The following is a 260147-nucleotide window of genomic DNA, read 5'->3' as shown; positions in this document are numbered from 1 at the left end:
TGACTGGAAGAGGCAGAGGAGGAATATGCCGTCACTGCCATTTCAAATAAATAGTGCCTGTGGACTTTATCTAAAATAGCAGTAGACGTAGGGATTAAAGGAGATTTCCACAATTGGGCAATGGAAGCATTGGTGGCAATTAAAATATGTCCCATGAGGTACCTATCTCCCTGGGATAGTGGCCCTGGATAAAAGTGGAACATAGCTGTTAAGGGGTCTGCAGGGACATCAGAACCTAATACTTCACTAATCATACAAAATATTTCCTTCCAGAGCGACCGTACGGCAGAGAAAGCCCAAAAAACATGAAAGATATCTCCAATCGAGGCGCAGTTCCTCCAGCAAAACTGGAAAATTGTAGGCCAGATTTTATGCAGCCGCTCTGGAGTGAAATAGGCTCTGTGGAGTAGTTTAGGACACATCTCCGAATGGTGAACACATTTGAAAACCTTAAAGCAAGTACGAAAAATGACATCCCAGTCCTCATCGGCCAAATCCTGGGAGAGGTCGCTCTCCCATTTAACCAAAGAGGGCAGTTTCCCATAGGCCCGTCCCGACAGTAAAAACTGATACCACCAGGAGATGTTATCTCTCTGAGCTGATGATTTAAGTTTAGATAGCAGTAGGGGAGGGAAAGCTAAATTAGCCAAGGGGAGTGAGATATGACTATGAATCCAGTGTCTCAACTGGAGATACTTATAAAAATCCCGAGGTGAAATATTGGCCGTACTCTGCAGGTGAGAAAAAGGAACTAGACCCTCTACTCGGAGCACATCTTTCAATGAGGTCACCCCCATTTCATCCCACGTGTCCAGGTTTAAAGAAGGTATCAGAGCAGCTATGGCAGATAGGGACAATTCTGAAGAAGGTAGAGTAATCTCTGCTTGAGAGGATATAAATTAATGCCAAATCTGAAGTGTTGTGGCTATCGCCTTACAGGTGTGGGCCTGGCGAGGAGTTACCGTAGCAGGCAACCATAGGAGATCGGAGAGACCAAAGGGGGACACCATGGAACCCTCAAAAATAGCCCACTGTTTAGGGGATCCTGATAGGAACCAGTCCCTAACTTGGCTCAGTATACAGGTGGATTGATAAGCCTCGAGATCTGGGAAGGCAGCACCTCCCCTAAGTTTCGGAAGGGAAAGTGTATGTCTAGCTATTTTAGGCTTAGAGCCTTTCCATATATAGTTAATTAGAGTTTGGTTAAACTTGTGGAGTAATGACCTGGGGATAAGTCTTGGGATAGCTCTGTAAAGATACATTATCTTTGGCAGTAGCACCATTTTTGCGGCCGCTATACGGCCCAACAAGGCATCCAATCTTTGGTTAGAGTCTCAAAGGTCTGCAATAACGGTTTATAGTTGCAGTCAATCAAATCGCGTTCTCTAGCTAGGGTAATACCTAAATATTTGAGAGATTTAGACTGCCACGCATACCTGAAATCTCTTTGTAGTTCCTGTAATAAGTCTGTGGAAATATGAAGAGGAAGGGCCTCAGTTTTAGAGGTATTCAATTTATAATATGACACCTCGGAAAACTGCTTCAAGACTTAGTGTAGGGTAGGGAGAGAAATCTCAGGTCTCGTTAAACATAAGAGGATATCATCCGCAAAGAGACTGATTTTGTGAGAAACATCACCAATAATAGGACCATGGATGCCTGCTGCCAACCTGATTTTCTCTGCCAGGTGCCCAATTGCTAAGGCAAATATGAGAGGAGACAACGGACAGCCCTGTCTCGTACCATTGGTGATATTAAAACTAGTAGAAAGGCATCCATTGACTGAAACCATCGCCAAAGGGGAAGAACACTAGGCACGAATAGAGTCCAGTATACCTCCCCTAAATCCGAAGCAACGCAACACATCCTGCACAAACCCCCAGTGAAGCCTATCAAATGCTTTTTCGGCATCTAAAGTGAGAATTAGAAGAGGGGACCCAAGGAAATCACAGTAGTCCATTACATCTAGAACCCGATGAGTACTGTCCGGAGCCTGCCTGCCCGGAATCAACCCCACCTGATCTGGTTTAATAAGATGAGACAGAAAGGGGCAAACACGATTAGCGATCATTTTTGCATATATCTTGACATCCGTGTTTAACAAGGCTATAGGTCTGTAGTTTTGGGATTTCCCAGGTTTAGAAATGGTCACAATTCGTGCATTGAGCATTTCCTTCAGGAAACGCCCAATCAACGTGGCTTCGCCAAACACGGACGCCAGAACTGGGGCTAGCTCTGCTTTAAAAGATTTATAAAAGTTAGCGGGGAATCCATCTGGGCCAGGATCTTTATCAGATGGAAGCGAGTCAATGGTTGCTACTATTTCATCTATAGTCCAGGGGGAGCTCAGGGACAGGCAGGCTGCCGAGTCTAAGGAAGGAAGGGATAAGGACTGCAGGAAAGCGTCAATATCTACTTGAGAGGGTTGGGGGGTGTCCAAATCATCCCGGAGGTTATAAAGGTTAGAATAATATTCCGCGAACGCGTTAGCAATTTGGTGTGGGTCAGATATCCTAGCGCCTCGAGAATTAAAAACATGGTGCACACGCTCCCTCGCTTTTCGTCCCCTTAATTATCTAGCCAATAATCGACCGGCCTTATTGCCAAAGGCGTAGAATTTCTGATTCAGTCGCGCTATATTACGCTGCACTTCACGCAATGAAAAGGAATTAACTTTTTCCCGAGCTAGGAGGAGTCGCCTATAAAGAGTTTTATCAGTCGGATTCACTTTGTGAGCCCTCTCCAAATCAAGAGCCCCCAGTTCAGCTTGTTCATAAGTCCGTTTATAGTCCCTTTTCAATTTCCCAGCAGTTTGTATAGCCAACTCTCTAACGACAGCCTTAAGAGAACACCAATGATTAAATAACGAAGTGTCGTTGGGGTCATTTTCTCTAAGATAGTGGGACACAGACTCCTGAATAGCTTGTCGAGCCTCCGGATGGGAGAGGGCACCAAATCCTAGTCTCCACGGCCCAGGGACGACCCTCCTACCACCTATATCCCACACTAACAACAAGGGAGAGTGGGCCGACCACGTCATAGGTAAGATATCAATTTGCTGATAGAAGTTAACGTCCAAATCTATCCGAGAATATGATCGATGGACATGTGAGTAGAATGAATAATCTCATCGTAGGGTGTTGAGACCTCCAAATGTCATAAAGATCATATTCCGCTATCAATCTACTAAAACCTTTAGCGAAATCGTGAGGTTTGAGACTACGTAACACAGTCGTCCTGGATCTATCCATATTCGGATCAAGAACCATATTAAAGTCCTCCAGGACCAAGAGTGCACCAGTAGCAGTCTGCAATACTGAGAAAAACTTTTTACAAAAGGACAACTGTCTAGTGTTAGGGGCATAGCAGGACACCAGGGTGACATCTTCATTGTCTAACTTCCCGACCAAAATCAGGTACCTCCCCTCGGGATCAGGATATTGAGCTGAGACACTGAATGAGCACTGTTGGGAGATCAAGATAGCGACACCCGCTTTCTTCTCTGGACCATTAGCCATGTAACAATGAGGGAATTTAGAGTTCCAAAACAGAGGAGGTGCTGCCACTTTGAAGTTGGTCTCTGACCGCGGCAACATGTGCTTTGAGTCTATGAAAGTAGTTAAGGGCAAGCTTCCTCTTCTGAGGAGAGTTCAAGCCCTTAACATTAAGTGAAACTACATTGAGCATTGTTAAGAGGAAAGAGGGTGTGATACATGACAAACATACTAGGTAATATAAGAAGATACAAGAGCTGGCAATAGGACAACAAAATAAAGAAAACAGTACGGACTAACATATAGGGAAAGAAAATACAACTGGACTGACCCCACCAGGGGCCAAAACAGGCACCATACCATGGTCGCCTGGAGAATAAAAATGGGGGTTAGCGGCTAGAGCCCCGTCGCCCCAAAATGAAAACCAGAAGGCATCCGTTGGTGTTCCTCCACGCCATCCGAAGCAGCGACAAAATCCGTCGTCCACTTCGGAAAAGCAACAACAGGCTTTATATGGAAGCACGGAGGGTCCCCAATCTAGAATACCTAAACATGATAAACAACAGTCATAACAATGTATAAAGTCGTAGTAAGAGAAGGAACTTCACTCAAAAAGAAAAATCTCTCCCTCCGCTCATGTAAAAAATGAACTAAGCAAACAATAAATGTAGGTCTACAGCAGAGGAGCTAAGAGAAACAGCGGCACAGGAATCAGGCCGATCCAGCCTTGGACCAGTCCTGTTGAAGACCAAGAGCTGGAGAGCCACGGTCTGAAGGGCCGACTAAGTTCCATCTCTCCAACATTTTCATGCCATCCGGCACATTAGTGAGAACAATCGTGGAGCTGTCCTTTGATATCAGCAATTTAGTGGGGAAACCCCACCAGTAGGGAATGTTGGCCTTCCTGAGAGCGCTGGTGACAGGTTGAAAAGAACGTCATTTCAGTAACGTGTCCCTAGAAAAGTCACCAAACAGTTGAAGGGAGCCCAGCGCCTCTGCTGTATCCGAGGACGGCCGAGCCGCCTTTAATAACGCCTCCACATGGAAGAAATGGATCCGCATCAGAACATCTCTAGGGACATCAGCAGGTGCATTTCTGGCTTTGGGTAGACAATGTATACGGTCTATCAGGAGATCACTAGAAGTATATGACGGTAGCCAATTTCCGGAATAGTGTAATAGTGTAATCATGTAAAGAACTATTAGAGACAGTCTCCGGGACACCTCTCAATTTCAAGTTATTCCTTCTGGATCTATCCTCCATTTCCGTCACCTTATCCCGCAGGAGAGAGACCTCCATTTCCAATTGATCATGGGAAGAAATAAGAGCATTGTGAGAACTGACTACCTCCTCCATCTTCGTCTCGAGGTGGTCGGTCCGGCCACCTAATTCGTCTATAGTCTGCTGGCACGTGTGAAGGGAAGCTCTAAACTCTGCAGCTACTTCATCTTTAAAGGACGATAGCAGAGCCTTCATAGAACCAACTGTAAGCGCATCATGTTCATCCATATCACTAGGCTTGACAAGGACCGGACCCGGCGAGGAAGCACTACTACCAGAAGCCGAAGCAGGAGAAAGTCCTCTGGAGGAGGGAGCGCTAAGTTCTTGCGGTTCAGAGGGTTTGGGTGATGGTTTAAAGAAGGCAACTTGAGAAGCAGTTTTAGCGACCTTCACTTTTTTAGGAGGCATAATGCAAAGAAGACGTGAAGTGTTATAAGCGTCTCCGATAGTGTAAGTATAAACGAAAGGACAGCTCCACTATAGGTATACTTGTTATAACATTACACGGAACAAAAAGAGCTACATGGGGTTAGAAAAGTTTCATTCGCACAGGTGAGAGTTCCCAGCAGAGGGGGACATCATCATTATGGGTGTCAGGTATCAGGAGGCAGGTTACAGGTGGCAGCAGGTCTAGTGTAATAAACGGGGCCGCACCGTATGTGAGAAGTAGCCTCAGTACACCCTGTCTAAAAGCTGGTGAGGTGTAAAGGGTTAAGGGCAGCTGCAGACCACTCCAGGTTATGCCTATCCCCCTGACTGTGACTGGTATGGGTAGCCAGAGTATAATTCCAAAAACAGTGGGGAGAGGGTTCCCAATAACCTCCACAGCCAGAGGCAAAGGTGGGTGTAGGGCAGCACTACCGCACAGGCCAACGTCTCCCAATATGGGCGCTCCTCCAGTAAGCAAAATGGCGCTGCCAGCCCCTAACACGGGGCTACAGCAGCGCAGGTACCTGAAGCCCCACCGGGCGAGGGCAGATGCGTTGGTGGAAGCGGTGAGTGTCCCGCCGGCTGCAGGATCGACTTCAGTCAGGGAGAGAGCGGGTGACGGAGGCGTCCGGTCCCGGCGCACTATTGCGGGATCAGCGCTGCTCAACGGAGCTTCACTCTGGATGCCGTGGCTAGCAGGGCACCTTGCCACTCGGGGCAGCCAGGCGGGAGGCAGATGAAGGAGCGGGAAGGGGGAGAGGTCGCTTCAGCTCACAGTCTCAGGGCTCTCCACTTCCGGTCCGGGCCTGCGCCGAAATCGAGTCCCTGGTGCCGACCAGGCAGATAGGCCGCAACCCGCACAGGTGCAGGAGGCACCTGCCGGCTCCGCAAACCAATCTACCCTGCCGGCTCCGCAAACCAATCTACCCGGTGCAGGAGAGCCTTAACAGACTAAGATGGGTCTCCTCGAGCAGCAAACAGGCCAGTGAGTTATATAAATAAGTCTCAGGCAGGTGCTCCAGCTCAGCACAACTGCCTGGATTCGTTGCCAAGCCACGCCCCCCTTGCATCCCTTCTTAACGACTAAAATCTATAGAGATGTAGATTTGAGACATCTTGATGTAAGTAATTATTAATCCATGGTTCTTGTCGTTACCCGAGGAGCACCCATAGCAGATACTGTAAAAAGTGACAGGACTATTTTTGTAGTTTATTAAATTCTACACACTGGAGGTGCAATCCAAATTTTGATCTGATTGTCCATTTGGGTGTTATTGTTCACACAATGCAAGCCACACATCAGTAATGATGTCATTATGTCCATTTGGGTGTTATCGTTCACGCAATGCAAGCCACGCATCAGTAATGATGTCATTATCTCTTTGGGGGAGGTTTATTAAAATTCTAATTACGTAGTTTTCCTATCTCCCACCTGAAGAATACCTATGTGACATTTCAGCTGCTGTTTTTCGCAACTGTGTGAACGTATCGGTTCTGCGCATGCGTGACGGCCGCAATGCGCAGGCGCGTCATTGCCCAGCGACGGGCGTCGCTGGGCAACGTCAAGAAGAACGAAGAAAGCGATCATTGCCACGATCACAATAAGATTGACAGGGGAAAGCGTTCCGGGGCGTCAACTGATCGTTTTCTTGGAGTGGCGAACGCAGACATGTCCAGGCGTTTGCAAGGCGGGTGTCTGACGTCAATTCTGGGACCTGACAGGCTGAAGACATCGCAGCGGGTAAGTTACTCCAGAGCTACTCAGAAACTGCACAAAGGGGGTCATTCCGAGTTGTTCGCTCGGTAAATTTCTTCGCATCGCAGCGATTTTTCGCTTAGTGCGCATGCGCAATGTCCGCACTGCGACTGCGCCAAGTAAATTTGCTATGCAGTTAGGTATTTTACTCACGTTTTTTTCTTCGTTCTGGTGATCGTAATGTGATTGACAGGAAGTTGGTGTTTCTGGGCGGAAACTGGCCGTTTTATGGGAGTGTGTGAAAAAATGCTACCGTTTCTGGGAAAAACGCGGGAGTGGATGAAGAAACGGAGGAGTGTCTGGGCGAACGCTGGGTGTGTTTGTGACGTCAAACCAGGAACGACAAGCACTGAACTGATCGCAGATGCCGAGTAAGTCTCGAGTTACTCAGAAACTGCACAGAGATGTCTTATCGCAATATTGCGAATCTTTCGTTCGCAATTTTAAGAAGCTAAGATTCACTCCCAGTAGGCGGCGGCTTAGCGTGTGCAATGCTGCTAAAAGCAGCTTGCGAGCGAACAACTCGGAATGAGGGCCAAAATGTTTTTGCATAGCTCGGCTGCACAAGCGTTCGCAGCCTTGCTATGCAAAAAAACCCTCCCCCATAGGTGGCGTCTAGTTGATCGCACGGGCAGCAAAAAGTTGCTACGTACGATCAACTCAGAATGACCCCCATTGACTGGTTGGCCGTACACACTACAAGATGTGCACCACAATGTTGACGTTACCTTCTGGCTGACCCAGCAGCACTGGCAAACAAATGCGCAATTGTGCATACACATTACACAAATTTGTTGTTTCGATATGACAAATTGTCCCGACATCGTCCTAGTGTGTACCCAGCCTTACTGTATCTGTCACTGTCTGCTGTGCCTGATGTACTGTCCTCATACACCTAGTGTATTTATGCCAGATAATAGATATTGCAACTGAGATTCTGTGACATGGGCAGCGCAGTAAGCATATCACTAATACTGCGTCTTAGTCATGTCCTAGCTGCACAAAAAGCTACTCACACAGGGTCATTCAGGTGCAGTTGCAAAGTGGTGGTTGTGCATATCAAAAGATGTTTTCGCACTGCACATGCACCTGACCCACAGTGCATTGAAAGTTTAGTCACAAAGTGACTGACAGAAAGACAATGTTTGGGGATGGTAATGGGGAGTGGTCAGATGAACGTAGACGTGTCATAGCCGTTTGGACTGTGTTTCACACACATTTACAATGAAAAGATTAAATGAAAAAATGCCCCATATGACAACGCAACATTGAGTTTTATTGCTCAGATTATTACACACCTTGGCTTATGTTAAATAAACATCAGGCATAAAGGCAAATGAGGTTTTGCACATAGAAATCAGTTAGAATCTAACTATCTTTTATCTATTACATTACATATTAGAAAATGATGAATAAGCTTGAAAAAGGGGGTGATTCAGACCTGATTGTAGATGTGCTAAATTTAGCACTTGTATGATCAGCTTCCCTGACATGCGGGGGGACGCCCAGTACAGGGCTAGTCCACCCCGCATGTCAGGCCCGATCCCCCCGCACAAATACAAAAGCATCGCACAGCGGTGATGCTTTTGTACTGGAAGAGTAACTCCCTGCCAGCACAGCTCCTGCACACTGGCAGGGAGATACTCGCCGTTGCCCGGGTCGCAGCGGCTCGTGTGACGTCATGCAGCCGCCGCGGCCCGCCCCCCCCAACGGTCCGGGCACAACTGCGTTGCCCGGACCGTGCCGCCTCCTGCCCAACAACAGCCTCTGCCTGTCAATCAGGCAGAGGCGATCGCAGGGCTAAGACAGCCATCGGCTGTCTGGCATGTGCCGGCGCACTGCGGCGCCGACACATGCGCAGTTCAGACCAGTGACGTGCGGTGGGGTGAGGCAGAGCCTTTCCTGTCATACTAACATTTGTGCCAGAGTTTTTACTGTCTAAAGTATATAAAAAATACAAAGAATATGTTTGAAATATCTTCTTTGCATTATACTAATCATTTTTATAGCCAAAACTCTGGAGTAAAAAGTCTATGGCAGGTGAGGCAGTGCCCCCCCCCCCCCCCCTCCCTCCCTGCTTATCTTTTCCGCACATCTCTGATCAAAACTCACCGAATTTCCAGGAGTTTATACTGCTGCACCTGTGTATAATACCCAGATGTACGCTTTGGATCATATATGGTATGTAAATCTGGCTCTGGTGCTAGCCAGTGCCTCCTGAGCTATTTAGCTCACCGCACGTCCCTGGTTCAGACCTGATTGCTGCTGTGTGAAAACGCACAGCAGCGATCAGGTCTGAATTAGCCCCAAAGTCCACAGAAGGGATCAAAACGCGTTGCTGTCGTCTGATATTGATTTATATGGCAGGATTGTCACCTAATGATAAGACAGCCGTTGATACAGTTAAAGACTGGTCTGCTCAGAGGGAGCTCTGGACGAACTGTACTGTTCCCCACAGACGGTCTTCTTACATCCGGTGCAGTCTTTCCAGGCTCCACACACGAGTGTGTGATACTCATGTGAAATGCGTGAGTGTAACATACAGTGACTGTAGTGATTTTGTTGAGCTGGGAAGGGTGTTAGGGAAAGTAATCTGTTCCATTCTTTTTTATTTTTAATCATTATTATTAGCTAATCATTTAAAAAAAAAATTTCTATAGTTTATTAATGAGTCACCTAGACTTACAACGACGACATTATCTCACTTTATTAGCAGCTGACATGGCAAATTGGATTTTTATAATGTATGCTATGTTCAAACATTAGTTAATACCCCTGAGCATTAATGACTGTCCCCTGGATCGTACAGTGGTCATCACCTCCCATCTGATTTCTATATCATCTCAAAATATTACTAAACTGCATGGCAATAGATTATGGGGCCTATTGATTAACATTATTTTTACTAAAATACTGTGAAAAAGGATTTTTTCACACGCTTTTCACATTAGTATCACCTGAATGTATTAAAGGGCATTTGAAGCAGTTTTCATGAAAAACTGCTCCAAACCCTTTAATTGTCTTTTTTTTTTAGTCAGACACATCGCATTCCCCATATTTATAATGGGTAATGCAATATGGGCTGACAATTACTATCTTCCTTTGTCGTATAAACAACCCTTAATGAAGTCTAAGAACACAGTACGCTGTTTACTTAAGAAGTACCGTAAGGGTACGCTAGTTGCGTAACGATCGCTTAGCCGTAGGCGAGACGCTCAAGCGTCACGTTCGCTCACGGCCCAGTGATCACAGGACAGCACGTTATTGGTGATGACTAGAGTAATGATTCGCTATGGCGTAGCGGACGCTCGAGACCACGAGGAGATCACCAGCGGCGCAGACGCTCACAACGCTATACCTTTATGTCTAAACCTTTTATCAATGAAATACACAGAATACCTTAATGTGAATACAGGGTGTAAGTGCAACCTTGTGTAACCTGACTAACTACAAAGCTGCTTGAGCGTCACCGGCGCTCAAGTGAACACTTAAAACTATAGGAAATACACAGATACTGGTTTAGGGTCCAAAGCCTATTATCTGTATTATAACTATTATACTTGCAAAAAGAATCACAGTACAAATGATACACTACAATATAACAGAGACTTCCTAACCGAATAACTATACAAGAAATACAATACAATACTATGCTGATCTAATACAATACAATACTAGTCAATGGGAGATACGAGAGAAAGAGAAGGGAGAGAGAGAGAGAGAGAGACGGAGAGAGAGAGATTGGCTCACAGTAAGACAATATGATTACGGAGAAAAACTTACGCACAAAGGGTATGATCGCATGCGCCTCTGGACATCCAGCTTCCCGATTATCAGCAATGAGAACCGTTTGATGAGAAGTGAAAGCTGGATGCCACAGGCCCGTCTTTTATGCTACTCACACAATGCAATCTAATGGTCCCTACAACCTCATTGTCCATTGGACGCAGGAATTCGGCTTCGCATTATAACAAAAGGTCATAGGGTGATTCATACAGGTGGGCTGTGACGATTTCAAACAGCTCAGGTGGGTGGGAAACTAGGTTTCCCGCCGCATACCTGAGTATGAGTAAATAATAGAAATGGACATAAACTTCTTATGTCCATAACTATCCGCACGAGCGATTAATACGCTCCAAACCAACACCGGAATATTGCTATTTAAATACTCTTCCGATGGGTACCAAACACTGCTGTATGATTCCTGTTAGACCCTTCCTACAATACAAAGAGGGATTCCTCCGTTCAGGGACATTCTATATTAACCAAACTTTCAGAATCTATCAAAGGGACCATGGTCTACAAACTACATTAATTGTGAAAATATGTAACGAATGAGTCGCACGCCACGGTTACATAAACTCTACCGTAAATACGCATACCGTGCGTCTGCGGGTGCACGCTATTGCGGGTATGCGCCTTCACGGGAGAGCGTACGCATGCGCAGCGCAGACCAGCGTGAGGTGCAAATATGGCAGAGTGTATGGGGATATTTTTCTGACTTTGACAGTCCACCCTTTGGCAGTCAATAATAACTGCCACCTTCAAAACATTTCAAAAAGGAGAAAAATATAAGTCAGGGGTTAATTCATTTCCATGGTTGGGTAAGGAAGAAGAGAGGAGTAGGTGTGAAGAGGGTATGACCTAGTGAGATAGCAGAAGTATGTGTGTATGAGTCCATGTTTGGAGGGTCATGTATCATCGTGCCGTACGTGTGGTAAATCAAGCTTCGAGGTATTGCGAAGTATACATTTGAATTCCTTCTTATCCCGTGGTACAGGTCTGTGGATGGGCTGTCAAACTTTACCGAGCTCTTTTCGGCTTTTGAACAAAATGGGGAGCACATTTTAGTTGATGATACATGAATGGGGGAATATGTGATTGCTGATATCTGTGCCTGTATTCCCTATACTATGTGTGTCATTACCTGAGGGTTGTAGAAATGAAGAAAAGACATAATTACGGTAAATGCGGGGGTATTCTATGTCAGGGAAATGTACATCTGTTGTTGAAGTTTTGTTCGGTATCTGTTGAGAGTCGTCTTCTTTGCGCTGTATTGCTCCTTGGGCATGAGCAAATAGCTTTGTCAGTGCCATCAGATTTACAAAAAATGTTGGGCTAGCGTGAGTTTAAAAATACTAGGGAAACTGGGGATCCATGGCAAAGTTCATCAAATGTCCATTTCTCAAGTGGTCAAAACTTCATCTTTGGTGCTTATCTGTTGTCTGTATAGTGTCTCGTCAACTTCCTCGTCCAAGGGGGTCTTTGTATCTTGGGGAAAAGCAGAAAAACAGGTGAAAGAAACGGACCGTATAATCGCATTTTTCATCACATCCTGGTTTCTATCATTGGGTCATAAATCAAATCCAGGTTAATTACAGTTTCCTCACTCCTCAAGCTCATCACTTTTGTACTTTGTTTGCACCTCATTAAAGCCTGCCCGCATCTAAATATCAATCCAATAGATATAACAACACCTAAGATACATAGGAGAAACTTTCCAACATCCATTATGACTCCTTGAGCCCAGTCTCCTAAACCGGAGAACCAATTTCGCGGGTTCAACCATGACACCCAACTAGTCAGCTCATTTCCTACAGCGGCAAGGGTGAGATTGTGTTTTCGGCGAAATTCCCATTTTAATTGGAGAATATCGTCCATCTTTTGGTCTATGACCTCTACCGGATCCTCGGTGCTATTTGTGATATACGTGCAACACTTTATGCCGTACTGTGTTGCCAATGTAACACAATATCCGCCTGTTACTGCTGTAAGATAATTAAGAACCATCCTATGCTGAACTAGTTCTGTTTTATAAGCTTGAAGTTCTCTTCCAGTGTATCTGAACGTGTCATCATACATTTCAGTGATATTATCTAACAAATTGGCGAGTGCGGAAATGTATCTATAATTCATCACTCCTTGAGCGGTGCGAGTGAAATCTAACGCTACCAGAACCTGAATCCCGGTGGATTCATGGATAAGATCAGAGGCCGGATGCTCTAACCTTTCTGACAGTTGTCTTTTAACTCGGTGCTCGTAATGAGTGTGAGTATAAGGAGCTTGGGCACCACGGTGTATGTCCTTCATTTTGTCATGTGTTATAGTCATCACTTCAGGCAATACTTTTCCAATATAACACAATCCTTCAGAGTTTGGGGCAAGCCACTTGTACGCCTTTCTCCCACATATGAAATATGCATCATCGGGGAGAACATATGGGACGGAGAAGGACATTACCATATTACACACCTTCCAGGTGAACTCTCCTGACCCTAATTCTTCCATCTGCTTAATGCATGTATCAGTTTGTACGATATGTGCACAGTATCCTGGTGATACTTCTCCAACTCTCGTAATCCTATTTCCTAAGGTATATCGGTACCGGAAAGATTTTCCTCTACTGGCTATGTGGCGTACAAGCTCTGTATCTGTAGGCATTCTATCTGCTCTGTGTGAAAAGGTCATGGTAAGGTTGCTCCATGACACTTCCCAATTTCCCGGTTTACGGGGATTGGAGATATTGAAACATAAGAGGGACCTATCCACATGGTATTGGTGGAGCTTCAAACTAGGAGGGCTGGAGATGTTAAACCTCCGGTCCACCGGTCTCCCACCACTTAGCTCAAGTACCTCCCCTAACGTTAAAGGAAATGGTACTAGCCCTGATTTGCTATGACCCTGAGGTACTTGAGAGCATACCCAACAATCTGTTTGGTTTAATACGTTACCCACTAAGGAGTGATAGTCACTCAATGGATGCCGGTCCATATGGATATTAAAACTGGATTGGCATTTCTTTATGCACCCATCCTCAATCAAATTGTCACAGAGCCTACAGATACAGTTTTCTTCAGCTAACAATCCATCACAATTTCTTCTATCGGATCGTTTTCTGATACTCGCCTTTGCTTGTTGGTTTGGTTGATCTTGGAAAACTACGCCTCCATCATCATAATCGGAACCCATTCCAGAACCTCTCTCGACCTCTATGGTACTCTCGCCGGAACAGACTGCTCTGGTCAACATCATGGTTAACATCAAAATCCGGATCACAGTCTCTTGGGGCAAGTCCATCTTTGAGGAGGAAATAGAGAAGAATGAGAAGGGGGAAAAAGAAATTTTAAGGGAGAGGGGATGGGAAGTGGAGAAAAACAATAAAAGGGGGAAGGGAGTCAACAACTGCTTTCGGTCTTCAAGGCTCAGGTGCCGCCTCAGTCCTCCTGGAACAGACACTCCAGTGATACAACCTCTACCGTCTGTTCCTTATCACGGGACTTCTCTGGATCAGCAACCTTTTTGCAGTGGGATGAATGGACCCAAGTCTCTCTCTCAGCAACCTTCAATGCTGTGGTGCTAGTCAATAAGACCTGGTATGGTCCTTCCCATCTATCAATAAGACAACCTGAGCGTAGAAAATTTCGTATCATTACATAATCCCCAGGTTCAATGTCATGACAATTACTATCTGGTAAATCAGGAATCACCAACTTCAGATTATCATTTTGATTCCTCAACTGCTTACTCATGTTAATCAAGTATTTTACAGTTACTTCATTGTTACATTTCAAATCATCCTGAGGGTTAATCATGACATGCGGTTGTCGACCAAACAGAATTTCAAAAGGGGACAGGTTAAGAGGGGACCTGGGAGTGGTTCTGATGCTATACAAAACAATGGGTAAAGCTTCTGGCCACGTCAATCCTGTCTCTGCCATTACTTTACTCAATTTATTTTTAATAGTGCTGTTCACTCTTTCGACCTTCGCACTCGCCTGTGGACGGTACGGAGTGTGCAGCTTGCTATCAATACCCATTAATTTACACATTCCTTGAAAGACATCACCGGTAAAATGGGTACCCCTATCACTTTCAATGATTCTAGGGATACCATATCTACATACAAATTCCTGTACAATTTTTTTTAGCTGTAAACATAGCGGTATTTGTAGCTGCTGGAAATGCTTCGACCCAATTCGAGAAAACATCTATACAAACAAGTACATATTTCAAATTTCGACATGGGGGTAATTGAATGAAGTCAATTTGTATTACCTGGAAAGGGCCGCCGGCAGGTGGGATATGGGATGGTTCTGTAGGTATTGCTTTTCCAATATTCTTTCTCAGACAGGTAAGGCATGACATTGCTCTTTTACCCGCATGAGAGGAGAATCCTGGGGCGCACCAGTATGCTCTTACCAATTTGCACATCCCCTCCTTGCCTAGATGAGTCAACCCATGAGCTGCTTCAGCCAGACATGGAAGATATGCTTTGGGGGCCACTGGTTTACCATGTCCATCCGTCCAGAGCCCTGAGGACTCCTGGCCATATCCCTTTGCCTTCCAGACTGCTCTTTCCTGTGTGGAACACAAATTCTGCATCTCACACAACTTCTGTGTGTTGATGGTATTGATTTATGGAATCATATTTATGAATATTAATATTTAATATAACATATATGGTTATTAATATATGGATATATTTAAATTAATATGCGTTATCATATATATCTGCAAATATATTATGTCAGGCTTACAAATTAATTGGCTGATAAATATATGCAGTCCTTATATATATATGACTTATGAAATTATGAAGTTAAGATTCCTTAAAGAGAGTTCAAGCTTGAATATTACCGCTCTTTTTATATGATTCTTTATTTACAGGCAGATCAAATCGTACAGAATAAGATATACACAGTAGTGATATATATACTAATTATAATTATATTAAGCTATGCTATGTTTCCTTCGTTACATAACATAAAACAACATGACATAAGTTTCACAAACAGTTTCAATTATTATCATATTTATACTTGCAAGTTAAAGATTGCCATCCCAAGAATCATTCCTTCTGCATGTTCTCCATGACTTCTCCTCCTGACTGACTTCCTTCCTTCTCCTTCTTCTTCTCCCTCTCCCTCTTCCTTCTAACTCCTAACTACAAGTCTGGTCCTTTTATCTCATATTTTACCAATTCAAACTATCATATTCTCATAGTTTCCAATGGAATAGGTAATTATAGGTTTGTCAGATTCCAAGGTGTAATAAAACAAACATTGAACTGGGCTGTCGTGTCCTGTTCACGGAGGCATGGTGTCATAAAAGTGTGGTGTCCACACTGCCTTAAGCAAGTATAGTATTGTAAAATCTGGAATGTCTTTTCATCCAAAGTTCTGTTGTATTGACAAGTTTTCCTGGGGTCGGTTACACAATGTTTTATCAATGGATGTGATCTCTTTTCATAGTAGTTAATTTATGCTCCCTAGCTTTTAACATTCACTGGACAATAGACAAACCAGTAGATTCTGATCTACTGTAAGCACACCTGTGAATTCCAATGACCAACAGAGCTCTGTCACATACCTATTATCATTTATGGCCTAATACCTTTTCTCTACAATGACTCTTGATCTTACTGTAACCTCTCTGGCCTTATTTATGACTAGAGCAGAATAAACCTGTTCCCTACACTATTTTATTACCATCTTGCAGTAAAACACAAATATACAGTATATCTATATAAACACATACACAAACCTAATCTCTTAAATCAGCTAAACATTACCTCATACATTCAAACTTATTTCATATCTATTCCTTACTATATATATCCACTATACTGTCCACTATGGTAACATCGCCTATTTATAATGAATTATATTTTGATTCAGACAACATCTATTGCCCTAATATTAGACTAAGTGCAGACAATTACCTATAAGGCAACAGTCGCCCCCTTGTGGCCATGAGAAATTATTTTGATTGGCCACACATTAAACTAGCGTAATTGCTTCCAAATACATTTCAAAATATTTCTTCAAAACATAACTTTTGTTGTAACCCTAATATATACCATAAGTGTAATAATAATAACCATTGTGATTTTAAAAATCTATAAAAATTCTTAGCTTACCTAACCTTATTCTACTTTTTAACTAAAGCAGACAAGACTGAGGTTTTTATTCAGTATTCATGAGGAAAACTAATTTCTACAGACATTTGGAATACCATAGCCCAATTGTAGACCTTTTTTTCTGTATCTGGATCAGTACGTTTGGACATTTTTGCTGTTCTTGGCTGTAGCAATTTACTGGGAGAGTAATGTCATCTGCGTGGTTTGCTTGCCATTGGAGACGTATTACGTTTGCATCATGAAGGCAGTTGAAGTAGAATTCTTCATAGCAGCTGCTCCTTTGCTTGCCATTTCGCTGTTTGAGGCAGAGGGCTGTGTACGTCGAGTGCTGTGTCTTGAACATTCAGTACTTGTGACGACCCTCAGTAATGGTCTTTAGCCTTGTGCGTCCTTTAAATGTTTTTCCAATGCCGCAGTTGTGACAAGTGTCCATATTGCTTTTGCACAAACAGGTTGTGATTTTGAATAGAACAGGCATATATGAAACAGTCTTTTTTTTTTTTTTTTCTCTTTCTTTCTTTCTTTCTTTCTTTCTTTCTTTCTTTCTTTCTTTCTTTCTTTCTTTCTTTGCTTGTTAATAGTAGGTCTTAATTGTCTTCGGGCAATAGTACCACAAATGGCTGTGAGTAGTACACCTACTCTGTTCTGTATTTCCTCACTGAATAAATTACCATGCAGTCTTAAGTCTCCTTATTCTACCTTGAACCTATTTATACATCTCAATCTTAAATAACCCTATACCAGTTTAACCCATATAAAGGCGTTTTCTATCCTACCTATATTTTGACTAATAATTATTTAAAATGCTTTTGATGTGTATATAGTAACATGCTATCAATACAATAAATGAATACAATTTTGCTTCAAATAGATATTAAATATCATTTAGGAATGGCTTTGACTAAATCTAATTCCATCCAGTATTAGATATTTAATTACTTTTGAAGCTTTTACGAAGGAAGCATAGGTAGTATCTACTGTGTAATATAAAAAAAAAACATAAAATATTTACAAGGTATATAATACAATGATATCAAATATATATATATATATCTATCTATCAGACAAATGTTTACATATATATTTGATTAAGGTATATGAAGGGATGAGACAGTTCTGTATAATCACAGTGATGAGAGGTGCTGTACACTGTTGTGGGGGTGTACATGTAGTTTGAAAGACAAGTAATGATTACTTGTGATGAAAGGGTTAATGAAAACCTTCCCCTTTCTTGTGAAACTGGAAAACTCCTTGAGGATTTGTCCATATATCAGTCTTTAGGGATGCTATGTAGATTTTGCTGGATAGCAGCGATGAAAGGGTTAATGAAGACCTTTTCCCTTGTAAATTGGAGTCTTTTTGGAGTCTTGCACCATTCTGTATACAGGTTGCCAGGATTACTATGAATCAAACAAAAAGACATACAATGAATATCACAGATATTTATACAGTGATTTAACATACCGTGCTATGCATTCTGTCCTATCTGCTGCATGTTATCAGGTACAGAATTTACAAATGTGTCTTTAAAGATTGAATAACAAACAAACAATTGTTTCTGGCCTGTGCCAATCTTTCCTGTCACCTTGTGTGTCAATGGCAGTACAATTGTCGCTGCAGATATGATGCAGGTTTAATTTGGAAACTGTGGCTGTTGGAACATCAAAGCAAACAATGGCTACATTGGATCTAACAAGTAAAGGAATGATACTACCGTATTCACTTGTGACCATACTCCCTTGTGATGCAGCCTGGTCCCAGACTGTCTCCAACCATAGCGTTTGCTGCTTGGCATGGCTTCTTGGTCTTGAAGCATCTTGTATTTCCTGAAAAATATTCTTGTGGGGAGAGAAACTTGTTAGACTTTGCCAAATATGTATTGCAGGTCCCAGGTCTTTCTGTTTGTCCACACCTTTAATAAAATGGTTATGGCACCAGTGCATAAAAACATTTTCATCCTGGTGATCCTTTTTGTCATTGTTAATTGGTGTGTGGTTTGCAGAATGACATTCTGCATGTGGTCTCTCTGAGAGACTGCAAACATTTGCACCATCACTAGATGTCTCTGAGTGTTGTGTGGGGGTTACAAAAGTTTGGGAACTTTGTTTGTAAACATGCATTCCTGAATTAATTTCATGGATTTTCCCTTTAAACATGTTCCCAGGTGAATACATTTCAGGGTTTTCAACTCTGGTTACCATTAGATTTTTCACCATGGAGAACTTCTCCACCCCTGTGTGCACTGTACTGCAGCTATCCGTGTTTAAGTCTGCTGACAATTCACCTTTGCCTAAGGGCATAACAAATTCTTCATTTACATTGGGAACTCTGAGAGTGTATTCAGCAGAATACTCATAATCTGAATTACACTGATCTTCCCCCTTACTAGAAACAGTATAGGGGACATCTCCTATTGCTGCTACCTCCTTTACATTAATGTGCTGTCTGATGATAGACACATCCTGCACATTGCTACTTTCTTCATTTACCAAAGAGGCTGTTCTGCTGGTGGTCTGTGTGACCATAGCAGACTCTGTGTGCTGCACATGGACAATGCTGTCCTGAGTCTCACCTACATCTACAATGTTCTCCCTTGTACTTTCTTTTATCTCCTCCTGAGAGGTCATGACAGTTTGCTTACAATCTGCCAGGCTTTTTGCTTCTGCCCCAAACTTTTTCTGTTTATTTTTCTGTTTAAGGGACTTAAATAATGAATGCATTTTTGCATTAATGGTCAGGCACGCCTTACGAAGACGAGAACCTGATTCTTCTTTACATTTCTGTTTGGCTTCTAAAGCCGCAGTTCTGCGCATTTTTCTTAATGCTACAGAAAACTTTTGCATTTTTAACATTGCAATCATTTACAATGCTAAATTTTTATATTCCTTGTTTTTGTACTGACGGTATCCTCTCCTTAAGATTGACCGGTGTCTTAAGGTTAAACTCTAATACCTGGTACATATATTCATTTATTTGGAAATACTCATTTCCACTGTGCACATTTTCTATTCTAGGCCTTTAAATTCTTTATTCTCATTTGTAACCTATTCCACTGTGATCTTGTACTTTGCCAGCAGGCTTACAGCCATTGGTGCTGCTTCCTAATAGATATTATGTTAGTTAAAATAACGTATATTGCACTAACACATTTATCCTAGGTTATACAGAATACAAAATTGACATTACACAATGGTAATAAATTTTCATAGATACATCCCCACCGTGATTCTGTAGATTTGGTAGCCAGCTTATAGCATTTGCTACTCCTCATAAATATTATAAATCAGATAATCAGATTCAGTAATAACAAGTCCAATTCGTGGTCGCCAATATTGATTTATGGAATCATATTTATGAATATTAATATTTAATATAACATATATGGTTATTAATATATGGATATATTTAAATTAATATGCGTTATCATATATATCTGCAAATATATTATGTCAGGCTTACAAATTAATTGGCTGATAAATATATGCAGTCCTTATATATATATGACTTATGAAATTATGAAGTTAAGATTCCTTAAAGAGAGTTCAAGCTTGAATATTACCGCTCTTTTTATATGATTCTTTATTTACAGGCAGATCAAATCGTACAGAATAAGATATACACAGTAGTGATATATATACTAATTATAATTATATTAAGCTATGCTATGTTTCCTTCGTTACATAACATAAAACAACATGACATAAGTTTCACAAACAGTTTCAATTATTATCATATTTATACTTGCAAGTTAAAGATTGCCATCCCAAGAATCATTCCTTCTGCATGTTCTCCATGACTTCTCCTCCTGACTGACTTCCTTCCTTCTCCTTCTTCTTCTCCCTCTCCCTCTTCCTTCTAACTCCTAACTACAAGTCTGGTCCTTTTATCTCATATTTTACCAATTCAAACTATCATATTCTCATAGTTTCCAATGGAATAGGTAATTATAGGTTTGTCAGATTCCAAGGTGTAATAAAACAAACATTGAACTGGGCTGTCGTGTCCTGTTCACGGAGGCATGGTGTCATAAAAGTGTGGTGTCCACACTGCCTTAAGCAAGTATAGTATTGTAAAATCTGGAATGTCTTTTCATCCAAAGTTCTGTTGTATTGACAAGTTTTCCTGGGGTCGGTTACACAATGTTTTATCAATGGATGTGATCTCTTTTCATAGTAGTTAATTTATGCTCCCTAGCTTTTAACATTCACTGGACAATAGACAAACCAGTAGATTCTGATCTACTGTAAGCACACCTGTGAATTCCAATGACCAACAGAGCTCTGTCACATACCTATTATCATTTATGGCCTAATACCTTTTCTCTACAATGACTCTTGATCTTACTGTAACCTCTCTGGCCTTATTTATGACTAGAGCAGAATAAACCTGTTCCCTACACTATTTTATTACCATCTTGCAGTAAAACACAAATATACAGTATATCTATATAAACACATACACAAACCTAATCTCTTAAATTAGCTAAACATTACCTCATACATTCAAACTTATTTCATATCTATTCCTTACTATATATATCCACTATACTGTCCACTATGGTAACATCGCCTATTTATAATGAATTATATTTTGATTCAGACAACATCTATTGCCCTAATATTAGACTAAGTGCAGACAATTACCTATAAGGCAACAGTAATGGAATCATATTTATGAATATTAATATTTAATATAACATATATGGTTATTAATATATGGATATATTTAAATTAATATGCGTTATCATATATATCTGCAAATATATTATGTCAGGCTTAGAAATTAATTGGCTGATAAATATATGCAGTCCTTATATATATATGACTTATGAAATTATGAAGTTAAGATTCCTTAAAGAGAGTTCAAGCTTGAATATTACCGCTCTTTTTATATGATTCTTTATTTACAGGCAGATCAAATCGTACAGAATAAGATATACACAGTAGTGATATATATACTAATTATAATTATATTAAGCTATGCTATGTTTCCTTCGTTACATAACATAAAACAACATGACATAAGTTTCACAAACAGTTTCAATTATTATCATATTTATACTTGCAAGTTAAAGATTGCCATCCCAAGAATCATTCCTTCTGCATGTTCTCCATGACTTCTCCTCCTGACTGACTTCCTTCCTTCTCCTTCTTCTTCTCCCTCTCCCTCTTCCTTCTAACTCCTAACTACAAGTCTGGTCCTTTTATCTCATATTTTACCAATTCAAACTATCATATTCTCATAGTTTCCAATGGAATAGGTAATTATAGGTTTGTCAGATTCCAAGGTGTAATAAAACAAACATTGAACTGGGCTGTCGTGTCCTGTTCACGGAGGCATGGTGTCATAAAAGTGTGGTGTCCACACTGCCTTAAGCAAGTATAGTATTGTAAAATCTGGAATGTCTTTTCATCCAAAGTTCTGTTGTATTGACAAGTTTTCCTGGGGTCGGTTACACAATGTTTTATCAATGGATGTGATCTCTTTTCATAGTAGTTAATTTATGCTCCCTAGCTTTTAACATTCACTGGACAATAGACAAACCAGTAGATTCTGATCTACTGTAAGCACACCTGTGAATTCCAATGACCAACAGAGCTCTGTCACATACCTATTATCATTTATGGCCTAATACCTTTTCTCTACAATGACTCTTGATCTTACTGTAACCTCTCTGGCCTTATTTATGACTAGAGCAGAATAAACCTGTTCCCTACACTATTTTATTACCATCTTGCAGTAAAACACAAATATACAGTATATCTATATAAACACATACACAAACCTAATCTCTTAAATCAGCTAAACATTACCTCATACATTCAAACTTATTTCATATCTATTCCTTACTATATATATCCACTATACTGTCCACTATGGTAACATCGCCTATTTATAATGAATTATATTTTGATTCAGACAACATCTATTGCCCTAATATTAGACTAAGTGCAGACAATTACCTATAAGGCAACAATGGTATTAAATACCATCAGTTGTGTGGTGTCTGTCTGTATGGGGGTAGCAGCTGCAAGCTTAGCTGCTTCGTCTGCTCGGCTGTTACCAAGTGACACTGGGTCTTGACTATATGTATGTGCTTTACATTTGATAACAGCCACTCTGTCGGGTTCCTGTATCGCTGTTAGAAGCCTTTTTATATAAGCTGCATGCGCTATCGGTGTACCAGCTGCCGTCATGAAATTTCTGAGGCGCCATAGGGCTCCGAAATCATGTACTACCCCGAAGGCGTATCTAGAATCGGTGTAGATATTGGCTGACTTACTCTTAGCCAATTCACATGCTCTGGTTAGGGCGACCAGTTCAGCAACCTGGGCTGAGTGAGGTGGACCTAGCGGTTCCGCTTCTATGGTGTCTTGGTCATCTACGACTGCGTATCCAGTACACAAGTCTCCCGAGTCTGACTGTCTATGACAACTACCGTCAGTGTAGAACGTGAGTTCTGCATCTTCCAGTGGATTGTCACTGATGTCAGGCCTTGCGGTAAAATTTTGGGTCAAATATTCCATACAATCATGTGCATCTTCCTTTGTATTAAATCCTCCTTCCCCATCACTCTCACTTTCCACCCTTTGTGTCTGACCAGGCACACCTGGGAGAAATGTTGCAGGATTTAATGCGCTGCATCTCCTTATGGTGATGTTTACTGGGGCCATTAATGCCAATTCCCATCTTGTAAACCTTGCTGATGAGACGTGTCTGGTTTGGGCAGAATTCAATAAGGCAGATACTGCATGTGGTGTATGGATTGTGAGGTTGTGGCCTAGCACGACATCTTCGCTTTTTGTCACTAGCAATGCTATCGCCGCAACGCTACGCAAGCATGTGGGAAGGGATCGCGCTACCGTGTCTAGCTGAGCGCTGTAGTATGCAACTGGCCTGCTGGCATCACCGTGTTTTTGGGTTAGTACACCTGCTGCGCAACCAGCACTTTCTGTTCCGTATAGTTCAAAGGGTTTCCCATAGTCTGGCATACCTAGTGCTGGCGCCTGCGTTAGGCACTGTTTGAGTCTCTCAAATGCTGTTTCGGATTCGTCTGTATGCGAGATCCTATCAGGTTTGTTTGAGGAGACCATTTCCTGCAAAGGTAACGCCAATATGGAAAACCCTGGGATCCAATTACGGCAATACCCACACATTCCTAAAAACGTCCTGATCTGTTGCTGGGTTTGTGGCAGTGTCATGTCTCTAATGGCTTGGATTCTATCAGCGGTCAGGTGTCTCAGTCCTTGTGTTAGACAGTGTCCCAAATATTTTACCTTAGGTTGGCATAATTGCAACTTGTCTTTGGAAACCTTATGTCCTGTGTCTGAAAGATGAAACAGGAGCTGTTTCGTATCCTTCAGGGAAGCTTCCAGCGAATCTGAACACAGTAGTAAATCATCTACATACTGTATCAATACTGATCCACTCTCCGGTTGGAAAGACTGTAAACAATCATGCAAAGCCTGAGAAAATATACTTGGACTATCTATGAAACCTTGGGGTAACCGAGTCCACGTGTATTGGACTCCTCTGTATGTGAATGCAAACAAATATTGGCTGTCAGGGTGCAGAGGTACCGAAAAGAATGCGGAGCAGAGGTCAATAACAGTGAAAAATTTGGCAGTGGGAGGAATTTGCATTAGGATGACAGCTGGATTAGGCACTACGGGGAACTGACTCTCAACTATTTTATTAATCCCCCTTAGATCCTGCACTAGCCTGTAACCCCTCCCCCCACTCTTTTTAACAGGGAAGATGGGACTATTTGCTGTGCTGGACATTCTTACTAGAATGCCCTGTTGTAGCAAGCGCTCTATTACTGGGAAAACTCCTAACTCCACCTCTGGCTTCAGAGGATACTGTGGGATTTTTGGAGCTATCCTACCATCTTTTACTTGTACAACTACTGGAGCTACGTTTGCCATTAATCCAGTGTCCTGTCCATCTTTTGTCCAAAGTGACTCTGGTATCTGAGATGTCATCTCTTCTATTTGGGATGGATTCCTATTTGTCATAATGGGATGTGACATTAATTTTGATGGGGAGTCTAACATGTCTCGTACTTCCTGAGCGTGATTCTCAGGAATGTCCAAGAATACACCTTCAGGAGTACAATAAATGACGCAACCCATTTTACATAGTAAGTCTCTTCCCAGGAGATTGGTTGGTGCCGATGCAGCTAGCAAAAACGAATGCTTGGTATGCAAAGGCCCTATTGTAATCTCGGCTGGTTTGCTAACAGGGTAGTGCTGGACTACTCCTGTTACTCCCATGGCTGGAACTGTCCTACCAGTGGTTCTCATGCCCACTGTCGAATTTATCACTGACTTGGCCGCCCCTGTGTCTACAAGAAAGTTTAAGGTTTTACCAGCTACATCGATTGCAATCTCTGGTTCATTTCCAAGACTGGCAATCAATTTCACTGGCTGCAGATTACAGGTATGGCCACACCCCTATTGGGTATGCTGACCTCCCTGAATCCCGTTGGCAGCAACTACTTGTGGGGGAGTTAGCTGGGAACTACCAGAGGCATGCCAATCTCTGTTCGGGGGGTATCTTTTTGTTTCCCCTGTATGTGGCTCAAAACTCCGCCTCTGTGGACCCTGCTCCCAATGTCGTGTGTCGTGTCGTTGTCTAGGGGGTTGAAAAGATCTTTGTACACTCTTTGTTCTACAGTCTCGTGCATAGTGTCCCTGTTTGTTACAAGAAAAACATGTTATTACACTTGACTTACCCACAGGATTCGGTGGTACATACGCAGGCTGCCTTGTGGTCAGCGCCTGTATACTTACTGACATCAACTTATCACTTTGCGACTCCCTGTGTCTAGTGATGTTTCTGTCGTGATCAATAGCAGCCTCTCTTAATGTGGACACCGACAGACCTCGCCAACATGGTTGCGTGGTCTGAACCCTAGTCTTTAATGTTTCCTTTAAACCATCCATCAGTACAGATACTGCTACTTCTTGGTGGTTTGGGTTGGTCCTAATGTCTTCTATTCCAGTGTACTTTGCCATTTCTAATAGTGCCCGATGAAAATATTCTGTTGCCGTTTCGGACTCTTTTTGTCTAATGGAGAATATTTTGTTCCATTTAACAACGGCTGGGAAATACTCCTTTAGCTGTAAATTTATCCTTTTTACATTATCCTTGTTGTACACGTCTGTAAGCGGTACATCTTTATCTAGTCCACAATCGGCTAAGAATTGAACTGAGTCGACATTTGAAGGTAAACAAGCTCTTAGCAGTATCTGCCAATCCTTGTTGTTGGGTTCTACAGTGTTACCTAGATCCCTGATGTATTTTTGGCTAGCAACTAAGTCTTTCCTGGGGTCAGGAAATTCGGACACTATTGTTCTTAATTCCATTCGGGAAAATGGAGTGTACATGGCAATGTTCCTTATGGGAGTGGCTCCTGATACATCTGTTTTCCCATTGGGAACTGCTATTACTCTAACAGGGTTAACTCTAACAACCTCATTCTGTGTAGATTCTACAACTTGTGGTGAAATTGTTTCAGTATAATGCATGGTGCCGTACTTACCCGTTGACACGACCTCACCTATCCCTCCGCTAGGGGCTTTCGCTAATCTCGTGGGTGTTGCTGTGCCTACTGTGGTCTCTGCTATGGTGGCCGCTAGAGAGAGAGCTGAAATTGTTGCTGGATCGTCTTCTTGATCACACTCCTGAGGAAAGTTCAAAACAGGGTACAACTTGCACTGGTTAATACTTGCATGAGTTACTTGGTTAACATCATTAACATTTACAGGGTTACTAAGTGTTTGTGTTTTACAACCCAGTGCGTTTCTCTCCGTAATCAACTTCTCTCCTGCTATGTATGGTGGTGGCGGGGCTGTGGCGATCAGTTTCCTGACTGCCCCAGATCCCGCCGCCAGAGCCAAACCTCTCTGTATCTCACCTTCCTGTTGCCACAACTGTAAATAATCATGATGCTGAATTCGTCTCTTTGTTGATTTTATGAGACATATCCTCCTCCTTAAATTTTGTAACACTTCTGGACTGAAGCTACCTATTCTTGGGAATTTCTCCCTGTCTTGTACAGTCATTCTCTCCCATTCATCACATAAAACCTCTGTGTGACTTCCGTATTTTTCACACATGATGTACCTTGCCGACCCGACTGGTCGGTTCTCTGAATCAACCCGAACCGAGGTTGATCGCCCCCTACCTGAACAATTGGCCCCCATAATCTGCAGGTGTTGCTTACTACTCCTTTGATCTTTATATCACGGTCTTCAGCGAACCCTTACAGCAAACCAAATTATTCAAAATAGGCCGGCGGTGGCGGTTTACCGAGTACCCCACTCACTCGCCCACCTCGACCAATACGACCTGATCACACCGATATGGTGCTGGCGTACTCGATACAGGGCCCTACCAGAAACCTTCTGTTTACTGGAACATATGAGGGTTACCCGCAGGACACTTACTCTTTCCAGTAAAGGTGGGGTTGTTAGATAGTTCCTGAGTGACCAGCGAACTTCCCTTTAAAAATAAAAAATTACACAAATCACGTCAGAATGTACAAATAGCGTTTGTGACCACTTTACTCTAATGGTATTAGGTCAGATTTACTAACTACTGCACACAATTACGTGCGGTACAATCGTTCAGTACATAAGCACTACCTGTTATGTACTGAGAGATCAATGGAATCGAAAATTGCGGCTGCGGATTCCTTCAGCCAGAGCTTCCAATGGCCTATATGGGTTTTAGCACCAACCCCCGGGGTTGTGCTTCTTGTACCTTTATAGCGGACCTTCTTTGTCTCCTTATGACCTCCTGGTCTTGTTCTGTACGACCTCCTGGTCTGACCTCCTGGTCTTGTATACTGGTCCGCTATACTCTAATGCTCATATTTTATTTAACCAAGGATGCCTCCTTAGCCACCGTATATGTCACTTACACGTATGTCCTACCCGATTTCTTTTTGGTTCAACCTCTAAGTTATATAAACTTATGTAATAAAAACACACTCACTCAACACATGTACACTTTCGTTTCTATATCTATTTCTGCGCAGAAATTTTCTTTAGCCCAGCTGTGTTACCAATTAGGAGCAGGATCTGTTAAACTAAATTTCAAATTTTCCAAAAATAGATTTGCGTTATTTACCGCGTCGCGTTACTTATCGCCTTTTCACAACTTGAGCTACGTGGGCGTAACCGGACGCTACGTTGCGTAATGTACGCTGCGTGCGTCTGCCTTTGGATTGCGTACGCTAGTCTTTGTTAGAGACACGTGTACGCAAAACAAAAGATCCACCGTAACACAATTTCTTTTATCAATGTAAACGATCCCTGATCATCTACCGCGTACCCCACTGGCTTTGCCTTATCTCCCAGGCAAACCTGTGTGTTTGTCTACACTTTTAACTATTACCTCTATTCTTAAACTATGAAATAACAGCAAGTCTCTTTTAGTACTTTCTATCAACTATAAAAATTGGCAAACAGGAATAGTGATATACGAAATTGAAAAAGAAATGCAGATATATATGTATGCGTGCGTGTATACGCAAGACAGAAGAGAAATAAACAGTTTTAAAAGACACAAGCGTTTTGTTCTTACTTCCGGTTCCCGGATTCCTTCAGCACTCTTTATCTAAGTGAAGCAGACGCTTATCCCGTCAGCACTGCGAGACAACCTCCCACCCTTTGCTGGGGGATAATGTCTGCTGATCTACCTAGTGCAGATATGAGAAGGACAGGACGAGTCCCCCAATTGACAATTACTATCTTCCTTTGTCGTATAAACAACCCTTAATGAAGTCTAAGAACACAGTACGCTGTTTACTTAAGAAGTACCGTAAGGGTACGCTAGTTGCGTAACGATCGCTTAGCCGTAGGCGAGACGCTCAAGCGTCACGTTCGCTCACGGCCCAGTGATCACAGGACAGCACGTTATTGGTGATGACTAGAGTAATGATTCGCTATGGCGTAGCGGACGCTCGAGACCACGAGGAGATCACCAGCGGCGCAGACGCTCACAACGCTATACCTTTATGTCTAAACCTTTTATCAATGAAATACACAGAATACCTTAATGTGAATACAGGGTGTAAGTGCAACCTTGTGTAACCTGACTAACTACAAAGCTGCTTGAGCGTCACCGGCGCTCAAGTGAACACTTAAAACTATAGGAAATACACAGATACTGGTTTAGGGTCCAAAGCCTATTATCTGTATTATAACTATTATACTTGCAAAAAGAATCACAGTACAAATGATACACTACAATATAACAGAGACTTCCTAACCGAATAACTATACAAGAAATACAATACAATACTATGCTGATCTAATACAATACAATACTAGTCAATGGGAGATACGAGAGAAAGAGAAGGGAGAGAGAGAGAGAGAGAGACGGAGAGAGAGAGATTGGCTCACAGTAAGACAATATGATTACGGAGAAAAACTTACGCACAAAGGGTATGATCGCATGCGCCTCTGGACATCCAGCTTCCCGATTATCAGCAATGAGAACCGTTTGATGAGAAGTGAAAGCTGGATGCCACAGGCCCGTCTTTTATGCTACTCACACAATGCAATCTAATGGTCCCTACAACCTCATTGTCCATTGGACGCAGGAATTCGGCTTCGCATTATAACAAAAGGTCATAGGGTGATTCATACAGGTGGGCTGTGACGATTTCAAACAGCTCAGGTGGGTGGGAAACTAGGTTTCCCGCCGCATACCTGAGTATGAGTAAATAATAGAAATGGACATAAACTTCTTATGTCCATAACTATCCGCACGAGCGATTAATACGCTCCAAACCAACACCGGAATATTGCTATTTAAATACTCTTCCGATGGGTACCAAACACTGCTGTATGATTCCTGTTAGACCCTTCCTACAATACAAAGAGGGATTCCTCCGTTCAGGGACATTCTATATTAACCAAACTTTCAGAATCTATCAAAGGGACCATGGTCTACAAACTACATTAATTGTGAAAATATGTAACGAATGAGTCGCACGCCACGGTTACATAAACTCTACCGTAAATACGCATACCGTGCGTCCGCGGGTGCACGCTATTGCGGGTATGCGCCTTCACGGGAGAGCGTACGCATGCGCAGCGCAGACCAGCGTGAGGTGCAAATATGGCAGAGTGTATGGGGATATTTTTCTGACTTTGACAGGGCGAATGTACGAAAAAAAACTGTAAAAAAATACCGCAGTGTGCCCTGTGATCAGCGGCGTAACTAGGGCCCCGCAGCCACTGCGATCGCTTGGAGGCGCAGGGCTGCGGGGGCACCGCCGCCACTGATTGTTTTGGGAAGGACACGGAGGGCACAGTGCGCGCCTCTCCTGTCCCTCCTGGATCTCTGGCGGCAGCGGCGTGTCTGTTAAATGAAGTGCCAGTTCGTGAGCTCTGATTGGCTCACGAACCGGCACTTCATTTGACAGACACGCCGCTGGAGACACAGGAGGGATACACAGGAGAGGCGCGCACTGTGCCCTCCGGCTCCTTCCGAAAACACACAGGAGCGGGGGAGCCCGGGGAAGGGGGGTGTACCTGGCACAGGGGGGGGGGCATATTTGGTACTGAGGGGGTATATGTGTACCTGGCACTGGGGGGGGCATATTTGGCACTGGGGGGGGGGCATGTTTGGCACTGGGGGTATATGTGTACCTGGCACTGGGGGGGTATATCTGTACCTGGCACTGGGGGGGGGGCATGTTTGGCACTTGGGGTATATGTGTACCTGGCACTGGGGGGGGGGCATATTTGGCACTGAGGGTATATGTGTAGCTGGCACCTGGGGGAGCATATTTGGCACTGGGGGTATATGTGTACCTGGCACTGGAGGGGGGGCATATTTGGCACTGGGGGTATATGTGTACCTGGCACTGGGGGTATGTGTGTAGCTGGCACTTGGGGGGGGGGGGGCATATGGGGCACTGGGGGCATATGTGTATCTGGCACTGTGGGGGAATATCTGGCACTGGGGGCATATGTGGCACTGGGAGCACAGCCATAGCAACAACCATTACCCCCTGGTTACAAGCACAACACCCAGCTCATTAAATCCCTGGCAACAAGCATTACCTCCTAGCAACGAGCATGACACCCAGTGCATGAGACCCATGACAATGAATTTTACCCCCTGGCAACAAGCTTGAAACCCAGCACATGATACCTCTGGCAACAAGCATAACACCTACCGCATGCAACCCCTGGCAATGAGCATGACACCCTCAGCATGAAAACCCCTGGCACGGTGCATGGAACCAAGAGCATGAAACCCCTAGCAACGAGCAGGTAATTTAAAAGTAATTAGACGCCTTACTGTAGGACTTAATGTGTAATGGGCATTGCGGTGTGTGGCATAATGTGTAACGTACATTGCTGTGTGTGTCATAATGTGTCACAGGCATTACGGTGTGTGGTATACTATATGACAGGCATTGTGGTATGTGGTATAACGTCTCAGGGGCATTGCAGTGTGTGGCATAATATATGATGGGCATTGCGGTGTGTGGCATAGGGTATAACGGGCATTGCGGTATGTGTCACAGGCATTACAGTGTGTGGTATACTATATCACAGGCATTGTGGTATGTGGTATAATATCTCAGGGTCATTGCAGTGTGTGGCATAATGTATCACGGACATTGCGGTGTGTGTCATAATGTGTCACAGGCATTGTGGCGTGTGTCATAATGTGTCACAGGCATTGTATGTGCTATAATGTATCAGGGGCATTGCAGTGTGTAACATAATGTATAACGGGCATTGCGTGTCATAATGTGTCGCAGGCATTACGGTGTGTGGCATAATGTGTCGGGGGCATTATGGTGTGTGGCATATTGTGTCATGGGCATTATTGTGTGTGGCATAATGTCTAAGGGCCATTACAGTATGTGGCATAATGTATAATGGGAATTACTATAAGGAGGAAAAATGACAAATAATGTAAGGGGCATGAATCAGGATTATTTTTCTTTCCTGTGGTGGCCAACGTCTGGGCGTGCAGGTTGCAAAACTGGGGTATAAGGTAGCCTTTTCCTGCAACGTCACGTCCCTTTATGCAAAGCCACGCCCATTTCAGCAAGGCCACGCCGCTTCAGGCGCACGCAGATTCATCGCTTCACTAGTGGCAATTAGGGGGGGGGGGGGGGGGGCACCAGAGAATGTTTTGGCTTGGGGGAGAAAAAATTCTAGTTACGCCACTGCCTGTGATAATCTCGCCACCTTAGGCTGGCAAGATCACAGGGAAGCACTGCGTTCTGCACCGTTTTGCCCAGCTTTCTCTGCCCCTGGCAGAAAAAGGTGTGCAGGACCCGGCTCCAGTGATCAGCTATGTGTCCCCGATAGACACACAAGCTGATCAAAGCTGCTCCCGTGAGCGCTGCCAGGCGCCGGGTCCCCCATATGCTGCGCTGTGACCATGGAGCAGTAAAGTGATGCTGCAAAATGGCAGCTCACTTTACAGCACTGCGGGGCACAGTGCAGAAGAAGGGCCCAGCAGTGCTCACCGGGGCAGCGGACACTGGCTCCTGGGACTGGTAAGTATGAACCCGGTGGCGGGGGTGCCTTATCCGGCACGGGGTAGTGGCGACCAGGCTGGAGTGAGGGCGGGGACCCGGCGGTGGTTGAGACGAGCGGCGGCGCATGCACAGCAGGCCATCTGTGTTTTTTATGAAAAATACCCAGATGATGCTGCGAAGAGGTATCGCAGGGACAGAGCTTGACCGCAAGCTCTGTCCGTGCATGTGATAATTGATACATCCATGCGATGTACTCAATTATCGCAGTGCGAGTTTGGTCAAGTTTATCACCTGTCATCCGCATCATCAGATGTGGATGGGGATAAATAGACCTCTATGTCTGTACGTTTCACAAGAGTCTGAAGGCCCATACACACTGGGCGATTTTGAGCTGAAAGCAGCTCACTTTTGGTGTGTTGAGCTGCTTTCAGCTCAAAGCCGCCCAGTGTGTATGCCCAAATGATGAGCGGTTAGCGCTGATGCGTGCTCCAGCTTCATCGCTGGCGGCCGCGTTCATCTGCTGGTATTACCAGTAGATGAACGGTGCGGTGAGCGGCTTTCCATAGCGTCCTGCTATGGAAAGCCGCTGACATCGCTGGGCAGGGGGGAAAAGCGCTCAGTGTGTATGCACCTTAAAAGCAGCTTTATACATAACCTTGTGACAACTTTAAAAGACACAGTCGAAGTCTGACTGTGAATGATTTACAGCAGACATCTCTTTAATGAAAATACAGTTTATCAGAAGTCTGGAAGCCAAAAGCCTCTTCTTCACAACAGGTTGCTCTCAGACGCAGCTGTAGATGTCATAATTAGGAGAGTGCAGCAACCTTCTCATAGCTGCCAATGTTCCGTGTAGAAGATCTCACTGTTCTGTAGCTGTGAAATAAGAAAAGGTTAAAAGTCTTTAAATAATAATTGTCTTCCAGCTATAAGGAAGAGATGGCAAAAAACAGGGGGCAATTTATCAAAGCTTGGAGAAAGATAGAGTGGAGAGGGATAAAATACCAACCAGATAATAACTGTCATTTTTCAAACACAGACTGTAACATGGCAGTTAGGAGCTGATTGGTTGGTACTTTATCTCTCTCCACTTTCTCTCTCCACAAACTTTGATAAATGTCTCCCATGAGTCAGTGGCGGAACTAGCGAGATGTGTTGTCCATAGCAACCAGATTCTAGCTATCATTTTCTGAGTGGAGGTGTTGTCCACTTAAAAAATGATAATGTATCTGATTGGTTGCTGTCAGCAACAGCTCCACTTTCCCGTTTTCAGCGGTTTTAATAAATCTGCCTGTTAAAATCAAATTGGGAGATGTACTAATCCTTGGAGAGAGATAAAGTAGCAGCCAATCAACTCCTAAGTGACATGTTACAGGCTGTGTATGAAAAATAACAGTTAGGAGCTGACTGGTTGGTCCTTTATCACTCTCCACTTTATCACTCTCCAAGGATTACTACATCTGCCCCAAAGGGTTACACCATGCATAACCTGCCACCGTTTTGCTATTAAGGCATGCTAAACCTGAGGCAGGGCATGCTGGGATGTGTAGTTTCACAGCAGCTGGAGGGCCACAGGTTGAAGACCCATGGGTTACACAATCAGGGTGGTACTTGGAGTTTTTTTCGGACTTTTTAAAGATGTAAACTCAAAAATGCTGCTGTTTAGGTTGCAATGCAGCTTATTAATATTTTTTTGTTTTTGTTTGTTTTTTTACCCTGTACTAGGGATGGCCATCGACCATCGATGATTCCAAATCATCGATGGGTTTTGACCAGTATCTGATACTTTCACCATCGATGGCGGATCATCAGATAGTGTTCCGCCATCGATGGTGGGGTGTAGGTCCAATGGCGATGGATTTTTACTGTGCACTGCACTGTGCCTGGAGTCGGGGTAGATACGTGCTGCATTGGTTAGACGGACCTCACCTCCTTGCTCCTGCCCACAACACTCATTACTGTTTAGTGCTGCCGGGCAGCGCCACTGCGTATCGACATGTCAGAGACACACTAAGCAGACCATCTTCTAGTTCCTGCTCACCACTGTACGGTGATGAATCCTTCCTAGTCACTTGAGTTGATAAAGTAACGGCGGGGAAGGGAAGGTAGAGTGGCTGCATAGTCACTCATATACCCCTTTCACATCACAAACGCAGGTCAGATCCGGGATTTGAACAATGCTCCGACAATACTGCCCTGGGTTATTCACGGGTTATGGCAGTGTTGGTGCCTTTTTGCTCAACTCGGATCACCCATGTTAAAACCAGTGTGATGTCATTTTTAAAGGACTTGATTGGTTCCCAGTTTTTGCCCATTCAACTTCTGTGCCCATGTTCAACTGATTGTTAGAGATGAGCGGGTTCGGTTCCTCGGAATCCGAACCCGCCCGAACTTCATGTTTTTTTTCACGGGTCCGAGCGACTCGGATCTTCCCGCCTTGCTCGGTTAACCCGAGCGCGCCCGAACGTCATCATGACGCTGTCGGATTCTCGCGAGACTCGGATTCTATATAAGGAGCCGCGCGTCGCCGCCATTTTCACACGTGCATTGAGATTGATAGGGAGAGGACGTGGCTGGCGTCCTCTCCATTTAGATTAGAAGAGAGAGAGTGAGATTGATTTGAGACAGAGACACTTGATTTACTGGAGCTTAGGAGTACTGTAGAGAGTGCAGAGTTTAGTAGTGACTGACCACAGTGACCACCAGACAGTGCAGTTTTATTTAATATAATCCGTTCTCTGCCTGAAAAAAACGATACACAGTGACTCAGTCACATACCATATCTGTGTGCACTGCTCAGCCCAGTGTGCTGCATCATCTATGTATATATCTGACTGTGCTCACACAGCTTATAATTGTGGGGGAGACTGGGGAGCAGTGCCAGTTATAGGTTATAGCAGGAGCCAGGAGTACACAGGGCCGGCGCCACCACTAGGCAGCTTTAGGCAGCTGCCTATGGGCGCAGACCACTGGAGGGCGGCAGCTCATGCTGCCGATGAATGCTTGGCTTCTTGTCATGTGGAGCGTTACCGTGTAGAGGAGCAGGAGACTGTTGCTACAACAACTCTGTAACCATAGCCGGCAGCATTCATGATATGCAATCGCGGGGTCAGGGCGGGGGGGAGGTGTAAAGCGCAGGGTGAGATCGCGGACGTCTGTGGAGAAGACAGTTAGAACAACTGTAACCTGCTTACTCTAAGTGCATAGAGTATTGAAGCCGCTGCCGTAACAGATAGGCGGCCGCGACATCCCTGCTGCACTGTCAGTGTGAATGTAACCCATTGGCAGCGGCTTCAATACTCTATGCACTTAGAGTAAGCAGGTTACAGTTGTTCTAACTGTCTTCTCCACAGACGTCCGCGATCTCACCCTGGGCCAGATGTACTAAGCTTGAAAAGTGATAAATATCACTGTGATAAAGTACCAGCCAATCGGCTCCTAACTGTCATTTTTCAAACACAGCCTGTGACATGGCAGTTAGGAGCCGATTGGCTGGTCATTTATCACAGTGATATTTATCACTTTTCAGGCTTAGTACATCTCCCCCCCTGCGCTTTACACCTCCCCCCTGCCCTGACCCGAAGATTGCATATCATGAATATTACAGCCCAGCCCCCCTCCCTCCTCTCCCTCCCTCCTCCTCCTAGAATTCCCCCCCCCCGGCACATGCAGGGACCTCCGCTGATGGGACAAGTTTGGGGGTTTTTGGTGGACGAAGGCAGCTTTACACAGTCACACTGAGAGTGACTGCCGCTGCCAGGATCAAAGTTGCAGCGTGTGCAATGTATAGAGGGCGGAGGGGAGCTGCAGCAGGAACTCAGCAGAGGCGGGAACAGCGGGCAGTCGGCAACGGCGGACACTTGGCACCCAGAAATGTTGGTAGCAGCAGGAACTCGGCAGCGACAGATAGGCAGGTACACGGCTGCACTGAGCTCCAGGAAGAGGCAGCTAGTCTGCCCTGGTATGCAGCATAAGTTTGTCAGAAGGACTCCAAGCTCCTCCAAATGTTTAAGTGTGACCTTACTTTATGTGTATGTATTTATATGCGAGTGTGTGTGTGTATGGTGTGTTTATGTATAGAAATATACAGTAAGTATGTGTGTAATATATATATATATATATATATATATATATATATTTATTACACACATACTCTTATAGAAAATGATACAGCCACTGTTTTTCTGTTTTTTTTTTTTTTTTTTTAACACCCATGGAGTGTCATCTGGTTGCTGAATTGCATTGAATGCGGGAGGGAGGGGGGTGCAGTCTTATGTATATCAGAGCCGTAACTAGGTGTGTGCCAATGGTGCCTTGCCCACAAATGCACTGAGGGCACACCATCGGGCATCACACCTGCTAGCTTCGAGCCCAGACTGCTGAAGGCGGCGCCACCTGTGTCCCGCTGACGGCGGAGCCGCCCATGTCCCTCTGAAGCCGCCGCCCACCGCCTAGACACAACCATGTCCCGCTGAAGCCACCGCCACCCGCCCACCTGTGTTCCACAACTTCCTCTGAACTTGAAGCCGCGGCTTCAAGTTCAGAGGAAGTTTTCAAGCCGCTTCAGCGTCTGTGCGACAGGCAGCCTTCTCAATGGCCCAGCGGCAGCCCGGCCCCCCTCCCCTGAAATTCAGAAGCCGCTGCCGCCCACAAGACTCCTGCTGCTGAAGCCGCCACCCGCCCGCCTGTGTCCCAGTAAAGCCGCCGCCGCCCACCCACAACAGCACGTAAGTGACTACACTACACTACACTACACTATGCTACATTATATTACACTACACTACACTACACCACAGTACACTTCACAACACTACACTACACTAGGACGGGAGGGGGGGTGTAAGGGTGAATCTGCCTGCCATACTGTGTTAAACGGGGACTCTGCCTGCCATAATGTGTAAAAGGGGATGCTGTCTGCCGTAACATGTAAAAGGTGGACGCTGTCTGCCGTAAAGTGTAAAAAAGGTGACGCTCTCTGCCGTAATTTGTAAAACAGGAGGTGCTGTCTGCCGTAACGTGTAAAAGGGGGACTCTGTCTGCCACAATGTGTAAACAGGGGACGCTGTCTGCCGTAATGTGTAAAAAAGGGGACGCTGTCTGCCGTAATGTGTAAAAAGAGGACGCTGTCCGCCGTAATGTGTAAAAAGGGGACGCTGTCTGCCATAAGGTGTAAAAGGGGCTCTACCTGGTGTAGTGGTGCTACTGTGCGGCGTAATTTGAATAATGGGGATTACTGTGCACCATTACATGAATTGGAATTATTTTGTGACCACACCCCTTTCCCGTAAAGCCACGCCCCTATATTTTTTTGCGTGCGCGTACGACGCGCACTGCCACCGGTTTTCGTTAAGGAAGGGGGGCACTGATGCCGTTTCTTGCACACAGTGCTAAAATGTCTAGTTACGGCACTGATGTGTGTGTGTGTGTATATATATATATATATATATATTCTTTAAATGTATAGCATTTATCTGGAAACCCCCTCTTAGAAATCCTGTGTTTGCCCCTGCGGACCCTCCCACCCTACCCTTCATGATCGCAACACATAGGGCGATTAAGGGGTCGGGTCCCTCCTACTGCATCACCAAATATAGCAGGATTAAGGACTGGGGGCTCATTGGGTAGGTGAGAGCTTCATTTAATATATAAAGACTGTGGGTGAGAGGGTTGGGAAATACTTAAGGTGTGGGGGGATTATTTAATCTATACAGCAAAGGGCGGGGGTGAGGGTGCATCTTTAAATATATAAGGGATGGAGGTGCTGGAAGGGGGAAAGAGATGACATTATTTATATATATATATATATATATATATATATATATATATATATATATATAAAATACACTAGTTACCAGGCCATCAAAATGACAGAACATTATAACAGTAATGTCAGAGCCAGTGGCTGTGCACACCTGGACGGAGCAACACTTGTACTGCTTGGTCGGGCGCCATATAGTGTCTGCCGGCACGAAAAAACACTGAAACCCCCCCCCCCCCCCCAAACAGGTGAGGAGCAGCGTTAGCCTTTTATTATAATATATATATATATATATATATATATATATATATACACACACACACACACACACACACACACACACACACACACACGGGATTAGAGAAACAGCAGGCACGGGATGTAGTTATGTGACCGGTCAAAACAGTTCCCCCTACATCCCGCCCCTTGAGAATCCCAACAGTCGGCATGCCGACTAGCAGGGACTATTCCCACTAGTGTAGATAGAACCTGTGGCGAGCACAACGAGCCCACAAGGGTCTTCTTGCGCTCACCTGCCGACATTTCGCTGCCGGTGTCCCGGCGGAGGTATGCTGACTTAAGTGCCCTGGGCCCCCCGAAGGCTTAATTCAGCCCTTGTCTAGCGGTTCTTGAGCACCCGGGGTAGAGCACCAGCAGCATTACAGCAGCAACCTGTCCTGAAGTTCCCACTAATAAGCCCTACACACTGGACGATTAGTGCGATTTGAACGATGATCGATATCATTCAAATTGGCTTGCATTGAAAAACTATTAAAAACCAACGATGAACGACTGCGGGGAGGCACATCTTTCATCGTCGGTGCCTCCATACTAAACGATATGAATGATATAGTGTTCTTATCTGAACAATATCGTTCTGAGATATCGACCAGTGTGTAGGGCCCATTAGAGTCAGCATGCTTGACGGGATGTACTAAAAGGAAAATGCAGTAAAAACCTGTTTTCTGTGTTCTACCGCATTTTCTGTATGTACAGTACTAAAACTCGGTGTGTGGTTGGGGGGGGGGGGGGGGGGGGCAGCAGGCTGAAGTTTTGCCTAGGGCGTTGAGAAACCTTGCACCGGCCCTGGGAGTACATATTATTAAAATTAAACAGTGCACACTTTTGCTGCAGGAGTGCCACTGCCAGTGTGACTGACCAGTGACCTGACCACACTGACCACCAGTATAGTTAGTAGTATACTATATTGTGATTGCCTGAAAAAGTTAAACACTCGTCGTGTGACTTGTGTGGTGTTTTTTTTTTAATTCTATAAAAAACTCATTCTGCTGACAGACAGTGTCCAGCAGGTCCGTCATTATATAATATATACCTGTCCGGCTGCAGTAGTGATATATATATATTTTTTATATCATTATTTATCATCCAGTCGCAGCAGACACAGTACGGTAGTTCACGGCTGTAGCTACCTCTGTGTCGGCACTCGGCAGTCCATCCATAATTGTATACCACCTACCCGTGTTTTTTTTTTCTTTCTTCTTTATACATACATACTACATCTCTTTATCAACCAGTCTATATTAGCAGCAGACACAGTACAGTAGTCCACGGCTGTAGCTACCTCTGTGTCGGCACTCGGCAGTCCATCCATAATTGTATACCACCTACCCGTGGTTTTTTTTTCTTTCTTCTTTATACATACACACTACATCTCTTTATCAACCAGTCTATATTAGCAGCAGACACAGTACAGTACGGTAGTCCACGGCTGTAGCTACCTCTGTGTCGGCACTCGGCAGTCCGTCCATAATTGTATACCACCTACCCGTGGTTTTTTTTTCTTTCTTCTTTATACATACATACTACATCTCTTTATCAACCAGTCTATATTAGCAGCAGACACAGTACAGTAGTCCACGGCTGTAGCTACCTCTGTGTCGGCACTCGGCAGTCCATCCATAATTGTATACCACCTACCCGTGGTTTTTTTTTCTTTCTTCTTTATACATACATACTACATCTCTTTATCAACCAGTCTATATTAGCAGCAGACACAGTACAGTACGGTAGTCCACGGCTGTAGCTACCTCTGTGTCGGCACTCGGCAGTCCGTCCATAATTGTATACCACCTACCCGTGGTTTTTTTTTCTTTCTTCTTTATACATACTACATCTCATTATCATCCAGTCTATATTAGCAGCAGACACAGTACAGTACGGTAGTCCACGGCTGTAGCTACCTCTGTGTCGGCACTCGGCAGTCCGTCCATAATTGTATACCACCTACCCGTGGTTTTTTTTTCTTTCTTCTTTATACATACTACATCTCATTATCAACCAGTCTATATTAGCAGCAGACACAGTACGGTAGTCCACGGCTGTAGCTACCTCTGTGTCGGCACTCGGCAGTCCGTCCATAATTGTATACCACCTACCCGTGGTTTTTTTTTTCTTTCTTCTTTATACATACTACATCTCATTATCAACCAGTCTATATTAGCAGCAGACACAGTACGGTAGTCCACGGCTGTAGCTACCTCTGTGTCGGCACTCGGCAGTCCATCCATAATTGTATACCACCTACCCGTGGTTTTTTTTTCTTTCTTCTTTATACATACATACTACATCTCATTATCATCCAGTCTATATTAGCAGCAGACACAGTACAGTACAATAGTCCACGGCTGTAGCTACCTCTGTGTCGGCACTCGGCAGTCCATCCATAATTGTATACTAGTATCCATCCATCTCCATTGTTTACCTGAGGTGCCTTTTAGTTGTGCCTATTAAAATATGGAGAACAAAAATGTTGAGGTTCCAAAATTAGGGAAAGATCAAGATCCACTTCCACCTCGTGCTGAAGCTGCTGCCACTAGTCATGGCCGAGACGATGAAATGCCAGCAACGTCGTCTGCCAAGGCCGATGCCCAATGTCATAGTACAGAGCATGTCAAATCCAAAACACCAAATATCAGTAAAAAAAGGACTCCAAAACCTAAAATAAAATTGTCGGAGGAGAAGCGTAAACTTGCCAATATGCCATTTACCACACGGAGTGGCAAGGAACGGCTGAGGCCCTGGCCTATGTTCATGGCTAGTGGTTCAGCTTCACATGAGGATGGAAGCACTCAGCCTCTCGCTAGAAAACTGAAAAGACTCAAGCTGGCAAAAGCACCGCAAAGAACTGTGCGTTCTTCGAAATCCCAAATCCACAAGGAGAGTCCAATTGTGTCGGTTGCGATGCCTGACCTTCCCAACACTGGACGTGAAGAGCATGCGCCTTCCACCATTTGCACGCCCCCTGCAAGTGCTGGAAGGAGCACCCGCAGTCCAGTTCCTGATAGTCAGATTGAAGATGTCAGTGTTGAAGTACACCAGGATGAGGAGGATATGGGTGTTGCTGGCGCTGGGGAGGAAATTGACCAGGAGGATTCTGATGGTGAGGTGGTTTGTTTAAGTCAGGCACCCGGGGAGACACCTGTTGTCCGTGGGAGGAATATGGCCGTTGACATGCCTGGTGAAAATACCAAAAAAATCAGCTCTTCGGTGTGGAAGTATTTCACCAGAAATGCGGACAACATTTGTCAAGCCGTGTGTTCCCTTTGTCAAGCTGTAATAAGTAGGGGTAAGGACGTTAACCACCTCGGAACATCCTCCCTTATACGTCACCTGCAGCGCATTCATAATAAGTCAGTGACAAGTTCAAAAACTTGGGCGACAGCGGAAGCAGTCCACTGACCAGTAAATCCCTTCCTCTTGTAACCAAGCTCACGCAAACCACCCCACCAACTCCCTCAGTGTCAATTTCCTCCTTCCCCAGGAATGCCAATAGTCCTGCAGGCCATGTCACTGGCAATTCTGACGAGTCCTCTCCTGCCTGGGATTCCTCCGATGCATCCTTGCGTGTAACGCCTACTGCTGCTGGCGCTGCTGTTGTTGCTGCTGGGAGTCGATGGTCATCCCAGAGGGGAAGTCGTAAGCCCACTTGTACTACTTCCAGTAAGCAATTGACTGTCCAACAGTCCTTTGCGAGGAAGATGAAATATCACAGCAGTCATCCTGCTGCAAAGCGGATAACTGAGGCCTTGACAACTATGTTGGTGTTAGACGTGCGTCCGGTATCCGCCGTTAGTTCACAGGGAACTAGACAATTTATTGAGGCAGTGTGCCCCCGTTACCAAATACCATCTAGGTTCCACTTCTGTAGGCAGGCGATACCGAGAATGTACACGGACGTCAGAAAAAGACTCACCAGTGTCCTAAAAAATGCAGTTGTACCCAATGTCCACTTAACCACGGACATGTGGACAAGTGGAGCAGGGCAGGGTCAGGACTATATGACTGTGACAGCCCACTGGGTAGATGTATGGACTCCCGCCGCAAGAACAGCAGCGGCGGCACCAGTAGCAGCATCTCGCAAACGCCAACTCTTTCCTAGGCAGGCTACGCTTTGTATCACCGCTTTCCAGAATACGCACACAGCTAAAAACCTCTTACGGCAACTGAGGAAGATCATCGCAGAATGGCTTACCCCAATTGGACTCTCCTGTGGATTTGTGGCATCGGACAACGCCAGCAATATTGTGTGTGCATTAAATATGGGCAAATTCCAGCACGTCCCATGTTTTGCACATACCTTGAATTTGGTGGTGCAGAATTTTTTAAAAAACGACAGGGGCGTGCAAGAGATGCTGTCGGTGGCCAGAAGAATTGCGGGACACTTTCGGCGTACAGGCACCACGTACAGAAGACTGGAGCACCACCAAAAACTACTGAACCTGCCCTGCCATCATCTGAAGCAAGAAGTGGTAACGAGGTGGAATTCAACCCTCTATATGCTTCAGAGGTTGGAGGAGCAGCAAAAGGCCATTCAAGCCTATACAATTGAGCACGATATAGGAGGTGGAATGCACCTGTCTCAAGTGCAGTGGAGAATGATTTCAACGTTGTGCAAGGTTCTGATGCCCTTTGAACTTGCCACACGTGAAGTCAGTTCAGACACTGCCAGCCTGAGTCAGGTCATTCCCCTCATCAGGCTTTTGCAGAAGAAGCTGGAGACATTGAAGGAGGAGCTAACACGGAGCGATTCCGCTAGGCATGTGGGACTTGTGGATGGAGCCCTTAATTCGCTTAACAAGGATTCACGGGTGGTCAATCTGTTGAAATCAGAGCACTACATTTTGGCCACCGTGCTCGATCCTAGATTTAAAACCTACCTTGGATCTCTCTTTCCGGCAGACACAAGTCTGCTGGGGTTGAAAGACCTGCTGGTGAGAAAATTGTCAAGTCAAGCGGAACGCGACCTGTCAACATCTCCTCCTTCACATTCTCCCGCAACTGGGGGTGCGAGGAAAAGGCTCAGAATTCCGAGCCCACCCGCTGGCGGTGATGCAGGGCAGTCTGGAGCGACTGCTGATGCTGACATCTGGTCCGGACTGAAGGACCTGACAACGATTACGGACATGTCGTCTACTGTCACTGCATATGATTCTCTCAACATTGAAAGAATGGTGGAGGATTATATGAGTGACCGCATCCAAGTAGGCACGTCACACAGTCCGTACTTATACTGGCAGGAAAAAGAGGCAATTTGGAGGCCCTTGCACAAACTGGCTTTATTCTACCTAAGTTGCCCTCCCACAAGTGTGTACTCCGAAAGAGTGTTTAGTGCCGCCGCTCACCTTGTCAGCAATCGGCGTACGAGGTTACATCCAGAAAATGTGGAGAAGATGATGTTCATTAAAATGAATTATAATCAATTCCTCCGCGGAGACATTGACCAGCAGCAATTGCCTCCACAAAGTACACAGGGAGCTGAGATGGTGGATTCCAGTGGGGACGAATTGATAATCTGTGAGGAGGGGGATGTACACGGTGATATATCGGAGGATGATGATGAGGTGGACATCTTGCCTCTGTAGAGCCAGTTTGTGCAAGGAGAGATTAATTGCTTCTTTTTTGGGGGGGGTCCAAACCAACCCGTCATATCAGTCACAGTCGTGTGGCAGACCCTGTCACTGAAATGATGGGTTGGTTAAAGTGTGCATGTCCTGTTTATACAACATAAGGGTGGGTGGGAGGGCCCAAGGACAATTCCATCTTGCACCTCTTTTTTCTTTTATTTTTCTTTGCGTCATGTGCTGTTTGGGGAGGGTTTTTTGGAAGGGCCATCCTGCGTGACACTGCAGTGCCACTCCTAGATGGGCCCGGTGTTTGTGTCGGCCACTAGGGTCGCTTATCTTACTCACACAGTCAGCTACCTCATTGCGCCTCTTTTTTTCTTTGCGTCATGTGCTGTTTGGGGAGGGTTTTTTGGAAGGGACATCCTGCGTGACACTGCAGTGCCACTCCTAGATGGGCCCGGTGTTTGTGTCGGCCACTAGGGTCGCTTATCTTACTCACACAGTCAGCTACCTCATTGCGCCTCTTTTTTTCTTTGCGTCATGTGCTGTTTGGGGAGGGCTTTTTGGAAGGGACATCCTGCGTGACACTGCAGTGCCACTCCTAGATGGGCCCGGTGTTTGTGTCGGCCACTAGGGTCGCTTATCTTACTCACACAGCGACCTCGGTGCAAATTTTAGGACTAAAAATAATATTGTGAGGTGTGAGGTATTCAGAATAGACTGAAAATGAGTGTAAATTATGGTTTTTGAGGTTAATAATACTTTGGGATCAAAATGACCCCCAAATTCTATGATTTAAGCTGTTTTTTAGGGTTTTTTGACAAAAACACCCGAATCCAAAACACACCCGAATCCGACAAAAAAAATTCGGTGAGGTTTTGCCAAAACGCGGTCGAACCCAAAACACGGCCGCGGAACCGAACCCAAAACCAAAACACAAAACCCGAAAAATTTCCGGCGCTCATCTCTACTGATTGTGTGCTACACTTTTTGTTGGTTGAAAAATTACACTTCAGTAGGTTTACAAAACAAACAGGTGTGACACCTTTATACGTTATACAAAACAAGAACTGTACATACAAAATAACAATATTATGTTAATACATAGCATATTATAAATGTTTTAATGTTTTTCTAAAATAGAATAATAACAACAACAGCAACAACAAGTCTGCAAATACTCTGGTAATAAATTAAAAGCCAAGGAGATTAAGGTAAATTTTTATACACCGGAGCATTAGGGTCCACCGGCCTCTGTGGGGGGTGGTTGGGGATGAGTATACTCATATGGTGCTTGGTACACCGGTGCATTAGGGTCCACCGGCCTCTGTGTAGGGGGTGGTTGGGGATGAGTATACTCATACGGTGCTTGGTACACCGGTGCATTAGGGTCCAGGGCCGGTGCAAGGTTTCTCGGCACCCTAGGCAAAATTTCTGCCTACTTCCCCTTCCCCCTACCCGCCCTTCAGGTGAAAGGCATGCTGCTGCTCTCCCCCACCCCCAGTCTGTTGCATGGCTGCTCTCTTCTCCCCATCTCCCCAGTCTGTATGGGTGCCTGCTACTCTCACCCCCCCTACACTCTGTTAAATGTCTGCTGTTCTATCTCCCCCACCATCTGTGTGCATGCCCCCCCCCCCCCCCAGACTGCTGCTCTCCCCCTCTTTCCTTATCAAATGCAGAAAGTGCGCTGTACAGCCACCTTACCTGCAAGCTGCGATGCAGAGTGGTCTGTGAAAGAGCCTGGAATGAAGAGCAGCACCACATGTCAACCCCAGCCAGGACATCAGGAGCTGTGAAAGTTACTGCCTGTGCCAGGTGAAGACAGAGCTGGAGGCTGCAATACGGAGGCTTGGCAGTTGTGGCTACTGTAAGATATGAGTGCCGGGGGGATTGTGGCGGCTGTGAGAGGTACGACCACGCTACTTTTTCCAGGCAGCTTTAGCAGGCCGCCCCCTCAGGTTCCGGCGCCCCTAGGCAGCTGCCTAAAGCTGCCTAGTGGAAGCTCCGGCCCTGGGTCCACCGGCCTCTGTGTGTGGGGGGTGGTTGGGGATGAGTATACTCATACGGTGCTTGGCACACCGGTGCATTAGGGTCCACCGGCCTCTGTGTAGGGGGTGGTTGGTGATGAGTATACTCATACGGTGCTTGGTACACCACTGCATTAGGATCCACAGGCCTCTGTGTAGGGGGTGGTTGGTGATGAGTATACTCATACGGTGCTTGGTACACCACTGCATTAGGATCCACAGGCCTCTGTGTAGGGGGTGGTTGGTGATGAGTATACTCATACGGTGCTTGGTACACCACTGCATTAGGGTCCACCGGCCTCTGTGTAGGGGGTGGTTGGGGATGAGTATACTCATATGGTGCTTGGTACACCAGTGCATTAGGATCCACATGCCTCTGTGTAGGGGGTGGTTGGTGATGAGTATACTCATACGGTGCTTGGTACACCACTGCATTAGGGTCCACCGGCCTCTGTGTAGGGGGTGGTTGGGGATGAGTATACTCATACAGTGCTTGGTACACCAGTGCATTAGGATCCACAGGCCTCTGTGTGGGGGGTGGTTGGTGATGAGTATACTCATACGGTGCTTGGTACACCAGTGCATTAGGATCCACAGGCCTCTGTGTGGGGGGTGGTTGGGGATGAGTATACTCATATGGTGCTTGGTACACCAGTGCATTAGGATCCACAGGCCTCTGTGTAGGGGGTGGTTGGTGATGAGTATACTCATACGGTGCTTGGTACACCAGTGCATTAGGATCCACAGGCCTCTGTGTGGGGGGTGGTTGGGGATGATTATACTCATATGGTGCTTGGTACACCTGCGCAATAGAATAAACCGGCCTCTGTGTAGGGGGTGGTTGGGGATGAGTATACTCATACGGTGCTTGGTACACCGGTGCATTAGCATCTACCGGCCTCTGTGTAGGGGGTGGTTGGGGATGAGTATACTCATATGGTGCTGGGTACGGTGCAGGATTGAAATGGGGATATGAGTGACTGTATTGGGGAGGCATATTATGTGGGTGCCCTAAGCGTTGACTTTGGCTACCAAACACAGATGTGAGAAACTCCTGTTTCTCCCTCTGTAGCTCACGAATATGATCCATAAAATTTTTCTGCATGGTTTGTTCCACTGCCAGGAAACGGTCCTTGCGAGCATCTTCCCTGGCTGCCATGGCTACGTCCATTTGCTACAGATTATCCAGCAGAACAGTCGTCATGGCTTTGGCTGCCTGTTCTGTCTTGTTAGACCTCCTCCTGCGTGGCGTTCCAGTATATACTGTGGGTGCAAGAGATCAAAAATTTCTTAACAAATGTGAATTGCAGTGAGGCTATAGAAAACTGCAGTGATGATAGCAAGCGTGTTTGTGGTCTCCTCCCACCTATACACTGCATACACTGCAACATTTATCATTTTTAATACTATTTTAGTTGTAATTCATCTCCAATTACTTTTTAATATTTTACTATTTGGCCACTTACTACACGTTTTCTCTGGCATATACATCGGAATCAGGTGACAAGTAGCCAAATAATAAAACAAGTGTATGTCCAGATTTTGGTGAAAATATATAATCGTTAACTTACATGGTCCTCGTAAAGGCTGTTGATGTTGGAGTTGTTGTGGCCACACTAGGTCCAGGTTGGATATTATCATCCACCTGTGTTGTAGGCAGCACACCGTTTTCTCCCATCAGCAGTGGATCTTCCGCCATGGGTGTTGGCTCATCCACAAGCAATGCAGGTGACGGTGGCGGTGGCGGAGATGACCGTGCCTCTGGGGTCACTACTGGACTGAGGGGTTCTGCAGTACAGGCATGGCTAGTTTCAGCGGCAGCCAGACTGGATGACAATGTCACAGGGTTGCTTAATGCGCTATGGGCAAATGCATGGGCACACAACTCAAAGTACTGCCAATCCATGCGGGTAGGACCACTGCGGTTCCTATTGTGGTCATTAACCTTGTGAAACGGTTTCTTGAGTGCCTTCAATTTATTGGCCACCTAATAAAGCCTGATGCCGCAAGCATTTTAGTGATGCTGCAATATGTTATCGCATCCCTGACTGTACCCGTTATCTGCCGATGTATTTCTTCCTCACCCCTGATCCGGGATCCGGTCTGAAGATCGACAGTGTCTAGGTCGACAATGTTTAGGTCGACCACTATAGGTCGACAGTCACTAGGTCGACATGGATGGAAGGTCGACAGGGTTTCTAGGTCGACATGTGCTAGGTCGACAGGTCTAAAGGTCAACATGAGTTTTTCACATTTTTTTGGGGGGGGGATTTTTTCATACTTAACGATCCACGTGGACTACGATTGGAACGGTAAAGTGTGCCGAGCGAAGCGGTAGCGGAGCGAAGGCACCATGCCCGAAGCATGGCGAGCGAAGCGGTGCACTAATTTGGGATCCCGGTCACTCTACGAAGAAAACGACACAAAAAAATAAATTCCTCATGTCGACCTTTAGACCTGTCGACCTAGCACATGTCCACCTAGAAACCCTGTCGACCTTCCATCCATGTCGACCTAGTGACTGTCGACCTATAGTGGTCGACCTAAACATTGTCGACCTAGATACTGTCGATAAAATGAACCACACCCCCCTGATCCGCAGCAACTCCCTGACTTCATCATCACCACAGTTTGCCATGGTTAATGAGGTCCAAAGGAGTGCAGAACTGGTCCAAAGAAGTGCTGAACTGGTCCACAGAAGTGCTGAACTGGTCCAAAGGAGTGCAGAACTGGTCCATAGGAGTGCAGAACTGGTCCAAAGAAGTGCTGAACTGGTCCACAGAAGTGCTGAACTGGTCCAAAGGAGTGCAGAACTGGTCCATAGGAGTGCAGAACTGGTCCAAAGAAGTGCTGAACTGGTCCAAAGGAGTGCAGAACTGGTCCATAGGAGTGCAGAACTGGTCCAAAGAAGTGCTGAACTGGTCCACAGTTGCTGAACTGGTCCAAAGGAGTGCAGAACTGGTCCAAAGGAGTGCAGAACTGGTCCATAGGAGTGCAGAACTGGTCCAAAGAAGTGCTGAACTGGTCCACAGAAGTGCAGAACTGGTCCCAAGGAGTGCAGAACTGGTCCATAGGAGTGCAGAGCTGTGAAGATTGCTTTAAGACACGTGTGCTCGCAGTGCAGTACTGTAAACAAACCTCAGCTGACTAGAAACAGCCAATCAGCGCTATTGCTTCATGGGTGGGCAGAATATCCCAGGACTGTACCATTTTAGTGCACAACAATCCGGGTCCGACACGTGTTCAACCCTTCTTTTAACCCGGTAAGAAATACCGGGTTGGACATCCCGGGATATTCAGACTGGCGCTTTCACACCGCACCTCGACTCGGCAGCAACCCGGTAAAAAGCAGCCGGGTTATTTTGGCGATGTGAAAGGAGTACTCAGTCAGCACTCACCAGCCCCGCCCCTGTCCCCCTCTCCCCGCCCACTGTGTCTATCACTCAGTGTGAGACTGTGTGCAGCGAGCTGCCGGGGGAGCTACACCACGCATGGTAATTATTGCTCACAGAGACGTTCTCCAGCAAAGCCTCTTCTGCGTATGCGAGGCTATTCAATACCAGAAACCATTGATGGTAGATGATATCGTATTTTATAACCATCCATGGTTCTAGATAATTGTGCCATCGATGGCAACCATCGATGGGGTATGTACCAACGGCCATCCCTACCCTGTACCCTGGAGACAATACGGGTCCCATAGCAGCAGCATCCCCTGCACCCACGGTAGTTACGCCACTGCTTGTTATTCTTTCTCCAAGATTCTTGAAGATAGACTCCCACAATCTATAGAGGCAATTCAATTCTGTGCGATGGCAGAGACGTGCCATTCCGTTGCCAGCAACATCGCAAGGTTCATGCTCAATTAGGACAAAATCCCAGTATGATTTTCTTGTCCAGTAGGTAAAATGTTGTAAGAGATCTGTCTGGAAATAGGGACATGAGTAATGAAGAGAGTGAGACCCTCAGTGTATTCTGGGTTAGTAGATTGTCAGTGGAAGATATGTGATCTTGGCAGAGTATTGTCACCATAGATATTGGCTGTAGGACACTGCCATGCGTCACGCCCCAGGGAAAGACGATTATACATTTCTATCATTCCTCTCTACTCCAGCTAGTAAGAGCAGGGACAGAAAGAGGAAGGGGCACTGGAACTACCCACACAAGCTCCTCACACATCCTAAGAGGTGAGAAAAGCTTTCTGATGATAGATACTGGTACAAATATAGCTCTTTCCCTAAATATCGCTCTTTGCACCTAAATCCTTGTTTTGCTTTCACACTGTTACAAAATGCGTTTCTAACTTGTATTTGTTTTGTACTTGTATTATATGTTATACACTGGCTCTATTGGTAGCATAGACACTTTGGAAGCTAGAGGCTCTTCTGACATAATTTTGGAAATTTGCTTAGCATGGAAGGGTTAAACGTTTCAGCGGTTTGTCCATGTTACAGTTACATAAGATCACTGCTTGCCCTTGAAGCTCCCTTGCTAAAGTTGTATCTGCAAAGATGGAATACTATTTGGCTATCTCCACCACGCATTGTGGCTGGGGTGAGTGTTAAACTCACACTTTTCCAGGTCTGTTTATAAACTTGTATATAACTGGTCGTCGTATTCACATTGCAGAGTTACAGTAAATATGCTTCATCCTGATATTTTAGGCTCATGTGTAATGTTGTTATTATACTGTAGCTATTTGTGCTTGTTCACTTTTTGCTCTGATTTTACTATATAAGTAGCAAATTAAACATATTCAAAGCACACTTGCCTAGTTTTGACAAAGCATTTCAGGGAGATTGTGAAAGCAAAGGGGGGTACACATGGAGAGATCCGTGCTTAAAATCTAAGCAATCTGACTACATTGCTTAGAACTTAAGCACAGATCTGTCGTGTGTATGCCCCCCAGCGACAGCCGCATTGCTATCGCCGGTGCTAGATTGATCCTGCATGCAGGCTCAATCTAGCAGGTCACTCACTTCAACGCTGTGTGAAGTGAGCCCCCCCCCCCTCGCTCAGCACACATGGCACAGTGCTGAGCGTGGGGAGAGATGTATGCTGAGCGGCCTGTGATAGATCGCTCGGCACACATCTCTTTAGTGTGTAACCCCCTTTACACCTATAAGCGTGGACGTGTTCTGCTACATCTGAGAGGGGTGTCATAAATATGACTTACTTACAAATGTAAATGAGCCCCAAAGTTAGTAAGATCTACTTGTTGAAGAAAAGACACTGATATTTTCAGGATTTGTTTGTGTATTGTGTTTTACAAGAGGTTCCATATACTGTAAGTGGCCACGAGAAACCTTATTTAAAATGCATGTAGCCATAGGGATCATTGGGGGGGGGGGATGTATAAAAGTGCGCTGTGGTTTTTATAAGCCACAGCGCACGCTAAGCCTGCTTTTGGGGGAAGTACATAATCAGTAGCGGATCTAGCCACGGGCAAGCAGGACTTTTGCCTGGGGCGCCGCCTTTCGGAGGGCGCCGCACCAGGGCAAGATCCGCTGCTGCTGTGCCCCCCGCTGCCCGTTGCCCCCCGCTGCCGCTGTGAAGAGAAACTAGATGCGTACGCGTCTAGTTTCCCTTTGTGGAAAGGTTCTTTACTGTGCGGTGTGCGATGACGTCATCGCGCACCGCACATCATTTCAGTCTGTACAGGAGGCGTAAATGACCACGCCCCCTGTACGTAGCCACACCCCCTATTGTCGCCCGGGGCGCTCAGCGCCCAAGAACCGGCCCTGTACATAATGTAAGAACGACGTGTTAACGCCATGTGCTACGAGGGTCGCGCGCCCCCGCCGCTTACCGCTTCCCCGCTGTGGAGAATGAGAGCCGAAGGGCAGACGCAATGCCCCTGCTGCCACTTTTCACCTACTAAGGCCGCCGTTCCGGAACGCCTCCCCCGGGCAGGCGATGTGTGGATAAAGCATTCTTTCATGGAACGTTTTTTTTTTTTTTTTTTTGGGGGGGGGGGGGGGGTTATTGTAATTTTCACAATAAAACTTTATTGATTGTGTGCAAAACAGTATTTACCTCACAGCAGCGTTCATGTAATATGACTGCCTGGCTCTCCATGCGCTTCCAAACCCGCTACCAGTACTCGCCCCCCAATCGCCAGAGTCCCGCATGCGCCTCCTTCTCTCTGAGGCTGAGCTTAATCACACAGCTGGCGGGGCGCGCGGCCAGCCTAATCGCGCAAATGCCGGAGGCCGCCAGCGGTGCAAGCAGGAAGAGTGGAAGGTGTGCACATGGGCAGAAAGCCAGCAGCGGCGATACCAGCCTAGCCGATGTGGGAGAAAGCATATCACGGGACAGGTGAGATAACACTCTCTCACATCGGCAGTCATATAATACATTGTGGCGGCGGGAGGCGGCGTATCGCCACGATAATGTGGTGATACGCCCCCAGGCACATAACGTCCGTTAGGATCTTTTTCATACGTCTCCCACATAGGGGGTGATGTATGAAAAAACGTCCTAATGGACGTTATGTGTCCAGGGGCGTATCACCACATTATCATGGTGATACGCCCGCAGCCGCCGCCACAATGTATAATTAAGGCCCCCGCCGATGTGGGAGGGCGTTATCCTACCTGTCCCGCGGTAGCGCACCTCCCACATCGGCTCGCCCGGGTTCAGCGCCGCAGTCTGTGCGCATGCGCACTTCTCTCCTGTTTCCTGTCTGCGCCACAGGAGGCCCCCGGCGCATGCGCGGTGATGTTTGTGGACCAGCAGATTACTGGCCACGAACAGTAAAGTTTGTTGACAAAAAGAAAAAAAAACTCAGCGAGTGCACATTTGGCACTCATCGCCTGCCTGGGGGAGGCGTTACGCCCGGCGTCCACAAGAGACGAAAAGTGACAGCAGAGGCAATCATACATTGCCTCTGCTCTTTGTCTCCCGTTCACTACAGCGGGGTAGCGGTAAGTGGCGGGGGCGCGCGGCGGCCAGGCCATACGGCGTTAACACGCCGTTCATACATTAGGAGGAGGCGCTAAATGCAGGCTTAAGGTGCGCTGTGGTCAGCGGAAACCACAGCGCACTTTCATACATCTGCCCCATTGTGCCTTATAACCAATGCAGGGGAATGGTACTGATGGGGATCAGTACTAAATGCCACCGGCCGGAATCCCGGCGGTCGAAATACCGACGCCGGAATCTCGACCACACAATCCCGACAGGGGTGGCGAGCGGAACGCAGCCCCTTGCGGGCTCGCTTCGCTCGCCACGCTGCGGGCACGGTGCCTCGCTACGCTCGGCACACTATTATATTCTCCCTCTATGGGTGTCGTGGACACCAACGGAGGGAGAATATGTCGGGATTGTGGCGGTTGGGATTCCGGCGTCGGTATTTCGACCGCCGGGATTCCGGCCGGCGGCATCTTGACCGCATCCCCACTGATGATCCCATTTGAATGTATGTATCTCTGATTTATTTTTATTTTTTCCCCCCAAGAAGGTAACCGCTACATAATAGGGATAAGGTGCAATCAGAGAGATTGCTGGTCTATTCAGGGAGTGAGGGAGATTGCTACTATTTCAGGGAGTCTCCTGCAGAATGCGGGAGGGTAGGCAACTATGAAATTTTAAAGCAAAGTGGAAGGGGTTTTGTGAACCATTAATACCCCTTTCACAAATAACCCAGTATAGACCCAGTATATTGCCGGGTCGACGTGGGTCACTGTGCGATGTGAAAGGGGTCACTGCCAAATTCATGGGTCGCCTGCCCGGTAATTCAACCTGGGAATTAAGCAGGGTTATTCCCGGGTTATTACCAGGTCAGTTGCAGTGTGAACAGATTGCCAGGTCAATGCAACCTGGGACCCGTTCGCCGTATAGGCAGAGGTGGCATGGAGATGATCTCATCTCCCAACGCTGCCTCCGCACCGGCCCCCGATGCCGCCGCGGTCCTTGCCCCCAATGGCAACCCGGAAGCTAGTGAGTAAGGGTCCAATGCCTGGTTACACACTGGAAGGACCCGTTTCCAATTCCCGGGTGCGACCCAGCATTGCGATGTGAAACGGGTATTAGTGCTAGATTTACTGCAAGTTCTAAAAAGGAACGTTGGAGGTTTTGCCCGGAGCGACTACTCAGGTTATAGCTGTCATTTATCCTACACAACTGGAAAAAAAAAGTAAGAATATTATTGGTTGCAGTGGGAAACACTTCGAATAGAAAATGATAGCATGGAGTTTATTTACTAAAGATTGATTTCAAATCGATGAAAATAAACCTTTATTAATTAAATAAACCTTATAGAATCATAATGGTTGCTACGGACAACGGCACTACTTTTCCATTTTTTAGCTTTAAAATGTCAATAGGAATTAATACTGAACAAGCTGAATAGTAAATATCCCCCGAAGGGTAGGTTTACCATAATATCCCTTTAAACTGGGTTGCTCATGGATTATACAGGTTCTGTGGCTTATTAAAAGGTGAAATGCAGGCTTGAAGTCAGCAGCCACGGAACCTGTGTAATTTCTGAGTGTCCTGGTTCGAAGAGATATTGGCCCTCATTCCGAGTTGTTCGCTCGTTCTTTTTCATCGCATTGCAGCGATTTTCCGCAAACTGTGCATGCGCAATGTTCGCACTGCGACTGCGCCAAGTAAATTTGCTAAGAAGTTTGGTATTTTACTCACGGCATTACAAGGTTTTTTCTTCGTTCTGGTGATCGTTGTGTGATTGACAGGAAGTGGGTGTTTCTGGGCGGAAACTGGCCGTTTTATGGGAGTGTGTGAAAAAACGCTGCCGTTTCTGGGAAAAACGCGGGAGTGGCTGGAGAAACGGGGGAGTGTCTGGGCGAACGCTGGGTGTGTTTGTGACGTCAAACCAGGAACGAAACTGACTGAACTGATCGCAGTGGCAGAGTAAGTGTCGAGCTACTCAGAAACTGCTTAGAATTTTCTATTCGCAATTTTGAGAATCTTTCGTTCGCAATTTTGCTAAGCTAAGATTCACTCCCAGTAGGCGGCGGCCTAGCGTGTGCAATGCTGCTAAAAGCGGCTAGCGAGCGAACAACTCGGAATGAGGGCCATTGGGTGGAATACATGATGCATTGCTTTCCATCCTACCAGTCATCGCATGCAAATCTGCATTTACTAACGCTGTATTCATGAATATTTTAGCAAAGGACAGCTGTCCCGATGAGAGCTGTCCTTTGAGGTGTGGGTCTAGGAACCGGGAGACCGCCTGCACATGAATTGTATGACGCATAATGCTGCAGTTTTAGCACTGCTGCATCCCATCCGTTATGGTAGGGTGTGGTTCGTTGGGTCGACAGTAACTAGGTCGACAGTCATTAGGTCTCTCACTATTGGTCGACAGTGACTAAGTCGACACCTGAAATAGGTCGACATGGTCATTGGGTCGACATGAGTTTGTTTTTTTGTGTGTCATTTTCTTCGTGAAGTGACCTGCAACCCCAATTAGTACACCGTGTACCCTCGCATGGCTCGCTTCACTCGCCATGCTTCGGGCAAGGTGCCTCGCTGCACTCAGCACAGGTTACTATTCCCAATCATAGTCCACGTGGATAGTAAAGTATGAAAAAGTAAAAAAAAAAAAAAAAAAAATTGTGAAAAACTCATGTCGACCTTGTCATGTGTCGACCTAATGACCACGCCGACCTAATGCATGTCGACCAATAGTGGTCAACCTAATGGGTGTCGACCTAAGTGATCTCGACCTAAAGACCGGGTACCGTTATGGTAAGACTACCAAAGGGTTACAGAGAAACTATGAAAATCTGTAGGCAGGCCCAGCGCTACCCGCTCAGCAAAGGGAGGCAGAGCAGGTAGGCGCCAGGCCAGGAGAGGCGCTATCTCTGCTCTGCATTCCTGCTGCTGTGCCGGCCTGTCCCCCCCTGCTGCTGCTGCCGGCTTCTTTGCCTGTCACACTATATGACAGGCAGCAGCGCCGGCAGGCAGCTTGGAGCCTCCTCTCCCCCTCACCTGTGACAGCGGGGTTTGTCGGGTTGGTCCGGGCCGAAAAGGGTGTGTGGCTACACGGGAATGGGGGCGGGGCGGAGCTACACAGGACCAGGCTGCTGCTGCTGCTGCTTTGGTCAGCCAGACTGTTAGGTAAGTGAAGGGAAAGAGAGAGAGAGTGTGTGTGTGTGTGTGGGGGGGGGGGTTGTATAAGTGCCATTTCTATGGGCATTACATATAAGCGTCACTACCAATGTGGGCATTACATATAAGCGTCACTACCACTGTGGGCATTACATATAAGCGTCACTACCACTGTGGGCATTACATATAAGCGTCACTACCACTATGGGCATTACATATAAGCGTCACTACTACTATGGGCATTACATATAAGCGTCACTACCACTATGGGCATTACATTTAAGCGTCACTACTACTATGGGCATTACATATAAGCGTCACTACTACTATGGGCATTACATATAAGCGTCACTACTACTATGGGCATTACATATAAGCGCCACTACTACTATGGACATTACGTAAAAGCAGCACTGCTACTATGAGCATTACGTAAAAGCGGCACTGCTACTATGTGCATTACGTATAAGCGGTGCTACTACTGTGGGCATTATGTTTAAACGGCGCTACTACTATGGACATTACGCATAAGAGGCACTACTACAATGGGCATTACATATAAGGGGCGCTAATACTATCGGTGTTACATATGAGTGGCGCTACTACTATGGGCATTACGTATAAGGGGCGCTGCTACTATGGCCATTACGTATACAGGGTGCTACTACTAGCTATGGGCATTATGTGTATAAGCGGCACTACTACTTGCTGTGTAATGTGAATACGATTGTGCTACTGTGTAGCGTTAATTGAAATGGGGGTACTTTGTGTGACCACGCCCATTCCTTGTGAGAACACACCCCTTTTGTGAGAACACACCCCTTTTTCCAGCGTACGCTGCCCCTTTATAAAGTGTGGGAGGGCGCAAATTTATAGTTTGCAGGAGGGCGCCAAACACCCTAGCACCGGCCCTGTCTGTAGGGCAATTCAAATGGTTGCGATGTGCCAATTTTGGGCTGCACATTGTGGCCAGCGATATCTGAAGTTTTTCCTTGCAAACCCACAGAAAATGTGCAATTGTTATGGTACCATACGTGGCAATGGGGGTAATTCCAAGTTGATCGCAGCAGGAATTTTTTTAGCAGTTGGGCAAAACCATGTGCACTGCAGGGGAGGCAGATATAACATGTGCAGAGAGAGTTAGATTTGGGTGTGGTGTGTTCAATCTGCAATCGTAATTGCAGTGTAAAAATAAAGCAGCCAGTATTTACCCTGCACAGAAACAAAAAAAACCCACCCAAATCTAACTCTCTCTGCACATGTTATATCTGCCTCCCCTGCAGTGCACATGGTTTTGCCCAATTGCTAACAAAGATCCTGCTGCGATCAACTTGGAATTACCCCCAATGTGTTTACATTGACTTGATTTGGCCACTATCTGTCAGCATCCATTTCTGCTCTAACGCTGAAGTATTATCCTTGTCTAAGATAAGATAGAAAGGAGGACGGGGCAAAGGACAATCTTATATTGAGAAAAGTCTTACTTCTATTCGTCATTTTGATTAATAAGTGTTTTATCAATCTGGAAGCAACTGTTCCAATCGGATATCTGCTGTCATCATCTAACTTGCACGATACAGCTAAAAGCTAGCTGGTTGTTGTGGTTCAATCCACTTTCTACATATCGATGCAGTAGAGTGGATTGTTTTTTGGGTCAAAGAAATATCTTGATCATGTTTTAGGTGTCCCTGTGAGGTGACTGTGCATGCACGGAAATGGTACTTCTTATTATAAGCGTGTTGTGGTAGTGCCGCAGTTGTGTCGCTGAACTGGTTGTGAACTCGGACATATAACCGCTCACACTGTAGCCAAGCTCTGACGGAGAATATGCACCTAGCGTGGGGCTGGAGCCAGTTTCAATAGTGCAGTGGGTGGTTACGATTAAAGCCACACCAAGCGGTATTTGAGCACAAAGTGGGAGTCTCAGTCCTAGTGCAGTCAGACGCAGTTTGCACACCAGGGAAGGGCTGGGAATGGTGTTTGCCTAAAGTCACAGGAGCAATACCGACAAAAGACACACACACGGATGATGCAGCAACCCACTCAGAATCTCATACATTTGCTGACTTCATCTCTGGGACCCTGGTGCACGTGTCCAGAAATGTGGCATGGCTTCTGCTGTATGAGGCGTTGCTTGTATGGGAGGACGTGGCTTGTCCCCTGTTTTCGTCATTTTTGGGGGGGGGGGGGGGGGGGTGCCCAGTGCTCCCCGAGCAGCTGGGTAGCCCCCAGGATCACCTCCCTGCACTGTTTTGAGGACTATCTATAATTGATGTTATTTACTTGTGTGCTGAAACATCCATCTCCGCAGATGGGATGCGGTCAGGATCCCAGCAGTTGAGAGCGGTGGCGGTTCCAGAGGTGGGGCTGCGGCACAGTCCAAAACTCGAATAGGGGAGCCACACCTACTGCCGACTGGTGATGTTTGGCAGTGTTTGGGGTGGCAGTTGGTGTTGCTCTTCTATTTGAATTTTGGACAGTGCTGCAGCCCAGTGGCAAACGCAGGATTTGCATGGGGGGGTTTCCAGAACTGGGCGGAGCCAATCACGGGGGTGGGGACTGAGATGACCCAGTATATGCTGGGTCCGTAAAACTAGTGTGTCTGTGTGTGTGTATATATACACATATATCTACACACACATATATATATATATATATATATATACATATATATATATACACACACACACACACACACACACACACACACACACACACACACACACATATACACATATACATAGCATATTAATAATAATAATAATAATAATTTTATTTATATAGCGCTCTTTCTCCAACAGGACTCAAGGCGCTTTACAGACATCAAAAACAATACACATGATACAGAGGACTTAAGTAATACAGCAATAGATAAGCCACACAGACATAAAAGAAAACCTTAAGCACACAGAAAGCATAATACAGGATTGGTGTAGGCATTTTGGGTAATTAAACATGCATATATATATATATATATATATATATATATATGTACACACACATACAGTACACATATATATATATATACACATGTATATATATATATATATATCATATGTGTGTGTGTGTGTTTATATGTATGTATGTATATACATGTGTATATATGTATGCACATGGATATATATATGTACTATAATTAAAATAAAGTAAACTTTTATTGCACTTGCAAGTGCCACCAGGAAGAAAGCAGGCTGCAGAGGACGCTAGACAGTCATTAATAATACTCATGCAGCAAAAAAAAAAAAAAAAATTTCTTTTTGGTGGAGGGGGGTTTCTGGGTACTCAGAAACCCCCCCTGGGTGCGCCACTGCTGCAGCCGCATGTCTGTATTTAAAATTTTGACTGTCGGAAAGCTGCTGACTGTTGGGATTGTGACTGCCGGGATTTTGTACCCAACCCCCGTAGATAAGTTAGAAATAGGTATGGTTAATGTTTACTTTTAAATAAACATTAACCACCTCAAAACTGATTGGTTGCTAATTATGGGCAACTTCTTCATTGGTTCACATTTATTCACTCTTTACACTGCTTGATACATCACCCCCATATGTTGTGCATCTATGTGATGGTGACTTGATTGTATGTTCTGCCTTCATAGAGATGTCTGGAGGGATATTTTCTCCCCTGGAAACTCTACATGACTTGGATAAGGCTCACTGCCACCCGCTGGCCTGTTTCCTGTGCCATGAACAATATGAACATCCCTGTCTGCTGGACTGTTACCACAACTTCTGTGCAAGCTGTCTCCGCGGACGGGCCATAGACAACCGACTGACCTGTCCTCTCTGCGGGTGAGTGACGAGGAACAGATCCCAATGCTGTCTGTTGTGGTGTTAATCAAATATTTTGCTGTTCATTGCAAAATTCCTATCTCGCTTTTCCATCATTTATTAAGTGTTTATAGCTATATAGCATGGCTTGTTTTTGTTCTCCTCTAGAATTAATAGCACATACAAATCCACCGCTGCAGCATGCTTGCTATTTGTTCCAAGAGCAGCGAACGCGGCTCGGTACTTGTCTCTTTTATTCGGTCTCTTGTCGCTAATACATCTTGTGCAATGCCAGTGAGAGGCTGTATCCAGTGGGGTGGTAATATGATTTTCTCATTATCATTCTCTATTAACCCCCTCATACTCACATCATCCATCCTACCATTCTCTCCCTTACATTTGTGCAGCTACAGACAAAGGGAGATTTGGGTGAGGTGTGTTCAAACTGAAATCTAAAAATTAAACAGCCAGTATTTACCCTGCACAGAAACAATATAACCCACCCAAATCTAACTCTCTCTGCACATGTTACATCTGCCCCACCTGCAGAGCTGGATTAAGGCTTCGGGGGGCCCGGGGTACTTAAGACAGTGGGGCCCTAAATTCTCAAATTAAAATCATAACGTCTTTAATTACTGCAAAGAAAATTACAATTGGGTGGTAAATTTGAAGTATGAGCCGAAATTCACATTATAGCACACCGTATGAGCCAAAATTCACATTACAGCACACAGTATGAGCCAAAATTCACATTACAGCACACAGTATGAGCCAAAATTCACATTATAGCACACGGTATGAGCCAAAATTCACCAAAATTCACATTACAGCACACAGTATGAGCCGGAATTCACATTATAGCACACGGTATGAGCTGAAATTCACATTATAGCACACAGTATGAGCCGAAATTCACATTATAGCACACCGTATGAGCCAAAATTCACATTACAGCACACAGTATGAGCCAAAATTCACATTACAGCACACAGTATGAGCCAAAATTCACATTATAGCACACAGTATGAGCCAAAATTCACCAAAATTCACATTACAGCACACAGTATGAGCCGGAATTCACATTATAGCATACGGTATGAGCTGAAATTCACATTATAGCACACGGTATGAGCCGAAATTCACATTATAGCACACGGTATGAGCCGAAATTCACATTATAGCACACTGTATGAGCCAAAATTCACATTATAGCACACTGTATGAGCCGAAATTCACATTATAGCACACTGAATGAGCCGAAATTCACATTATAGCACACTGAATGAGCCGAAATTCACATTATAGCACACTGAATGAGCCAAAATTCACATTATAGCACACTGAATGAGCCAAAATTCACATTATGCCACATGGAATGAGGCAAAATTCAGGGAGAGTGACAGCAGGGACATAGGGACAGGGAGGGTGACAGAGGGACAGGGAAAGTGACAGCAGGGGGACAGGGACAGGGCGAGTGAAAGAGGGACAGGGAAAGTGACAGCAGGGACAGGGAGAGTGACAGCAGGGACAGGGAGGGTGACAGAGGGACAGGGAAAGTGACAGCAGGGGGACAGGGACAGGGCGAGTGAAAGAGGGACAGGGAAAGTGACAGCAGGGACAGGGAGAGTGACAGCAGGGACAGAGAGGGTGACAGAGGGACAGGGAAAGTGACAGCAGGGGGACAGGGCGAGTGAAAGAGGGACAGGGAAAGTGACAGCAGGGACAGGGAGAGTGACAACAGGGACACAGGGACAGGGAGAGTGACAGAGGGACAGGGAAAGTGACAGCAGGGACACAGGGACAGGGCGAGTGACAGAGGGACAGGGAAAGTGACAACAGGGACAGGGAGAGTGACAGAGGGACAGGGAAAGTAACAGCAGGGACATAGGGACATGGAGAGTGACAGAGAGAGGGACAGCAAGGGCATACAGTAGGGACTAGGGAGAGAGAGGCAGCAGGGTAAGATTACCTCTTTAGTAGCGGTGGTGCTGAGGATGCTGTGGTCTGCGGTGCAGTGGATGCGGAGGCTGTGGCCGGCATGGTGCGGAGGAGGCGATTGTGTGAAGAAGGACTGAGGGCGGTGGCGGGGCAGCACGGGAAGCCCAGAAACATTGGTGTATAAGTTGACATATACTGTGTGTGTATATATATATATATATATATATATATATATTTATAAACACACACACACACACACACACACACACACACACAACTATTGCTCTGATGCTGATAGGTCCAGTGTATAGGGGTGTTGGCTGGGCGCAGGAAGGCTCCATATGCGCTGCCTTCCCTGTTCCATGCAGCCTGCGCGCCCAGCCAATGGCTGAGCCACAGGCTGCTGCTGCTGCACAGATTATTGGACAGCTGAGCCGTCGCTCAGCTGTCCTCCCTGGACACGCTACACAGTCCCTACGTGCAGCCGCGGCGCCGCTGCAAGGAAAGTGGGGACAGCTATAACTCAGCTGCCCTGCAGGTGGAGCCGCCGCGCCGGCTCCCGGGAGCCGGGAGCGCAGCACCACAGATCGGATCAGAGATCCGATCTGTGGCGACTGCGGGGGGCCCTTTTAAAAAGGGGGGCCCGGGGTACTTATCCCCGGGGCCCCCCTCTTAATGTGCAACATGGTTTTGCCCATTAGTGTGCTTTTTTTGGTTTGCTAATAAACCTGAATATCACCCAAAGACTGATCCTACGCAAGTTCCCCATTGAGCAGGGCTAGATTAACAATGGGGCCGGTTGGAGTGGACTATAGCCCCACATAATAATTGGCCCATAATCATAACAGCATGATGATAACCAGCCACTCAGCTGGCCACATGCTCTGCCATAAATCATTATATTATTTTTATTTTCCCCAGAGAATTATGCATTTTTTCTACTTTTAGGTATTTAGGGGGACGCTGGGGCTGACAGTGTATTGGGTGTACACGCCCACATGTCACTGGCCACAACCACATAGCACTCTGGTCACACCTCCTCCGCTGTTCTGAGCCCCTCGCCCAACTTCTGCATATACACAGAGCCGGCCCTAGCCAATATGATGCCCTAGGCGAGATATTAGCTGGTGCCCCCTAGCACCACCGCTGGTTCCGCCTCTGACCTTGCACCTCTTTCCCAGCACCATCACCCCTCACCCATAGCAGTCCTTATTTTGGTGTTTGTACCCCCTATATTTTAAATAGGAACAGTTCGCACATTTGGCGCACAGCCCAAAAAGGACAGTGTTTTTGCTGGGAAGGGGCATGGCCACACAATAGTAACCCCAATTCCAATTACGCCACACAGTACTGCAACTGTATTCAAATTTGATCATGTGATGGTGTCAATAATTCATATTACATCCCACAGTAGTATCACTTTACCTTATAAACGTTACTCCTCACAGTAGAGCCCCTTATTCACATTACATCACACTGAATTGCTCCTTATTCACATTACACCATGCCCTATTGCTCTTTATTCACATTAGACAACACAGTAGTGCCCTTTCTATACGCAACGCCACATAGTAGAGCACCTTATACACATAATGCCACACAGTAATGCCCCTTACACATATGAGACACATTATTAATGTCCTTATAAACATAATGCACCTTAGATATTATGAAAACCTTTATTAATGCCCTTTTACACGTAATGTCCCTTACACATATGCTGCACATTATTAATGCCCTTATACACATAATGACACACATAGTCCCCCTACACATTTGCTGCACATTATTAGTGCCCCTATACACATAATGACACACATACAGTAGTATCGTTACACATATGCCACACATTATTAATGCCCTTATACACATAATGACACACGTAGTGCCCCTTACACATATGTTGCTCATTATTAATGCATTTTTACATGACACACATAATGCTCCTTACACATATTCTGAACACTACTGCACAACCAACCTACTCACATGCACACAACACTCACACTGCCACTAACACTGTGACCTCTGCCTCTGCTTGTATACAGATGTGTCCTCATAAATCTTGCCTCAATGCTAACGTCGGGCACATTTTTTTAATGAAAATGCATCTTATTTGCATTGCTATGTGGCTAGGATGCACAAGCAGCTTCTGCTGATTAAAAGGATATGCAGCATGCCTATATACTGTGTGTGACTGTGGCTGTATCTGCATATGAAATGCTACCCACAGAATATAGGCATGCCGCATGTCATTTTAATCAGCAGAAGCTGCTGATGCCCCTAGGCATACCAGATGCCTTAGGCAATTGCCTAGTTTGCCTATGCCTGTGGCCGGCTCTGCATATACACTGATGTGAGGCATGTTGATGCTGATGTACATTGATGTGAGGCATACTGATGCTGTGTATACATTGATGTGAGTCATGCAGATGCTGTATATACACTGATATGAGGCATACTGATGCTGTATATACACCGATGTTTGACATATTGATGTGGTATATGCACTGATGTGAGACATACTGATGCTGTATACACACTTATGTCAGGAATACTGGTGTATATACACTTATGTGAGGCATACTGATGTATATACACTGATGTGAGGCATACTGATGTTGTATATACACTTATGTGAGACATACAGATGCTGTATATACACTGATGTAAGGCATACTGATGCTGTATATACACTGATGTGAGGGTGCATGTTCCTGCTCCGTCTCCCTATAGTCAATCAATGATGCTGGGAGGATGTGAGGATGGAGAGACAGAGAGGAAAAGCCACAGACAGTATAATTGGGGGGAGGGCCGCACCCCCTTCACCTACATTACAGTACAGATACACCATTTATCTGTGCAGATTTATCCGTCCATTGACAGATCACACTATCTGTGAAATGGGCATTTCTGGGGGGATGGGTATGTGTAATCGGTGGTAAGGAGACCGCTGTTCACTATACCGACGCCGGGCTTCCAGTATTGAGATGGCCGGGGAAGGGGGGGGCGAGGGCAGTAAGCCCCTTGCGGGCTTGGTGGGAATAGTCCCTGCTAGTCAGCATGCTGACTGTCAGGATTCAAAGTGGATGAGATGTAGGGGGAGGTATTGGGACTGGCGGTCTCCTGACCATTGGTCACATAATTACATCCTTTCTGGGCAGTCGGTGGTCATGCAAGGCACAGAACTGTTCCGTGTCATTGACGTGTAAGTCAACCTCTTTGCTCAGTCAGATGGTTGCTATTGGTTACTGCTGCAATGCTGTCTACTCTCCTCTACAGAGCATGTGCTGGGGCTGGCATATACACAGTAAAGGTCTGTTTCATCTTCTGAAGAGTCTAGAAATCTCCCTGATTGCACATTAGCCACGCCCACATTTCTATCACTGAGGGGGCATGCCCAGCGCTCTGAGAGCTGCTGGCATGTCCTTTCTCCCTCTGGGGCAGATTTATTAAGCTCGGTGAAGTGATAAAGTGGAAGGTGATAACGGACCAGCCAATCAGATCCTTACTGCCATGTCACAAGCTGGGTTTGAAAAATTACAGTTAGGAGCTGACTGGCTGGTCCTTTATCACCTTCCAATTTATCACTTCACCGAGCTTAATAAATCTGCCCCTCTGTCTCCACTGAATAGACGCTGTGCGTATGCACACAGCGTCTATTCTCCTCTGCTCTGCTAAGCAGAGCAGCAGTGACAGGAGGCTTCCAACTGCCCCTCCTTCCCCACCGCTGGACACTGCGGCCCGCAGGTGGGACATCCAGATAGTCCCAAAAAAAGGGACTGTCCCGTGAAAATTGGGACAGTTAGGAGGTATGCTTATAGGTGTTGCTGTCACAGTCTCCCTGACACGCTTTATCAAAAGTAGGCTCACACAGGGCGCACATTCAAGAGACCGTATAGACCGGGTGAAATTATTATATAGATAACACCCAATTAGTCATAAGGTTGACACCACAATATCAATATTAGGATGTCGACATTCTCAAACTGTCCACAGGTACACCATGTTGACATCTCAAATGTTGTCAAGTGAAATGTCAACATTCTGAGGATAGCAATGGTTAGGGTTATGTGCTGCCGATAGGGTTACGGATAGGTTGCGGGAGGAGGTTAGGGTTAGGCTACAGGGGGAGGGGGGTTAGGATTAGGCACCAGGGCAAAAATTAGGGATTTGGGAAGAAATATTCATCAGAACGCAGATCCTCAGATGCCTACCCTCACGTGACCACCAGGACCTGGAAGAAGATGCTGGTGGTGCCTCCACTGCCGCTGTTAGAAGGTAAGAGAACGTTAGACCACCAGGGGCCCTGTGTCAACAGTCCATTGTGTCCACATATCATCCGGGTATATGTGATGAATGTCAACCCTGTCGACATTCTCATGTCAACATACTGACTGTTGACCTAATGACTGTCGATAAGACATATCACACCTAAATACCAAATCCTATTTGGCATGCGTGTTTATTGTGCAGCAATGGTATCTGGTTCCAGAGTGTTTTGTATTTCAGAAAACACGGGCAGGTTTAGGATTAGAGCTGTTCATTTAGTTGCTGGTGATATAAAGGTCAAACAATAAACATATCCTTTCTGCTTTACCACATTGCCTTTATGTTTGAAATATAATACAGGTGATGAGAATGGCTTTATCTCTCAGCAGCTGCTAGAGAGGGGCTGCTACTTTTAGCTCAGTCATAATAATACAAAGGGTTCTGGGACACTGTCAGGACACAAGTGGCCGCATATTCCTCTTATCGCTCTCTGTCTGCTCTGTTGTAGTCGCATTAGCAGATCCTGATAATCTCAATACTCTGCACAGTGGGGCGTTCGCAGAAAAGACCAGTTCAGCTGTGGATCAAATTGGGTAACATGATTGTTCTCGAAATGAGGTTTGCAGTCATTTTTTAAGTATCATAATTTTTGGAAAAGTGTGTCCATGCCTGCCCACCATGTAGAAAAGAAACTAAGAAATTAACAAATGAAAAAACCAGTGTCCCTAAATCTGGATTGTAGACAGTAAAGGGGTCGATTCGATACATATGTGGATATTTAGTTTCCAGCAACTAGCCCGAGTCTGCACTTATCACGGGTTTCTACTTGCACCATCCTGAGGTGCGAGCAGAAATCCGCACTGTGTGGGGCTTTGGGGCTAGTCGTCACCTGATTGCTGCATTGCACTTGGCACTTAGCCCAAGAGTTGCAACTTGACGTGGCTAACTCCGGAAATTATTACAGGAAAAAGTGTGTTACTTATATTTCCACCGGCCAATAGTAGGTACCATCCTGATATCTATATCACTGTTGAAAACTCGACAATCTACCCTTCCTCGCAAGCTCGCTGCCTAGGTGTCATCCTTGACTCTGATCTGTCCTTTGTTCCCCACATTCAATCTGTCTCAAAATCATGTTACATGCATCTAAAAAACATATCCAAAATATGACCATATCTTACACAAGACACAGCTAAAACTCTAATCCATGCTCTCATTATCTCCCGCATTGATTATTGCAATAGTCTCCTAACTGATCTTCCCAAACACAGGCTCTCACCACTACAATCCATTTTGAATGCAGCTGCGAGGCTAATCTTCCTCGCTAGACATTCATCGTCTACAGATCCACTCTGTCAGTCCCTCCATTGGTTACCTGTATTCTACCGTATTCAATATAAAATACTTTTACTTACATACAAGGCTATTAACCAAACTTCACCAACATACATCTCTTCAATCATCTCAAAATATCTCCCAACCCGACCTCTTCGCTATTCACAAGATCTGCGTGGGTGTAGTATGTCTGACCGGCGGTCAGGAGACCGCCAGTCAGCATACCGACGCTGGGATCCCGGCAGCATACCGACGCCGGGATCCCGGCGGGGAGGGGTGAGTGCAGCAAGTGCGATCGCCACAGGTTCTATTCCCACTCTATGGGTGTCGTGGACACCCACGAGTGGAAATAGTCCCTGTTGGTCGGCATGCCGACCATCGGGATAGTGAGGGGGTGGGATGTCGGTGGAGGTCATGTGACTGTTGGTCTCCCGACCGCCGGTCACATGAATACCACCCAATCAGCGTCTCTCATACACACTCATTACTCGCTCCCACTCACGATTGCAGGACTTTCATCGGGCTGCACCCACTCTGTTGAATGCCCTACCATGCACAATTAGACTAGTCTCCAAACCTTCAAGCGTTCCCTGAAAACTCACCTCTTCAGAAAAGCGTATCAAATTCCAGAACCGCCCACATAACTTTCGTAAACCTTCCTATCAAATTGCATCCACTCTGCACATTCCACACATATCCTCACATGTCTTCTCACCCTTTCTCCCGAACCCGGTTCATCATTGCTGTGGGACAATATCATACAGCCCACCAAGAACCTTTGCAATCTGGTGGACAACTATGCAATAGATAGCACCTATCCTTGTGTATCAATGCCTAAATCCCTATAGATTGTAAACTTGCGAGCAGGGCCCCACTGCATGGGGGCCCACCTCCTGCTCTAAGGATCAGGTTCCAGACTGTGCACTTGAATTATACATCATACATATGTTACCTTATACTGTACTATCAGTGGCGGAACTACCACCAGTGCAAGCGGTGCCTTGCACTGGGGCCCGCCACTGTCAAGGGGCCCAAAGCCAGCACGGCATGTAATGAGTCAATGTAATGAGTCAAAATGACTCATTACATGCCGCCTGCCGCTGTGTGCTGTGGGCCACCGCTGCCGCCACTGAGGAGAAGAGCACAGGGACACAGCGGCCATGGAGGAGGAGGAGGGAGCCGCAGTGTAATTGGTGGAGGAGCTGCTGCAGCTGTCCCTCTCCTTCCACATAGGCTGGCCACTGCTGTGAATGCTGGGATGCACTTCCCTCATCACAGCGGCGGAGGACAGCCTATGTGGAAGGAGAGGGATAGCTGCAGCAGCGCCTCCACCAATTACATTGCGCTGCTGCGGCTCCCGAGTCCCCCTCCCTCCTCCTCCTTCTCCCCTGCCCGAGATCTGCCAGAAGCTGCTGCACCGAGGATCCTGACTGCCAGTAAGTATAACCTATTCTTTCTTTCTTTCTCTTTCTTTCTTTCTTTCTTTCTTTCTTTCTTTCTTTCTTTCTTTCTTTCTTTCTTTCTTTCTTCCGTAATGTATAAAAAAGGGGACGCTGTCTGCCATAATGTTTAAAAAAGGGGACGCCGTCTGCCGTAATGTGTTAAAAACGGGACGCTGTCTGCCATAAGGTGTAAAAACAGGACGCTGTCTGCCGTAATGTGTAAAAGGGGCTCTACCTGGTGTAGTGGCGCTACTGTGCGGCGTAATTTGAATAATGGAGACTACCGTGCATCGTTATATGAATTGGTATTATTTTGTAGCATCACCCCTTCCCCATGAAGCCTCACCCCTATATTTTTCGTGCTCGCCTACTGCCCTTGTTTTACATGGAGGGGGGGGGGGGGGCTCCGATTGCACACAGCACTAAAATGTCTAGTTACAGCACTGTTGCTAGGTATCCATTTCCCTGGCCCTGAGCAGGCCCCCCTCACCAGGTCCTCTCCAGGGGTGAGGGGGTGGACTTGGACGGGATGAGGGGGGCCCAAAGCATTTTGTTGCACCTGGGCCCACCGCTTGCTAGTTCTGCCACTGTGTACTATGGTGTATTATCTACAGTGCATTGCTGTTATTAATCTGGTACATTATCATGCATGCAGCAGATGAATTTACTGTATATATTTATGAAGGAGCCCAGAAGTTGCACTCTCTAATGGTTAGTCAAACCAATGAGGTGGCAGGCCACACCCCCTCTGCAGACTGGCCACACCTCTAAACATGGACCCCTACCACTGCATTCCCCCAGTGGGCCCTACATGCCCCAGTCCACTGCCTCTATGACTGTTTGTTATTACCCAGTTTTGTTATATCATTGTTATTTCCAATTGTAAAGCGCATCGGAATTTGCTGCGCTATATTGTAGGGATGTTTCAAAGTTTGTGTATAGTTAGTTATAACTTAAAACATATAGGTATCCATGTAGGAGTAGTAGTGTCTGTTACTATATTTAATCAGTTGTGAGGTAAATATAAGGGAGATTGGAGATTCACTGTGATTTGTTTAATTGTACCATACAAAGATAAGCCTGTTATATGTATAACAATGATAGGGAGTGAGAACACTGAGTTAATACCACTACTAGAATGGTATTATTAGAAATATGAGGGACTAAAATGGTGACTCAAGTGTTCTGTCAGAAATCAGTGAGGCACGAGGACTGGAGCTAGATAGCTCGAGCTGTCGGCGGGAGATTTCTACCCCCTGGAGACTGAGCCTGCTCTCGTGGCCCCTGGGGCTCCTGTATAAAAGGGGGAGCTGAAGCGCTATTCTGGACTGGAGTGTGCGCCTCCGAGGGAGTAACTCATGCCTCTCCCTGCCCGCCTCATAGAGCTGTGCTGTAAGCATTGGCGGCGCAGTGGAGATGGTGTGAGGGCTCTGGCGAGCGATAGCACACCGAAGCACCGAAGATAATCGGCAGAAGACAGGAGCCGCTCATAACCAGCAAGCCGGGGGAGCAGTTACCGGCATCAGCAGCGGTGAAGCAGACGTCTGGAGCCGCTCAGAGCCAGCAAGCCGGGGGAGCAGTTACCGGCATCAGCAGCAGTGAAGCTGACGTCTGGAGCCGCTCAGAGCCAGCAAGCCGGGGGAGCGGTGACCGGTCAGAGCAGCGGCGGCCATCGGGGCCGTGAAGGTGAGCGACCAGCAAGATCTTCAGCAGTGACCAGTCGGGTCTGGGAACCCAGAGAGCCGGGGAAGCTGTGACCGGCCTGAGCAGCGGCGGCCAGCGTGGCCGTGAAGGAGAACCACCGGCAAGATCTTCAGCTGTGACCAGTCGAGTCCGGGAGCCCAGATAGCCGGCGGCCAGATCAGCGGCGGCCAGAGGGGCTGTGAAGGAGAGTGACTATAAAGATCAGCAGCGGCCAGCGGGGGCTGTAACGACTAGAACAGCGTAGTGAACAAACTCATCCTGTATCCAATAGCCACTTCACTGTCCTCCAATGAAAGATACGGTGGGCAGGGCCTCCATCATCAGACATAGTGAGTGTCAGGAGGCACTCACCGAAGCCATCTAAGGTCTGTAAAGCTATTTCTAATAAGCACCTATTCACCATAGACACTAAGAGAGGAATACAGTGCATTGTGGCAGCTACAGGTAATACTTATTAGTATGCAACACCTGCTTACAGATTCGTACTAATTAACTTTAAGTGGAGAACTATCACCTGCTTACAGTGTTAAAAGATTTCCCTTTGTAACCTGAAGGGAAATAAGCCTATTTCGTCTCCATCTATGACGGGTGAGGTAGTAATACTTCGGTGGAAATAGACTATAAACGTATCCTATTTATTGAGAAGATTAAACTACAGGCTAGCACAGGACAAGTGACACATACAAAGTAATTCCAGCAAGTCTAGTCAGTATGGATACTGTTACACTATTTGTATCCATATAACTTCAGCACCGCATCAAATGGATACACATTACTGCAATAGACACAAAGTAATGATTGTAAAGGAATATTCCCTCTGCTCATAGTTAACTGCAGTGACGAAAGATTGAACATTCAGAGAGGAGGACAGTCTTTATTACTCAGGAGCACCATCTTTTCTTTATTTAGGATTAAAGGAGGACTATTTATTACAAAGGTTCTGCATATTCAATTTGGAGGAACTATATTGCTTGATATTAACATCAATACATTATATATGCATATATAATTAAGCAACTACTCATACAAGTGAGGATTACAAAATATTTATATATATAACAACTTTAAATACAAGAGGAGTCAAGGGATTAGTCGGACTATATAGTAGCAGGGACTTAATGGTATATTTACTGATTCATATTGTGATATACATTGTTGTATGACCTTTGCTATGAAGTATAGTGGTATATGTATATAGATATATATCTTTATGTAAATTATAGTGATGGTTATGAAATGTTTCATCTTATGAGTATAATTTAATTTAATAGTCCTCTATTTTGGGGCTAATATGAAAAGTAGGGTATGATCGTATGTAAGATATCTATTATACCTGTGAGTAAAGTCTAACAAAGATGACTGGTTTCTAGTATATTACTTACCTGGTTCCGTGAAGTGGAGATAATCTGAACACCAATCATCTGAATTAAGTTAACCTGTCAAGAAAGAAGAAATAGGATATAAGAATAACCTAGCTAAGGTAATTCTGAGATATATCTATATATATCTATATAGTAGTAATACAGGGTGTCCCAAATATACCCTGAGCCTTTTTCATAATTAGTGAAGAAGATAAATATTTGGGTGGAGGCACTACACTAAGGTGTATATTAACCTATTAGTTCAATCCCTGAGACAAGGGTTACATTTGGAGGCACTAAGGCTGAGATTTGAACAAATAAATAGAAATGGAGTTTATAAAGGGAGAAGATATATATAGTTGGTGTAGAAGCAAAGGTGTAGATGCACAGAAAAGTGTAAGCATTTTGGGAAATTTTATGGAGATAATAGATGAAGATATTGTAAGTGAAGTAAAGAAAATGTATGGAATAAAACAACCATATATTGTAGATAAATGGAAAGGAGTTAATGATGAAATCTGTGCCATTCTAATTAGTAATGACAATCAATTAGATGCTTCTGTAATACCTGCAAATATTTTAATTGAAAAGGCCCCTGGTAGGAAATGGAAAGTAATGTGGCCAGTAGATAAGTATGTAGATGAGGGGCAGAAGATCATAAAACAAGATGATAGTAAAATTGAGAGTACAAGTGCAGGATGTTATCAACATAAAAGTAGTACCTCCGAAGAAGAATCATTAGATAAGGATACAATAGATCCCCAAGTTGAGAATGTAATGGATAAAGTGGTTAGTCATTTTGAACGATGGCATTATGAAGGGGGGTATCGGAGACTGAGAATCTTTTCGGGAGTAACTCCAGTTCCCACAGGAGAAGAGAACTATGATGTATGGCGGGAGGCGGCAGTACAACATTCGGAGGAGTGGAGATGCCCAGAACATATTAAAAAACAACGGATTGTGGAAAGTTTGAGGGGACCCGCTATGGGAATAATTCATGCCACAAGGAGAAGTAATTCACAAGCTACTTTGAAAGATTATTTCGAGGCATTAGACTATTCCTTTGGAACCTTAGAGGATGTAGGGGACATCTTATCTAGACTGAATCAGACTTATCAAGAGCCTAACGAAACTCTTACCAATTATATTTATCGGTTAGATAAAATTCTTTACAAGCTGCTAGATAAAGGAGGGATTGGTCCTCAAGAAATTGATGGAAGGCGGTTGAAACACATATTGAGAGGGGCTTTGACTACCAACCCAGTGGCTCAACGTCTGAGATGTATCTTACCCAGGGATCCTGCTCCTACTTTAGGTGAATTGATAAAGGAAGTAAAACTAGAAGAGGTGCAGATTGAAAACAGAGAGAAGACTTTAAAGCGAGTTAAAGTAATTGTTCCTACTCCTGAAGTTTCTTCAGTTAATGAGCAGTTATTAAAGCTAATAGAGGAACAAAATAAGAAATTAGATCAGTTGATTTCTTTACAGAATGTACCATCTGTTAATTCAAGAGTGTCATCATCTGGACGGGGTAGAGGGTTCAGTAGGAGATCTGGAGATAATTCCAATATCACTTGCTACAAATGTGGACAATTGGGACATAGAGCTTTTGAATGTAGTCAAGGAAGAAGTTTCCCTTCCCTAGTATCTACCCTTGATAGAAGTCAGTGTGAACAGCCGGGAAACGTAGAGGGGATGTCGATGAACCCCGCACCGGCTCCCAACCAATAATTGTCTGCAAAATGGGGAGTACCCAGTGGCCCTCTGTTATACCTGAAGGAATGATGGGACAGGCCCCTCTGTTGCCTGTTTTATTAAATGGTCACTTTTGTACCGCTTTACTTGATAGTGGATCTCAAGTATCTATAATTTTTGAAAGTTGGTACCATCAATATATGTCTGATGTCCCCTTAATGCCCTTTGATGGTTTAACTATTTGGGGTTTAAGTGAACAGAAGTATCCCTACCTGGGATATGTAGTTACGCAGATAGAATTTCCTCAACAACCATCTGGATATCAAGACCCATTACCCTTTCTGGCCTTGGTTTGCCCTGATTCTCCGGGAGATAAGGGAGTAGTGTCAGTAATTGTAGGCACTAATTCAAATTTATTTAAGATGTTATCTGAGTGGTGTTTGGAACAACAAAAGAGCTCCAACCCTACATCCATAGGTATCTCTGGATTGGATACAGTTAAGGTAAACAGAGTGGGTGTAAGTCCCCCAACTACCTTACTTCCTGTTATTCATAGTGACCCTGAGAATGAATTTATTACTAAGATTGCAGAGTGCTTTCAAAACAGTGACATAACTAGGGATGAGAAAAACCAGCTAATTTCTCAATTAATAAAAAAAAGGCCAGTTTTTTCCTTGAGGGAATGGGATTTGGGCACGGCCATTGGGATAGAACATCGTATTCATCTGACCAATGAGACTCCTTTTAGAGAAAGATCTAGGCGGTTGGCACCAGCCGATTTTGACGATGTCAGACAGCATTTAAAGGGTTTATTAGAGAATCAAGTTATTGCTGACTCCGATAGTCCCTATGCATCTCCCATTGTAGTGGCCAGAAAGAAGAATGGGGATATTAGATTATGTGTGGATTATCGTACCTTAAACAATAGGACAATTCCCGACCAGTACACTGTCCCCAAAGTGGAGGAAGCATTGGATTGTTTGCAGGGTAGCAGGTGGTTTTCTGTACTGGATATGAGGAGTGGCTACTATCAGATACCGATGCATCCTGATGACCGGCCTAAAACGGCTTTTATTTGTCCCATTGGGTTTTTTGAATTTTTAAAGATGCCCCAAGGGATTAAAGGAGCCCCAGCAACTTTTCAGCGAACAATGGAACAAACAGTAGGGGATATGTGTTATCGAGAAGTTCTAGTCTATTTAGATGACCTTATTGTGTTTGGAAGAACTTTGGACGAACATAACCACCGACTGTTAAAAGTATTAGACCGGCTACAGAAAAGAGGGTTAAAATTGTCAATTGACAAATGTAAATTGTGTCAAACCACAGTGAAATATCTGGGCCATGTGGTTAGCCGGGAGGGGGTCTCTACTGATCCGGATAAGGTGGTTGCGGTACAAAATTGGCCACGCCCAAATACTTTAAAGGATCTTCGATCATTCCTGGGATTCTGTGGGTACTATAGGAGATTTGTTCCTCAGTACTCCAGAATTGCCCGTCCTTTAACCGATTTAACTAAAGGATATCCTTCATACAAACATGATCGAACCAAGCTTAAGGATAAAAATCTGAAAGGCTATCACAAACCCCATGAAGCATTTGGTGACCGCTGGACAACATCATGTGAAGAGGCTTTTGAAAAATTAAAATTCCATCTAACTCATTCTCCTGTTCTGTCATATGCTAATCCGGAGCTCCCTTATGAATTGCATATTGATGCCTCATTTGAGGGGTTGGGGGGAGTATTATACCAACAACACTCTACTGGTTTAAAGCCCATTGCATATGTTAGCCGAGGTCTATCGGCCAGTGAAAAGAACTATGCTGTTCATAAATTGGAATTTTTATCTTTAAAATGGGCTGTCGTGGATAAGTTTCACGATTATTTGTATGGCGTTCAATTCATGGTAATTACGGACAATAATCCTTTGACATACATTAATACTACCGCCAAATTAGATGCCACGGGACATAGGTGGTTAGCAGCCCTGTCAAATTATCATTTTACTTTAAAATATAAGCCAGGAGTACAAAATGTAGATGCTGATGCTCTTTCCCGGCTACCCCATCCCCTGTTTGTTAGTCCTAATGACGATTGGGTGGAAATACCTGCTCCTGCGCTCCGAGGGTTATGCCATCAAATACACCTGTTAGCTAGTAATTCAGAAGGAGCTGTACACTCGCTGGGAGCCACTGAAGCCTCTATTCCTTCCATGTACTGTTGGATTAAACCCATCTAATTTAGGAGAATTACCCATCATTTCCAAAGATCAGCTACGAAAGGATCAAGACCAAGACCCTGATATTGCCATTGTTATCAAACATATGAAAGATTCTAGAGGAGTCCTGAAGTGTAATCTCTCCCTTAAAAGCCAAGCTTTACTGCGGCAGAGAAAGAGATTGGTGTTCAAACAAGGCATCCTTTTTAGAAAAACCACAAACAGCGAGGGACAATCTAAACATCAACTGGTTCTTCCCACCATCCATATTCCTATGGTTCTCAAGTCACTGCATAATAACCATGGACATTTGGGGGTGGATAAAACTCTACATCTAATCCAAGAGAGAGTGTACTGGCCTTACATGAGTAAAGAGATTGAATCTTATTGTAAACACTGTAAAAACTGTGTTCTGAGAAAGAAGTTACCCACTCCTTCCGCCAAAATGGTAAATTTGAGTAGCTCTGGGCCCATGGAATTAGTTTGTATGGACTTTCTGTCTTTAGAAGGACCAAATGGGAGGGAAAGTAATATTCTCGTAATCACTGATCATTTTACCCGCTACGCTCAGGCCTATGTTACACGAGACCAAAAAGCTTTAACCGTAGCTAAAACTCTTTGGGATCATTTCTTTGTGCATTATGGGCTACCAGCTCGCATCCATACCGATCAGGGACGAGACTTCGAAAGCAAGTTAATTAAAGAACTGTGTATTTGTTGTGGGATAAGAAAATCTAGAACATCGCCCTATCATCCTCAAGGGGATCCACAGCCGGAGCGATTCAATAGAACTCTGCTTGATATGTTAGGAACTCTGGATCCCAAACATAAGCTACAATGGAAACGTTTTATTAATAAACTGGTTCATGCTTACAACTGCACCAGAAATGAATCCACCGGGTACAGTCCCTATTCACTTATGTTCGGAAGAAAAGCTCGATTGCCTATTGATGTTTCTTTGGGTTTATCTGTTTCCTCCAATCATCCATCCACCTATAATACTTATGTAAATAACCTGAGGAAAGAACTGAAGACTGCTCATGACATTGCTAAGAGAGTATCTGAACGACAAGGTGAAAAGAATAAGCAGATACATGATGCTAAGGTAAAAGAGCAAGTATTACTCCCTGGTGATAGAGTTCTTTTAAGACGACTTGGAACTCCAAAGAGACAAAAACTCTCCAATCGATGGAAAGAAATACCATACAGAATACTTAAACAATTGCCTAATATTCCTGTTTATCAACTTGTACCGGAAAATAAAGACGGTCCTGTATTAACGTACCATCGTCAACATTTGCTGCCCATTAGTCAAGATATTTATTTTGAGATGGAACCTGCTAATATGGATGATCAAGTGGTAGAACAGTTGAGCCCCTCTACATCTTCAGCAGCTCAACCTTATCCCCAACCTGAACAGTCGGATCCGGAAAGAATAGACCAGGGATTCTTCTATAAAGAAGTTACATATCGTCAAGATGAAGAATTAGGGGAACCCTTATCCCCACCATCTCCGAAGTATGATTCCATAATCAACACAATGGATAACTCTCCACCTCCTTTCATTGGACATTGGAATATAAATGAACCTAATGATCCTCCCTGGGATGATACTGCCCTGACTCCAAGTACTGAATACGACCTTATGAATGATCCAAGTAATAGGGGAAATAGAGACCACACCCGACCACACCGGGAACGTAAGCCACCTATGATTCTCACGTATGATCAGTTGGGACATTCCTGCTATGAGCCCAGAGTAGTGCATCCTAGTCTCATATATACTTGGCCATACTTTGGGTATATGGAGAATCAGACCATAACTGGGTGGTAACACTGTATAGTTAACAGGTTTATTAAGTGGTGCTCCGAAGAGAAAAGAACATTTTTTCTGCTAAGTGAGTCGGATCACCAGGGGGAGAAATGTAGGGATGTTTCAAAGTTTGTGTATAGTTAGTTATAACTAAAAACATATAGGTATCCATGTAGGAGTAGTAGTGTCTGTTACTATATTTAATCAGTTGTGAGGTAAATATAAGGGAGATTGGAGATTCACTGTGATTTGTTTAATTGTACCATACAAAGATAAGCCTGTTATATGTATAACAATGATAGGGAGTGAGAACACTGAGTTAATACCACTACTAGAATGGTATTATTAGAAATATGAGGGACTAAAATGGTGACTCAAGTGTTCTGTCAGAAATCAGTGAGGCACGAGGACTGGAGCTAGATAGCTCGAGCTGTCGGCGGGAGATTTCTACCCCCTGGAGACTGAGCCTGCTCTCGTGGCCCCTGGGGCTCCTGTATAAAAGGGGGAGCTGAAGCGCTATTCTGGACTGGAGTGTGCGCCTCCGAGGGAGTAACTCATGCCTCTCCCTGCCCGCCTCATAGAGCTGTGCTGTAAGCATTGGCGGCGCAGTGGAGATGGTGTGAGGGCTCTGGCGAGCGATAGCACACCGAAGCACCGAAGATAATCGGCAGAAGACAGGAGCCGCTCATAACCAGCAAGCCGGGGGAGCAGTTACCGGCATCAGCAGCGGTGAAGCAGACGTCTGGAGCCGCTCAGAGCCAGCAAGCCGGGGGAGCAGTTACCGGCATCAGCAGCAGTGAAGCTGACGTCTGGAGCCGCTCAGAGCCAGCAAGCCGGGGGAGCGGTGACCGGTCAGAGCAGCGGCGGCCATCGGGGCCGTGAAGGTGAGCGACCAGCAAGATCTTCAGCAGTGACCAGTCGGGTCTGGGAACCCAGAGAGCCGGGGAAGCTGTGACCGGCCTGAGCAGCGGCGGCCAGCGTGGCCGTGAAGGAGAACCACCGGCAAGATCTTCAGCTGTGACCAGTCGAGTCCGGGAGCCCAGATAGCCGGCGGCCAGATCAGCGGCGGCCAGAGGGGCTGTGAAGGAGAGTGACTATAAAGATCAGCAGCGGCCAGCGGGGGCTGTAACGACTAGAACAGCGTAGTGAACAAACTCATCCTGTATCCAATAGCCACTTCACTGTCCTCCAATGAAAGATACGGTGGGCAGGGCCTCCATCATCAGACATAGTGAGTGTCAGGAGGCACTCACCGAAGCCATCTAAGGTCTGTAAAGCTATTTCTAATAAGCACCTATTCACCATAGACACTAAGAGAGGAATACAGTGCATTGTGGCAGCTACAGGTAATACTTATTAGTATGCAACACCTGCTTACAGATTCGTACTAATTAACTTTAAGTGGAGAACTATCACCTGCTTACAGTGTTAAAAGATTTCCCTTTGTAACCTGAAGGGAAATAAGCCTATTTCGTCTCCATCTATGACGGGTGAGGTAGTAATACTTCGGTGGAAATAGACTATAAACGTATCCTATTTATTGAGAAGATTAAACTACAGGCTAGCACAGGACAAGTGACACATACAAAGTAATTCCAGCAAGTCTAGTCAGTATGGATACTGTTACACTATTTGTATCCATATAACTTCAGCACCGCATCAAATGGATACACATTACTGCAATAGACACAAAGTAATGATTGTAAAGGAATATTCCCTCTGCTCATAGTTAACTGCAGTGACGAAAGATTGAACATTCAGAGAGGAGGACAGTCTTTATTACTCAGGAGCACCATCTTTTCTTTATTTAGGATTAAAGGAGGACTATTTATTACAAAGGTTCTGCATATTCAATTTGGAGGAACTATATTGCTTGATATTAACATCAATACATTATATATGCATATATAATTAAGCAGCTACTCATACAAGTGAGGATTACAAAATATTTATATATATAACAACTTTAAATACAAGAGGAGTCAAGGGATTAGTCGGACTATATAGTAGCAGGGACTTAATGGTATATTTACTGATTCATATTGTGATATACATTGTTGTATGACCTTTGCTATGAAGTATAGTGGTATATGTATATAGATATATATCTTTATGTAAATTATAGTGATGGTTATGAAATGTTTCATCTTATGAGTATAATTTAATTTAATAGTCCTCTATTTTGGGGCTAATATGAAAAGTAGGGTATGATCGTATGTAAGATATCTATTATACCTGTGAGTAAAGTCTAACAAAGATGACTGGTTTCTAGTATATTACTTACCTGGTTCCGTGAAGTGGAGATAATCTGAACACCAATCATCTGAATTAAGTTAACCTGTCAAGAAAGAAGAAATAGGATATAAGAATAACCTAGCTAAGGTAATTCTGAGATATATCTATATATATCTATATAGTAGTAATACAGGGTGTCCCAAATATACCCTGAGCCTTTTTCATAATTAGTGAAGAAGATAAATATTTGGGTGGAGGCACTACACTAAGGTGTATATTAACCTATTAGTTCAATCCCTGAGACAAGGGTTACAATATAAGAAACTGTTAATAAATGAATAAATAAATAAAGTGGCCATCGTGGGAAATACTGTAATTGAATAGCTTCCAACACTTAGCCTGGGAGCTAAATTCTCATGTAAGATTTAAATCATCCCTTCAAAACAGGCACAGGGTATCAGAGCATAAGTACGTTACACAACTGCAAACAATAGCACAAGGGCATAATTCAGACCTGATACCACCTCTGCGAATTTGCAGAGGTTTACAATTGGATAGTCGCCGCCCAGCCAGACTGAAAATCCGTCCCGTGCAAGTCTGCGTACACCGTGCAAAAAGCTTTATAATCGTTGGTCAGCAGCAAATCCGTTCGCAACTCACTCACCATTGAATGACTTTTCCAGTCTGTGCATGGCCCAGGACTTACTCTTACAGTGCAAAAAAAACAGGCTGATCGGGGCCGTAGCTGACATCACACACCCGCCTTGAAACGCGTTACCGGGCAGTTACCACCCCCAATGTTCTCTTCCTGCCAATCAATCTGCGTACGCCTAGAGATAAAGACGCATGATTTTTTCAGTTTGGCCTCGTGCCTGTGCATTACAATCCATACGCATGCACAGTCATTCAATAATCGGCCGCTTTGCGATTTCACACAACAGCGATCAGGTCTGAATTAGGCCCAAGTACCAATCAGTAGTATTACACTACAGACTGGGTGGGACAGGTAACAGGTGCAAGGGTAGGGAAACACGCTGAAGCTAACAAAAGCATACAGTGGTGTGGCGTGGGTGGGAATAAATTGAGCACTCTGTGATCCAGTACCCAACGAATGGCCGAGCAAACAGTGAGAGTCACTGAAAGGAGCGGAGCCCTGGTGACATGGATAGTGCTAGGAAGGAACAAGAGGGAGGAGGATCCTGCCTATAAGAGCTTACACATGCTCTCCAACATTGCAGAGCCAGAATTTGGCACAAAAAAGGAAAAGGGGCGTGGACATGGGTAAAGGGGGCATGGCCCAGCGGCGCTGCCATTTAACTCTATGGGACTACTATAGATGCTGAACCCGGTACAAGGCCCCTTTTGGCCGGTACAGATTATAATAAAACGGTACTGTACCGGCCAAAAGGGTACAGTTGGAGAGTACGCTTACATACTAAGGCCAAGGGAAGGATATTTGGAGGGTGAATTGGGAAAGCTACATGAGGAAAACAGTGTTGATTTATGATTAGGAATCCAATACTATTCTCATGTGAAATCCCGGGAATAGTAGTCAAGAGTGTGTTGATTACTGTTGGGTATTTCTAGAGGTCTTTTAACTTTCCTTCAATTAATTCTCCTATTGGTCCAAAGGAGAGTAATGTGCCTATGAAAATCTCAGGTTTCGTCATGAAAATCTTGCTCTGATGAGTGTAATAAAAATGAAAGGGCGCCAGTAATTTTATAATGATTTTAAAAGCTGTACTTGGGCAACCCTTGAGTGTGGAAGGAATTAATCTCCAGGTTGCCTTCAGCTGTCTGGCCAGGCTTCAGAACGTTCTCACTTCCAGCTCTGGGAACAAAGGCCACTGAGCAAGACTCTAGCAATCCCAGAGTACTATAACCTGGCTGCAGCACATTAACTCTGCCTTGGCCAATATAGAGGGTTGTTGTAGTGGTACAACCCTGTACAGCGTCTCGTAGGGAAATACCTCCCCTCTTATTTGGTTGTGGCCTACACCGGTAAAATACCAACCCCTTGGAGCTCGTATAACAGCCATCAACTCAGCAGAAGTCACTGGTCAAGGAAAATAACTTTAGCTAGGATGCTAAGAAGCCTATAAAAATGCATGACTGGGTAAAACCATCAGTTCCACACATTGAAGATAAAATCTACAGTTCATATCTGTTATTACGCTGAATGGGTGTCCCATGGTTCTATGACACATTATACCTGCTTTATGTTTTCTCAGGCTGGCTACTGGGTTCTCATTGCTCACCAATCTTTGGTAGGACTGGTTAAATTACCTCCATGAAAGGTCTCCAGTGACTTGTATAGGCCACATTGCGTCTCGGCACATGGTTTATGAGGCTAGAAGGAAATGAGGAGTCGCCAGTTGGATTAAAGGCTTTCAAAGCCTTAATATACTCCAGCAAGAGCAGTGCTAGAGAAGGCTGAGCCTAGCGCTGTGAAACACAATCTCTGCAAGTGATTGTTACAGACAGGCAGCACTTTAATAACACTATATATTTCCCCACTGCGTGGAGGGACTGTAGGACAATGATGAGATCTGTTGTTTGGAACTTTTTATCAGCTTTCTATTCCCTCCTGCGTGGCAGTGACAGTACGTTATACTGGAGAGCAACATCCTAGTATTTGCAGATGGTAATAAATGGCACAGATAATGTAAGATATATATTTTATATATTTTTACATTTTTTCCGTATATGTTAAACAATTTTATTTTATTATAATATTTTTATTTGTGTAATTGTGTATATTTCTAAATTGGAAAGATTTTTTTTAGCAGCATACTGTTTTATTAAATGTGTTATTATTTACTGTGGTTTGTTATTACTTTGGTTTTTTTATGCTTTAGTTTATGCAGTTTTCATCTATTTTAAATTTTTTATATACTTTAGACTTTATTCCTGCTAACAATGTATTTTATATTTATAACAAACATGAGTAGTGCATTCTGTCAGACATACTGTAGGAGTGATTAGGGCAGTGACAGGTTAATTGTCCAAGAGCTCTCATCTTCCACTAGACATAGTTTTGTAGGTTATAAATAGTCAAGTTATAGAAATCACTAGCTCCATTATTTTAACACATGATAAAAAGAAATACATCCACTAAAATAGCTCTATTATGGTTTTGTTGTAAACTGAGTTGACTTGGCTCAGTGGCGTAAGTTTGTCCCAGTTGCCCGGAGGCAAGATAAATATTGGTGCCCCCCCTATTTCCTATATTAAGATAAATATATGTATGTATGTGTACGTATGTATATATATGTGTGTGTTGTCGAAGTCAAACATATTACATAAAGAGAACATACAAACTACACACATATAAGTCGCTATACTTGCAAATACGCGCAGCGAGCACAGCCATATATGGTAACACACGCATTTACACGGACATGCCACAGAGATGGATTCGACACTTATTTCATACAGTACATAATTATAATAATATCAAGCGCCAGACATCATGATGATTTAAAATTATCTAATGAAGTAATGTCATGAATGTGTATTATTTGAACTAAACAAGATAGACCGGTCATGTTTACTATTAAAACAACCAGCTTAATGTGTAGATTAATTTGATACTTGTTATGAAGTTGTAGGACATTGCAGCGAATAGTTATGATTACATGTATAAAAACTAAAATCACTGTTAGAACAATGAATGTTACAGTGGACAGGGAACTCAGGCCAGCCCTTTGGATGTCTTCAAGGCTGAATCTGATTACCATATACAAAGGAACTGGTGACTCATCATGAGTCCCCTCCCCCAGAAACTAGATGAGACATAAGCTGACCACACATGAGGTCAGTTACTTGCTTTTTGGTCTCAGAGGATGTTGGAGGAGTTGCTGGCAGTTCAGTTCCTGTATTTATTTACAGAGAGAGGGAGACATAAGCTGCATTGGAAGGAATGGTAATTGTATCGCTGGCATGTAACTGAAACTGTATGTAATTGTATGTTCTAACTGCTTACTGTGTGAGTGTAACCATGTAACTATAGGTATACTGTACTTTGTAATATATATTGAATCCATATGCTTTTTAATAACAAATATAGACATCATTGAGCTTTGGAACTCAGATAATGTGTGGGTGTATTGTTTTCTCTTATGGGATGCAGTGTTTTGCGATGTTTAGCGCACATTCATGGGATATGGCAATAAGAGGTGCAGGCGTTTACAATATATATTAGAGCGGGCATTTTAAATATTTTGTGAGAAATCGATTTGGCATTCTTAGATGGGGGCTGGTCCGCGATATCACGTTCTTAATGATGCACTGTACATTATAAACGCGACGCTGTGGTCGATCAGCTTGTGATGGACGCATTATAAAAGCTGAGAAAATCATCATATCCGTGTGTATTGTTGTGTTATTAGTAAGACGCTGATATGAAATTTAAAGGGACAATGCGTTTCTCATAATATTTAAGATGCAAAAATGTATTTTTATTGTTGCAAAACAAGGTTCAAATAAGTCATATTGTGTTTGATTCAGATTGGATTGCTTATCTGTTAAGTAGGGTTAAAAGTACATTTAAAAGTTGCTGCATAGCCTTGATATAGTTGTTATTTTTAACTCAGGCCTAAAATAACTTCTGATGCTTGTATAATGTGTGATTTCTTTGTGACAAAGGAAGCCGCATGGTCTGTCCTCCATTTTGGACTAACCACATGGCCTGTCCACCATTTTGTGTAACCCTCATGGATGTGGAAGGGGGAGGAGCAGCAGCCATTTTGGGAAGGTCATTTTTCTAGATGGCTGATTTTCAGTCTGCTCAGAATAATCAGCTTTCCTTGGTCACATGAAACACGATTTATGAGTTACCAATGCATTTATTTAACCCATGCCATAGTCGATTACAAATAGTTTTAATGGGGCCTAGTGAAAGTTAATAGTGAGATGAATACTTGATGTAAGAATTACACATAGAAATAAAAAAATAAACAAAAAGTTTTTTTTTCTTTTACCTCTAGGATTTAGTAACTCTGCTTGCTAGTTTAGGATAGCCATTGAAATGTTAATTAATATGTCCCACTACCCTCTTGAACAGGCATATGAACCTCTCTTGATATGCAAATTAGAAGCACTGAATGGGTAAATGAGTCTCAGGAGACCAGTGAATGGTACATATATATAATTATTATAATTATGTGTATATTTATATCAGTGTATGTTCTGCAAGATAGCTATCCAATCTGAATCATATCATTTAAATTATTGATTATTGCTAGAGTCATTATAGATCTGTGTGAAATAGAATACATTTGTTGCTATATAGGTAAATTTATAGGTAAGTTTGAAAAAAACAGTATTTTAAGGAAGTAAGCGTAAAGACACAAACGCAGGTCTGCATAAAAGTTTATACAGAACAAGTTGTGTCTAGTGGGCATTAGTAATTAGTATTGTTCACATTTATAGAGCTGTGTGATTTATTGCGGATGCAGGGTTTTGTACACGTGTCTCGGACAAAGTACATGACTGCGCACGCAGCGTAAGAGACACGCACGGTCGCGTGTTTGCGCAAAGTGCGTAAGAATGCAGGCGCTGAGTACAAATTATACAATAGTGTCGTTTAGTTCAAAGGTGGGATAGTAGACATTTAATACAATAGCACATAACTATCAGATTTCAAAAGCAGGTTACTCTAAATTTAGTTTAAAAACTGTATTGCCTCTGGGGTAAAGCTGCCTATCTGAATTAATTTAAATTTTCTGTACAGAAAATCAAAGTGTATTTGAGTGAGCGAACGTAAGAGTGAGTGAAATTCGAACTCAGTAATTCGGGATCCCGTCGTGTGGTACATCAAGTGAGTGGAGACTTGGTGGCGTGAGGCGGCTGACTCACGTTAGTATAAAGTATAATATGCAAATCGTGAGGTGATTTGTAAAGGAGCGTGATAGTGCATTGTATTGCGAAGTTTTGAAGTTAAAAGGTTTTTGTATTACGCTCCGGACTGAGGGTCGCAGTTTGTACATCGACCCGTGGTCGTATGGCAGATAGGTAACAAGTACCTATATGCTGTGCGATTGGACCGCGCATTTGTGGGTGCGATATATATAGCGCAACTGGATACCCCTTTACGAGCTTTTGCGTAAAATCGCGGTACCATTAGCGATGTATAGAGCATACGCAAGTGTGATTTGTGTATAAGGTTATAGGGAGTTTTCGCTGGTCTCTCTCAGGAAAATCTCCAGCGGTGTATATTCATTGGAATAGGTAAGTCACTCCTAAACACTTCCAGTAAATAGAAATCAGATAGGGACCTCGCTGGGTTCGCGGTGATCACTATTGGAGTGAGTCGTGGTACTCAGCGGAGAAGGAGTGGGTGAAAGCGCTCTAAGAACTTTCACCGTCTATTCGTATTGTGCATTGGGGATTGCGTAAAAGGAAAAAGCCCGTGATGGGATCCAATTGCACAAGCGGTGGACGTTTTGTAGCCAGGGTTCAGGTTGAAGAGCCACGGCCCAAGGGGTCAGCGAGGTTTGTTATGTGTGGTAAATATGGATCACACACTGAAGACTTGTCTGAATGGGTACGTATTACTGACAAAGATAGGGTACCATTCCCTAAGGTGAGCAGCTTTGAACCAGAGGTATTGCAGAACTTAAGGATAAGAATATGTCTGATAAAATCCCAAAAAAACAAAGAGTCAGACATACAAATTGTTTAAACCTGTGACAGCAAGAGGGGTTGGCGAGTTTGATCCTAAGGTATTGCAGGTGGTATGTCTAACCAAAGTCATATAAGACAAGAATGGAAATATAAGAACTGTTTGAACTTGTAGCAACAATAACCAAGAAAAAAAAAAAGAGAATGCAAGTACACCGCCTTATGTAGATGTGGAAGCAGTTACGGCCAGCATACAAACTATAGAAAGAAAATAATAAAAAAATGAAAAATATTACTGTAACCTATATATGTACTAATGAATGTTGAAGTTTTATTTAGGAGGAGAAGGTGACCTGATCGTTTTCAGCCATTTCTCATGCACCCAGAGGAGTATCCAACCGGTAAAAGAAGAGCAGTAGCATGTGGGGAAGTGGCTGAGACCAGTGGAACAGGTAAGTATGGTATCATTCGTGTACATATATAGTAAAACAAAAAATAAAACAAAAAAAAATAAAAAAAGTAACATCAGAAATGGAGAAAAACCTGTCCGCACATTAGTATTTGCCAGTAGGAAAGCGGACAGAGACAAGGTAACCCCAGGGTATTTCTTTCAGTTACCATATAAGAAGTTTTCATTCCTAGTAATGCCCCTAGTAAAGATGAGCTTGGAAATGTTTGTTGGACCACGTACAGACCCTTAGTACGGGATGAGAAGGATTGAATGAAATACTTTGCATGACCTAGAAGCTTGTTAAACTTTTTTTTTTGTTTTTGTCTTTTGCAGAAATAGAAAACTCTCCATCTGGATAAGACCACTGGTAAACACTAATTCGGCAAATGGGAGATGGCTGTCTCTGTGCAAATGGACGGGCTCAAGAAGGCACTGAGTGTCAGGGTGCAGACTTCTTTGCAAAATTGGAAAGGTCACAGTAGCTAATCTTAGATAGTGTGCTATTGAACATCACAAGAATAGTGTTAGGCGCAGAGAACAACAGGCGGAGAGGTTGAGGACGGTAAGTATACTGGCACATACAGGAAAGACCCATCAGTCCAAACCCCAGATCCCAAATGGTCAATAATATGTTACACTTGTAGGAAGGAAGGGCATTTTGCCAGAGATTGTAGGAGTAGTAGGACACATAGTGAATATAGATTCCCTAGACAGAAAACACAAGCCACATTATTAAACACATAGACGGGACCAAGGGACATATAGTAAGGAATCATAAGCCATATAGAAAACACAGATTCGGCTAATGGGAAGAACAGAATAAATGCAACTTACTGATGTTACATTTCACTGTTCTAGATGCATGTCCATCACAGGTAGAGGAAATTAACTCACAGATACCGGGTTCCCTATGAACTTAGGATGGACAGGAGACTGGATTGATGGCTGGGATAGTCCCAGTAGAGATAAGACACACAGAAATGTTTTTTTAAGGGGAGTAGACCAAGTAGAGAATCACTTCCCTGTAGTGCCCAATCCAGTTGTCAAATTTTTATAAAATCTTCTTCACCTCTACAAACTCATCTGTCACCAACCTCTATTCTGTTTCTCTACAGTTTTCCTCTTCATCTTTTGCGTTCACACAGGGTGGTACAATACATGGACCCAAGTACAGTTCAAACTCCACATGCCTAGGTCCTTCAGAGTTTTGCCCAAACCCAGTATATCTCAACAGCACGATGACACCAGTATTACTGCAGTGTGCCTTGTCATGCACAAAGGGTGGAGAATGGGAATACTGGTGAAGGGAAATTTTGTATAAACATTGATATGCCTGTTGGTGAATGGCAAACCTGACATTTTCTTTTTCATTTTCTTCTTCTTTCTCTCCTCTAGAGATGTTTCTTTTTTCTTTTATTTTCTTTTTGAGTTATTCTCATGGTACTCTACATTGCAAACACATGATAGTTAAATTAAGATACAAAACTTTGTGTTCCCTGCAGGAAGAGGCAGTCTGGAGGACAAAGGGGTATGGCCAGGAGTCCTCAGGACTGTGGGCAGGTGGACACGGTAAGCCAGTAGCCCCCAGAGCATACCTTCCAAGTCTAGCTGAGGTGGCACATGGTCTGACTCATCTAGGCAAAGAGGGTAGGTGCAGGCTGATGAGAGTCTACTGGTGTGCTCCAGGATTCTATTTTCATGCAGGTAAAGAGAGCAATGACCTGTCTTACTTGCTTGAGGAAGAATGTTGGTAAAGCAATACCAACAGAGCCATCCCATATCCCTCCTGCAGACGGATCTATCAGGAAATACAAATCGACTTCGTACAGTTAACACCCTTTAGGAATTATTGTTATGTATTGGTGTGCACTGATGTTTTCTCAAACTGGGTAGAGGCATTTCCTGCCGCCACGGATGCTGCTGTGTTTACCGCAAAGAAAAATTGCGCAGAAATTTGTGTGTAGATAATGGTACCCCTAGAAGTAGGAGCAAAGCTTGAAATTGTACTATTGTGATCATAGATACTGCCACTAGTATTATGTAAGCTTCGGAACCACTCCCAGATCTTCACTCGACGAATCACCATCTTCGAAATTTGTTTTTGTTTTGGTATTTGTGTCTTTTGGTTGTTTTTGGAAGACAACCTCATGTCATGATTGATCCGCACAATGATCAGAAATACACCAATGAGGTGACAGTACAGTACCTTGTTGAGATGAGCCAGCATTTGAGAACTTGACAAAGAACTTGAAACTGTTGATTGCTGGTATGCCAAATGCTAACTGTCTTGATTGTGAACCAAGAGACTGTGTGATTGTTCTTACGCTCAGGTTGCCTAATAGACAGGTGGGAAGGACCATACCAAGATTTGTTGACAGCACTAAAGGTCGCTGAAAGAGAGACTTGGGTCCACTCGTCCCACTGCAAGAAGGTCGCTGACCCGGAGAGAACTCGTGATAAAGTAGTTTATTGCTCACATTCGAGTTTGTGAACTGTGTGTTCGTAGTGAACTGTGTGTTCCAAGTGAACTGTGTATTCAAAGAGCAAGGCAAAGAGATCACAAAAGTATCACCAGAGACTCTGTTCCGTGAAGACTGAGAGGCGGCACTGTTGAACACTACCTGAGCGTACTAAAGGATTGCAGAAAGACCAGTCATTGTAATTGATTTGTTATGAACAAGAGTTGTTTTGTTCTATTTCTCTTTTCTCTCTTTCCCGCTGACAAACATTTTCTATCAGGATATTCTATTTTTGCGAGGTTTTTTTTTTATGAGGAGTCGAGTGTGGGACTGGAACTGGTTCTGTAGGAAGGAGTGATTTCCTTATAGGATCCCAGGATTAGCCGATCAGTTTGTTAAAGTCAGAGAAAAATCAAAGTTCTAGTAGTTATGGAGTTCAGAGGTAATCAGGAACAGTCAGACAATGGCTATTCGCACATTGCAGATAAAGAGCTCATTAATATATATGGAAGAAAGGTTTATGAGTGGCTCTCCCTGAACTCCGAAGGTTTATGTTATTTAAGAAGGACACTACTTATAACCCTTGTTCAATGATTAAACAGACCTAGCATACGTTCCAGAAAAGGAAACAATGTTCAGAAAATGATAGGAATATATAGATCATGAAAATTTTATATGTCACTGTCACGATTTGTTTGTGTCTACTTCACCTACCCAGCAGAACCTCAATTGAATCCAAACATCAGTGTACAAAGACATAGGTACATGTATGTGTGAAATGTTCATCACAAATCAGACATTATAGGCTAAAGCACTGTCCCAGCATACTCTATAGGTTGAATGTTGTCCCACACCCAACCAGTGGTCCCGTGACCGCCGAGTGCATATAGAGGATGTCTCGTCCTCCTCCCTGTCTTCCCCAAATATAGTCAAGTGTCTGATTTGCGAAATGCATACATACTTGTGTCTAGGTCACCGATTATTGTGTGAAATATTTTTTCTTATGTTAATAGTTGATGGCAGTTATTGTTTACTGCCAAAGGGTGGACTGTCGAAGTCAAAAATATTACACAAAGAGAACATTCAAACTACACACATATAAGTCGCTATACTTGCAAATACGCGCACGAGCACAGCCATATATGGTAACACACGCATTTACACGGACATGCCACAGAGATGGATTCGACACTTATTTCATACAGTACATAATTATAATAATATCAAGCGCCAGACATCATGATGATTTAAAATTATCTAATGAAGTAATGTCATGAATGTGTATTATTTGAACTAAACAAGAAAGACCGGTCATGTTTACTATTAAAACAACCAGCTTAATGTGTAGATTAATTTGATACTTGTTATGAAGTTATAGGACATTGCAGCGAATAGTTATGATTACATGTATAAAAACTAAAATCACTGTTAGAACAATGAATGTTACAGTGGACAGGGAACGCAGGCCAGCCCTTTGGATGTCTTCAAGGATGAATCTGATTACCATATACAAAGGAACTGGTGACTCATCATGAGTCCCCTCCCCCAGAAACTAGATGAGACATAAGCTGACCACACATGAGGTCAGTTACTTGCTTTTGGTCTCAGAGGATGTTGGAGGAGTTGTTGGCAGTTCAGTTCCTGTATTTATTTACAGAGAGAGGGAGACATAAGCTGCATTGGAGGGAATGGTAATTGTATCGCTGGCATGTAACTGAAACTGTATGTAATTGTATGTTCTAACTTCTTACTGTGTGAGTGTAACCATGTAACTATAGGTTTACTGTACTTTGTAGTATATATTGAATCCATATCCTTTTTAATAACAAATATAGACATCAATGAGCTTTGGAACTCAGATAATGTGTGGGTGTATTGTTTTCTCTTATGGGATGCAGTGTTTTGCGATGTTTAGCGCACATTCATGGGATATGGCAATAAGAGGTGCAGGCGTTTACAATATATATTAGAGCGGGCATTTTAAATATTTTGTGAGAAATCAATTTGGCATTCTTAGTGTGGTGTGTTTGTGTGTATGTGTGTGTGTGTGTGTGTGTGTGTGTGTGTATGTAGTGTTCTGAAAATTTTTTATATACTGTATTTAATACATTTAATTGTCTTTTATTTTAAATCACATCTTTCTTAGCAGTCATACCCAGGATTAGAACCCAAAATATAACCCAGAAAATATATCATTTGTAAATTTGCTGTAAGAATAACACTTTGAAAATATATAAAGAAAAGAAAATGTCATGCTACACATATATATATATATATATATATATATAAACAAAGCAGTCAGCGGCACTCACGGCTCCCGGTCAGGGAATGAAAAAGACACAATTGCTGTGTTGTCACAACACAGCGATTGTATCTTTTTCATTCTCTGATCGGGAGCCGTGAGTGCCGCTGACTGCTTTGTTTATTTATGGACATCCATTTTATGGTTGTTACTGGGAAGGCACCGGCTTTATTTATATGTCTGTAACGGATCGGAGTGCTGCTGATCTCTACAGTGTGTATATATATATATATATATATATATATATATATATATGTGTATGTGTGTATGTATGTGTATATGTATATGTATATATATATATATATATACTGTATATATAATGTATATGTATGTATGTATGTCATGCTGTAAGATGAAGTTTGGTAGTTACCTTTTTCCTTTTTTTGTTTCTTCTAATTCCTGTTAATGATTTATAATTCTGCATTAAGTTGTGACTACCATGCCAAATGGCACATGATGTAGTGGGCAGAGTAGCTGTCATGACTGTAGTTTTGTGAACCCGACGTAAATGTGAAGTCCGTGCAGGGTAACTGGAGGACTATGTGTATATTTGGCTGGTCTGTGGGAATCAGTGAGATGAAGTAGTAAGGAGCAATCCCTGACCGGGAGTCAAACCCGGTCTCGGCAGAGGGATCTGTATCCTGACCACTGGATCACCAGGTACTTGGTGTTGATAGCAGGATGGTGAATGTATTGGTGAAAATGAATGGGATCAATGATGAATGGGGTACTGTTGGATACACTGCTGGACCGGACTGTCACAGGACTAGGTGTTTGTGTACCCAAAGTTAACTATGAAATAGGTTCTTTGGAGTTACGCAGATCTGGGAGGAGAGCTGAAGACGTTGAACCAGAATGGTTACAGGTGAGACTGGAACCGGGCTGGTTACTGGTGTGACTGAACCGGGCTAGTTACCGGAGAACTATGGAACGGCCTGGTTACTGATGAGATTGAGAACCGGGCTGGTTACCGTAGCACCATAACCAGGGTGGTTACCGGCAAGACTGAGAACTGGGCTGGATACCGTATATGGCTGAACTGGGCTGTTTACCGGATATGACTGGTAGCGCTCTGTGAACTGGACTGGGCACCGGTATAACTGGGTATGCACTGTGAACAGGGCTGGGTACCAGTATAACTGGTAATGTGACTGTAATCCGGGTTGATACCGGATATAACTGGTAACCCATCTGTAATCCGGGCTGGTTCTGGATAGAACTGGTAACACAACTGTAATCCAGACTGGTTAGCAAAAGAGCAGAGGTTTACAGGAACTAAGGCAATTAGTTTTACCTCTTAGGGAGCTCAGCTACTAAGCTCACACTGAGCTGTGTGACTCAAGGAACTGGCAGCTTCTGAAGCTCAGGTCTCTCTACTTATACCTCCTGGTCTTAGGTGATTGGTAAATAGAGTCAGATGATTCAGGGAGTCTCAGGCTGGCACAGGATTGGATAGGTCAGGTCAGGTCAGGTGATCAGATGCTGTCATGTCAGTACTCCAAGTTAGGCTCTGATGTGGACTGAGGCCTAGCAGTCTGGAAAAACGCTGAAGCCTGAACGCCTAAAAATGAACAGAGGATGCTGACTTTTAGGCCAAAACTCCAGAGAGCTGAACCCAGTGAAGGAATCAAATGCTGCACACAGCTGATTACTGATTACTCAGAGGAACTCCTACTCAGGTGGCTAATCAAGAGTAAGCAACACAGGTTTGCAGTCTTCATGCTGAGCTGAAACAAATACAAGTTACAGGATATGCTGAGGTAGGCCACAGAACATGAGAAATACAGTCGGGATATTGAAAGTAGCTTTGGAATGCCTCTATGAGCTCTGTTTTCACTGTGACAGTCTCTTCTTTCACATGACATGATGAGAGCTGTGAGCCTGTATCTGTGTCTGGCAGCCATACTTATTTTCATCTCAAAGAGATTTTGAAAAGGCGATGAGTTTTAAGAGGATTAGAATATTACCTATTACCAGAAGCATGTCTATAAGATACTTAACTTGCTAATTTTGTTTTTATCCCTCCTCTGCCTATTTTTTTTTTCAATGTAGAATTGTTCCCCCAAACAAACGTGTATTATCTGCCAACAGAACAATGGATAAGGTGTTTCTAAGCGACCAATGGTGTCACATCAAATCAGGGAGAACAATTATGTTTAAAATAGATTTACAATTCATTCATATACAAATCACACCAGTAAAAAATGAAATACCAAAACCACAGATAAATAATTTCTAAAATATCTCTCGAGCTGGATAAAAGTACAAAAAGTACATCTAGAAATTCATAAAAAAATAAGAGGACCAGCAAATGTATAATATTATAAATACCGGTAAAAAACAAGATAAAAAGGATGAAGTCCAGATAGGACGAAACGCGTTGGGTGCTACCAGACTTAACCCATCCTCTCAAGTTAAGCGATTTTATCCTTTTTATTTTGTTTTTCACCGGCATTTATAATATTATACATTTGCTGGTCCTCTTATTTTTTATGAATTTCTAGATGTACTTTTTGTACTTTTATCCAGCTCGAGAGATATTTTAGAAATTATTTATCTGTGGTTTTGGTATTTCATTTTTTACTGGTGTGACTTGTATATGAATTGTATATAAATTGTAAATCTATTTTACACATAATTGTTCTCCCTAATCTTATGTGACACCATTGGTCGCTTAGAAACACCTTATCCATTGTTCTGTTTACATAATCTATAAAGCACTTTACCAATGCTTATTTCTTAAGGTGCAGCAGACGCCCTATTATACTTTAGGGAGTGTCCTTATAGGGAGACATTTTAGTATTCATATACCTATTTATTGACCATATTGTGTTTTTTTGGTCTGACTACTAGTGTTGATCGGTAACCGCGTATTGGCGCTGTCCGCTCTCTCCCTTTATACGTGTATTATCTGCCCCATGGAATCCTGCCACTAATGAACAGTAATTGTTACACCTCTGTTATTAAGTATGTCACTTTTATGCAATGTATTGTGTAACATTTGCACAGTCTAACACAGAGATCCTATGTGTCCCCTGCAGACAGCAATCCATAGTAAAAGGAAACAATGGTTTACCGCCGGTAGACAAACTATTGAAGTTCCTGGTGGATAGTTCCGCTGACTCTGAGGAGGTCATACTGTGCTCTAACTGTGACCTGGAGTTCAAGAAACAGGTGAGAATAACGTATCGTAAGATGACATTTATAATCTAACCTCCTGTATCTCTTTACTTATGTGTTTTTAGTCCTGTATATCGGGCTCTATAGCTGTTATCTATACTGTCCATTTTGGTTTGTACCTATATCTCAATAAAATATATTAAAAAAAAAAAAATTCCAAGGCAAAAATAATTATAGAACCCTTAAATTAGAAACGTTATCGGGAGCGGTGGCGGTGCATGCATGCTAACACACTCAGGGAGTTTTCCATTAAAAGTACCCTGCGATGAGAGGATTCAGAGACAGCTTTCGCGCAAGTGCTATCACTGCATGCAATATTTGATACATCCTTGTAATATATTCAAAAATTTCAATACGCATTTGGGCTAAGTTATCCGCATCTCATCCGCTTCTGAGATGCAGATTGTGATAAATATGCCCCCAAGTTATGGTTGTGAGGATGTGGAAGATGATGAATGTTCGAAAGGCCTTGCACATCAAAAACAAACGAAAATGTGGAAAAAGTTGAGAAAATTATTAAAATTGACCATCAACTCAGCATATGAATGGTAGCAGAAATGGAAAACATCGACAAAGACACTGATCTTAACATGACAAAAGTTTGTGCTAGGATGGTTCCAAGGCTTCTCACTGCTGAGCAGATTGAAAATCGAAAGTGACTTTGTACAGACATTTTGGAACAAATTCAAGCAGTTTAGCATTCTTTAGATAAATTTATTACTGTGATGAAACCTGAATCTTCCAGTACTATCCTTAGACAAAACGCCAGTCCATGGACTGGAGACACCATCATCACCACCATGAATGAAGACAGCATGTCAAAGCAAATCCAAATTCTAAGCCATGTTAATTGTTTTCTTTGATATCAAGGGTGTTATTTTGGCAGACTGAGTAACAGAAAAGACGCAACAGTGAATCAACATTTCTATAAAAAATTCTAGAAACCTTTTGGGAAAGAATCAGAAGAGGCCAGAAATGTTGAAAAATGGTTTCATCCTCCATCAGGACATCGCACCAGCCCACACAGCTCTCTCTGTAAAGCAGTTTTTGACTGAGAGACAGATTGCAGTGCTGGAACACCCTCCATAATCGCCAGACTTAGCACAGTGTGACTTCTATCTTTTCCCTAAAGTCAAATGTGTAGTCAAGGAAACCCGTTTTGCATCAGTGAGTGAGGTAAAGAAGAAAACGACAGAGCTGTTGAGGCAGCTGACAGATAATGAGCTACAGCACAGCTTTGGCCAATGGAAAATAACAATGCAGCGGTGTGTTGATACAGAAGGGGAGTACATAAAAGGGGAATGGAGTTAAAATGTACTGAATGTGATTAAACGTAAATTATAGCATCAGTCTCATTATTTAATAGCCACATCTTGTATACCAAATATTGTGACTTTTTCTGTTCTTCCATGAAAAAAAATAATAATTAAAAAAATAAAAATAAATTTATATAATTTATAAATCTCGCATCCAGGGGTTATAGTGAGCCGGAACGGGGTGGAACTACGTTCCGTCCGTACAATTTGGAGACGGAACCGTCTCCTCCGGCTCTCCTAACCCAGGGAGTTGCCCGGTGCCCGCTGAGATTGTTACTTGTGAGCGCCTGCCTCCTTCCCCACAGCAGTAGCCGGAGGCATTAGTTCACTCCTGAGCTCCTTCTTCCGGCTCCCGCGTCCCGCAGTGTGCACTATAGGACATCTCTCCCATAGTTCAGAGGAGTGGACGCCCGATGGATGGCAGCGATTGGAGGATGGAGAGGGGCTTAAGGTAAGTATTGTAATTTTTTTTGTGTATGTGAGGGGCACTACTACAGAGGGCATAATTACTGGGGGCAATACTACTTGGGGGAAATACTAATGGGGCGTTACTAGGGGCACTACTACAGGGGGCATTACCAAAGGGGCATTAATACTGTGGGCACTAATACTGGGGGCACTACTACTGGGGGAAATACTGCAGGGGGCATTACTAGGGGCACAACTACTGGGGCATTACTAGGGGCAATTAATACTGGGGACATTACTACTTGGGGCAATACTACAAGGGGCACTACTACAAGGGGCACTACTAATGGGGGTATTACTACTGGGGGCACTACTACAGGAGACATTACTACTGGGCGCACTACTAATGGGGGCACTGCATAAGAGGCAACACCCCAGGAGGCATAAGGGGCACTACTACTATGGGCTCTGCATAAGAGGCACTACCACTATGGGCTCTGCATATGGTGCACTACATATGGTCATTCATATTTATCACATCCCATCTGTATCTGAGATACAGATTGTGATAAATATGGCCCACCAGTGTATTATATACACAAGATTGTTATTATTCTATTATATCCTTTATTTTACTTTTGATATTGTTAAAAGTTAAGGGTTAGTTGATGTATGAATATAGAATATAAGAGTTGTTATGGGGACTACTCTGTTTCGAGGGCTACCAGGTGGCACTCGGTGGTGCTCATACAATTACGCTTGCCCAGCAGGTCGTTATCCTCCTGCTAAACTAGGCTTCACCTTTTAGAAGCCACCTTTCCATGGTGAATTAGGTCCACCACTGCCCCCAGGTCTTATGGATGGACAAGGCAGCTATTGGAGGCTGGGCAAGAGTAAGGTATAGTGCGGAGAGACGCTCACCGGATGCAACCAAGACTGACTGCCCAATTCTAAACTGATATTTATAACAGAGTGTATGTGAGTGCAACAGTGCACATGATTGAATCAGCGACTAAACAACAACTGTATGTGAATGCAACAATGCACAAGGTGAAATAAGTGACTGAGTATAACTATATAAATGCAACAATGCACAGGATGGTAAACAAAAAGAGCAAAAGTAATAATCTGTGTGGAATGTCCACACAAAATCCTGATTTCTAGGTGGACTGGATCTGATCAGGAACATGATCAAGACTAGGTAACCGATTTCAGGAACACACTAAGCTGACAGGTTCTCACAAGTAGCAGGAACTATAACCAGCACAAGAGAGGAAACAGGAAGGGAATATAAAGCGAGACACTACCAATCAGAACAGCCAGAAAAAACCAAGCCTTCTGATGAGGAGATACAATGCAGCTGGACAGCTAGATACACAGAGGCAAACTACTAATTATACAGCAGCTGAGGCTGAACACAGGAATACGTGCAGCAATCTAGCTGCTGGGGTGTAGTAACACAGACGCACCGCTAGTGGCTTGTAACAGTAGCCCCCCACACACACACTTGACGAGGGGTTAAGAAACCCCTAGATTCAGGTTTCTGGGGTTATTTCTTGAAGAATCCTTTCTTTAGTTCAGGAGCATGGAGGAACCTCATAGACACCCAAGTTCTCTCCTCAGGACCGTAGCCCTTCCAGTGGACAAGAAAGTGTACCTGCCCACATACAAATTTGGAGTCTAAGATTTTCTCCACTACTAACTCCTGATGCCCTTGAACTGTGACTCGGGCTCCTGGAACTTCCGATCTTAAACTTTCTGGAAACAAATGCTGGTTTGAAAAATGAAAGGTATTATTTATGTTTAAAGATCTGGGCAACTGCAGATGGAAAGCAACAGGATTGATTTTTTTAAATAATTTGAATTGGCCCAATATACCGGGGACCCAATTTATAAGATGTCTGGCAGAGCTTGATATTCCGTGCAGACAGCCACACCATGGGGGTTATTCTGAGTTGATAGCAGCAGCAAATTTGTTCGCAGTTGGGCAAAACCATGTGGGCGCAGATATAACATGTGCAGAGAGAGTTAGATTTGGGTGGGGTGTGTTCAAACTGAAATCTAAATTGCAGTGTAAAAATAAAGCAGCCAGTATTTACCCTACACAGAAACAAAATAACCCACCCATATCTAACTCTCTCTCCAAATGTTGTATCTGCCCCCCTGCAGTGCACATGGTTTTGCCCAACTGCTAACAAATTTGCTGCTGCGATCAACTCTGAACTATAGGCTGCCCTCCGCCGCTGTGAATGCTGGGAAGCGCATCCCAGCATTCACAGCAGTGGAAAACAGCCTATAGTGAAGCAGGGGGACAGTAGCAGCAGCGCCTCAACCATTAACACAGCGCTGCTGCGGCTCCCTCTTCCACCTCCCTCCTTCTCTCCTGCCCGGAATCTCTGGAGAAGCTGCACCGAGGAGCCTGAGCCAGCGGATAGGGTAAGTATAATTAATTCTTTCTGTCTTTCTTTCTGTCTGTCTTTTTCGTCTGTCTGTCTGTCTGTCTGTCTTTCTTTCTTTCTTTCTTTCTTTCTTTCTTTCTTTCTCTTTCTCTTTCTTGCTCTTTCTTTCTTTCTTTCTTTCTTTCTTTCTTTCTTTCTTTCCAAAAAGGGGGACTGTCTGCCGTAATGTGTAAAAAAGAGGGAATCTGCCTGCCGTGATGTGTAAAAAGGGGACGCTGTCTGCCGCAATGTGTAAAAAGGGGACGCTGTCTGCCGCAATGTGTAAAAAGGGGGAATCTGCCTGACGTAATGTGTAAAAAGGGGGACTCTGCCTGCCGTGATGTGTAAAAAGGGGGACGCTGTCTGCCGTAATGTGTAAAAAGGGGGACGCTGTCTGCCGTAATGTGTAAAAGGGGGGACGCTGTCTGCCGTAATGTGTAACAAGGGCACGCTGTCTGCCGTTATGTGTAACAAGGGCACGCTGTCTGCCGTTATGTGTAAAAAGGGGACGCTGTCTGCCGTAATGTGTAAAAAGGGGGACTCTGCCTGCCGTGATGTGTAAAAAGGGGGACGCTGTCTGCCGTAATGTGTAAAAAGGGGGACGCTGTCTGCCGTAATGTGTAAAAGGGGGGACGCTGTCTGCCGTAATGTGTAACAAGGGCACGCTGTCTGCCGTTATGTGTAAAAAGGGGACGCTGTCTGCCGTTGTGTGTAAAAAGGGGATGCTGTCTGCCATTATGTGTAAAAAGGGGACGCTGTCTGCCGTTATGTGTAAAAAAGGCACGCTATCTGCCGTTATGTGTAAAAAGGGGACGCTGTCTGCCGTTATGTGTAAAAAGTGCATGCTGTCTGCCGTTATGTGTAAAAAGGGCACGCTGTCTGCCGTTATGTGTAAATAGGGGGACGCTGTCTGACATAATGTGTAAAAAGGGGACGCTGTCTGCCGTAATGTGTAAAAAGGGGAATCTGTCCGCTGTAAGGTGTAAAAGGGTCTCTACCTGGTGTAGTGGTGCTACTGTGCGGCGTAATTTGAATAATGGAGACTACTGTGCACCGTTTTATGAATTGGTATTATTTTGTGGCCACACCCCTTCCCCACGAAGCCACGCCCCTATGTATTTTTGTGCGCGCCTAAGGTGCGCACTGCCCCTGTTTTGCATGCAAGGGTGGGGCTCCGATGCCGTTTCTTGCACACAGTGCTAAAATGTCTAGTTACGGCACTGTTGCTAGGTATCCATTTCTCTGTCCCCGAGCAGGTCCCCCTCACCAGATCCTCTCCAGGGGTGAGGGGGTGGACTTGGATGGGATGGGGGGGGGGGGGGGGGGGCAAAGCATTTTGTCGCACCTGGGCCCACCGCTCGCTAGTTCCGCCACAAAAAAAAAAACGTAATCGTATGTCTTGCCCCCTCCAGCCAGTGTCTCCATTACTCCAGAGCCCATTTGACCGCCAAGAGTTCTCGATTTCCAACGTCATAATTGACTTCTGCAGAGCAAAATTTTAGTGCGAAAAAGGCACAGGGGTACAGTATATGGTCGACTGGATCTTCCTGAGAAAGAATAGCCCCAACTCCCACTTTGGAGGCATCTACTTCCACAATAAAGGGCAAATCTGGATCAGGGTGCTGGAGAACAAGAGGTGAGATAAATGCTTTTTTTTTAGATCCTCAAATGCCTTAATTGCCTGTTGTGACCAACGAGTAGGATCCACACCTTTCTTGGTTAAATTCACTATTGGAGCTACAATGGTAGAGAAGGAATGAATAAATCTTCGGTATTAATTAGAGAAACCAGGGAAGCGTTGTATGGCTTTCAAACTAGTAGGACGGACACAATCAAGAACTGCCTGTAGTTTCTTAGGATCCATGGCAAATCATTTGGATGTGATAATGTACCCCAGGAAAGCTACCTTCTCCACCTCGATTTCACACCTCTCCAATTTTGCGTAAAGATGATTTTGTCTGAGTTTTGAGAGTACAGCCTTAATGTGAATACAATGTTCCTGGATGTTACGTGAATAAATCAACCTATCACCATATAGACCACAAATTATCCCAGGAATTCTCGGAGAAGATCGTTAATGAGATCCTGAAAGACGCCAGAAGTATTAGAATGTCCAAACGGCATAACTAATTATTCAAAATGACCTGTATGAGTATTAAAGGCGGTCTTTCATTCATCCCCCTGCAGGATCCGTATAAGGTTGTGTGCTCCACACAAATCAATTTTAGAAAAAATTGTAGCCTCCCTCAGCTGATCAAATAAAACAAATTAAAGGTAAGGGGTAAGATTTTTTTATCATCACCTTATTCAGACCCCTATAGTCAATGCATGGCCACAACGACCCATTTTTCTTGCCCACCAAGAAAAAACCTGCTCCTACCAGTGATTTGGAAGGGCGAATAAAACCCTTCTCCAAACTCTCCTGGATGTACTCCTCCATGGCTTTAGTCTCCGGCAAAGATAATGCATAAAGCCAACCCTTAGGAACTTGGCTCCAGGCATAAGATTGATTGCACAATCATAGGATTGATGAGGAGGCAGTGACTCTGCTTGCTGCTCGGAGAAGACATCCGCATAAGCCAAGTATTGGGTTGGCATCCCCTCCGGAACTGGTTGTGCCGACCTAATTGGTATGGTCAAACAATTTGCAGCACATGCAGAACACCAGGAAATAAGATCGCCAGTACTCCAGTTGAATGTTGAATTATGTGTTTTTAGCCAAGGCAGGCCCAATACAACTGGAGTAAGTGGGCAATAAACGAGGAGAAAGGATAACTCCTCAGAATGAAATATTCCAATGGAAAAATGTAGAACTGATGTCCGAGTGGTAATCAGATCATTAAGGAGCGGATTCCCATCGAAGCCATAGATGGAAATTGGTGAATCAAGATCTTGTGTTGGTATTCCTTGGGCACAAGCAAACTCCAAGTCTATAAAATTTCCAGTGGCACCAGAATCGTAGAAAGCCAGGGCTTCAACTTGGGCGGTAGCAGTAGAAATCTTAGCTGGGAGCAAGAACAAATTATTTGCGGAAATGGAAGAGAGACCTGAGAAACTCCCCTCCCCCATTTAATTCTCAGGTCTAATTGTTTTCCGCCTTCTGCGGACAAGCACTTGCCAAGTACCCTTTGCCCTCGCAATACAAGCACAAGCCTAGGTTACGTCTCCCAGCCTTCTCCTGGGGAGTCAAGCAGAAGGCCCCAATCTGCATGGGTTCAACTGTACCTTCTGCTACTTCCGGAACTGTCCACCGGGGTGAAGGCGAGGGAACCTTCTTTTCCATCCTTTCGCTCCCGGATCCATTTGTCGACTTTGATGTCTAATTCCATGAGGGCATCCAAGGTGGCAGGGGTCATATACTGAACCAGGAAATCCTTGATTTGTTCAGTAAGGCCCAAACGAAACTGGCTCCGGAGAGCCGGGTCATTCCAACCACAATCATGGGCCCAACGGCGAAGTTCTGTGCAGTAAACCTCAGTTGAATTTCTCCTCTGCTTTAGAGAATGAAGATGAGCTTCTGCAGAAGCTGCTCGATCTGTGTCATCATAAAGCACTCCCAAGGCCTTGAAAAAGGCATCCACAGAAGTCAGACAAGAATGATCTGCAGGAAGCCCAAAAGCCCAGGATTGCAGATCACCCTGCAGTAGGGAAATGACAATTCCCACCCGCTGAGTCTGTGATTCAGAAGAATGAGGCCTCACCGGAAACCGAGATTACAGCTCTCTTGAAAATTAACAAACTGTTTGCAATCCCCAGTGAATCTGTCAACAATGCACAGGATTGAGTGCAACAATGCACAGGATTGAATCAACGACTAAACATAAACTGTTTGTGAATGCAACAATGCACAAGGTGGTATAAGCGACTGAGTATAACTGTATATAAATGCAACAATGCACAAGATGGTAAACAAAAAGAGCAAAAGGTAATAATCTGCGTGGAAGGTCCACACAAAAACTAGATTTATAGGTGGACAGGGTCTGATCGGGAACAACGTCAAGACTAGGTAACCGATTTCAGGAACATACTGAGCTGACAGGTTCTCACACGTAGCAGGAACTATAACCAGCACAGGAGAGGAAACAGGAAGGGAATATAAAGGGAGACACTCCCAATCAGAACAGTCAGAAAAACCAAGCCTCCTGATGAGGAGATACAATGCAGATGAAGAGCTAGATACACAGAGGCAAACTACTAATTATACAGCAGCTGAGGCTGAACACAGGGATACATGTAGGAATCTAGCTGCTGGAGTGTAGTAACAGACACACCACTAGAGACTTGTAACAAGAGTTTACCTTTCTCTCCATGTATATAAGCCCTGAGATGTATTAGTGTCTTCTCATCAACAAGCAGATTTTATTTAACTGGTTATGGCTCATTTACATTTGGATGTCAGTCATGTTTATGACATGCCTCTCAGATGTAGCAGTCCACATCCATGCTTAGGGTCTCAGTATTCCTAACACTGCCATAACTAGACATTTTAGTGCTGTTTTCAAGAAACAGCATGGCTTCATGGGGAGGTGGCGTGGCCACAGAGCTCCCTTTTACACAGTACGGCAGGTAGAGCCCCCTTTTACACAGTACAGCAGGTAGAGCCCCCTTTTACACAGTATGGCAGGTAGAGTCCTCCATTTACACATTAGGCAGGCAGAACTCCTTTTTACACATTACGGTAGGCAGAATATCCCCTTTTTACACATTACAGCAACAGAGTCCCCTTTTTACACATGGCAGGTAGTCCCCCTTTTTATTACACATTATGGTAGGCAGTCCCCCTTTTTTTACACATTATGGCAGGCAGTCCCCCTTTTGTTTACACATTATGGCAGGCAGTCCCGGTTTTTATTACACATTATGGCAGGCAGTCCCCCTTTTTTTTACACATTATGGCAGGCAGTCCCCCCTTTTTTTTTTACACATTATGGCAGGCAGTCCCCCTTTTTTTTACACATTTATGGCAGGCAGTCCCCCTTTTTTTTACACATTAATGGCAGGCAGTTCCCCTTTTTTTACACATTTATGGCAGGCAATCCCCCATTTTTTACTCATTATGGCGGACAGTCCCCCTTTTTTTACACATCATGGCAGACAGTCCCCCTTTTTTTTTTACACATTATGGCAGACAGCCCCCCTTTTTTACACAAGCTGCAGCGCTGCCCGGCTACCTATGTGAGAGGTAGCCGGGTAATGCAGCTGTGCGGTGATGGTAGGGGGACGTGGGCCGGACCCCACAGTGCGGTGATAGAGCAGCAGGGCGGGTGTTTCCGGTGGTCCTGTGCCTCCAGCACGTCTGCGCTATGTGCCAGGCACCACTGGTGCACACCTAGTTACAGCCCTGATCCCTAAAATGCTTTTATTTTTCTTTAAATAGGCAAGTATGACACGTTAATGATGAAAATTGTTCTAGAATTTTAATTTTTTTCTGTATTGTTCTGAGGTATATACACAATATGCTTTTATTCATTACGGTATATCACGGAGGAGATCCAAGCCACACTCTTGTAGGTGTAGTACTAGACCTGGTTGTTCCCATGGTGGTCTCACTGACTGTGATGTAAATGCCGTTCCCTCCTTTCTCCACTCTTTTTTTTTTTCATAATTTTTTTTATTGAGACATCATGAAAACCACAAGATGTACATAGATCATAAAGTAAAAGTACACAGATATTAAAGTCAAAAGGTGTACATCAATTTCTTCTACATTATCTAATAATAAAGACAGTAGTTTTCCAAAAAAATCAACAGTTATCATGCTAGTGTTATTGTACACAGTATAGGCAACCAAGAGGAAGACCGCCACAGCCGCCCGCACCTAGACCAAGGATATAGGTTGTTCCTGTGCAGCCAATCTAGTCAGGTACTATGTGGTGTTTTTGAGGCTGTTATGAATGTTTAGACGTGTAGTAAGGGGCAAAGTGGAGATATAGGATTCCCACAGGTGAAAAAATCATTCCACTTGTTTACCTTTATCTACAATGGCCTCCACCCAGTCCATCCTAAATATATGATGTAGCTTATTTAAAAATAGTGGTATTTGTGGTGGTGTACTATCTATCCACCCCTGTAATATTGTCTTTTTCCCCGCCGCACTTAAGGCTATCAGTAGTTTTTTACATTCCGACGCCATGCGGAGGGCAGGGTCAATGATACCCAAAACTGCCCATTCGGGGGTAAAGGGCACATAGGTTATTAGGTTTGCCTCCGCATATCTCCTAACTAGATGCCAAAAGTATTGCACAATCGGACATGACCACAAACAATGAAAGGTATCCGCTTCACTCTGATGACATTTTTGACAAGAATGTGAGTCAGTCGCTCTCATATAGAAGCGCCGCAATGGGGATAAGTAAGTGTTGTGATACACATTAAGAAACAATTCAGTGTACATGCTTGCTGGGAGGACTTTTCGGGAGTAAAGTAACGATTCTTCCATAATTGGTATGGTCAGACCAGGAAAGTGAGCCAACCATGTGGACATACCACCCCTCACAGTAGCGTGATCTAATATTTTTCTCAAGAAAGTGTAGTGGATGGAAATGGCCTTATGACTCGGTACAGGGTGTGTTAAAAGGTTATCCAGAGGGTTGGTCCAGTCCCCATCCGCAAAGTGTGTAAGGACATGCCTGACATAGAATTGTGTCTGTAGAAGTGGAAGGGGAGACGAAGCAATCACATCATGCCTCGCTGAGACCTCCGAAAGGGTGAGTAGACGGTGGTCTTCCACAGACACCAATGAGCGAATTGACGTTATACCATCCTCCCTTCACATTTTGAAGGGATGGGCAGCCATGCCGTCTAAGAAGTCTGGGTTTTTAATTAAGGGTAGGTGTAAGGAGTGATACGGGTTCAATTTCGCGTCATGTTGCAGTATGTGCCACATCTTCCTGGTAGACCATAGAAGAGGGTTAGACAGAATATGATCAGGTATTTCCCAGTCATGCTGATGGAGGAAACATGTCAAGGCTACAGTCGGTAGGAAGCACTGTTCGAGGGATGTATTCGTATAGATAGAGCTGTTCTGCAACCAGTCCCTTAAGTGTCTCAAAAGAGCAGCATGATTATAAACCACTACATCTGGAAAATTGATATCCCCATTGGATTTAGGTTGAGCAAGCTTGCGCAAAGCGATACGTGCTCGGCCCCCCTTCCATATGAAGGTTCTAATAAGTTTATTAATCTGTTGTGAGTCCTGCTTCGTCAACAGTATGGGAAGCGTTTGCAAGGGGTACAGTATGCGTGGTATAGCCACCATTTTTAAGAGGCTAGCCCTACCAAGATATGACAATGAAAGATGCTCCCATCTCTTAATATCATCGGTTAGAGTGTGTATTACCTTATGTATGTTGAGTTTGCATAGTTCTGAAATATAACGTGGAACCTTAATACCCAAGTATATAATGTATGTGGACACCCAATGTAAGGGGAAACGTGTGGCCCAAGTCGAACACGTCACAGTGCCACACAACAACAAGGCTTTAGATTTGTCCATATTAATACTAAAACCCGAAATGTGGCCGAATAATTGAATCTTGTCCAAAATCTGAGTAAGGGAATGTTCGGGGTCCGATATATAAAGAATGATATCGTCAGCGAAAGCTGAAAGTTTAATTTCCTGACCACTCACTTTTATACCTCTAAAAACAGACCAATCCTGCAATGTCCTAAGCAGCGGGTCGAGGGCCAAGTTAAATAGCAGAGGCGATAGAGGGCATCCTTGACGGGTTCCCCTTTCCAAGAAGAATCGCTGGCCTCTGATCCCGTTAATTAATAGGGAGGCAGATGGAGCGTTGTAGATATATCGTATATAGTTAATAAAACTCGTATCAAACCCCCTTGTCTCCAACACAGCAAACAAATGTGGCCATAGTACCATATCAAAAGCCTTATTGGCATCGAGGCTAAGAAGCATGTTTGAGTCTGTGGAAGACTGGGACGCCGCTACCGCCGCCAGTGCCATGCGGATTGCCTTAACCGCATGTCTGCCAGTCACAAAACCCATTTGTGTCGTGGTGAGAATATTAGGGAGAATGGATTGGAGCCGCGTCGCCATTATCTTGGCTAGTAGTTTGTAGTCTACATTTAGGAGACTAATTGGTCTGTAGGAGGAAGGAAATTGGTGTCCCTACCAGGTTTAGGGATAAGTGTAATAAAAGCTTCATTAAAAAGCAGGGATGGGGAACTCCATTCGTGTATTGCGTGAAACAATTCCAGTAATGAAGGGACAATTTGGGCCTGTAACATGCGGTAGTAATCGCCCGACGAGCCATCAGGGCCTGGGGACTTACCATGGGGCAAATTGGAAATGGCGGTGCTAATTTCCTCCGCCGTTATAGGACCCACAAGGGCTTCTCTCTGGTCTCTGGTCAGGGGGGGCAATACGTCATCTGTGAGCAACTGTGTTTGTATATCAGTATCTATTTGTGTCGATTGAAACAAGGACTGAAAGTAGGACTGAAATTGTTCTACTATTTCCTGAGACTTTGTGATAACCCGGCCGGACCTAGGGTGGTGTATATTGGTTATAACATGATATTTTTTGGGGGGTCTAGAAATGACCGCCAATAACCTACCAGCCTTATTGCCCCATCTATAAAAAATGTTTTTGGTGAAATCTAAGGAATGTTTCGCTTGGGTGGCTAAGTAGGTTTCAAGTAGGCGTCTATCCTGTTTGTATTCGTCAAGAGTAGTCTCTGTTGGGTTAGAAGTATATGTTAGAAAGGTCCTGGACATAGTTGCTTTTAACATAGTGTATTCCAATTTGGAATCTCTTTTTTTCCGGGTGACATAACTAATAATATGACCCCTCATCACTGCCTTTGAGGCATTCCAAAATATTTCGGGTTTGTCCCAATATTCTATGTTGTCATCAACGTAATTAGTACAGTGATATGTTAGGTATAGTTTAAAGTCCTCCGCATTTGCCAGGTATTGTGGAAATCGCCAAATACGATCTGTTGAATGCATTTGGGGATGAGCCAGCGCTAATGTGATGGGGGCATGATCAGAGATCAATATGTCTAGTATATCTACCCCAGCAATCTGGGACATTAAGTCATCGGCAATTAAAAACCTGTCAATACGAGACAAGGTTCCATGTGCCAACGATAAATGGGTGTACGTCTTGTCAGTTGGGTGCAGCAATCTCCATGGGTCAGAGAGGTCCAAGGAGTCTCGAAATGCCAATAGGTGTCTGCTCTGGGAGTCAGTAGTTCTTGGCACACTCGGTGATCTGTCAACTGTAGGATCGTCCACCATGTTATAATCCCCACCCACTATCAGGGAGTAGTTAGTTCTGCTTAGAAGAATATGGGCAATGTCCTGAATAAATGTATGTGTATTGACATTCGGGGCATATAAGTTGACAAGGGTATATTTGGTATGAAAGAGCTCTATGTCCATAATGATATATCTGCCTTCGGGATCAATGATTTCTGTCAGGACAGTAACAGGAAGGTTTTTCTGAATAAGTATTGCTACCCCTCTGGCTTTTGTGCAAAAGGGAGCAGCGATACAGGGACCAAGCCATGGTGCCTTCAATACATTTTCCTCACCCGCCAGCCAGTGAGTTTCCTGTAAGAAAATCACATCCGGGTGGAAACGTATAAGGTGCGTGACCACACGTCGTCGCTTGACTGGGGAATTAAGTCCTCCTACATTCCAAGAAATGAAGTGTATCGTCTTCGGGGGTAGTACCTCAGATGAGGAAGAAACTACAGACGGCATGGCTACCCAATCCCCTCAGGGCATTGAGAAACTTGACTGGTAAGCAATAAACTCAAGCGGACAACGGCGGCCCGCCTCCCAACCCAAGGTCGCCAGAACATCAGCGATTTCAACAGCATAAACATCAGCATGACATGAAATATATAACACAGTCTCAATATGTGAAATAACAATAGTGAACCATAATGACTCATAACTCTTTTTTCCAACATTTTCTTAACATCCAAAACCATAGTGGGCACCAACTAGGTCTAGTGGTGCGCACACAAAATACCAACAAAGTAATTACTAAATTAGTAAAAGTAGACACTCATAGTAAAGTACTATATTAACTGTAGAAAGAAAAATAAACCAATAATTGGCGAACACACATCCACCCGAGGCGGGAGTACCCGATGTGATCAACCCATAGCTCCTCCCCGACAGATACCCTAATTAACAGGTGACTTTGATGGGGATTTGTGAGACAGAAAGTGAGATCTCGCCACTTCCGGGTCTGTGTAAAACACTTGATTACTATTCTCTGTGACCCGTAGTTTGGCTGGGTACAACAAGGCAAACCTGATGTTTTTACTATGTAAATGGGAACAAACTTCAGAGAATTCCTTTCTTTTCTGCGCCACTGCAGCTGAGAAGTCTTGGAATATCAAGATCTTGTGACCCTTGACTAACAATTCTCTAGTTTTACGATAAGCTGTGAGAACATGTTCTTTGGCCCTATAGTCAAGGTAGCAAGCAATGACCGGGCGTGAGCGCTTCCGCGCTCCGTCCTGTATCGCCCCCAGCCTATGGACTCTTTCCAGATGTGGGATTTCCATATCATCTATAATTCCCAACGAATTTGGGAGGTCTACAGAAAGATATGAGGAGAGGGCTTGGCCCGTCAAGGACTCCGGAACACCTATAAATCGAGATCTATTCTCCAGGTCATCAACTTTATCCTGCAGTTGTTGTATATATGTATGTTGGGATGATATCCCCTCCTGACAGGATTGGACCAAGTCCTCAGTGTCACCCAGTCTAGTTTCCAACGCAGTAAGACGCGTTGCGTGAGAGTCTATGCGAGCCAAGCCCGTTTCTAATCGGGCCTGTAGGTCGTCAAATCGCTTATCAAGCAAGGGCATGAGGAAACCAGAAATCTCTTTAGCCGTAAGGGGAGGGGTTTTGTCACTAGGTAAGCTAGGTGATTCCGACCCGTGTCCAACCGGGGAGGTTGGGCCTGATTTAGGGAGGGGCTCTTTCCCCTTTCCTGCCTTATAAGAGGTGTTGTACTGTTTCGGGGGCATGGTCTTGTCGAGGTATTTGTCCACACCCCAGAGAATGAAATATGGAATAGTCAACGTCACCTACAAACAGTGTTTCCCCCGATATAGACAATGGCAAAAATACAAAGGCGATTACATATAAAGCTCGGGCGGAGGTGCTAAGCCAAGCCCATTATCTAGAGCATACCGCAACCTGCAAGAGAGCCTATGAAGCAGCCCCGGCAACAAACTGCGGCAGTTCTCGACTAGAGTGAAAACATATATCTACAAACAATATATTATGTATCTAGGAACAATATGTTATGTCAGGCAATACAGAATAGAGTATCTGAATAAAAATATCAAATGTCACATGTTAGTATTAAGAAAAACAAAAAAAAACAAACGGTACATAAATGTTGCCTCAGGATCTAGCAGAGCTGAATATATGGCTAAAGCAATCAAAGAGATACAGAAGAGGAACACAATCTCACTGGGTAGCACTATTCCCTCTGTTGCAGAGCAGGGAAATATTATCCAGAGTCCTCTTCGGGGAGTGTAATATCTCGACACAGCACCAGCCGATGCTAAACTGCGTTGGAAGAGGCGGGAGGCACCCCAATAGGGACCGCGGCAACACAGTCCATAGAGAATGTCAGTACTCCCCTATCGCGGTACCATAAAAAACAGGGACCCGTGAAAGCCCAGGTAGGGGGCCAGTCTCCTTCGGAAACAAGTAAGAGGCTCTTGAACAGAGAGAAGAAATAGAGAGGGATGCGAGTGAGGGTAGGTTTGATTAGGGAGGAGAGGAATGTTTTGCGAGGAGGGGAAATGGCTCACACATGAGGGGGGGTGGTACCAAGAGTGGGGTAGAGTGAAAAAGCAGAGGGAGGACGTTAGTATAAGGCAGTAGGGGAGACAAACAGTGTTAGTACCTTTGGCGGGCACAAGGCCCTGCAGGCGAGAAACAGCCCCGACAGCAAAGTCCAAGCTCCGATCCCCAGCACCCAGACGGCAACAGGCGCCGTCGTCTCAGGCGCCGTGCAGACACAAGTCGTCGATCACCACCTCCGTCCTCAGGAACAGCAGCGTGCCCGTCCCAGAGAGTCGGGCAACGCGCCCGCCGGTATAGGGCCAAAGATCCTCCCTGCGGCTAGCGTTAGTTTCCAGCACGATCCATCCGCCCGTGCCGGGAGAGGCAGAACTTACAGCAGGGTCGTGGGCCTCCGGTTAAGCACAAAGGGTCCTTGGCAATAAGGGATCCCACACACCCCGACAGTAGCCCTCAACGTCAGGGACACCCAGCAGCAGCTCTTTAGGTATGGCGCCAGCCACCCGTACGTGGGAGCCCCGGGGTCCGGGCAAAGAACCCGCAGGGTCCGTGCCGGAAAGTCAGCTCAGGGGGCAGGTCTTCAAGTGGGTACCCCAGATCAAGCGCCCAGCCAGCTCACAGAATTAGGGTTGCTTCCCCGCTGCAGCACTGTGTGAGGTCCCTCCCCCCCGAGAGCGATCGCACTCGTGCAGCTCCCAGCGCCGCCCAGGCCGGGAGAAACCAACCCGCCGTCCAAGCTCCGCAGCTGCGTCTGTCGTGTCAGGCAGGATGGGTGAAGAGGGATTTCTCTCCGTTGCAGCGGCCTCTCTGCTCCCCACGCCCGCAGGATCCGGGCCGAGCGCCGCTCAACTCCCGGCGCGGCTTAAAAGCTATGGTCAGGGGAAGCCGATACGCCGTCAGAGCCGTGCAGCCATGCCAGACTCGCTGGGCAGAACGGGGCAGAAAGGGTCTCCTCTTTGCCGCAGCCACTGCTCCGTATGATCGGCGGCTCCCTCACATCATCCAGCAGCAGGATCCGGGTCAGAGGGCAAGCAGAGTCCCGAGCCCCAAGGTCCCCCTAGCGGCAACCAGGTCAGTCACTCCCGCCGGTCCCGCAAAGGTCCGGTCCTCCCACAACTGTCTCTCTTCAGCGGTCCGCACCCGACAGCTGGTATCCGCTTGATGCCAGCGAAGCAGGTAGAAATAGGGTGAGCCCGCTACAGGCCCGTCACCGCTATCTTGTTCGCGCCAACATCGGCGTTCATGCGGGCCATCACAAATTGTGGCCAGACTCCAGTGGCTAAAACGAATCCCGGGGAGATATAGGGGTCATCCGACTCAGCAGCACTTCTAGAGCCCGTATAGGTGCTTAGTGACCCCAAGATTTGCCCCAGAGTGGGGGATGCAGGCAGATTATAGATCTCTAACCCGGGAGAGGAGTTACTCGATGCCCCGCCCACCGGAAGTCTCCTTTCTCCACTCTTATTCCAGCCATTCCTGCAGTCTGGTGGTCTCAATGAATGGTTCTAGACACCCTGCAGGTGCACGCCGCCCACCCGCACCCCGCTCCCTGGCTGCAGCAGGTGCCGTGGGCTGTGTGGGCGCCTGCTGCAGCCGGCACCATTGTCAGCGGTCGGGAAGCAGGAGCGGGGCTGTTGAGTATTGTGTTGTTGTTTTTTTGTGATTGTAATCGGTGCTACTACGGGGCACAGCTACAGGGGGCAAATCTCCTTGGGTCACAGCTACAGGGGGCACAACTACTGAGGGCACAACTAAAGGGGGTATAACCATGGCCACGCCCCTTCCATATGAAGCCACACCCATGTTTTTGGACGCGCGCTAGCTCTGTTTTACCTGTCGGGGGGGGGGGGGGGGAGGGCCAATGGAAACTTTTGCCTTGGGCGCCACAAGGACTACAACCGGCCCTGGCTGTGGTGTTAATGCCGCTCCCTCCTTCTTCTACTCTCATACCAGCTATTTCCTTCCTGTAAGTGAATGTTATTGTGAATGTTGATTGCAAAATTAACCCTTAATTTTCTGGAACAATGACAGCTTGCTCCAGTTAATCAAACATTAAGTCACTGTCCACACATGTAGTGACTTTGCAAGAAAATATAAATTTTCACTTTGCAAATTTACGCAAAAACATCTATATCATATCCGCATTAAAAATGTAGACCAGTAAAAAGTTCTGAGCACCACGACGAACAGGAGTAAGATGGGCATGGTGCGAAACAGAGGGCAATTTAATATCATAATTATGTGCAATTTTGCACTAAACCATAGCAAGCAAGCAACCAGCATAATGGGGGCCTATTTATTATTGTAAATCTATTTTGAGAGGATTGATTAATTTAGTATGTTTACTATTTAACCTAGGGGTACACCGCAGAAATCAGAGGTATCTGCGCTGGTCCCTCAGTTTCGTTCACATAAGCATACCTAAAGCCTTCTAAGGAGTCTTCAAACAGCCTATTTACAAAGCTCCGAAAACCCACTCAGAACAGCTATTGCATTGCAGCCTATAGGCAACCTTTTCACCAGAGAGAGAACTTGAAATGTGCATTGTGGAAAAGTTGAACATCCAAGTTCAAAGTTATTACCTATTTAGCGTAATTTTCTATATCAGTTTAAAGTTTAATAAAACTAAAGACCTAATTGACCTGATTTAAAAGAATAGTAGTAATAATAATAATTTTATTTATAGAACGCTTTTCTCCAGCAGGACTCAAAGGGCCTAATTCAGACCTGATCGCTCGCTAGTGTTTTTTTGCAGTCTTGCGTTCGCATAGTCGCCGCCCACCGGGGAGTGTATTTTAGCAGTGCAAGTGTGCTATCGCATGTACAGCCGAGCGGTACAAAAAAACTTTGTGCAGTTTCTGAGTTGCCCAGAACTTACTCAGTCGCTGCGATCACTTCAGCCTGTCTGGGCCCAGAATTGACATCAGACACCCGCCCTGCAAACTCTTGGACATGCCTGCGTTTTTCCATAAACTCCCAGAAAACGGTCCGTTGCCACCCACAAACGTCTTCTTCCTGTCAATCACCTTGCGATCGGCTGTGCGGTTCTGACCTGATCGCAGCGCTGCAAAAAAAATAAATAGCGTGCAATCAGGTCTGAATGGCCCCCAAAGTCGCTTTACAAGAATCAAAATCATAGCACAGAGCTGAAGTATTACAGCACGAAGAAAACAAACTAAAAAAAACAGTTTACATAATTGGTACAATTACCTTAACGCAGGGTGGTGCAGCCATTTGGCTTTATAAGTACCACAGGTTACATAACCCACCCATGAAAGGTACCAGACAAGGCAGCCATTTTGGATGTGCAACATAGGTTACCCTGGGTGGAATATCCAATCTCTAATAATTAAATTTTAGGTTTTTTATGTTACTGTAATTCAGCTTTAATTCAACAACTAGTTGGCTATGATTAAGTGTAGGACTTGTGTGCAGCCTTCACAGAACCCACTATGATGAGATCCAACGTGTGTCATTCTTCTTCCAGGATGGTGACCTGATGTATTACTGTAACACCTGCAATCAGCCGCTGTGTGCTAGGTGCAGAGATGAAACACATAAAGCGAAAATGTTCTCCTGCCATGACATTGTCCCACTGAGTAAACGTGTAAAGGATATACACAAGAAGTGCTGTAAGTATGGCCATATCTCCATTCTCCATCAGCTCCATAAGTGGCTCATCTGTAATCTGAGGGGGATGGTTATTTCTATTGTGTATTAATTATTTACAATATAAACATTTCAGCTACTTCTCATTTATTTTCATTTACCAGCTTTTCCATGATGAGATTGACCAATAGAGATCTTTGATGGTGGATGAGTGGGCGGGCCTGTTGGGTGGCACAGGAAGTGTACAAGAGTGACAGAAAGTATCAGTCTTGTGTAATCCCTACATAGTCATAATTTTCCTTAAACTACATAAAACATAATAAGCCTAAAACTGAGCTTATTATCCTTTCTCCTCCTAGAGACATCTTCATCCAGGGCCATCTTAACATATAGGCTAACTGGGCAGCTGCTCAGGGCCCCCTGATTCTAGGGGCCTCTGAGGAGGGGTGGGCTGGGCCGGTGAGGCATTTGCCCCCCAGACCAGTGCCTCTGGAGCCTCTTGGGAGGCAGATAGAGAATGCTTCCCGGCTGCTTTGATTGTTAATTACTCAGAGTGGCCAGGCAGCATTCTCTACCTGCCTCCCAACCTGCAGCCAGACAGTGACTGTCAGCATGCTGATTGGTGGATGGCTGGAGTTTTCCACCAATCAGAGTGCTTACAGACATTCACTGTATGGGAGCATGTGGAGAGACGGCTCAGGACTGTAGGAGCGGTAAATTATTATTATTTTAATTTATGTACATGAATGGGTAGGTAGTTGCCCTAGTGCATTGCTTTGCCCAGGGTCTACAATGCTGTTAAGATGGTCCTGCTCCTGCCCATAAATCTCCCTCAACATCAACAACTCCGCCATCTCAGCTGCCTTCCTAGCTCTCTGCCTTGGTGCCAGATGTGACTGTGCCCTCTGCTTTATTCCTCACCTCCAGTACCCCAGTTGGGAGCTATTGCTATAATATGCCTACTTCTTAAATTCTTAGTTCTAGTTCTTAATCCATGATACAACCAAACCTTTCAATCCAACTGAAAGCAGGTTCTATCATTTCCAACATAAAAAGCATTGGCACTTTAATAAAATTGACCATATAGGTTAATGATTTTCTTGCAGACACGTTATGTAATAATTTCTGAAGACTATCCAGTAAAGTCGGCATTAACATGATTAGAAATGATGAAATAACTTCCTCCCAATAAAGCAGAATATGCAAAGCAAAGATCTTGTCTCCTTACTTAGTGCATGATTACATATTGGCCATACTTCTACAGACTGCCCACTCGGCTTGTCCTCATATGTATTTGACCAAGCAAATTGTGTCCTTTTCAGTTGATTTATATCAGGCAACGTTTGCAACCATCAGGTTTGAGGCACTAGGAGACCATTGTGGATATTTATCACCAGTATTGGACTGTCCCTCAGAGGTAGAGAGGAAACCCCTGGTGGGCCCCAGTACCTGGTGGTCCACCTCCTCTTCTAGAGATCAGGTTCCTTACTGCACTTCAATTATACATATGTTACATTATACTGCACTGGACTATGGTGTCTTTTCTGCAGTGCATTCATGTTATTAATCTGGTACATTATCATGTGTGCACCAACAGTATTTACTATGTATATTTATCAAACATGGACCCGTACCACTTAATTACCCCGGTGTGCCCTTCATTTTCCAGTCCACACTGTTTACCACTGATAGTTAGTCATGTGTATTGATACATGTCTCATACAAGTTGGAGAGTATAGAAAGTATAGAGCAGGGCTGGCCAAACCAGTCCTCGAGATCTACCAACAGTTCACATTTTCCAGACCACCTAGCTGGTGCACAGGTGTAGTCATTTCTAATTAAGATGTGCTGCATTCATTCCTAACTGACCATTCTACAGGTCTCCAGGAGGCCTGGAAAATATGAACTGTTGGGAGATCTCGAGGACTGGTTTGGCCAGCCCTAGTATAGAGTATAGAAAACACACAAAAGGGTCTCTTAGCAAGAAGGGTGCAGGGACAACAGAAAAGTACCCACGCTGCCACTAGTATTCCTGGCATACTAAATGTATGACCACTTACTAATGGGGGAAGATTATTGCAGCACTTTCATATATATATGATCAGTGTAATATTTACCATTTGTTGTATGTTTCTTTAAAAACTTGGGTGCTGGATAATAGAGAGAGTTTACAGACTGGACAGAGTAGTAACAATGTCCTAGGGTCATATGGAATTTTATACTTCGTTATATTCTTGCAAGGTGACAGTAAAGCTTTCCAGAAGGCTTACTGACTGGGCAGTGCTACCATATGTTTCTAATAGTTCCCTGACTCGCCCATCTTGCCAACAAAAGGAAGCCTGTAGCTCGATGTGAATTCAGTATTTGATGCTGGATGCTACAGCTAATGGGAGGCTCATGGGCTATGGGAATTACTGTGATTTACCAGTTAGATAATGTCCTTCCTTGTTCTCTTTCCTTTTCAGCAACATGTGATAGTAAGGAGTGTTATATATATTACAGCTGTGTAGAAGTCATACAGTGGGGAGATATAATGCTTGGGTACTGATGGGGATAAGTATGATAGTTCACAACCAATAAGTCATAAACTGAGCTCAGGAGGGAACAGTATGTGTTACAGATGGACGGGATACCGACAGTCATTATACCTACAGCGGCATCCTGTCCATCAGAATCCCAAGAGCCCACCATTTAGTCCCCTAACCCTCACCTTTTCCCTACTCTAACCCTCCCTTATGGGTGCCTAACCCTAAACCTCCCCGTGTGGTTCCTAAACCCTAACCCTCCCTTCCCTGCTGCCTTAACCTAACCCTCCCCACTTGTTGCCTAACCCTAACCTTCCCTTCTATCTACCTAAACATAACCCTTCCTTCCTGGTCCCTAACCCTAACCTTCCAGTGTCTGCACCCTAAGCCTAACCCCCCCTACTGGTGCCTAAACTTTCCCACTTGTCTTCCCTTTAGAAGACTCGATGCATCTCCCCCAAATTTCTCTTGGCTTTATTATGGTTTCTGATGACTATGCAGGCATCAAATTAATAAGGTCAAGCAGACCTCCTCAGGTCCAATAATCAAATTCTTTAGTATAAAGCTGCAGTGAAAATGGATGCATCCTGTTACAAGCATTAGGGGGTATTATATGCAAACCCAGAAAATGCGCGGTCATCTGTGTCCCAAAACTTGTCGGTTCAGTCTATAAATGGAGACGTGTGTAGCCCACAGAGTTTCTATGCGGTTCTCCCACAGGTGACATTCAACAGCACCCACCATATCTTACAAAAGCATCCAATTTGTTTCTGTATTTCACATTCTCTTCTGGTGGCAGTATAATTTATTAATATAAGGGCAAAATTAAGGTTTAATTGCAAGAGCAATATTATTTATTACATATATTAATAAGGCAATATTAACTAATTGTTAATTGGTGTAAAAAGAATGTTTATATGACAGAGGCAAGATTAATTTGTTCTGATGTGGGCACCATTTATATAGCCATAAAATAATAAGTGTTGCACCTGTAATACAGATATTGTGTACACCAAGTAACAATTAATCTTGCCTCTTTAATATAATTAATAAATAATATTGCTCTCAATAAAATTAAACCTTTATTTTGCCCCTAATGTATTAATAAATTCATATTACCCCCTTAAGAGAACTAGTAACGTTAGTGCCCTCTTATTTTATACGTAATAATAATTGTGCTCACTTTAAGGCTGAGTAAGATAAATCGATGTGCACAAACGCAAATGAGGTGTTTCGGGGCGGCAGCTGGATAGCGACAATGTGAGCGCACAGAGCAACCCTGTGTCTTGCGTGCGTTACATAATGCGTATGGAGAAGGGAAGACTGTATCTAATAGATCTCTCCTTTCTAGCACGGGGCTGGTGCACGGGGGGATACTAATTAAGATGATTTCAGTGGCTGGCATAAAGTAACAAGTTTTCACTTGCAGATGCACATTTACAAACCCTTCTCATTAGCCTCACATGTTCTTGCCTTAGAATAAGGTAGTAAGTCAGCCTTCCGCCTGCCCCAACTGCAGTGCACCATGGTTTTGCCCAGTTGTGTGCTTTTTTGCTTTGCTATCAAACCTGAATGAGGCCCAAAGTACAAATGTAGACACAATAGAGGAAGAAGAGCTGCATATATTTGTACTGCCCCAGCCTGTTATAAATCCCTACATTTACAGCTGCAGCAATATTAGGGTGCCCATTCCCAAAGTCATTGGGACCCTAACATGGTGGGGAGGTTATACGCCCATTAACATTTCATCGTACCTCTTAAACCTAACCCATTTATCAACAGCTGTTTCTGAATATTTCTTGACTGTTGTATCTTCTTTGCAGCCTTGCACGAGGAACCCTACATCATGTTTTCCACTGAGAAGAAATCAATGCTTTGCATCAACTGTTTCCGTGACATGCAAGTGTGAGTGGGGATTGACACATTATAGCAGCAATGCTTAACAAATATGCTTGGCTGACTTGCGCTTACACAGACATTGAGGCGGTTTCAGGTCCACTGAGGTTGTGCTTCCTGACAGGTATAGACTGGCAGCTAGTTGCCAGATGGGCTGGTGTGCCTGTATATTAGTTGGCTGATTTTGGCTCCCAAACTTACCGTATATACTCGAGTATAAGTCGACCCGAATATAAGCCGAGGCACCTAATTCTACCACAAAAACCTGGGAAAACCTATTGACTCGAGTATAAGCCTAGGGTGGGAAATGCAGCTCTAGCCGTACACAGCCCTCAGTGCCAGATATGCCCCCACAGTGCCAGATATGCCCTCATACTGCCAGATATGCCCCTCATGCTGCCACTTATGCCCCACAGTGCCAGATGTGCCCTCATGCTGCCAGATATGCCCTCATGCTGCCAGATATGCCCCTCATGCTGCCACATATGCCCCTCATGCTGCCACATATGCCCCCTCCCCAAGTGCCAAATATGCTCCCCCAGTGCCTGTTACTTACCCCTCCGTCGATCCCGCGCTGTCTTCTGAAGGAGGGACATAGAGCGCACAGCGCGCGCCTCTCCTGTGTCCCTCCTGCATCTCCGGCGGCCGCGGCGGGTCTATTAAAGGAAGTGCCGGTTCGTGATCAGAGGTCACGAACGGGTACTTCCTTTAATCGACCCGCCGCTGCCGCCGGAGATGCAGGAGGGACACGGGAGAGGCACCCGCTGTGCGCTCCGTGTCCCTCCTTCACACTGCTCTGCCTGTCACACTGCACTGCCACTGACTCGAGTATAAACCGAGGTGGCTTTTTCAGCACAAAAAAAAGTGCTGAAAAAGTCGGCTTATACTCGAGTATATACGGTATGTTACAATGGGTCTCAGCCCACATCCCAGTCCTGCTGTTAGTCATGGGCCGCAGTAATTTCCTCTGCGCCTGGTTCTACTTTATTACTGGGTTGGTAATAGTGACAAAAGATAGGTATGAACTAAAAATAAATCTCTCAAAATGCTATTTTCAATGTCCTATCAGGCTGCTTTCACATTCCGATAAAGACGTGCATGTCAACACACTATGGGCCTGATTTAGCGATGTACACAAGGCCGATATTTACATAACTGAGTGATTATCAGCCGACTGGCCATGCATCACAGTCACACTGCACATGCACTACGGTACCTCAGCGATGATGCTCGCAGTGAGAGTTTCTTTTCAAAGTAATTGACAGTCAGAATGTTTGGGGGGCGGTCACATGGAGTGACGGCAAAAGTGCAGGTGTGTTGTGACTGTTGTTGGGACGTGTCTGAGCCTACAACTGCAATCCATACACAGAAAATATGGCGCTAGTGCCTCAGTCATTCTGTGCAACGATAGGGTCACTGAGATGATTGATTATCAAAGTGAGTTTGGTATGTTATGCCAGCTGCCGGGATCCAGGCGGTCAGCATACCGACACCGTGATCCCGGCAGCAGAAGATGGTGGGGGGGGGGACGAGCTCAACAAAACCCCTTGCAGGCTCACTGCGCTCGCCACGCAGCGGGCTCGGTGGTCGCATTCCATCGGTCATCTGTGACCACCGCTATGTGTTTGTATGCACTTGCTTGGATCTGTCAACCTCTGGTTGGCATCAGGTACATTCTCAGGCGACGACAGCATTAGCATATTTTCGCATGTCCACAGCGTACGGGATCACAGCTGTGAATACATTAGCATCCATCCCTGAATCAGGCACCTATGGATGGATGCTTCTTTCAATTTCACTTTCCAATATTGTAAAATTGGCTTCTATCAACTGCAATAACAAAATAATTCTTTATTTTATGAACACCACCAACCAGCTGTGAGGTGGTGATTACGCCACAACTTTCAATGAGATAATGAAAAATTACCTCTTACATTGATCATAGTTGGGACGCTCGGACAGATCTTCCGGGGGGAAAAAAAGTGACCAAACTAATGTCATCTGAAGATGGCACCAGCTGCTGTTTGACAGTTTATCAGCTTAACAGGAACCTATGGGGCCTGCTTTTGTGGTCGGAAATGGAGGGATTGCAGCATATACAGTTGTGCTCATAAGTTTACATACCCTAGCAGAATTTGTGATTTTCTGGCCATTTGTCAGAAATATGAATGATAACTCGCAAACTTTTCTTTCACTCATGGTTAGTGGTTGGGTGAAGCCATTTATTGTCAAACAACTGTGTTTACTCTTTTTAAATAATAATGACAACAGAAACAAATAATGACAATACTGTATGCCCCTAGATGTACAGACTTTGTTTTCCTCGTCAGAACATATGCTATAGACTGTTTATGGATTTTCCACAGAGAAAGCCGCGCTCACTGCATTGATATTGAGACCGCTTACATACAAGGGTGTGAGAAGCTGGATCAAGCTGTAATGGTAGGTTACAACCGCAAACCCCATTAAAAATGTAATTTTTTTTTTTACCATAAATCACTGTGGCAGGCTTTAAGAAGCAGCTTGGTAAGTGCATTTTATTCTCCATTTGTTTCTTTAGACTTCTATGAATGATTGACCACTTACCATGACAACCACAGTCACGTGGCACATGATGTAAGATAGGCTTTAAGCACTTTGAGTATGAGTATAGCCATTGCTGCTATTTTACATTATGACTACAGTAATAATGACCAAATTATGATCACCAAACAAATAAACAGTTGAGCAGATACTGGGGAACATGTCAGCTCTTTGCCTTAGTGCTTAGCCACTGGATATATAATGCATGACATTGGGTTGTGCTGAGAGAAATTTCCCACCTACATATATGTGGTGTCAATCTATTGGGCTCTGTAGTATACGTTTTCTGTTGAGAAAGAGTTTGAAAAGGATCCCTAGCAACCACATGTAAGCATGTGATTAGGAAAAAAGACATCTTGGAAATGATCGCTGTACTCACTGAGTTATCAGAACATTGGTGCCCCCAGGGAGCAGTATAGAGATATTGGGACATGTACTAAGCATTGGTGCCCCCAGGGAGCAGTATAGAGATATTGGGACATGTACTAAGCAGTGATAAGAGTGGAGAAGTGAGCCAGTGGAGAAGTTACCCATGGCAACCAATCAGCTGCTCTGTATAATTTTATAGTGTGCAAATTATAAATGTTACTTCAATGCTGATTGGTTGCCATGGGCAACTTCTTCACTGGCTCACTTCTCCACTCTTTTCACTGCTTAGTACATCTCTCCCCAGAATGTACACTGTTTGCTTTTCCAAGCATCATTTGGGACTTATTTGTTGTTAGACCAAGACCCAGAGATCCTAAATATTAAGTATGTTCTTTGAATATGTTCCAGTGTGGGTTGCAAGGTAAGAGTATGCAAAGATGCTACTCAACTAAATATACTATAATGAAGGTTCAAAGTATCAGTGACCTAGCTGCGTTCCTGCATTTGGAAATTGATGTGGCCTGGGAAATGGAGTGACAATTATTTAGGATTGCTAGGACTGAGTACCATGTTAAGGAAATGAATACAACCAAATAACTGACATCCATTATTTATATGAATGTACAGGCCAGGTCGTCTTAAATGTGTGATGGCTTTGTATGCGTGTTGAATACAGACAGTGAAAGAGCTGCAGACTTCAACAAGAGAAGCAATTATTCTCCTGAAAGCTTTGATTGAAGAGGTTCGGAACAGCGCAGATGATGAGGAGATGTCAATCAACACCCTCTTTACCAGCATGCAGGTATCCCAGGAATGTAGACTTCTTCAGACTATGTTACAGTTATAAATGAAAAACAAATGCTAATTAATAAGCTTTATTAATAGTTTTACTTTAAAAGTGGAGACTGCCTCCGTCTGTTGTGTCCAATGTTGAAAACTTTGGAAATTATTCACTAGGAGTCAGTGACATCATTGAAAATAAAGTCTATCCATTCATCAGAAGCTAGTGACATCACTGAGAATGCAGCCTATCCATTCATCATATGTTAGTGACATCACTGAGAATGCAGCCTATCCATTCATCATACGCATGTGACATCACTGAGAATGCAGCCTATCCATTCATCAGAAGCTAGTGACATCACTGAGAATGCAGCCTATCCATTCATCAGAAGCTAGTGACATCACTGAGAATGCAGCCTATCCATTCATCATATGCTAGTGACATCACTGAGAGTGCAGCCTATCCATTCACCAGAAGCTAGTGACATCACTGAGAATGCAGCCTATCCATTCATCATATGCTAGTAACATCACTGAGAATGCAGCCTATCAATTCATCATACGCATGTGACATCACTGAGAATGCAGCCTATCCATTCATCACAAGCTAGTGACATCACTGAGAATGCAGCCTATCCATTCATCAGAAGCTAGTGACATCACTGAGAATGCAGCCTATCCATTCATCATATGCTAGTGACATCACTGAGAGTGCAGCCTATCCATTCACCAGAAGCTAGTGACATCACTGAGAATGCAGCCTATCCATTCATCAGAAGCTAGTGACATCACTGAGAATGCAGCCTATCCATTCAGCAGAAGCTAGTGACATCACTGAGAATGCAGCCTATCCATTCAACAGAATCTAGTTACATCACTGAGAATGCAGCCTATCCATTCATCAGAAGCTAGTGACATCACTGAGAATGCAGCCTATCCATTCAACATATGCTAGTGACATCACTGAGAATGTCGCTAGCTCAGTGATGTGATGCTAGCCACTCAGTGATGTAGCTAGCTTCTGATAAATGTCAGGGGCTGCCCCTGCCATTCATCAGAAGCTAGCCACATCACTGAGAGTGCAGCCTATCCATTTACTAGTAGCCAATTATATAACTTAGAATACAGCCTATGGATACACTAGGAACTAGTTACATCACTGAGACTGCAGTCTATTCACTAGGTACAAGTGACATCACTGAGTATGCAGCCTACCCAGTCACTCGGAACCAGTGACATCATTGATTAAGCATCCTATACATTCACTCAGAACCAGTGATATCACTGAGAATGCAGCTAATCAATTCACTGGGAACCAGTAATATCACAGAAAGTGCAGCTTATCTATTCATTATTAGCCTGTCACTGTGATGTTACTGACAGTGCAGCCTATCTAATCAGTAGGAGCCATCACATCACTGAGAGTTCAGCTTATCTATTCATCAGTAGCCAGTGATATAACTGTGAATGCAGCCTATCCATTTGCTAGCAACCAGTGACATCACTGAAGTAGAATACTATACATCACTGATATCACTGGTTCCTAGTGGTTTGATATGCTGTATTGTTTTAACCCACAAAATAGCTAACTTAATTATAGTCATTAATAAATAACAAATACAGGTGTGTATCTAACCTCCGATGTTGGGAGTCACCTCCACCAACTAGACATGGCTTGGCATACAATTTATTATTCATCGAAATCCAGGGGATCTGTTACAGGTGGGTTAAGTTCGAGGAGACCCAGATGGGTGGATTCCCAGAAAAATACTTCAACAAATAACTTGAATATATAAATATGAATTTATTGTATACTTAGCTAAGGTTATTGATCAGTTCAGCAGATATTCAATACAGCAATCACATCAGCATACTCACGAGCCTTGGCCTCTATGTCTAGAGGCTGAGTTATATTCAGATCATCCTGGCACTTCTGCAGTCCGTGTTTCATCCAAGCTGTCTAGGCTGAATTAACATTGACTGGTTCCAGTTTATATAGGCTGGAGAACTCCTGAATAAGCTATTTCATGGGTACAAGTGTCAGATTAGGAAATATACATAAATGCTAAGAAACAGTAAGGGGCACTGTTGCCTCAATTTTGAGTGTTAGAAATAACATAAAAATACAATGTGTAACATGGATTATATGGATTTAAGGCACAAGGTGAACAATTGTACCAGGATTAGACAGCACGGATTTTTATGCTGACATATGTCCAACTCCAAACACTTGTCTTGTTTTGGTCTCATATAACCAGACAATGGACATTGCCCTTGTTTTTAAATTATACCTGTGTCAGGAATACGGATACACGCAGGAACACATCGGTTTGTAATAAAATAAATGAGATATATATATATTTTCCTTGTATTAAATATATATATATTTCCCACTTCTTGTTCTATTAAAAAACACCGTATTATATTTATAACAAACCCCAACCATCTTTCTAAAGATAGAAAATAAAACACAGATATAATAATCATATGAAGTTAAAAACACAAATTGTGTGTAGTCAGTATACAATCTGGCATGTAATGGGTAACTAGTACTATCTTCAGTATGTTTATTTAATTTGTACTTTGCATTGGTGCTAAAACGACTGAAAGCATGAGATTGATAATAGTGAAATCTATATTTGTATCACTCCTGACAGGATCCTTTTCTTTATTCCTGCACTTGATCCAGTGGGTAGAAGACAATTAAAAGTTAAATGCTTGGATGACGAATACTGTATGTGCTGCTTGCAGCCAGGCTACGACTTGAATGAGAGGCTGGGTGCTTAATATTTATTAATACAAATATTTTTTTTTTGTTAAATAAGAATGACACATAAATTCCAAGAACACTGCACACAAATACAATAGAGTGAATAAGCTGGATACAACTGTAGTTACAGTAATCACCAGCTTTGGTTACAATAATAGGATTTGAATTACCTACCGGTAAATCCTTTTCTCGTAGTCCGTAGAGTATACTGGGGTCCACATTAGTACCATGGGGTATAGACGGGTCCACTAGGAGCCTTGGGCAAGAAATCAATAGTGTGCACTGGCTCCTCCCTCTATGCCCCTCCTACCAGACTCAGTCTAGAAACTGTGCCCAAGGAGTCGGACATATCCTGAGGAAGGATGTAACAGATCAGTGGTGAGATTCGAACCATCACACACAAACAGGAAGAAAGCCATGCTAACCAAACTTGAACCGGAGTAGCCACAGCTGAACCAACAACAATACTTAATGAAGTAACAGTGCAGGAAACACAAAGCACTGGGCGGGGGCCCAGTATCCTCTATGGACTACAAGAAAAGGATTTACTGGTAGGTAATTAAAATCCTATTTTCTCTTACATCCTAGAGGATACTGGGGTCCACATTAGTACCATGGGGATGTACCAAAGCTCCCAAACCGGGTGGGAGAGTGCTGAGGTTCCTGCAGAACTGATTGACCAAACTTCAGGTCCTCAGAGGCCAAAGTATCGAACTTGTAGAACTTAGCAAACGTGTTCGAACCAGACCAATTAGCTGCTCGGCAGAGCTGTAAAGCCGAGACACCCCGGGCAGCCACCCAGGAAGAACCCACTGACCTAGTAGAGTGGGCTTGTACTTTAGGAACCGGCAATCCTGCCGATGAATAAGCCTGCTGGATAGTAAGCCTGATCCAGTGAGCAATAGACTGCTTTGAAGCAGGACACCCAATTTTCTTGGGATTATAGAGAACAACCAGCGAGTCAGATTTTCTGTGACGAGCTGTCTGTTTCACATAGATCTTCAAAGCCCTCACAACATCCAAGGACTTTGAGGTAGCAAAGGTGTCCGTAAGCACCTGAACCACAATAGGTTGGTTGATATGAAACGCAGACACCACCTTAGGAAGAAATTGCTGACGAGTTCTGAGTTCAGCTCTATCTTTATGATAAATCAAAAAGAAGCTTTTGTGAGACAACGCCCCCAGTTCCGACACACGCCTTGTGGAAGCTAAGGCCAACAGTGAAATGGTCTTCCACGTAAAAAACTTTACGTCAACCTCCTGTAAAGGCTCAAACCATTCTGATTGTAGAAACTGCAACACCACTTTAAGATCCCAAGATGCCGTGGGAGGCACAAAGGGCAGATGGATGTGCAGAACACCTTTCAAGAACGTCTGAACCTCAGGGAGGGAAGCCTATTGTTTCTGGAAGGAAATGGATAAGGCCGAAATCTGGACTTTTAAGAAGCCCAAACGTAGGCCCATATCCACACCTGACTGTAGAAAAAGGAGAAAACGTCCCAGTTGAAATTCCACTGGAGGAAATTTCCTGTTTTCACACAACGAAACATATTTTTTCCAAATACAGTGGTAATGTTTAGGCCAGGCATTCCAAACCACGGTCCTCAAGGCACACCAACAATGCAGGTTTTAGTGATATCCAGGCTTCAGCACAGGTGACTTAATTAGTAGCTCAGTTATTTTGATTTAACCATCTGTGCTGCAGCCTGGATATCACTAAAACCTGCACTGTTGGTGTGCCTTGAGGACCGTGGTTGGGAATGCCTGGTTTAGACGTTACCCCCTTCCTAGCTTGGATAAGGGTTGGAAAAACCTTTTTCGGAATGCCTTTCCGGGCTAAAATATGATGCTCAACTTCCATGCCGTCAAACGCATCCGCGGTAAGTCTTGATAGACGAACGGCCCCTGTTGCAGAAGATCCTCTCGCAGAGGCAGAGGCCACGGGTCCTCCAGGAGCAACTCCAGTAGATCCACGTACTAGGCCCTTCTCGGCCAATATGGAGTAATGAGAATTGCTTGAACCTTTTACATTTTTATTCTTTTGAGAATTCTAGGGATCAATGGAAGAGGTGGAAACACGTAAACCATCTGGTAGACCCATGGAGTCACCAGAGCATCTACTGCCACTGCTTGTGGGTCTCCTGACCTGGAACAAAAGCGCTTCAGCTTCTTGTTGAGACGATAGGCCATCATGTCTATCTGTGGGATTCCCCCACCGACTTGTTAGGGACTCGAACACCTGCAGGTGAAGGCCCCACTCTCCTTTGTGGAGGTCGTGTCTCCAGAGGAAGTCCGCTTCCCAGTTGTCTACTCCCGGAATGAAAATTGCTGACACTGCCACCGTGTGTCGTTCTGCCTAGAGGAGAATTCTTGTTACCTCCGACATTGCAGCTCTACTCTTCATTCCGCCCTGTCAGTTTATGTACGTTACTGCCATCACATTGTCCGACTGAACTTGAATGGCTTGATCTTGAAGAAGATGCGATGCCTGTAGTAGGTCGTTGTATATGGCCCTTAGTTCCAGGATGTTGATCGGAAGAATGGCTTCCTGACTTAACCATTTTCCTTGGAACTGTTCCCCTGTGGTGACTGCTCCCCTGTGGTGACTGCTCCCCAACCTCTGAGGCTTGCGTCCGTGGTTAGCAGAATCCAATTTTGAATCCCAAACCATCGACCCTCGGTCAGGTGAGAAGTCTGGAGCCACCACAGAAGAGAAATCCTGGCTTTTGGCGACAGGCGTATCCTCTGGTGCATGTGAAGATGCGATCTGGACCATTTGTCCACCAGATCCAGCTGGAATGGCCTGGCATGAAACCTTCCGTACTGCAGAGCCTCGTAAGAGGCTACCATCTTCCCCTGAAGGCGAATGCATAGATGCACCGTTATCCGGGTTGGTTTTAGGACATCCCGTACCATGGACTGGATTACCAATGCCTTTTCAAATGGAAGGAACACATTTTGTTCCTCCGTGTCCAGGATCATTCCGAGGAACGGAAGCCTCCGTGTTGGTTCCAGGTGGGATTTTGGCAGGTTCAGAATCCACCCGTGATCCTGGTGAAGTCGGGTTGAGAGGGCAATGCTGTCCAACAACCTCTCCCTGGATGGCACTTTTATCAGCAGGTCATCCAGGTATGGTATTATGTTCACTCCCTGTTTGCGGAGGAGAAATATAATCTCCGCCATTACCTTGGTGAATACCCTTGGTGCCGTGGAGAGGCCAAATGGCTGGGCCTGAAACTGATAGTGACAGTCCTGCAGTGCAAACCTTAGATACGTCTGATGAGGCGGCCAAATCGGAATGTGAAGGTACGCATCCTTGATGTCCAGAGACACCTGGAATTCACCCTCCTCCAGACCTGAGATCACCGCTCTCAGAGACTCCATCTTGAATTTGAACACCTATATAAATACGGGTTCAGAGATTTGAGATTGAGAATGGGCCTCACCGAACCATCCGGTTTCGGTACCACAAACAGGTTGGAGTAATAACCCTTGTTTTGTAGTAGAAGTGGAACTGGGACAATGACCTGAGTCAGCACCAGTTTTTGAATTGCTGCCTGTAAAGTCACACTTGCTTCCGGAGAAGCTGGTAAGCCTGATTTGAAGAATCTGTGAGGTGGGAGTTCTTGAAACTCCAGTCTGTATCCCTGAGCAATAAGGTCTGTGACCAAGGGGTCCTGGCAAGACGTTGCCCAAACTTGACTGAAATAACGTAACTGTGCTCCCACCTGCCTGTCTTCCAGGCAGTGCGGTCCATCGTCATGCTGAAGGCTTTGAGGAAGCAGGCCTGGCGGTCTGTTACTGAGAACCTGCAGCTGCTGGTTTCCTGGTTTTACCTCTATTACCTTTTGAAGGCAGAAGAGGAACCTTTGGAATTGCCTTTGAATTTTGCTGTCCGAAAGGACTGCAGAGTTGGAGCAGTGTAGGTTTTCCTAGCTTAGGGCGTAGCGGAAGGAAGGTATGTAGACTTACCCGCCATAGCCTTGGATATTAGCTTATCCAGTTTAACCCCGAACAGGACCTCTCCTGTGAAAGGCAGATTTTCCACTCCTTTCCTGGAGTCCATATCCGCAGTCCACTAGCGTAGCCACAATCCGCTGCGTGCTGACACTGCCATGGCAGTGGTGCGTGCGTTGAGCAAACCAATTTTCTTTTAAGGCTTCCACCATAAAATTAGCCGAATCTTGGATATGCTGCAGGAGTAAAACAATGTCCTCCCTGGGTAAGGTATCCAAACTGTCAATTAGGTTACCTGACCATTTTGCAATGGCTCTAGTGACCCATGCACAAGCAATAGTGTGTCTCTGGGCCACCCCTGCCGACATGTACAGTGATTTGAGAGTTTTCTCAAACTTGCGGTCAGCTGTGTCCTTTAAGGATGCAGCCCCAGGCACCGGTAAGACAATCTTACGTGACAACCTATGAACAAATTGTATCCAGCGCTCTACTTGTGTGGATAAACGCTGTGGCAGCAAAATTGTGGTGGAGGTTAAACCCAACGTGACAACCTAGATACCGATGCGCCGACAATCGGCGGATTTTCCCATTTCTTTCTATCATCCAGGGGAAACTGAAAGGATGTAATCAAACTTTTAGGGATCTGAAATTTCTTGTCAGGGTTAGCCTAAGTTTCTTCAAACAGGGCATTCAATTCCTTTGATGCAGGAAAAGTAGCTGAGGATTTCTTTCTTACATTAAAAAAGTATTCCTCCTCCACCACTGCCGTCTTATCAGGAATGTGCAGGACATTTCTGATAGCCTCTATCAGTGCCTGTATGCCCTGTGATAAGACAGCATCCCCCCGCTTGCATTCACCTCACCCTCCTCTGGATCTGATGCATCATCACCAGTGTCATCCTGCATGAGCTGGGCCAGAGAACGCTTTTGTGTGCAAATGGCGGGGGTTTGAGACACTGGTATGGGAACTGAATCTCTATTTATCAGGTCATCCGTAGACTGTCTTAAAATTTGTCTCTTTCTCATTATTGGATAATTTAGTTGAAATATCCGATATCATCCCTTTAATGGAAGCTAACCATGGGGGTTCTGCCCCACTAGCCTGAGAATGAGCACTGTCCTGGGTACAGAGTAGTGAGTTTCCAGGGGAAGAAAGGCACTCAGCTGTGCAGGAAACACAGTCCCTGGACATGGTAATGTAACACACACACACACACACACACACACACACACACGGGGAAAACACAGTTTAACCGACACAGAGCCCTCTAGGGACACACAGAAATCTGAGTCAGTCACACACAGCGCCGCCGTAGCCAAGAAATTATCAGCTGGGTCGCCACACTAAGTCCCTTAAGAGGGCTTAGTATATAACACTGCTCCCCCCCTTCTAAGACCTCCGAGTACCGCTGTGGAGTCTTTGCGGAGGAGCTGCGCTTTCCTGTGATTCCTGTCAGAGCATGCTGCAGAGGGAAAATGGCGCTGGTGAGCTGCTGGATCCGCTCTCAGTGAAGCCCCGCCCCCTTAATGGCGCTCGGCTTCCCGCTTTTATTTAGACTTGCCTAAGGTAATTTTTCAGACTAACAAAGGGTTAAAACCCTTGTCAGCCATGGGTGCCAGTGTGGGTATCATTGGTGGCTCAGCGCTCCACTCACAGCGGGACACACCCAGCCGCATGCCCTTCTAAGGCCCCTGGAGCGCAGCCTGTACTCAGTGCTGCGCTCCTACCCTTGTGCTGCCATTCCCGCTGGTGACCCGCTAACCGGGACGCCGGTGCTGTACTCACTTCTCTTCTCTCTTCTGGCTCTGTTAGGGGTGGCGGCGTGCTGCGGGAGGGTACGGTGCGCCATGATGTGGCTTGCAAATAACTCCCTCAGGAGCTCAGCATCCTTCAGCGGAGAAATGGGACCATTAACTCTCCAGGAGGTTGGGCCGTTCTCCCCCCTAAGTCCCACGAAACAGGCAGGCTGGTGCCAATCAGCCCTGCCTGAAAACAACAAATTAGAAAATAAATGCAGAAAACTCTTCAGGAGCTTCCCTAAGCGTGACCGGCTCCTCCGGGCACATTTTCTAAACTGAGTCTGGTAGGAGGGGCATAGAGGGACGAGCCAGTGCACACTATTGACTTCTTAAAGCATGGCCGAAACTAGGATTTTCGGCACCCGGGGCAAGGCACTAATTTGGAATGACAGGCTGCACCTTAACACATGCAGAAGTACCCCCCCTCCCCCAAAATTCACCCCTTTCCCATTTCAGTCTCTTTTTACATTCCAGTAGTAGATACATGACAGAATATGGTAGAATATACAAAAAAAAAAGTCAATTAACAAACATGGATAACATGGACTATACATAAAGCAGGCATATAAAAAAGAGACATATTGGTGGAGTGTGAATAAACCCTAGGTAGAGTAGGCATGGCCAGCACGGAATAAGGGAAAAAGATGAAAAGGAGGTTCCCAAACAAACTAAGCAGGTGTGGGCAAAGTCATTGGAGAATCACCCAATAGCTGTCTGGTTTCATAACATTGTGTTGCGTGAAAGCATTGGTGCAATATCTATGATCATCAGGCAGAGAATCTATGAGCCCTTCCCAAATTTTAAAGAATTTTTCCTTGCGCCCCTCTTTATGAAGGGTAGATTCCAGCCAGTCCATACGGAAGGCATAAAACAATTTGATCAGAGACAAAGATATATAAATATAATTATCAGTAATTTTTTACTACCCTGCAATAGTCTCGTCAAGGAAGGGGCAATACCCAAGACCGCCAACTCCGCAGTATATAATTAAGGAGGTAGGTCATGCCGAAACCATGAACCCGTCTCCAAAAACAAGGTATTAGAGGGCAGTCCTACATGTAATGAAGGAACGGGGTATCTGGGGTACCATACTTTGGACAGGCCCCTGATTCGGATAGACCCATTAAAAACCCACAATGTGGGGAAAGATATCCACTATGGTACACTGTATCTTGTAAAACATTTCCCTATCCCCAGACACACCATGGCATAGTGGAATTGAATAAAACATACAAATATTTATCAGGGCTGGTTTGTTACCCACAGGCAATCACCATGCATTACAGTAGGGGTGGGCAACATGCGGCCCACGGGTCGGATGCGGCCCGCAAACCAATCCTGCCTGGCCCGCTGTCCCCGACTAGTGCACAATGACAAGCGGCCTGACTGGCTGAGACGCTTGTCATTGCGCTACAGCAGCTCCAAGACGTGGCTCCGCTGAGGAAAGACCGGTCATGTCACACGGGCTGCTGAACGGGATTTACTTTCCGACATCAGGTGCTGGGCAGTGCAGGGCAGTGGCAGAGTGTGGATCTGGGCAGCAGCAGATGCAGGCAGCGGGCAGCAGCGGATCACCTGGGCAGCTGCCGGATGCCCGGCTGTCTCCTGCTCCCTGCCTAACCACCTCGGCCATCTCTGCCTCCCTGCCCCTGTTGCAGATGGAGCATCATGGAGGAACAGCAGCTGCATCCCCAGCACCCTCCGCCAGGGAGGAGGAAGCAGAGCTTGGCTTCCCGGTCACAGTTCCGGCCTCACACCCGAAATTACTGGCGGTGCGGCTCCATGGGGCTGCACAGCACTTGTTGAGTGACCAGCCTGGATCCCCCTGGCCTGTACCGGGTCCCGCATGTCACGCCCTGCAGTTCAGTGGATTGGAGCAGAGAGAGATGAGCACCCTGGGAGCTCTGTACCCACCTACCCCCACCCCCCATGTGTGACCCACTGTACCTCATACCTCTGTGTGAGTAACCCCCACTACCCCCCTCACCCCTCGTGTGTGTCCCAGAACCCTCCTACCCCTGTGTGTGTTACACACCTTGTACCGCTCCCCTCCCAGTGTTTGATACCCAGTACCCCCTACCTCTGTGCATATGGCACCCTGTACCCCTACCTCTGTGTATATGGCACCCTGTACCCCTACCTCTGTGTATATGGCACCCTGTACCCCTACCTCTGTGTATATGGCACCCTGTACCCCTACCTCTGTGTATATGGCACCCTGTACCCCTACCTCTGTGTATATGACACACTGTACCACTACCTCTGTGTATATGACACCCTGTTACACCTATCCCTGTGTGTATGACACTCCGTTCCCCCTACCCTTCCCCATGTATTACACTAGAAATAACTTGCCCGTGTGTGTGTGTGTGTGTGTGTGTGTGTGTGTGTGTGTGTGTGTGTGTGTGTGTGAGACACCCTGTGCTCCCCATCCATGTATGATACAGTGTACACCCCCGACGCCTGTGTGTGAGCTACACCCTGTAACCCCCTACCTTCCCGATGTTTTTGACAGTGTACATCACTGCCGCTGTGTGTGACACCCTGTACCCACCTACACCTGTGTGTGTGTTTGTGATGCCTTGTACCTGTGTGTCAACCTGTAACCCCACTCTAACCCTGTGTGTCACCCTGTACCTCCCCTCTATGTAGAAGGGGGCTCTTTCAAAATGTTGCTATGGGGCCCGCAAAGCTCTAGTTACGCCCCTGACTACAGGACAGCACTGAATCTGAGACCACTTAAAGTACACATGCTTGGCTGGCAGGTGGCAGCGGGACCTGCCTAATAAAGGGGGCAGGGGTGCCCAGTGTGAGTTTTGGGAGATAGCTGTAACTGTGCCAATGGAGGGAGGGAGGAAATGGCAACTGTGCCCAGTGGTAAAGTAGAGACTGGAATAGACTAAGCTACTGTGGCTGCGGGGCATCCATGCTTGTAAGTATGGCAGTGGCAGCAGAACCTGCCTGGCAAGGGGGGACAGGGGTGCTAGCTCTGCCCAGTATTGGGGGAAGGGGGAAGTTGCCAAGTGTGCCCAGGGAGGGAGGGAGGGAGGGGAGCTTGCAACTGTACTCAGGGAGAGAGGGGAGCTGGCAACTGTGCCCAGTGGTAAAGTAGAGACTGGAATAGACTAAAGGTGGGTACACACTAATAGATATATCTGCAGATCAATTGATCTGCAGATATATCTGGGTACGGATCGGGCAGTGTGCTGTGCATATTACACACTGCCCAATCCGTCGGGGACTGACGTCATGAACTGGGCGGGCGTGTACACACGCCCGCCCAGTTCAGCTGTCAATCACCGCCGGCCGCCGCAGCATGTGTACGGGCGGTCGGCCGACCGCCCCGTACACACACAGCGACGCGCCAATATATCGGTAGATATATTGGCCGTCGGCTGTGCTGCGCGGCCGACGCGATACATCTGTGAACGACGGAGTTCACAGACGTATCGGCCGTACACACTGGCCGACGGTCCCGCGATATATCGGCCGTTCAAGAGAACGGCCGATATATCGACCAGTGTGTACGGGCCTTAAGCTACTGTGGCTGCGGGGCATCCATGCTTGTAAGTCTGCAGTGGCAGCAGAACCTGCCTGGCAAGGGGGGACAGGGGTGCTAGCTCTGCCCAGTATTGGGGGGGGGGGGAGCTGCCAAGTGTGCCCAGGGAGGGAGGGACGGGAGCTTGTAACTGTGCTCAGGGAGAGAGGGGAGCTGGCAACTGTGCCCTGGGAGGGAGGGGATATTTTGTGTGCGGCCCTCGAATATTCGCTGGAATGTGTTAAGTGTGCCCCAGCTGAAATAATTGCCCACCCCTGCATTACAGGGTTATGGGTATTCAGAATTACATGTTTCATAGTATAGCGTTTCCTTCCTAAGGTCTCTTACATTTTGAATAGTAATCAAAGCCAAGAAATTGTAGATTTCATCTATTGGTTCTTCTGTAGCAAGAAGGATACAAGGAATGACATTATTACAGTGCATCCAGAAAGTATTCACAGCGCTTCACTTTTTCCACATTTTGTTATATTATAGCCATATTCCAAACTGGAATAAATTAATTTTTTCCCTCAAAATTCGACACACAATACCCTATAATGACAATGTAAAAAAAAGTGTTTTTGAGATTTTTGCAAATTTATTAAAAATAGAAAAAAACTAAGAAATCACATGTACATAAGTATTCACAGCCTTTACACAATACTTTGTTGATGCACCTTTGGCAGCAATTACAGCCTTAAGTTTTTTTGAATATGATGCCACAAGCTTGGCACACCTATCTTTGGGCAGTTATGCCCATTCCTCTTTGCAGCAACTCTCAAGCTCCATCAGGTTGGATGGGAAGCGTCGGTGCACAGCCATTTTCATATCTCTCCAGAGATGTTCAATCGGATTCAAGTCTGGACTCTGGCTGGGCCACTCAAGGACATTCACAGAGTTGTCCTGAAGCCACTTCTTTGATGTGTGCTTAGGGTCGTTGTCCTGCTGAAAGATGAACCGTCACCCCAGTCTGAGGTCAAGAGCGCTCAGGAGCAGGTTTTCATCCAGGATGTCTCTGTACATTGCTGCATTCATCTTTCCCTCTTTCCTGACCAGTCTCCCAGTTCCTGCCGCTGGTATTAGCCTGGTGATGAGTGGTGCCTGGTTTCCTCCAAACATGATGCCTGGCATTCACACCAAAGAGTTTAATCTTTGTCTCATCAGACCAGAGAATTTTGTTTCTCATGGTTTGAGAGTCGTTCAGGTGCATTTTTACAAACTCCAGACGGGCTGCCATGTGCTTTTTACTAAGGAATGGCTTCCGTCTGGCCACTCTACCATACAGGCCTGATTGGTGGATTGTCGCAGAGATGGTTGTCCTTCTGGAAGGTTCTTGTCTCTCCACAGAGGAATGCTGTAGCTCTGACAGAGTGACCATCAGCTTCTTGGTAGAGATGTGCACCGGACATTTTTCGGGTTTTGTGTTTTGGTATTGGATTCGGTTCCGCGGCCGTATTTTGGATTCGGACGCGTTTTGGCAAAACCTCCCTGAAAATTTTTTGTCGGATTCGGGTGTGTTTTGGATTCGTTTTTTTTTTTTTTACAAAAAACCCTCAAAAACAGCTTAAATCATAAAATTTGGGGGTCATTTTGATCCCATAGTATTATTAACCTCAATAACCATAATTTCCACTCATTTCTAGTCTATTCTGAACACCTCACACCTCACAATATTATTTTTAGTCCTAAAATTTGCACGAGGTCGCTGGATGACTAAGCTAAGCGACCCAAGTGGCCGACACAAACACCTGGCCCATCTAGGAGTGGCACTGCAGTGTCAGACAGGATGGCAGATTTAAAAAATAGTCCCCAAACAGCACATGATGCAAAGAAAAAAAAGAGGTGCACCAAGGTCGCTGGATGGTTAAGCTAAGCGACCCAAGTGGCCGACACAAACAACTGGCCCATCTAGGAGTGGCACTGCAGTGTCAGACAGGATGGCACTTAAAAAAATAGTCCCCAATCAGCACATGATGCAAAGATAAATTAAAGAAAATAAGAGGTGCAAGATGGAATTGTCCTTGGGCCCTCCCACCCACCCTTATGTTGTATAAACAGGACATGCACACTTTAACAAACCCATCATTTCAGCGACAGGGTCTGCCACATGAATGTGACTGAAATGACTGGTTGGTTTGGGCCCCCACCAAAAAAGAAGCAATCAATCTCTCCTTGCACAAACTGGCTCTACAGAGGCAAGATGTCCACCTCCTCCTCATCGTCCGATTCCTCACCCCTTTCACTGTGTACATCCCTCTCCTCACATATTATTAATTCGTCCCCTCTGGAATCCACCATCTCAGGTCCCTGTGTACTTTCTGGAGGCAATTGCTGGTAAATGTCTCCACGGAGGAATTGATTATAATTCATTTTGATGAACATCATCTTCTCCTCATTTTCTGGAAGTAACCTCATACGCTGATTGCTGACAAGGTGAGCGGCTGCACTAAACACTCTTTCGGAGTGCACAGTTTGTGCAAGGGCCTCCAAATTGCCTCTTTTTCCTGCCAGTATACGTACGGACTGTCTGACGTGCCTACTTGGATGCGGTCACTCATATAATCCTCCACCATTCTTTCAATGGTGACAGAATCATATGCAGTGACAGTAGACGACATGTCAGTAATCATTGGCAGGTCCTTCAGTCCGGACCAGATGTCAGCACTCGCTACAGACTGCCCTGCATCACCGCCAGTGGGTGGGCTCGGAATTCTTAGCCTTTTCCTCGCAGCCCCAGTTGCGGGAGAATGTGAAGGAGGAGCTGCTGACGGGTCTCGTTCCGCTTGACTTGACAATTTTCTCACCAGCAGGTCTTTGAACCTCTGCAGACTTGTGTCTGCTGGAAAGAGAGATCCAACGTAGGTTTTAAATCTAGGATCGAGCACGGTGGCCAAAATTTAGTGCTCTGATTTCAACAGATTGACCACCCGTGAATCCTGGTTAAGCGAATTAAGGGCTCCATCCACAAGTCCCACATGCCTAGCGGAATCGCTCTGTTTTAGCTCCTCCTTCAATCTCTCCAGCTTCTTCTGCAAAAGCCTGATGAGGGGAATGACCTGACTCAGGATGGCAGTGTCTGAACTGACTTCACGTGTGGCAAGTTCAAAGGGTTGCAGAACCTTGCACAACGTTGAAATCATTCTCCACTGCGCTTGAGTCAGGTGCATTCCCGCTCCTTTGCCTATATCGTAGGTAGCTGTATAGGCTTGAATGGCCTTTTGCTGCTCCTCCATCCTCTGAAGCATATAGAGGGTTGAATTCCACCTCGTTACCACCTCTTGCTTCAGATGATGGCAGGGCAGGTTCAGGAGTGTTTGCTGGTGCTCCAGTCTTCGGCACGCGGTGGCTGAATGCCGAAAGTGGCCCGCAATTCTTCGGGCCACCGACAGCATCTCTTGCAGGCCCCTGTCGTTTTTTAAATAATTCTGCACCACCAAATTCAATGTATGTGCAAAACATGGGACGTGCTGGAATTTGCCCACATGTAATGCACGCACAATATTGGTGGCGTTGTCCGATGTCACAAATCCCCAGGAGAGTCCAATTGGGGTAAGCCATTCTGCGATGATGTTTCTCAGTTTCCGTAAGAGGTTGTCAGCTGTGTGCCTCTTCTGGAAAGCGGTGATACAAAGCGTAGCCTGCCTAGGAATGAGTTAGCGTTTGCGAGATGCTGCTACTGGTGCCGCCGCTGCTGTTCTTGCTGCGGGAGGCAATACATCTACCCAGTGGGCTGTCACAGTCATATAGTCCTTAGTCTGCCCTGCTCCACTTGTCCACATGTCCGTGGTTAAGTGGACATTGGGTACAACTGCATTTTTTAGGACACTGGTGACTCTTTTTCTGAGGTCTGTGTACATTCTCGGTATCGCCTGCCTAGAGAAATGGAACCTAGATGGTATTTGGTACCGGGGACACAGTACCTCAAGCAAATCTCTAGTTTCCTGTGAATTAACGGTGGATACCGGAAACACGTTTAACACCGCCCAGGCTGCCAAGGCCTGAGTTATCCACTTTGCAGCAGGATGACTGCTGTGATATTTCATCTTCCTCGCAAAGGACTGTTGGACAGTCAATTGCTTACTGGAAGTAGTACAAGTGGTCTTCCGACTTCCCCTCTGGGATGACGATCAACTCCCAGCAGCAACAACAGCAGCACCAGCAGCAGTAGGCGTTACACTCAAGGATGCATCGGAGGAATCCCAGGCAGAAGAGGACTCGTCAGACTTGACAGTGACATGGAGGAAATTGACACTGAGGGAGTTGGTGGTGTGGTTTGCAGGAGCTTGGTTACAAGAGGAAGGGATTTAGTTGGCAGTGGACTGCTTCCGCTGTCACCCAAAGTTTTTGAACTTGTCAATGACTTCTGATGAATGCGCTCCAAGTGACGTATAAGGGAGGATGTTCCTAGGTGGTTAACATCCTTACCCCTACTTATTACAGCTTGACAAAGGCAACACACGGCTTGACACCAGTTGTCCGCATTTCTGATGAAATAATTCCACACCGAAGAGGTGATTTTTTTTGTAATTTGACCAGGCATGTCAATGGCCATATTCGTCCCACGGACAACAGGTGTCTCCCCGGGTGCCTGACTTAAACAAACCACCTCACCATCAGAAACCATCTTGTCAATTTACTCCTCAGCGCCAGCAACACCCATATCCTCATCCTGGTGTACTTCAACAGTGACATCTTCAATTTGACTATCAGGAACTGGACTGCGCGTGCTCCTTCCAGCACTTGCAGGGGGCGTGCAAATGGTGGAAGGCGCCACCTCTTCCCGTCCAGTGTTGGGAAGGTCAGGCATCGCAACCGACACAATTGGACTCTCCTTGGGGATTTGTGATTTAGAAGAACGCACAGTTCTGTGCTGTTCTTTTGCCAGCTTAAGTCTTTTCATTTTTCTAGCGAGAGGATGAGTGCTTCCATCCTCATGTGAATCTGAACCACTAGCCATGAACATAGGCCAGGGTCTCAGCCGTTACTTGCCACTCCGTGTCGTAAATGGCATATTGGCAAGTTTACGCTTCTCCTCAGATGCTTTTAATTTAGATTTTTGGGTCATTTTACTGATTTTTTGGATTTTACATGCTCTCTACTATGACATTGGGCATCGGCCTTGGCAGACGACGTTGATGGCATTTCATCATCTCGGCCATAACTAGTGGCAGCAGCTTCAGCATGAGGTGGAAGTGGATCTTGATCTTTTCCTATTTTACCCTCATTTTTGTTCTCCATTTTTTAATGTGTGGAATTATATGCCAGTAATATATTAATAGCAATGGCCTACTGTACCGTACTGCTATATATTATATACTGGTGGTCAGCAAAATTATGCACTGTCCTCCTACTATATATACTGCACAAAACTTAAATGCACCACAGGTATGGATGGATAGTATACTTGACGACACAGAGGTAGGTAGAGCAGTGGACTACTGTACCGTACTGCTATATATTATATACTGGTGGTCAGCAAAATGATGCACTCTCCTCCTACTATATATACTGCGCAAAACTTAAATGCACCACAGGTATGGATGGATAGTATACTTGACGACACAGAGGTAGGTAGAGCAGTGGGCTACTGTACCGTACTGCTATATATTATGTACTGGTGGTCAGCAAAATGATGCACTGTCCTCCTACTATATATACTGCGCACAACAACTAAAATGCACCACAGGTATGGATGGATAGTATACTTGACGACACAGAGGTAGGTAGAGCAGTGGACTACTGTACCGTACTGCTATATATTATATACTGGTGGTCAGCAAAATTACGCACTGTCCTCCTAATATATATACTGCGCAAAACTTAAATGCACCACAGGTATGGATGGATAGTATACTTGACGACACAGAGGTAGGTAGAGCAGTGGACTACTGTACCGTACTGCTATATATTATATACTGGTGGTTAGCAAAATTATGCACTGTCCTCCTACTATATATACTGTGCACAACTTAAATGCACCACAGGTATGGATGGATAGTATACTTGACGTGCCAATCAGCCCTGCCTGAAAACAACAAATTAGAAAATAAATGCAGAAAACTCTTCAGGAGCTTCCCTAAGCGTGACCGGCTCCTCCGGGCACATTTTCTAAACTGAGTCTGGTAGGAGGGGCATAGAGGGACGAGCCAGTGCACACTATTGACTTCTTAAAGAATGGCCGATACTAGGATTTTCGGCACCCGGGGCAAGGCACTAATTTGGAATGACAGGCTGCACCTTAACACATGCAGAAGTACCCCCCCTCCCCCAAAATTCACCCCTTTCCCATTTCAGTCTCTTTTTACATTCCAGTAGTAGATACATGACAGAATATGGTAGAATATACAAAAAAAAAAGTCAATTAACAAACATGGATAACATGGACTATACATAAAGCAGGCATATAAAAAAGAGACATATTGGTGGAGTGTGAATAAACCCTAGGTAGAGTAGGCATGGCCAGCACGGAATAAGGGAAAAAGATGAAAAGGAGGTTCCCAAACAAACTAAGCAGGTGTGGGCAAAGTCATTGGAGAATCACCCAATAGCTGTCTGGTTTCATAACATTGTGTTGCGTGAAAGCATTGGTGCAATATCTATGATCATCAGGCAGAGAATCTATGAGCCCTTCCCAAATTTTAAAGAATTTTTCCTTGCGCCCCTCTTTATGAAGGGTAGATTCCAGCCAGTCCATACGGAAGGCATAAAACAATTTGATCAGAGACAAAGATATATAAATATAATTATCAGTAATTTTTTACTACCCTGCAATAGTCTCGTCGAGGAAGGGGCAATACCCAAGACCGCCAACTCCGCAGTATATAATTAAGGAGGTAGGTCATGCCGAAACCATGAACCCGTCTCCAAAAACAAGGTATTAGAGGGCAGTCCTACATGTAATGAAGGAACGGGGTATCTGGGGTACCATACTTTGGACAGGCCCCTGATTCGGATAGACCCATTAAAAACCCACAATGTGGGGAAAGATATCCACTATGGTACACTGTATCTTGTAAAACATTTCCCTATCCCCAGACACACCATGGCATAGTGGAATTGAATAAAACATACAAATATTTATCAGGGCTGGTTTGTTACCCACAGGCAATCACCATGCATTACAGTAGGGGTGGGCAACATGCGGCCCACGGGTCGGATGCGGCCCGCAAACCAATCCTGCCTGGCCCGCTGTCCCCGACTAGTGCACAATGACAAGCGGCCTGACTGGCTGAGACGCTTGTCATTGCGCTACAGCAGCTCCAAGACGTGGCTCCGCTGAGGAAAGACCGGTCATGTCACACGGGCTGCTGAACGGGATTTACTTTCCGACATCAGGTGCTGGGCAGTGCAGGGCAGTGGCAGAGTGTGGATCTGGGCAGCAGCAGATGCAGGCAGCGGGCAGCAGCGGATCACCTGGGCAGCTGCCGGATGCCCGGCTGTCTCCTGCTCCCTGCCTAACCACCTCGGCCATCTCTGCCTCCCTGCCCCTGTTGCAGATGGAGCATCATGGAGGAACAGCAGCTGCATCCCCAGCACCCTCCGCCAGGGAGGAGGAAGCAGAGCTTGGCTTCCCGGTCACAGTTCCGGCCTCACACCCGAAATTACTGGCGGTGCGGCTCCATGGGGCTGCACAGCACTTGTTGAGTGACCAGCCTGGATCCCCCTGGCCTGTACCGGGTCCCGCATGTCACACCCTGCAGTTCAGTGGATTGGAGCAGAGAGAGATGAGCACCCTGGGAGCTCTGTACCCACCTACCCCCACCCCCCATGTGTGACCCACTGTACCTCATACCTCTGTGTGAGTAACCCCCACTACCCCCCTCACCCCTCGTGTGTGTCCCAGAACCCTCCTACCCCTGTGTGTGTTACACACCTTGTACCGCTCCCCTCCCAGTGTTTGATACCCAGTACCCCCTACCTCTGTGTATATGGCACCCTGTACCCCTACCTCTGTGTATATGGCACCCTGTACCCCTACCTCTGTGTATATGGCACCCTGTACCCCTACCTCTGTGTATATGGCACCCTGTACCCCTACCTCTGTGTATATGGCACCCTGTACCCCTACCTCTGTGTATATGACACACTGTACCACTACCTCTGTGTATATGACACCCTGTTACACCTATCCCTGTGTGTATGACACTCCGTTCCCCCTACCCTTCCCCATGTATTACACTAGAAATAACTTGCCCGTGTGTGTGTGTGTGTGTGTGTGTGTGTGTGTGTGTGTGAGACACCCTGTGCTCCCCATCCATGTATGATACAGTGTACACCCCCGACGCCTGTGTGTGAGCTACACCCTGTAACCCCCTACCTTCCCGATGTTTTTGACAGTGTACATCACTGCCGCTGTGTGTGACACCCTGTACCCACCTACACCTGTGTGTGTGTTTGTGATGCCTTGTACCTGTGTGTCAACCTGTAACCCCACTCTAACCCTGTGTGTCACCCTGTACCTCCCCTCTATGTAGAAGGGGGCTCTTTCAAAATGTTGCTATGGGGCCCGCAAAGCTCTAGTTACGCCCCTGACTACAGGACAGCACTGAATCTGAGACCACTTAAAGTACACATGCTTGGCTGGCAGGTGGCAGCGGGACCTGCCTAATAAAGGGGGCAGGGGTGCCCAGTGTGAGTTTTGGGAGATAGCTGTAACTGTGCCAATGGAGGGAGGGAGGAAATGGCAACTGTGCCCAGTGGTAAAGTAGAGACTGGAATAGACTAAGCTACTGTGGCTGCGGGGCATCCATGCTTGTAAGTATGGCAGTGGCAGCAGAACCTGCCTGGCAAGGGGGGACAGGGGTGCTAGCTCTGCCCAGTATTGGGGGAAGGGGGAAGTTGCCAAGTGTGCCCAGGGAGGGAGGGAGGGAGGGAGGGGAGCTTGTAACTGTACTCAGGGAGAGAGGGGAGCTGGCAACTGTGCCCAGTGGTAAAGTAGAGACTGGAATAGACTAAAGGTGGGTACACACTAATAGATATATCTGCAGATCAATTGATCTGCAGATATATCTGGGTACGGATCGGGCAGTGTGCTGTGCATATTACACACTGCCCAATCCGTCGGGGACTGACGTCATGAACTGGGCGGGCGTGTACACACGCCCGCCCAGTTCAGCTGTCAATCACCGCCGGCCGCCGCAGCATGTGTACGGGCGGTCGGCCGACCGCCCCGTACACACACAGCGACGCGCCAATATATCGGTAGATATATTGGCCGTCGGCTGTGCTGCGCGGCCGACGCGATACATCTGTGAACGACGGAGTTCACAGACGTATCGGCCGTACACACTGGCCGACGGTCCCGCGATATATCGGCCGTTCAAGAGAACGGCCGATATATCGACCAGTGTGTACGGGCCTTAAGCTACTGTGGCTGCGGGGCATCCATGCTTGTAAGTCTGCAGTGGCAGCAGAACCTGCCTGGCAAGGGGGGACAGGGGTGCTAGCTCTGCCCAGTATTGGGGGGGGGGGAGCTGCCAAGTGTGCCCAGGGAGGGAGGGACGGGAGCTTGTAACTGTGCTCAGGGAGAGAGGGGAGCTGGCAACTGTGCCCTGGGAGGGAGGGGATATTTTGTGTGCGGCCCTCGAATATTCGCTGGAATGTGTTAAGTGTGCCCCAGCTGAAATAATTGCCCACCCCTGCATTACAGGGTTATGGGTATTCAGAATTACATGTTTCATAGTATAGCGTTTCCTTCCTAAGGTCTCTTACATTTTGAATAGTAATCAAAGCCAAGAAATTGTAGATTTCATCTATTGGTTCTTCTGTAGCAAGAAGGATACAAGGAATGACATTATTACAGTGCATCCAGAAAGTATTCACAGCGCTTCACTTTTTCCACATTTTGTTATATTATAGCCATATTCCAAACTGGAATAAATTAATTTTTTCCCTCAAAATTCGACACACAATACCCTATAATGACAATGTAAAAAAAAGTGTTTTTGAGATTTTTGCAAATTTATTAAAAATAGAAAAAAACTAAGAAATCACATGTACATAAGTATTCACAGCCTTTACACAATACTTTGTTGATGCACCTTTGGCAGCAATTACAGCCTTAAGTTTTTTTGAATATGATGCCACAAGCTTGGCACACCTATCTTTGGGCAGTTATGCCCATTCCTCTTTGCAGCAACTCTCAAGCTCCATCAGGTTGGATGGGAAGCGTCGGTGCACAGCCATTTTCATATCTCTCCAGAGATGTTCAATCGGATTCAAGTCTGGACTCTGGCTGGGCCACTCAAGGACATTCACAGAGTTGTCCTGAAGCCACTTCTTTGATGTGTGCTTAGGGTCGTTGTCCTGCTGAAAGATGAACCGTCACCCCAGTCTGAGGTCAAGAGCGCTCAGGAGCAGGTTTTCATCCAGGATGTCTCTGTACATTGCTGCATTCATCTTTCCCTCTTTCCTGACCAGTCTCCCAGTTCCTGCCGCTGGTATTAGCCTGGTGATGAGTGGTGCCTGGTTTCCTCCAAACATGATGCCTGGCATTCACACCAAAGAGTTTAATCTTTGTCTCATCAGACCAGAGAATTTTGTTTCTCATGGTTTGAGAGTCGTTCAGGTGCATTTTTACAAACTCCAGTCGGGCTGCCATGTGCTTTTTACTAAGGAATGGCTTCCGTCTGGCCACTCTACCATACAGGCCTGATTGGTGGATTGTCGCAGAGATGGTTGTCCTTCTGGAAGGTTCTTGTCTCTCCACAGAGGAATGCTGTAGCTCTGACAGAGTGACCATCAGCTTCTTGGTAGAGATGTGCACCGGACATTTTTCGGGTTTTGTGTTTTGGTATTGGATTCGGTTCCGCGGCCGTATTTTGGATTCGGACGCGTTTTGGCAAAACCTCCCTGAAAATTTTTTGTCGGATTCGGGTGTGTTTTGGATTCGTTTTTTTTTTTTTACAAAAAACCCTCAAAAACAGCTTAAATCATAAAATTTGGGGGTCATTTTGATCCCATAGTATTATTAACCTCAATAACCATAATTTCCACTCATTTCTAGTCTATTCTGAACACCTCACACCTCACAATATTATTTTTAGTCCTAAAATTTGCACGAGGTCGCTGGATGACTAAGCTAAGCGACCCAAGTGGCCGACACAAACACCTGGCCCATCTAGGAGTGGCACTGCAGTGTCAGACAGGATGGCAGATTTAAAAAATAGTCCCCAAACAGCACATGATGCAAAGAAAAAAAAGAGGTGCACCAAGGTCGCTGGATGGTTAAGCTAAGCGACCCAAGTGGCCGACACAAACAACTGGCCCATCTAGGAGTGGCACTGCAGTGTCAGACAGGATGGCACTTAAAAAAATAGTCCCCAATCAGCACATGATGCAAAGATAAATTAAAGAAAATAAGAGGTGCAAGATGGAATTGTCCTTGGGCCCTCCCACCCACCCTTATGTTGTATAAACAGGACATGCACACTTTAACAAACCCATCATTTCAGCGACAGGGTCTGCCACATGAATGTGACTGAAATGACTGGTTGGTTTGGGCCCCCACCAAAAAAGAAGCAATCAATCTCTCCTTGCACAAACTGGCTCTACAGAGGCAAGATGTCCACCTCCTCCTCATCGTCCGATTCCTCACCCCTTTCACTGTGTACATCCCTCTCCTCACATATTATTAATTCGTCCCCTCTGGAATCCACCATCTCAGGTCCCTGTGTACTTTCTGGAGGCAATTGCTGGTAAATGTCTCCACGGAGGAATTGATTATAATTCATTTTGATGAACATCATCTTCTCCTCATTTTCTGGAAGTAACCTCATACGCTGATTGCTGACAAGGTGAGCGGCTGCACTAAACACTCTTTCGGAGTGCACAGTTTGTGCAAGGGCCTCCAAATTGCCTCTTTTTCCTGCCAGTATACGTACGGACTGTCTGACGTGCCTACTTGGATGCGGTCACTCATATAATCCTCCACCATTCTTTCAATGGTGACAGAATCATATGCAGTGACAGTAGACGACATGTCAGTAATCATTGGCAGGTCCTTCAGTCCGGACCAGATGTCAGCACTCGCTACAGACTGCCCTGCATCACCGCCAGTGGGTGGGCTCGGAATTCTTAGCCTTTTCCTCGCAGCCCCAGTTGCGGGAGAATGTGAAGGAGGAGCTGCTGACTGGTCTCGTTCCGCTTGACTTGACAATTTTCTCACCAGCAGGTCTTTGAACCTCTGCAGACTTGTGTCTGCTGGAAAGAGAGATCCAACGTAGGTTTTAAATCTAGGATCGAGCACGGTGGCCAAAATTTAGTGCTCTGATTTCAACAGATTGACCACCCGTGAATCCTGGTTAAGCGAATTAAGGGCTCCATCCACAAGTCCCACATGCCTAGCGGAATCGCTCTGTTTTAGCTCCTCCTTCAATCTCTCCAGCTTCTTCTGCAAAAGCCTGATGAGGGGAATGACCTGACTCAGGATGGCAGTGTCTGAACTGACTTCACGTGTGGCAAGTTCAAAGGGTTGCAGAACCTTGCACAACGTTGAAATCATTCTCCACTGCGCTTGAGTCAGGTGCATTCCCGCTCCTTTGCCTATATCGTAGGTAGCTGTATAGGCTTGAATGGCCTTTTGCTGCTCCTCCATCCTCTGAAGCATATAGAGGGTTGAATTCCACCTCGTTACCACCTCTTGCTTCAGATGATGGCAGGGCAGGTTCAGGAGTGTTTGCTGGTGCTCCAGTCTTCGGCACGCGGTGGCTGAATGCCGAAAGTGGCCCGCAATTCTTCGGGCCACCGACAGCATCTCTTGCAGGCCCCTGTCGTTTTTTAAATAATTCTGCACCACCAAATTCAATGTATGTGCAAAACATGGGACGTGCTGGAATTTGCCCACATGTAATGCACGCACAATATTGGTGGCGTTGTCCGATGTCACAAATCCCCAGGAGAGTCCAATTGGGGTAAGCCATTCTGCGATGATGTTTCTCAGTTTCCGTAAGAGGTTGTCAGCTGTGTGCCTCTTCTGGAAAGCGGTGATACAAAGCGTAGCCTGCCTAGGAATGAGTTAGCGTTTGCGAGATGCTGCTACTGGTGCCGCCGCTGCTGTTCTTGCTGCGGGAGGCAATACATCTACCCAGTGGGCTGTCACAGTCATATAGTCCTTAGTCTGCCCTGCTCCACTTGTCCACATGTCCGTGGTTAAGTGGACATTGGGTACAACTGCATTTTTTAGGACACTGGTGACTCTTTTTCTGAGGTCTGTGTACATTCTCGGTATCGCCTGCCTAGAGAAATGGAACCTAGATGGTATTTGGTACCGGGGACACAGTACCTCAAGCAAATCTCTAGTTTCCTGTGAATTAACGGTGGATACCGGAAACACGTTTAACACCGCCCAGGCTGCCAAGGCCTGAGTTATCCACTTTGCAGCAGGATGACTGCTGTGATATTTCATCTTCCTCGCAAAGGACTGTTGGACAGTCAATTGCTTACTGGAAGTAGTACAAGTGGTCTTCCGACTTCCCCTCTGGGATGACGATCAACTCCCAGCAGCAACAACAGCAGCACCAGCAGCAGTAGGCGTTACACTCAAGGATGCATCGGAGGAATCCCAGGCAGAAGAGGACTCGTCAGACTTGACAGTGACATGGAGGAAATTGACACTGAGGGAGTTGGTGGTGTGGTTTGCAGGAGCTTGGTTACAAGAGGAAGGGATTTAGTTGGCAGTGGACTGCTTCCGCTGTCACCCAAAGTTTTTGAACTTGTCAATGACTTCTGATGAATGCGCTCCAAGTGACGTATAAGGGAGGATGTTCCTAGGTGGTTAACATCCTTACCCCTACTTATTACAGCTTGACAAAGGCAACACACGGCTTGACACCAGTTGTCCGCATTTCTGATGAAATAATTCCACACCGAAGAGGTGATTTTTTTTGTAATTTGACCAGGCATGTCAATGGCCATATTCGTCCCACGGACAACAGGTGTCTCCCCGGGTGCCTGACTTAAACAAACCACCTCACCATCAGAAACCATCTTGTCAATTTACTCCTCAGCGCCAGCAACACCCATATCCTCATCCTGGTGTACTTCAACAGTGACATCTTCAATTTGACTATCAGGAACTGGACTGCGCGTGCTCCTTCCAGCACTTGCAGGGGGCGTGCAAATGGTGGAAGGCGCCACCTCTTCCCGTCCAGTGTTGGGAAGGTCAGGCATCGCAACCGACACAATTGGACTCTCCTTGGGGATTTGTGATTTAGAAGAACGCACAGTTCTGTGCTGTTCTTTTGCCAGCTTAAGTCTTTTCATTTTTCTAGCGAGAGGATGAGTGCTTCCATCCTCATGTGAATCTGAACCACTAGCCATGAACATAGGCCAGGGTCTCAGCCGTTACTTGCCACTCCGTGTCGTAAATGGCATATTGGCAAGTTTACGCTTCTCCTCAGATGCTTTTAATTTAGATTTTTGGGTCATTTTACTGAACTTTTGTTTTTTGGATTTTACATGCTCTCTACTATGACATTGGGCATCGGCCTTGGCAGACGACGTTGATGGCATTTCATCATCTCGGCCATAACTAGTGGCAGCAGCTTCAGCATGAGGTGGAAGTGGATCTTGATCTTTTCCTATTTTACCCTCATTTTTGTTCTCCATTTTTTAATGTGTGGAATTATATGCCAGTAATATATTAATAGCAATGGCCTACTGTACCGTACTGCTATATATTATATACTGGTGGTCAGCAAAATTATGCACTGTCCTCCTACTATATATACTGCACAAAACTTAAATGCACCACAGGTATGGATGGATAGTATACTTGACGACACAGAGGTAGGTAGAGCAGTGGACTACTGTACCGTACTGCTATATATTATATACTGGTGGTCAGCAAAATGATGCACTCTCCTCCTACTATATATACTGCGCAAAACTTAAATGCACCACAGGTATGGATGGATAGTATACTTGACGACACAGAGGTAGGTAGAGCAGTGGGCTACTGTACCGTACTGCTATATATTATGTACTGGTGGTCAGCAAAATGATGCACTGTCCTCCTACTATATATACTGCGCACAACAACTAAAATGCACCACAGGTATGGATGGATAGTATACTTGACGACACAGAGGTAGGTAGAGCAGTGGACTACTGTACCGTACTGCTATATATTATATACTGGTGGTCAGCAAAATTACGCACTGTCCTCCTAATATATATACTGCGCAAAACTTAAATGCACCACAGGTATGGATGGATAGTATACTTGACGACACAGAGGTAGGTAGAGCAGTGGACTACTGTACCGTACTGCTATATATTATATACTGGTGGTTAGCAAAATTATGCACTGTCCTCCTACTATATATACTGTGCACAACTTAAATGCACCACAGGTATGGATGGATAGTATACTTGACGACACAGAGGTAGGTGGAGCAGTGGACTACTGTACCGTACTGCTATATATTATATACTGGTGGTCAGCAAAATTATGCACTCTCCTCCTACTATATATACTGCGCACAGCAACTAAAATGCACCACAGGTATGGATGGATAGTATACTTGACGACACAGAGGTAGGTAGAGCAGTGGACTACTGTACCGTACTGCTATATATTATATACTGGTGGTCAGCAAAATTATGCACTGTCCTCCTACTATATATACTGCGCAAAACTTAAATGCACCACAGGTATGGATGGATAGTATACTTGACGACACAGAGGTAGGTAGAGCAGTGGACTACTGTACCGTACTGCTATATATTATATACTGGTGGTCAGCAAAATTATGCACTGTCCTCCTACTATATATACTGCGCAAAACTTAAATGCACCACAGGTATGGATGGATAGTATACTTGAAGACACAGAGGTAGGTAGAGCAGTGGACTACTGTACCGTACTGATATAATACTGGTGGTCACTGGTCAGCAAAATTTTGCACTGTCCTCCTACTTTATACTACAATGCAGCACAGATATGGAGCATTTTTCAGGCAGAGAACATAGATATTTTCAGCACACTGAGCACAGATATTTACAAGCAGACTGAGCACAGATATTTGCAGCACACTGAGCACAGATATTTGCAGCACACTGAACACTACTGAGAGAACGCTGCACACGTCCTCTCCCTATCATCTCCAATGCACGAGTAAAAATGGCGGCAACGCGCGGCTCCTTATATAGAATACGAATCTCGCAAGAATCCGACTGCGGGATGATGACGTTCGGGCGCGCTCGGGTTAACCGAGCAAGGCGGAAAGATTCAAGTCCACCTCGGAACTGTATAAAATGGGTGAAGTTCGGGGGGGTTCGGATTCCAAGGAACCGAACCCGCTCACCACAAGTTCTTGGTCACCTCCCTGACTAGGGCCCTTCTCCCCCGATTGCTCAGTTTAGACAGCCGGTCAGCTCTAGGAAGAGTCCTGGTGGTTCCGAACTTCTTCCATTTACAGATGATGGAGGCCACTGTGCTCATTGGGACCTTCAAAGCAGCAGATCTTTTTTCTGTACTCTTCCCCCGATTTGTGCCTCGAGACAATCCTGTCTCAGAGGTCTACAAACAATTCCTTTGACTTCATGCTTGGTTTGTGCTCAGACAGGCACTGTCAAGTGTGGGACCTTGTATAGAGTGGTGTGTGCCTTTTCAAATCATGTCCAATCAACTGAAATTACCACAGGTGGACTCCAATTAAGCTGTAGGAACATCTCAAGGATGATCAGTGGAAACAGGATGCACCTGAGCTCAATTTTGAGCTTCATGGCAAAGGCTGTGAGTACTTATGTACATGTGATTTCTTAGTTTTTTATTTTTAATAAATTTGCAAAAATCTCAATATTTCTCACATTGTCATTACAGAGCATTGTGTGTAGAATTTAGAGGGGGGAAAATGAATTTATTCCAGTTTGGAATAAGGCTGCAACATAACAAAATATGGAAAACTTTCCGGATGCACTGTATGTTGTACATGGGGACACATGATAATCAAGCAGTTTCTTTCTCTTATGTCGTCACTAGGTGGTAGCAGAGAGCTGAATATTGCCACAATATAAATATATATCTCTATACAGTAGACATGTATGGTTGAACCGGCACTCGTCGCTGTAGTATAGCTGGTGTGGGTGCCTTCAGTGAGAATATGGATACAGTTCAGAAAGGAAACTGCAGCAATCCAATTGTAGATGTGAATATAGATTTTAGTACATTACAAGTGTCAGATACAATACCATAATGCAGACGTTTCAGTGCAGCTAATGCACCATTTTCAAGGCTGCGGTGGTGACACTAACAAAAAAATATTTTTGTTAGTGTCACCACACCACCACTATATTTTTTTTTATATAACCCAACCAGGGCCGGCTCCAGACCTACTAGCACCTTGAGCGAGAAATTTTGAAGCGGCCCCTACCTCCTGAGAAAGTGGGCGTGGCCTCGCAACTTTATATTATCAAACTCTAAATAAATATTTATTTTCACACCCCCTCTACACACACAATTAGCAGCTTACATATAACACCCACAGTAGTGTTCCTTACATATAATGTCCCCAGTATAGTGTCAGATACACAAAACGTTCCAGTAGAGTGCCAGATATACATACGCCCCCAATAGTGCAGTGCCAGATACACATATGCCCCCAGCAGTGCCTTGCCAGATACACAAATACCACCACAGTGCTACCAGATACACAAATGCCCCCACAGTGATGCCAGACACACAAATGCCCCCACAGTGGATGCCAGACATACAAATGCCCCCACAGTGGATGCCAGACATACAAATGCCCCCACAGTGGATGCCAGATACATAAATGCTCCCACAGTGCTGCCAGATACACAAATGCTCCCACAGTGCTGTCAGATACACAAATGCTCCCACAGTGCTGTCAGATACACAAATGCTCCCGGGTGTGGTTCATCAAATCGACAGTGTCTAGGTCGACAATGTTTAGGTCGACCACTATAGGTCGACAGTCACTAGGTCGACATGGATGGAAGGTCGACAGGGTTTCTAGGTCGACATGTGCTAGGTCGACAGGTCTAAAGGTCGACATGAGGATTTATTTATTTTTGTGTCGTTTTCTTCGTAGAGTGACCGGGATCCCAAATTAGTGCACCGCGTCCCCTCGCATGGCTCGCTTCGCTCGCCATGCTTCGGGCATGGTGCCTTCGCTCCGCTACCGCTTCGCTCGGCACACTTTACCGTTCCAATCGTAGTCCACGTGGATCGTTAAGTATGAAAAAATAAAAAAAAATAAAAATGTGAAAAACTCATGTCGACCTTTAGACCTGTCGACCTAGCACATGTCGACCTAGAAACCTGTCGACCTTCCATCCGTGTCGACCTAGTGACTGTCGACCTATAGTGGTCGACCTAAACATTGTCGACCTAGACACTGTCGATCTTCAGACCGGATCCCAATGCTCCCACAGTGCTGTTAGATACACAAATACCCCCACAGTGCTGGCAGGTACACATATGCCCCCACAGTGCGGCCAGGTACACATTATATGCCCCCAGCAGTGCTGCCAGATACATAAATGCCCCCACAGTAGATGCCAGATACATAAATGCCCCCACAGTAGATGCCAGATACATACATGCCCCCATAGTGGATGCCAGATACATAAATGCCCCCACAGTACTGCCAGATACACAAATGCCCCCACAGTGCTGCCAGATACACAAATGCCCCCACAGTGGATGCTAGATACAAAAATGCCCCCCCCCCCCCCAGTGCTGCCAGATACATAAATGCCCCCACAGTGGATGCCAGATACATAAATGCCCCCACAGTGCTGCCAGATACAAAAATGTCCCCACAGTGCTGCCAGATACAAAAATGCCCCCACAGGGCTGCCAGATACAAAAATGCCCCCACAGAGCTGCCAGATACACAAATGCCCCCAGTGCCAGATAACTGTATCCAAGTGCGGCGAGGAATGGGCGGTGCGCAGTGTGCAGAATGCTGAGGTCTGGGAGCTTTGCTCCCGGAACCTCAGCTACATGCAGACAGCAGGGACAAGATCGAGCTACGGCAGCAGGGACAAGGGACACCCATCCCGCCCTCAACCCCCGGACCAGACTCATGTGTGACCCACCGCGATGTCTGCGGCCCTGCGGCTGCTCTCCGGCGCCGGTCATCTCAAATATGGCACCGGTCCTCGAGCCAATCAGAGCCCACGGCCCGGCAGCCAATCAGGAGCCGCTGCTGCCGGTCTGCAAGCTCTGATTGGCTGATGGCCGGCACCATATTTGAAATGGGCAGCCGCCCTTTAACAGCCGGCGCCCTGTTCGGCCGCTCCAGTCGAACGTGCCTGGAGCCGGCACTGAACCCAACCCTGACTTGTACTTCTCAACAACGTTGTCCCTGACTTGTTTGGAGAGCTACTCGGTCTTCATGGTGTGATGCCTCTTGCTTAGTGGTGTTGCAGCCTCTGGGGCCTTTCAGAAAAGGTGTGTTTATAGTGACAGATCATGTGACACTTAGATTGCACACAGGTGGACTTAATTTCACTAATTATGTGACTTCTGAAGGTAACTGGTTGCACCAGAACTTTTGAGGCTTCATATCAAAGGGGGTGAATAGTACATATACACATGCCAATTTTCACATTTTTATTTATAAAAATTATTTTTTATATACATTTTTCTCATTTCACTTCAACTTAGACTATTTTGTGCAGATCCATCACATAAAATTCAGATAAAAAATAAAATAAAATTACAGGTTGTAGACTTCCGGTGGGCGGGGCATCCAGCATGGCCGCTTTTTAATCTCTGTCTGCACAGGGGCTAGAGTAATCCATACCAATCCTCCCCCCCCCCTGCCTCCATGGGGATACATGCTTTATGGAAGTGTGTCCCCCGTGTATACAGGAACAGTATATATTATACTATATTATATTATATTATATTATTATATTATTATTATATTATATTATATTATAATTATATATTATATATATTATGTAGTGTATACCCTACTCGCCCCTGTGGGTCTATTTTTCACCAAAGTCGAGCCGTTTTATATAAATGGCGTGGATGGCCGCCTGCCTTTGGCGTGAATCTCAGGAGGAACGTGCCTGAGGCAACTGAGCACAGATCAACCTGCCTCCTTCATCTTTCCTGGCCCCTCGTGCTGCGGACCCACTCCCTTTGGGTGACCAAGTTACGGGGCGCCCTTCTCTGTGCTTCGAGGGGTGGCGCTGCTGCCGTGAGTGCCCGAATAGTGGCCCGTGGATTCCCGTGGCTGGACTGCCGGGCGGAGGTTCCCTTCACTGGGACACCACAGCAGGATGGACTGACGTCCACGGAGCTGCTGCCTGCCGGGCGGGGGAGCTCCCCTGAACCCTACTGCCTCTTTCCATCGGGGGTTGAAGAGCAGCACGGGCTGTCCCCCAGGTGCTTACCAGGACCGCCGCTTCGCGGGTGCATCACGGGGGATACCCATGCCAGCTGCGACCAGCGCTACCCGCCCGACTCTGTACCGCCGGAGTTACCTGCATGGATCGCCGTGGATATATGCTCACCCCTGCTGCTGAAGCGCCGAACACACTGGAGCCGCTGTTTTCCACCCCTATCTGAACCTGTGTGAGTGACCGCTGGTGCGGGTGGGACTGTGGGTCCGTCCCGGCTTGGCTCCACAAGATTCACAGTGCCCCACTACTATCCGAGTCGCTAAGGTCTGTCATTGGGATTGGCGCGGCCGTGCACCCGCTTCTACTGCCTTCATCTAGGGGAGTCCGGGGCTGCAGCTTCCGGATCTATCTGCTGGCTGGCAATCCAGGGGGTGCTTCGATATCCATTGCCTTTATCCGCGTGTATGGCCCTACAAACACTCCAGGTACTAGCATTGTTTGTCCTCCCCGTCACCTTCTACTAACACTCACCTCTTTTGCATTACCCTATACTTGATACCATCCCCCCTTTTGTGTGAACCCTTTCCCCCCCTTGCAGTTTATTCTCCCCCCCCAACTGATTTTACCCTTACTTACTCCTTTATTCTTTCTCCCCCACCCCTGCATTTCTTCTGTGCATTGATAGTGCATGTGGGAGCTTTTCATAAACTTGAGAGACGTACTGGCCTCTTCTTAGAGCCTCTATTGAGCCCCACTTCCCTGGTATATAATAATAGGGCTGTAAAAACGCCCATCACTAACTGTGTCGCTGCCTCTGGCTGTAACTTTATGCCTACTCCTGTTGGGGTCCCTACCGCATCAACAGGAACCACATAGCACCGGCTGGTGCTGCATTCTCAGTGTCAAGGCCGAGTGTTTTTGTGAATCCGTTAACCCTGGACCAACCAAAGGTGAAGGTGCTGGGGTATGAGAAAAGCAGGGAGGACGAAGAAAGTTCCGTTTCATATATTTATTAGAGGCAACAATTCCAGTAAGGAGTTAAATGACAAGTTATTAATCACCATATATATACTGACGTATTGCATAGAGTGGTAGTATGATAAGCAGGAACAGTCTTAAAGATACATTGAGGAAATGTTCATAAAACTGAGTTTTTAAACAGGCTTGTGAACGAATGATGAATTGTCCAAAAGAAACAATGATTGGTGCCAAACTGTATGGAGTGTTAACTGGATATTGCAGACATAAATGAGTAACTGCAGAGACTTGTACTGAAGCTTAAAGATTAAACTGAAAGGCTGTGAAGAATTGTCATTGATTGCAGCAACAATGAAAATACAATACTGAAATGGGTTGCTTGCGAGTTCTGAAGATAACACAGCACTGTGAAACTGCAGCAGATGACAATGGTGATGACTGGGTTAAGTTTTGAGCTGAACAAACGAGCACCTGAATTTAGTAGAATCCTCCAAAGGCTGTGTGATTGAAGCAGGCAGACAGGGTAACCTCTCACAAGACTCTGGAAATCCACTTGTTTGCCACTGGGAGAGCAATTGACTGACAGCACAGCAGGGAGCTGGTGGATCTTTAGCAGTGAAGGCTGCAGGCAGACCTCTGGGAGTGGAGGCGATATCTGGATCACGGGAATCACACAGGAATGCACGGAGAGAGCACAGAGCTAGGGCATAGAGTAGATACAACAAAGCACTGGCTCAAAGTAACATAATCCCAGCCTACTTAAAGGCAGCACAAGCACAGGATTGGCTAACACTTACCCACAGGTGTTTCACAAGTGCTCTCTGGTGCTCATTTGGTCTCCAACATGGGCGCCTCCTATACTGCAGACACACTGCGGTGCCTTTGGCCATTTGGTCCCCGCACTCCCAGCTCCCAGAACCTGCATCACCTGTGCCACTGACCACGCCGCATCCCCACACGGCCGCACAGCGCCGCGAGCAACTGCACCGGCAACGGATGGACCCCAGAACCCGCAGAGGTGAGAGATCGGTTCGTGACAGTACCCCCCTTTTAAGGGTGGACTCCGGACACCTTTGAGCTTTGTCAGGATTCTTGGAATAGAATTTCTGGACCAGTCTTGGAGCATGAACATCTTCGGCAAAAACCCAGGACCTCTCCTCCGGACCATAACCCTTCCAATCGACCAAAAACTGCAGACGTCCATATCGGCGACGTGACTCCACAATCTCCTTAACCTCAAATTCCTCATCCTGCAAAGAGTGAACCTTAGGAGGTTTGGACAGGGTAGTAAGAAACTTATTGAGAATCAAAGGTTTCAACAACGATGTATGAAAGGCGTTAGAAATTTTCAAAGACGGTGGCAACTTGACTTTGTATGACACAGGATTGAGTACCTTTACAATAGGAAATGGACCAATAAACTTAGGAGCAAACTTCTTAGAGGGAACTTTGAACTAAAGATTGCGAGTAGAAATCCAAACTTGGTCTCCTACCTTGTAGTTTGGTACAGCCTTACGTTTTTTATCTGCGAAAGATTTATAACGAGCAGAAGTTTTAATCAATGACTTGCGCACACAACTCCAGATTTTAGACAAACGTTGAAGCTCTTGATCTGCTGCTGGAACCTCTAGAGCTGGCAACGGATGGAATTCTGGCACACGAGGATGAAAACCAAAGTTAGTATAAAACGGCGTAGATTCTGAAGACGAATGAAAGAGATTATTATGAGCGAATTCTGCCAATGAAAGGTAGTTAACCCAATCATCCTGTGAGGAAGATATGTATAACCGGAGAAAGGTTTCAAGATCTTGATTTACTCTCTCAGTTTGTCCATCTGTCTGGGGATGATATGCCGAAGAAAAATTCAACTTAATGTTTGAAGATGAACAAAGCGACCTCCAAAACTTGGCTACAAACTGTGTTCCCCAATCAGAGATGATCTCACGAGGGAGGCCATGCAACTTGAAGATCTCAGAAATGAACAATCTGGCTAGTGAAGGGGCTCATGGTAATCCAATTAATGGAATGAAATGCGTCATTTTTGAAAATCGGTCCACTATCACCCAAATGGTATTCCGCCCTTTTGATGGAGGTAAATCGGTCACGAAGTCCATTGAGATATGAGTCCACGGTTGTTTGGGTATAAATAATGGATGTAACAAACCTGGCGGAGAACCCCTTGGACTCTTTTGTTGGGCACATTTAGGACATGCTGCTATAAACTCTTGAACATCGGCTTTAAGACGTGGCCACCAGTAAGACTGTTGAATAAATTTGAGAGTCTTTAGTACCCCAGGATGACCCATGAAGGATGAAGAGTGAGCCCAAGTAAGCAGTCGTTTTCGAAGATTTGTGGCGACAAAGGTTTTGCCAGGCGGAGGATCCGAGACCGGAGAAGTTCGAGTCATTAAAAAGGACGTAGGACTCACAATGGCTTGATTCGTGGTAGCATCATTTGATTCAGAAGAATTGAAGGACAGAGAAAGGGCATCTGCTCTTTTGTTCTGAGACCCTGGACGATAGGTGAGCTTAAAATTAAATCGGGTGAAGAAAAGAGCCCATCGAGCTTGTCGTGGATTCAAACACTGAGCCGACTGCAGATATAGAAGATTCTTATGATCAGTATATACTGTAATGGGGTGTTGTGCTCCCTCTAGAAGGTATCTCCACTCCTCAATTGCCAATTTGATGGCATTGATGGCAAGTAATTCCTGCTCCCCAATTGCATAATCACGTACGGCCGGTAGGAACTTACGGGAGAAATATCCGCAGGGATGGACTTTTTTTATATTCAAAGACTTGTGACAACACAGCTCCCACTGCTTCTGTAGATGCATCCACCTCCAGTAGAAAGGGACGGTTCAAATCTGGCTGTCGAAGAATGGGGACTGACACAAAGGCTTGTTTTAAATTAGAGAAGGCTTTGATTGCTTCAGAAGACCAGTTCTTAGGATTTGCTCCCTTGCGAGTCAGGGCTGTGATGGGAGCGGCCAACGTAGAGTAATTCTTAATGAATTTCCTATAAAAATTAGCAAAGCCAAGGAATCTCTGAATCCCCTTCAGAGTCGTAGGAGTGGACCAGTCTCGGATAGCTTGTACCTTTACAGGATCCATACATAGCTCTGATCCGGAAATGATGTAACCAAGGAACGGTATAGAAGATACTTCAAATGTACACTTCCCCAACTTACAATATAGTCGATTTTTTCTCAGACGTGTCAGTACCTCTTTAACTTGGTGACGGTGAGACTTCAGATCCTTGGAGAATATTAAGATATCATCCAAGTACACTACTAAACACTTGTAGAGAAGATCACGAAAAAGTTCATTCACATAGCTTTGGAAAACTGCAGGCGCATTACATAGACCAAAAGGCATTACAAGGTATTCGTAATGCCCATCCCGGTGTCAGGTTCCTGGTGCTCAGAACAAGGGAGATGTTATGAAGTGAGTCCAGAGCACCAGGACGTAATGCTGAGAAAGGGGAATGGAAAGGGAATAGCCCCTGGCGCCCTATCTCCGTTGTCTCGCCCGTGCTGTCAGTACACTCTTGCGAGACTATGGTTGCTTGAGCCCATGGCAGCCGCGTTTGAAGGACGGATTACGTCTGCCCAACTTCGATGCCCCCTCAGGTCTTAATGAGAGACAAAGAGTGAACCGAGACAGGGTGATAACAAGGGGCCCTCTAACTAAACAACAAGGCCAGGGGCAACTAACAAACCTAAAACCAAAGTATGTGCGGCTTGCCGCCAAAGGAAAAGAACAACAAAGGAAATGCTGACCACACGCCGACACAATACTTTTGTGTACCGGCGGTGACAGCATAAGCAGAACCCTCTGCAAAACACCAGTGACAGAAATAATAACGGAATACAGCGGCCTAGGCCGACGTACGCGGCAGAGCCGCTACTCACGGAACCGGTACGAATACTGGCAAACGGACAGGAACCCCCAATGCTGCCGACACAGACTCTCAGAACTGGAGGACAGGCAGAATCCCAAACGACAGACCGGTGGACACCAAGAAGCCAGAAACTCGACCAGGCATAGGCAAAGCCACAGGACTTCTGGACAGGAACGCTTCACGGCAGGACACGGGATCAGACACAGGAATCGACACAGGGACTGACACAGGAATCGACACAGGAAGCAGCTCGACAGACACTGCTACACAGGAGCTCAGGAACTGGCAGAAACAAGCTCAGAACTCAAGCAGACTGGAAACCTAGAAATATCACCAGCGTCTGTGAATTGCACTCAGCCAGCATATAACAGAGAGGCCTAATTAATTATGTGATGCAGCTGCCCTGTTGCATGACTCCAAACTGACAAGATGCAATTAGCAGCCAGGTGAGGCTGAACACATGGGAACAAGCTGCAATTACACAGACTCACCACCGGCAACAAACAAGAGTATTCTTAAACAGAGCAACGGGAAATCCTGGCCTGCAAGACAACTTATAAACATAAAATAGGAATGAACCACTACCTGTGGTTCATATCAGTATCCTCTCCTTAAGGGAGAGCTCCAAGCACCCCATGACACCCACGGGGAACATAAACAGAAGTATAACATAAAATACCTAACCGACATGCAAAACAGGAATGAGCCACAGCCGTGGCTCATAACAGTACCCCCCCCCCCTTGAGGAGGGGTCAAAGGACCCCAAAATACAGACTATCCAAAACAAGGGATACAAAAAAAAACTGACACGCTGGTCTAACAGACAAGAAAACAGAAACAAGCTGTAACAACAGCTTGTAACAGTGCCCTCCCCTTGACGGTGGCCACTGGACACAAGACAAGGAAAAAAAATCTTTTTTTTTTTTTTTATCAAGGCAAGAGTCAAAAATTATTTCTTTTTCTTCTTCTTCTTTTTACAAAGCTCTTTAGGTCTGACCAAGGTAATTCCCCAAACATTGTCTGAACTGATGGTACCACCCAGCAAGGCTGCGTTCAAATCAGAGATAGGTTTCTTACCCTTGGGAGCTGAACTTTCAGGCAAAGTACTCCTATTAGAAGAAGAAGTCAGAAAAGCACATCCTGCAGTCAAAACAACTGGCTGAGACTCTTGTGCCGAGTTTACAGTATTTGGTGGACTCTCAGCAGACAAGACGGGTGACTTAGAGGAACCTGAACCATTTTCTTTGGAACCATATCTTTTAATAATTGCATCACTGAATGCTGGGGGATCCTGAAGAATGGGATCTTCAGCTTTCATTAGGCTGGTCGCCCACTCAAAAGGCTCTCCTCTAAAAGAATAAATCAGATAGAGCACAAGGTTTTCTGAAGTGATGCCCAGAAATGGTCTAGACAACATAATAATGTAATAGTGTTTGTAAAGCGACAGAAATTGGGCTAAGTCCCCATCAAAGATTATGGATGTTGAGATATCAACAGAGTCAGGATCTGTTTCCTTCCCATCTGACTGACTGGAGTGCTTTGCTAGGACCTGGTCACTATTGACCTTACTCGAGGCTGAGACTCTCTGAACCCCACCCGGGGCAGTGACTTTCTGAACCCCACCTGGGGCAGTGACTTTCTGAACCCCACACGGGGCAGTGACTTTCTGAACCCCACCCGGGGCAGTGACTTTCTGAACCCCACCTGGGGCAGTGACTTTCTGAACCCCACCCGGGGCAGTGGCCTTCGGGAACCCCGCTGGGGCAGTGGCCTCCGGGAACCCCACTGGGGCAGTGGCCTCCGGGAACCCCGCTGGGGCAGTGGCCTCCGGGAACCCCGCTGGGGTCAGCACCTCGGATTCTTTTACTGGGACCGAGCCGTCGGCCTCCCCCACTGGGACCAAGCCATCGGCTTCCCTCACTGGGAGTGAGCCATTGGCCTCCCTCTCTGAGTCGGTAATTATCGAAACTTCTCCCGGGACTATGACTTCCGGGACTTTTGCTGAAGCTATAACCTTCAGAACCTCTACAAATGCTATGCCTCTTAAGTTCTTTCCTGGGGAAGCGACCTCTAGACCCTTCTTTGAGGCTGCGTCTCTCGAGACCCCACTTGGGGATATTACTTCAAAGATCCCTTCTGGGGTTTTGCTTCTCAAGTTCCCTTCTAGAACTATGGTTTTAGATACCCTTTCTGGGGTTGCGCTCTTCAAGTCCCTACCTGGGGTAACAGCTTCTGAGACCCCTTCTGGTATGGAAACCTGAGCTATAATATTTGATGTCCCTCTATAAGCTAGAGCATCGGGTACCGCTCCAGCGCTCTGGGCATCGGGTACCGTTCCAGCACTCTGGGCATCGGGCACCGCTCCAGCACTCAGGGCATCGGGCACCGCTCCAGCACTCTGGGCATTGGGTACCGCACCAAGATCCTGAGCATCGGGCACCTCTCCAGGACCCTGGGCAACGGGCACCACTCCAGGACCCTGGGCAACGGGCACCACTCCAGGACCCTGGGCAACGGGCACCACTCCAGGACCCTGGGCAATGGGCACCACTCCAGGACCCTGGGCAACGGGCACCACTCCAGGAACCTGGGCAACGGGCACCACTCCAGGAACCTGGGCATCGGGCACCACTCCAGGAACCTGGGCATCGGGCACCACTCCAGGGGCTTGCAACTCTGTTTCAACAGGAACCTCAAGAGAGGAGAGAAACATTCTCTTTTGATTCCTGAATCTATAATGGGGCTCCCTTGCCCAAGGACCCCAATTATAGGACAGAGAGCTTTTTAGTGTGGGTTGTGTGACAAGTACCTCTGCCACAGTAGAGACAGGAGTAGGTCTTGTATCAAGACTCAACTTGGCCAGAGGGCAAGACTCGTCACCACACTTTGGCTTGCGCAACTCACAGGTCTGCAGATAGTGGCCTAAACCCCCACAATATAGGCATAAGTTTAAGTTTCTGCGACGCAGACGCTCCTCTTCTGAGAGCCTGGGCCGCAGAAAACTTTTAAACCTTTTCCCTTCAATTAAACCAGAGGATTCTCTTGTCACCATACTGTGAACAAGAGTCTCTTTAGAGATAGATGTACTCTCAACGACTTCTGGCAAGATGAGCAAGATTTTAGTCAGAAGGTTTTGCAGTTGCTTTAAGGATTGCTGCAAAACTTCTAGTCGCTCTGGTCTCAAAGCACTGAAAGCAGAGTTCAGGGCCGAGAGAGATGCCTGCAGGACTTGCATAGTATACATAGGAGGATTTAAAACTAGACAAGACAAGACAAGACAAGGCAAGACTAGACAAGGCAAGACTAGACTAGACAAGGCAAGACTAGACAAAGCAAGACTAGACAAGGCAAGACTAGGCAAAACTGAATTTTTAAACTAGACAAAACAAGACTGTTTTTTTTTTTTTTTTTTTTTTAAACACCGGACTGGATTCTAAACACCGGACTGGATTCTAAACACCGGACTGGATTCTGCACACTGAATTCTAGACAGGACTGGATTCTAAACACCGGACTGGATTCTAGACTAGACACTGGACTGGGCCAAAAAAGAAAAAAGTTTTATTTCTTTTTTGTGGTAGGGCTGGTGATAATGTTAGGTTCCTGGTGCTCAGAACAAGGGAGATGTTATGAAGTGAGTCCAGAGCACCAGGACGTAATGCTGAGAAAGGGGAATGGAAAGGGAATAGCCCCTGGCGCCCTATCTCCGTTGTCTCGCCCGTGCTGTCAGTACACTCTTGCGAGACTATGGTTGCTTGAGCCCATGGCAGCCGCGTTTGAAGGGCGGATTACGTCTGCCCAACTTCGATGCCCCCTCAGGTCTTAATGAGAGACAAAGAGTGAACCGAGACAGGGTGATAACAAGGGGCCCTCTAACTAAACAACAAGGCCAGGGGCAACTAACAAACCTAAAACCAAAGTATGTGCGGCTTGCCGCCAAAGGAAAAGAACAACAAAGGAAATGCTGACCACACGCCGACACAATACTTTTGTGTACCGGCGGTGACAGCATAAGCAGAACCCTCTGCAAAACACCAGTGACAGAAATAATAACGGAATACAGCGGCCTAGGCCGACGTACGCGGCAGAGCCGCTACTCACGGAACCGGTACGAATACTGGCAAACGGACAGGAACCCCCAATGCTGCCGACACAGACTCTCAGAACTGGAGGACAGGCAGAATCCCAAACGACAGACCGGTGGACACCAAGAAGCCAGAAACTCTACCAGGCATAGGCAAAGCCACAGGACTTTTGGACAGGAACGCTTCACGGCAGGACACGGGATCAGACACAGGAATCGACACAGGGACTGACACAGGAATCGACACAGGAAGCAGCTCGACAGACACTGCTACACAGGAGCTCAGGAACTGGCAGGAACAAGCTCAGAACTCAAGCAGACTGGAAACCTAGAAATATCACCAGCGTCTGTGAATTGCACTCAGCCAGCATATAACAGAGAGGCCTAATTAATTATGTGATGCAGCTGCCCTGTTGCATGACTCCAAACTGACAAGATGCAATTAGCAGCCAGGTGAGGCAGAACACATGGGAACAAGCTGCAATTACACAGACTCACCACCGGCAACAAACAAGAGTATTCTTAAACAGAGCAATGGGAAATCCTGGCCTGCAAGACAACTTATAAACATAAAATAGGAATGAACCACTACCTGTGGTTCATAACACCCGGGTATTAAAGGCAGTCTTCCATTCATCCCCTGCACGGATGCGGATTAAATTGTAGGCCCCACGAATATCTAATTTTGTAAACACAGTAGCTCCCTTTACCCGGTCAAATAATTCCGGAATTAACGGCAATGGGTACTTGTTTTTCACAGTGATCTGATAAGTCCGCGATAATCTATGCATGGTCGTAAACCACCATCTTTCTTCTTAACGAAGAAGAGTCCGGCTCCTGCAGGTAAGGAAGATGGTCTAATAAATCCTTTGGTTAAATTCTCTTGTATATAATCAGACATAGCTTGAGTCTCTGGGATGGACAGCGGATAAATTCGCCCCCTAGGAGGTGTTTTGCCAGGCACCAAAATGATTGGGCAGTCCCATTCGCGATGAGGGGGTAAGGAGTCTGCCACTTGTTTACTGAAGACATCCACAAAAGATTGATAGACTGAGGGTAACTCGGGAAGACTAACTGACCGGAGGGGTATAATTGAAGCTAAACAGTCCTTGGTACAAGATTCACCCCACGAAAGAATTTCCATGGTTTGCCAATTAAATTGTGGATTATGTTTCTGCAGCCAAGGTAATCCAAGTTTCACATCATGAGAGGCTTTGGGAATCACGAGAAAGGAAATATATTCGGAATGGAGCACACCTACTTTCATCTTGAGACATACGGTTCGATGAGTAATTATGCCGTCTGGAATTCGACTTCCATCTACTGCTGTAACAGCAACTGCTACTTCCAGAGGCATGGTTTGAGCTTTCGATCGTATGACAAAGGCTGAGGTGATGAAGTTCTCGGCTGCACCGGAATCTAGGAGAGCTGAAACTTTAACTGTAGAACGCGGAACTTCTAAACGAATAGGCAAAGTCGGCTCTTTCCCGGAACGTGATTCCAAAGTAACTCCTAGCTTAACCTCTCTTGAATAAGCTAGGAGCGAGAGTTTCCCGGCCGGAGTTTACAAGACTTAACTAAATGTTCGGAGGACCCGCAGTACATGCAGAGGTTACCCTGTCGACGACGAATTCGTTCCTCCTCTGTGAGGCGAGAGCGCCCGATCTGCATAGGTTCTTCTGTCGTTACAGGAGACTGAGATGAAGAATCTTGTCGAGGTCTAGGACGATAGCGCGGACTAGATCGCTCTGTCTTGGATCTCTCTAAACATCGCTCTCTGTAGCGTAGATCGAGTTTATTACAGATAGAAATCAATTCATCCAGCTTAGTTGGCACATCACGAATGTTTAAATCATCCTTGATTTTTTCTGAAAGTCCATTCCAAAATGCTGCGACCAGGGCCTCCTCATTCCAGTTTAACTCTGAAGACAACGTGCGAAACTGAATAATATATTGACTGACAGGACGTAAACCTTGACGTAAATGGAGAATCTCCAAAGATGCTGAGGTGGTTCTACCTGGTTCATCGAATATTTTCTGGAAGGATGATACGAACTCTTTATAATTAGAGAGAATAGGATCTCCCCTCTCCCACAGTGGCGACGCCCACTCCAAGGCCTGACTGGACAGGAGGGCAATAATATATGCGATCTTAGAACGGGCTGATGGAAAACTAGCAGACAATAGTTCGAACTGGATCTCGCATTGGTTCAGAAATCCTCTGCAAAGCTTTGGGGTCCCGTCAAACTTACTTGGAGAGGGTAAGTGCAAACGGGACATAGGCAACGTCACTGGAGAAACCGTTGTGGTAGCGAAACCACCGGAGCTGGAACTTGGACTTGAGGTGTCTTTATAGCCGTATGAAGAACCTCCAAACTATCTGCCATAGTTTGCATAAACTGAACTATTTGTGTCTTTATAGACTCCTGATTCTCCAGACGGGAAAGGATGTTTGTCGTAGCACCGCTTCCTGCGAATTGGTTACCAGACGGATCCATGTGGCCAGTGCTTACTGTCAAGGCCGAGTGTTTTTGTGAATCCGTTAACCATGGACCAACCAAAGGTGAAGGTGCTGGGGTATGAGAAAAGCAGGGAGGACGAAGAAAGTTCAGTTTCATATATTTATTAGAGGCAACAATTCCAGTAAGGAGTTAAATGACAAGTTATTAATCACCATATATATATATACTGACGTATTGCATAGAGTGGTAGAATGATAAGCAGGAACAGTCTTAAAGATACATTGAGGAAATGTTCATAAAACTGAGTTTTTAAACAGGCTTGTGAATGAATGATGAATTGTCCAAAAGAAACAATGATTGGTGCCAAACTGTAAAGGCCCGTACACACTGGTCGATATATCGGCCGTTCTCTTGAACGGCCGATATATCGCGGGACCGTCGGCCAGTGTGTATGGCCGATACGTCTGTGCACTCCGTCGTTCACAGACATATCGCGTCGGCTGCGCAGCACAGCCGACGGCCAATATATCTAACGATATATTGGTGCGTCGCTGTGTGTACGGGACGGTCGTCCGACCACCCGTACACATGCTGCGGCGGCCGGCGGTGATTGACAGCTGAACTGGGCGGGCGGGCGCCCGCCCAGTTCTTGACGTCAGTCCCCCGACGGATCGGGCAGTGTGTATGCACAGCACACTGCCCGATCCGTACATAGATATATCTGCAGATCAATTGATCTGCAGATATATCTATTAGTGTGTACCCACCTTAAGGAGTGTTAACTGGATATTGCAGACATAAATGAGTAACTCTAGATACTTGTACTGAAGCTTAAAGATTAAACTGAAAGGCTGTGAAGAATTGTCCTTGATTGCAGCAACAATGAAAATACAATACTGAAATGGGTTACTTGCGAGTGCTGAAGATAACACAGCACTGTGAAACTGCAGCAGATGACAATGGTGATGACTGGGTTAAGTTTTGAGCTGAACAAACGAGTACCTGAATTTAGTAGAATCCTCCAAAGGCTGTGTGATTGAAGCAGGCAGACAGGGTAATCTCTTACAAGACTCTGGAAATCCACTTGTTTGCCACTGGAAGAGCGATTGACTGACAGCACAGCAGGGAGCTGGTGGATCTTTAGCAGTGAAGGCTGCAGGCAGACCTCTGGGAGCGGAGGCGATATCTGGACCATGGGAATCACACGGGAATGCACGGAGAGAGCACAGAGCTAGGGCATAGAGTAGGTACAACAAAGCACTGGCTCAGAGTAACATAATCCCAGCCTACTTAAAGGCAGCACAAGCACGGGATTGGCTAACACTTACCCACAGGTGTTTCACAAGTGCTCTCTGGTGCTCATTTGGTCTCCAACATGGCCGCCTCCTATACTGCAGACACACTGCGGTGCCTTTGGCCATTTGGTCCCCGCACTCCCAGCTCCCAGAACCTGCATCACCTGTGCCACTGACCACGCCGCATCCCCACACGGCCGCACAGCGCCGCGAGCAACTGCACCGGCAACGGATGGACCCCAGAACCCGCAGAGGTGAGAGATTGGTTCGTGACACTCAGAAGAGGACTTTATATACTACCTGCCTGATTACTAGATCTGATCCCTGTTTGCTATACGTGCAATACTGTTACACCTGTAAGTTAATGGTTACATTGATCCGTTGTGCTGCAATTAATGTAATAGTGCCATCTAGTGGCTCGAATGTGATATTATTATTTTTTTTTGTTTGTTTTCCTGCGGAGAATTCTATGTGAAGTTTGTTATTTTTCTCACACTAAGGTTTCTCTGTGGAGAGTACTGTATGTGACGTTTGTTATTTTCACCCAATGATCCTCTGTGTTGCTTGCTGTGGGGGATCATTTTCTTCTTTTCTTCACCCGCTGTGGCCTGTATGTGACATTTGTTATTTTTATTCGATAATTCTATTCTATATTGCTTGATATTTTATATTGTTTTCTGATATGGGTTTGCGCCCCGGCTGGGGTCTCCCATAGTTTGTTGCCTGGGTTGCCTCACGGGCTCCTCCACAGGTTATAGACCATTGTAAATAATTGCAGCTTTCTTTTTCCTTTGGTGGGAAGGTTAATGTACTGTAGTATGTTCTGAATAATTTGGTTGGTTTTGCACTTCCGCTCGAGCTCCATATATAATTACTTCTGTTTTGGTATCATTGCCTGTACCTGCGGGACCACTGCCCATAGGAGACGCTGATTGTTCCACATCTCATTCCCTGGGGTATGGACAAATACCTCGACAAAGCCATGCCCCCGAAACAATCCAACAATTCTTGTAAAGCGGGGAAGGGGAAGGACGCTCCCCCTAAGTCGGGACCTCCCTCCCCAGCTGAACATGGGTCGGAATCTTCTAGTTTACATAGTGAAAAATCCTCTCCCCTGACAGCTAAAGAAATTTCAGATTTTCTCATGCCCTTGCTTGATAAACGATTTGACGACTTACAAGCCCGCTTGGAAACGGGCTTAGCTCGCATAGATTCCCATGCGACGCGCATAACCGCATTGGAGACGAGGCTGACTGACACTGAGGACCTGGTCCAGTCTTGTCGGGAGGGGGTATCAACCCAGGATAAATATATTCAACAATTGCAGGATAAGGTCGAGGACCTGGAAAATAGATCTTTCAGAAATAACCTCAGATTTATGGGTATTCCACAGTCCTTGACGGGCTCGGCTCTTTCCTCCTATCTTAGTGTAGACCTCCCGACCTCATTGGGAATCGTAGATGATATTGAAGTCCCATATATCAAAAGAGCACATAGGCTGGGAGCGATGCAGGACGGGGCGCGGAAGCGTTCTCGACCAGTCATCGCCCGCTACTTAGACTACAGGGCCAAGGAACAAATTCTCGCAGCTTACCGTAAAAACAGAGAATTGCTAGTCAAGGGCCACAAAATCCTGATATTTCAAGATTTTTCGGCGGCTGTGGCTCAGAAAATAAAATAATTTTCTGACGTCTGCTTCACTTGCACAGTAAAAATATCCGATTTGCCCTGCTGTACCCAGCTAAATTGCGGGTCTTAGAGAATGGAAATCAGATGTTTTATACTGACCCAGAGGTGGCGCGGTCTCGCTTCCTGACTCACAGATCCCCGTCAAGGTCGCCTATTAGTTAGGATATCAGTCAGCGGGGCGCAAAAGGTTGAACGGTTCGGGTACCCCCGCCTCGGGCGGATGTGTGTTAGCCTGTCTTATAAATTCTTATTTTCTTTTTCTCTTTCTTATTCTAGTTGATTCTGTATTTACCTATAAGTATTTATTCTTACTAATTCAGTGATTATTTTTGATAGTGTTCAGTGTGCGCACCACTAGGCCTAGCTGGTGCCCACCATGGTTTTGGTTGTTAGGAAAATGTTAGAAAATAGAGGTACGAGACATTATGATACACAATTGATATCTCAAATACTGAGACTGTGCATTGCATTTCATGTTATACTGATGTTACTGCTATCAAAATATTTGCTACCCTGGGGATCTTGGGTTAGGAGGGGAGCCACCAATATATGCTTACTTATGTTGTTTATCCGTCAGATAATTCACTGCCCTGAGGGGATTGGGTAGCCATGCCGTCAGCAGTTTCTTCCTCATCTGAGGTAATACCCCCGAAGCCACTACAATTCCTCTCTTGGAGTGTAGGAGGACTTAATTCCCCTGTCAAGCGATGATGTGTGGTCACGCACCTGAAACACTCTCACCCGGATGTGATTTTCTTACAGGAAACACACTGGCTGACGGGCGAGGAAAATGTATTGAAAGCTCCATGGCTTGGTTCTTGTATCGCTGCTCCTTTTCGTACGAAATCCAGAGGGGTTGCCATACTTTTTCAAAAAAATCTCCCCGTCACTGTTTTGACAGAAATCATTGACCCCGAAGGCAGATATATCATAATGGACATAGAGCTTTTTCATTCCAAATTTACCCTTGTCACCTTATACACCCCGAATGTTAATACACACATATTCCTTCAAGACATCACCCACATTCTTCTAGGCAGAACTAATTATTCTCTAATAGTGGGTGGAGACTATAACATGGTAGATGACCCTACAGTTGACAGGTCACCGAATATGCCAAGAACCACTGACTCCCAGAGCGGACAATTACTGACATTTAGAGATTCCCTAGACATCTCTGATCCATGCAGATTGCATACCCATTTGTCACTGGCTCATGGAACGTTGTCTCGTATTGACAGGTTCTTAATTGCCGATGACTTAATGTCCAAACGATCAACAAACTAATCAGAATCTTTATATGGAAGGGAGGCTGGGCACGTATTGCTTTGCGTAAACTTGCCCAACCTAAGTCCAATGGAGGTATCAACTTTCCAGATGTAGTAGTTAATAATCACGCTGCACTTCTGAGACACTTGAGAGATTGGCTGCAAAATAGCTCTGTAGGGGGGTAATTCCAAATTGATCGCAGCAGGATTTTTGATAGCAATTGGGCAAAACCATGTGCACTGCAGGGGAGGCAGATATAACATGTGCAGAGAGAGTTAGATTTGGGTGGGGTGTGTTCAATCTGCAATCTAATTTGCAGTGTAAAAATAAAGCAGCCAGTATTTACCCTGCACAGAAATAAAATAACCCACCCAAATCTAACTCTTTCTGCACATGTTATATCTGCCTCCCCTGCAGTGCACATGGTTTTGCCCAATTGCTATCAAAAATCCTGCTGCGATCAACTTGGAATTACCCCCTATATACGAACACATCCCTCAAACAGATTTTTTTTAGCAGATGTGGGTCTGACATGTTTTCTTCACCAACATGATTGGGAGATACCGGACCATATCAGGTTTAACCCACTTTTGTGGTCTACTAGGAAAATGTGGCACATATTGCGCCACAATGCAAAAATGAATCAATACTACTCCTTACACTTGCCCTTAATTAAAAACCCAGAGTTTTTGGACGGCATGGCTGCCCATCCCTTTACAACATGGAGGGAGGCTGGTATAGCATCGATTCGATCATTGGTATCTGTGGAAGACCACCGTTTACTCACCTTCTCAGAGGTTTCAACGACACATGCTGTAGTTGTTTCGTCTCCCCTTCCATTTTTGCAAACACAATTTTACGTTAGGCATATTCTTACACATTTGCGGAGGGGGATTGGACTAATCCTCTAGATAGCCTCTTATTGCACCCGGTACCGAGACACAAGGCCATATCCGTACACTATACTTTTTTGAGGACAATATTAGATCACGCTACTGTGACAGGTGGTATGTCCAAATGGTTGGCTCACTTTCCTGGACTGACCTTACCAACAATGGAAAAAGCACTACTATACTCCCGAAAAGGTCCTCCCAGCAAGCATGTACACTGAATTATTTCTTAATGTGTTTCATAACACTTATCTATCCCCGTTACGACGCTACCATATGGGAACATCGGAAACACACTCTTGCCCAAGATGCCACCAGAGTGAGGCTGACACTTATCACTGTTTGTGGGCATGTCCAATTGTACAATATTTCTGGCATCTCATTAGGAGATATGCAGAGGCTAATTTAATAACCTATGTGCCTTTTACCCCCGAATGGGCAGTACTGGGTATCATTGATCCCACTCTTTGCATGCCATCGGAATGCAAAAAACTACTCATAGCCAGTGGCGTAACTACTGCCCCCGCAGCCCTCGCGGTGGCTTGGGGTCGAGGGGCTGCGGGGGCGCCACTGATTTACAGCATACTGACATGCGGACGAGCGTCCGCATGTCAGTCTGCGGTCTCCTTCCCTCCGCCGCTTGTTGGAGGGACACGGAGGGTACAGCGCGCCTCCCTGTGTCCCTCCTGCATCATCTCCGGCGGCCGCGGGTCTAATAGGGGGAAGTGCCGTCCGTGAGCTCTAATTGGCTCACGAACCGGCACTTCCCCCTATTAGACCCGCGGCCGCCGGAGATGATGCAGGAGGGACACAGGAGAGGCGAGCTGTGCCCTCCGTGTCCCTCCAAAAAGCAGCAGCAGCAGCGGCGCGGGGGGAATATCTGGCACTGGGGCATATATGGCACTGGGGGGGGGATATCTGGCACTGGGGGCATATATGGCACTGGGGGAATATCTGGCACTGGGGGCATATATGGCACTGGGGGGGAATATCTGGCACTGGGGGAATATCTGGCACTGGGGGGGGAATATATGGCACTGGGGGCATATGTGGCACTGGGGGGGTATATGTGTACCTGGCACATGGGGGGGGGCTATATTTGGCACTGGGGCATGTGAGTACCTGGCACCGTGGGGGAATATCTGGCACTGCGGACATATGTGGCACTGGGAGCACAGCCCTAGCAACAAGGACTACCTCCTAGCAACGAGCATGACACCCAGTGCATGAAACACCTGGCAACGAGCATGACACCCAGTGCATGAAACACCTGGCAACGAGCATGACACCCAGTGCATGAAACCCCTGGCAACGAGCATGACACCCTGAGCATGAAAACCCCTGGCACCGTGCATGGAACCAAGAGCATGAAACCCCTGGCAACGAGCATGACACCCAGTGCATGAAACCCCTGACAACGAGCAGGTAATTGAAAAGTAATTAGAAGCCTTACTGTAGGACTTAATGTGTAATGGGCATTACGGTGTGTGGCATAATGTATCACGGACATTGCGGTGTGTGTCATAATGTGTCACAGGCATTACGGTGTATGGTATACTATATCGCGGGCATTGTGATATGTGGTATAATGTCTCAGGGTCATTGCAGTGTGTGGCATAATGTATCACGGACATTGCGGTGTGTGTCATAATGTGTTAGGCATTACGGTGTGTGGTATACTATATCACGGGCATTGTGGTATGTGGTATAATGTCTCAGGGTCATTGCAGTGTGGCATAATACATAACTGGCATTGCGGTGTGTGGCATAGGGTATAACGGGCAGGGCATTGCGGTATGTGTCACAGGCATTACGGTGTATGGTATACTATATCACGGGCATTGTGGTATAATGTCTCAAGGTCATTGCAGTGTGTGGCATAATGTGTCACAGGCATTGTATGTGCTATAATGTATCGGGCATTGCAGTGTGTGGCATAATGTATCACGGACATTGCGGTGTGTGTCATAATGTGTCACAGACATTGTATGTGCTATAATGTATCAGGGGCATTGCAGTGTGTAGCATAATGTATAACGGGCATTGCGATTCCTGTCATAATGTGTCACAGGCATTACGGTGTGTGGCATAATGTGTCACAGGCATTACGGTGTGTGGCATAATGTGTCGGGGGCATTACAGTGTGTGCATATTGTGTCATGTGCATTATTGTGTGCGGCATAATGTCTAAGGGCCATTGCAGTATGTGGCATAATGTATACTGGGCATTACTATAAGGAGGAAAAATGACAAATAATGTAAGGGGCATGAATCAGGATTATTTTTCTTTCCTGTGGTGGCAACACAACGTATGGGCGTGCAGGTTGCAAAACTGGGGTATAAGGTAGTCTTTTCCTGCAATGCCACGCCCCTTTATGCGAAACCACGCCCATTCCAACGAAACCACACCCCTTTTTTGGCGCGCGCATATTTATCCCTTTCTTGCTCCCAATTATGGAGCATGAGGGGGGCGCTGAAGAATTTTTTGGGCTTGGGGGAGAAAAATTTCTAGTTACGCCACTGCTGATAGCCCTTAGTGCGGCCGGGAAAAAAACGATTCTACAAGAGTGGATAGATAGCACGTCACCACAGATACCATTATTTTTGAATAAACTACACCATATATTCAGGATGGACTGGGTGGAAGCTATTGTTGATAGAGGTAAACAAGTAGACAGGTTTTTCAATCTCTGGGAATCTTATATCTCCACTTTGCCCCTCACTACACGGCTACACATTCATAACAGCCTCAAGAACACTACGTGGTACTTAACTAGACTGGACCAGCCTCTACCTTTGGTTTAAGAACAGACAATTGTGACGGCTCCTCTTATAAGATACGTCTGTGATGTATAATACCATCAGTGTATTGTCAGATTACTCAATTATAATGCAAAAGTCTTTGTGGTTTGACATATGTGAATTTGCTGTACAACCCCTAGCTATAACCCCTTTGCGTTATTGTATTTTGCATTCTTTGTGCATCTTTATTATGTAATGTGATATCAGTGATGTCTCAATAAAAAGTTTATTGAGAAGAAAAAAAATTACAGGTTGTAATGTAACGAAATAGGTAAAAAGCCAATGGGGGTAAATACTTTAGCAAGTCACTGTATATGTATGTATGTATGTATGTATGTATATATATATATATATATATATATATATATACACTGCTCACACACTACTGAGCCTCATTTTGACTTGTTTTAAGAACATTACATCAAAGTTGGATCAGCATGTAGTATGTTTTTCCACTTTAATTTTGAGGGTGACTCCAAATCCAGACCTCCATGGGTTAATAAATTTGATTTCCATTGATAATTTTTGTGTGATTTTGTTGTCAGCACATTCAACTATGTAGAGAATAAAGTATTTAATAAGAATATTTAATTCATTCAGATCTAGGATGTGTTATTTTAGTGTTCCCTTTATTTTTTTGAGCAGTGTATACACACACACACACACACACACACACACACACACACACACACACACACACACACACACACACACACACACACATTTACATTGTGTCATTGATGTTATTGCCCATATTAACTCCCAGAACAAACCCCTGACATTTGAATTCTCTATATTTCATCACTGGATTGAGACCCATTAAACAGATTACAGAGAACGGATTTGGGACATCACTTGCTGCGGTCTGGTTATTTGCTGTTAAATGCGCCTGATGGACTGGACACTTTGCAGAATTACCCCTGTAGCGAGATTTGGAGAATCCTGGGCTGGGGGTCTTCATATTAGAGTCCCAGCTTCACCAGCACTAAGTCTCTGTCGCTCTCAAGGGATTCTTAGTTTTATTCCTAATGGTCTGCTTTGGGATCAGGGAAAGCTCTCGGTTATGAGTGGATTCAGGGGATTTATTGTTGCAAGAATTAAGCCCCACACATTCCTGTCTGCCTGCATCCCTGGAGCTCCCATACACTGATGCTTTGGCCATATATACATTTTTATATGTGAATGTGTAAATGTATGAATTAATACCAGCAGTTCTGGTAATGACTCATTTGTGAGACAACTAATAATTCATTTACATATCCAATTAGTCCTGATACCCGTTACTTATCAGGAATTATGCTTCACGTTCCTCAGGGACATGAAGTATAATCCTGATAAGCAGCCCCCAGAGCTGTGATAACACATGGGTCCGGAAATGGCATATTTTATGGGTGATAAAAACGGGCTATAATTGAATAGCCCAATAATGACTACTAGGCTAAAATCCTGGTAATAGCCTTTTTTATTGGCCGAAAAGTTATAGCAGCTAATTGGATACCCCCCTTACTGTATCAGGTAGGATTGGGTGTATACGGTACCCCTGATGGTATTGTTACAGTACGTTATACAGCTTTTACACAGAGATTTATTACAATTATTAATATGTTTCAAACTTGGAAATGTTCTCAGGAAAATCTGGCAGAGCGGAAGAAGGTTCTCCTGAAAGCGGTCCAGTGGTAAGGCTCGCTCTCTTCTTCCGTATCATATCTGTTTGTGGCTTTCTTACACCAAGATGTACTAAGCTTTGGAGAGAGATAAAGTACTAGCCAATCGGCTCCTAACTGCCATGTTACAGGCTGTGTTTAAAAAATTACAGCTAGGAGCTGATTGATTGGTACTTTATCTCCATCCACTTTATCTCTCTCCAAGGCTTAGTAAATAGACCTCTATATCTCACTCTCCAATTTATAAAATATGGCACTAGGGAGGAGATTTATCAAATCTTGGAGGGAGATAAAGTACTAACCAATCAGCTTCTAAGTGTGATTTTTCGAACACGGGGCAGGATGCATCAATGACAAAAATGCAGTCAAACCTCTGAAATGCAATTTTTCGGAGGTTTGACCGCATTCATAATATGCACCAAGCTCTGTAAAGCAAAACACTTCTGGAGCTCAGACCTGACAGGCAAGCCTATGGGCTTCTCACTGTAACATTCCCCGAAAGGGATACAATATGATCCCTCCCAATGCCCCATGTGGCCACACATAAAAAACCTGGAAGTGCATCATAAACCCGGAAGTACCCACACTGCAAAGGACGGGAGCGCTGTCCTTTGCTTAAATCTACGTGCATATGGCACTAATTATGTTGTTATGCAGGCGATCAGTGACAGAATGTATCGCATTCAAAATGCAATGTGTGATGCATTTTGTCCACAGCCTGTAATGTGACAGTTAGGAGTTGATTGGTTGCTACTTTATCTCTCTCTTCCTGCAACGTACTGATTCCTGTATACCGCCCATTAGCACTCTGCCTAAACAATAAACCATGGCTCCCCATTTGTGGGGCGTATGCTTCCTGGGTTTGACAAATAGGGCTGAGTCTGCAGTGATGGGGACTGGGAGTGGTGGAGATTTCTAGAAAGAGATACTGTCCTTGTGTAAATAGTTTAGTTCTGCGGTACATTATATCTACCATGGAATAACCCAATTAAAAAACTTAGGGGAGTTGTACTAAGCAGTGGAGAAGTGATCCAGTGGAGAAGTTACCCATGATAACCAATCAGCACTGAAGTAACATTTAGAATTTGCATACTATAAAATTATACAGAGAAGCTGATTGGTTGCCATGGGAAACTTTTCTCCACTGGCTCACTTCTTCACTTTTATCACTGCTGAGCAGTGGCGTGCGGTGAGGTCAGTGGCTGGTGAGGCACTACAGCCATAATGTATGCCGGATCCTGCCGATGACCCCTACCGCCACCGAGCCAATACCCGTTACTGCCTCTGAGCCGATGCCTGCTGCCACCGCCAATGGCTTACAAACTTGCCCACCATCAACTGACCCAGCCCTCCACCACTAATTTGCATCTCAATCCGATGCCGCCAATGCCCGCTGCCTGCCTGCTCATCATACTTGTGATATATTGTACATTTTTTTAGAAAAAAAATTAAAATTAGTGTTTGGGACTGGGAAGGGAGTGGGAGGAGGACATGAATGCAGTTTTGTTGTCCAGGGCTTCCATTAACTTAATGGAGAAGGGTCTGAATGGGTTAAACAATGTAAAAAAAAATGCGTGAGGTCCCCCTTCCTAAGTATAACCAGCCTCGGGCTCTTTGAGCCGGGCCTGGTTGTTTAAATACTGGGAAAAAATTGGACAGGGGTTCCCCGTATTTAGACAACCAGCACCGAGCTCTTAGACCGGTCCTGGTTCCAAAAATACGGGGGACAAAAGATGTAGGGGTCCCCTGTATTTTTAAAACCAGCACCGGGCTCCACTAGCCAGGGACATAATGCCACAGCCGGGGGACACATTTATGTAGATCCCTGCGGCCGTGGCATTACCCCCCCAACTAGTCACCCCTGGCCGGGGTTCCCTGGAAGAGTGCCCCCCCCCCCCTTCAGGCACCCAAGGGTCAGGGGTGGAGCCCGAGGCTGTCCCCAGCACCCCTGGGCGGTGGGTGCCGGGCTGATAGCTATGTGTGTAAAAAAAAAAGAATATTGTTTTTTGTTGTGCAACTACAAGGCCCATCAAGCCTCCCCTGCTTGCTGGTACTTGGAGAACCTCAAGTACCAGCATGCGGGGAAATAACGGGCCCGCTGGTACCTGTAGTTCTACAACAAAAAAAATACCCAAATAAAAACACAACACACACACCGTGAAAGTAAAAATTTATTAAAACACACTTACACACTCACACATACTTACCTACATCCACGCCGGTCACGTCCACTTGTCCATGTAGAATCCAATAGGTGGTTCCTGTAAAAATGAGATAGAGATTACTTACCTACATCCCACGCCGGTCACGTCCACTTGTCCAGTAGAATCCAATAGGAGTACCTGTAAAAATGAAAATTATACTTACAAACGAAGTAATCCACAGGAGGAGAGAGAGAGAGAGAAATAGAGAGAAATGAATGAATATTATACACTCGCTGACGCGGGAGGACGTTAGCACAGACAGGGGAGAGTGCTGCTGCTGGCTGGGATGATGGAGCAGGCTCCCCCAATAGTTGTGAGCCCAGTAACTGTACCCCCAGTAGCTTTGCCCCCTGTAGCAGTGCCCTGAGTAGTTGTGACCCCTTGAGTTGTGCCCCCAGTCGCTGTGCCCCTTGTAGCTGTGCCCCCTGTAGCTTTGCCCCTTGTGGCTGTACCCCCAGTAGTTGTGACCCCTGTAGCTGTGCCCCTTGTAGCAGTGCCCTGAGTAGTTGTGCCCCCAGTCGCTGTGGCCCCTGTAGCTTTGCCCCCAGTCACTGTGCCCCCAGTAGTTGTGACCCCTGTAGTTGTGACCCCAGTCGCTGTGCCCCTTGTAGCTTTGCCCCAATAGCTGTGCCCCCTAGCTGTGCCCCGAGTAGTTGTGACCCCTGTATTTGTGCCCCCTGTCGCTGTGACCCCAGTTGCTGTGAGCCCAGTTGCTGTGCCCCTTGAAGCTGTGCCCCCAGTTGCTGTGCCCCTTGTAGTTGTGCCCCCAGTTGCTGTGCCCCTTGTAGTTGTGCCCCCCAGTTGCTGTGCCCCTTGTAGTTGTACCCCCAGTTGCTATGTGTCATGACTGTGGTTTTGTGAACCCGGTGTTAGTGAAGTCTGTGCGGGCGACTGGAAGATTATATGAATACTACCACTGACCTGGTTTGGGAGTGTTGTGAACTCGGGGTTTCTTCCGGTGACTGGGAAGAGGAACCGCAGCAGAGATGGCCGAATCTAGGTTCTCCTCATGCAGGATTAGGTCGGCAGACAGGAGGCATGTGTGGACGCTGAAGGTCTCCTGAAAGACAGAACTGGAAAGGTGCTGATGAATCAGTGAAGATACCAGGTACAACTGTGCTAAAGTGCACTGTTGCTTGGAGACACTGAGATGCTTGGAGAAACTAAGGTGCTAGGAGGCGCGGAGGCGCTTGGAGACACTGAGGTACTAGGAAGCACGGAAGTGCTTGGACGCACTGAGGTGCTTGGAGGTACTGGGGTGCGTAGAGACACTGGGGTGCGTAGAGACACGGGTGCGTAGAGACACGGAGGTGCTGGAGGCACGAGGTGCTGGAGGCACGAAGATGCTGGGGGGAAACGGAGGTGCTGAGGCACGGGATGCCGAAAGCACAGAGGTACTGGAAGCACGAAGTGCTGAGTCACGGAGATGCTGGAAGCACGGAGGTACTGAGGTACTGAGGCACGGAGGTACTGAGTCACGGAGATGCTGGAAGCACGGAGGTACTGAGTCACGGAGATGCTGGAAGCACGGAGGTACTGAGGCACGGAGGTACTGAGTCACGGAGATGCTGGAAGCACGGAGGTACTGAGTCACGGAGATGCTGGAAGCACGGCACGGAGATGCTGGAAGCACGGAGGTACTGAGGTACTGAGGCACGGAGGTACTGAGTCACGGAGATGCTGGAAGCACGGAGGTACTGAGTCACGGAGATGCTGGAAGCACGGAGGTACTGAGTCACGGAGATGCTGGAAGCACGGAGGTACTGAGTCACGGAGATGCTGGAAGCACGGAGGTACTGAGTCACGGAGATGCTGGAAGCACGGAGGTACTGAGGCACGGAGGTACTGAGGCACGGAGGTGCAGAGACACAGAAGCCACAGGGATACGGGAGCTCTGGAAATCACAACTACAACAGCAGTAAAACTGAAACACGACAGCTGTGGTTTTCAGTGGAGAATACGGAATTCAGTACTGTGCCTTTAAATTGAGACTCATGGAAATGGTGAAATCAATGGCAACACAAAAGTAAACCAAACGGTAACAAGGGAACAGAGTTTCCACAGGAACTTAGGTACAAAGATTACCTTTAGAGAGCTCAGCTTGAAGACTCACACAAAGCTGTGTGTGACACGAGGAACTGGCCCAGTTTCTAACTCAGCCTCCTGATTTATACTTCCTAGTCCTTGGTGATTGGTGAGCAGGATTAGGTGATGCAGAGAGTCTCAGGCTGGCAGAGGATTGAACAACTCTGGGTCAGGTGAACAGTCACTGTCATGTGACTACTCTAGCCAAGGCTGTGATGTAGAATGAGGCCTAGCAGGCCGAGAGAACACTGAAGCCTGAACTTCTGCAAAACACAGGATGCTTGCTTTTAGACCTAAAGTTCAGATTACTGAATTCAACCTCACACAGGAGATCACCACAGGTGGAGCTAATTAACTATTACCTCTCAGGCAGAGAACTCAGGAAAACTCATAGTGCTGACAAGCTGTTTAACTCCGTGAGTGAAAAGACACAGGATCCAGGACAGATGGCAGAGGTAAGTCACCAAATATAAAACCTACAGTCAGGATTGTGACAGTATCCCCCTCTTCAAGGGTGGACTCCGGACACCCATCTTGAATCTTAAAGGAACTTGATGAATAACTTGTACACAAAGCTTCTAAAAAGTGGAAACCAGAGGGTCCAGAAACAAAGCTTAAGCTGGATTCTTTAGAAGTCTTCCTGATCTTCATCTTCAGAACAGGTAGACCATCCATCATTGACAAAACTGGAATTTCCTTCATCTGAAAGGACTGAGGAATAAACTGTAGAAGGTTTCTTTCCTAGATTAGTAGTACGAGAGGATTGTGCTTTTGAAGCTAGCACTCCACTGAGGCTTAAATTAATTGTTGTTCTATAGTGAGGACTTTTCATACCGAGACCTGTAGAGTTTTTTGGTAATTCTGGATCCTCTTCATGCATTAAAGTATAACAGGAACGAATGGGACCTCACAGGAAAGGAGTAGAATCATGAACTGAATCAAATTCAGAGTCTGAGTCCAAGTCTATTGGAAGATACCAGTCTTCTTTGGGAGTAACTACATCCGTTTTGTAAGCTGCATTAACAAGTTCAGAATAACACAAGGAACTTGGAGTGGAATCAATGGAAACATAACCAACTCTTAAATCAACAGGCTGTTGTCTTTGTACAGTTCCCCAATTCTTGGCATCACTGAAATTCTTAAGGTATTGGTTCATCAAGGCATTATCTTGCTCAGAAAGCAAGGAGTCAAAAAACGGAGCATTGGCTGAATGTTCAGAAGACTGAGTGGAGGATGAAATTGGACTCAAGGAAACAGATGTCACTGAAACATTAGACTGAGGTACACATTCAGACATTAGGTCAATAGCCTTGGTATTTTTTTTGACTTTAGATGCTACAGCAAAATTATCCCGACATTGATGAGAAAATATCCTTTCTGAAGTTGCCTCACTGGAATCCTCAAATGAGACTGAAAAGTCACTTGAAATCTCATTCTGGATGGTGATGCTAGTAATTTCCCCTGAAGCTGCGACACTCGCGTCTGCGACTGAGGCAAATGACTCTGATGACTGGATTGAGAAAGCAACATCAGTATCCTTCTCAGCAATATTAGTCTGATGTCCTTTATCCGAATCAGCAGATGGAACATTAGGTTGCTCAGACAAGCTTAGGGACAAAGCTGAGAAAACTGTACTCAGATCGGTATCCGGCTCTGTAGCACATTCAGACTTTAAGTGAGTAGCCTTGGGAATTTTCTTGACTTTGGTGGCTACAGCAGATTTATTCGGACATAGATGAGAAGATGTGTTAGATTTCCCTGCAGAAGTTGTGGACTCAAAGCTGGAAGACGAGGAAACAGAATCAGAGACAGACTGAAGTCTAATTTTAGAACTAGATGGTGGAAGTCCTTTACTGGGACCAACTGACAAAAGTTCTTTACTCGGACCAATGCTTGGAATCGGTTTGAGTCCAGATGAGTTTGAACAGACTGAAACTGGAGAAATCTCTGGCTGGACGAGTAGTACTGGATTAGATTCGAGGATACTTGAATTGGCTGGAGCCAAAGGAGATTGACCAGGCTGGTCCTGGAGTATCGATGGACCAGCTGGAACCGGAACGGACTGACCAGGCAGGGCCTGGAGTATTGCTGGACCAGCAGGAGCCCCCTCTTCACGGGGCTGGGCTGAGGCAAGAGCCCCCACTTCACGGGGCTGGGCTGAGGCAAGAGCCCACACTTCACGGGGCTGGGCAGCACTCTGTAGACTCTCTGGCTGGGCAGCACTCTGTAGACTCTCTGGCTGGGCAGCACTCTGTAGACTCTCTGGGGCTGGACCCTTTGAACCCCTCACAGGGGCTGGAGATACGGACGCCCCTCCTGGGGCTGGACACTCTGAAGACGCCCCTCCTGGGGCTGGACACTCTGAAGACGCCCCTCCTGGGGCTGGACACTCTGAAGACGCCCCTCCTGGGGCTGGACACTCTGAAGACGCCCCTCCTGGGGCTGGACACTCTGAAGACGCCCCTCCTGGGGCTGAAGACACGGACGCCCCTCCTTGGGCTGAAGACACGGACTCCTCTGTGACTCTAAATGGCTTAAACATTCTTCTCTGGACACCCAACTTGGGATAAGGTCTTTTAATCACCGGACCCCAGTCATAAATTTGAGTCTCTTTCAGAGTAGCCATCTTGATACCCCCGTCAGCAGTAGCAGGATCGGCTACTGTGGATGACTTGTAGACATGAGCACTGTGATACTGAGATTTGTCACCATTCCCTGGCTTACGAAGAATGCAGTCTTTAACAAAATGACTGGAATTTCCACAGTAAAGACAGAGGTGTAGCTCCCTACGCCGCTGACGTTCAGCTTCAGAGAGTTTGGGCCGTGGATAGCTCTGATGAACAACTTTTCCTTGCACAGAGGAAGAGACTCTATTAACTGGATGGGACAAAACAGGATCAACAACGTTGGTAGTATTCCTGAAGAGATCAGGCATCACAGAAAGAATACTAGACAAAAGTTCTTGTAACTGTAATAACATCTGGAAGAAAATCTGCAGTTGGTCAGGAGTCTTAGTGCAGAAGGTCAGAGAATCTCTGGAGAAAGAATTCCGCTGCAGACACTGTGCTAATTGATGCTGAGTCGACTCCAGACCTTCCAAGCGTCCAGCAATATTGCTTAGGAGGTCTTGCGTCAGACAAACACTTTCAGCCGGGTCCATGTGGCCAGTTCCTACTGTCATGACTGTGGTTTTGTGAACCCGGTGTTAGTGAAGTCTGTGCGGGCGACTGGAAGATTATATGAATACTACCACTGACCTGGTTTGGGAGTGTTGTGAACTCGGGGTTTCTTCCGGTGACTGGGAAGAGGAACCGCAGCAGAGATGGCCGAATCTAGGTTCTCCTCATGCAGGATTAGGTCGGCAGACAGGAGGCACGTGTGGACGCTGAAGGTCTCCTGAAAGACAGAACTGGAAAGGTGCTGATGAATCAGTGAAGATACCAGGTACAACTGTGCTAAAGTGCACTGTTGCTTGGAGACACTGAGATGCTTGGAGAAACTAAGGTGCTAGGAGGCGCGGAGGCGCTTGGAGACACTGAGGTACTAGGAAGCACGGAAGTGCTTGGACGCACTGAGGTGCTTGGAGGTACTGGGGTGCGTAGAGACACTGGGGTGCGTAGAGACACGGAGGTGCTGGAGGCACGAGGTGCTGAGGCACGGGATGCTGAAAGCACAGAGGCACTGGAGGCACGGAAGTGCTTGGACGCACTGAGGTGCTTGGAGGTACTGGGGTGCGTAGAGACACTGGGGTGCATAGAGACACTGGGGGTGCGTAGAGACACGGAGGTGCTGGAGGCACGAGGTGCTGAGGCACGGGATGCTGAAAGCACAGAGGTACTGGAGGCACGGAAGTGCTTGGACGCACTGAGGTGCTTGGAGGTACTGGGGTGCGTAGAGACACTGGGGTGCGTAGAGACACTGGGGTGCGTAGAGACACTGGGGTGCGTAGAGACACGGAGGTGCTGGAGGCACGAGGTGCTGGAGGCACGAAGATGCTGGGGGGAAACGGAGGTGCTGAGGCACGGGATGCCGAAAGCACAGAGGTACTGGAAGCACGAAGTGCTGAGTCACGGAGATGCTGGAAGCACGGAGGTACTGAGGTACTGAGGCACGGAGGTACTGAGTCACGGAGATGCTGGAAGCACGGAGGTACTGAGTCATGGAGATGCTGGAAGCACGGAGGTACTGAGGTACTGAGGCACGGAGGTACTGAGTCACGGAGATGCTGGAAGCACGGAGGTACTGAGTCACGGAGATGCTGGAAGCACGGCACGGAGATGCTGGAAGCACGGAGGTACTGAGGCACGGAGGTACTGAGTCACGGAGATGCTGGAAGCACGGAGGTACTGAGTCACGGAGATGCTGGAAGCACGGAGGTACTGAGTCACGGAGATGCTGGAAGCACGGAGGTACTGAGTCACGGAGATGCTGGAAGCACGGAGGTACTGAGGTACTGAGGCACGGAGGTACTGAGGCACGGAGGTGCAGAGACACAGAAGCCACAGGGATATGGGAGCTCTGGAAATCACAACTACAACAGCAGTAAAACTGAAACACGACAGCTGTGGTTTTCAGTGGAGAATACGGAATTCAGTACTGTGCCTATAAATTGAGACTCATGGAAATGGTGAAATCAATGGCAACACAAAAGTAAACCAAACGGTAACAAGGGAACAGAGTTTCCACAGGAACTTAGGTACAAAGATTACCTTTAGAGAGCTCAGCTTGAAGACTCACACAAAGCTGTGTGTGACACGAGGAACTGGCCCAGTTTCTAACTCAGCCTCCTGATTTATACTTCCTGGTCCTTGGTGATTGGTGAGCAGGATTAGGTGATGCAGAGAGTCTCAGGCTGGCAGAGGATTGAACAACTCTGGGTCAGGTGAATAGTCACCACTGGCGTGCGCAGCACATTTTATTAGGGGGTGCACCGTCGGAGGGGTGTATCTAGCAGCGCCTTTTGGGCGTGTCTAGCACCATCTATTGATGTCAACGCATATAAAATATCCACACTTGTACCAGTCCTAATAAAGCAGATACATTGTCAGATGTTGTGGTGTGCACCAAACAAACACCCCTGATGGCACTCACTGCAATCACACTGCTCCTCCTCAGCCTGGTCTGGCTCCCCCTCTTTTTCCCCTGCAAGCTGCAGCAGCTTACTTACAAGTCGGTAACTAAGCTGACACTGACAGTCGCAGACTAGTACTGCTGCTGCTGGAAAAACAAGTGACGTGTCAATGCTGCTGCTGACCGCATGCCAGTATTGAACTTGTCTTCCTAAGAGGAACGCTGGCTGCATGCTGCTCCTCATCAGTGGCTGGCATTGGCATAGCATAGAAGGAGAGAGGTGGGCATGTGGCAAGTGTGACGGGTGGGCGTGCGAGCATCACACTGTTTTTGTACGTGGAGGTGGAGCTGGGAATATGAAAGCCGGTGGCAGTGGCACCCTTGATTAACCCAGGCGTCCGGTAAGTAATGCAGTCCTGACAGGGTGCAGCGCAGAGGGGACAGTAATCTGCCTGCTCGGTGATTTCTGCATCAGGTATGTGAGATCGGGGTGCCAGACATTAGGGGGTGCCTGTGCGCACCAGGCACCCCCCCTGCGCACACCTATGATAGTCACTGTCATGTGACTACTCTAGCCAAGGCTGTGATGTAGAATGAGGCCTAGCAGGCCGAGAGAACACTGAAGCCTGAACTTCTGCAAAACACAGGATGCTTGCTTTTAGACCTAAAGTTCAGATTACTGAATTCAGCCTCACACAGGAGATCACCACAGGTGGAGCTAATTAACTATTACCTCTCAGGCAGAGAACTCAGGAAAACTCATAGTGCTGACAAGCTGTTTAACTCCGTGAGTGAAAAGACACAGGATCCAGGACAGATGGCAGAGGTAAGTCACCAAATATAAAACCTACAGTCAGGATTGTGACACTATGCCCCTTATAGTTGTGCCCCCAGTTGCTGTGTCCCTTGTAGTTGTGCCCCCAGTTGCTGTGCCCCTTATAGTTGTGCCCCTGTTGCTGTGTCCCTTGTTGTTGTGCCCCCCAGTTGCTGTGCCCCTTGTAGTTGTGCCCCCAGTTGCTGTGCCCCTTATAGTTGTGCCCCTGTTGCTGTGCCCCTTGTTGTTGTGCCCCCTAGTTGCTGTGCCCCTGTTGCTCTGCCCCCAACACAAACACACATAAAAAATATAAAAAAAAAAATACACACACACACACACACACACACACACACACACACACACACACACACACATACTTACCGCTCCTGCAGCGCTGTCCTCCGTCTCCGTCCGCCGGCTCGTCTCTACTATGGGAGAGACGTCATGACTCATGACATCTCTCCCATAGTAGCGCCGCTCAGACACTAGGGGTCAATTATGACCTCTGGTGTCAGTCAGCGGCGCTGGCTGCAGCGGGCGCCCACACGACGCCTGCTGCAGCCGGGAAGGGGGATCGCTAGTGATTGGACAGCGGATCCAGCACTGGATCTGCTGGGCCAATCACATCTGGGGCAGTGACAGGGGCGTGCATTCATCGGGGCTGAATGCACGCCCCTGTCATTGAGGCACCTGTAGTGGTGCCGCTTCACCATTCATTTTCAATGGGCTTTCACAGCCCATTGCTGCGCCCCGCCCCCTGCTGCTCGGACTTTTAGTGTTAGCAGCGGGAGGCACCTCTCCCGCTGCCTCACACCATCACACGCAGCCGTAGCAAGAGGGGAAAAATGATTACAATAATAAAAGAAGATATTTATCACATACTCTGTTATAAATATCTTCTTTTTATTATTTTAATCATTATGACAGGGGAGGCACTGCCTCCCCTGCCTCCCCTGACTGCACGTCCCTGCTGCTTAGTACATGTCCCCCTTAGTGAGATGTATCTGTAGCCTTCTAGAGCACAGGTTCTCATACTCGGTCCTCGAGACCCCACACAGCGCATGTTTTGCAGGTCTACTCGCAGCATCCCAAGTGAAATAATTAGCTCCACCTGTGAACCTTTTAAATTGTGTCAGTGAGTAATTAATACCCCTGTGCACCTGCTGGGTTACCTGCAAAACATGCACTGTGTGGGGTCCTGAGGACCGAGTTTGAGAACCTGTGTTCTAGAGATTAGAGAAGTGGACAAGTTGCCCAAACCAACCAATCCGCTTCTACAGTACCTATCATTTTAGAGAATACAGGTCCTAATTCAGTAAGGATAGCAAATTCTGCTAATTAGCAGAAATTGCAATCACATCACAATTTGTGCTCGTTAGCAGAAATAGAGGAAGCCTCCTGCCGGCGCAGCTTATCTTCCCGATCGCGGCGGCGGCTGCGTGTGACGTTACACAGCCACCGCGATCAAGTCCCTGACATGCCCCTGTTTGCGCCACTCCCCCCCCCCCCCCCCCCGTTCATACTTCCTGGAAATGAAGCGTCCCACCCCCCCACCCCCACCCCTGCAGCAGCCCACGACGCCTGCTGCAGCCATGGATAGGGAAGCGAGGATCAGTAGCGGCTCTTGCCCGTGGCAAGAACTGCTACTGAATACTAGGGCAGGAGATGTGCTAGGTCGACATGAGTTTTTCATTTTGTTTTTCATTATTGAACTTTTTCATACTTTACGATCCACGTGGACTACGATTGGGAATAGTAACCTGTGTCAAGCACAGCGATAGCAGAGCGAGGACACACGGTGTACTAATTGGGGTTCCCGTTCACTTTACGAAGAAAATGACACAAAAAAAAACTCATGTCGACCTAAAGACCATGTCGCCCTATTTCAGGTGTCGACCTAGTCACTGTCTACCAATAGTGGTCGACCCTATGATCCACACCCGCTGTATGACAGAGGCAGGGAGAGTGTTCCATAGGGATAGCAAGGGAGAGGTCTAAAGGGCCCAATACACTAGGACGATAATGACCGATTTCATCCGAATTCGGGCATTCAGCCCGATATATCGGATGAAATCGGGCATTTTGGAGGGGTTTCCGATCCGATCCGATGCGCGTTCCCGTGAGCATCAGATCGGATCCTCCAGATTGAATGTGCTGCACATTCAATCACGTCCGACCCCGCAGGCATGGCTGGGATCGCCCAAGATACATTGTATGTAAAAGGGCAGCATCCGATGTATCTTGGGCGATCCTGCCCCCGGGAGGCTGCCGGGGTGATCGCCTGCGACATGTCAGACGGACATGTCGCAGAAGTGTATGGGGCCCTTCAGAGAAGGGCTTGAGAGTCGTCATCAGTGAGGAGAAGAGAATGCAGTTACCAGCTCACCAGACGGGGCAGGAGGGAGAGTAGGGTGGAGATGTAGTTGGGGAGCCTTGAGGGAGAGGAAGGAGGTTGGGGGGGGGGGGGCATTAGGAGTATAAATTGGCTTCTGAAGGGAATAGGTAACCAGTGTACAGATTGACAGAGTTGGCTGGAGCAGAGTTGTATGAGAGAAAGTTCAGCAGCAATAAAGAGAGATAGAGGAGGAGGTGAGCAGGTGAGTGCGAGGCCAGAGAGAAGAAGACTGCAATATCCAAGTGAAAGAATAGAGTGAAGCAGTGGTTTGTTAGTGTAAGTATGAGAGTTTCTATTCTCTCCTATACACAGAGAAGTATTTATCAATGGGGACCTGTTTACAGCCACCCCGCCTCTGTCATTCCAGTGATGTTGTCAGGAAGATGGAGCATGCGTAGAAGACCACAAATGCTCTGTGAGAGTTCCAGAGTCTTCTCAGAGATTTCACTGGAAAGTTGACACCACTGTCAGAGGGTTGAGGGGCATGGCAGATGGTGTAGTCTGTTCTGGGTGTAGGGTCTGTGCAGGGCCCTTCTTAACCTGTGGGGCCCTAATGTACCACACAGTCTGCCCCCATTATAGCTAGACCACTGCTATTATGTGTTATAGACTGGACTCCCTACCCACTAATGGCTCCATGTGCTAATAAGTAGAGGTTTGTCCTGTATTTACTAATTCGGTGCATTTACCACTTTGTTCTGTGTTTCAAGTCAGTATGAAGAGAAGGAGAAAGCTTTCAAAGATCAACTTTCTCACCTGGCATCCCTGCTGCCCACTCTACAAGTAAGAGGTGGTATATGAGTGTCTCTGATCCGCTGCTTGCACGCACAGACGCACTGACCCTGTGGTTGCTCAGAATGTCCGTCACAAGTAAGCCAGTTAGAGGCTCAGACACGGCATCGAAACGGTAGAAACACGTAATGACCATTTGTGGGTCATTACTGAATTGCAGATGTGTCGCCCCCGTTTCGATGGCAAATAAATACTCACTGCATCCTCCATCACTAATCAATCACTGCGCCTGCGCAGCCATCGGTACTGAATCCACCTCTGCATCAGCTTCATTATTATTATTATTAAGTATTTTATTTTCCATTACCCAGGTCCACCTTGTCACCTGTTCTGCTTTCCTGAGCTCCGCTAACAAGGCCGAGTTCCTGGACTTAGGATATGTAAGTATATTTCAATCTTGGCCGGTGCTTTATAATGTTCCCAGTAATGTGATGTATACTGTGACCTAATCAGTGACAGGTGAAGTAATGACCTCATCACCTCTTCTCAGCAACTGATGGAACGGCTGCAGAAAATCGTGAAACTCCCTCACCGCTTGCGCCCATCACAGAGCAGTAAGGTAGTTATAACTTTACTTATTTAAAAAAATAAATATATATATATATATATATATATATATAGACAAATCCACAAAAGAAGCCGCTTCTCACTTACATATAAATAGAACGCTGGTGCTCGGTTAGTATAATCATATAAAAAAGTTCCAAGGATAACCACCAGAGCGATTAGACCCAGATAAACCAGCACACTGCTTGAATGCAAAGAAGTGTTTTACTTGTTCAGCAAAAAAATATAGGTTTTTCTTAAAAAAGAAGGCAGCAAGCATATGGCACACATGGTGATAGCAGCATGTAAATAAATCAATGAATACTTAACATTCCGACAGCTGTTTCGACTATCTTCTTCATGGGAATGAATAAAGTGACATAGTGCTGCACACTGCCAACCGCAGTGTCAGTTTCCAAAGTGACATGTGCCTAATGTGCTTAGCCAGCAAGTGCATTTTATAATATGTGGTGTACTTACCTGTGAGCTATCACACCTGTACCCAGTCACACGTGGAAGCAAACTACGTCACTCCCAAGCATCACGGCATGCCGTGAACCGGATGTGACGTCCAGGGGAGGTTTTAGTCCGCTGCACATCATGTATGTCCACACGATGGAGCCGGACATTGGCCTCCCCGGACGGAGAAAACTGTCTCCGTGTGATGCGAATAACCTCTGATGAATCATTAATACCAGATGCTCTGGCCGAGATGGGTAAGAAATTTATTGAGAGAGGCTATGATTCGACTGAGATACAAGGAGCCATCACGAGATGCCTTCAGATGGAACGAACAGAAGTGTCAAGATCCAATAACAAAGACACTGAGAGTGGACGACTGGTATTTTCCAGCACATATTCTGTTGCCTCTGGTGTCATGAGACGTGCGATCTCTAAACATTGGCACATTCTACAGGCAGATCCGACTATGGGGAAATTCTGTGACAGCTTACCGTTATTCAGTTACAAGCGCAGTCCAAATCTCAAGGATCAGATTACCTATTCTGATATAGTACCAATGTCGCAACAAGGCAGTGGTTGGCTACAATTGAAACCAGGAGCACACAAATGTGGCTTCTGTGTTAATTGCAAGCATATGCACACAGGCAGCACTTTTGTACATCCAACCAGGGGCGATGTTTTTCGCTTGAAACATCGAATGACATGTGAGACTAAATATGTCGTTTATGTGATCCAATGCCCCTGTAAGAAATTGTATGTTGGAAAGACCATCAGAATGCTCAAAGAACGCATGGCCTTGCATCGGTCATCAATCAAGAAAGCGTTCACTAAAATTGAGAACTCCACTCCGCCAGTTGCAAAACACTTTGTTCACCAAGGACACCATATTAAAGATCTACTATTCATGCCCATCGATCACATACCTCCACTGAAGAGGGGTGGTGATCGCCACAAGTTGCTATTACAGCAAGAATGTCGTTGGATTCGACGCCTATATTCCCTCTCACCAGCGGGACTTAATGAAGAATTTTCGTTTGTACCTTTTTTGTAACTTTTCCAATTTTTATTTTTTAACTTTTTGGTTTTTGCATTTGAACACATGTGGGCCTAATGTTTTTGCATCTGGATCCATTGTCCGGTTTAGATATTTATTGTCAATTAATTTTTTGTATTCACATATATGTTTCAGTTTATGTTTCACAGATAATCACTGACTATTAGGCCTATATTTTTGGCCTTATTGTGGAGCATGGTATTTATGACACGATAAAAGCATAGTAACTACATTCACAGCCAGCGTTATACATAAATCTACATCAACTTATTCGTTAGGAAATGTATTTATTACTGGCAGTTTACATGCTTTATCTCTATGCTTCATTTTGCCCAGTATTTATTATGTGATTTATTATTTGTAACACCTGTTTAATATTATAATGAATTTTTAGATCACATCTTGTTGATGGGTGCCTGTGCGCCTCTCTCCTGTCCCCGGAAACAGGTATGGTGCCTTTTCAGTTCCGGATGTGCTCGCCCGTCCGGACTGATTGAAGCGCCTCCTGCGGGTTGCCACGGGTGACGCGTTGAATGTGACGCGGAGCACGGGGGTGTTCTATAACACGCGGACGCAGCCACGGAGACAGTTTTCTCCGTCTGGGGAGGCCAATGTCCGGCTCCATCGTGTGGACATACATGATGTGCAGCGGACTAAAACCTCCCCTGGACGTCACATCCGGTTTACGGCATGCCGTGATGCTTGGGAGTGACGTAGTTTGCTTCCACGTGTGACTGGGTACAGGTGTGATAGCTCACAGGTAAGTACACCACATATTATAAAATGCACTTGCTGGCTAAGCACATTAGGCACATGTCACTTTGGAAACTGACACTGCGGTTGGCAGTGTGCAGCACTATGTCACTTTATTCATTCCCATGAAGAAGATAGTCGAAACAGCTGTCGGAATGTTAAGTATTCATTGATTTATTTACATGCTGCTATCACCATGTGTGCCATATGCTTGCTGCCTTCTTTTTTAAGAAAAACCTATATTTTTTTGCTGAACAAGTAAAACACTTCTTTGCATTCAAGCAGTGTGCTGGTTTATCTGGGTCTAATCGCTCTGGTGGTTATCCTTGGAACTTTTTTATATATATATATATATATATATATATATATATATATATGAGAAAGGAGGGGATGAGGGATAAATAGCGACCAAGGTGTCAGTAAAATAAGTTGCCAGTTAAAATATTAAAAATATAGCTGTTTATTACCATAAAAATGAACATAAAAGAAACACATAAAAAAATAGGGACAACAATATATACACAACTGAACTAAAAGCACTTAAATGAATATATGCACTAAAATAAAAACAAATAATTTTTCCTTATCTTAGAATGAGGTAGGTACAGGTCACCCAACGCGTTTCGTCTGATGAGACTTCTTCAGGGGGTCTATTCATTTAAGTGCTTTTAGTTCAGTTGTGTATATATTGTTGTCCCTATTTTTTTATGTGTTTCTTTTATGTTAATTTTTATGGTAATAAACAGCTATATTTTTAATATTTTAACTGGCAACTTATTTTACTGACACCTTGGTCGCTATTTATCCCTCATCCCCTCCTTTCTCTTACATTACTCCCAGGGAATTACCACCCCTGCAATTATTGAGGGAAACAGCTGACGCCCCATTAGCAATATACGGGGAGTGTTATAGGAGCCAGCCATCACACAACATATTTGTTTCTTCTCGCATGTGGCGCAGTAATAATCCTTGTTTTTACATACATATATATATACAGTGCATCCAGAAAGTATTCACAGCGCTTCACTTTTTCCACATTTTGTTATGTTACAGCCTTATTCCAAAATGGAATAAATTAATTTTTCCCCTGAAAATTCTACGCACAAGGGCCCTCATTCCGAGTTGATCGCTCGCTAGCTGCTTTTAGCAGCATTGCAAACGCTAGGCCGCCCTCTGGGAATGTATCTTAGCTTAGCAGAATAGCGAACGAAAGATTAGCAGAATTGCTACTAAATAATTCTTTGCAGTTTCTGAGTAGCTCCAGACCTACTCCTAGACTGCGATCAGCTCAGTCCGTTTAGTTCCTGGTTTGACGTCACAAACACGCCCTGCGTTCGGACAGCCACTCCCCCGTTTCTCCAGTCAATCCTGCATTTTTCCCTATCACGCCTGCGTTTTTTAGCACACTCCCTGAAAACGCCATGTTGCCGCCCAGAAACACCCACTTCCTGTCAATCACACTACGATCACTCGAGCGTTGAAAAAACGTTGCTCGAGCCTGTGTAAATCTACTAAGTTTTGTGTTAAATAACTAAGCGCATGCGCGCTGCGTACCATGCACATGCGCATTTTCTACCTAATCGCTCCGTTGCGAAAACCGGCAACGAGCGAACAACTCGGAATGACCCCCAATACCCTATAATGACAACATGAAAAAAAGTTTTTTTTAGATTTTTGCAAATTAGTTCAAAATAAAAAAAACAAGAAATCACATGTACATAAGTATTCACAGCCTTTGCTGGCTGGACAGGCTGCCAAACTGCAGGGAGACACAGCACTTTCACAAAGCAGGGGCTTCATCTCTATTAAATTAATGTTGAATATTGTGCACCGTCTTCTAAAAGTTTAGTACTGTTTATCATTTCACAGCCTATTGGTCTGATTTAGATTGTAGGTCTAGATACTAGAGACCTCCTTACCCACTAAAGATTTCTGTCTAGAGTTTTAATTTCTCAGACATGTGCTGATTCATCTGAATCAATACTTTCAGTGGTATTTACACTTTTTTCAAGCTACCTTTATCACGTTGTGTTTAAGCAATTGATCTAGTGCAGTGGTTCTCAAACTCGGTCCTCGGGACCCCACAGGGTTCACGTTTTCCATGTCCGCCAGCAGCTGCACTGTGTATCACCAACTGTCACATTTTAAAAATCTACAGGTGACCTGCAAAACATGGACCGTGTGGGGTCCTGAGGACCGAGTTTGAGAACCTGTGATCTAGTGCCCCTGAAGAAGTCCTACGGGACGAAATGCGTTGGATCCTTCATCTGTTCCACCATTGTGGTGTATATTGAATTTATGACAACAAAGAAATACGCTTAAACCAATTATCATTCTGAGAAATGGATATCTGAAAAACTGTCTTGAGATTTTATCATTATGAAATGAAATTGTTTTATTGATATATTGAATACATTTTGAAGAAAGTGTTTTAAAGCATTTCTTATAATATGGATGGTTGAGACTCGGATTATCTTTAGCGCCCTCTGATTTGTGTGTTTAATATATATACACAGTATATATATATATATATATATATATATATATATATATATATATTTGTTGTGCCTATTATATGGTCTGTTTTGTTCATGATTGAATTCTGCTAATTCAATTAAATGGACAGAGATACTGGAATGGGCAATAAGTGTTTTTTATTTGAACTGCAGATCAATACAGATTATGGAGCGGAGTTTGTGCGATGTCTAGAACCGCTGCTGATGTTAAACCTGCGTCGGGCTGGCAGTGTGAGTGGCAGTTGTGGGGCCGCAGGACACGGAAATTGCAGCATGTAAGTCTTACTGGCTTAGCACCCACCTAACCACAGGACTTACCAGGCTTATTGTGGCTGCAGCTCTGTGACAGTCCTGTATGGGATAAAGGAAAAAAAATTATATTGACATATATTACATTAAATGTCCAAAATTGGGATTGGGTCCTTTGAATATAACAGTAGTGGGTGACCATTGATAGAACCTCCCTTCTCTACTCTGTGGTTAGGGCTACTGCACGTTTGGTGGTGTCACAACTGGAGTTACCCATTAGTCAAATATGTGATTGAAAATACATCACTATGTTTCTTAATATCCCTGCATCGGGTGACTGTAAAAGTTTCCTTTTGTCCCAAGTCTTGTGAAATTAGTTGTGATCCTGTGGTTATGTATAACACTTGTCAGGATCCTAGGGTTCATCATATACAGTGTTCATAGAATTCAATCTTAAAACTGTAAATGTTTATTTGACTTTTAATCAACACCAAAATACAAATAAAAAGTTAATATTGTGGCAATAATAATTCATTATGCTAAAGATTCTAACCATTTCTGTACCGCGGTGTAGAAAACCTGAGTTATGTTCGGTCTATAAGGGTCATTTATTTTATATTGTGCAAAAAGTTGCCCTGGATAAACAGACATGTCCCTACTTTTCTGGGATTGTGGGTACACCTGAACATACTGGAAAAGTACAAAATCTAATGTCACAGTGGGCCTAATTCTGAGTTGATCGCAGCAGCAAATTTGTTAGCAGTTGGGCAAACCATGGCCCTCATTCCGAGTTGTTCGCTCGTTCTTTTTCATCGCATCGCAGTGAAAATCCGCTTAGTACGCATGCGCAAAGTTCGCACTGCGACTGCGCCAAGTAACTTTACTATGAAGAAAGTATTTTTACTCACGGCTTTTTCTTCGCTCCGGCGATCGTAATGTGATTGACAGGAAATGGGTGTTACTGGGCGGAAACACGGCGTTTCAGGGGCGTGTGGCTGAAAACGCTACCGTTTCCGGAAAAAACGCAGGAGTGGCCGGAGAAACGGTGGGAGTGCCTGGGCGAACGCTGGGTGTGTTTGTGACGTCAACCAGGAACGACAAGCACTGAACTGATCGCACAGGCAGAGTAAGTCTGGAGCTACTCTGAAACTGCTAAGTAGTTAGTAATCGCAATATTGCGAATACATCGGTCGCAATTTTAAGAAGCTAAGATTCACTCCCAGTAGGCGGCGGCTTAGCGTGTGTAACTCTGCTAAATTCGCCTTGCGACCGATCAACTCGGAATGAGGGCCCATGTGCACTGCAGGTGGGACAGATATATCATGTGCAGAGAGAGTTAGATTTGGGTGGGGTGTGTTCAAACTGAAATCTAAATTGCAGTGTAAAAAATAAAGCAGCCAGTATTTACCATACACAGAAACAAAATATCCCACCCAAATCTAACTCTCTCTGCAAATGTTATATCTGCCCCCCCCTGCAGTGCACATTGGGGGTAATTCCAAGTTGATCGCAGCAGGAATTTTGTTAGCAGTTGGGCAAAACCATGTGCACTGCAGGGGAGGCAGATTTAACTTGTGCAGAGAGAGTTAGATTTGGGTGTGGTGTGTTCAATCTGCAATCTAATTTGCAGTGTAAAAATAAAGCAGCCAGTATTTACCCTGCACAGAAGCAAAATAACCCACCCAAATCTAACTCTTTCTGCACATGTTATATCTGCCTCCCCTGCAGTGCACATGGTTTTGCCCAACTGCTAACAGAGAGTTAGATTTGGGTGGGTTATTTTATTTCTGTGCAGGGTAAATACTGGCTGCTTTATTTTTACACTGCAAATTAGATTGCAGATTGAACACACCCCACCCAAATCTAACTCTCTCTGCACATGTTATATCTGCCTCCCCTGCAGTGCACATGGTTTTGCCCAATTGCTAACAAAAATCCTGCTGCAATCAACTTGGAATTACCCCCAAAATTCCTGCTGCGATCAACTTGGAATTACCCCCATGGTTTTGCCCAATTGCTAACAAACTTGCTGCTGCGATCAACTCAGAATTACCCCCAGTGTTTCCTGTAGTCCAGCAACATGATACTGTATTAAGGATAAGAATTAGGGTGATTACTCAGTGGGACAAGTGCTTAGCATATGTGTATATAGGGCAACTTTAGGATGAGCCTTCAGAACACGATTTAAGATACATTTTAGTAAAAATTGTTGGTATAAATTTGTGTCTAGCATAGACATTTTAAGAGTGTAAGGGGCCTGTGTGCAGTTTCTTGTGCCCCCCTCCTTCTCGTACCGCTGCATGCGTCAAGTAGACTCTGAGAGAGTACCGGGAAAATGGCGCCAGAGGCATGCTCCTAGTGTTTTCTTTTTTCTGCTGACCATGTGTATATCTCCAGGAAAATCTTCACTGTGATTTCTGCAGCACTGACTGGAGGGTAAGTAATACCTATGGGTGTAGGGTGAGCTATGTGGGCCACCCTGACTTAAGGGCCTGATAATAGCCTAGGTCAGAGTCTCAGAAACCAGTGCAGATCTCTGGCTGCATCTATGCTACTGCCCCCGCCCCCATCCATCCTCTTCTGTAAGTATCCGCCATTACTATCTGCGCTCATTTGCACCAGCCGTAACCTTGGTGCGAGAGATCTGGCTGAGGACAAACATATCTAGGCATACGCTCGTATTTGAATAGCTCTCAATTCTAATGAGATCTCTACAACTCTAAAGTTATGCGTACAGGCTCCGACACCTGCGCAATTTGCTAAAAATAGCGAGATCCTTCCACAGACAGAATTGCATGCAGCTGTGAAATAAGGCCCACTTTCTTCTCTTATTCTTGGAGCATAAAAACAGAAGAAAATAGCACAACAAAGAAAACAACACAAAACAAACACAAAATAACAAAATAATAAGATTTTACTCACCGGTAAATCTATTTCTCGTAGTCCGTAGTGGATGCTGGGGACTCCGTAAGGACCATGGGGAATAGCGGCTCCGCAGGAGACTGGGCACAGCTAAGAAAGATTTAGGACTACCTGGTGTGCACTGGCTCCTCCCACTATGACCCTCCTCCAGACCTCAGTTAGGATACTGTGCCCGGAAGAGCTGACACAATAAGGAAGGATTTTGAATCCCGGGTAAGATTCATACCAGCCACACCAATCACACCGTATAACTCGTGATATGATACCCAGTTAACAGTATGAACATAACAGAGCTTCTCAACAGATGGCTCAAAAATAACCCTTTTAGTTAACGATAACTATATACAAGTATTGCAGACAGTCCGCACTTGGGATGGGCGCCCAGCATCCACTACGGACTACGAGAAATAGATTTACCGGTGAGTAAAATCTTATTTTCTCTGACGTCCTAGTGGATGCTGGGGACTCCGTAAGGACCATGGGGATTATACCAAAGCTCCCAAACGGGCGGGAGAGTGCGGACGACTCTGCAGCACCGAATGAGAGAACTCAAGGTCCTCCTCAGCCAGGGTATCAAATTTGTAGAATTTTGCAAACGTGTTTGCCCCTGACCAAGTAGCAGCTCGGCAAAGTTGTAAAGCCGAGACCCCTCGGGCAGCCGCCCAAGAAGAGCCCACTTTCCTCGTGGAATGGGCTTTTACAGATTTAGGGTGCTGCAGTCCAGCCGCAGAATGTGCAAGTTGAATCGTGCTACAGATCCAGCGAGCAATCGTCTGCTTAGAAGCAGGAGCACCCAGCTTGTTGGGTGCATACAGGATAAATAGCGAGTCAGTCTTCCTGACTCCAGCTGTCCTGGAAACATATACTTTTCAGGGCCCTGACTACGTCCAGTAACTTGGAATCCTCCAAGTCCCAAGTAGCCGCAGGCACCACAATAGGTTGGTTCACATGAAAAACTGATACCACCTTAGGAAGGAATTGGGAACGAGTCCTCAATTCCGCCTTTCCCATATAAAATACCGATAAGGGCTTTTGTCAATTCTGATACACGCCTGGCCGACGCCAAGGCCCACAGAATGACCACTTTCCACGTGAGGTATTATAGCTCCACGGATTTAAGTGGCTCAACCCAATGCGACTTCAGGAAATCCAACACCACGTTGAGATCCCACGGTGCCACTGGAGGCACAAACGGGGGCTGACTATGCAGCACTCCTTTAACAAAAGTCTGAACTTCAGGCAGTGAAGCCAGTTCCATTTTGGAAGAAAATCGATAGAGCCGAAATCTGGACCTTAATGGAACCCAATTGTAGGCCCATAGTCACCTCTGACTGTAGGAAGTGCAGAAATCGACCTAGCTGAAATTTCTCCTTTGGGGCCTTCCTGGCCTCACAGTACGCAACATATTTCCGCCATATGCGGTGATAATGGTTAGCGTTCACTTCTTTCCTAGCTTTAAATAGCGTAGGGATAACTTCCTCCGGAATTCCCTTTTCCTTCAGGATCCGGCGTTCAACCGCCATGCCGTGCAACGCAGCCGCGGTACATCTTGGAACAGACAGGCCCCCTGCTGCAGCAGGTCCTGTCTGAGCGGCAGAGGCCATGGGTCCTCTGAGATCATTTCTTGGAGTTCTGGTTACCAAGCTCTTCTTGGCCCACCCGGAACAATGAGTATAGTTCTTACTCCTCTCCTTCTTATTATTCTCATTACCCTGGGTAAGAGAGGCAGAGAAGGGAACACATACACCGACTGGTACACCCACGGTGTTACCAGAGCGTCCACAGCTATCGCCTGAGGGTCCTTGACCTGGCGCAATATCTTTGTAACTTTTAGTTGAGGCGGGACGCCATCATGTCCACCTGTGGCCTTTCCCAACGGTGTACAATCATTTGGAAGACTTCTGTATGAAGTCCCCACTCTCCCGGGTGGAGGTCGTGTCTTCTGAGAAAGTCTGCTGCTCAGTTGTCCACTCCGGGAATGAACACTGCTGACAGTGCTAATACATGATTTTCCGCCCATCGGAGAATCCTTGTGGCTTCTGCCATCGCCATCCTGCTTCTTGTGCCGCCCTGTCGGTTTCCCTGAGCGACCGCCGTGATGTTGTCTGACTGGATCAGCACCGGCCGGTGTTGAAGCAGGGGTCTAGCCTGACTTAGGGCATTGTAAATGGCCCTTAGTTCCAGAATATTTATGTGTAGGGAAGTCTCCTGACTTTTCCATAGCCTTGGAAGTTTCTTCCCTGTGTGACTGCCCCCCAGCCTCGAAGGCTGGCATCCGTGGTCACCAGGACCCAGTCCTGTATGCCGAATCTGCGGCCCCCTAGAAGATGAGCACTCTGCAGCCACCACAACAGCGACACCCTGGCCCTTGGAGACAGGGTTATCTGCCGATGCATCTGAAGATGCGACCCGGACCACCTGTCCAACAGATCCCACTGGAAAATCCTTGCATGGGACCTGGCGAATGGAATTTCTTCGTAAGAAGCTACCATCCTTCCCAGGGCTCGCGTGCATTGATGCACCGACACCTGTATACGTATTAGGAGGTCTCTGTCTAGAGACGACAACTCCTTGGACTTCTTCTCCGGGAGAAACCCTTTTTATCCTGTTCTGTGTCCAGAACCATACTCAGGAACAGTAGACGCGTCGTAGGAACCAGCTGCGACTTTGGAATATTCAGAATCCAGCCGAGCTGTTGTAGCACTTCCCGAGATAGTGCTACTCCGCCGAACAACTGCTCCCTGGACCTCGCCTTTATAAGGAGATCGTCCAAGTACGGGATAATTATTTTGGCCATTACCTTGGTAAATACCTCGGTACCGGGGACATACCAACGGCAACGTCTGGAATTGGTAATGACAATCCTGTACCACAATTTTGAGGTACTCCTGGTGAAGAGGGTAAATAGGGACATGCAGGTAAGCATCCTTGATGTCCAGTGATACCATGAAATTCTCTAGGCTTGCAATAATCGCTCTGAGCGATTCCATTTCGAACTTGAAACTTCGTATATCAGTGTTCAAGGCTTTCAATTTTAGAATGGGTCTCACCGAACCGTTTGGTTTCGGTACCACATTTTGGAATAGTAACCCCGGCCTTGTTGAAGGAGGGGTACTTTGATTTCACCTGCTGGAAGTGCAGCTTGTGAATTGCCGCCAGTACTACCTTTCTCCGAGGGCAGCAGGCAAGGCTGATGTGAGGTAACGGCGAGGGGGAGTCGCCTCGAACTCCAGCCTGTATCCCTGTGATACTATTTGCAGAACCTAGGGATCCACCTGTGGGCAAACCCACTGGTCCCTGAAGTTCCCGAGACGCGCCCCTACCGCACCTGTCTCCACCTGTGGAGCCCCAACGTCAAGCGGTGGACTCAGAGGAAGCGGGGGAAGATTTTTGATCCTGGGAACTGGCTGCTGGTGCAGCTTTTTCCTTCTTCCCTTGTCTCTGTGCAGAAAGGAAGCGCCTTTGACCCGCTTGCTTTTCTGAAGCCGAAAGGACTGTACCTGAAAATACGGTGCTTTCTTAGGCTGTGAGGAAACCTGAGGTAAAAAAAATTTCTTCCCAGCTGTTGCTGTGGATACGAGGTCCCAGAAACCATCCCCAAACAATTCCTCACCCTTATAAGGCAGAATCTCCATGTGCTTTTTATAGGCAGCATCACCTGTCCACTGCCGGGTTTCTAATACCCTCCTGGCAGAATGGACATTGCATTAATTCTGGATGCCAGCCGGCAAATATCCCTCTGTGCATCCTTTATATATAAGACGACGTCTTTAATATGCTCTATGTTAGCAAACTATTATCCCTGTCTTAGAGTATTAATATTATCTGACAGGGTATCAGACCACGCTGCAGCAGCACTATTTATGCTGAGGCAATTGCAGGTCTCAGTATATAACCTGAGTGTGTATATACAGACTTCAGGATAGCCTCCTGCTTTTTATCAGCAGGCTCCTTCAAGGTGGCCGTATCCTAAGACGGCAGTGCCACCTTTTTTGACAAACGTGTGAGCGCCTTATCCACCCTAAGGGATATCTCCCAACGTGACCTATCCTCTGGCGGGAAAGGGTACGCCATCAGTAACTTTTTAGAAATTACCAGTTTCTTATTGGGGGAACCCACGCTACTTTACACACTTCATTCATTCATCTGATGGGGGAACAAAACACTGGCTGCTTTTTCTCCCCAAAAATAAAAACCCCTTTTATGTGGTACTTGGGTTCATGTCAGAAATGCGTAACACATTTTTCATTGCCGAGATCATGTAACGGATGTTCCTAGTGGATTGTGTATATGTCTCAACCTCGTCGACACTGGAGTCAGACTCCGTGTCGACATCTGTGTCTGCCATCTGAGGTAACGGGCGCTTTTTTGAGCCCCTGATGGCCTTTGAGACGCCTGGGCAGGCGCGGGCTGAGAAGCCGGCTGTCCCACAGCTGTTTTACGTCATCCAGCCTTGTAAGGAGTTGACATTGTCGGTTAATACCTTCCACCTATCCATCCACTCTGGTGTCGGCCCCACAGGGGACGACATCCCATTTATCGGCCTCTGCTCCACCTCCACGTAATCTTCCTCATCCCACATGTCGACACAGCCGTACCGACACACAGCATACACACAGGGAATGCTCTGACTGAGGACAGGACCCCCCAAAGTCCTTTGGGGAGACAGAGAGAGAGTATGCCAGCACACACCAGAGCGCTATATAATGCAGGGATTAACACTATAACTGAGTGATTTTTCCCCCAATAGCTGCTTGTATAAACAATATTGCGCCTAAATTTAGTGGCCCCCCTCTCTTTTTAACCCTTTGAGCCTGAAAACTACAGGGGAGAGCCTGGGGAGCTGTCTTCCAGCTGCACTGTGAAGAGAAAATGGCGCCAGTGTGCTGAGGGAGATAGCTCCGCCCCTTTTTTGCGGACTTTCTCCCGCTTTTTTATGGATTCTGGCAGGGGTATTTATCACATATATAGCCTCTGGGGCTATATATTGTGATATATTTGCCAGCCAAGGTGTTTTTATTGCTGCTCAGGGCGCCCCCCCCCCAGCGCCCTGCACCCTCAGTGACCGGAGTGTGAAGTGTGTATGAGGAGCAATGGCGCACAGCTGCAGTGCTGTGCGCTACCTTGGTGAAGACTGATGTCTTCTGCCGCCGATTTTCCGGACTCTTCTTGCTTCTGGCTCTGTAAGGGGGCCGGCGGCGCGGCTCTGGGACCGAACATCAATGTCCGGTTCCATGCGGTCGATCCCTCTGGAGCTAATGGTGTCCAGTAGCCTAAGAAGCCCAAGCTACCACCAGTTAGGTAGGTTCGCTTCTTCTCCCCTTAGTCCCTCGATGCAGTGAGCCTGTTGCCAGCAGATCTCACTGTAAAATAAAAAACCTAAAATATACTTTCTCTCTAGAAGCTCAGGAGAGCCCCTAGTGTGCATCCAGCTCAGCCGGGCACAGGATTCTAACTGAGGTCTGGAGGAGGGTCATAGTGGGAGGAGCCAGTGCACACCAGGTAGTCCTAAATTTTTCTTAGCTGTGCCCAGTCTCCTGCGGAGCCGCTATTCCCCATGGTCCTTACGGAGTCCCCAGCATCCACTAGGACGTTAGAGAAAATACTTTTAGGGCCTCATTTAACACCGATGCTTACTACCAGTGGCAGTGGTAACATTACTAACTCCTTCTGTGAGGTGCCCCTCCTCGATGGCATTCTTCACACTGTTGCTGGCAGCCTATCCCTGCCAGCAAGGGTCTCTTGTGTCATGAGCATGCGTGATGCATTACACTGTCACCTGGCAGGAACTTGGCAATGCCTGGAAAAGCTGCGTTGGGTACTCACTGCTGGCAAAAGTGACCGTATCACTATCGCCATCTATAGATAGCGTAAGCAGTACAATGACACATAGCAGTAGCTGTTTGTTAAATACTGTAAGGAGGACATAGGGAGTCACCAAGAGGAGAGGTGATGGCGGGTACTAATACCCCCCCCCCCCTCCCCCCCCTTCTTTCAGCTGGCAGGAGCCTCTCTCCCCAGCAGCCATGCTGCTGTGTGCTGGGCTGCAGTGGGTCTGGGAAGGCTGCTGCTGCCATTGAGGTATAGCAGTCCTCCTCTGCATGCAGGGAGGGGCGATGCTCTCACAGTGATTGTGCCCCCATGGATCTACGCCTGGCTGAGGGGCAAATGGCGCTCCCATATGCAGCTCACTCCGCTGCTTTTCAGTGTGTACTGTACAGTATTATTATTTTGTTTTTAATGGACGTGGCCATGCCTCCCATGATTGGGTCACACCCCCTACATTACCAGTGCACGCCTGCCCTCTCTACGCCCCTGAGGACATGACCCCTTTAGCGAGTGCTGAGTGGGTTATGTCTCATTGTTAAATGGGGCCCAAAATGTCTCATGCCTGTTCCAATCAAAATTAGACAAATGATTGTGGGGTCTATTCATGAAGCAGTGAAAAGAGTGGAGAAGTGAGGCAGTGGACACGTTGCCCATGGCAACCAATCAGCATTGACGTAATATTTATAATTTGCATATTATACAATTGTACGCAGAAGCTGATTGGTTGCCATGGGCAACTTCTCCACAGGCTTGCTGCTCTACTCTTTTCACTGCTTCATGAAAAGACCTATGTGTTACTTTTGATTGATAAATATACAGATGTGTGATGGGGTGTACATTTCAGTGTGATTGTGTGTAACCTCCTTGTAACAATATGTACAGGTCTAGGTGTGCAGGACTTATTATGTGCATGATTTAACCTTGGCCACCCAAGAAAAGCAGCCCCCTTATATTTCCCTGTTCCATGCCGGCTGCTGGCAGCTACTCAGCAGTGTTGCTGTTATCTGTGTCACACAGCGCTGGCAAAAGTCCCCACATCGAGTAAGTCACATGTCCCCTTTATGTTATTACCTGGATGATTAGTGGGGCATTGGGGTTAGAGAGAAACTTGCAAGCACATTCTCTGCCCGCACTATTTATATCAGAATTTCATGGAACTCTCAGAGCTGAAATCTTTAGCACCGTCTATATATATATTTAGGCCGGCTGATGTCACATAAAGCATGAGCGTATTATAAGGGTAGTGCAGATGGATAATGCAAACTGTAAGGACACGGATTGTCTTCCTTTCATCGCCACTGACTCGCCAAGGCGGGATATATACACATTACACCTAAATGCTGTAGGATATTACTGAGCACAGCAACAGGCATCCCATTCAGGTAAATGGCTTTTATTTCTTCTTTTGGAATCTTAAATGTCCAGATTATGGGATAAGAGCTGATTGGCAGACTGTAATCGCGTATCTTTTATGTGTTACACGTGAATCCTGAGGAAAAAAGTTCCAACACTAACTGAAGTGTTAGTTCATAGTGATGACGTTATATACCAAGTTTATTATTATAATTATTATTATCATCCTTTATTTGTCATCACAAGGGGTCTGCAGCGCCTTATAGAGTATATAAACAGAGACAGTATGACCAGAACAAGAAAAACCATGGTCATGGTTTATAAACATTTTATGCAGCAGCAGTCATAGGGTGGGATGTATCAAAACTTGAAGAGAGATAAAGAACTAACCAATCAGCTCCTGTCATATTACAGTCTGTGTTTGTAAAAAAAAAAAAAAAAATAACGACAGGCGCTGATTGGTTGGTACTTTATCTCTTTTCAAGCTTTGAAACATCTCCCCTATAGCAGGGACGTGCGGTGAGGTAAATGGTTGGGGAGGCACTGGCTAGTACCAGAGCCAGATTTACACACACTATATGAGCCCAAGGGTGCATGTGGGCATAATACACAGGTGCAGCAGTATATACATGTGGGCATTATACACAAGTGCAGCAGTATATATACATATGGGCATTGTACACAGGTGCAGCAGTATATACATGTGGGCATTATACACAGGTGCAGCAGTATATACATGTGGGCATTATACACAAGTGCAGCAGTATATACATATGGGCATTGTACACAGGTGCAGCAGTATATACATGTGGGCATTGTACACAGGTGCAGCAGTATATACGTGTGGGCATTATACACAGGTGCTGCAGTATATACATGTGGGCATTATACACAGGTGCAGCAGTATATACATGTGGGCATTGTACACAGATGCAGCAGTATATACATGTGGGCATTATACACAGGTGCAGCAGTATATACATGTGGGCATTATACACAGGTGCAGCAGTATATACGTGTGGGCATTATACACAGGTGCAGCAGTATATACATGTGGGCATTGTACACAGGTGCAGCAGTATATACATGTGGGCATTATACACAGGTGCAGCAGTATATGCATGTGGGCATTATACACAGGTGCAGCAGTATATACATGTGGGCATTATACACAGGTGCAGCAGTATATATACATGTGGGCATTATACACAGGTGCAGCAGTATATACTGCTGGAAATTTAGTGAGGTTTGATCAGAGATGTGTGGACAAGGTAGACAGGGAGGCAATTCCTCCCCTGCCATAGACACAAGATGTTTGACTATAAAAATTATTAGAATAATACAAAGAAGATATTTCTAATATATTCTTTGTATTTTTCATATACTTTATATTTTAAAAATGCTGGCGTATATGTTAGTATGACAGGAAAGGCTCTGCCTCACCCCACCGAATGTCACTGCCCTATAGTACCCAAATAAGTAACGGGCGGCCAGACACAAAGGTTTGGTGCTGCTGTTAGCAGTGGGAAGTTAATGATGGTACAAGTGAGAAAAAGCACTTAAGTGGGTATGGACCATAAGGGTAGATCCAGACTACGGTATTTTTGTATTTTCTTGCTTCAGATTTCCTCCTAAAATACCTGTTCCGTTCACTTAAAATCCATTATTATTATTATTATTATTATTATTATTATTAGCATTGTCTGTTTTTGTGTGTGTATATGTTTTATTTTGGGGTTTTTTGGTATTTTTCTGTGTTTTTTTAACATATGACCATACCAATTAAAAATGTGGTCTGCTTTAATTTCCACACTCCTAGATATAACATAAGGGACAGCAAATAATGATATATATATATATATATATATATATATATACATCGGGGTGTAGAGTTGGATCTTGATCCTTTATCCGAGGCACCATCAGGCTAAAGCTTTGACTGTTCCCAGGATGCACTGCACCGCCTCCTCTATAACCCCGCCTCCAGGCACTGGAGCTCAGTTTGTAAGTTGGTCACTAACAGGTGGGGCTGCGCTAGGCAGCCCTTAAAAGAGCTTTTTAAGAAAACTTCAAGGGCCGCAGCACTCTATGGGGGTAATTCTGAGTTGATCGTAGCAGCAAGTTTGTTAGCAATTGGGCAAAACCATGTGCACTGCAGGGGGGGCAGATATAACATTTGCAGAGAGAGTTAGATTTGGGTGTGTTATATTGTTTCTGTGCAGGGTAAATACTGGCTGCTTTATTCTTACACTGCAATCTAGATTTCAGTTTGAACACACCCCCACCCAAATCTAACTCTCTCTGCATATGTTATATCTGCCCCTCCTGCAGTGCACATGGGGGGTAATTCCAAGTTGATCGCAGCAGGAAATTTTTTAGCAGTTGGGCAAAACCATGTGCACTGCAGGGGAGGCAGATATAACATTTGCAGAGAGAGTTAGATTTGGGTGGGTTATTTTATTTCTGTGCAGGGTAAATACTGGCTGCTTTATTTTTACACTGCAAATTAGATTGCAGATTGAACACACCACACCCAAATCTGACTCTCTGCACATGTTATATTCTGCCTCCCCTGCAGTGCACATGGTTTTGCCCAATTACTAAAAGAATTCCTGCTGTGATCAACTTGGAATTACCCCCATGGTTTTGCCCAACTGCTAACAAAATTGCTGCTGCGATCAACTCGGAATGACCACCTATATGTCTATCTGACATACTGGGCTGCGGCTCCATCACCTCCCCAGCAGCGCTGCATACTCCCGCGGCCGGGTTCCCAGGTACTTGCAGTGGAGGCGCACAGGTCATCAGGCATACCACCGCTGCCACTCTCCAGGATCGCGTGGCTGCACGTCAGGGAGGAAGTAAGAGTGTCCCCCAGGTGGGACCCGCCTGTAAATCGCGGTCCGGTCGCGGTCCCAGGAAACAGACCACACCGCTGGCGTGGCAGGGACCCCACTATATCCACCAAGGCAGGCAGCACATGTCGGATTTACTAAAATCCATTTTACATAGGCTCCACAGTACCCGGTGGCGTAGACCAGCATAGGGGATAAGTCGCTGACCTGTAGCCCATCCTCCAGCTCCGGGCGCAATCTACTACTGGTGTTCCTGCCCTGGAGCTGCATTTCACTCTCCCTCACTTCCTGACAGAGATTTTGGTGCCATCTTTACACTACTAGCTGGGCTGATCTCCGGGACTGCAGGCAGAGCCGGCCCTAACCAATATGGTGCCCTAGGCAAGATTTTGGCTGGTGCCCCCTAGCAACGCCGCTAGTTCTGCAGGAGATGCCTGGCATGAGTCAGCTGGCAGCTCTGCTAACATCGGGCGCCTTTTGTTTATGCATCTTATTTGCATTACTATGTGGCTAGGATGCACAAGCAACTTCTGCTGATTAAAATGATATGCAGCATGCCTATATTCTGTGTGCGACTGCGGCTATATCTGCATATGAATTGCTACATTACAGTGATTTCCAGGACTACACTGCAACATAGCATTTTGTATGCAGATACAGCCGCAGTCACACACACAATATAGGCATGCCGCATATCATTTTAATCAGCAGAAGCTGCTGGTGCCCCTAAGCATACCAAATGCCCTAGGCATTTGCCTAGTTTGCCTATGCATAAGGCCGGCTCTGACTGCAGGGCTCTGTCTCCTCTATAAAGCCGCCTGTCTCATCAGCGCTGTGCATTTACAGACACTTAAGTATTCTACATGTAATTTTACTTAGACAGTGTTAGTTAAGAACAAGTGTACTGCTATCTGAATATTTAGTACAAGTATTCTGTGATATACATCCAGTAGTTACTGTGCATTGTTATATGTATATATTCAAACATATCTATATGTAGTTTTACTAGTCCAGTGCAGTTTATTGTTTATCTGTAATAACTTCTGCATTGTACCTGTGACTTAGTGTGCATGTAGCTGCTGTGTGGATTCCATTGTCATGTATCGCACTACTTGCTATCACTATATTCTGTACCCTGGAGGGCTAGGTGCGTCAGGGTCTCATTTATACATATAGTGCTACACAGTATATACTGTTTGGTATTTTTTATTGTGTATTTCAGTCACCTCATACCGCTTAAATCCTCTGTTTGTGCCCTGTATTTACTGACGCATAACACAGGGGGTTATTTGCAGGTATTGTTTTTGTCTGGCTATATGGTAATGTTAAGCTCTAAGGCTACATTCCCTATAATGTTTGCCACACAGGGCGGGAAATCAGCGTCCGCTTCTGCATCATGCAGTGCTGGCACCACAGATTTACTTGAGGGGGAAGTTTTAACTGATTGATGCCATACACCTCCCAGTCAACCCGCAGCGCCCGTGGCCAATCAGGACCCACCTTGGGCAGTGTTCTCAAGTATACTGAAACGTCTTACGCCCCCTGTGGAACCTCCTGTGCCATTACAGCCACATATTTTCCCTGTAGTTAATCCGCCTTGGGCGGACACTCTATCTACACAGTTACAACAGTTACACAGTTACAACAACTAATTCAATCTTTGGTTAGACAAAAGTCTACCCCACACTCTCTGGGGCCAAGAGGTCATCTAAGCGGGCCATTTCTTCCTCACAATCCACTAATAATAGGATTTTAATACCTACCGGTAAATCCTTTTCTTTTAGTCCGTAGAGGATGCTGGGGACTCCAAAAGGACCATGGGGTATAGATGGGATCCGCAGGAGACATGGGCACACTATAAGACTTTGAATGGGTGTGAACTGGCTCCTCCCTCTATGCCCCTCCTCCAGACCTCAGTTATAGGAACTGTGCCCAGAGGAGACGGACATTTAGAGGAAAAGGATTTTGTTAAACTAAGGGGGAGATACATACCAGCTCATACCACACCACACCGTACAACATGGCATTCAACTAAACCCAGTTAACAGTGTGAACCAAAACAGATCAGCAACAGCCTGACCTTTACCAAACGCAACCGCGGTAAGTCCTGGAACATGCACGGTCCCTGCTGTAACAGATCCTCTTTTAGAGGAAGAGGCCAGGGATCTCCTGTGAGTAATTCCTGAAGATCCGGATACCAGGCCCTCCGTGGCCAATCTGGAACAACAAGTATCGCCCGGACCCTTGTTCTTCTTATGATCCTTATCACCTTTGGGATGAGTGACTGGAGATCACCACTCGGAGAGACTCCATCTTGAATTTGAAACTTTTCAAATACACATTGAGGGATTTTAAATTCAGAATTGGTCTGACCGAGCCGTCCGGCTTCGGGACCACAAACAGGCTTGAATAAAACCCTTCTCCCCGCTGTGATGGGGGAACCTCGACAATGACCCGCTGCTGACACAGCTTTTGTATTGCCGCACACACTACCTCTCTTTCCGGAAGAGAAGCTGGCAAGGCCGATTTGAAAAATTGGCATGGGGGCATGTCTTGAAACTCCAGCTTGTAACCTTGGGACACAATTTCCAGTACCCAAGGATCCAGGCCCGAGAGAACCCAGACCTGACTGAAGAGTTGAAGACGCGCTCCCACCGGTGCGGACTCCCGCAGGGGAGCCCCAGCGTCATGCGGTGGATTTGGCAGAAGCCGGGGAGGACTTCTGCTCCTGGGAGCTTGCCACAGCCGGCGATCTTTTTCCCCTTCCCTTACCTCTTGCCGCAAGGAAGGATGACCCACGTCCTTTCCGGAATTTCTGCGACTGAAAGGACTGAATTTGATATGGAGGCGTTTTCTTTTACTGTGAAGGAACAAAAGGCAGAAAATAGGACTTACCCGCGGTAGCTGTAGAAACCAGGTCCGCGAGGCCTTCACCAAACCCTGCCCTTGTAGGGCAGAGCCTCCATAGCCTTCTTAGAATCAGCATCACCATTCCTTTGATGAGTCCACAACGCCCTTCTAGCCGAGACTGCCATGGCATTGGCCCTTGATCCCAAGAGGCCAATATCCCACACCGTCTCTTTTAAATAGACTGCAGCGTCCCTGATATGACCCAGAGTCAACAGCACGCTATCTCGATCCAGGGTGTCTATGTCCGATGACAAGTTATCCGCCCACTTTTCAATCGCGTTACTCACCCACGCCGAAGCGACAGCCGGTCTGAGGAGTGTACCTGTCGTGACATAAATAGATTTCAAGGTAGCTTCCTGCCTCCGATCAGCAGAATCTTTAAGGGATGCCATTTCAGGAGATGGTAGCGCCACTTTCTTTGATAAGCGCGCTAGAGCTTTGTCTACCGTGGGTGTTGCCTCCCACCCAACCCTATCCTGAGAAGGAAACGGGTATGCCATAGCAATTCTCCTGTGAATGTGCCACCTCTTGTCTGGCGTTTCCCAGGCTTTTTCAAAAAGGGCATTCAGTTCATGAGAGGGAGGGAACGTAACCTCTGGTTTCTTCCCCTTATACATACAGACCCTTGTCTCAGGGACAGCGGGGTCTTACGTAATATGTAACACATCTTTTATAGCCACAATCATGTACTGAATACTCTTAGCCACCTAAGGATGTAACTTCGCATCATTATAGTCGACACTGGAATCAGAATCCGTGTCGGTATCAGTGTCTGCTATCTGGGTAAATGAACGTTTTTGGGACCCCGAGGGGGCCTGAGAGTGTGGTACCACGTCTCCCATGGATTGCCTCCATACTTGGTTATGAGACTCAGATTTGTCCAACTTCTTGTGCAACAAAACAATGGCGCGCATCACTACTGCTGCGCGGTACCTCAGGAAGACTGAAGTCTTCTGCCGCCTTCCGATGTCTTCTTTGCTTCGGTTACTCACCTGTCTTCAATCTACTGGCTCTGTGAGGGGGACGGCGGCGCGGCTCCGGGAACGAGCAGCTAGGCGACCCAAGTGATCGGACCCTCTGAAGCTAATAAGGTCCAGTAGCCTAAGAAGCAGAGCCTATCAGTCTCACAGAAGTAGGTCTGCTTCTCTCCCCTCAGTCCCACGATGCAGGAAGCCTGTTGCCAGCAGTGCTCCCTGAAAAAAAATAAACCTAACAAAAGTCTTTTAGAGAAACTCAGTAGAGCTCCCCTAGTGTCTGACCAGTCTCCTCTGGGCACAGAATATAACTGAGGTCTGGAGGAGGGGCATAGAGGGAGGAGCCAGTTCACACCCATTCAAAGTATTATAGTGTGCCCATGTCTCCTACGGATCCCGTCTATACCCCATGGTCCTTTTGGGTTCCCAGCATCCTCTAGAACGAAGGAGAAATTTTGGATGATTCTTGTGATGAGGATGGGGAATATACTGATCCATCAGACACTGATACAGCCGCTTCTGATGAGGAATCTACCACCCAGGTTGATGTTCCTGACCTAGTGGAGGCTATTAAGCTGATTCTCCAAATAGATGATGAGTTTGAGCCCACTACTGCGTCTAAGAAACCTGATAAGCAGTGCCGTAACTAGGCATTTTAGCGCTGTGTGCAAGAAACGACATTGGTGCCCCCCCATGTAAGATAGGGGCAGTGCGCGCGAAAAATATATAGGGGCGTGGCTTCATGGGGAAGGGGCGTGGCCACAAAATAATAGCAATTCATACTACGGTGCACAGTAGTCTCCATTATTTAAATTACGCTGCACAGTAGCGCCACTACACCAGGTAGAGCCCCTTTTATACATTAATATATATATTTTCACGCCACTTCAGGATTTAAGAGCAGACTTTACTTTCTCAATATTTTGGAGTCAACTGTGCCCCGTAATCAAGATACATTTATAATGGTATTTTGATTTCTATATTTAGCCTAACAATGGGGCATGGTTGACCCTGTAATGTTGAGAAAGTACAGTCTGCATTTAAAAATCCTTACATTCCATGCAGTGATTCACCTGTATATACATCTGTGCATACTGTACAGAAGCATACATACAGCATACTTTCAAACATACACACAGCATACATATATACACATGGCATATACATACCATAGCAGACCCACACATCCACATATCACCCTCCCCTCCCCTCCACTGAGTCTCCTGAATATATGAGGCACCTGGCTGCTGCAGAGTCCGTGGGAGCCCTGGAGACAGACAGTCACTGCTTTTCACCTTCACCGATTCCCTCCCTGTGTCATCTGGCTCCCTCAGTGCGGGAACTGCTTAAGAGGAGCTCAGCTGCGCGCTGCTCCGGCAGCTCCCTTTACAGACAGACAGCGGTCAGCCGCTCCCTGTCACTAACACGAACTCAGCGGCAATGGCAGGCAGAGGACCTGGGAGCTGGCGCCTGTGACAGTGCTCTCGAGTCAGTGGCATAGGCGGCGGCAGCGGGAGACAGGCGGCACTTGCGGTACTCTGAGTGACTGCCTGAGACAGCAGCCGGGCAGGGGGAATGCAGCACTCCCGAGTACCTTGCAGAGGCGGCGCGGGAATCAGGCTATAGCGCTGGCGGGACACACAGTGAGTATGGCCGTGCGGGGGTGTGCTGCCGATGGTGCGCCTCCGGTGCATTTGCGCTGTGGGCAAGGCACCATCGGCACACACGTAGTTACGGCCCTGCTGATAAGTTCAAACATCAGAAGGTTACTAAAGTAGTCTTACCACATTCTGACCACTTAATTGCCATACGTCAAGAATCCTGGGTGTCTCCAGGAAATAAATTTTCCCTGTCTAAAAAGATGCTAGCTCATTATCCTATCCCTGTGGAGTTCAGTAACAAGTGGGAAACTCCACCGCCGGTGGACTCTCATGTCGCCCGTCTTGTGGTGTCATCTACTCTGCCTGTCACTACTGTCACCTCACTGAAGGAACCGACAGATAAGCACGTGGAGGGTTGTCTGAAGTCTATTTACTCCCTTACAGGTTATGTGCATAGACCCACTATGGCAGCCTCCTGGGCTGTGAAAGGAATTGAAGCATGGGTTCAGGCAACTGAAAATGAGCTTCCTCAGGATTTTTCTGACACTGCCAGAAAATATCTGTCGTATATTACAGCAGCCTCCCACTATATTCAGGAGGCGGCCCCTAAGGCAGGTGTTATGGAGGTCAAGGCGTCTACTATGTCTATCCTGGCTCTGTTATTCTGTTGTTAAGGTCCTGGAAGGTGGACCTGGACTCCAAAAAGTCCTTGGAGGTGCTCCCTTTTAAGGGAGACCTCCTTTTTGGGGAGGATCTGAACAAGAGTGTGACTGACTTGGCGACTGCTAAGACTGCGTTTCTCCCGACTACAAATCCTTCTGCTCCGAAGGCTAAGAGTACCACTTTTCGTTCCTTTCGACCTCCAGGGAAAATGAAAGGTCAGGCGTACCTGAGACAAGCTTGTGCTTCTAAAACCACTAAGCCCAAACCTGAACAATCCTGGGCCACCCGTCAGCCTGCTTCCAAACAAGACAAGCCTGCTGCATGATGGGGCGGGCCTCCCCCTGGGGGACCACAGGGTGGGAGGGCGACTTCTGCAGTTCGCCCAGGCCTGGTTAAAGACCACTTCGGCCGCCTGGGTGCGGGAAGTTGTCTCTCACGGGTATGCAATCTCTTTAAGAAACATCCCCCTCGCCAGTTCGGCTCAACGGTTATCCCTTCGGATTCATTGAAAGCACAAGCTCTACACTTGGTTGTGCAATCCCTCCTGGACACAGGAGTGGTAGTGCCGGTACCTCTGTCCAAGAGAGGTAGAGGATATTATTCAACCCTGTTTCTGTTATGATTCCTGTACTCCAGACCGGAGGAGATCTTATGGCAGGGATCTGAGTACAGGAAAATAAGCTGGTTGTGGGAGCTGGATAGCCTAGTAACCCCTGGCGCCCTAACTCCGTTGTCTCGCCCGTGTTATCAGAAATCCCCTGCGAGACTATGGTTGCTTGAGCCCATGGCAGCCGCGTTCGAAGGGCGGATTATGTCTGCCCAACCCCGATGCCCCCGCAGGTCTTAATGGGAGACAAGGGGAAGTCCGAGACAGGGTGATAACAAGGGGCCCTCTGACTAAGCAACCAGGCCAGGGGTTACAAGCTAACTAACTAAATCAAAAGGTATGTGCGGACTAGCCGCCAGGAAAAAGGACAACCAAGGATCCACTGATCCGACACTCCTATCCGGCACCGCCGGACACCAGAGTGGATCTGTGGAAGCGGAATCCTCCGCAAAGCTCCAGAACACAATTAAACAAAAATAATAAACAGAAGCGGACAAGCCGCAACACACGGCTGCGCCGCGACTCACGAACACCACCAGATGTTAAAGGTGCTCGGTCAGACTCCAGGAACAGATGGTAACTTCCGAGTACAGGATCTCTGAGGACAGGAACAACCGAAAAGACCGGGACTGGGAACTCTCTGCAGCAGACACAGGCAAACAGGAAGCTATCGCCGGCGTTTGTAAGAAGTCCTGAGGGTGCCTTTATTCAGGCACCCTCCAATCAGGATCCAGACAGGACAATCAAATAGAAATGCCGTGCAGCTTGCATGCTGCACGGCCAGCACATAATCAGGGTAATGAGAATAGACCCAGCAACGGGGAACGCGGCTGAACGTGGCGTCCCCGTTGCTAAGGTCAGAGCGGCCCCGTGCGCCCGGCGTCTTAGCGTTGCCAGGGAGCCGGCGGCTGAACGCGCACGGCGTCCCTGGTTGCTAGGCGCCGGGCCGCACGGCCGAGCGGACCCCGGCGCCTAACAGTACCCCCCCCTTGAGGAGGGGTCAAGGAACCCCTAAAGCCAGGTTTCCGAGGAAATTCACGAAAAAATGCCCTTTTGAGCTTTGGGGCATGAAGGTCTTCATCCAGGACCCACGACCTTTCCTCTGGCCCATAACCTCTCCAATGCACCAAAAAATAAAGCCGACCCCGGGACAACTTGGAATCGAGAACCTTCTCAACCAAGAACTCTTGCTGACCCTGTACATTAACTGGTGATCTCCCCTGAGATTTTTTACGAGGAAATCTGCTGGACGAAACATATGGTTTAAGCAATGAGCAATGGAAGGTATTTCCGATCCGTAAAGTTTTTGGTAAACGTAACCGGAAAGCAACTGGATTGACTTTTTTGATAATGAGAAATGGTCCAATATATCTAGGACCCAATCTGGCTGAGGTTTGTCGAAGTTTGATGTTGCGAGTCGACAACCACACCCTGTCTCCTACTTTAAAAGTGCACGGCCGCCGGAGCCTGTCAGAAATTTTTTTTTCCCGGAAAGCTGCTTTTCTGAGAGCCAGGTGCACTTTTTTCCAAATAAGTTTAAGATGAGAGGTCAGGGCCAGAGAGGAGACAGAGGAATGTTGAAAAAATGAATTAGCTCTGGGGTGGAAACCAAAAACTGCAAAAAATGGAGACACATTGGTGGAGGAATGACAGGCATTATTATAAGCAAACTCCGCCAATGGAAGAAACTCAGACCAGTCATTTTGGAGTTTGGCCGAGTACAAACGCAAATATTGTTTTAGAGATTGGTTAACTCGCTCAGTCTGTCCATTGGATTGTGGATGATAGCCGGAGGTTAATGATAATTTCATCTTTAATGAAGCACAAAAAGACTTCCAAAATTGTGCAATGAATTGTGGACCCCTGTCAGAAACAATATCAGTGGGTAACCCATGGAGTCTGAAAACATGACGGAGGAACAAGACTGCCAATCCCTGGGCAGATGGCAATCGGGGAAGAGCAATAAAATGGGCCATCTTGCTAAAACGGTCCACTACCACCCATATGACTCGGCATCCGGCTGACAGAGGGAGATCCACCACAAAATCCATGGAGATATGCGACCATGGCCTAAGAGGAACTTTCAAGGGCATAAGTTGACCAATAGGCAAAGAACGGGGAACTTTATGCTGTGCACAGACCTGACACGAAAAAACAAACTCTTTAATGTCTTTGGAAAGACCAGGCCACCATACTGAGCGGGATACTAATTCCAAAGTCTTAGCGATTCCCGGATGCCCTGCAACTTTGCTATCATGAAATTCCGCCAAAACAGTTGCTCTCAAAAACTCAGGAACAAAAAGACGACTAGCAGGAGTATTTCCCGGAGCTTGATGTTGAAGCAGCTTTAATTGGGAAAATACATCCTGTGTGAGACCTGCCTGAATGACTGAAGGCGGAAGTATGGGAGTAACAGGACTGTTGTCTTGAACCGGAAGGAAACTGCGTGACAGGGCATCTGCCTTGGTATTCTTGGAACCTGGTCTGAAGGTGATAATGAATTTGAAACGAGTAAAAAATAAAGCCCAACGAGCCTGTCGGGCATTCAGTCGTTTAGCCGATTCAATGTATTGAAGATTTTTGTGATCAGTCAAAACTGAAATGGTGTGGGTAGCTCCTTCAAGCCAATGTCTCCACTCCTCGAAAGCCCATTTAATAGCCAGCAATTCCCGGTTACCAACATCGTAGTTGGATTCTGCAGATGAGAATTTCCTGGACATAAAGGCACAAGGATGTAACTCAAGGGAATCTGGATCCTTCTGAGAAAGGATAGCCCCTACTCCAACCTCCGAGGCATCCACCTCAATAATGAAAGGTAATTCTGGGTTGGGATGTCTAAGGACAGGGGCTGAGACAAAGGCTTGTTTTAAGGCCTGAAAAGATAACTCCGCTTCACATGACCAATTGGTAGGATCTGCTCCCTTCTTAGTAAGTGCCACAATGGGAGCAACTAGGTCAGAGAAAGAGTGAATAAATCTTCTATAGTAGTTTGCAAACCCTAAAAAGCGCTGAATTGCTTTTAAATTGGTGGGTTGCGCCCAACTAAGGATGGCTTGGAGCTTTTTTGGTTCCATTCGGAATCCCCGAGGGGAAATAATGTACCCTAAAAAGGATACTTCCGTGACATGAAATTCACACTTCTCCAGCTTGGCATATAAGTGATTTTCACGTAATCTCTTTAGCACCTGACGCACCTGGGTAACATGTTGTTCCACGGAGTCAGAATATATCAAAATATCGTCTAAATAGACCACGACGAATCTTCCCAGAAACTCACGGAGCACATCATTAATGAGATCCTGGAAAACTGCCGGAGCGTTAGATAGGCCGAATGGCATGACCAGATACTCATAGTGGCCCGACTGAGTACTAAATGCCGTTTTCCACTCATCCCCTGACCTGATTCTGATGAGGTTATATGCTCCTCTAAGATCAATCTTAGAAAAAATAACAGCCGAACGTAGCTGATCAAAGAGGACAGAGATCAGCGGCAGAGGGTAAGTATTCTTTACTGAGATTTTATTCAAAGCTCTAAAGTCAATGCAGGGTCTGAGTGAACCATCCTTCTTCTCTACGAAGAAGAAACCTGCACTTAAAGGGGATTTAGATGGCCTGATAAACCCTTTCCCAAGGCTTTCTTTCACATACTCATTCATGGCCACAGTTTCAGGACCAGACAATGCATATAACCTTCCTTTAGGCAACGTGGCACCAGGAATTAACTCAATGGCACAATCATAAGGCCTATGGGGAGGCAAAATATCCGCATTGCCCTTGGAAAACACATCAACAAAATCCTGGTATTCCCCAGGAATATGTGCGGAACTGGCGGCAGCTACTCGGATAGGAAGCGTAATACATTCTTTATCACAGATGGTACCCCATTGTAGGATCTCCCCAGACTGCCAATCAATGACGGGATTATGAAAGGCCAGCCAAGGATGACCCAGAACCACAGGAACTGCTGGACAATGGGTAAGGAAAAACTCGATTTTTTCAGAATGCAGAGCTCCCACCGAGAGCAAAACAGGAGGTGTACATAGAGAAATAACCCCATTGGATAAAGGACTCCCATCTAAACCATGCATGGTGATACACCTACCTAAGGTTAGCTGAGGAATACCTAAGGCCTTGGCCCATGTTAAATCCATAAAGTTTCCTGCAGCTCCACTGTCCACAAAAGCAGAGACCGAGGAACAGAGGCTGCCATAGGAAACTTTAGCAGGAACCAACAGTGAATTATTTGAGGAGATGAGCTGCAGACCAAAGTGAACCCCCTCACAATTCACTTGGTCAGGAAGTTTCCCAACTTGTTTGGACAACTACGGGCAAAATGTCCCTTACCTCCGCAGTATAAACACAGACCATAATTTTGCCTCCTGGTTCTTTCTTCCGGAGACAATTTGGAGAGACCAATCTGCATAGGCTCCTCTATGTCTACAGGAATGGAAGGAACCCAGGGAGAGGACCCGACAGATGCCCCTTTTTCAGCCCTCCGCTCTCTGAGCCGACGATCTATTTTAATAGATAGCTCCATGAGGTTATCGAGGGTCTCAGGAGCGGGATACTGGAGGAGACTGTCTTTTATAGATTCCGATAAGCCGAGGCGAAACTGACTGCGCAGGGCTGGGTCATTCCAGCCACAGTCGTTCGACCAACGGCGAAACTCCGTACAATAATTCTCTGCGGGATTCCTGCCCTGTCTAAGAGCACGCAACTGACTTTCTGCGGACGCCTCTCTATCAGGGTCGTCATACAATAGCCCTAAAGATTTTAAAAAGGCGTCTACAGACGATAAGGCCGGATCGTCTGTCTTTAAACCAAAAGCCCAGGTCTGAGGATCCCCCTGAAGTAGAGAAATAATAATCCCAACCCGCTGAGCCTCTGTACCTGAGGTAACTGGTCTTAAACGAAAATACAGTTTGCAAGATTCTTTAAAATTAAAAAACTGTTTTCTATCCCCAGAAAAACGGTCAGGCAGATGCATTTTTGGTTCAGGGATGACCCTCGGGGAAGTCCGTAACAGATCTTCCTGTGACCTCACCCGGAGGGACAGATCCTGAACCATCTGAGTAAGTTCCTGAATCTGACTAACAAGAAGCTGGCCAGGGTTTGGCCCAACACCGGTGGGATTCATAAGGCCGACAAAAATCTCCCAACTAAAAAGTGAAAAAATTTACTGTAAGTTAAATCTTTTCTTTTGTAGGCCGGTGATAATGTTATGATTCCTGTACTCCAGACCGGAGGAGATCTTATGGCAGGGATCTGAGTACAGGAAAATAAGCTGGTTGTGGGAGCTGGATAGCCTAGTAACCCCTGGCGCCCTAACTCCGTTGTCTCGCCCGTGTTATCAGAAATCCCCTGCGAGACTATGGTTGCTTGAGCCCATGGCAGCCGCGTTCGAAGGGCGGATTATGTCTGCCCAACCCCGATGCCCCCGCAGGTCTTAATGGGAGACAAGGGGAAGTCCGAGACAGGGTGATAACAAGGGGCCCTCTGACTAAGCAACCAGGCCAGGGGTTACAAGCTAACTAACTAAATCAAAAGGTATGTGCGGACTAGCCGCCAGGAAAAAGGACAACCAAGGATCCACTGATCCGACACTCCTATCCGGCACCGCCGGACACCAGAGTGGATCTGTGGAAGCGGAATCCTCCGCAAAGCTCCAGAACACAATTAAACAAAAATAATAAACAGAAGCGGACAAGCCGCAACACACGGCTGCGCCGCGACTCACGAACACCACCAGATGTTAAAGGTGCTCGGTCAGACTCCAGGAACAGATGGTAACTTCCGAGTACAGGATCTCTGAGGACAGGAACAACCGAAAAGACCGGGACTGGGAACTCTCTGCAGCAGACACAGGCAAACAGGAAGCTATCACCGGCGTTTGTAAGAAGTCCTGAGGGTGCCTTTATTCAGGCACCCTCCAATCAGGATCCAGACAGGACAATCAAATAGAAATGCCGTGCAGCTTGCATGCTGCACGGCCAGCACATAATCAGGGTAATGAGAATAGACCCAGCAACGGGGAACGCGGCTGAACGTGGCGTCCCCGTTGCTAAGGTCAGAGCGGCTCCGTGCGCCCGGCGTCTTAGCGTTGCCAGGGAGCCGGCGGCTGAACGCGCACGGCGTCCCTGGTTGCTAGGCGCCGGGCCGCACGGCCGAGCGGACCCCGGCGCCTAACAGTTTCTAGTTCCGAAGCCAAATGGGTTCTTCCGGCCTATTCTCAACCTCAAATCATTGAACAACTTTGCGAGAGTGTCCAAATTCTGTATGGAAACTTTACGCTCTATTGTACTGGCAATAAAACCTGAAGACTATATGGTATCCCTGGACATATAGGATGCTTATGCCTATTGCCTTATTGCATCAGCAATATCTGCGGTTTGCTATTGGCAACCTACATCATCAGCAATATCGGCAGTGTTCATTCCCGGAGTTCTCAACTTGGAGGCGGATTTCCTGAGTCATCAGGACATTCACGCCGGAGAGTGGAGTCTTCATCCGGAAGTCTTTCAACTCCTAGTGGACAAGTGGGGCCTACCAGATGTAGACCTGATGGCGTCTCGACACAATCACAAAGTTCCGGTCTTCGGATCAAGGACAAGGGATCCTCAAGCAGCGTTCGTGGACACACTGGCAGTTCCATGGAACTTTCTGCGGCCATACGTGTTCCCTCCAGTGTCCCTTCTGCCCAGGGTAATATGGAAGTTAAAGCAAGAAGGAGGAATACTACTTCTAGTCGCTCCAGCGTGGCCCAGACGGCATTGGTTCTCAGACCTGCAGGGTCTCTCGAGCGAGCGTACTCTTCTATTTCCTCAACGCCCAGACCTCCTCGTTCAGGGCCCTTGTGTCTACCTGGACCTGGCCAGACTGGCTTTGACAGCGTGGCTCTTGAGGCGTCACTCCTGAGGGCCAAAGGATTCTCCGAGGCGGTTATTCAAACTATGTTGAAGGCCCCCAAACCGGCTTTTGCACGGATTTATTACAGGGTTTGGAATTCTTACTTCACCTGGTGTGCTGCTAATTATGATGCTTATGCGTTCAGAACTTCCAGACTTTTGGCTTTTCTGCAACAAGGCCTAGACTTAGGCCTTCCTATGGCCTCCCTCAAGGTTCATATCTCTGCCTTGTCGGTGTGGTTTCAGAGAAAAATTGCGTCTATTCCAGGGTGTTTTATGGATTCAGCCTCCCTATGTCCCTCCTGTGTCTCTATGGGATCTGTCTGTTGTTTTGAATGCCCTACAAGGGTCTCTATTTGAATCTCTTGAGTCTGTGGACCTTAATGCCTTACGCTTAAGGTCGTGTTTTTGCTGGCTATTGCCTCTGCTAAGAGGGTGTCAGACTTAGATGCTTTGTCCTTTCGTCCACCCTTTTTAGTTTTTCACCGTGACCGGGCAGTTCTTAGAACGTGCCCCGGTTATCTACCTAAGGTGGTGTCATCTTTCCATCTTAACCAAGAGATTGTGGTTCTGGCTTTTATCTCTTCTGGTTTATCCTCCTTTGGATGTGGTACCGGCTCTCCATATTTACGTGGAGAGGACTGCCTCTATCAGGAGGTCAGATACCCTTTTTGTACTTTTTGGTTTTCTCAAACGTGGCTGACCTGCGAATAAGCAAACCTTGGCCAGATGGATTAGAATAGTGATTGCACAAGCCTTTGCACAGGCTGGACTCCCAGCTCCTGCTGCTATCAAAGCCCATTCCATTTGGTCTGTTGGACCTTCCTGGGCGGCCCACCGAGGTGCGTCCGCTGAACAATTGTTCAAGGCGGCTACGTGGTCCTCAGTGAACACGTTCATTAGGTTCTATGCCTTTGATACTTCCACCTCCCAGGATACTTCCTTTGGACGCCGGGTTCTTGTGCCCGCTACGGTGCGTCCCCTCCCATGAGGAACTGCTTTAGAACATCCCTGATGTATTCCCTGTAGAATCCCAGTGTACCCCACTGTAGAAAAAGAGATTTATGGTAGACTTACCATAGTTGTTAAATCTCTTTCTGTGAGGTACACTGGGTTCCACACGGCGCCCACCCTGACGCACTTAGCTTCTTTGGGTTTGTATGGCATTAGCCGCTGGTCCCTTCTCCTGTCGTGAGAATGTGGTTCTATGTGACTAACATCTGCCTTCTCTTTTACCTGCTACTGCATTGGACTGGTTAACGAAACTGAGCTCCAGTGCCTGGAGACGGGGTTATAGAGGAGGCGGTGCAGTCCTTCCTGGTAACAGTCAAAGCTTTAGCCTGTTGGTGCATCGGATCAAGAGCCAACTCTACACCCCGATGTGTTCCCTGTGGAACCCTGTGCACCTCGCAGAAAGAGATTTAATTATGGTAAGTCTACCATAAATCAATCTCACTCTCTCTCTCTCTCTCTCTCTCTCTCTCTCTATATATATATATATAGTGTGTGTATGTGTATATATATATATGTATGTATATATATATATATATATATATATAAAATGATATATATTATACATACTTAGTCCTGCAAATGATGATTATTAACCCTTTGTGCTTCTTACCCCAGCTGGAGTACATCAGCTGTGTACACACTATAATATCATCTCCTCTCCTTGGCATCATTATAGTTGATGGCTAGGCTTGTTTCTCTAATGGAATTGCAGTAGTTACATTTTATTTGAAACTTAAATGTGATATGTACATAACGCACTGGAGGAAGCCTTAAATGTAACATGTACATAACGCACTGGAGGATGCCTTAAATGTGACATGTACATAACGCACTGGAGGAAGCCTTGAAACTTAAAAAAGAAAAAAAAAATCATGTTATATATTTGAATTTTTTTTTTTATAATTTTTTTTATTTGTGACAGCAATAAGAGAAACAAATATACAGTGCTTTTATTATTTTTTTTTATTTAATTCTAGTGACATGTTTGTGCTTTTTTAAATTATTTTGTAACAACCTCGTCATCAACAGCATTTATTCAAATATTTTATATTTAATCAAATCAGCAAGCACTTTTCAATATATGATATATTAAAATAAATGCAAAAATTAAGTTCCCCGTAATACAAAGGTCCTAAAACCACACAAATGAATATGCAAATTTTAATTCCAATGAAATATTTTTTATTAATTTCTTAAACAGCAACAGTATTCTGATTATCCATATAATATTAATATTATTGAGGCGATTATTTGAATAAAGACTAATGGTGAACCTGTACTTTGGAAATCATGGGGCAGAAGTATTAAGCCTGGAGAAGGCATAAAGAAGTGATAAACCAGTGATAAGTGCAAGGTGATAACGCACCAGCCAATCAGATGCTAACTCTTAATTTACATATTGGAGCTGATTGGCTGTTGCGTTATCACCTTACGTTTATCACTGCTTTATCACTTCCTTATGCCTTCTCCGGGTTAATACATCTGCCCCTATATTGCTTGTCTATAATACAAAATGAGAATAAAGTACAATAGATATTAATGTAAATAATTTGAACATATTAATGTAAGCTGCCCAATACTTCATTACTATCAGTCTTTTAAATAGTAATTGTGATTGATTGATTGATTGATTGATTTAATTGCTAGATAACTTGTGTCTGGTGAGGCAAGATGTAATTTTAACTGTAGAGACACAAGTGGCCTAATCAGAGCCGGCCCTAGGCATAGGCAGACTAGGCAACTGCCTAGGGCATTTGATATGCCTAGGGGCACAAGCAGCTTCTGCTGATTAAAATGATATGCGGCATGCCTATGTTCTCTGTTTGACTGCGGCTGTATCTGCATAGCAAATGCTACATTACAGTGTATTCCTGGAAATAATTGTAACGTAGCATTTCGTATGCAGATATAGCCACAGTTGCACAGAATATATGCATGCTGCATATAATTTTAATCAGCAGAATCTGCTTGTGCATCCTAGCCACATAGTAATGCAAATAAGAGGCATTTTTTGTAAAATAAAGGTGCCCAACGTTAGCAGAGCTGCCGGCTGACTCATGCCAGGCATCTCCTGCTGCATGGCGTATTGAGGCAAGATGTATGAGAACACATCTGTTTCCAAGCAGAGGCAGAGGTCACAGTATTAGCAACCATGTGAGTGCTGTGTGCGGGTGGGTTCCTTGTGAAGTAGTGTTCAGCATATGTGTAAGGGGCATTATGTGTATAAGGGCATTAATAAAGGTTGGAATAATGTGTAAGGGGCATTATGTTTAAAATGACATTAACAATGTGTGTCATGTGTAAGGGGCATTACTGTGTGGTATTATGTGTATAAATGCATTGCTAATGTGTGGCATTATGTGTATAAGGTGCTCTACTGTGTGGCGTAATGTATAGAAAGGCACTACTGTGTGGTCTAATGTAAATAAATAGCAATAAGATTTGGTATAATATGAATAAGGAGCAATTCAGTGTGATGTAATATGAACAAGGGTCACTACTGTGAGGAGTAACATATAAAGTAAAGTGGACTACTGTGTGATGTAACGTGAATAAGGGACACTATACAGTAGCATGATAAAATGTGAATAAAGTTGCACTACTGTGTGGCGTAATTTGAATTGGGGGTACTATTGTATGGCCATTCCCCTTCCCAGCAAGAACGCGCCGCTTTTGAGCTGTGTGTCGAATGTGAGCACTGTTCCTATTTAAAATATAGTGAGTAGGAGCGCCAAAATGAGCAAGGGGGGGGGGGGGGGGGGCACCAGCCAAAATCTTGCCTAGGGCATCATATTGGTTAGGGCCAGCCCTGGGCCTAATTCCAGTTAAATGTTTAATTTAGGTCACATGATCTACTTATTAAAGAGCTACTTTTGTGCCTTTGCTTGATTGGTTCAGTGAATAAGTACACCCTTAACAGCTGTTTCTTTACACTACTACAGATTTACCAATATGACTTCTGGACGTTTGAACCAAGTTGATGTTGTATGCCCTTCTCTTTACATAATGACGCACTTAGGGGTATATGCAATTGTGGTCGAATTGCCGCGAAAGTCGTAAAACGGGACATTTTCGACAAAAAAAACATGTCGAATTGGATTCGTCAATGCAATACAGTACTTTTCGTCAAAATTCCTTCCGTTTCAGATTCGACTTTTTTCAAATCGACATTTTCAAAATTCGACATGTCTGCAATGGTCAAAATGCGGCTTTTCGACAAAAGTATATTCAATTGAAGAATGTCGATTCGACAACAGTGCTTTTCGACAGCAATTATGTCAATTTCCTTCCGCCTCACTTTGCTGGCGGGATCTAATGAAAATTTTTTTTAAAATGTATTTTTTTTTGCTTTTTGGATTGCTAATAGCATATCTATTTATATTTGAAGGGATTATCTACTTGGTTTGTCTTTTTTTGACTCACAAGTATTATTTAATTGATTTTTTAAAAGAATATTTTTTTCTTCACTCTGCTGAGGGAAATGTACCCATGATTCCACAGTTTTACCCAGGATACACTTCTGCAAAGCCACTCCTCTCTCCTCACTCCCGTTTTTGAGATTCATGGGAGAGGAGCCATTACAGTCAGCTCTCTTGTGGAATCGTTTTTTTAGGACAATCCCTGCGTTTTAAAATACAATCCTATTTTTGTACTGACTACAATAATGGAGCCTTTTTCTGACCAGATTGTGATGTTCATGCTGGCTGCAAGCATGGAGGAAGAAAGGGCTGCTGAACATCAGGATCAAAGTCAGCAAATGTCTGCATTGGGTGAGTCAGTAGTGCGTGTTTCATTTCCACGTCCACTAGGCGTGAACTGGAGGATCTCAGCGAGTTCGAGGTGATTCAAAATTATCGCTTATCGACTCGCGACATATATTCGCTGTACGCTCTGTTGGAGGCCGACCTGGAACCTCGGGCACGGACCAATCGCGCAGTCAGCGGTTTCGAGAAACTGCTGGCTACGTTACATTTTTTGGCTTCAGGCACATTCCAGCGTACACTGTCTCAAACATGTGGTTTTTCACAGTTGACACTGTCGCGCTGTATAACCCAGGTCATTAGGGCTTTCCGCAAATTGACGATCCAGTTCATCACATTTCCAGATACGGACAGCAGATGTCGTGAGATCAAATTAGGCTTTTTTACCAAATACAATTTTCCCAATGTTCTGGGCGCGATTGACTGTACCCACGTGCAGATCAGACCGCCACGGAATTCGGAAGAATGTTTTCGGAACCGAAAACATTACCATTCCATGAATATACAGGCGGTCTGTGATGTCAACATGACATTTTTGAATATTTTTGTGGGATTTCCTGGATCGTCTCACGACTCCTTCATCCTAAGTCAGTCATCGCTGTTTGACAATTTCGAAACAGGAAACATGCCGCGTGGCTGGCTGTTAGGTATTTATTTTAATTGTTTTTATTTTATTTTATTTTTTATTTTTATTTTGTATATTACCCACCATTTTTTTCATTTCCATAGGCGATGCGGGTTATCCCAACAAATCTTGGCTCTTGACCCCATTGTCTCATTCTGTTGGTAGAGCAGAAAAACGTTACCAAGAGACACACAAAGCATCGAGGCAAGTAATTGAGCGTGCCTTCGGTGTACTTAAAAGCCGGTTTAGATGTTTAGACACTTCCGGTGGTGCTCTTTTGTACTCGCCGGCAAAGGTTTGCGGCATGGTAAATGCATGTTGCATTTTACACAACATATGTGTCGCAAACCGTTTGCCGGTGACTCTTCGTCGCAGTGCTTTCCGACGCGGGAACCGTTCTTCTGCTCTACCGGTGGGTATGGACGAAGGAGATGATTCCCGACGGACATTGATCCAAAGCTTTTTTTCCACTGCCTGTGAGTATACTTGTTTCATTTGTATTATCGTGTAAACTGAGATTGTAATATTCTATTAAAAAATCTTTATTTATGTATTTCAGAGTTTTCCGTCCTGTTGACGCACCTTCCCAGGCCTGTTTTCCAAGTTTCGTCCTGTTGACGACCTGTTACCCCCTGTTTTTTCCTGTTGTTGGGTTCCTGCAAATATTGGACCCGTTTATCCAACTCTACCATGGGCAACCTACTTGTGATGTGGACCTGGACCTCCGCCATGTAGCAGACAACCCCCCTCAGGTGAGATGTATTGCCCAAAACTCCCTCCTGTCCAAGTCACCCCGGCGTGTCCCAAGTGCAGCCCTCCGGCATGTGCAAAACTGCACATCCAATCATGCCCTGATACACCAATGCTTACACTGTGTCAGGGAATGTTTGGATGTGTAGTTACTCAAGTGCCGGAGGGTTGCATTTGGGCCGCTGTAACCTGCTTGTGTCAAAGTGTTGCTTGTACCATTTCTTTTCCATAGAAGGGTGACACTATTACCAATAGCTGCAACCTCATACTATTGTCTTCCACAGGTCTGGCGGAGTATCCTTCCCAAGTGGCGTGGATGTGAAGAGACACGACATTTCTCCTGATGTACCATGGGCGACCTACTTGTGATGTGGACCGGAACCTCCGCCATGTAGCAGACAACCCCCCTCAGGTGAGATGTATTGCCCAAAACTCCCTCTTGTCCAAAGTCACCCCGGCATGTCCCAAGTGCAGCCCTCCGGCATTTGCAAAACTACACATCCAATCATGCCCTGACAGCAATGCTTACGCTGTGTCAGGGAATGTTTGGATGTGTAGTTACTCAAGTGCCGGAGGGTTGCATTTGGGCCGCTGTAACCTGCTTGTGTCAAAGTGTTGCTTGTACCTTTTCCTTTTCCATAGAAGTACACTATTGGCACTATTACCAATAGCTGGAACCTCATACTATTCTCTTCCACAGGTCTTGCGGAGTATCCTTCCCAAGTTGCTTGAATCATCATGGATGAAAAGGGACACGACAGTTCCCCTGCTGTACCATGGGCGACCCAACACAATACCACTGCATCTCATATTTTACATTGTATTTACTAATAATTTAAAGAAAAACAACACAACACTTCTCATTTTAAAAATTTATTGAAGAAATCTAATTGTATTTTATTTTGGAATAAAAAATATAATGTAATAAAACAAAAAAAGTAGTGTTTGTTCTTCTTTACATTCTTTTCTGTGGAAAAAAAATCCATATTAAGTAAAGACACTAATGATGTCATGTTCATTCCTTTCCAAAGAACATTTGTGGAACCACACAGCCCAGCATGACCCATTGCTGCGCTGTGTGGTTCCACAAGGGCAGGCGGTCCAAAGTGGAATAGTGGTGTCAGTGGTCAGCACTTTGACACGCCTGCACTCGTGGAACCACACAGCCCAGCATGACCCATTGCTGTGCTGTGTGGTTCCACAAGGGCAGGCGGTCCAAAGTGGAATAGTGGTGTCAGTGGTCAGCACTTTGACACGCCTGCACTTGTGGAACCACACAGCCCAGCATGACCCATTGCTGGGCTGTGTGGTTCCACAAGGGCAGGCGGTCCAAAGTGGAATAGTGGTGTCAGTGGTCAGCACTTTGACACGCCTGCACTTGTGGAACCACACAGCCCAGCATGACCCATTGCTGTGCTGTGTGGTTCCACAAGGGCAGGCGGTCCAAAGTGGAATAGTGGTGTCAGAGGTCAGCACTTTGACACGCCTGCACTTGTGGAACCACACAGCCCAGCATGACCCATTGCTGGGTTGTGTGGTTCCACAAGGGCAGGCGGTCCAAAGTGGAATAGTGGTGTCAGTGGGCAGCACTTTGACACGCCTGCACTTGTAGAACCACACAGCCCAGCATGACCCATTGCTAGGCTTTGTGGTTCCACAAGGGCAGGCGGTCCAAAGTGGAATAGTGGTGTCAGTGGTCAGCACTTTGACACGCCTGCACTTGTGGAACCACACAGCCCAGCATGACCCATTGCTGTGCTGTGTGGTTCCACAAGGGCAGGCGGTCCAAAGTTTCTTGAATATATACATTGAAACATGGCTTTACTCACCTTGGTACGCACAACACAAACTACGCCGTCCATTTCAATTTTCCACCCAATCCTATGAATGAGCCAAAAATAAACACTAGTGAATAGTAAATTCACACAACAGTGAAAGCCTATTGTACACCAATACAAAAAGTTTTTTTGTAAAAAAAAAAGTGGTATCAGAATAGCTCTTTGGCCCATCATACATGTAGCCACAAGGAGCTTTCATCCGTTACCACACGCGCCCGCATGCATGCCCGCGCATGTATGCCTAGACATAAAGCTCCTTGGTAGTATCCGGTCGAGAGTGGGGGAGCCCAACACAAACATAACATTATTAAGAAAAAAAAAAAACTAATGGGAGGGGGAGAAAGGGATACATGAAAAACATAAGAGTAAATAATAAAACAATACGACCGGGCTTATGGTGGTTGTCCGTCCGGATCCTCTTCTTCCTCCGCCCTGGGCGGCTGGGGAGTGTGTTGACTTGGCCTCGGTGGCCGTGCGGGTGTAGATGATGCGGCCGGTGTTGGTGGTGGAGGCATCTGGTGGGTGGGGTACATCCCTGTATATCCTTGGTACAGCTGTGACCGTCTATACCAGGATGGTGGTGGAGGAAGGGAAGGAGGCGTCCGTGTGGCTTGTGATGGCGGAAGTGGTGGTTCACCAGCGTGTTGATGAGCTGGTTCTGGGAGCTTATCGTACATCATCTGCAGTGTGGTTGCGATGATCTGTTGGCTGGATGCCGAATGTCGATGGCTCTCCGACATGTTGTCAATGCTGTGTGCCAGGCATGATGTGTTCTCCACCAGCCGGTTGATGGATGTGGCCAGAACGTGAAGGATGTCCATAGTCTCCCTGTGATCTTCTCGTCTGGTCTTTTGCGTTTCTGCCGTGCTGTCGGCATGAGCCTTTTGCATTTCAACCAGACCGTTTGCCATCTTCTCCATTATCTCCTCAATGGCGTCCAGTCTGGTTCCAACGACATTCGTGTAAGTATCCTGGCGGGAAGTCATCTCGGCTGCCAGGGTGTGTACCCTCTGAACATTTGAGGGATCCTGCCCTTCCTGTACGTCTGCCACCAATTGCATTTGTGCAGCTGAAAAGAAAATTAGAAATTAGTATACACATTCATACATTTGTTTGAAGGCTCACAATTCGATATTTACTCACACAGGAATGTAGAAACAGCAGGCTGCTGCACTTCCACCTCGTCGTCCGACGAATCCTGTAGGAGATCCGGCCTGAAGAAGGAACCATTCCCCGACGCAAGTCCGCTGCTGGTCCGTGGCACCTCTGTTTGCAAAAGAAAAAAAAATTAAGGTTAATAAACTATACAAAAATGGTGCCCCCCAACCCCTCCCATCCCCCCCAAAATAAATAAATACAAACCTTCTCCATCCGGTGGTGCCGCTGCTCCAGGAGCTTCACTTGTCCTCAATTCTGCAGAGTTTTCAAGGGTCTGGCTGGATACTTCTGCACGGCTGTCTTCAAACCCAAAAAAAGTCTCGTCCGTTAACCCTGTAGACTCAAACAGTTCGGGTGATGGGTCCACAAGGGTAGTGTCTTGTTGAGGCTCTTCGGTCACAGTCCCAGAGCTCCTGGAGAGATGACGAGTTGGTGATGGCCTGCGCGCAGGAGTTGTATTTTGGCGCCCAGCTGGTGGTGTTCTGTGTGCTGATCTCTGGCGCGCAGGTGATGGTCTGCGCGCTGACGATGTCTGGCGCGCAGGTGACTTTCTGCGCGCTGACGATGTGTGGCGCGCAGGTGATGATCTGCGCGCTGCTGATGCTTGCTGCGCAGGTGATGGTCCGCGCGCTGCTGCCGATGCCTGCTGCGCAGGTGATGGTCCGCGCGCTGCCGATGTCCTGCGCACAGGTGATGTCCTCTGGGCAGGCGTGTCTGGGGAAAAAGAACAAACACATTAGCAAATAAAATAAAAAATAAAAAAAAGATTAGTGCAGCTCATATGAAAGTATTCTTACCATCAGGCCTCCTGATGGACTGCTTGTCTCCCGCCGTCTTCCGTCTTCTGGGCGGTTCTTCCTCCTCGGGAAAGCCAGCAGGACGGCTAGAGTCCACACCTCCGCGAACTCCTTGGACCATGGCAGGGTTCATGCGCCTTTTAATAACTTCCTCCCAGGGTAGCCACTTCAGATTGAGAGTCGGACCACCTCCTGTAGCTGTCTCATGTCGGCGATGAATCCCCATCTTCTTCTTGGTCTGTCTGCGGCAATCACTGTACCGCTTCATGCAGTTTCTGGTGCTCCGGCGGTTTCCAGATACTGCAGTGACTTGTCTCGCGATGGTATCCCAGATGTTTCGCTTGGTCTTAGCTGCTGTGGTCTGTGCCCTTTGTCCATACAGAACGTCGTAGGACCTGTCGACGCCATCCACTAGGGCACAGTTTTCCGCCTCAGTGTATCTGGGTCCACGCGGCTTCTTCTGTCCTGCGTCTTCACCAGAGGCTTCCTGCTCCGACTGATCCTCTGGCTGGCTTCTTGCCTTTAGGGATTAAAAAAAAAACCATGCATTTAATAAGATCGGTATGTACCTGTGAGTGTCAGTATCCCTGGCAGTGCGCAAAGATAACTGTAGGTGTGCATGGCAGTGTGCAAACTAGGGTGTGTCAAGTTGGATGCTATTGTGTCTGCAGGTGTTGTCAGTATTTACCTTTCTAGGCTTTTTCTTTTTCTTTTGCTTCTCCCTTTGGTCCCTTGGCGACCGCGGCTGGTCACTGGATGCCTGTTCGGTCGTATCCTCCTCCTGGGTCGGCTCCCACTCCTCATTGCTGTGCAGGTAGAGTTCTTCTGAGGGGTGGGGGGAAGGGGGGGGGGGGGGATCGGGGCCGCTTGTCCCTGGACATCTCTGTTGTAAAAAGAGAAAAAATTATTTTTACAAATTTAACACACATTACAAAATTACATGCAACCACACTTCATGCTGCTTGGACCCCAGTGCTCAAGCAGGACCAAACAACAACAAAAATTGAAAATTAGAAAAAAACCACAGCCAAACAAGCCAAAACCCCCGTACAAGCATTCCTGCACATGCTGGTGGTCAACCAGTGCTACAAAAGGAGCAAAAAACACGTTTTGGAAACAAACTACACAACATGTCGGCCACATGGCAGAAACCGACACGGTCAAAGTCAGCCCAAACAAGCCAAAAAGTACCTCCAGCATGTGCAGGCATGCACCAGTGCTAAAATATGAGCAAAAAAAATGTTTTGGGAACAAACGACATCACATGTCGACCACATGTTGGATACCGACACACTCTAAAATCACCCCAAACAAGCCAAAAAGCATCTCTGCACATGCTGGAGGTCAACCAGTGCTAAACTAGGAGCAAAAAACATGTTTTGGAAACAAACTACACAACATGTCGGCCACATGGCAGAAACCGACACGGTCAAAGTCAGCCCAAACAAGCCAAAAAGTACCTCCAGCATGTGCAGTCATGCACCAGTGCTAAAATATGAGCAAAAAACATGTTTTGGGAACAAACGACATCACATGTCGACCACATGTTGGATACCGACACACTCTAAAATCACCCCAAACAAGCTAAAAAGCATTTCTGCACATGCCGGAGGTCAACCAGTGCTAAACTAGGAGCAAAAAACATGTTTTGGAAACAAACTACACAACATGTCGGCCACATGGCAGAAACCGACACGGTCAAAGTCAGCCCAAACAAGCCAAAAAGTACCTCCAGCATGTGCAGGCATACACCAGTGCTAAAATATGAGCAAAAAAACATGTTTTGGGAACAAACGACATCACATGTCGACCACATGTTGGATACCGACACACTCTAAAATCACCCCAAACAAGCCAAAAAGCATTCCTGCACATGCTGGAGGTACACCAATGCAAAAGCATGACCCAAAAAACACTTATGAAAAAAAAAAAAAACGCAGCAATACAAGCAGGAGCTATATACACACACCTGCACACATATACATACCCCAAACACCCCAAAGCAACACCACATGTACACCTCATGGCACCCCCCCCCCTCCCCCACTACACAAACACATACATGCAACGCCAGACCACATGTGTACTTACCTACAAATGTAGAAATCGCTCCAAAAACGACTCTCCTCCGGGGTAACAGGTATCCTCCTGTCCGTCCTGGATTAAAGCCTGCTGGGTGTCCAAACGATACCACAGCAAACAACACCAACTTGCTAGCTCTGCAGCTCCTCCACTCCACTCTGCAGGTTCACAAAATGGCTGCTGAGCACGCAGCAAACAAGCCCTATAAAGGGATCAAAACGGCGGGAAGTCGAATCCAGGACGCCCACTACTCGACGATTGGTCCGTTATTCGACAAGGGGAGTGTCGAATACGTTTTGTATTGCATATGTCGAATGGCGCAGGGTTTCGGCTGTCGAGTACAGTCCAATCCTAAAACGGACGAAAAAAAGACGCAATTCGGCCAGAATTGCATATACAGGTTGAGTATCCCTTATCCAAAATGCTTGGGACCAGAGGTATTTTGGATATCGGATTTTTCCGTATTTTGGAATAATTGCATACCATAATGAGATATCATGGTGATGGGACCTAAGTCTATGCACAGAATGCATTTATGTTACATATACATCTTATACACACAGCCTGAAGGTCATTTTAGCCAATATTTTTATAACTTTGTGCATTAAACAAAGTGTGTGTATATTCACACAATTCATTTATGTTTCATATACACCTTATACACACAGCCTGAAGGTCATTTAATACAATATGTATAATAACTTTGTGTATTAAACAAAGTTTGTTGTACATAGAGCCATCAAAAACAAAGGTTTCACTATCTCACTCTCACTCAAAAAAGTCCGTATTTCGGAATATTCCGTATTTCGGAATATTTGGATATGGGATACTCAACCTGTACCACTTAATGTGCATGTTCCCTGTGGGTTGAAACAAGGGAATATTGTCAACGATGGACCTCCAATTTGTCAAGGGCTCCGAGTGAATTAAAAGCTTTATTCTGTTCTGTTATTGGTTGAGCTGACATAATATCTCCCGAACCTGGATGTAGACAATAGATGGGTGTAGACAATAAACTGGGTGTAGACAATAGATGTTCTTCAAATGAACTTAATCTAAACCCACTCAAACGTTTTCCTTTTTTTGCTGGCTTTGCACCAGCCAATTCCAGATAAGGTGTCTCCTGTCTAGCAGATCTAATAATGTCACTCATATTCTTTATAGGATTTCCGGTGGTCAATGTTCAAAGACGTTAATAATACCTGGATGTACCACCTCCTGCGATAAAATGTCCATCGCCGGATCCATTGTTCGGAAACCTACCATGCATCGCTATATAAGTACAAAAGTCCTGCTGGCAGAAGGAGAAGACAATCCATTTACTAAACATTGCCGCAATTACGAAGACATGTACAGGGTAAGTGAAGGTGATCTCTGCAGGCTGCCATTGTGAGCTTTGTGTCTTCAGGAAGCAGTAATATTTTAGGTCAATGTTGACCTCATCTGCCCCAGGCCCGGGTACCCGCAACCCACCCACCCCCACCCTCTTGGCGCCCCTGTAGCCATCCTGGAAACATGATAGACCCTACAAATAGTTCAGCACTACGTTGGTACATACTGTAAATAATGAAATGTTAAAATTATCTACTTGGGACCAATTAGATTTCACCAAGTGCTCCACAACACTGAAGGCTTGTTATAAATACAATGAGAAGATTGTGCAAACAGTTAAAAACCAAGGTGCACATTAGGCACATTTTAGTGAGGTGAGTTTCAGGAGATCTTTTTTGTAGGTGTTGTGCTTTTGTCAGTGAAATGTTTTGTACCAGTACCATGCAGTATGGGGGAGATGTACTAAGTAGTGCTAAAAGTGCAGAAGTGAGCCAGTGGAGAAGTTGCCCATGGCAACCAATCAGCATTGACGTAACATTTACAATTTGCATACTTTAAACGTATACAGAGCAGCTGATTGGTTGCCATGGGCAACTTCTCTACGGGCTCACTTCTCCATTTTTATCACTTAGTACATCTCCCCCTGACATTTAAACTTTGCATTATAATCTTAGAGCCTGAATCAGGGATGCACACTAGCCAGATTTATATTGCAGTTAAGCGTTTAGCGTTGGTCTCTGCATGTGTCTACATCACACTGCTCACTTGCCATGCTAGTCCTGCGATGGCGGTTGCAGAGAGGATTTATTTTCACTTGATTGACAGTCAGGGACCATTTGGGGAAGGTAACGGGAGAGTGGCAGCAAAAATACAGGCATGTCTCAGCCATATTGGGGGGGATCCAGTATGCAACTACAATGTCTCCGGTGTCCTCCCTCGACCCCCCCACCAGGGCTATTAAGATGCTGCGTACAAATTTTTGCCTGCAAATGCGTTTGTATGCATCTCTGAATCAGGCCCTTCGAAACACAATGGTGCGAGTGACCTTTTTGGCTTTTATTTTAATACCAATTCCATACAGGTGTGCATGAGCCCCCAGTCTGTGACCGTGTCCTCGAACATACTTGAAAGATTTCCCATGCTCAGGATAGAGTGATATATAGTAATGGCATCAAACACCACATCTGTTTTCCCCTTTAGGCCATACAGTTAGAGATACAGAACCTGAAGGACCAAGTCCAGGAGCTTCACCGAGACCTTACAAGGCACCATTCCCTTATCAAGACTGACACCATGAGTGACATTATCCAGAAATCTCTCCAGGTGGATGTACAGATCACTTCAGAATATTCATCAGTAGAAATGATGAGGACGGCATTCGAGGAGGTAAATCTAGAGTCGCCTATGATAGCCAGAGAGGAGACCGATATACTTCTGGCTGGTTATATAGGTAGCAACCACATGGATTACATTTATAAAAATAATATGGTACCGCTTGGGTCCAAAAGAGGTTCTGTGAGCATAACTTCTACCCGGACTAGAATGTTCGTACTGGGGGAACTTCCACTTCAAGTAAAATTATTTTGTTTTTAAAATAACAAATGTGACCTTATAATCTGCCAAGGTAAATTATTACCCCAGAGTGGTCATGTACTGTCTGTTCGTATGACGTTGAGGTAGTAGTTCATGCTATACATGCTGGTGTTTGGTGGAAAAGACCCAGTTATTAACCTTACTGCGTTTTATCATTCCTTTCATTCCAGATTTGGGAGGAAACCTATCAGAGGGTTGCAAATGAGCAGGAGATTTACGAAGGTAATGTGACATCTCTGGTTTGATGGAAAGAGAACAGCTTATTAAACTCACTGTTAATTCCTTTTATCCAAAATATTCCGTGGCAATGGGTTAGCTGCATTCTAGATAGGTAGCGGCAGGTTGTCAGAAAACTCCCCAGGACAATTTTATTTATTAACAGTTACTGATATGGCACCGGAATATTTTCCATAGTGCTTTACTATTGGGAACAAAACAGTAAAAAATCAAGACTTGGTAATAACAGACTGACAAAGAGGGGCAAGGCTGACCAGTTTACAATAATTAGGGAATTCTATAATTCCTGCTTCTTCTCTAACCCAGCATCTTAGTCGCGCTATACAGCACAAAAATGCTAGGTGAATAAGGACACATTTGTAGTTTGGAATAAACGCCTGTAGACCCCATTCTCTGGTCGCTAGTCATATTGTGGAGCCCACTCTCTGGTCGCTAGTCATATTATGGAGCCCACTCTCTGGTCGCTAGTCATATTATGGAGCCCGCTCTCTGGTCGCTAGTCATATTGTGGGGCCCGCTCTCTGAGCGCTAGTCACATTGTCGAGCCTGCTCTCTGGTCACTAGTCATATTGTCGAGCCTGCTCTCTGGTCACTAGTCATATTGTCGAGCCCGCTCTCTGGTGGCTAGTCATATTGTGGAGCCCACACTCTGGTCGCTAGTCATATTGTGGAGCCCACACTCTGGTGACTAGTCATATTGTGGAGCCCACACTCTGGTCGCTAGTCATATTGTGGAGCCCACACTCTGGTGACTAGTCATATTGTGGAGCCCGCTCTCTGGTCGCTAGTCATATTGTGGAGCCCACACTCTGGTGACTAGTCATATTGTGGAGCCCACACTCTGGTGACTAGTCATATTGTGGAGCCCGCTCTCTGGGGACTAGTCATATTGTGGAGCCCACACTCTGGTGACTAGTCATATTGTGGAGCCCGCTCTCTGGTTACTAGTCATATTGTGGAGCCCACATTCTGGTGACTAGTCATATTGTGGAGCCCACTCTCTGGTCGCTAGTCATATTGTGGAGCCCACACTCTGGTGACTAGTCATATTGTGGAGCCCGCTCTCTGGTGACTAGTCATATTGTGGAGCCCACACTCTGGTGACTAGTCATATTGTGGAGCCCACTCTCTGGTCGCTTGTCATATTGTGGAGCCCACACTCTGGTGACTAGTCAGATTGTGGAGCCCACTCACTGGTCGCTAGTCATATTGTGGAGCCCGCTCTCTGGTCGCTAGTCATATTGTGGAGCCCGCTCTCTGGTCGCTAGTCATATTGTGGAGCCCGCTCTCTGGTGACTAGTCATATTGTGGGGCCCGCTCTCTGGTCACTAGTCATATTGTGGAGCCCGCTCTCTGGTCACTAGTCATATTGTGGAGCCCGCTCTCTGGTCACTAGTCATATTGTGGAGCCCGCTCTCTGGTCACTAGTCATATTGTGGAGCCCGCTCTCTGGTCACTAGTCATATTGTGGAGCCCGCACTCTGGTAACTAGTTATATTGTGGAGCCCACACTCTGGTGACTAGTCATATTGTGGAGCCCGCTCTCTGGTCGCTAGTCATATTGTGGAACGCGCTCTCTGGGCGCTAGTCATATTGTGGAGCCCGCTCTCTGGTCGCTAGTCATATTGTGGAGCCCGCTCTCTGGTCGCTAGTCATATTGTGGAGCCCGCTCTCTGGTGACTAGTCATATTGTGGCGCTCACTCTATGGTCGCTAGTCATATTGTGGAACCTGCTCACTTGACGCTAGTCATATTGTGGAGCCCGCTCTCTTGGCGCTAGTCATATTGTGGAGACTGCTCTGTAGTAACTAGTCATATTGTGGAGCCCGCTCTCTGGTCACTAGTCATATTGTGGAGCCCGCTCTCTGGTCACTAGTCATATTGTGGAGCCCGCACTCTGGTAACTAGTTATATTGTGGAGCCCACACTCTGGTGACTAGTCATATTGTGGAGCCCGCTCTCTGGTCGCTTGTCATATTGTGGAACGCGCTCTCTGGGCGCTAGTCATATTGTGGAGCCCGCTCTCTGGTCGCTAGTCATATTGTGGAGCCCGCTCTCTGGTGACTAGTCATATTGTGGAGCCCACTCACTGGTCGCTAGTCATATTGTGGAGCCCGCTCTCTGGTCGCTAGTCATATTGTGGAGCCCGCTCTCTGGTCGCTAGTCATATTGTGGAGCCCGCTCTCTGATGACTAGTCATATTGTGGGGCCCGCTTTCTGGTCACTAGTCATATTGTGGAGCCCGCTCTCTGGTCACTAGTCATATTGTGGAGCCCGCTCTCTGGTCACTAGTCATATTGTGGAGCCCGCTCTCTGGTCACTAGTCATATTGTGGAGCCCGCTCTCTGGTCACTAGTCATATTGTGGAGCCCGCACTCTGGTAACTAGTTATATTGTGGAGCCCACACTCTGGTGACTAGTCATATTGTGGAGCCCGCTCTCTGGTCGCTAGTCATATTGTGGAACGCGCTCTCTGGGCGCTAGTCATATTGTGGAGCCCGCTCTCTGGTCGCTAGTCATATTGTGGAGCCCGCTCTCTGGTGACTAGTCATATTGTGGCGCTCACTCTATGGTCGCTAGTCATATTGTGGAACCTGCTCACTTGGCGCTAGTCATATTGTGGAGCCCGCTCTCTTGGCGCTAGTCATATTGTGAAGACTGCTCTGTAGTAACTAGTCATATTGTGGAGCCCGCTCTCTGGTCACTAGTCATATTGTGGAGCCCGCTCTCTGGTCACTAGTCATATTGTGGAGCCCGCTCTCTGGTCACTAGTCATATTGTGGAGCCCGCTCTCTGGTCACTAGTCATATTGTGGAGCCCGCTCTCTGGTCACTAGTCATATTGTGGAGCCCGCACTCTGGTAACTAGTTATATTGTGGAGCCCACACTCTGGTGACTAGTCATATTGTGGAGCCCGCTCTCTGGTCGCTTGTCATATTGTGGAACGCGCTCTCTGGGCGCTAGTCATATTGTGGAGCCCGCTCTCTGGTCGCTAGTCATATTGTGGAGCCCGCTCTCTGGTGACTAGTCATATTGTGGCGCTCACTCTATGGTCGCTAGTCATATTGTGGAACCTGCTCACTTGGCGCTAGTCATATTGTGGAGCCCGCTCTCTTGGCGCTAGTCATATTGTGGAGACTGCTCTGTAGTAACTAGTCATATTGTGGAGCCCGCTCTCTGGTTACTAGTCATATTGTGGAGCCCGCTCTCTAGTCGCTAGTTATATTGTGGAGCCCGCTCTCTGGTTGCTAGTCATATTGTGGAGCCCGCTCTCTGGGTGCTAGTTATATTGTGGAGCCCGCTCTCTGGGCGCTAGTCACATTGTCAAGCCCGCTCTATGGGCACTAGTCACATTGTCGAGCCTGCTCTCTGGTCACTAGTCATATTGTCGAGACCGCTCTCTGGTGGCTAGTCATATTGTCAAGCCCGCTCTCTGGTGACTAGTCATACTGTGGGGCCCGCTCTCTAGTAACTAATCATATTGTGGAGCCCGCTCTCTGATCACTAGTCATATCGTCGAGCCCGCTCTCTGGTCACTAGTTATATTGTCGAGCCAGCTCTTTGGTGGCTAGTCATATTGTAGAGCCCACTCTCTCTGGTAGCTAGTCATATTGTTGAGCCCGCTCTCTGGTCGCTAGTCATATTTTCGAGCCTGCTCTCTGGTGGCTCGTCGTATTGTCGAGCCTGCTCTCTGGTGGCTAGTCATACTGTAGAGCCCACTCTCTGGTCACTTGTCATCAGAGCCAGCTAAATGCATGTATGCGGTTTGGTAAGGCGCTGCACTGAGGAGGGCGCTGGGTAGCAGGAGTCAGACATCGTGTCTGCTCCTAATTGGAAACGGCCTTTTCCCTGACCCTCTCAGTTGCGGTGGTGCCAGTGGTGAGCCAGAGTAAGCAGCACTGCTGGCGCTGGGGGCATATGTGTACGTGGCGCTTGGGGGCATATGTGTACATAGCGCTGGGGGCATATGTGTCCTGGTGCTGGAGGCATATGTGTACCTGGCACTGGGGACATGTGTATCTGGCACTGTGGGGGTATATGTGTATCTGGCACTATGGTGCTGGGGCATATGTGTATCTGGCGCTGTGGGCATATGTGTACCTGGCGCTGTGGGCATATGTGTACCTGGCACTGTGGGCATATCTGTATTTGGCACTGGGGGCATGTGCATCTGGCACTGTGGGCATGTGCATCTGGCACTGGGGGCATGTGTATCTGGCACTGGGGGCATATGTGTCTCTGGCACTGTGGCACTGAGGGGCATATGTGTATCTGGCACTGAGGGACATATGTGTATCTGGCACTGAGGGGCATATGTGTAGCTGGCACTGTGGGGGCATATGTGTATCTGGCACTGCAGATATACATGACACGCCCATGTACATCTGGCACTGCAGATTAGGATAAAATTGGCTGGCCCGCCCCTTTCTTGTGAGACCACACCCCACTCCACGTGTCCTGTTTCTTTAAGAAGTTTTTATTGTAAAATGGTCAACGCACACAGGTGGGTAGGGTTCAATAGAGTGTGTTGGGAGAAAATAGAAATAGAAAAGGAAAGGAGGAGATTGTAATTGTTTGTGTATTATACAGATAAATAGGTGTGCTGCAAGCGTCTATTAATTGCCATTACAACGTAATTGATGAAGAAAATGTCAGTCTTTTATTTGTGGGAAATAAAAATAATTCTAAAAATGGTTGCTTAGGTACTGGCAAAGTACAGCCTCTAGATTAGGGGTGGGCAACATGCGGCCCGCGGGCCGGATGCGGCCTGCGAACCGATCCTGCCTGGCCCGCTGTCCCCCACCAGTGCGCAATGACAAGCGGCCCGACTGGCTAAGCCGTTTCTCATTGCGCTACAGCAGCTCCGAAAGACACGGCGCCGCTGAGGAAATCCCGGTCACGTCACAGGGGCTGTTGACCGGGATTTCCTTTCCGACGTCTCAGGTGCTGGGCGGTGCGGGGGGCGGATCCACATCAAGAAAAGTGTGGATCTGTACAGTGGCCAGCGGATCTCTCATGTGGGCAGCGTGCAGCGGGAGCTGTGCTCTCCAGCGGGCAGCGGATCATCTGGGCAGCGGATCATCTGGGCAGCGGGAGCTGATCTGTTCTTAAAAATAAAAAACCCTCAAAGGTTGGTAAATTCATAGCTGGCGCTGCCTGTTGAGGGGGGCTGGGGTGCCGAGCAGGGGGAGGAAGCAGCAACCTGTGTCCAGGGAGGGAGGGAGTCTGTTGTTTAAAAGCTGCTATATGGGTCCAGGGGAGGAGGGGGGGGGATAGGGAGTAGAGACTGCCATATGAGTTCAGGGGAGGGGGAGATAGAGAATGCCCGATCCCACCCCCTCTGCCGCCAGAGCCCAGACACCACCCCCTCAGGTTACACTGAGCGTCCCAACAGGCGCGCAGTTTACAGTGCAGCCTGACCAATTACCACCCCCTGCCCCTGATGGAGTGTGAGCCGTGGGCAATACTGCCCGATCCCCCTGCTGCCGCCGGATTTAATGGTGAGCCCGCGGGCTGTAATGCCCGACCCCCCCTTCCCATCTCCATGTCGCTGCTGCAGTTTAAAGCCGTCCTCCTGATCTTGAGCATGTGACCCACAGGCTGTAACGCCCGATCCCCCCGCAGCCGCAGGAGTTTACTGTGAGGTTGAGCCGTTGTGCCCGAGCCCACTCCCCCTCTCACTGCCAAGCGCAGCATCTTAAAATCCAACCCACCCCAAAAGCATACAGTGACCTGTGGGTTGTAATGCCCCACCCCTACCCCCACTCCTTCCTGCCACTGCCATAACTTAAAAGTCCACCCCCACCAAAGCTGACAGAGAGCCATGTCTGTAACGCCCGATTACCCCCCTCCTCTCAAAGTTGTGTGTAAAAGGGGGCTCTGTCTGCCGTAATGTGTAAAAGGGGGGACTCTGCCTGCCATAATGTGTAAAAGGGGGGACTCTGCCTGCCGTAATGTGTAAAAGGGGGCTCTGTCTGCCGTAATGTGTAAAAGGGGGCTCTACCTGCCGTAATGTGTAAAAGGGACCTCTACCTACTGTGCAGAGTAATTTGAATAATAGAGGCTATTGTGCAGCCTAATATGAATCTGTATTATTTTTTGGCCACTCCCCTTCCCCATGAAGCCACACCCCTATATTTTTGGCACATGCCTATGGCGGCCCTCGAATACTCATTGGAAAGTGTTAAGTGGCCCTTCAGCTGAAATAATTGCCCACCCCTGCTCTAGATCATCAGGTATGTCCTGCAGACTACCCTTTTGCTGTATACTTTCCTTATTGGTATACCAGTAATGCAAGGGTCCCCTTGTGAGGGAAAATGTCAGGTGTACTTTTAGGGCACACCTTTACCATAGGCTCTGACCCGAACCTATGTACCTTGTAATTAGTTTATCACATCAAAGGGCGCCAACGTTTTTATTTGCTTACTAAAAAAAACAGGCTCGGGCCGGCCCTGCTGGTCATATTTGTAGACCCCGCTCTCTGGTCACTAGTCATATTGTAAACCCCACTCTCTGGTCATTGGTCACTAGTCCTACTGTAGAGCCTGCTCTCTGGTCACTGGTCATATTGTAGACCCCACTCTCTGGTCATTGGTTACTAGTCATACTGTAGAGCCTGCTCTCTGGTCACTGGTCATATTGTAGACCCCACTCTCTGGTCATTGGTCACTAGTCATACTGTAGAGCCTGCTCTCTGGTCACTGGTCATATTGTAGACCCCACTCTCTGGTCATTGGTTACTAGTCATACTGTAGAGCCTGCTCTCTGGTCACTGGTCATATTGTAGACCCCACTCTCTGGTCATTGGTCACTAGTCATACTGTAGAGCCTGCTCTCTGGTCACTGGTCATATTGTAGACCCCACTCTCTGGTCATTGGTCACTAGTCATACTGTAGAGCCTGCTCTCTGGTCACTGGTCATATTGTAGACCCCACTCTCTGGTCATTGGTTACTAGTCATACTGTAGAGCCTGCTCTCTGGTCACTGGTCATATTGTAGACCCCACTCTCTGGTCATTGGTCACTAGTCATACTGTAGAGCCTGCTCTCTGGTCACTGGTCATATTGTAGACCCCACTGTCTGGTCATTGGTCACTAGTCATACTGTAGAGCCTGCTCTCTGGTCACTGGTCATATTGTAGACCCCACTCTCTGGTCATTGGTTACTAGTCATACTGTAGAGCCTGCTCTCTGGTCACTGGTCATATTGTAGACCCCACTCTCTGGTCAGTGGTCACTAGTCATAATGTAGCCCCTGCTTTCTGGTCACTAGTCATATTGTAGACCCCACTCTCTGGTCAGTGGTCACTAGTCATACTGTAGAGCCTGCTCTCTGGTCACTGGTCATATTGTAGACCCCACTCTCTGGTCATTGGTCACTAGTCATACTGTAGAGCCTGCTTTCTGGTCACTAGTCATATTGTAGACCCCACTCTCTGGTCAGTGGTCACTAGTCATACTGTAGAGCCTGCTCTCTGGTCACTGGTCATATTGTAGACCCCACTCTCTGGTCATTGGTCACTAGTCATACTGTAGAGCCTGCTCTCTGGTCACTGGTCATATTGTAGACCCCACTCTCTGGTCAGTGGTCACTAGTCATAATGTAGCCCCTGCTTTCTGGTCACTAGTCACCAGAGAACGGGGTCTGCAGTACAATTAGTGATTAGAGAGCATGGTCTATAGTACTCTAATCATACTGTAGACCCCGTTCTCTGGTGACTAGTAATACTTGCACTATCCACATCCACAACTTACTAGTCTCTCTCTGAATGGCAGCTCAGCTACATGACCTCCAGCAATTGAAGCAAGAGAACAGCTACTTAACGACAATTGCAAAGCAGATTGCACCATATGTACGATCCATTGCCAAGGTTAAAGAGCGACTGGAACCCAGGTATAACCACTAGCACAGATACAATGATTAATCCTGAAAGCAGTCATGTGACCATGCATGCAATGCCTCCTCTCTATCAGGAGTAAGTTCTCTAGTGTGGTGTCCCCAGTGACCCCTAATCACACTGGGATATGAAATAAATAATCTATCCTTTATTGTAGTACCTGTACATAATGATGAGATCCTGGACAAAGCTGTGGGGAGCACGTGGCTCTTCAACTATAGAAGAGCTTTAAATCACAGCTATAGGCTGGGACATGTAGTTCTTAAATAGGTTAAGACGGGCCTGGCCAACCTGTGGCTCTCCTGCTGTTATGAAACTACAACTCCCAGCATGAGTGCTAAAACTGTGGCAGGGCATGCTGGTATGTGTAGTTTCACAAAAGCTGGAGAGCCTCAGGTTGGCCAAGCCTGTGTTAAGTGCCAAAGACTGCCAAAAGCAGCATAAATAAAGGAATATTATAATAGAGATGCTTCAGGCTATAGCAGTGTTTCACAACTCCAGTCCTCATGAACCCCTAACAGTGCATGTTTTACAGATCTCAGTATCAAGTGAAATAATTAGCTCCACCTGGGGATCTTTTAAAATGTATCAGTCAGTAATAAATACACCTGTGCACCAACTTGGAGATCCGAAAACACACTGTTAGGCTAAGGCCACACATAGCGGCCAATCGGGTCCCACTGAACGGAAACGCGCTTGGCCGGGTGGGGGGTTTTGTGTGCACATTGATCCTGTTCTGCGGGATGCCGCAGAACAGGATCCGGCCAGTGCATGCCTCCCAACATGACCCTCTCCAGGAGGGACAGAATGCTCTGCTCCTGGACTTCCCTCTTAATTTATGATTGCCATCACCTGTGCTGAAACACCTTTCTTATCCATTAACCTGTTCAACACAGGTGCCGGCAATCATAGAGAAAGGAAAAAGTCCAGGAGCAGAGCATTGTGTCCCTCCTGGAGAGGGTCATGTTGGGAGGTATGCCAGTGCCACACAGGATTTCAGTAGAACTCAGTGCACATTTAAATGTATGTGTTCATATTGAAATCCCGCCGTCCTGTCATCCAGCCCAACCGGTTGGATCCGGCGGTGGCGGGACTGCCGCATATGTGTGGGCGCCTGCATGTGCAGTCTCCTTCTGGCCAAGCTTGGCCGCTGTGTGTGGCCCTAGCCTTAGGGGTCCCTGAGGACTGGATTTGGGAAACACTGGTCTACTCTATAGGCCTGCAACTACAACAACACATGACTTATACAGTAAACTTCAGATGTGTGTTATTTTTTTGTAATAAACATTAGCTGTAAGATCTGCTGTGAATTTTACTTGGAGCTGTATGCATGTTTCATGTGCCAGGCACAGCACTTGGCACATTGCTGGTGCAGATGGAGGCATGCTTATATTATCGTGCTCACTGCTGGAGTCAGTCTAGAAATGTACAGGGATCAGCAGAACTTGTGGACAGATAAAGTGTTTGGTGCTAATGTACAGTAAGTGTGCGTGTGTGTGTATATATATATATATATATATATATATATATAAAATACACACACACACACACGTATGATAACTAGCAATTGATGAATTGTCTCACTCTATTTTATTAATACCAGACTGAAAGAGCCGATAGAGGCGAAGGGCGATGTACCGGAGAAGATATTTGAAGAGTCTTTAATGACAGAGATATGTAGCAGGTATAGATAATAAGCATATTCACCTCTATATGTACTTACACAGGTATATTTAAATGGACACCAATCTAACAAAATGGTCTGCTTTTACCATCTACCTTCTGAAGACATTTCCGTGGGAGGCTATCTTCAGGGAAGGACATGGGATGGGCTACTGCGCAGCAGAGTCTGTTCTGGGTGCAAAGACTACGGGCCCCCCAGCCCCATCAGCCAGTGTGCACCACACACCTGGAGCCCATTGTAGATACGCCACTGGGGCTGAGATAGCATCCTGTGCGGGGGGGGTATTTTCTGATGGAAGAGTTTGTCAGGCAGGTGTGCTCCTTGCTAACTGAGGACTACAAGCCTGAATGCTGCTAGCTGTGCAGCCCCAGCGAAAACTACAATTCGCTTTTGATAGACAGGGCTGTAGAGAGCCTTTCTGGGCCCAGGTACTTTTCAGGAGGTGTGGCCTAATCACAGGAGGCGTGGTCATGCACACTAAGAAAAATTACTGAAAGAAATTGTATTTTAAGCATCTCCATGGCCACACTGCAGCCCAGCACACAGCAGCATGTGCTGGGCTGAGGAGAAGAGCTGCAGCCAGGTAAGGCCCCCCGCTGGTACCCTCCCCCCCCCCCCCCCCTCTCTTGGCACCACTGTTGATAGACAAGATCATTTAAGCGGCACAGAAGGGGTGAGGCGGAACATTTAGGGCAGCACTTCTTGAATATTACAGTTACTCCGGAGTCCCCTTGTGAAAAACCTATAAAGCAGGATAATCTGAGCAGCTTTAGGAGAAAGACATAAATACTCTACTACATGTTCCACTCTTCCCACTAAGCACACACCTACAATTCCACAAATCTTACCAACCGGGGGTGATGTAGTCAAAATGTTGCCAGTGAACATGTCGGCATGTGCAGAATATTGACACGTTCATAGTGTCAACATGTGAAACACTGACATTCTGCACGGAGGAAAGGGTTAGTTACATAGTAACATAGTTAATGAGGTTGAAAAGAGGCAAAATGCCCATCGGGTTCAACCTGTATTCTGTGTTAAGCTGTGCATACTATAATGCACCTGCTGCAGTAATGGTTAGTGAATTCACCAGCAGAAGTGCCGCTGGATCTTCTGAAGAACTCATTAGCTGGTTGCCAGACCTGGAAGACATCACTGGAGCTGCTGGGCCAGGTAAGTCACCACTAGACCATCAGTACACCACACTCACCTTGGGCTCTCAGAGTACACCTTGTACTATATAATGTGCGCCTGCATGTTTTGCAAAATGACCTTTAATAAGTCATTAAGAAGCTATATGTTCTCTAGAGGTCCCTTCTGCTCGTCCCCCAGTCTCTTTTCCATTCTGACCTAGTCCTCCTCTCCACACAGGATCTGGTCATGGGGGAGAGGGATTAGGTTTAGGCTGCGGGAATGGGAAGGAGGTGGTGGTGGGGGGGGGGTAGGTTTAGGCACCACCTGGGAGGGTAAGGGTCAGGCTGCGTGGGGGGTAGGAAAAGCATTGGGGTAAGGTAAGTATACTTACCTTTCCCCATCGGGATCCTTACAATCGGGATGCCGCGGAAGGTATTCTGACCGCCGGCATCCCGACCGCCGGCCTTCCGAACCCAATCTCTCCACACAGATGTCTGGTAACAAAGTAAAGTACTTTTACCTATAGTTGAATGAGATGTGGCTTGGAGCTTCTTGGAGCTAAAGCCCAAGGTAAATATGAGAACAAATCAATAAACAAGGTGTTTGCACTATCAGCACATCTGAACACAACTCGGAAGGTACAGATTTCACGTTCTTGCAGCACGCATGGTCGCCGAATGTACTAAGTACGTACCCAACATTATACAACGGTCGTACTCTAGAGTTCTGTTAGGAAAAGGACATGAGAAAACTGTAACAAATATGGTTAACGTGCTGTGGGTTCAGGCACTGATGGCCACAAAGCGCTGACAGGAATAAACAAGGGATTTCTCACTGTAATGACAGGTCTGTGGCAATGACATCCTTCTCCCATATCACAAGCACAGGCTGGTATGTTGTGCTGATAAATGACACGGCAACAAGTCCAAATGGTGACATTTGTAAATCAGTCTGTAGGCCGAGGAAGTCACCAAAAACGCACCATATGTATCATGGACACATTGGGCCGGATTCTGAATTGGGACTAGAGCAAAAAAGAGCAAGTAACTATGGGAAAAAACCATGTTGCATTGGAGGGGGGAGGGGGCATTGGGGTAGATTTTAAAAATGTACAGAGATTTATAATTGGGAGGGGCGAGCCCAAACTCAGTGCAAAAGCAAAGCTGTCCAGCATTTGGGAGCTACATGCAAAATTAAAAGAATTTATTTGCACCCCATACATTGCAGGGGATCCGGTCTCTAAGTCGACAGTAACTAGGTCGACAATGTCTAGGTCGACCACTATTTGTCGACAGTAACTAGGTCGACAGGGTGTCTAGGTTGACAGGGTCTTTAGGTCGACATGTTCTAGGTCGACAGGTCAAAAGGTCGACATGAGTTTTTCACAATTTTTTTCTTTTTTTGAACCTTTTCATACTTAACGATCCACGTGGACTACGATTGGAACGGTAATCTGTGCCGAGCGAATCGGTAGCGGAGCGAAGGCACCATGCCCGAAGCATGGCGAGCAAAGCGAGCCATGTGAGGGGACGCGGTGCACTAATTGGGGTTCCCCGTCACTCTGCGAAGAAAACTACACCAAAATAACATTAAAAACACATGTTCGACCTTTTGACCTGTCAACCTAGAACATGTCGACCTAAAGACCCTGTCGACCTAGACACCCTGTCGACCTAGTTACTGTTGACCAATAGTGGTCGACCTAGACATTGTCAACCTAGTTACTGTCGACTTTCAATACCACACCCCATTGCAGTATGGTTTGTCTGGATAAAAAGTTACTTGGTCTTTTTGGCATCATTCCCAATTCAGAATCAGGACCCTCTATAACAAGTGCGCTTCCTCTGAATACTTGTCAGCAGGAACATGAATCACAACTGTAAGGACAGACGAGCTGACACGGTCGGCCTTGCATTAATAATACAAGACTATGGTTTCATAGACGGAATTAGGATGCAAGCCTGGCTTCCGGGAGAATATTCCAGCAATATAAAAGCTAACGGGGGGTTTGTCACCACTGGCACTAAGGGGGTAATTCAGACCTGATTACTACTGCTCATTTTTGCACAGCGGGTGATCAGGTCTGAACTCCGCAGGCGCAACGGGCCGCAGCAACGGGAATCGCCGGTCAGTGATGGGATGGTGCGAAAATTCAGAACTCACCGGCAATCGCAAGGAGATTGACAGGTAGAGGCCGTTTGTGGGTGGCAACTGACTGTTTTCAAGGAGTGTCCGGGAAAACGCAGGAGGGACCCAGTGTTTGGAGGGAGGGTTTCTGACGTCACCTCCGGCCCCGATCATCGCAGCGGCTGAGTAAGTCCTGGGCAGTGCAGAGACTCCACAACCTTATGTTTGTGCAGCTCTGCAGCAAGAGCGAATGCACACCTACACACCCTCCCCCTGTAGGCGGCGACTACCTGATCGCAGGGATGCAAAAAACGCACCCTAGCGTTCAGGTCTGAATTACCCCCCTAGTATTGGAAAATGTTATAATGCCGTGTCACTGTATGTGTATATATAAATATGTACATACTATAGTGGTACAATATAGAAACACAGTGGAGTAATCATGGGATCTGGTGATCCCTGGGGGTTAAAAAAAAATACAAAAAAATCATCACCACATATTACTTACCATATTCACACAGCGGTGGTCAGTAGAGGCCTCTCTCTTCTCTCTATTGCCTGTGAATGTGCATCGACCCAGGCTTCTGCTATGTGTGTATGTACAACCTGGGTCCAGGACACTGCTCTCTACCAGGGGACCACACACTGAAACTGCCACCAAGAACGTGATTAATACCTGACTACCCCCCAGCCCAGGCCACAGTGTGTGTGGGGTATCCTGTAGTACCTATGATTTAAGGTCTATAATCCCTGGTATTTTGTTTCCCAGAAATAATCTGGGATCCCGGGATTGTGATCTCTGCCTACACACCAGCGATTTTGCCAGTACTACCTCAGTGATGGATCTGGCTCCTAGGGAATATTAAGGCGGCACTGTAATGAATATTGGTGGTCTCCGCAGTGTGTAAGCAACAGGTTGAAAACATCTGCTTAACCGCAACCTGGACCAAACCAGTGATCATGTAAATGTATTACTGACAATCCTAGGAATGACGTAACCGTTTGCATGGAAGATCAGAATGAGACAATGCTGGAGCTGAAAGCGGATAACCGGACGTCAAACCTGCTCAGCGATGACCCCTTGGTGAAAAGCAAAGAGCAACACAAGCTGCGGCAGAATGTTACAGGCCGGAAAGGGTTAAGCACGAGGGAAAACGTGTAAAAAATGTTTGGACAAAATGCTGTTGGTTTGTGTCTTGAATGTTAAATTGAGTTTATTATGAAGAAATTAATTCTGTTTATAGGTCAAAGTATTCGCACTGGTGAGCTGAACTTAGTACAACCAAAATTCTAGGTATTCTTAAATTGATCTCATTTACACAGTGAAGGCAGACATTTTGTAGGCAGAGCCAATGTCCTGAGTATGCAGCCAATGAAAGCGCTATGATCCAGTTTGGGGTATATTCACAGTGGCAGTGATGTCACTGATTCCTGGTTTTGTCACTGTGTGAAAAGGATTGATCACATCAATGAAAGAATGATGTAGCGAGTCATTATCTTTATGTACAACCCATTATAATGTTTATTGTGTATTTATGACAGTGTAAGTCTTTGTGCTTCTCTGATCACTCCTCTATCCTACAATGTTTCTTACGTTTGTTTTTTAAAACATTGAAAAACTTGCTCTAAAAATACTTTATGCTTTATATATGCACATGACAAATAAAGTCTTTAGATACTCAACTGGAAAGCAAATGAGACTGCATCTTTCACCATAAATCAATATTTACTGAGACAATATTATCAAGCTATTATATACAACGCAATGTTTCAATTTCTTTTATTCATCTACAGCCATTCCCAGCCAAACGCCAGAGGCTCCCATCAATCGGTTTCTGACACTTTGACAGTTATAGTATAGACAGAAAAGAGAAAGAAAGCACAAAACATAATATCAATACATGGTAAGAGCAGCAGAGTTAGGTTTCACTTTATACTGAAGAGGTTCAGGGCGGGAGTTCTGAAGGCCGGAAAGCAGATTGCAGTAAACTAGGCGAGAAATAATGAGGGCATGAATGAGTTATATTTGCCACCATGGTCCGGAAGGAGAGACAGTGGACTAATGGTGCACTAGCGCTGTTTCACAAGAGTAAAGAAAAGAAAGATCGATTTCGCTGGTCGGCAGACTTTATTTCAACTGGTTATCTGTGTCTGTGTGACTACTAAAAGTGTAAATAATGGCATACTCTGCTTTCCAAACGTTAGCTATAGTGGGGTAAAACACTGAAGTGCCAGGCATGGCCCTAAATACCTGAAAACCTGGTGGCCGTCTGTGCTGCCGTGAGGTTGCGGAGTACAAGAATGGAGAATTGGTCCTTGGATAGGACAGTGCAAAGTGACTTCGGTGATGGCAGTTTCAGTGGAATGAACTGAAAGCCTTATTGGTGTGGGTGTAGGAGGAAACTAAAGGTGCATACACACGGAGCGATATAGCTGAGAGATTTTGACTATATAATCAAAATCGCTCAGAAAGTTAGTGCATATCTCTCCATGTGTACACAGCCAGCGATAGCGATGCGCGTCCCCACCAGGTCGCTAGCGCTGCTAAAAATAGACTATGCAGGCAAGTCAATTTTGGCTATGTTGCTGGAAAAGAAAAAGCATCCCCTTGCTTGAATGAGTTAGCCAAAATCGCCCATAGCCAAAATCGCTGGTAAAGTTAGTCAAAATCTCCTACAGCCAGTTCAAGGGAAATCTCTCAGTGAAATCTCTCCGTGTGTATGCACCTTAACTGTATAAGCCTAGACTTGTAGGTGAGTGATGACGGGGTCAGTAACTAGGAGGGAGGCGGGGTCATGGGAGGGATTGTTAAGTGGGAGATGAGGGCTTAGCTGGCAAAGGAAGACGTGCTTCTCCTCTTCTCCCGCAGTTTGACTGCTACAGAGGCTATAATCTTGGGGTACTCCACTCCCAGTTCGTCTATCTTGCCTCCTGCATATGGTGAAACAGCTCTGGCATCATTTGACACCCCCTGAGCAGCGCTGGTGTTTTACCTCCGTCCCACGGCCCGCAGCACAGGGGAAACGGCGACTTAGGTTCCCTCCTCTCTCCAGCATCCTTTGCTGCGGTACCTCTGGGAGGGAGTACCGGATCTCCCTCCTCTCTTCCAGACACAGCATTCTGAGGTCTCCTGCCGCTACCTCCCATCTCGGGACTCCGGCTCCCGACGGCCCAACTTACATCGGATGGGCGGAGGTCGGAGCTCCAGACCAGCGGGGACGCCCACCACCATCTTGCTGTGGCTGCACCTGATGGGGATCACCTGCTTCCACCTTCACTCTCCACATCAAGAAGGCTGCTCGCTTGGGGCACAGCTGTGTGCCAAGCACTAGACTGTTCTCCCTCCTGCATCTCCCAGCAGTGCCCTCCACTATCAAGCCCACAGTGAGTAGCTGCACCCTGGAACTTCCCACAGACTGTTTCTTTGGCTGTGTCACAGTGTGCTGCCGATGGGGCTTACTCCCTCCTGGTGGACGTCTCAACCCGTTGCCCCCTGCTACGCATAATAGCTGTTTTTTCTGTAGAAGGGGGCCCTCTCCCATCTGAAGGATGGAAGCCTAATTCGCGGCCCACCATTTTAGTGCTCCTGCGCATGAGGCACCACCATATCTGGGGTTAGATCCCTGTTCTGGAGCACCTCCCGGTCGTGGCACACTAGCAGACTAACTTTTCACCTAATAAAAGAAATATAAAAAAAGAGAGCGCAATAATACTAAAGTATAATTCAATATATCACACATTTATTATGCATTTAAAATAGTATAAACATATGACCCATATTGATTCAATTAACGATTAAAACAGTTTATTCCTTTTTACCACGGCTCATCTATACAGCTCAGAGATTGGCATTACTCTCTGCACCTGAACCGCGACCCTCCGTGAACACTGGCGATCCTTTGCATGCGAGTGTGTGCACAAATACTGACCTACGGTTAAAACACACTTAAGGTCCGTACACACGGAGAGATTTTGACTATGAGAGATTTTGACTGAGCGATTTCCATTGAACTGGCTGTAGGAGATTTTGACTAACTTTACCAGAGATTTTGACTAACTTTTCCAGCGATTTTGGCTATGGGCGATTTTGACTTAAGGTACATACACACGGAGAGATTTTGACTATGAGAGATTTTGACTGAGCGATTTCCCTTGAACTAGCAGTAGGAGATTTTGACTAACTTTACCAGAGATTTTGACTAACTTTTCCAGCGATTTTGGCTATGGGCGATTTTGGCTAACTCATTCAAGCAAGGGGATGCTTTTTCTTTTCCAGCGACCTAGCCAAAATTGACTTGCCTGCACAGTCTATTTTTAGCAGCGATAGCGACCTGGCGGGGACGCGCATCGCTATCGCTGGCTGTGTACACACAGAGCGATATGCACTAACTTTCTGAGCGATTTTGACTATATAGTCAAAATCGCTCAGTTATATCGCTCCGTGTGTACACACCTTAACTCATTCAAGCAAGTGGATGCTTTTTCTTTTCCAGCGACATAGCCAAAATTGACTTGCCTGCACAGTCTATTTTTAGCAGCGATAGCGACCTGGCGGGGATGCGCATCGCTATTGCTGGCTGTGTACACATGGAGAGATATGCACTAACTTTCTGAGTGATTTTGACTATATAGTCAAAATCGCTCAGTTATATCTCTTCGTTTGTATGCACCTTTAGGTCTCCAGCAACTATACTTTGTTCCGGATATTATCAGCGGTAGGAACATTCTACCCGGTGAGGAGAGCCCGCCTGGGGCTTGTTACTGATCCTCGAGTCATACAAATTAAAACAAGGAATTCGTTTACGGTGGTTGATTTTTAAGCTGGCCAACTGTGAAACACTTGATACACAGATTTTTTTCTTCTTATCCTCAGCGGGACTGCACCCTATTAACCCAATATAATCTAATAAACTCTTTTAATTGTCTAATCGTTAATTAAATCAATATGGGTCATATGTTTATACTATTTTAAAATGCATAATAAATGTGTGCTATATTGAATTATACTATAGTATTATTGCGCTCTCTTTTTTATATTTTATTTATTATTTCTTTCTGATAACTGCAGATTATCACATGGGAACTGCATATTGATTACTCTAAGTATCATTTTACCTTATATATTAATTTTTATATTGATATTTTCACGCCTAATTTTATACTTCAATAATATTGGGGTTTTTATTATTGAACTTTTCACCTGGTGGAATAAAATAATTTTCCTTTGTCCCCTACAGAGCCTCCCATAATTGGGCACATAATCCCACTAGGAGGATCTCTCTGCCTTACTCCTCTGTTACGCAGATTCAAGTCCTAAGTATGCCCTCAGAGCGAACCTGTTTGTCTATCATAAGATGGTCCCCCCGACTCCTAGTCCCCTTCACCCACCCACCTGGTGAATGTATAATTAGTACAGGCTTTCTGCACTTATAGAGCCCACGCTCACGTCTACAGGCCGAGTTTCACTTGCCAGGACGCTATTTCCGGAAATTTAGGCTGTTAAGTTCGTTTAAATTACAAGGAAAAGCAATACATTATTACACTGTGGTTTGAGCCGCTGTGGCCGCTGCATATAAATATAACCGCTAAAATGTGTATATACGTTGCGTATACACGCCGACATGCTATGCGCACAATATAGCGACACGTGTGGCTGAATACACCTAACCCCAAACAAGAATGGAATGCGACACCAGTAGTTAAATGTAATGTTGTGGTCCAACGCATCAACAGTATTTACTTAAAAGATACAGATAAACGGTACAACAATATTACAGAGATGAGCTACAACCAATAGTACATACGTTTGTTCGCTAGCGCTCCCGGATCCAAGCCTCAGTCAGTCTTAGCAAGATGACCTCAGAGAAATAGGGACTGAAGCCTGGATCAGGAGACCTCTCTTTTATACAATGTGTCCAAATACGGTACAATGGGAAATGTAAGCAGTACAGTATCATAGCAGTTTGCGAATATTACAATTCTGCATATATCTACACGCAGAAACATGCGATAAACTGTAAATAGCAACCGGAATGTAGATCTCAAAATACTGCACATCTGGACACCAAACCCTAAGTCCTAACATTGCTCCATTCCCTCACATCATGTAAAGCTGAATATCTCTGTTGTTTTACCTTTTAAGTGTATGCAAGTTGCTGACAAAGTGTATGGAGACTATGTGTAAATTATGCACTATGTGAATAAGGTATTATATGTCTTTGTGGCTTTTCTGTGTGATTGCATATGCTACCGTATATTCTCTTGCCATGCATTAATACGCAAGGCTCGTGAACCTGTATACGTAACGTGCGTGTATGCGTACGCACAGAGGCCACTCTGTTTGGAGTTTGCATGTTGTGTGTATATATTATTTTTGACTTTGACAGTCCACCCTTTGATAGTCAACTAAAACTATCACTAACAATTACTGTATTCATATTTCATTTTCCATATGCACAACATTTGAGTATGTACCTTAGAAGAGGAGGGAGAGTTGTAGGTGGGAATATATCTAATTTTGTACGACCTAGTGGGATAGGTAAAGCGTGTATGTATGGGTGTGTGTTTGAGGGGAATGTATCTTCGTGCCATTTAAGTCTTGGTTCTACAAACGCTTCAAGGTCATGCGAAGTATTCATTTAATCCTTCTCATCCCGTATTAAGGGTCTGTAAATGGGCCAACAAAGATTTACCAAGCTCTTTCTTGGCAAGGGCTTTTCTAGCTGCCCTCATCTTGTTTGGCTTATTAATAAATGGGGAGCACATTTACCTGAAGATACATTTGGGGAGATGTATGTGTATGCCATTATGTGTGGATAATGTTCCTGCATGATCGGCTATGTGTATTATTAACTGGGGATTACAGAAATGAGGGTAAGACAACATTTATAAAGACATATACATACACCTATACACTGATGTCATATCCGGTTGAAGATTTCTGGGTTGAGGGGAAAACACAAACAAATGGTGAAAGAGACAGACCATGAAATTCATTTGCATTCTTATCACAGTACTGTCTCTATCGTTAGATCGTATACCAGATCTGCCGCATTTACAATGCACCCGCTCCTTAGACTCAACAAATTTGTATTGGGATTTGTCCTTTTTCACAGCGTTAAAATCTGAACACATTTGAATATCAGACCTATAATTATGACAACACCCAGGATACAGAGAAGAAACTTCCCCACATTTGCGATCACCCCTTGTGCCCACTCTCCTAATCCAGAGAACCACTTGAGTGGGTTCAACCATGAGGCCCATCCGGTCAATTCATTACCCACAGCTGCTAAAGTGAGATTGTGTTTCTTTCTAAACTCCCATTTTAACTGTAATATCTTGTCCATCTTTTGATCAATGATCTCCTTTGGATCCTCAGTACTGTTCGTAATATACGTACAGCACTTCACTCCATATTGAGTTGCTGAAGTAACACAATACCCACCCGTCATGGCCCTGACGTAATTCAAGACCATTCTGTGTTGTACCAGTTCCTTCTTGTAGGCCTGTAGCTCCCTACCCCAATACCTGAAGGTGTCGTCATACATCTCAGTGATATTGTCTATCACGTTCGCTAGTGCATGGCTATACCTATAATTTATGATTCCTCTGGCAGTACGAGTGATGTCTAATGCGAGAAGAATCTGAATCCCGGTGGATTCATGAATCAAATTAGAGGACGCGGGCTCTCCCCTGTCTATGAGGCGTCTCTTAAAAATGTGTTCGTAGTGAGTATAAAGAGGCGGAGCGCTGCGGTGAATGTCCTTCATTTGGTTATGTGCAATGGTCATGATTTCTGGGGGTGGTATTCATGTGACCGCCGGTCAGCTGACCGACAGTCACATGACCTCCTCCACCAGCCCGATGGGTCACTGTCCCGATGGTCGGCATGCCGACCAATAGGGACTATTTCCACTCGTGGGTGTCCACGACACCCATAGAGTGGGAATAGAACCCGTGGCAACCGCAGGTCGCAACCGAGCCCGCAAGTGGCTTGCTGCACTCGCCCCTCCCCGCCGGGATCCCGGCGTCGGTATGCTGCCGGGATCCCGGCATCGGTAAGCTGACCGGCGGTCAGGAGACCGCCGGTCAGCCGTACTACACCCGATTTCTGGTAGTACTCTGCCTATGTAACATAACCCTTCAGAGCTCAGAGTAAGCCACTTGTACGCCTTTCTTCCACATATGAAATAAGCGTCATCTGGGAGAACATAGAGGACAAAATGCATTAATATCATGTTACAGATAATTCTCATAAAGAAACCTGTCCCCAGTTTTTCCATCTGCTTGACACAAATATCTGGCTGGATGATGTGCGCACAATATCCCTGTGACACTTTTCCAGCCCACATGGTTTTGGTCCCACGTGTAGACTTGTATCAGAAGTAACTCCCACTTGTGGCTATCCCACATACAAGTTCAGAGTTGATGGGCTACTCGTCAGCTCTGTGTGAGAAGGTCATTGTCTGATTATTCCAAGTCACTTCCCAATTTCCTGGTTTCCGGAAATTGGTTATGTTGAAACACAGTACAGATCTGTGTACGTGGTACTGGTGGAGCTTTAGGCTAGGGGGCCTAGATATATTGTATTTTCTGTCCACCGGTGTCCCCCCATGCAATTTGAGTACCTCATTTACTGTTAATGGGTATGGCACTAATCTCGATTTACTCAGTCCTTGAGGTACTTGTGAGCACACCCAGCATTCTGTTTGGTTTAAGACCGTACCCACTAGTGAGTGATAGTCACTCAAAGGATGTCCGTCAATATCGATATTATTGTTTGACTGACATCTCTGGATGCACTCATCTTCAATTATGGGGATGCAGTACTTACATATGCAGTATTCATCAGACAATAGTCCCTCACATTGTCTCTGAACTTCGTGACTACCAGATCTCTTACTTATACCAGCTTTGACCAAAGTGATGGACTGCTCCTGGGATCCTACGAATTCACCCTCTTCATCAGAACTCATTCCAGATCCTTGCTCAACTTCTCGGGGGCCCTTGCAAAAACAAATTGTCCTGATCAAAAATAGAGTCACAATCAAAATCTGGAATAGGGAGAACACGGTCTCTCGATGCAAATCCATTTCGAAAAAGGGAGGGGTGTTGGAGAGGAGAGGGGAAAAAAATAATAATAAGACAACAGTCGTTGATCTTGTTTTTCACCACACTCAGGTACAGTTTGACAGTTCTGCCTTTCAGCTTTCCCAGAACAGATTCTCCAGTGATTTCAGGTTTTCTTCACCTTTCTCTTCTCACGAGCTTTCTCCGGGTTAGTGACCTTCTTGCAATGGGATGAGTGGACCCAAGTCTCTCCCTCAGCAACCTTCAGCGATGTCGTGCTGGTCAACAAAACTTGATAGGTGGGAAGGACCATGTCTATTAGGCAACCTGAGCGTAGAACATTTTGAATCATCACATAGTCCCCAGGTTCAATTTCATGACAGTAACTGTGTGGTAGGTCAGGAATCGCCAGTTTCAGATTCCTTTGCAGATTTCTCAATTGCTGGCTCATCCAAACCAAGTATTGCACAGTCATCTCATTATTGCATTTCAGATCATCCTGGGGATCTATCATTACATGGGGCTGTAGTCCAAAAAGAATTTCAAAGGGTGATAGGTTAAGCGGTGACCTGGGAGTGGTTCTGATGCTGTACAACACTAGTGGCAGTGCCTCCGGCCACAACAGTTCAGTTTCAGCCATCACTTTTCTCAGCTTGTTTTATTCAAGATTAATTTTTATTAGTTTTCAAATAAATTGGGGGGGGGGGGGGGGGGAATTACAGAAATAAAGAAGGGAGGGGAAAGGGAGCAGACATTGCAGCATGACAAAACATACAAATAGAGTTCTTAGCTATAATGCAGTACTTCACAACAGTCTACCCACAAGGGGCAATTGTGTACAACATACATCGGATATCATCTCCTAAAGGAGATACCTTATCTGGGAATAACAAAGGCTAACTGTCCAAAAATTGACGAATCAAAATACTCTAGGGGGTCTCTCCAAAGCGTAATGTTGCTATAAACAAGGATGGTATGACCAGGGACTTACAACTTCCAGATTGGAAGTATACTATCGAGATAGGGTAAATGGTATCAAGGGGGCCGTCTCTTCCTATATTCACACCATACTGCCCATTTTGCGGTTTGCTTGGCGTTTCCTGGAGTAAAAGTTACGCCCGCCATCTCAAACTCAAAATGAGACTGAACAGCGGCTTCAATATCAGAAACCGTAGGTATCACCGGGGAGCACCAATTGCATGCCAATAGCGATTTTGTGGTGGATAGAATGTGGCCCAAGACATATCTAGTGTGATGAGGGATATACCCGGGAAAGAGGTGTAGTAGGGCTAATGTAGGTTGGGGAGATATTGGAAAGCCCACAATCTTAGAGATGAGGTCAAAAACATGATACCAGAGGGTCGAGAACAAAGGGCATAACCAAAACAC

The 260147-nt window shown here is 45.9% G+C and overlaps 2 protein-coding genes across 3 annotated transcripts; one reads left to right on the top strand and one right to left on the bottom strand.

Moving 5' to 3' along the window:
- Positions 1-33218: 33218 nt before the first annotated feature.
- LOC134965322 (uncharacterized) lies at positions 33219-47217 on the bottom strand. The gene is made up of 2 exons (XM_063941795.1): positions 46097-47217; positions 33219-33285 (listed from the first exon to the last, which is right to left on the bottom strand). Exons 1-2 carry the CDS (start codon positions 47215-47217, stop codon positions 33219-33221), a joined length of 1188 nt encoding a protein of 395 aa, XP_063797865.1.
- A 2958-nt stretch (positions 47218-50175) lies between these two features.
- RNF207 (ring finger protein 207) lies at positions 50176-251453 on the top strand. Of its 2 annotated transcripts, XM_063943427.1 has the most exons (18): positions 50176-50245; positions 59734-59926; positions 94797-94929; positions 114390-114534; positions 118860-118941; positions 121299-121374; positions 122561-122686; positions 176063-176109; positions 189376-189448; positions 189769-189837; positions 189948-190016; positions 194942-195063; positions 234846-235038; positions 236214-236399; positions 236777-236828; positions 244620-244737; positions 246345-246425; positions 250674-251452. In XM_063943427.1, the coding sequence occupies exons 2-18, from the start codon at positions 59736-59738 to the stop codon at positions 250846-250848; spliced, it is 1938 nt and encodes a 645-aa protein (XP_063799497.1). In that variant the 5' UTR covers positions 50176-50245; positions 59734-59735; the 3' UTR covers positions 250849-251452. The 2 variants fall into 2 exon arrangements, with proteins under 2 accessions (XP_063799497.1, XP_063799498.1); XM_063943428.1 differs by lacking the exons at positions 50176-50245; positions 59734-59926 and adding an exon at positions 82368-82584 and having other exon boundaries at positions 250674-251453.
- Positions 251454-260147: the final 8694 nt, after the last annotated feature.

This window comes from Pseudophryne corroboree, chromosome 10 (genome assembly GCF_028390025.1).
Source record: "Pseudophryne corroboree isolate aPseCor3 chromosome 10, aPseCor3.hap2, whole genome shotgun sequence".
Lineage (NCBI taxonomy): Eukaryota > Metazoa > Chordata > Amphibia > Anura > Myobatrachidae > Pseudophryne > Pseudophryne corroboree.
The sequence above is the reverse complement of the archived record's forward strand: the minus strand, read 5'-3'. Positions and strand labels throughout refer to the sequence as shown.

Coding starts and splice junctions, on each gene's coding strand:
- LOC134965322 (XM_063941795.1), bottom strand. CDS start 47,217: ATGGCAGCCAGGGAAGATGCTCGCAAGGACCGTTTCCTGGCAGTGGAA. Junction 33,286..46,096: donor GCACCGGTGTGCCAAGCACC/GTATGAGTATAC, acceptor CTTATTTCACAG/CTACAGAACAGTGAGATCTT.
- RNF207 (XM_063943427.1), top strand. CDS start 59,736: ATGTCTGGAGGGATATTTTCTCCCCTGGAAACTCTACATGACTTGGAT. Junction 94,930..114,389: donor ACCTGGAGTTCAAGAAACAG/GTGAGAATAACG, acceptor TTCTTCTTCCAG/GATGGTGACCTGATGTATTA. Junction 195,064..234,845: donor GGACACGGAAATTGCAGCAT/GTAAGTCTTACT, acceptor TATTCTTTATAG/GATTTCCGGTGGTCAATGTT.